At 51.4% G+C, this 244,032-nt stretch overlaps 2 protein-coding genes across 8 annotated transcripts; one reads left to right on the forward strand and one right to left on the reverse strand.

The window, feature by feature from the left end:
• The first annotated feature begins 61,676 nt into the window (after positions 1–61,676).
• LOC144943534 (DNA topoisomerase 2-alpha-like) lies at positions 61,677–81,113 on the forward strand. The gene is made up of 36 exons (XM_078871077.1): positions 61,677–61,827; positions 64,843–64,980; positions 65,497–65,587; positions 65,692–65,755; positions 66,339–66,484; positions 66,667–66,764; positions 67,214–67,426; positions 67,612–67,785; positions 67,930–68,031; positions 68,952–69,089; positions 69,332–69,470; positions 69,560–69,717; positions 69,847–69,972; positions 70,067–70,177; positions 70,316–70,421; positions 70,582–70,691; positions 70,877–70,969; positions 71,092–71,206; positions 72,357–72,478; positions 72,572–72,720; positions 72,830–73,061; positions 73,295–73,429; positions 73,611–73,811; positions 73,922–74,117; positions 74,292–74,383; positions 74,505–74,666; positions 74,788–74,871; positions 75,303–75,485; positions 76,176–76,296; positions 76,460–76,618; positions 78,181–78,328; positions 79,129–79,217; positions 79,476–79,595; positions 80,006–80,125; positions 80,624–80,703; positions 80,864–81,113. Exons 1-36 carry the CDS (start codon positions 61,792–61,794, stop codon positions 81,017–81,019), a joined length of 4,707 nt encoding a protein of 1,568 aa, XP_078727203.1. The 5' UTR covers positions 61,677–61,791; the 3' UTR covers positions 81,020–81,113.
• An 873-nt stretch (positions 81,114–81,986) lies between these two features.
• On the reverse strand, positions 81,987–194,780 carry LOC144943535 (retinoic acid receptor beta-like). Of its 7 annotated transcripts, none has more exons than XM_078871079.1 (9): positions 194,234–194,780; positions 134,234–134,898; positions 102,600–102,748; positions 100,735–100,876; positions 98,897–99,057; positions 90,305–90,481; positions 85,906–86,110; positions 84,860–85,018; positions 81,987–84,218 (listed from the first exon to the last, which is right to left on the reverse strand). In XM_078871079.1, the coding sequence occupies exons 2-9, from the start codon at positions 134,418–134,420 to the stop codon at positions 83,959–83,961; spliced, it is 1,440 nt and encodes a 479-aa protein (XP_078727205.1). In that variant the 5' UTR covers positions 134,421–134,898; positions 194,234–194,780; the 3' UTR covers positions 81,987–83,958. The 7 variants fall into 7 exon arrangements, with proteins under 7 accessions (XP_078727205.1, XP_078727206.1, XP_078727204.1 ...); XM_078871080.1 differs by lacking the exon at positions 194,234–194,780 and adding an exon at positions 172,694–172,815; XM_078871078.1 differs by lacking the exon at positions 194,234–194,780 and adding an exon at positions 172,471–172,815.
• Between the last annotated feature and the right edge of the window lie 49,252 nt (positions 194,781–244,032).

The following is a 244,032-nucleotide window of genomic DNA, read 5'->3' on the forward strand; positions in this document are numbered from 1 at the left end:
CTTTTTACAAGGAGTCATGTTTGCATAGACCACAATACCTGCAGTCATAATACAAACAAAATAACATAACTCTGATAATGTGCACTGTCCTTGAAGTTGATTGGTCCACACCCGAGACAGCTTTCCTTAAAGCCTAGTCTCACATGGGTTGGACCAGATGACGCCAAAAGGCGCACAACTCAAAGACAATGCACCATCAGAGTATGAGAGCTCGGGGCAAGCATCTACACTATGGGAACCTCATTTGCCAGTAAACATATGATAATTGGTTTTTTACCCTTCTATCTGGCAACAAAACTGACACCTTTTTACAAGGAGTCATGTTTGCATAGACCGCAATACCTGCAGTCATAATACAAACAAAAGAACATAACTCTGATAATGTGCACTGTCCTTGAAGTTGATTGGTCCACACCCGAGACAGCTTTCCTTAGAGCCTAGTCTCACATGGGTTGGACCAGATGACGCCAAAAGGCGCACAACTCAAAGACAATGCACCATCAGAGTATGAGAGCTCGGGGCAAGCATCTACACTATGCAAACATGACTCCTTGTAAAAAGGTGTCAGTTTTGTTGCCAGATAGAAGGGTTAAAAACCAATTTTGCAAGCTTAATAAGGTTTCTGTTGCAGATGCGTACCCCTTGCCTCGCATGGATGACTCGCTTGATGCGTTGGTGGGGGCGCGGTTCTTTTCTACCCTCGATCTCCTATCCGGGCTCTGGCAGTTGCAGCTTGACGATGATTCGAAACCTAAGACGGCCTTTTGTACACCGCAGGGATTGTTCAAATTTAATCGGCTTCCAATGGGGCTCCATTTTGCACCAGCCACATTCCAACGTTTGATGGAACTGGTCCTAGCGGGCCGCCAGTGGGACTCGTGTTTAATATATCTCGATGATGTAATCGTCTTCAGCCGCACTTTCGAGGACTATTTGGTCCAACTGCGTGCTGTCTTCCTCAAAATGCATGCGGCTAACCAGAAATCGGTTTGGTATCTTGGCCACATAGTTAAAAAACTGCAGGCGTCCGAACCTGGCCGCCCCCCGCCCCGGTGAGTGAGGTACGCAGTCTCATCGTCTTTGCATCCTACGATCGCTGTTTTGTCGCCGGGTTCGCGTTAATTGCAAAACCTCTCCACGCATTGACAGCTAAGGGTCATGCTTTTCATTGGGGGGAGGAGGAGGCTGCATTTCATGCCATCCGCGATGGATTGGTGAACGCCCCTCCCCTGCGTTATCCTGATTTTTCATTGCCGTTAATCCTTGATATGGACGCTAGCAATACCACAATTGGAGCCGTCTTGTCGCAGGTTGTCAACGGGGTGGAGAGCGTTGTTGCATATGGCAGTAGGGTGCCATAAATTTCTGGCCATTGTGGTTTTTGTGTAGCAATATCGTCCCTACTTGTACGGTAGACGATTTGAGGTGCACTCCGATCATGCAGCGCTTTAATACGTGCTGCGTGTCGACCAGCCGTCAAGCCAATTATCACGCTGGTTGGAGATCCTGCAGGACTTCTCGTTCCATGTTACGTACCACAAGGATTCTCGCCACATGAACGCCGACGCCCTGTCCCGATTGCCAATGCCTAGAGGGTGTGCATGTTTTTTGGGTTCCGGGCGCTGTAAACCGACCGATGTGACCTCGCTCCCTCCTCTCGCGGTGACTGCCGAGGCGGAAATCGGCGGGGCGGGCACCGGCCCGGTCGCACGGGATGCGGTCATTGGGGATTACGAGGAAAGGGGACGCCTTCAGGCGGAGGACGCTTCACTGCTCAAATTGCGGTGGCGTGTTCGGGAAGCTGATGGGGGCGCGGATCGAGGCGGCGTCGCCTCGGTCGTTCTGCTGGGCGGCTTACTCATGCATTGGGATGGAGGACGGCGCCGTTATACCATTGTCGTTTTTTTTGTTGTGTTGTTGTTATGGGTTCGTTGGTTTACACCCTTCTCCCTGTTGGCTTTGTACATTTGTGAATTGTGTAATTTTTGTACAGGTGGGTTGGGGTATTTCTTGCTGTTCTTTTTGTTGTTGTTTTTTTCTCTTGCCTTTCACTAACTTGTTCGTTTGAAGGGGGAGTTGATAGCCAGGACGACTGAATGCTACGAAGGGGGGGTGATGTAGTGACATTGGGGATGTCACTGTGTGGTGCTGGCCCAGGAGGGCCGTGGCGTGCGATGTACTCACGTCATGGACAGCATCGTGTGTGTTGCTAAGTGAGGCCGGCTCTAGCAGAGCACGGCGTGCGATGCACCCTCATCGCGTACAACCCGTAGGTGGGTGTAGTACCAGCCCTAGCGGGGCGTGGTGAGGGCTGGGATAGCATGGGACCCATGCATGGCGTGAAGTGCGGGCTCCCACAGGGGAGAGCGGGAGCGTGTCAGCCCAGGGACAGGGTTGCCCCAGGACATGGCACTCTGGTTGACCACGTAGGCATATGATCCAGAGTGTCTATAGAGAGGCCCCCAGGTGGGGGGGCTAGGGGGGGATCACGTGTCTGGGGAGAGCTCTCGAGTGGGATCGAGAGGGAGCTGGAACGCTCACGAAGGTGGGCGGGGCCGAGGGCGAAGCCGGCCCCGACCCGGGAGGGTATAAGGTGGGTCACTGAGAGGGACCGGGGTCGCTTTGTTCTACAAGCTGGAAGCTCCACGTCCTACGTCTGACGCGGCACCAACACGTTGCCCGGGACCCGTGTGAGGGTCCGGTCCATCGTAGCAGTAACTCCTGTATGGTAGTGTAGTTAGCTGGGTGGTCACCACCCTCAGCTCTATCTGGTAAAGGGGGAATTACCCCTTTTGTATATACGTAAATAAATGTGTTGCCTCTGAAGAACAACGTCTGTGACTCAGTTGGACTCACTACAGACCCATAGACTCACATATAGACTCGTAGACTCACACAGAGACCCATAGACTCACTCAGAGACCGATATACTCACACAGAGACCCATAGACTCACATATAGACCCATCAGAGACCCATAGACTCACACAGAGACAATTGACTCACTCACAGACCCATAGACTAACACAGAGACCCATAGACTTACACAGAGACGCATATACTCACACAGAGACCCATAGACTCACACAAAGACCCAAAGACGCACATAAAGAGCATAGACTCACACAGAGACCCATAGACTCACACGGAGACCCATAGACTCACACAGAGACCCCTAGACTCACACAGATACCTATAGACTCACACAGAGAGCCATAGACTCACACAGAGACAATTGACTCACTCACAGACCCATAGACTCACACAGAGACCCATAGACTCACACAGAGACCCACAGACTCACACAGAGACCCATAGACTCACACAGAGACCCATAGACTCACACAGAGACCCCTAGACTCACACAGATACCCATTGGCTCGCAGCGCACATTAGCTCAGGATGTGTTCCATTGTTGGTTGCCGTGTGCCACAGTCAAATTTGGGAGATTATTTTTTATTTCAATTTGTTGGCCGTTTGTCTGTGCAAGTATACAAGTATTGCTCAATGCACGTGGCACACAACCTCAAGCATGCAGCCAGGCAGCAACAGCCACCGATGACATCACCAAAGCAGACAACAGGTGGCTTTACGTACATCAACTGATTACCTGCATTTGTACCTATGGGACATACACGTGTGCACGTCGCGTTTGTGTACGCACATATTCGGGTGTGTGCGCTGTGGATCGGTAGTGTAACGATTAGCGGGCTGTGGTACAAACCCGGCGACCCGAGCTCGATTCCCGCTCACAGCCAAAACCAATGACGATTTGTTTGAACCGGTCCTGGGCCTCCGCTAGGTCAACTCAGCCTCAAATTAGTGCCTGGTATGGTGTGCATACATCGCCACTGGGGGGACAAAGGCGGCCGGGCGTGATGCTGGCCACCCACCACCCCCTGGCGTGTCGTGCCGTCCTTCATAGACGCTCACTAGTAGCAACTTGCCCCAAAAATCGGTTAAGGGTATACGGGGGATCTTTGTTTTTTGTCTTGGTCGATGCATGCGTGTTTCTGTGTGGTTCTAAACGGAGACGCTCTCTCTATCATCGTGACGACTCTTCTGGCACGGGCTCCCCCTTCCAGCTCGGAGGATCTTGCAGCATCGGTCTCATTTCACCTTCAAAGCGTGTTGATAAGAAACTACCGTTAGGTTTATCTGGTTGCTCATACCGGATCTCAACCTCAGCAGGCATAGATGCACCACAAGATGCCTTTGTCGTGTGCGACAGAGGCGACACTCGACCGGGTGAATGTCCCTTCATCAACAACCTTGTCCCCTGCCCATCAGTTTCCTTTGATGAAGTGGACCAATTGCTTGCACAAGTTGAGTGTAAAAACAAGTGGGGAGCCACGGTGGTGAGATGTTAACTCCCTCGCCTGTTATGCGGGAGGTCGTGGGTTCGATCCCGACCCTGACGCCTGTATATTTGGAGTTTGCATGTTCTTCTCGTGGTCGCGTGGACTTTTCTCTGGGTCCTCCAATTTTCCCCTCCACATTTATAAACATGCGTTTACAGTATTTGGCTGCTATACATTTCCACGTGATAAGCTACTTGGTTGAGATGTCATTTGTGGCCAGGGTGTTTCTTAAAAACAAAAAAGCTATAGAGCTCACTGGGTCTTGCCTGGTAAAATAAACATAATTTAGGTCCTAGTTTAGTTTTACATTATTTTAAAAAAATGGTTTCCACTTCGTCCCGTCTCCACCATCTGTATTCTATTCATGTTTTGCATTTATTTAAATGTATCTAGAAAGTAAGGCGTCGTGACACGCGCTGCGTTGTTGTTGCTGGAAATATACTTGTAGTTTCATCACGATCTCGCCCGGTCGTCATCATCAAAGGCTTACGACTCACTGATACGTCACAGTACACGTGCTCATCGTCAGCAGTGACGTGGAACGCACACGTGCCACGTGGGCCACCGCGACCAGGCCACGATGGACCACAGAGTCATTTAACCACTCTGGTCTGCGCTCCTTCAATCGAGGAGGAGGAGGAACAGGAAAACTACACGAACTGTCTGCTGAAGCCCTCTCTCTCTCGTGGCCAGCAGAGCTCGACATTCACATTTCGCTCCTGAACGTATTGCCATATGTATGAATAGAATCATAATAATCAGCCATGGTCAACCCACTGCTGGATGGAAGCCTCTGCAAGTCATCAACAGCGAGGAGATGGAGCGATGGAGTCGGCTGCTGTGCTAATAATAACAATCAGCCATGATCAATCCACTGCTGAATGCAAGCCTCTCCGTGTGCGAGCACGAATCTGATCGATGGTTACATCGCAGCAGAACGCGCGCGTTCACGCGTGCTGCGGGTGGATGACCGTGGGGATTTTTTTATTCTTCGTATTCTTCGTCCCGTGGCGTTGCTGCGGCGCTACTCTATCCCTCATGCGAGCGGCGTCATCGCGAAGGAGGCTTTCATCGCCGCGTCGAGGAGGAGGAGGCGGCTGCGGCTCTGGGCGTGGGTTCCGCAACCCGCCGCTCTCTGAAGTTCCCCCATGGGAGACGATGATGATACTGTCGCCCTGTACCCCCTCCACCCCCAGCCCCCCGCGTTTGCCACCAATAAACCCGAGGGTTTCAAGTGGCCAACCCGGCTCGAGGCGCGCAGCCATGCAGCGAGCAACACTCGGCGACAAAGACAAAGATCCCCCGTGTAGCCTTAGCAGACTGTAGGGGCAAGTGCTGTCAGCGAGCGCCTATGAGGGGGTGGGTGGCCGGCACCACGCCCGGCCGCCTTTGTCTCTCCAGTGGCGATGTCTACATTCCGCAACAAACACACACACGTCGCATAGCATCTGCTAAATGGCAGGGTCTAAACTTTAGCCCGTTCAACGTTTAATTATGTCCGCGGGGAGCCTCCCACCATGTAGGTATAAAACTGATATGTTGTTAAAACAATTTAGTTGTTTATAAACACAGCTGCCCAGTAAAAAAACACACACACACTAAACAAAAATACACACTAAACAAACACACACAACAATCACACGCAACAAACATACACACAAAACAGCAAACACGCATAACAAACACAAAAACAACAACAACACACACAACAACCACACAACAACAACACACACAATAACCACACGGACAACAACACACACAACAACACACACAACAAGCACACACACAACAACAATCTTGTCTGCACGGGATAATGACAAGGGGCTGCGAGACACCTGCTGGTCCCGTCGGAGTCTCCGTGCTGATGTCAATCTCTGGGGCGGAGATTCGAGAACTCGCGTCCCCACTTAGCGAGCACTCCTCGCGTAAAACTGCCCGCCCACCCACCCACCCACCACGACTCTTCTCTCGCCTGAGTAAATCTAGGGGGGCGTTTGTGTAAACAACAACAACAATGTGGAACGTGTATATCAATATAGCACGGCGTGGTGGAAAGTCAACTCGAGCAGAATACTGCGACCGTGCTACCGACTGAAAACTCATTTCTTACAAATTTAGCACGTAGGCTTTCGCGGCCAATGTTATTCATAATGAAGGTTTTTGGTTTAGATCGCGTAAGTATGAATTTGTCGTAACCCTCCACCACCGACACAGCCATTTGGTAAGAGGTTTTGTCAAACTTGCTTTCTGTGTTTAGTTTGTTGTCCTTCCCCCAGCACCTCCGATTAGCACGGTTGGCTACGTATGGTGAGAAAAAAGTTTTCATCAAACCCACATACATACACATCGCTATGCCTCCTGACTTTGTCTGCTCCTCTGTATACAGCAGTGCTCTTCATTACAAGGTCCACGAGCCACTGGCCCCTGGTGGCCTGTAGTGCGGGCCCTGACGTACGGGCCCCGACAATACGCAAAATGTGGGTCGCACGGCTCACATTCACCTCTTGATCTTCTCCACAGAGACTGTTTCTTAGCCCTTCGTTAATCCATTGTTGGATGGAGGCCTCCCCACGCTGTGTCTGTCATGGTGTTGGGAGGGGGGGTTTGTTGAACATACTTCACTATGCTGGTCAGTGCAGCATGGAGTTGAAGGGACAGGCCCTAAATCAGTTCAGGTAACTCGGAGTTCATTGGCACAGCGCGCTCACCAAAGCAGAAGCGCTCTTACCCCACCAGGACTTGTGTGACGCTCTGGAGTAGCGTTCTTCATTGCAAGGCTCACGGGCCAATTAATTATTTAGTGCGGCCCCCGACAATACACAAATGGTGAAAACACCCCCCCATCCTCATCATCGTGCTGCTGTCAAACTCCCAATGGTTTCGAATGTGTGGCGGCACTCACACGCTGATGATGTCTTATCGGAGAAAGTTCTCCCCACCCCCTCTGAAAATTAGAACACCGGTATATTTGCGTAGCATTTAGCTCTACAAGGTAAGACGTCAAGGGAGACGCGATCACACATTCGAGGTTCCAATGCAACGGATACATGAACATCATTATCATTATTGTGACCTTTTTGCCAACATAAAAGTATGAAATATAAGAATAGGTTTTACCCATTCTGGTGAGACTAGACCATACAGTAGGCTGTCTTATTCTTAGTTTTTTTCTGTAAAGTCACGTAGGTGAAAAATAAAATAAAAATAAAAAATCACGACGTTTCGGAGGCAACACAAGCTTCCGTCTTCAGGTGGAACCGTCACAGCCCGACAGCTGTATCAAGTAACTTGCGATTTTTTATTTTTATTTTATTTTTTACCTACGTGACTTCACCCAAAAAACCTAAGAACATGAATCCTTGCAGTCACGAAAGCTTCAAATCTAAAATTAGTAGGCTGTCTGTGGTGTAGGCCAATCAATTTCAAAGACAATGCCGTACATTATCAGAACATGTTTGCATGTTCACCAAAAGCACGTGTGGTTAATGCAGACTTGATTCCTTTGCAATAGGTATTTGTTTGGCGTTTGAACATCTTAAGACCTATTCTTATTTTTCATATCATCATTATCATTATTATTGGGCTGTGACAGGATGGGTAACGTCTCCATCTGTTTGGCACCGGGGGTCTCTGCATCATCCCTCGTCGTGTTCACGTTGACTTTAGCATCTGGCAACACAGCAGCGTTTGCTTAACAAGCCCAACTATTGCTGATGAGACCCAGAAGGATGTGGGGGGGGAAACAACGTTCCAGAACGTGCTTGCTGAAACTGACGCTGCTGCAGCATAATGTTGTTCTGAGCAGCCAGACGGCTGGTGATGGATGAAACATGTATGTTATTTATATGTGCAGACAGTCACGGCGTTCTGCTGATGTTTTTTTTTTATCAATAATGCATCGCACACAGCAAAGCAGCTCGTTGCCATCACTCAATCGCTCATGCTTCCCGACTCTTTTTATTCTGCTCCTCTGTATTACAAGTATTTACGTCTTTGTTATCGTGACTATATTTGGGCGACATTTAACTCGTACAAGGTAAAACGCCAAGCGAGTCGCGATCACACATTCGAGGTTTTACATCAAGCGTGGGCTTGCTTGAAGCACGCCTATGCAACGGACGCGTGAACATCATTTATTATTATTGTCATTGGGCTGTGACAGGCCCTATATTGCCCAGAATACACATTAACTTTCTGGCTGTGAAACATCCTGGGCGAGCGGTTGCCAGTGGGAGAAAAAAAATCCCATCAGTGTGTCTGTGTACGAGAAAACAAGGGCGGCCTTTAAAAAAAAGAACTAAAGACAAATAATGATTTGAGCGAGGGAGGCGATTGTGTAATTTGGCCGTGTCACTCAGCCGCGTTTTGTGTTTGTACGGTGGGAATCTGGGTCGCCCTAGCGCAGGGCCTGACCCTGGCTTTGGGCCAAGACAGCGGGAGCTTCAACTCCCTTTCACCTCTCCCGAAGTAACACACAACATGCGGCTTTCGCGAAAACTAAATGTAATTGCGTTTGCTTTCAAAGGCAAAAACCTCAAGCAAGCAAAATCAGCATGCACACGAGCTTATTTCATGTAGCGGGGTTTTTTTATTTGATTCTCATTCGCCGTCGTTATCATGACTGCGCGCGTGAAGCCAGGAAAGTCTCACCGAGGGCCAAGATTTAATTTTCAGGGGCATCCTGCCAGGTGGTCGCAGCAGGGAGGGATGTTGCAACGCTGAATCCAAATTGAGCAACTTGCGGTGTGATATTTCAGTGTTGGTGATGCCAATACCAGTAATGTATGACTTGGCGTTTTTTTTGTTTTTCCTGTGGGAAGTAAACGGAGGACCCGGATGAAACCTTGTGCAGAACAGGGATAACGTACAAACTCCGCAGAGAAAAGCGCCTGACTTGAAAATCGAACCTAGGCGCTTCTTGCTGTGAGGCGCAAGAGAGTTACCTCTGCGCCGTGCTGCCGTGCATGGTTAGAATATTTGCAGTGTGGGTGCCTGAGCTACTTTGCACCCAAGTATAGGTCATCTGATAATTGGTGCAAATATACAAAGATCCCCCGTATGTGGAGCAAGTGCTGTTAGCGAGCACCTATAAAGGCCGACACGACACACGAGGAGGTGAGCGGCCAGCACCACAGCCCGGCCGCCTTTGTCTCCCCAGTGGCGATGTTTACACATCGCACCATGTTCTCGTTTAAGGCTGAGTCGTCCTAGGGAGGCCCAGGACGCTACCGCTTTAACTGATGCGGCACTTGTGTCACATAAGCATCAGGTGCCAAGTCGTCCATATATTCATCAGAACATCAACAACGTGCACATCTTCTCGATGAATGTCAATAACAACAGCAAAAAGCAAAGACACAAGCCCCAGTCCTGCGATTGCGACCATGCAATCAAAACTGTGGACCGCACGGCGAACCGCGAGCGGTCTGTGCTCATTCAAGAGGGGAGGAGGAGGGAACGGAATACAAAATAAACTACTCAAACTCTCTCTCCCGAAGCCCCTTACATCGCGGTTAACGGACCACGACATTGCCACCGAGCTCCTGAACAGCACGGTGCCGTCACGCGCGTTCACAGACCTCGCCACCACGTGACACCTCCCAATTAGACGTCTCGTCCGATGAGGCAACGCCGCCGATAGCCACAATCGGACTCACGTGTGTCAGAGATGACAGCGGCAAAAACAAACACCGTCATCGGGTAATGGGGGGCGGGGGGGGGGCTAATGTTCGCGTCTTGGGCGTGGCGCCGTGGTGGGTCACTACGTCACCCGAGTTGCTGAATGCCCACCACCCCCCACGCACCTCCGCCACCTCACTAATGCTACACGTGCCTTGCAGCTGCCCGTTTGAGAACACACTGGGTCCGAGTGATCACAGAGTGTTTATTCCTGTGAGCCAGCAATTAAGGCAATTGAGAGTGTGATTGATTTTGAATGGTTGCCCCAGGGGGAGAGTGCGGGGGGAGATGGTTGCTGGTGCTGGGCTGGGCAGACGACCTGGGCGGACGATTGGACTTGGGCTAATACCCAGCGGCCCGGGCGCATTCGCGTCAACCCATACACGGCGGCCAAGCCGGCGGGGATTACAACGCGCTCGCACCCAAATTGGCAGCGACTTCAAACGCGCACCCGGTGCCTTGCCACGCCGTGACATTTAGATGCAAACAATTTGAAAGGACAGGAGTCATTTTTTTTGGGGGGGGGAGGGGGGTGGGGGTGGTTCTTGAAACATTATACGGCTAATGTAAGCGCCATGAGGGCGGTTAATTTAATCAGTCAGATCCCAAACAATGCCCTCCCCTCCTCAACCCCTAACTCCCCGTTCTAAACTCTGTCCAATGTAGGCAGGGTTCGTTCACACACACACACCCCTCTCTCTCTCTCTACCTGGGAAGGAGCCCTTTGTCTGTTTCATGTCCCACCGCATATTTTTGCGTTGGAAAACATAAACTCATACTTGCCAACTACACTGGGTTATGGTACGCTACTAAGTGTTTAACCGTCCCCCCGCACCGCCCCCACCCCCTCCCCCACAAAAAAATATATAATACTGATTATCAAAGTAAAAAAAAAATCGCATTTTTCAAATGTCAATTTTTATTTAAAATTGGCACGCGGTTAAAGGGTTTCAAACAAATAAACATTCATCAGTCCACCGCTTTAATCTGCATATTTGTCACATCTGTGAATGCGCTCAGAAGTTACCGAGGATGTCTCATCGTCATCATCTCGTCGTGACTTTGCTGGGATGTTCAAAGTGTACAAAACGAGCTGATATCAAAGGAAATGGGTGTTAAGACGAGTTGATTGCATAGCGAGCACAGCTAGCCACTTTTGGCTAACTCCCGGAATTGTTTTGGAACAAAGAGGTGCCATCGAGGTGTTACCCAATACACTCACTATCAGGTGGCACAAAGCTTGGACATTGTCGCGAGCGAAGGTAAGTGGGTGTCCAGGCTAACTTGCGAACTCGTTTTAAACCCAATCCCGGTGATTTACAATGGGGCTTTTAAATTCACCCAATCCAGGCACTTGCAATCTCTGCACCAGCAACGGGAACACCTGCCACGTGGAATTCTCTTTTAATAGCCCATTGAAAGGTTACTCAGCTGCATCCTAATGACTTCTAAAATGGACCATCAATACCTCCTGGCAAGTATTTATTCGTGTGAATGTATCATGTATACATGTATATATGTCTGTGTGTAACAGTCTGTATTCAAATAAAACTCAGAAGATCTTGTATGTGTGTGTGTATATAATGCGGGGGAGCGGTAGTGTAGTGGTTAGCGCGCTATGAACCCGGCGACACGGGTTCGATTCCCGCTCACGGCCAACACCAGTGGCGATTATCTGAACCGGTCCCGGGCCTCCCCTAGGTCGACTCAGCCTAAAATGAGTACCTGGTGCGGTGTGTAAACATCGCCACTAGGGAGACAAAGGCGGTCGGGCGTGGTGCTGGCCACCCACCCCCTCGTGTACCGTTCCGGCCTTCATAGGTGCTCGCTAACAGCACAAAAATCGGCTAATTCCATACGGGGGATCTTCGTCTTTATAAAGTGAGTTTATACATTGGGTATACTGGTGGTGTAGCGGTTAGCACAAAACGCCGCAAACCAAGTAAACGGGGTCTGATGTTCAGCCACCGCTAACATCGATGGTAACATCCGAACCGGTCTGGACCTTCCTCTAGGTCAACTCGGCATTAAATGAGTACCGTACGTGTTTTGTGTGAACATCAGCACTGGGAGACAAAGGCGGTCGGGCGTATTTTTGTAGGCGATAAGGCTACGCGGGGGGGAGAGGGAATGGGCTTTGTTTTGTACGGAACGTGTGTGGTGTGAGGAACACACGCAGGCGCGCATTCTGCTATCAGTAAGTATCTCAGGGAGATGTTGGCCACCGATTACATCTTGACAAAAAGTACGAAGATGCGGTGGAGGCTACTTTATATATATATAACTTAGGTCTCTTTGTCACTCTACTGCCAAATGAAGGCCTTCCTAAACCTTTCGGTCACCTGGATTGGTAACTATACTTCACCATACCCGGTCAGAGCGGATTGAATTGAGACTCGGGACAGTTCAGATATTGCTCACCGTTTCATTCGATTTTAACCTTGGCCGGGAATTGAAACCTTGGAGGCCGCGTTTAGAGTGCACAGAAAACTGCACCGCCACTTGGCCGCATCCCTAACACCATGCACATGTGCACGTGGAGCCGTTTCCCTCTAAATCCACTGCTCGGCGTTGGCATTCCCTGTGCCGTGTAGGGTATTTGGCATAGGCACGGAGCACAGAAGTACAGCACAACAATAGCTCGCGTCACACTGCCCTCTGCTGTCGACAGCATAGCTCTGGCGCCTACAGCACCTGTTTTATGCACAGTGGCCGCCCAGCCCCAGCCCCTTGCCGATAGACGCACACAAATACGAGCTTCCGTGAAACCAATGTGATCACTGCCGAGCAGACACAGGCAGAGAGGAGGCCGTTGTGACTCGCCCACATTGCGACGTCCGTGAGAAAGAGACACGAAGCTCGTGTGATTCCTCCCACAGTGTGAAGGACAAGATTCTGAGTGAGAGGCGGGAGGGAAGGAGGAGTGAGTTGGACAATATCGCGGCAGGGGTGGTCAAGGCACGGGCCGCGGACAGAGCGTTGAAGGGGGGCAGGCACACTAAAAACCGGGCTCCTCGGGATTATGTTTGGATTAGCGATTTCAACATTGGTTTTGGAGCAGTGTAGCTACTTAAATCGCGTTAGGATTTAAGGATGTTTTCAACTGGGATTTACAGAATGAAAGCGCCTTTTGGCGACTTTAAATTGACCTTGGGAGCTGATAAGGTTTTATTTGCAATCACCAGCAGTAGGACAGACGAACCCAAAACATCCTGTGAATGTCGCTCGTGGGCCACGCTGCTGTTATTGAGTTCAACTAAAACAAAACTTTGTTTTTATTTTAACAGGTAGGGCCCACCGAGCTCTATGGCTCTTTTTCAGAAGCGATCTGGCCACAAACGATAGCTCGACGAAGTGGAGAAAAGTCCACGCGACCACGGGGAGAGAGAGGCACATGCCAAACTCCAACTATACAGCAGCAGGCGTTAGGGTCGAGATCGAGCCCACGACCTCCTGTGTACCATGCGAGGGAGTTAACATCTCGCCACCGCAGCGCCGCGTAAATGAAGAGAGTTGTTCCGTGTGAGCTTTCATCGAGACTCTGGAGCTACTGCGCGTCTGGTATCGTGTCCAGACTCCTGTGTTTGGTAATCGACAAAAAAATTTTACTACTACGTTGCCAGAAATTGCTTTCATGTCGGGAATCGAAAGTAAATACCACTCGCCTTAAGCGATTTACGAAACAGAGCGTGGGCAATTGTGTTCGTGTGCAGGTCTTAATGAAATGTAGTAGTGTTTTTCCCCCAGGGATAGGTGTACTCGCTCGATAGTTAATGCACCAACAGACGCGCAATACATTTTATCAGATTATCCTCATGGCGGTACCCCGGGGTACCAAATAATACACAATGGCCGAGGCAACTAAATATTTTATTTCACGACTGGGGTACCAATCAATCCTAAATCAGTGCTACTCCGCGATGTCGATACGCCGAACATCAGCATCAAAAACCCGTTATCGAAACATTCAACTCTGACTAGTGCATCGTGTACAGCTCGTCGAGATGAGTCGATCGCCGCATCGCCGACCATCAACAGACTAAAAATGACTGCATCACGGACATTATGATACCCTGGGTAACCGCCATAAGGTGTGAGATGCTGATGCGCGTGTATTTCCTAACTCGCACCAACTCCTCGCTCTCCTGCCGCTTGCTCGGGATTTAAGTTCAGAGGACCCCTGAAATTCGCATTCCTCAGAAAAGCAACCCAGGCCCGAGCTTCGGAGCCGGGACCCCGCGTGGCACGGCAGTGCCAGTGCCCTGTGCGGCTGAATGGAGCGGCTGTGAGCAGGGCAGGTCACATCGTTCATGGGTCCCACGGCTCCCATTCATCTCTTGATCTTCTCCACAGAGACTGTTTCTTAGCCCTTCTGTTAATCCATTGTTGGATGGAGGCCTCTGTGTCAGTCATGGTGTTAGAAGGGGGAGGGGGGGGGGGGTTCCTGACCATACTTCACCATGCTGGTGAGTGCAGCATTTTAGTTGAATGGCCAGGACCTGGATCAGTTCAGGTAACTCGGGTTTATTGGCACAGCGCGTTCACCAAAGCAGAAGCGCTCTTATCCCACCAGGACTTGTGTGACGCTCTCGATCAGCGTTCTTCATTGCAAGGCTCGCGGGCCACTGGCGGGCCCCTGGTGGCCTTTAATGCGGCCCCTGACGTGCAGCCCAATGGTTTAAAATGTGTGGCGGCGTTCACACACTGATGATGTTTTTATCGGCGAAAAGTGCTCCCCCACTTTGAAAATTAGTGAATAGCGCTGCTATCGAGTCTCGCCGAGTCTGACGACTCGTTTTTTCAGGAGGGGGCGCTTTCATTGACACACGTGACCAATTCGTGTTGCTTCATGAGCGTTTTGCTCGAGGGATGGAAACTGGAGTGCTCGGCTGGATGAGATCGACGCACCTGAGAGCACACCTCTCGAAAGACCGAATGTGTAGATTCACCACCAAAATTGCTGCACCGCCACACCCTGGCCATCCATAATACAGGTAGGTGTTTTTTGGGGAGGGGGTTAGATTGCGTAAATATAGTGTCGCGAAAGCCTACATGTTAGACACCCTGCCCACTTTGCTGCCCAAGCACCTGCGTTTGTCGGCAGTTCCCCCACGCCCCTTTCCCCCGAGTGCTGACGTTGAGTCCTTCTGAGTACAGGACTCTGGGTCTACGTCTCCGCACGCGCGCCCTGGCGTGCCACTGTGCAGGCGGCGCGCGTGGTAGCACCGACAAAGCCTCGAGCAAGCGCTCACACTCGGCCATCGCGTCTTCACGCTCGTTCGCGTGCTTTCGCATTCGCACCGCTCTCTCATCTCGGCTCGTGCCGTGGAACCGTCATCACATTCTTGCATAGCCCCAGTTAATAGCGGTGTGTTAATCGTCTCTGACTTAACACAACAACAACAACGACAACCAAACCACAATCATGTGAACAGCCGTCCCCGCCACGTTGTTTGCGTCCGCGGGGCCATCACCGGGGCGTGCACGCCGCGGAGTCGTGACCGCCCGGCTCACGCGGAAAGACGCGCGGCCGAGTGTCCCTTTTTACGGGGATTTCTGCTCTGCCCACGCTAATGCCCGGGCTTGTTGCACAATACACAACAGAGCGCACTGCCGCTTTGAACTGGCATTATGGTCGCGCGGGGGGGCGGGGGGGGGGCTTAGCGCTTAACGCTCAGCGGTATCTTTTTTTTTTAAATCGAGCTCCTGACCTGGGATGCGGCAGGGCTGAAGCTCCCAGGGCCTCCTCCACGCGTTCAGTTCTCAAAGGCACGTGGCACGATGCCCAGGCGGTGGCTGCGGGGGTGGGGGCCAGGGTGGGTGCCCCCCGCCCAAAATGTAAAATTATTTCGTTCTGTTGTGTTTGTTTTGAAAAGGGCTGTCTCTGATCGGCTCCTCTGTTCCTCTGTTGGCTCGTGCATGTGTACGTCTGTGTGTGTGAGAGAGTGAGAGAGCGGTCGTGTAGCGGTTAGCGCTACGCTGCGCTACGAAGCCGGTGACCGGGGCTCGATTCCCGCTCACGGACAACACCCAGTGACGATCGTCTGGAACAATCTTGGGCATCTCCTAGATCGACTCAGCCTCAAATGAGTACCTGGTGCGGTTTGTAAAGACATCGCCCCTGGGGAGACAAAGGCAGTCGGGCGTGATGCTAGCCACCCACCCCCTCGTGTACCGTTGGGCCTTCATAGGTGCTCGCTAACAGCACTTGCCCCTACAGTCTGTTAAGGCTATACGGGGGGGGGGTCTTTGTCTTTTGTAAGAGAGAGGAGAGGAGTGTGTGTGTGTCTGTGTACTCCGTGGTATTAAGAACCCGGAGAGACGAGAGAATAAAATGACATGAAGTGAATCTGTATGAAAGCATCCCCAAGAGCTTGCCAAGGCCCTTCCGCAGCACATCTGTTTGAAGTCCCTCGAGAATAATTGAGCGGTCAGACACGAGGGCGATTCAGACGTTCAGATGAATGGGGCGCCCCTTCTTCTTGGTTCTTTCGGTAAAGTCACGTAGAAGGAAAATAATAAAATAATTAAAATAAAACATAATAAAATACAATTCTCACGACGTTTCGGCCACAACGCAAGCAGCCGTACTCAGGTGAAGAACAGGGCTGTCGGAAAGACGGCGTCTTGATCAATCATTTGTGGCCGGGTCGCTTATGAAAAAGAAGCGAATATCTCAGTGGGCTTTACCCTGGTAATATTTTTTAATAAATAGTTTAGTTTAACTTGTAACTTTTTCATAGATTTGCTTTCGTTTCCTGTACTTTGCACTGCTGTCGTTTTTTTTAATTGTTTGTTATTATAATGTGTTGACCTGCCCCTACTGGACATCTGTAAAAACACCAATAAACAGCTTTATAGCTCATCGGATTCCTCCAGGATGAAAAAATATACTCTTATTCTGAGGTTGCTGCTGTTCGAGACGAAGAGCCACGGCACCCACCAGGTACGCTCCCCTACCGGGGGGCCCCCAACAAACGCTCGGGATATTGGGTTGGGGGGGGGGGTTGGATAACGACCAAACAAACGCATGCGCACAAACCGTAAGTGATACTCGTCCCCCCTCTCTACAACAACAACAACGACCCCACTGCAATCCTTTTCAAACAAAGGCACTCGCCAATGGAACTCGCAGGAGAAAGCTCATCCATCACAGACGCATTTCAGCGCGCCGCTGAGACGTCTCGTTCGGTACGTATGTACGTTGAACTTCTTTCGCACCGTACGTAGTCAACCGTGCTCATCCGAGGTGCGGGGGATGAACGACAGTCTTAAAACACAACACGTTCGTTTATGCCCTCTGGAGAACGGCGACTGCCCAACACGTCGACCTATTGTATCCACGTTTCTCTCTTTAGGGCAATAATTATTGACCGAGATGTTTCTCTTTTCTTGCGCATCAGCACCACTGCGAACGCGGCAATCACAACATTCGTGGAACCCGTTCACGTGCGACTCTGGCGCCTGTCCAGACGGAGGGTGACTTGTCCACTCTGACTCGCTCTTTAACGACGACGTGGTCACGATACCCCCCTCCCCTCTTGCTCCGCTCACTCACCCCACCAGCCCGCGTGGAACGAGATGTTAGCGCGCACGTTCGGACCCCAGCACGTGTCAAGCCACCACCACAACCACCACAACCACCCCTCGGGCTGCGTTTGAAATCGGCGAGGGATGGGGTGGGGTGGGGTGGTGTGGTGTGGGGGGTGGCACCGCGTCAAGCTCCCTGCCAGGAACAACGTGGACCTCGAGTGGCCTTGGCGCCCAGAGGTATCGGCCGCAATTGGAACAAAAAATTGCGGAAAGTTTCTGTGGCTTCATATGAGCTGGTGAACTTTGAAGAACACAACGTTATTACTGTATTTGAAGTTTTTTTGTTTGGTTTTACAAAAGCTGCTTGTTTTATTTACTGCACGGACCCTGTTCTGACGTGTACCGCATGCCAAATATTAATATTTACTGAGATTACACGACGATTTTATAATGCATATTAAATGGACAGCGTGATTTATCTTCACAATTAACACCGTTGCTCTGATCAATATTTAATGTTTTTTGGTCGGTGGAGCTCCTGCGTTGCGTTCTTAAAAGTTTTCAAAAATATTTGACCGTGACGTCGTGAAACAAGTCCAAAAGAACAACCATCAACAACAACAATAACAACAACCCCTCCTATATCAAGATGCGTTTGTAAACACGTGAGAGTATGACACAGGGGTTACGTCATTATCACGTGACTGGCACATTCTTGTCACACGTCATTGACGTTTTTATCACTTCATTGTGACGTCATTAACACGTCATTATAACGTCATTATCACGTTATAAATACGTAAATATCACGTTATTGTAACTTATTTTACACATTATAGCACGTTGACACGTCATCATCACGTCATAACACGTCATTATCATGTTATTTTTACATCATCACGTCATTGTAATGTTATCATATCATTATAATGGTATCACGTTATTTTCACGTCATCATCACGTAATTACTATCACTATAATGTTATTATCAAGTTATTATAACGTTGACATTTTATCAACCATGTTATTATCACGTTATCATTCGTATTATCATATTATCACGATATTAGTGTGAGTATCATGTTCTTATTAAGTTATTACCCATTTCCAATCTTGTACAAAAGTAACCCCATTCCGATTATGCATTGCATCGTTTAAATTATTCAAGCGCTGTCAATATTATTAATGGTATTATTACCCATAGAGAACAAACATTATTAAAGTGCAGAGTGCACGTCTGCATTATTCTCTCTCTCTCTGGCCTCTGCTACCGCCGCTGTTTATCGCTGCGCGTGCAGTCACTCTCCCCCCGCAGCCCCTATTCCACTTCAATCGCTGCCCCTATAACCGCCGCCCTCAGCTAGTGGGGGAGGAGGAAGGGGGGGGGGTACGGCTGGCGGTGTTGGTGGTCCAAGCAACGCGGTGAGCGGGGGGGCGGGGGGGGCGACCATCGAGGCCGCCTAAAGGGCACCATGGCCCCCCCCAAAAAAGGGGCAAATTTGCCATGAGCCTCGTACAGAGGAGGGCCCAACGACGGGACCTGCGGATCGAGGAATAGAGAGACGTCCCCACGTGGCGTTTCGCCCGAGACCTCTGGGGATTCTTCAAATGACTTTGCTGCTGTTAATGCCCACGTGATGCGCCACTTTGTCGAGCTGAAAAATCAATTCATAGCTCAGTGGGCTTTACCGGGTAAGATAAAACATCGTTCAGTTTTGTTTAAATATTATAATGTTTTAAGTGATGTGTTTACCTTTGCTATACTTTGCGCTCCTATCGTGCTTTTGTATTGTTTGCTGTTGGAACGTTCTGGCCCTCCCCTAACTGGACATCTGTGAAAAATGAGCTTCATAGCTCATCAGAAACCTCCAGTATAAATAACATATCCCGAACTTCTGGGCAGCAGTGGAGGCCCACGCACGCTGCTCCGTGCAGTGCACGGGGGATCGATGAAGTTGTTTCGCCAATTTGCAATCCCTCGGTGGAACGCGTAAAGGGGGAAGCCCCCCCCGCCGGCTGTAATGCTTTACTCACGCTCAATTTAAACGTGTGGGAAAATGCGTACGTGCTCCCCACGCTAGCGTGCACAGTCGGTGGCCGAGACGTCTAGAGAGCAGGCGGTGCGACTGCGCCATGGCCCATAGGCCGGAGAGTCTCAGAGGCGCGAGCTGTGGAGGGTGGGTAGTGAATTGGACAAGGGGGCCACGATTTTAAACATAAACTAAACTATTTTTTCTTATTTTACCATGTAAGGCCCACTGTGCTACATAGCCCTTTTTCAGAAGCCAGCTGGTCATCACAAATGATTGCTCGACGAAGTGTCTTGTCACGTGCAAATGTATCGCAGCCAAATACTCTGAACGCGTGTTGACTCTAAATGTGGAGGGGGGAAACCCCAGCGGGGAGAACACGCAACTTCCAAATATACAGCAGGCGTCAGGGTCGGGATCGAACCCGCAACCTCCTGCATACCAGGCGAGGGAGTTAACATCTCGCCACCTGCAGCGCCCACACTTGTATTCCTTGAAGCAGGGCCCATGATGATGCTGCTAGTCACCCTGTCCCACTGTGCACGCACGCGTGGCTGGATGGCCTGGTGTTCACTGCGTTTGTCTCAGAGCCAGTCTGTTGGGACCCGTTTGTCGGTGTAGGGTTTGACGGGGACATGCATTGAATTCCGCGGCTTGCACTGGAGCATTGCAGAAAGGGATGATCGTGTGGTGTAATTAGAACGTTATAAACCACGTGGCATATTTTGCAAGGTAACTATGTGTCTGAGCTGTAGTCCTAATTCGAAGTTAGAAAAGTACCAACAACGACCATTTTTTTAACCTTCCAATGCATCATGTCCACAGCGAATGACTGCTATCATTTATATTACAGCTATGAAATACATTTGTTTATTTTGAACGCACATATTGGGAGGGTTGCGTTGACTCCTAAAATCACACGGACAAAACATTATTGTTTTTTTATTTTGCTTTCAGAATTCATGCAGGAGTTGGTTAGAAAAGCAAAGGGCCATTCCTTGCGCACACGAAACGCGCACGGTCACGAATTGTACATTGCGTGTTTCGTGTTTGTGTGTGTAATACGTGAGCGCATCAAATCAGCCTCGCCGTTTACCCCTGTAAGGTGATATAGTCACACCCGCCTGCACGACCCCCGTCCCGACTGCTACCATCTCCATCAACACCCCCCCCCCGCTCCTCCGGCGCTATCACTGCTGCTGTAACCGCCGCCACCACCGTCTGATAGCGAAGAGAGCTGTTCGCAGCACCAGCATAGCCGGCGCCCGCATGGACCCTGTGTGCGCTCAGACACCAGCTCACGACGCAGAGCGCTTCAATTAGGGCAGCCTGCTCGGGCCTACCCCCTGCTGAGAGCGTTGTTGTGTCTCCGCAGATTCTCACCGGACTCTAAACAAAGCACGGATTCTCGCTCAGCCGGAATAATAATTCCACATGCCCGGGGTCCAGAAACCCACCCAGAAAAGGGCGTCGTTTTTTTTTTATCCTACAGTGGTAAAGTGTCATTCTTAAACTAAACTAAAAACTATTTTCATGTTACCAGTTAAGGCCCACTGAGCCATACAGCTGTTTTTGAGAAGCAACCTGGCCACATATTGTAGTGCAAAGAAGTGGCTTATCAAGTGCAAATGGACATCAGCCAAATGCTCTAAACGCGTGTTTCATTCTAGATGTGGAGGAGCGGGAGAATACGCAAACTACAAATACACAGGTACTAGGTTCGGGATCCTGCTGTATACCAGGCGAGAGAAACAACATCTGGCTACAGCAAACTACAATACATTACCGACTAAGTGAATATATCGTATATAATAAAGTGATATGTTATTTAAGCATTAAGAGCAAATCTGGAGGTGTCTTGATAGTTTTCTGTGTGGCTAGCAACATGAAGCAAGCTTGTGAAATTTCACAGTGCGTGCTCACACCCATTCTGTACGAACCAGATCAGATTCCCACAACTGAATTGCACCTCTCTGGATTCTGGTTTCTGGGTCTCGGACATTAATTTTGAACCTTAAGAATGTTAAAGGCTCCCAATTCTGTCTCTGTGAGCCCCAGGTAATTATGTATTAATCTTTTAGTTTTTATTTGCTTTGTAAGTGGGGGTTTTGTTTTTGTATCATCTGTGCATGGGACTGGATAATCAATATGCAGCCTTGTGGGATACAATTGCATGAATAACGCTCTGTAAAATTCCATTATTATTATTATTATCATGAGAATCCCAAGGGTGAATTGGTCTCGCGCTGTGGGCAACGTTACAATTAACAATCGTGATTTCGAAAGCACTTGCAGTTACCTAAAGGCAAACAGAGAAAAAAACACTTCTGATTTTAAAATGAATTGTCCCAACATCTCAGTAGGGAACCATTCTGACAAGGAGTCTTCGGGCTCAGTGAGGGGTTCCGAGATGAATAGAATTGCTATGAAGATGCGTGGCTCTATGTGCGTCCAAGATAGCCTCGCCTATTGTATGCAAGTGGCTGATGTGCCGGTCGCCTACTTGATTCTATTGCAATGCACCGTCTTGCATGTCGGGAATACAACGTGACCGTCCATTCCGATGATGCATCGCAGGCGGTCGTCCAACTTTTCTCAATAAAATAACCAAACACAGCCACGGATTCGTCGTTTTCTCTGTCGCGCGCGTCCGTGTCAACAACAACGGACAACACACTAACAAACAACAACAACAACAACAACCAAACTTGTTTCTCGCGCGTCTGTTGTTTCCGACCACTCTTACACTCCGCGCTTCTCTGCCGCTTGTGCGCTCGATCACCGTCTGTCTCTCTCTCTCTCGTCTGCCCTCACCCCACACATCCAGCTTGTACCCCCCCCCCCACGCCAGAACTTTCTCCTTGGCTACCCTGCCTCGTCTCTCCCCCCCCCCACCGTAATTTTTATTATTATTACACTATCAACAAAGTGGTTGCCTGCTAAAATGATCATTGATGGTGGTGCTCACCCCCGAGCCAGCCGTGGGAATTCCACATTCCTATGGCGGGGGAGTTGAGCTTAGCCCGAGCACAACCACCATTGACTTCCCCAGTGCCGGATTAAGCTCATGTGGTGCATGTAACATATGTTAGAAAGGGGAGCGAAATAGAAAAAAACTCACGTAAATATTAAAACAAATACATTTTAAAGTAATTGCATTTGTTTCATTTGCTATACAGCCAGATAATACGACAAATCGCTAACCTTAAACACCCAGTCGTCCATAAAAGTTGAAGGCTGTATAGTACTATATTAATAGAGCAAGTGTAGAATCACTGAACCGGAATTGATAGCTTGAAAGCATTTAGCGCGGGGCCCTTGAAAGTGCGGGGTCCGGAGCATATGTAGCTACTTTTGCTACTGGGATAATCCGGCACTGGACTTCCCCCACAAAAAGCGGCAGTAATTGTATCGACCCTCGGAGGGATGATGGGCTGAATCAACCCCAATCCAGGACGTGAACTCGCAAACTTCCCATTGCGAGCAGCTCGCTCTGTACCCCGTGAGCCGCCAGGAGAAGGAGGTGGAGGTAGAAGAAGAGGGAGCAGAAGAGGAGGAGGAGGGGGTAGGAGGAGGGGGTGGAGGAGGAGGAGGAGGGGGGAGGAGGAGGGGGAGGAGGAGGAAGAGGGGGGGGAGGCAACCCAACAACGGGATCCCTTGTTGAGCGGGCACGTGGCACTGCACGAGGCGCCGAAGCACGTTCAGTGACTGCTGTTCCAACCCCCCACCACCACCCCGTGTTTGACCGCCGTTATCTCGTTTGCACCTGCTAATGGTAATCAAGCAAGAGATCACGATTCGGAGCCATATACACATTCTGAAAGCCAAACGAAAAACAAATCAATGCACGGTACATTAAGTGCTGTCGTAAAAACATCATATGGGGGAGGCCTCGTTGAAAGAAAGTGTCAGTTTGTCAGGTTTTACGGCGCCAGTATCGCAAATCCGTGTGGAGACCACGTGTGGGACACGCGACGAGGCGGTCTCCCCTCCTCCTGACCCCTCGAACCAGGCCCGGGGCTGGCCACATGGCAGCAGGCCACGGGGCAAATGCCCGGTGGGGGCGTTCCATTCCGTGGGCCGGTCTGTGTGGGGGAAATTGCAAAATAATATGAGAAAAAATATATATGAGTATTTGTTCGTGTAACTTTTTATTATTATTAAAATATTAGTTTTACCTCTAATTGCTTATTCACGCTCTCAGTTGGCATTAAGTCCCCATATTCAGCAGCACCCAAAGATTATTCCTCACCGCCTCCCCCCCCATTTGTGTTTTTGGACTCAGCACCAAGTGGGCCAATGAGGATCTCACTGAAAATTCACGCCAAGACATCATCACATCGCGAATGTTGCTACCAGTGCTCTACACAGTTGGTCGCACAAACCCATTTTAAAAAATGCAATTATCATTGCCCATAGCCCGACTTTTGGGGCCGGTGTGTATACAAATTCCTGGGCCGATTTTTTTGGTCCCAGTCCGTCAACTGCCTCGAACCAATGCCGATCCCCACTCCAACACCGTGGGGGGGGGGGGGGGTCCCTGAGCAGAAATTATATTGTGGGTCCCATCCCCTCTTCAATTCATACAATCCTAGTGAGATGACAGAGGAGATAGAGAAACACGATATGTAAACGTTGTGAGATAAGAGATATGTAGACAATAATATAGATGCTGTGAGGCGAAGGGAGAGAGATGCAGACAAGATAGAGATTAAATATATTAATTGGCTCTTTAAGCAAATTATCGGGCCAGATGGCTCAGCGGTAAAGCAATTGAAAGTTCAAATTCTGATTGGAGGTTGATTCAGCCCCATCAACTCTCCAGGGTCGATAAAGTGAGTACCATTTTTGGGGGTAGTCAAGAGTGGTTGCCCTATACGGGTAGACTTGCCCTGCCATAGGAATGTGTAATTTCCACCGCTGGCTCAGCTTTTTGAACAGGAGGTAAGCACCGCCTCAATGTTCACTTGAGAGGGAGATCATTCCGACTTTTTGCCTTTCCCGTGTAAGTGAAAGATGCGGATTTGAACTCATATTGTCGTGAACGTGGGTCCCACGGGGCTGCTGGTGGGCTGCGCTTCCCCTGTGTTTACCGATGCCTAAGCCTGGGCTTGAGCTAACGAGGGCATTGTTGTCCCTGACTTAATGTGAAATGCATTAATCCCGAATGTGTTTAAACGCCGCGTGGATTTGTTTATTTCCATGAATGTACGTATTGGGGGAGCTCCCGCGTGCATCACAGTCCTTACTGCCTGGCCACGCGTGGTGGAATGCAAACAGCGATCCATCGGCGCCCATGAAACCTCTCGGAATATTTGACCAATATTGACAGCACGTGGCAGGGACGCTGCAGCCCAACAACAACAACAACACAAACCCTCACCTGAGGCTTTTCACATCAAAAGGCTTAGCCGGGCGTGGGTCACGGCGCTTCCAAAAACGTTGTGACCCGCACCTTACTGGACATCTGTAGAATATATATAAGGTAATAAAAAGCGCTTCATAGCTCATCCGATTCCTCCAAGTACAAATGCATGAACTGGTAACGCATCGGCATGTTTTGTTACCGTGACAAAGCTTACCAATTGGCTGTGTCGGGTGGCGGCGGGTTTAACGACACATTTATATTTACATATATTCTGACTCTGAATTCTGCGGCCGCGTTTTTGCGCGCGGAACGCGGCGCGGGGCCATCCCGAGCACTCGTCCGCAGGGGAAAAAAATATTTTTAAAAAACACTGAACAATGACAAACGCCTTTCTCTAAATGCCGCTCCTCTTTTAGCCGCGCAGCAGAAGCAGCAGAAAAAAAAAGAATTATTGTCGTGCACGTCTGCAGGAAGCAGCTCGCGCTTAAGTGAGATTAAAGGCGAACCGGAGCCCGGGCCGACGCTCCCGAGTCACGTGGGGCCCCCTCGGCCTCCACACGTGTGATGTGTAAACATCTCGAGAGAGAAACTGCCCGTCGCCGCCGGACACCGCGAGTGTATTTGCGGTGCCGCCAACATTTATTTATCCCCGTGCCGTAACTGAAATCTTTCTCGCGAGCGTGCGGATGGCAAGGCCGCAATTCCCCGGCTCGGACTCGCCGTTTGCGGGGGCTGGCGGGGGTATCCGTGGGGCCAGGTGGCACGGTGCGCGCCTCTGCGAGGAAGCGATGGGAATTCGGCTGGGAGACTCGGAGCCAAGAGCCAAGGACAACACGCCACGGTTCCTTCTTTGGATTTACCGCACGATTTGTTGATACTGAAAGGGCCGTGCTGGGGTGTGGATGTTGGGGGTTGGGGGGGGTGTTTTCCTGTTAAACAGCAGCGAAGAAGCAATGTTGCTGCCGTTGATGCTGCCCAACATTTATCACGAGCGTTGGCGAACACTCCCCTTTGACACGGCCCGTGAAGTTAATAAAATGAAAATAAATGAAAGGGAAAAAAGCACGCTTCACTACGCAGCGAAGTCTTCACGGAAACATGTCGCGAACCCGCCTGAGTGGAAATATCAACAATGCACGTCTCACCCTTTCTTCGACCGTGATTGCTCTTTGTCGTAGGCCCCGACGCAAAATACGATGCCCCCCTCCTAACATCGCCGCAGTGAAACAGGTTTTTGAGGGTGAATGTTGCAGTGTCATCACATTCATGATACCTCCACTAATGATGACATTTAAGTGTAAGCCTGGGGGAACATTTCAAGTCGTACTTAAAAAAAAAACTATTTCGACATGTTTGCTACCACAGCCAAAACACTTAGCAAAAAATAAAATAAAACGATCGTGCATTTCCGAGACAGGAGATTGACTCCCTTCTTAGATACCGACTCTTAAATATACTCGACGACTGGACGATTCATTTATATTTGTGCTTACCGTCAAAATGCCGTCATATGTATATTTTTGGAAGCTCAAAATGAAAACCATTGCTTTAGACGTAAACCCAGTTGGGTATGTCTGGGCCAGCGTCCCGAAAAATATTTACCCACCTGGCATAGGACATCAAGAACACATTTCACTCTGGCCGTGGTGACTGTAGGTCATGTTCCTATATAGCTCTCCGAATTCCTGAAGAATTCGCGAAGTAGCTCCTAGCATAAGAATAGGGTTTTTCCCCTTTTTCCTGGCAACAAAACTGAAACTTTTTTACGAGGAATCATGTCTGCATTAACCACAAAACTTGTGGTCAAAATGCAAACAAAAAACACACTTTGATAATATATGCATTGTCCTTGAAACGTATTGGTCCACACCAGAGACAGCTTTCTTTTGAGCCTCGTCTCAATTGGTGCTAGACCAGAGGACCCTATTCTTATATTTTGGTACTGGCAAAGGAGGTCTAATCATGTAGATAGCTCCTAGCATGTTGAGCGAAACGTCAGACATCACGTCTGAAAAAGAAAGACAAAAGCACGCGGTTTAACCCAAAAGACACATCGGAGAACTACAACGACCTGGGGCGGAGAGGATAACGCAGCAATGCGACGTCGCCGGCGATTTCTTTTGGTGGAAAAAAGAAAAATCAATCCCGCGTGCGTTACCCTGAGCGCCGTGTGGCGTGGGTGACGTTTCATAAGAATGTCGAGCACCCCTGCCACGTGAACGGACGGACTCACGTAGGACGGGAACGTGGGGGGGGGGGTGCAGAGGCGGGGTGGGGGAGCAGGGGGCAGCAACCTCGGTGCAGGGCACAAGTCACAGGCAGGAGACCCGAGTGGCCTCGTGCAGCCAATGATTATTTATTCCAGAGGCCCTTCGCATTCCCACGTCGATCAGCAATGCTTTGTAAACACTGTTTCTGGTGGGGGGTGCGAGGAGGGGTTTGTTTTTTAAGAAGTGCTGCACTTCAAAAAACAATATCACATTTTGACGCAAAAAACTCCACACAAGCGCTTTTGTTTGTCACAACAGAAACAATCCAATATAAACATCTTCTCCCGAAGTGGAGGACCTGACATCAAGATTTATGGCCCTCCGCCAAGGCCGGGGGAGCCCTGCCAGCGAGCCTCACTGGGTGTTACACAGACACACACAGACCAAACAAAACCGGCACATCAGAACAAGAATGACCGCCCAGCAAAACGCTTGAAAGAGGCAGGTAATGACAGCCTGTGGACCGCTTGCCAGGTTAGCTGTCTGAAAGCTTCTGCCAGGGCCCACTTAGCTGCAACGTTTGTCGCATGACGCAACTTTTGCCTGCTCGATTTAGCTCTCTGATGATGAGGAGAAGCATTTCCTCATTGCGCCCCGATTCCAACAGCTGTCACCGACCGGTGCACACGGCACACGCGGGGCAAATGACAATTTTTCAAAAGTCCGAGTGACATCCTGCTTAAAATGAGCATAGAGGCGGTGCTTATCTGGGGCGCCACGGTGGCGAGATGTTAACTACCTCGCCTTGTATACAGGAGGTCGTGGGTTCGATCACGACCCTGACGCCTGCTGCTGTATATTTGGAGTTTGAATGTCCTCTCTCCCCATGTTGGCGTGGAATTTTCTCCGGGTCCTCCGGGTTTCCCCTCCACATTTGGCGGCTATACATTTCCACGTGATGAGCCGCTCCGTTGAGCTTTCATTTGTGATAGGCAGGCCACTCGTGAAAAAAGAGCAATATACCTCAGTGGGCCTTTCCTGGTAAAATTTTAAAAAAATTGTAAAAAAAATATCCTGTTTTACTGCCCTGAGCCAGTCGTAGAAATTTGACATGTTGGTGACGGGGCCGAGGCTAACCGTAGGGTTAACCACTGCCGACTTTCCCACGGAGTTGCTCCTCATTGAATCGACCCCAGAGAAGTGATGGGGGTGGGGGTGAGAGCTGAGTCGACCTCCACACAGGATTTGAACTTGGCAGCCTTCCGACCACGAGCCACTCGATTCGACCGTTGAGAACGCCTGAGCCGAATAGATGACATGAAATCCGCGTACGCATTTGCTTTTCCTCTCAAAGGTCACGAAGGTGAAACGATTCACTCGTTTAGTTTCGTTTAAGTTTCTCCCAGCGATAAGGACATTTTCAGTTTATTTATCTCGCGGTCAGCGGGCTCATTGTGCACGTGGCGGCTAAACATGTGGCACACGAGCGATATGCATGAGGGCATATACAATTACAATTCCTTATAAGGGAAACAAATACCAATGAATAACAATTGGATGATTAACAATCTATATAATTACAATACCCCCCCCCCTCCTTGCCTCGAATCACTGCACCAGATTGAATTGAATTAAATTATGACGTCACCCTGCTGCTGCTCTATTTAAGAACGGAAGCAACAGGAGAGCTTCACCATTATTGCCCGATGAAGCTGATTGTAATTATTAGCGAAACGTCGTACTCAAATTTAAAATGCTGTTGATTCTCTCTTCGACACACCGGTGGGCTAAAGAAGTGAATTATTTTGTCCTTTGAAAACGTGACACATTTTTTACTGTTTGGCCGTGTCGGGTGGTGGAGGGTTACGACACATTTATAAATAACGCGATCTGACCTAAAAACCTATATTATGAATAATATTGGTCGCGAAAGCCTACGTGTTAAATTAACGGGAGTGCACCTACCATGTACATGGGGAGGGGTGGAGAACAGCGGAGAGGCGCGCTGCCAGGATGTGGAGGGCTTTGGGTTTGGAGGGAAAATGGTGAGCAGCGGTTTTACGTGGCAAGCAGTTTCATTGTAGATTCAAAAAAGGATAGCTGCCGCGATGAATCGTTGTGTTTCTAAAATACATCTTGGGTTAAGCGTTCACGCACACACATCTACTCTCGCTTAGGTCGTCAACCGTATCTATTATTGTTTTCGTGAGTGGTGGCTAACACTGATAAAGTAATATCACGAAGTAGGAAGCTGTGTTTCCATGGTTATTACATATACATGGACATGAAGCGTATAAATTATATTTCAGTTGAGAATCGCTTTGCATTGGGTTTTCTTCGTACTTGCATCTACTGTACAGCATTGTGTGTCAATCCACTGCTGGATGAGGGCCTCTCCACCTTGTTGTGCTTTCATTTGGGGCCCGGTCGCTCCTGAAAAATAAATTAATACATATTCTTTGGGTCTTTCGGTAAAGTCACGTAGATAGGTTCAAATTAATAGAAATAAAGTCAACAAAAAACTACGACGTTTCGATCGCAACACAAGCGGTCGTAACTTTACCGAAAGACCCAAAGACTATGAATTCCTGCAGTCACGACAGCTTTAAGCCAAAATGAATACCTCCGGTGAGCTTCACCTGATAATTAAAGTATATCATTTACTTGTATTTGCATATGTTTAAGCGATGTGTTTACCTTTCCTATACTTTGCACTCCGATCGCGTCTTTGTATTATTTGTTGTTGTGACGTTCTGACCCGCCCCGACTGGACATCCGTGAACAAAAAAAATAGCTTCAAAGCTCATTGATTTCCCCCGGTATAAAATACATACTCTGATTCTGGAAGGTCGTCGGGGTTCATCGCCCATACCGCACCACGATGGTCCGTGCAGGTTGGTGAGGGTGGGCAGCATAGACGTGGCAGCATAGAAGTAGAGCACAACAATGGGTTTGCTCTGCACGGACTGGTGGCAGCGTCGAGCGACGTCGTCGTGCTCGCGGATAGCGGCGTGGGGTGGAGGTCTCCGTTACGATCACTGCCCAGATCTGACAGGAGCGGGGGGGGCACGTTCTCGGTGATTTGCTCGTCGCTGGGGTTTTTGTTGTTGTTTGTTTCCCCAATCGTTTTGTTTACGTGCTGACCAAATGCTTTGCTCGAGGAGGGGTTTCCCTCGATGCTCGTGAGGTCTCTGCACAACATCTCCGAGCGTGGAGCGGTGGCGACGGAGTATCGATTTATATTTTAAACCACTTTTTTATATTTTACTAAGTAAGGCCCACTGAGCTACGTAGCTGTTTTGTTCATAATCGACCTGGCTATCACAAATGATAAGTCAACGAAGTGGCTTAACGCGTGGAAATGTATTGCAGCCAAATACTCTGAACGCGTGATGTTGTTTCTAAATGTGGAGGGGAAAACCGGAGGACCCGGAGAAAAATCCGGACGAACACGGGGAGTGAGCGAGACATGCGAGCTCTAAATATACAGGCGTCAGCATAGGGATCAAACCCACAACCTCCTGTATGCCAGGCGAGGTAGTTAACATCTCGCCACCGTGGCGCCAGAGACCAAGCAAACTCCAAAAATCCAGCAGGTATCAGAGTCGGGATCGAACCCCCGACCTCCTGTATACCAGGCGAGGTAATTAACATCTCGCCACCGAGACCAACAACAGCCGAGAGACCGCACGGCTCTGTCCGTGGCGCGAGGTGGATTCTTGCACGAATATTCACTTTGGCCAGGTGTTGGGCAACGGGGCACGTCTGCCCCACAGCCTGCGCATGTCCGGTGCCACCTCTAGACCCGCCCCGGCTTGCTGCTCTGCGAGGCAAGGAGCCAATCTCGCGCCCCTCGCGCACTCTGCAAACCCCCAGCGATGTCTCTCTCTCTCTCTCCCACTCGTCGGTAACGCGAAGCAAGGCCATCGGAGCAGTGAAGCAGTGATACTGGGAGGAACGAAGTGGACCAGACCACCAATAGATTAATGTGTCCGTCCGTCCGCGTCCGTCCGTCCGCGTCCGTCCGTCCGCGTCCGTCCGTCCGCGTCCGTCCGTGTATCAACATCGCCCCCTACTGCAAACACTTGGCATGACCCTGTCCGACAAGATGGCCGCCCGCTCCCCCAGCGATCTGTGAATTAAACAAGATGGCCGTCGCTTCCGGCGCATCACGGCAAAACTTTAAACTTCGCTTCAAAATTACTTTACTGAAACGCAGCACGTTTATTTAAAAAATTACTTTACTGAAACGCAACACGTTTTTTAACACAGAGACAAGAAACATTTATTAACACAGAGACGAGATACATTTAATCACCTTATTTGTGCACGAAAAGCACGGCGCGAGGCCTAGTGCGGCAGGCTTCGCGAGGCCTAGTGCGGCAGGCTTATTAACACAGAGATGAAACGCAGCACGTTTATTTAAAAAAAAATTACTTTACTGAAACGCAGCACGTTTTTTTAACACAGAGACAAGAAACATTTATTAACACAGAGACGAGATACATTTAATCGCCTTATTTGTGCACGAAAAGCACGGCGCGAGGCCTTGTGCGGCAGGCTTCGCGAGGCCTAGTGCGGCAGGCTTATTAACACAGAGATGAAACGCAGCACGTTTATTTAAAAAAAATTTACTTTACTGAAACGCAGCACGTTTTTTTAACACAGAGACAAGAAACATTTATTAAAACAGAGACGAGATACATTTAATCGCCTTATTTGTGCACCAAAAGCACGGCGCGAGGCCTAGTGCGGCAGGCTTCGCGAGGCCTAGTGCGGCAGGCTTATTAACACAGAGATGAAACGCAGCACGTTTATTAAAAAAAAATTACTTTACTGAAACGCAGCACGTTTTTTTAACACAGAGACAAGAAACATTTATTAACACAGAGACGAGATACATTTAATCGCCTTATTTGTGCACAAAAAGCACGGCGCGAGGCCTAGTGCGGCAGGCTTCGCGAGGCCTAGTGCGGGAGGCTTATTAACACAGAGATGAAACGCAGCACGTTTATTGTTGTTGTTGTGCATATTGGCAGTGGTGCCTGACTCGGCTGAATCTGCAGCCCGGCAGCGGCAGAGCAGAGGCAGCGAGAGGCCTCGTCGCTGCTGCTATTCACTCGCTTATAGTTCTACCGTGTTCACTACATCTCTGTCGTGTTCACTACATCTGCTGTGTTCACTACATCTCTGCCGTGTTCACTATCATCTCTACATCTCTGTCGTGTTCACTATCATCTCTACATCTCTGTCGTGTTCACTACATCTCTGTCGTGTTCACTATCATCTCTACATCTCTGTCGTGTTCACTATATCTCTGTCGTGTTCACTATCATCTCTACATCTCTGTCGTGTTCACTACATTTCTGCCCTGTTCACCACATCTCTGCCGTGTTCACTATCATCTCTACATCTCTGTCGTGTTCACTATCATCTCTACATCTCTGTCGTGTTCACTACATCTCTGTCGTGTTCACTATCATCTCTACATCTCTGTCGTGTTCACTATATCTCTGTCGTGTTCACTATCATCTCTACATCTCTGTCGTGTTCACTACATTTCTGCCGTGTTCACCACATCTCTGCCGTGTTCACCACATCTCTGCCGTGTTCACCACATCTCTGCCGTGTTCACCACATCTCTGCCGTGTTCACTACATCTCTGTCGTGTTCACTACATCGTATTCACACGCAAGTATTTCTACTTGTGCTGCAATCTTTGATTATTTAGCTGCTGGCTGCATGTTTGGTGGCGATGCTACCGTTATAGCAGCACCAACTGCGGTTGGTTCTGGGTCCATGGAAACGACGCTTTTCACTGCGAGTTTGTAAAGGGTTCCAGCAGCAAATGCGGTCTCTGTTTCAGCAAGCATCTTTTCAATGTGGGCGTCCAGACAACCATTGGGGTCTTCAAAGTCGTGGTTGTTTTCGGTATCCATGTCGTGCGCGCGAATAAAAACTCGAAGTGCCAAACAAACACTGCTCAATGTAGTACTGTTATATGAATATGCCAAACGCCCGTTTATTCAACTCTATGTAGACGACATAAAATGCACCAAGGTGCCGTTTATTCCCTCTTTTATTTCACCTTTATACTGATGTAGGGGTGTTACGGAGGAGCTGTATGTATGGGATCACACGGGAAACTAGCACAGTGGGCGGGGCTTCGTGAGTACACGGGAGGGTGCTCGCAACGACGTCCGCACAGGGCAGCCGGGGGGGGCTGACCCCAGCGGGGGGGTTCGGGATATAAGGGGATGAGCCGGAGAGCTCAGGGCAGAATGTTTAAGTAAACTCTTGAAGACCGAAGACTGCCTAGCTAGAGCCCTGGACTCCCCTGGGACGCCGCCCTTGTCAGGGCCGCGCAGGACCGAGCCAGCGGCGTGGTCCCGTGAACCAGAGCCAGGACTCTGGGACTCCGGGTACCGTAGCCCGACTGACCAGTGTCGGGCCAGACAGCCTCCCCTAGCCCAGTATTTGGAGGATTAGGAGGCAGGCTAGGGGTAGCTAGCCGTGTGTTCCCAGCTATCCGGGTGAGGGGGCCGATACCCCCTCCAGTACTGTATGTCCCCAGTGACTGTTGTGAAATAAATACGTGTGCCTCTACTCGGGTGTCCACGCGTCCTCAACGGTACTACACTAGTAAATGCATTCGAGTTTCCCCATCTAAGGTCAATTAATCTCAGATGTGATCGTTTGGAAATGAAAGACTACGAGTCTTTAAATCTCACAGCGTTTCTTGTCAAAACAAACACTTTTAATTAACGTTACACTAGAATACAGTAATTTTTTCTTTAACTCCTCTATACCCGGTCGATATCCCTGTACCGGTACTAAGCATTATTCCTACCAGCCCACCCCGCAGGGTCCTGTTAATGTTGAGACGGGCGCCTATGCCCAGATGGGGTTCGTTTTTCTTTTTTCAAATACGTAAAAAAAAAACACTCACACGATTCCTGTCTGACATCGTCGTGGAGTTAATTTGAAGGTGAATTCATAATTATTATTATCGCCAGCCATGATCGATCTGCAGCAGCTGGATGGAAACCTCCCCATGCCGCTGATGTTTCCGACCATCCCGCGATTTCGCCGCTCCATCTCCCACGGGGGGACTTCACCCTCGGGCTCTTTCCTTTCTTTCATTTCCTGCCACGCGACATGAGTCTTGACCGCCGGCCATCAATCTGTCGAGCGTCGTGGCCTCTGCCCAAGCCCCACGCTTACTTCTCACGACAGCCAAAGCAACACGAACAGAATATTAGACAAAATGCAGACAGCGAATGAAGCCGTCGTGTGGCACTCCTGTGTAACTCTTTCACGAGCTCTTTGTGGGAACACACCCGTTTGCATGTGGCCCCATTGGCCGGAAACAACACGCGGATTTAGTTTCTATAAAAATGAGTGACACGGAGGGCAAAATGTCACGTGGGTGGTCCTGATAATCCCGGCTCTTACTTTTAAAACCCTGGGCCTTTGCATACACCGCTGTCTATAGCACCTGTGTTTACTTCACTCGAAGAATGCATGTTGCAGCTGTGGATTCAGTGGACAAGCGGTGAGAAACGGCTTCTCCGTGAACCCCCACCCCCCCCCCAACTCGTGGCGTTTGTTCTCTCACTCGCCCCGCGCGTATGGCGGCGATGTGAAACTGACAGCAGCGCCGATCGCCGCCCGTTGCCGAGGCTCAGCGGTTCCAATCAAGCGGCGACTCCGCACCGTGTGCTTCGCAGTGGACGTTAAAGACCCCCCCCCCCCCCGGCGTCATTGGCAAGAGGAGGGCCGCTGCGTGCCGGCGTCAGGGTCCACAAGTTTGGCAATTTCAAACATTACCCCGCACAATTTCTCATTTGGGATTGTACGTCGTGAGCATCGCCCCCCCCCCGACCGTAAGATTAATGCCCCAGGAGTTACTCTTGCAAGTGAGACTATCCTGGTCTCTTGATTTCGCACGTGGTTAAACGAAGCCATCTAGAATCTTGAACTATATGCAGACATACTCTTTGGTTCTTTCTGTAAAGTCACGAAGGTGAAAATTAAAATAAAATAAATAAGAATAAAAAAAACATTATTCTTTATTTTTATTCTTATAAAAAAAAGAATAAAAACATTTTATTCTGTATTTTTTATTTTATTTTTCACCTACGTGACTTTACCGAAAGAACCAACGAGTATGGATCCTTGCAGTTACGAAAACAAACATCTATACGCAGACAGTGAGATTCCAGCACGTATCCCGCCATCCCTAGACCCTGTGCGTGATGACTTGAACTGCTTTGAAAGTATCATCACCATCATCATCATCACCTCTGCAGCTCCGTTAAGCACAATTGGGTACGTGCGGTGCAAAAGAAGTCCAACATACATCATAGTAATAATGCAGGCCAGCATCAAGATCTTACCCCCCTTCACTGCATATCACCCTTATATACGAAGCGTCATCAATCGCAATTAAATGTACAAGTGTTTGCTCAGCAAAATCAAATCAAATAAACAACTTGCAAACAGAAGAATGCGTGTTTCCTAAAGCATTTGTTGAAGCCAAATGAATACTAATAGTTGGACTCTTGTCATATTTGTAATAATGGGGAGATCGCTGGTAATGGCACGCTCTGAATATGTTCACGAGACAAAAACACACCGTACCGCTATTCCTCCGCAGAACTCAACACATAGAATTTGTATGTGTGCTCACTTGTTCGGAAAGCGTGCTCGTATCGGAATGCTGTACTCAAATATGAGGGTTCCCAAAAAAAGCGGCGACCTTACGGTTTGTGGCCCGCATGAGTGCCACGGACAATCAAGACGCGTTACTCCGAGCGTGCCCCGCTCAAAAATCCAGAGCGTCACCTTTAACCGTGACCCCGTGCGGATGAGTGAACTCTGCGTTGGAGAATGCCAATTACTGCCTCTTACCCCCCCCCCACCACGTCGCGACTCGTGCCCCACCATTAGAATTTGATTGCGGTGAGCGGCGTTCTGTGATGGAAGTTTCCACCAGTGCCTCTTTGATTTTTCTTGTGTGGCCAATGAGGTTCACAAGCATGGCACTTTGAAATCAAAAACCCACGGGCCCACTGGCATGAGGGCTCGCTGTTATGAATGGGCCATTTTCGTGCACGCTCGCTTTGAAGTTCGCTCAAGTGCGGTGGTGCACCCTTGGGAAGACGCTCAAATCGGGTGTATCCAGAAAATCAACGAGCCCTCATTCCGAACGCGACGTTTTTCAACGTGAAACGACTTAATTTACTTTGATGCAACGCGGGCCCTGCCGACACGACCCTCGTCGACGTATAACCTCTGATCCATCCGCATTCTGATTTGATTCGACACGTCGATGAGTCGTCGTCGATGTGTGTGTGTGTTGATGAACGCGTGCAAACGACAGCAGTTGCAAGGCCAAAGGCAACGTCAAGACGCACGGACAGATTTTGGTCGAAAAAAATCTGTCAACTTATTCCTAATGCCTTCCTTATCTTAACAATGTTGTGTCATTCCACTGTGCGTCAAGTGCACATCTAAACGCCTTAAATCAGACGTTGCACTTAACTTCTTGTGGAGGCTGTTTTGCGTTTACCGTTTTCGAGTCAGGCTGGTGTCGGGGACGACGATAATGAGCTCGTCACACTGCTACGCGGGAAAAGTTGAAAATCTCTGCACACAAAGCGATTCTGTCATGTGTACTCTGTGGGTAATCATCCATGCGGATTGGCAGCGCCCTTCCACCATGGCTCACTTCGCGGCATCATTCCTGTGGCCAGGATCGTCAAATCCGTAAACTATTAGGAAGACGCGTCCTCACAGTATAACAGTGCAGGCCAGGAAACATAATAGGTTGTTGTCGGCATTAGCCAAGCTAATGGGCCCCATAGCGTTGAAATGGGACTCCACGTGCATTGCTTCCAGAGGCAGACTTTGCAGCTGTGAGCATTGGCACTGTGCTGATGAGTCCTAATAAGCATGAAACCGGTTCAATGTTCTTCTTCTCTGTATCACTGCTGCTATTGACAGCCAGTAGCGTTTGTTCAACGTTGTTTTCATGGTGCCTGAGACAAGAGGACCACAATGCACTTCTTCGAGATCTGTTGATGGTTTTGCTTACGCACACCCATTTCTACGTGATTTGTCAGGATTGTATTGAGCAGGAAATAATGAGACTGCTCAGGCACCGGAGCCTTTGACACAGGGCACTTCAGTGTTTAGCAAAAAATACGCACGAGGATGGAGATGTCACCGTGAAACGCAGAGCATGATTCATGAGCAGTTTCTTCCGGGTTTGAATCTCGTGCGGTTATGATGTCAAGTCGAGCTGAAGCCCTCCACCGCCTGACACGGGCAAAACAAAAACAAAAATTGTCACGTGGGCAGACGTGCCAATTGAGTTTATTTTTCCAGCACGACGTTTAGTGTTGAAACAAAAAATAACGAGTTCAAATATTGACTATTTAGCGCAACACTTTGCTTGGAGATTGCACCTCGCATCGTCAGGCGATGACCTCGAGTGGATTGCGCATCCCACTCTGGGCCACTCTGACGCGGGTTCCATAACGTAATCAGAACAGCAGGTGGACCGGTTTGATGTGTAGAGCCGATTGCTGATCAAGTCAAGTTGCTTGTAGTCAAGTCAAGTTGTAGTCAGGTCAAGTTGGTCAAGGCATCAAGTAAAGTTGGTTGCAATTAACGTGTGCTTGGATTCCAGTGATGTTTGACTGTTGATGACATCTTTCCGTGTCTATACTTGTGTAGTCTTGTTAGAGCTATCTAAGACTACTGGCTAAATGTAATTACACTGGTCAACAAAAAAAACATGTTTTTCTGGCCTGGACTTTTGCAGCTGTTTTAGACTAATTTCAAGGTACTGATTCCAAATCTGGTCTCAGATTTGCTCTATCACATCTCATTTTATGCTATCGGCATACCCCATTTTCATTTATTTTACCCGAAATTAAATATGTCACTTATGATTGCAAGTTGTTGCGAGTCAGTGACTGCTTTAGTGTTAAAATATGGTGCTGTATTTTTAGGATAGTGTGTTTATAATAATATGTTATGTAGATATCCACATTTATTTAATATTTTTCTTCTGCAGTTTTTATTGAAAATTCAATATTTGATATCTCAAAAACCTGATGTGATAGGCAAAAACTGATGCCAGATTTGGAATCAGCACCCTAAAATTACCTTAAACCAGTTGGAATAATTTATGCCAGAAAAAGTGTGTTGACCAGTGTTATCATTGGTAATCCCCGCATGCAACTGCGTTCTCATACACCTCTACAAATACATTCCGGTGGTTTCTATTCTTGTGTATGATGGCAACAATATGGTTCAGGAGCTAAAGGCCAATGTCGAGGTCTGCTGGCCGCAACTAGAGAGCCTCGGGAGAGAGAGAGAGAGAGAGTTCGCGTAGTTGTCATGCTCCTCCTCCTTCTCCATCCATTGAAGGAACGCAGGCTGCAGTGGTTTACTGCGTGGGTCAGAGTGTTGGTTGCATGACCATTCATGAAGTAGATGTGCACATCATCGGCCTGTCGATGTTCTGATGCGGTTGACTGTCCCACCAGTGATGAAAAATAAGAATAGGTTTTCCCCTTTCTGGCAATAAAACAAGTTTTCCTGGTTCTTTCGGTAAAGTCACATAAAAGGGAAATAATAAAATAATACTAAAAAGAACCAAGAAAATTAATCCCTGCAGTCACGAAAGCTTTAAATTAAAAAAAAACAAGTGTTAAGATGTTCGAACACCAAATAGATACATTTTGCAAGCCATCAGCTATGCATTAACCACACACGTACTTGTGGCACCCATTCTTACGTTTCATCATTTTGGAGACTGGCAACAACAACAGAAAGGTCCCATGGATATGTCCCACGAGTGTCTCTCAGGCGAAATGGCCTGGAGTGAGGTATTTGTTCTTGACGTCCGTGTTGTTCGACTCTGTTCGCCAGCGTTCGTGCAGATCTGGGTGAGGATATGGATTCTAGATTTGAAGCTTTCGTGACTGCAAGGATTCATACTCTTTGGTTTTTTCACTAAAGTCACTTAGGGAAAATGATTAATAAAATAAATGAAAACAACTAAATTCAATCACGACGTTTTCATTTATTGTATTTTATTAATTGGTTTACCTACGTGACTTTACCAAAAAAAACAAAGAGTATGAGGATATGGACTTGAGTCGGTGGCGATCTACATTGTTGTTGAGGTCTTGATTTGACGCTTTTCGTGACTGCAGGAATCCATACCCTTTGGTTCTTTCGGTAAAGTCACGTAGGTATTAAATTAAATAAATCACGACGTTTCGATCGCAACACAAAAGACAACCGCTTGTGTTGCGATCGAAACGTCGTGATTTATATTATACCTACGTGACTTTAGCGAAAGAACCAAAGGGTATTTTTTTGAGGTCTTGGTTGATGATGATGATGGTGGTTGTCGTTGGCAAGAAAACGCCAAAACGCCCTCGCGGTTTGGATTTCTCTCCGGATATTTGGTGGATAAATGCTCGCCAGATCAGGGAACCGGGGGGATTGTTGTTTGGTGCCAGTGTTCCTGTTCGGATGCGCGTTGCTTTATTTTATTGACCGCCACAACGTACGCTGTCGTCTACAGCTTTGATATTCGTGCCATATCGGCGATCAATGTGCGAGCTGTGTTTCGCATGTAATACTGTATTTTGGGAAATAGTTTCATTCAAAAAAAAAAAGAAAGGGACGGTTATCTGTTGAGGGGCACGGCTCTAAATACTGGTATTTATCAAGGCGATCGGCAGCGATGCCGAGGTATTTATAATCGCGCACGGCAATTGGGAAGTCACTTTATAAAGCAGCGGTCCGGGCGCGCGCCTTATCGCTCCCCCCTTCACAGCGCGCGAGCGTGACTGCGGCGCGCTGCGGCGCTGGGAAGCACCGCGGCGCGCTTCACAATGCCCGGCCCCGCCGCTTTGCGCCCACGGCTTAATCTGGAAGACTTTCAAGCGGCTTCAGGTTTCTGCTTGTTGTGACTCCTCACTTCACCTTCCTGGGCTGATCAATCCCAGGCCGCCACCGCCGCGGGCCCCATCTCGGCGCGCCACGGGGTTAGCGGTAAACACCACCGAGGCTTTGGTGGCTCTGCTTGCTGCTTGTCTCCAAACTGACTTCCATTTTTCAAGCGGCGCCGGACTGGAGAAGGCAGTCCCGCTTTAAGCTTGCGAGGATCCGCAGACGATTTCACATCGCACCCCCCACCCCACCCCCCCCCCGTCGCTTCTCTCTGCTGTGAAGAAGAGTCACTGCCCGAAACGTCACCTATGATTCTCTTTTCCCTCCTTTTTGAGCAGTGCTATTGGCACGTGCGTTGGGTTTTTTTTGTTTTTACTTCATGAGCAGATGCCTGCATCCCTGGATAATTATTACTTTGTTAATCGTGGTTTTTTTGTGTCAGAGTATAACATTGTTCGTGATGAATTTTTAGACGAGAATTCTGTATAAGGGAAATAATAAAATAATAAAAATAAAACAAGAAAATTATCACGACTTTACTGAAAGAACCAAGAATATGAATCCCTGCAGTCACGAAAGGTTTAAATCGAAATTCTGTATAATCCTGGTTTATATCGCTCTGCCTGCTTTCATGGCCCAGATCTCTTTTGAAATTGATTGGGCTGCTGTGTGCGGGCATGGTGAAGGTCATTGGCTCTCGTCCGGTTCGAGATGAAGATGACTTCTTTAAAGTACTAGAATTTTGCTGGTCTGCGGTCACCTTATTCTGGCTCTTGCGGAGGGCTTCTCAGCACGTTGCGCCTCGCCCGTCGCCCCCACTGATGTCCTCTTCTTCCATCCGCTCCTCCAATGTGTGCAGATCCTACTGACTCTATTGTATGTAGGGTGTGTAGGCATATATGCCTACAAAATAAAATAAAAATTGGGGGGGGGGGGGGAGTGGGGGTGAGTGAATATATTATTTGGGGGTGGATTGGGTCGTCAATTTTTAGAAACCGATTGGATCAACTTTTTACCCCCATATCTGGTGGGGTGGAGGTCCACTTTCTATAACTTTTTGATTTAGGCCTTCTGAAAGGTTCCTAAAGTTTAGTTAACGGACAAATGGAACGCCGGGATTTGATAATAGATAGACATTGATGATCCCCAGTTGCTCGCTCTCAACTCGCTTAGAACTTATCTGTCCTTCGATCATTGCCTCTGAAAACGCATACTGACTCCAGCACTGAGTGGCAGTACTGAGCCTTTCTTTATTGAATGGAAGACAAGTGAATGTGGTGGCAGCCTTTAATGGGTCAGCAGACAGGTCAAGGAGGGCCAGGGTGGTGAGCAGTGTGCTCCAATCTGACCCACAGGTGCAGTGGTTTGTCAGGCCCGTCTACATTTTTGTCATCTAAACTAAAACGAAACAATGTTTTATGTTTTACCAGGTAAAGCCCACTGAGCTATATAACTCTTTTTTCAGAAGCCACGTGACCACAAAAGATAGGTACATATCTGCCTGATATCTTCTCAAAAACATCTGAATTTTTATTATTATTAAACCTTTCAGATCATAAGTAAGAAAACGTCGTGCTGGTGTCACAGCTGAATGAACCTCTTAAGATGAATAGTTAAGGCCATGTTAGTTATTCTCAGTAAGCTGACTAATAAACCCTGTATAATAATAAAAAAAAACTCGATTAAAATTATTACAAGTATTAGATGGTACAGTGGTTAGCGCAATGCTCTATGAACTCGGGAACCTAACTTTAGTTATCGCCATGGTTAACATCAGTGACGAGTGATGCCTGAACTGACCAGCGTGGTGAAGTATGGTAAAAGAACTCCTCTGACCGACAAAGTGTGGGGAGGCCTTCACCCAGCAGTGGCAGGATAAGGGCCGCACATCATCATTATTCTACTACAGTGCAACTAATTGTAAGTTCAATCTTGATTTGAAGCTTTCGTGACTGCAGGAATCCATACTCTTTGGTTCTTTCGGTAAAGTCAGGTAGGTATAAAATAAAATAAATCACGACGTTTCGGGCGCAACACAAGCGTCCCTCATCATTGCTTTCCCACCTGATGATGGACGCTTGTGTTGCGCCCGAAACGTCGTGATTTATTTTATTTTATACCTACGTGACTTTACCGAAAGAACCAAAGAGTAATTGTAAGTTCTTAACAGGTACTATATTTTGTTTACATATATATTTTATGGAAAGCACATTTCACAAAGAGCCTCATGAAAGGCCGAATACATGGAGCTGTGTGACCTATCCCCTCCCACCTGACGTTCAAAGCACAATAAAATAAACCCATCCCTCTGGTAATATCAGTAACAATACAACATTGTGAACGTGAACGCAGCTTTACAGCAATATTCAACACGGGTTTCCCCCCCCCCCACCCCCTTCTCCTTTCACGAACGTTTCTTTGAAAAAAAGAAAACAAGCTGCCTTGCCAATCAAAGGGGCAGCCCAGAGCCCATGAGCGATCACCAGGTGTAGGCCCCTGCACGGGCCCTTTAAAGGCGCTCCGGTTAGAGTTGTGGTCGCCCACCCCACCCCGACCATTTGTCGAAAATATTGTATATCAAGTCACTGCGACCCGCGTAATACGAGATACTCGGCGGCCACATTTGAATGCGATGCGTCTCTGCGTGCGCTGCAGTGAGAAAGAGAACTGAGAGTGAAAACCGACAGTGCCTACCCACCCACGTTGCGGGGCAGAGATTCACTTCGTAGGTGCACAGCTCGCTCTGTTAACCCTTTCCAAAATGCGCCCGCCCCCCCCCCACCTCGATGGCTACCTGAATGTCAAACACTTGCCCTATGGGTGGACTGGTCCCCTGCCTATGAATGTGGAATTTCCACCACTGGGTCAGGATCGTACATGAGAGAGGAGCTCGTGACAGGAATTCATTCTGACGATGGATGGCCTCCCTGTATGTTGTGAAGGACTGTCCTTTCGGTCAGTATTAATCTTCTTCTTATGCTGGGCTGGAGCAGTGGCACTGGTCCGTATGTATGTTGAAGTTCTTTCTCACCGTACCGTAGCCACGCGTGCTAATCGGAGTAGCTGTGAAACCGGCAACCCGAGTTTGATCTCTGGCCTTGACTGACGTCAGTGGTGAGTGATATCTGGAGCGGTCCCCACCCGGCCCACTTCGCCAACCTCCACTGACCAGTGTGCAGAGACAAAGATCCGCCGTATAGTCTTAACAGACTGCTGGGGCAAGTGCCGTTGGCGAGCGCCTATGAAAGCCAGCACGGCACTCGAATTGGTGGGCGGGCAGCATCACCCACGGCCGCCTTTGTCTCCCAAGTGGCAATGTTTACACGTTGCACCAAGTTCTCATTTGAGGCTGAGTCGACCTAAGGGAGGCTCATCAGCGGTTCAAATATTCGGTACTGTTATTGGACTGACCAGTGTGGTGAAGTATGGTCAAACGACCCCCATGGCTGAAATGGCACGGCAGGCTTTTAACCAGCAGTGGATTGGATTCAATTATGATATCGTTATTGTTGGATAGGATTTTAAGAGTGTCTTTTTAAAGTAGATTGTGCTTCATTGTTTTGATAATGTGGTGAGTTTTTGGTATTTGAAAGATAAACTACAGCACTCTGTGAGTATTAAAAACATGATGTAAACAAGATTGTGTAAAGTTCTTTGAATTTTCCACTTGCATTTAAATGTCAGTTTTTATTTTATTTAATCCACGTTAAAATTACGCCGTATTCCCATATTTACTTGATTGATAACCACGTGAATAAGAATCATTGATAAGGTTGGGAGCTGTAGAGCAGTTGTTTGTGCACGCCGCTATGAGCCTGGCAACTGTGTGTGGTTAATAAATGTGTGCATAGCCGCACTGCAAGCTATAATTCCTCTCATGCCACCCGTGACATCTCTTGCAACCCCACACAGGCACTCCCGACCTCCTGACCCCACGGCCACTTTCTCTATCCCCTAAAAACCCCCTCTCCTGAATTCCACAATCATCGATAAGCCAACAGCAATTATAAACCGGAATGACGCATGCGATTCAGAAATCTTGTTGTTTTTTTTGACGAACGCGCCCTTTGGAGGTCGACAAAAAATGGGCCGCATGAATTAGTATCGCGCTGCATTTAAAGACGAGTAGCCGTCACGCAACAACTCTTTGAGAGACGCGACGTGACTTCCGCGGTCCAGGTGTGTGCATGGAGACGCGGCGCATTCTGCAGACTGTGGTTTTTAACCCAGACGTGTCGCCGCGCAGAGAACGCTGGATAGCCGGGCTTGCGACGCTCTCACAGGCAAAGCGTACACCCATTCACAGAGTGCAGCGCTCGCGTCACGGGTGTTTTAATGGCAATGCTCGGCGCTCGGCGATATCGCCGCACCTTTAGATCTGTACACAAAGTGCACCTTGCTTTGAATGGTATCGCGAATGGTGTGCAAGTGGGAGCTAAACCTGGAGACGCGATCTGCACAAATTCCAGCAAATCCCTCTTAACAAATTTCACCAAAGCTCTGTGCTTCCACAGCCCTATTGTTGGGGGGGGGGGGGGTGGAGGAAGGGGGGGGGGGTCATAGGGACTGCCACGGCACATGCAGGTGACATACATGATGGACCGTGGGGGTGGCCGTCCCGGGGTTGTGGGGTGTTTGATGCGCCGCCACTGAAACTATCGCCATCGTTTAGCAGTGTCCGTGACGCTCCGATGTGTGCAGCCAAAATAAGGGCCGCTTATTTTGAGAGTAACATTTTTCAAAATGTAACTCGTGGCCGCGTAACCTCAGGCGGACACCGCGTGACCCTGGCCCTGGCCGTAACTTCTCCGCGTGCGTGCGTAACAACCCTGGCCCAGCTGCAATGCGCTGTCCCTCATTCCCAAAACGCCGCCGCACATTTGAGCATCAGTTTGCTCATCCGTCGATTAAAAAATCGCTCCGTTTGGCAGCGCCGTTTTGACGTTGCTTAGCTTAGGGTCACAGTGTGCCCGCTTTGTTATGACGTCCTCCGAAGAAGCAAACATCCTTTTAATCTGATTTTTTTTTACATATCTTTACTAAACAAATACTGTCTTTTTTCCTACCAAGTGTCATAAATAACAATTGTGTGCAGTCATGCATTACCTGCCTGTTTGTTTGTGTGCATGTGCACGACTGAGGGTGTGTTTGTGTGTGTGGGAAATGCACTGGAGAGGGCATCTGCCAGTCACCCCAGTCTGGTGGGTCTTAGAGTGCACCTGCACCTAGCTTGGCACAACCGCCACGGTGATCACTCTGCCACTGATTGGGGAATAGTTGATGTTTCGTGACAGATGTTGCTGTTCTGGTGATCACGTGGCTAGATATTTTAGCACTTTTTATCGAGCCTCAACCAATGACTTTCCGGCAATGTATAGTACGCCAATCACCGTGCTCCGTAACAATTTAACGACCACCTGTTTCAGATTTTACATATCATTTGCTATAGCCTGTCACCTTCAAATGCTGATCGACCGTGTAACCCATAAGTTACAGTGAGTGTGAAATTGTTTAGCTATACAGCCAATAGGTCTGCGTGGTGCAGAACAGGTGCAGCCAGTTCTCATCATTTTCACGGCAGAGACAGGCCGGTTTCCATGTGGTCCCTTGAGGCCCTTCACAGGGGCTGTGGAGACGGCGAGGGTGGAGACTCCGGTGGGTTGTAGAGAAGGCTAGGTAATGGTTGTGGACAAACATCTTGAGGGTGAATGCCGAGCGGAGCTCTGCTCACGGGACTGCTTCGCTCCTTCCTGTGCTCAAAGCCTCATTCTAAAAACAACAACAATGTTGTTGTTGTTGTTGTTATTATTTTTGATGTTGTCAGCCTGTGAATTCCTACTGGTGAACAGAGGTCTCCTCCATTAATTTCCAATTTTTTCTTCTCTTCTGTCGCTCGTTCCCAGTGTTCTCGGCGCTCTGGGATGCTGTCTCTGCCATTTCTTCCACTGCCCTCCCCTGCTTGCTTTGCCTGGGATTTTGTCTTTGCCAACTCTGGGATGCTGTCTCTGACATTTCTACCGCTGCCCTCCGCTGCATTCTTTGATCGTTATTTATGATGAGAAGTGTGTAACAAAAAACATTCTCGCACGAACGGGCACAACACTGCCAAACTGGCGAGTCTTGGCACGAGTGATAATCTCACGATTACAGCGTGTCACAAACTCACCATGTGGCGAAGAATCAGAATATCAGAATATCTATTTATACTGGAGGAATCCGATTACCTGTACAGTTATTTTATTTTTAAATAGATGTCCAGGCGAAGATTTAAGGTTACAATTGTAAACCATTGTAGAATGTCATCATTGAATGACAAGAACAACAATACTGTTCATGTTTGTCTGTTGTGTATTGTAGCTCAGGTAATTGTGTTTCCCGTGTTCTTTATTCTGTTAGAAAGATGCAGATTTTAATAAACTAAATGCGTGGCAAAGTTTGAAAAATGACAGCCATCAACATGAAATCACAGGGCGGTGTGAGCCTTGCAGGGTCCTTGCTGGAGCCGCAGACAGCCACACACGGTGTGAAACATCCTCTTCATTCAGCAGTATACTTGGTATAGGTATTACCCCCCACCCCCTCCCCAAGTGCCAACATGGGCAAATTAATAACATCAATTGCACAAATTCGACGTTGACAATTTTGCATGATGCCTAAGCGTTTGTTATTTACTTGCCTGCTGGAGCAAAAAGCATTCTCAGCTGGAAATGTTGCATAGCACACATGCTCGTCGTCACATGTGGCCCTACAGCCTTCTATAAAAAAAAAAAGCATTCACCTTCCGGCATTAATACGATGACCATTGATCATCGCTAATAGAGCTGTGAGGGCATCAAAAGCAAGCGGCACCCCCCCCCACCCCATCATAATTGCGTAACGCTCTTATACGTGTTTTTGTTGGGGGGGAAGATCTCGCGCGCGCGTCGATTTTGTAACTCTATACATTCTCACGGCTCTCTGCAGAGGCCGCAGACCGTCAGCAGCAGCAGCAACAGCAGCAGCGGCAACAGCAGCAGCGGCAACAGCAGCAGCGGCAACAGCAGCAGCGGCAGCAGCAGCAGCAGCAACAGCAGCAGCAGGACCGAACGTGCGGCGCTGCGGCGGCGATGTTTTCAAAAATAACAGCGTGGCGGTTGTGTCTATTTCCACACGGAGACAACCCCATCATCGCAGATTGCCACGGCTGATGTGGGCCGTTCTCGTGTTTTTTCTTCTCTTCTATTCGCGTTCGCGGGTTTTGTTTTATTTTTCTCGAGGCTCCTGATATTCGAGTAAGGTTGTTCCAAGGATATCTGATGGGAGAAAAAAGAAAACCCAGTCTTTTCTACTTTTTTTTTAAATTGTATTTTAATCTTAGGTGCTGTCCAAATGGTCACCTTTTTTTCTTGTCGCTGTTGCTGGTCTTCAGATAAACTCAAAAGTCAGCATCTCCTATGGCAACACGCACAATAAAAGCGACAAAGCATTGCCATCTCTCTCTCCCTCTGCTTTGGTGTCAGTTCCACTCAGGTGTGCATGTGCCCTCGCATAGTTTTAGAAAGAAAAAAACAGTGTTCAGCCCCGTTCTTTCATACACAAAAAAAGATTGCTACGACCTGCATACAAAACTGAAACTTCTTAAAAGAAAAATACGTAAAATACTCGTGTTTGTTAATGCCTTGTCACCTTAGTTACGTCGTCTGCAGCAATAAAATACATTTCTTGACAAGCAGAGGTTACGTAATGAGCTGTTGCGAGAGCAAGGGCACGGCTCTGTTTGCCTATGAAGTCACGAAGCTTCACATGAAGGCAGGGTAATTACAGCCCTTTAACAATCATGCGTGAGTCCCCGGTATGCGTTTATGTTGTTGTTAAAGGGCATGTCGTATTAAATACATGTAATGTACAACTTTACTTTAAATAACTGTATCTTATTATTATTTCTTTTTTTAAGAATGTCCCACACGGTTTGTTGTTACAGTGTATAAGAGCAATATACAATACGTTTTTATTTAAAGCTTTCGTGACGGCAGGGATTCATATTCTTGGTTCTTTCGGTAAAGTCACGTATTTGTATTATTTTATTATTTCCCTTCTACGTGACTTTACCGAAAGAACCAATAATATACAACACGCTGTTCAAGGGTGTCCCGTGTGACTTTGAGCCCGGCACACATCCACGTGCAACGTTGTAGTTCAATGATCTTCGAGACAATAATGATGTCCATGTAATCAACATCACAACGGGTTTTACATACGTAGAAGGTATCACTCGATTCAGCAAAGTGCACGGTCGCGTTACTTTCCACTGAGTGGTGTTATTAATACGATGCGATTATTACACACGACGACACGGCTGTTAACTTTGTTTTACAAACGCATTTCTGAACGACACTGGAGTGATCTATCAGGCTTAGGAGGCCGATGCATCAATGGCCTATGCCCGAAATCCAGTGCCGGATTAAGTTAGTGCGGGGCCTGTTGCAGATGTTATAAAGGGGTCATAAATAATTAAACATTAATATTAAAACACATTTTTAACTTGCATCGTAAAGTAATTGTTTTATTCATTTGCTATACAGCCAGATAATACGACAAATCACTAACCTTAAACACCCAGACGTTCATAAAAGTTGAAGGCGGTATAGTACTATATTAATAGAGCAAGTGCAGAATCACTGAACCGGAATTAATCGCTTGAAAGCATTTAGCGCGGAGCCCTTGAAAGTGCGGGGCCCGTAGCATATTGCTGCCTTTGCTACTCAGATAATCCGGCACTGCACAAATCACTTTGAACGAACCAAAAATCTCATCAGACCTCCAGAGCGTATGCAGCCTTGAGCCTGGCTAGTACTCGGATGGGTGACCAACCACGTTCTCCGCCATGTGTTGGACGAGAAGAGGGGGGGGGGGCGGTTGAAAGGTTGCCCAGGAGATGGAATTTTGCTTTGTGGAGCCTCCTCACGTGCGCTGTAGCAGGGGTCTGATGCAAGTGCCTCCGGTTTTCATCCCGGCAAGCTAAACAACTCGTCCGCTGAATTATCCAAACATGTCAGGGTAAAGAAGAGTCATGAAGGGGGTAAAAAAAACCGGAGATTCAGTGAGGCTCTCTTGGACAAATAAATGAATAGTTATCGATGCAAAGCCTCGGACGAAACGCGCGTGTAATTGTGGGCACAAGCGACTGGGCTTTGTCGAGGTTTATCGCGCCGTATAGACTTCTGTAGATCTTCGTCCATTAAGGTCCTCAACCACGTTGCAATAACACGGCACTCTGTGTATATTTACGGGAGTGTTTTGTGACCAGGATCATTGAGTAATCAATAATCCTGTCATAAGTAAAGTGATTGTGTAATCCTCTTTACTGTGTAACCTTTAGATGTGCGGTTTTTTTTTTAAACAGAACTTTGTACCTTTTCTTCACAACAACAAAAAAAGGTCTCCAAAGGCTCCCCGTTTTCCCCCCTTATTCGTTTTCTTTGATTGTGCCTTTTTTTCCCCTCCACAAAGCCCTGCCCTCCCCCTCCCGTGCTTTCGGGTGCCTTCACAGGGGTATTTCCAAAAGCGATGGAACTCTGTAAAGCTTTGATCTCGTGCTTGTAACCAATGTCGTGTATGAAAGCGAATAAACACAGGTGTGTGTGTAGGGGTGGCCGATATTTAATATCTGGGTGGACCGTTCTCTGTGGGAGTTGCGTCACCAGTCTCCCCTCTCAGCTGCTGATATATACCTGCTTATTATACATCGTCTCGTCGTGCGCCCGAGCCTTTTCCAACTTCCAAATAAATAACAATCTTGAAGATCGGTGTGGTTTATTTTCTTCATAAGCACCGCGCGCATCTTCTCCTCCGTCTCGCGTAAGAGCGACGCAATTTAAAGTAATTGCTGCTGCGCGTTTTAAAAATGGGCTCGCTCGGGAGGCAGACCCAGGTATTACTGAAAGGGTGGAGTTCAACATTTTACGAAGAGAACGGGCGGGGGGGGAGATAGGGGGGTCATCTTGCACCGAGGAGTGGCTCCAGCCCAGGTGTTTTCCTCGAGCAGATCCCCCACTTTGAACGCCGCTGTGCCGCGCGCGCGTGCGTGTGTGTGTCAGTGTGTGTGTCAGTGTGTGTGTGTGTGTCAGAAACCAAAAGGATTGGTGCACTAACCACACCCTCGGCGGCTCTCGTAATATCCACAAAGCTGACACATGCAGTTGAACCTGTTGGGTTTTCACAGAATGCATGACAATGGGTGGGGGATGGGGGACGCATTAGGGGTAAATAAAGAACAAGGGCCCGTGATTTGATGCCTCTCGGAGACAATGCATTGTGGGTGACGTGCGGCTCTTTCATTTCGCTGATTTCCGTTGTCTATGACACTTTATCCACTTTTCCTGAATGGATTTTCTCACAAATGCTTAGAAATCCCATGCGCCCACTCGCATTGTATCTACCACAATTGCCACTATTATTACTTTAACATATGTTTCGAAGAAGCATATATACACATTGTCATGTGTGTGTGTGTGTAGGTGTATGGGTCAGCTTGTTTACTTAGAAGGCTCAAGTTTGGCTTGAATAGTGATCGTGGCATACACGCTAAGAGGAATGGACAGGTAATACGACTCCACTTATTGCCTGCTTTTTTGCCTTGTTAAGTTGTTAGGTCCCCACACCCTGTTGGGTCTTACATGAACCAAACACGCGGCTTCAATTGTGTTCCTCGACAGAGGCCGTGCCATTCAACCTGCTCACCTAACCTCTGACACCTCCGCACTGACAACAGGTCGGGGCGTGATTTCTCCACGAGCATTTTGCCTCGGGGCGAGGCGGACCACGCTGACCCCCAACTTTGTGGTCATCGTCCTTTGTTACGGAAGGTGAAGGTTGGTCGTGGGACATAAAGGAAGGTCACGAGCCTTGGAGACATGTGAAAAGAAGAAGAAATGTGGTTAAGTGAAGCCACAGGAGATAATTGCGTCCAATAAGTCCTTACGAGACTCCTGAAGTAAATATTCTGCAGCTCCTGTACTACTTTTGAAGTAGTTTTTTGTTTAATAGTTTAGATCAATATATAAATAGATGTATATTTGACCAACAAGTCTGCGTATGAAGTTTGTGTTTCTTAATTATAAAAAACACTACAAATTGATGCGGGCTATTAATTTACAAAAATTTAACCTGCGGGGATTCCTGCGTGCAGTGGAGCATGAGAACTTCCATCAGGGCTCCAGCATATTATCGTTCTTAACACTCACACACATTCTCTCCTGATCAAGTTGGCCCAATCGTGTTGCGCGATAGGCATCAACAGACTGCAGCAGGCGAAGAATGGCAGGCCATTTGTCGTTCCATAAAGGAGCGATGAAGACAATGCACACCCAAACATTTACTTGGCAGACATTCGCCGTCAACTTCATGCAGACAGGACGAGTAGTTAGCGTTCTAAAGAAAACAGCATGGATGAAGTGTGGGAAAGGGGTTAGGAGATAATTATCGGGAAGGATGTTTAGGCAGCTGTGCACACCTCAGAAATAGGAGCAAACATGATGGCTACAGGTGTGAAAGATAACAATTGATGGCCGAGGTAGGAAAAAGCAAGGATGAGTTCTTGGTGGAATACCTTGGGTTTTATTTTGCTATTTGCTTTTTCAGTGTTCAGCAAAAAGGAACGTTTGGTGGTGGGAGACCAGTGATGACGTCATCTTGCTCTATTTAAGACCGGAAGCAGGTGGACTGCTTCACTATTCTGCCAAATCGCGATGCTGGATGTAAGAAGACATTCAAGTTCAAGTTCATGTATTAGGTATAGCCCTGTGAGCCATTCGGCTCTTGAATCGGGTGCAACCGCAACAAACAAAAAACAAAAACATGAACAAAAAACATCTTAAAGTGAATATGTGACTAAGTGCAAACAGAGAATCCAACAAAAGACAGCAAAATGTTGCAGAAAAAAACACCGTACACCAACGCTGTGTGCAAAAATCCCAGTGGGATGCAAGTCAAACAACAACAACCATAAAACAACTTAGATTAAGGCCATCAGTCTAACTCTGTACTACAACAAACAAACATGGCTAAACCAATACACTTTTCGAAATCACCAAAATAAAGCCATGAAAGCAATGAAAAAGCAATCATAGGAACTGTGACGGAATTTTCACAATAAATGGCATAAACATGTACTACCAAAACCCTGCAGCCATAGCTGGCTGCATGAGCCACTCCACAACAGCAGGAGCATCAATCGGAGTATTATAATTTTTCAATGCACCTTTAAGATCAGCACACTAAATCAAAACACAGGTCATACTTTGTAGCGATCAACATAATACAGCAATGCCCCGATTTACGCCTCCCCAATTTACGTCATTTCGCAAACACGTCATCACTTTATTAACACCACGACCTGATTTGCGTCGCTTCAACCCACACTCACGACGCTGGCAGCATCGTCCGTCCTTTCTCGTCATCCGTCGCCTCTCAGCCTTCGTCTCCACCACCTCCTACCCTTATCGATATCCGTCGTCGCACCTTTTAGGAACGCACACCGGGTATTACGGAAACGTTCTGATTCCTAACAAAGTTGTTGCAGCCACAATGTGCCATGCTTGTCAGTTCGAAATGGCCAATGGACACCCTGAGAGAATGGCGAAATGCATTGGGGAGTTGATAAAAAAAAATTATACATAGCTCCATAATAGAGGTTTTTGGGTTAGATTGCGTAAATATAAATGTGTCGTTAAATCCGCCACCACCCGACGTAGCTAATTAGTAAGGGTTGTCACGTAAAGAGAACGTGACAATCCGTTACTCGTACAGCACACCGGTGTGTTGGAGAGTAAACCCACAACATTTACAATTCGAGTTCGACGTTTCGCCAGTATTTATAACTATCATCATCAGGCGACAGCCAGAGTTCTGGGATGTTTAGAATTGGCTTGTTTTGTTGGCTGTCGGGAGGTGGCGGGTTTAACGACGCATTTATGTTTACGCGATCTAAATTATGAATATCATTGGTTGCGAAAGCCTACGTGTTAAATTTACATGAAGCTGTTTGTTGTTACGATATATGCCGTGTCACCAACAAAGATAGGTGGCCTCGCTCTGAAAACACTGCTTGTCAGACTATATTGGAAACATTCGAATGCATGAGCTAAACCACTCCATGTTTGTCTTTAGCAAGGGCTCCATCTGCTGACAGAAAACAGCCAGATAATGAAGCCAACTTATCGCATGATTTAGACTTAAAACTTTCGTGGCTGCAGGAATTCATATTCTTGGTTCTTTCGGTAAAGTCACGTAGATAGAAAACAAATAGTGTATACAAATTAAAAGCTTATGTTGCCATCGAAACGTCGTGGGTTTTTATTTTAAGTTGGATTTTTGTTTTTCTATCTACGTGACTTTACCGAAAAAAACAAGAATATTATTGCATGATGTTTGACGTCTGAAAAATTATTGATTTTCGCCAAAATATTGTATCGACGTAGTTAGTATATCCTCAATCGACAACATATTAAATAACTTATTGAATCTACACTATGGGAACCTCATTTGCCAGTAAAAATATGATAATTGGTTTTTTACCCTTCTATCTGGCAACAAAACTGACACCTTTTTACAAGGAGTCATGTTTGCATAGACCGCAATACCTGCAGTCATAAATACAAACAAAAGACATAACTCTGATAATGTGCACTGTCCTTGAAGTTGATTGGTCCACACCCGAGACAGCTTTCCTTAGAGCCTAGTCTCACATGGGTTGGACCAGAAGACGCCGAAAGGCGCACAACTCAAAGACAATGCACCATCAGAGTATGAGAGCTCGGGGCAAGCATCTACACTATGGGAACCTCATTTGCCAGTAAAAATATGATAATTGGTTTTTTACCCTTCTATCTGGCAACAAAACTGACACCTTTTTACAAGGAGTCATGTTTGCATAGACCGCAATACCTGCAGTCATAAATACAAACAAAAGACATAACTCTGATAATGTGCACTGTCCTTGAAGTTGATTGGTCCACACCCGAGACAGCTTTCCTTAGAGCCTAGTCTCACATGGGTTGGACCAGAAGACGCCGAAAGGCGCACAACTCAAAGACAATGCACCATCAGAGTATGAGAGCTCGGGGCAAGCATCTACACTATGGGAACCTCATTTGCCAGTAAAAATATGATAATTGGTTTTTTACCCTTCTATCTGGCAACAAAACTGACACCTTTTTACAAGGAGTCATGTTTGCATAGACCGCAATACCTGCAGTCATAAATACAAACAAAAGACATAACTCTGATAATGTGCACTGTCCTTGAAGTTGATTGGTCCACACCCGAGACAGCTTTGCGCCTTTCGGCGTCTTCTGGTCCAACCCATGTGAGACTAGGCTCTAAGGAAAGCTGTCTCGGGTGTGGACCAATCAACTTCAAGGACAGTGCACATTATCAGAGTTATGTCTTTTGTTTGTATTTATGACTGCAGGTATTGCGGTCTATGCAAACATGACTCCTTGTAAAAAGGTGTCAGTTTTGTTGCCAGATAGAAGGGTAAAAAAACAATTATCATATTTTTACTGGCAAATGAGGTTCCCATAGTGTAGATGCTTGCCCCGAGCTCTCATACTCTGATGGTGCATTGTCTTTGAGTTGTGCGCCTTTCGGCGTCTTCTGGTCCAACCCATGTGAGACTAGGCTCTAAGGAAAGCTGTCTCGGGTGTGGACCAATCAACTTCAAGGACAGTGCACATTATCAGAGTTATGTCTTTTGTTTGTATTTATGACTGCAGGTATTGCGGTCTATGCAAACATGACTCCTTGTAAAAAGGTGTCAGTTTTGTTGCCAGATAGAAGGGTAAAAAACCAATTATCATATTTTTACTGGCAAATGAGGTTCCAATAGTGTAGATGCTTGCCCCGAGCTCTCATACTCTGATGGTGCATTGTCTTTGAGTTGTGCGCCTTTCGGCGTCTTCTGGTCCAACCCATGTGAGACTAGGCTCTAAGGAAAGCTGTCTCGGGTGTGGACCAATCAACTTCAAGGACAGTGCACATTATCAGAGTTATGTCTTTTGTTTGTATTTATGACTGCAGGTATTGCGGTCTATGCAAACATGACTCCTTGTAAAAAGGTGTCAGTTTTGTTGCCAGATAGAAGGGTAAAAAACCAATTATCATATTTTTACTGGCAAATGAGGTTCCAATAGTGTAGATGCTTGCCCCGAGCTCTCATACTCTGATGGTGCATTGTCTTTGAGTTGTGCGCCTTTCGGCGTCTTCTGGTCCAACCCATGTGAGACTAGGCTCTAAGGAAAGCTGTCTCGGGTGTGGACCAATCAACTTCAAGGACAGTGCACATTATCAGAGTTATGTCTTTTGTTTGTATTTATGACTGCAGGTATTGCGGTCTATGCAAACATGACTCCTTGTAAAAAGGTGTCAGTTTTGTTGCCAGATAGAAGGGTAAAAAACCAATTATCATATTTTTACTGGCAAATGAGGTTCCCATAGTGTAGATGCTTGCCCCGAGCTCTCATACTCTGATGGTGCATTGTCTTTGAGTTGTGCGCCTTTCGGCGTCTTCTGGTCCAACCCATGTGAGACTAGGCTCTAAGGAAAGCTGTCTCGGGTGTGGACCAATCAACTTCAAGGACAGTGCACATTATCAGAGTTATGTCTTTTGTTTGTATTTATGACTGCAGGTATTGCGGTCTATGCAAACATGACTCCTTGTAAAAAGGTGTCAGTTTTGTTGCCAGATAGAAGGGTAAAAAACCAATTATCATATTTTTACTGGCAAATGAGGTTCCCATAGTGTAGATGCTTGCCCCGAGCTCTCATACTCTGATGGTGCATTGTCTTTGAGTTGTGCGCCTTTCGGCGTCTTCTGGTCCAACCCATGTGAGACTAGGCTCTAAGGAAAGCTGTCTCGGGTGTGGACCAATCAACTTCAAGGACAGTGCACATTATCAGAGTTATGTCTTTTGTTTGTATTTATGACTGCAGGTATTGCGGTCTATGCAAACATGACTCCTTGTAAAAAGGTGTCAGTTTTGTTGCCAGATAGAAGGGTAAAAAACCAATTATCATATTTTTACTGGCAAATGAGGTTCCCATAGTGTAGATGCTTGCCCCGAGCTCTCATACTCTGATGGTGCATTGTCTTTGAGTTGTGCGCCTTTCGGCGTCTTCTGGTCCAACCCATGTGAGACTAGGCTCTAAGGAAAGCTGTCTCGGGTGTGGACCAATCAACTTCAAGGACAGTGCACATTATCAGAGTTATGTCTTTTGTTTGTATTTATGACTGCAGGTATTGCGGTCTATGCAAACATGACTCCTTGTAAAAAGGTGTCAGTTTTGTTGCCAGATAGAAGGGTAAAAAACCAATTATCATATTTTTACTGGCAAATGAGGTTCCAATAGTGTAGATGCTTGCCCCGAGCTCTCATACTCTGATGGTGCATTGTCTTTGAGTTGTGCGCCTTTCGGCGTCTTCTGGTCCAACCCATGTGAGACTAGGCTCTAAGGAAAGCTGTCTCGGGTGTGGACCAATCAACTTCAAGGACAGTGCACATTATCAGAGTTATGTCTTTTGTTTGTATTTATGACTGCAGGTATTGCGGTCTATGCAAACATGACTCCTTGTAAAAAGGTGTCAGTTTTGTTGCCAGATAGAAGGGTAAAAAACCAATTAACTTATTGAATGTATCCTCAATTATCGACAACATCTAAAATATATGAAATCGTCACATCAAGAGGTATTAAACATGTTCCATTGCCAAACACATACACATATGCCGCAGTAAGTTGTCTATTTTCAACTGTTCGTGCCTGCTGAATCGACGAGATATTTTAAGTGTTCAAGTCTGGTTGGATAGTGTGTGGGATGCATTGCAGCTAAATACCGAGCATGATCAATCTAGATTTGAAGTTTTCGTGACTGCAGGGATCCATACTCTTTGGTTCTTTCGGTAAAGTCACGTAGGTAGAAAATAAATTAAATTAAATTAAATCACGACGTTTCGGGCGCAACACAAGCATCCGTTTGTGTTGCATCCGCTTGTGTTGCGCCCGAAACGTCGTGATTTAATTTATTTTATTTTATACCCACGTGACTTTACCGAAAGAACCAAAGAGTACTGTGCATGATATTCGTTGCCCTGTCTTACATGTTATACATGTAGTTTTGGCCAATATATTTCACACGCTTATTCAAGATATCATCAATGAATTGACAACACATTGAATGCGTTATTAAATGTGTTGCCGATAATTGAGGATATGCTCAATGAGTTCATTAAAGGGGTGCCGTGGTGGTGAGGCGTTGACCACCTCGTCTGGAATGCAGGAGGTCGTAGGTTCGACCCCGAATCTGGCACCTGTATATTTGGAGTTTGCATGTTCTCCCCGTGGTGGCGTATATTTTTCTCCAGATCTTCCGGTTTTCCCTCCACATTTAGAAACACGCTTTAAGAGGATATTTGCCGGCTATAAATTTCCACGTAACAATTTTGCTGCTTCGTTGGGCTGTTATTTGTTGCGAGGTCGTTTCTGAAAAAGAGCTTTATAGGCTCAGTGGGTTTTTCCTGGTAAACTAAAAGTTTAATTTCGTAAATATATTGCTGAAAATCTAATTTATTTAAAATAGCAACAAACATCATGCCATAGCCATTACCTTGTGTCCCTTATCGATGAGACCCCAACCTTCTCAGGAATTACTGCGAGTTGGGGAGCAACACGCGTGTCAACCTATCTGTCCCACTCATGTTTATCATCAACCAGAATTGTTTCACAAAAGCTGACTGCTGTTGAAACTCACAATCAGTCCCTCCAGAAAAACGCGATTATGCGATCGCATGATTCCATGCAAAATCAGCCAAAGTCCGCATATTTATGCGGGGGGCGCGTTTTTTCAAATACGCCGCACTTTCGCCGCATAAATTGCAGATTTCCGCGCGCAAAATATGCGGGCTTGCATGATTTCATAATCCCCGCATTTTCGTTGCAAAAAGTCACATATATCTTAGCAGAAAGTTGAAAAATGTTGCGTTTACTTCACACAAGCGCAGCCATTTCCCCTGTTGCCATGGGAACGTTATGAAGTGACGTCACTCATTACGCGACATCATTGAAAAGCTGCAAACCCCGCGATGCCAATGAAACCATGATGAAGCCCGCAAATCTTTCTCATTGCCAACAAACATAAGCGCAAAAGACCGCGCAAAGCAGTTTCCCAGTGTATTACATGACAGTGGGGGCAAATTATTTTGCACTCCGTGCAACTGCGTGTTGGACCACAGGCGGAAGTCGACGCTGGACAGTCACTTTGCAACCGACAAACATTCGAGGATGGTTAAAGCAGCAGCGGAATCAGCCAAGATGAAGCAGCTCACCTACACCGAGGCGTCAACTTCCAAAACAGTTGCTAGGGCTGAAAGAATCAAGGTCAGTAGCCTATTAGATTAAAGCTTGTAAAATTATGAAAAGGCTGATAGTTAAATTGAAACAGAGAGAGGTGTGTGTGAATGAGATTTCCAAGTATGTTGTGTGTGGATGTAAGTTAACGTTAGGGTTAGATAGAATAACAGTAGTGTAATTTCCCATGCAAGATGATTGATTTTGGCATGAAAGAATTATGTTTTATTTGCAGAAACACTACTGTTCTGTGAAAGGCTTACTGTAAATGATTCAGTTTTATACAGCAGTTTTCTGTAGGTTACACTGGACTTTGTGTGTGTGTGTGTAATACACACACACATAGGAAGTAATAAGAAATGACTCTTTACATTAAAGTAGTAGCCTAGTGAATAGGGTGTTGGGGGAATCACTTTTTTTTCTCTTTTTCATCAAACCGCAGTTTTTGCAAGTTCCCGCAATTTTTGCAAGTTCCCGCAATTTAATCGCATAAAATTGCATAAATATCCCGCATATTCCATCGCATTTTTTAAGAAAACGTGCCGCATAATCAACGATTTTTGCCCGCAACAATCACCAAAAAACTCTGCGTTTTTCTGGAGGGACTGCACAATGTTGAAACACCGATCGAGAGTTTGGTTTGCTTAAACAACTGCTGCTTGATGAAACGTGTACGGAAATAAAATAGGCTGATGAGACTCAAATATATTTCTGTTGTTTATATGTGGAGACATTTAGAACATTTCGATTATTTTGCTGCTATAAAGTTACACGTGATAAGCCACTTCGTAAAGTTATTATTTGTGGCCATGTCGCGTCTGAAAAAAAAGCCAATAGCTCAGTGCGCTTTACCTGGTGAGATAACACAAATTATTTAGTTTCATTTGTGTATATTTTAAGTGATTTGTTTACCTTTCCTATACTTTTCACTTCTCTCGTGTTTTTGTATTGTTTATTGTTGTAAAGTTCTGACCCACCCCTCCTGGACATCTGAAAAAATACATGTACAGTATAGATAATCGGATTCCTCCAGTATGAATACATATTCTGATTCTGCGTCGGGTGGTGGCGGGTTTAACGACACATTTATATATTTACGCGATCTAACCCAAAAAAAAGCTCTATTATGAATTCCGATTCTGTTTGAACCCTCGGCGTTGTGTTGTGCCTGTGGATGCCGAATGAGTCGTTTCCGAGTGTGGCCAGGCGGTGGAGTGCAAGCAGCCTTAGGGGCAATTCGAGCCGAAAAACTTAAAAAGAAACTATTTTTTATTTCACCAAGTAAGGCTCACTGCGCTATTAACTTATTTTTCAGAAGCGGCCTGGCCACAAATCATAGCTCAACGAAGTGGCTTATCACGTACAAATGTAAAGCAGCCAAATACTCTAAAACACGCCGATGTTGATTCTAAATGTGGAAGCAAAACCCCGAGGACCCGGAGACAAATCCACGCGACCACGGGAAGAGAGGCACGCAAACTCGAAATATACAGCAGGCGTTCGGGTCGAGGATGGAACCGACGACCTCCCGTGTACCAGGCGAGGTCGTTAACGTCTCCTAGCCACCGTGGCACCGAAGGGAGAAGGGAGAATCTGGTTTTGGCGGTAGGGAGGTGGTGCAATGGTGACGCTTGCTCCCGCCTCACAGCGAGAAGGGTGCTGGATTCGATTCCCGACTCTGTGTGGAGTTGGTGTGTTCCTCCCCCGTCTCCCTGTTCTGTATGGGTTTTCTCCTGGCTCTCTGGTTTCCTCCCATAGCTAAACACATAACAACGTAACTGGTGTTAGCCAAATACCCCAATGTTGATGAAAAAAACTGCACTGGATAGTTGGAGAGGCACATTGGAGCCAGAACCGGCCCTAGACCTTTGGGGGCCCTAAGCAAAATTTGGTTGGAGGCCCCTTTGATGTATGATTTTTTCACCTACTCGCTAGCAGTGACTCTAGGGGGCCCTCTGCTGGCCACGGGGCCCTTTGCAATTGCAAGGGTCGCTTAGTGGCTGGGCCGGCTCTGATTGGAGCAGCATTAACCCCTACTGCGAGAAGTTGGACGGGACCCTGCTCATAAAGAGTCGCATTTTCACATTTGAGAATTGGGCCATGAAGACGCGGGTCACACAGTGGCCATCTCTTGAGAATGACGCCACCGCGTCTGTGACATCCAGCAGTGGATGAGGATGATATATTTCCTGTATGTTTTATTTATCAATGGTGATTTGCTTACCTTTTCTATACTTTGCACTCCTATGGGTTTTTTGATGTATTGTTTGCTATTGTAGCTTTCACACCCATCCCACGTGTTATTCCCCTGGTTGATCTATCATTTCTGATAGCCAGGTCGCTTCTGAAAAAGAGCTATATAGCTCAGTGGTGGGCCTTACCTGATAAAATAAAAAGGAATCGTAAATAGTAGGTGCTGTATTCGTAGCATTGTAAAATATATATTTTAAGAAAATATGTGAAAAAGAGCTTCATAGCTCATCGGATTTATCTAGGAGATATGACGTCATCCATCTCCAACCGACCAGATGCTGGGGAGAGAGACCCCCGCTCCCTTACACACCCCCCCCCCGCACACGTGACGTCATTCAACTGAAATTCACCAGTTGGGGAAAGCACCCACCCCCCATACATGACGTCATCCATCTCCAACCCACCAGTTGCTGGGGAGAGAGAGAGACCCCCCACTCCCTTAGACCCTCCGGCCTCCCCTCCGTAGACATGACGTCATTCATATTCAAACCACCAGTTGCTGGAAAAAGAGATCCTCCCGCCCCCTTACACCCCCGCCCCCTTTGGACCCTACGTCATCCATCTCTAACCGACAAGATGCTGGGGAGAGAGACCCCCCGCCCCCTTACACCCGCCCCCCCCCCGTAGACGTGACGTCATTCATTTCAAATCCACCAGTTGCTGGGGAAAGCACCTCCCCCCCATACATTACGTCATCAATCTCCAACCCAACCAGTTGCTGAGGAGTTAGAGAGACCCCGCCTCCTCCCTGGACATGACGTCACCCATCTCCAACCGCCCCACAGGACTACCCCACGTGACGCCGCTCCGCGCGCGTTGATTGGCCCTCGAGCAGTTTGAAGCAAAAAACTAAAAATTTTGAATCGCGCGGCGTTCAACGGCTCCCAAGCGACGTTCGCGCGCGAACGAGCAGTGTGGTCGGTGCGAGACGCAGCAGAGCGCGATTCCGTCCTTGTTGTTAACTCGCAATTGTTGTGCTACAACAAGCGTTGTTTTGAGATGGCGATGAGCGTTCTGCATGGTCCTCCGCTGAAGGTGAGAGATTGTTGGGGTAGTTTACAGTCGGCGCGCGCGACTTTAGCTCGGGCTTGAAGGCCGCAGGGCCCTCGTTAAGATGATGATGGTTGGTGGCTTGCCGTCGTTGTAGCGTTCGCTGCGTTCAGTAAAGTTTACATCGGGTTAGGGATGACGGCAATACTGTGCGCGCTGTGGTGTAATAAGATTATTTGATTTAATGTGTAATACAAAGGCGTCAATAGTGACACGGTATGGCCTTAAAATGAACTTATATACTAGACGACGTTTCGAGTAATTACCCTTTATTATAGGACGTACCATTTTTATACAATCTGCAATCAACTCAATGCAAATGAGCACCACCACCTTAAGTGAACCATGCGAATGTTTCTTCTAACCAGTCGCAGCGGCGTCACATTCAGATGTCTACGTTTATTTGTGTTTTACCTGTGAATAGCAACTGTAGCAAAAACAAATTTTGTTCATGGGTAGTAAGGGTTATTTTCTAATTACGTATGCCTCAAAAGTACAGAAAGTGGCTATTATTACCCACAAACTTTGCTTTTGTGACCAGGACAGTGATGTTTTGAAATGTACCTATTTTCAATGAGAAAACGTGGTGTGCGTTTGTGTCATTCCTTCACATAAAGGCCTGGTCACAAAAGCAAAGTTTGTGGGGAATAAGAGGCAATTTCTATACTTTTGAGGCATAAGCAATTCGAAAATAACACTACCCAGGAACAAAAATCGTGTTACATCGTGTAATCAACGACGTTCACTCGTCACCTTTGTTTTGTTTACCCGCGTGATAACTCGGTTATACGTACGAGTGAAAAAGCAAAACCACAACATTGTAAATTGCTCGATTCTAGATTTGAAGTTTTGGTGACTGCAAAGATCCATACTTCGTTTTTTTATCGGTAAAGTCACGTAGGTGAAAATAAAATAAATAAAAATGCAAAACAACTAAATTAAATCACGACGTTTCGGGCGCAATACAAGCGGTCCGTCTGCAGGTGGGGCCAAACAGCAAAACAACTATCGCTGAATTCTAGATTTGAATTCTAGATTAGAAGTTTTGGTGACTGCAAGGATTCATTCATAATAAAACAATTATTTTATTGATTGTTTTACCTACGTGACTTTACCGAAAAAACCAAAGAGTAACTATCGCTGAAGTATGCCTGTGACGAGAGATTATATACTCTTTGGTTTTTTCGGTAAAGTCACGTAGAAGAAAAAGAAAAATAAATGTATTTATTTTTTACCTACGTGAGTTTACCGCAAAACCTAAGAGTATGAATCCTTGCAGTCACGAAAGCTTCAAATCTAGAGGGATTATATAGCTGCGGGGTGAGTGTGGGGGCGGGGCGTGGCCTGGGAGGCGGGCATGGAGTTCAAATCTCGAAACACTTGGCGGCAAATTTCCAAGTGATTGGAGTGAGCAGGGCTGGGAGTAAAAAAAAACTGGAGATGCGGATATGAATATAAACTTTAAGGCAGCTAAAGTTTAACTTGGTTAATAACATCCTTCCAATGATTGCTCAATTTGAATCCATCTCCTCGGTTGAAGTTATGTCTATGTTTGTATATCTGGATGGCTTCATAGACAAATCTTTGGTGGTATCCCGACAGCTTGCAGAGAACTTTGGTGTCGGAGAAAACAATATCATGAGAACCCACAGCGTTGTTGTGGTCAGCCACGGCAGAAGAATTCGTCCTACCGTGTTTCAAATTTGACTTGTGCTAGCGAATGCGGTCGTTTCGTTTCTCCAATATAACAATCGCCACAAATGCAACTTAGTTTGTAGACACCAGGGTACTGTAAATCAGGAATGGCATCCTTTACGGATGGGATCAGATCACGGATTTTGTATACTGTATTGAATCGGACCTGGATCTTGTGCTTGTTAAGAATTTTGGAAATCTTTTGCTGAGCGATGTTATTTGCAGAAAAAACTAAATCTTAAGTGGTGCATTCGGACGAGATAATCCAAATCGTGTACACCATTGGGACTGATTATGGACCGTGCAGTACCGTATAGAAAACGGTGGGCTGCGTGGTGGATCAGCAAAGTCCATGTTTGCTCAAACAACATTAATAAATAACAATTCCATAAACATTTTTAATAGACGTTTTTGGAAATGGTCCATCTTCCAAGCACAGGCCGCCTATTGTACAAGACGCGGGGTATAAACTCCTGCGGTGTACGTTGTGACCTTGTGGGATATTGGTAACGCCATTATGCGATTTATAATGACTGCAAAAACTATAGGTCGCGGCCGACGTTGATGGCTAATACTGCAGCTTTAATTACATCACATATTTGCACAACTGCATTTATTGCAGTTCATTCAATTGGGCAACACTTATGGCGATATGCAAACTTGACACGTAACACAGCGACTGAACTTAACACGGTTAACGCAGAAAAATATTTACGAACTAATTTCCATTTGACTAACACCGTATTGTACACAATGTAGCAATTTGCGTATATCATGATAGAACTTTGCAACGTTTCTCAGCAGTCCAATTTATGAGTGCACGTCTGATAATGTTATCGAGTGCAGTGCATTTGTTGGGAATTGGCACCAATTTTTTTTACAGGAGCATCGGCTTTAAATATGAATTAATTGCGAAATCTTCTTCAGATTCTACCAATACATTGCAAGTCACTTCTCCGGAGGGTTTTGGTGCCCATTGGATTGTTGAATTGGACGTTATGTTCTTTTACATTTCCAGGCCAAAGTGTTATTAATTGTGAAATGTGGCAATTTTTCTTTGTAATGTCCTCGGCAAGAGAAGCATTGTTGGTTTTACGCGTCTTTTCCTCCGACCCGGCGTTTGGGATGTACAGAGTTTGACATATGAACCATGTAGTATAGATATATTCTGCGCCAACACAGAATTACCAAATAATAATATGCTCAATGTTTCAACAAATCAAGAGCATTCTGATGACTTTTGTTGCCTGATGTGGGAGAAATAACAAAGTGGCTGGTGGGGGTACACTTTTTTTTTATCTTCAGAAAAATCTACTCAACGTCAAGGATGATGCCAAATCGAATCGCCTGTCGGTGGAGAGGATCTACCAGAAGAAGACCCAACTGGAGCACATCTTGCTCCGGCCAGACACCTATATCGGCTCGGTGGAGCCCGTCACCCAGGTGCCTTGATGCAGCTGCCCGTCAACACCGATGGTTGTTTAACACGTAGGCTTTCGTGACCAATATCCATAATATAGGTTTTATTTGGGTTAGATTGCGTAAATATGAATGTGCCTTTAAACCTGCCACCACCCAACACAGCCAATTAGTAAGGTTTGTCATGTAAACAGAACATACCATAATAGATGTGTTTTTGGGTTAGATCGCGTAATTATATAAATGTGTCGTTTAAACCCGCCACCACCCGGACACAGCCAGCTAGTAAGGGTTGTCATGTAAACAGAACATGACAATTCGTCACTAGTACAGCACACCGGTGTGTTGGAGAGCCAAGCCACAACATTTACAATCCGAGTACGACGTTTCGCCAGTAATTACAACTAGCTTCATCAGGTGACAGCCATTTATATTTACGCGATCTAACCCAAAAAACCTATGTTACCAATGGCTGTGCTTTCTTCACAGCTGCGGGGTCTTTGTTAACATCTGTGCGTGTTTGTGTTTCACCCATTGCAGAACATGTGGGTGTTTGATGAGGAAATCGGCATTAACTGCAGGGATGTCACGTTTGTGCCTGGGTTGTTCAAGATTTTTGATGAGATCCTTGGTATGCTGGGATATTGTTTTTTTATGCAATACACTGCACTTTTTATATGGTTTTAAATCGTGTGTTCTGAAACCTTTTTGTAATGAAAACTTTTTGTTTCACAGTAAATGCCGCAGACAATAAGCAAAGGGACCCAAACATGACATGTATTAAAGTCATCATTGACCCGTAAGTTATTTCAAGTGTATACATTTTATATTCTTGCAGTAGGTGCACTGAAAATGTGCAAATGGTTGTACAGTGGTACCCCGGAGATCAAACTTAATTCGTTCCAGAAGGCCATGCGAACACTGATTTGTTCGAACACCGAATTAATTTTCCCCATAAGAATTAATGTAAATTACATTAATTGGTTCCAGACACAAGAAATCTCTCATTATAAAGCATTTTTACACGAAGTTTACAGTAATTACATGCATAAAATCATACAAAAAAACAAGAAACAAATAAATGGAATAAATGAACATTGAACTTCACTTTACCTGTAGTAAGGAGAGTTGATGGCTTGAGTGGAAGGTGGTGAGGAGGAGGTAAAACCTTTGTGTGGGCAAGCGTCATCCACGCTGGCCATTCACGTCTTAGTCGTACAGGTTCTTTCAAGTCGCCATTGCTCGTTAGACCTCCGAATTTTGTTCGGTTTCCGGGGCAAAAAATGTTTGGAAATATTGTTCGAACACCGAATTGTTCGAGTTCTTCTGGTGCGTCTGATCTCCGAGGTTTTACTGTACTTGTGTATGTGGGTGGCGTGCAGGGAAAACAACAAAATCAGTGTGTGGAACAATGGAAAGGGAATCCCGGTGGTGGAACACAAGGTGGAGAAGATGTACGTGCCTGCGTTGATCTTCGGACAGCTGCTCACCTCAAGCAATTACGACGATGATGAAAAGAAGGTCACAGGTATGGCTTGATTGTGTTTATCAAGATACCGGTGAGGAATGGCAACACTTAGTCAGAAAAATACTGCACGTTAAACGTAGGTGACATCCATTCACTGTCTATGCTGTGGAATGTGCTTAGAAAGTTATTAAAGCACAACTTGTGAAAAAAACTAACGGTAACAATGTTTCCTTTCTTTTCAGGTGGGCGAAATGGTTACGGAGCAAAATTGTGCAACATCTTCAGCACTCAATTTACTGTAGAGACATCGTGCAGTGAATCTAAAAAGAGGTTTAAACAGGTACCAAACGCGGATACAAAAAGTACAATAACAGTGAGGAGGTTACTCATTGTAGTGATACACATTCCAGGTGCAGTGGTTCGCACACTGCTCAATGAACCCAGCAACCCGAGTCTTTCCTGGCCATGGCTAATATTAGTGGCAAGTGATATCTGAACCAGTCCTGTACTCCCGTTTTCAACCCACAATGACCATCGTTGTGACGTGTGATCAAATAAACCCCATTACAGACAAGGCATTGGCAGCCTTTCAATTTACAGTCTTAATTATTCTGCTTAAATATTGCCTGATGGGATGGCTCAATAAATTACACACATGGTGGATTTGTGGCCAGTTTGATTTGGATGCACACTGCTTAGACCCATGTTAATGTTTGCACAAAAAAAACAGTTAATTTCTCTTCAGCATTTTCTATTCAATTTAATTTTAACAAAATGTTGTTTTCACAGAAATGGATGAATAACATGTCAAAGGAATGCGACTCTGTGATCAAGCCCAGCAGTGGAGAAGACTTCACATGTATCACCTTCCAACCAGACCTAACCAAGTTCAACATGACCATACTGGACAAGGACATCATTGCAATCATGACGCGGCGTGCCTACGATATAGCTGGGATCTGCAAAGGGGTCAAGGTTTTCCTCAATGGCCAGAAATTGCCTGTAAGAAACTCTGAATTACATTTACTATCCTGGGGCCATGCTCAATCATGGGTCTAGTTCTGGCTCATTGAGGCTATTGTGTTGTCTAAATTACTAAATATTTGTCAAATACAATACAGGGCTGACAGTTAATTTTTTTTTGAGCATCACAGTAAATGACATCACCCCCACCCCTTCTTCCTCAGCTCACTGGCTTCAGGAAATACGTGGACTTGTACCTAAAGGACCGTGTGGATGAATCAGGAATGCCACTACAGGTGGTGCATGAGGTTGTGAGTAACCGCTGGGAGGTGTGCCTCTGCATAAGTGAAAAGGGTTTCCAGCAGGTCAGCTTCGTCAACAGCATTGCCACCACCAAGGTACGTAGGTCGCAAGCCAACCACTGTATATGTGCTTATGTTGACTGGGAAGCACGCATGCTCGCCATTCCGATTTTGATGCAGTTATTGGGGTAAGAAGGCAATCATTTGATGAGTCAAATTTTATGTCCTTTATATGTGTAGGGTGGACGACATGTGGACTATGTAGTGGATCAGGTGACAAGCAAGCTCATTGAGACGGTGAAGAAGAAAAACAAGGCTGGCATTGCTGTGAAGCCTTTCCAGGTAATTGGTTGACATAAAAAATATTTCTTATCTCATTTGGAATGAATGTCTCACAAGATTTAACATCATAAGCCATGTTCAATCTACTGCTGACATGTCCCATACATGGGCTAATTTTATTCATCCATCTTAGATGCATTGCTACTTTTTTTTTGCTTTTTTAATTAGTGTTTGTCCTCTTGTACGTTTTCCTATCTCTGAATGTAATTCCCAACATGCTTCTCCCCACGCTTCCTTCTGTGTTCTTCAGGTCTTATTTCGTTTTCTTTTGTCATTGTCCACTTATACGATTATCTGAAACCACAAAAAAGCATGTTGAAAAAAGGACAGATGTGAAAATCCAAGAAAATTCCACAAATACACAACTCTATATAACCCTGAGGGATACATTGAAAGACCATGATTATTGAAGGTGTCATAACAAGCAATGGGAGCATAAAAGTGGCAAAAAGGAGGTTGTTTATTGGTAAAGCACATATAACACTTTTAAGATGGAAGTGACTGCCTATGTGGTTGTAAATATGTATGCAATAATCTGATTACTTTAAACCATTAAAACGGATGGCTTATTCTGCATCCTCTATTCTATGTAGGTACATCATAAATGTTTAATAGCTTAAGTTACACTTTTTGGTTTATCCAAGATACCCCCCCCCACATTATTCCGGATAATCAAATGTTGACTATTTGATGGAATTATTGAAGGTAGAACAGGATCAAAGTGATGGATGGGGGCGAGTGAGAGCAGGTTTGGAGTGCTTTTTAAAACATGCATTGGAATATGAAAAGCAGCATACCATTGTGCAAAAAGAGGAATGTTTCAAACACCAGCATACAACATACATGTTACATGAAATAACTTAAAGGGCCCGATGATATCAAACAAATTAAAACAATATTGAGTTGTATGTGTCTTTTAGGTCAAGAACCACATGTGGATATTCGTGAACTGTTTGGTGGAGAACCCCACGTTTGACTCCCAGACGAAGGAAAACATGACCTTGCAGCACAAGAAGTTTGGTTCTACCTGTTCCCTCTCCGAAAAGTTCATCAAGTCGGTAAGCGAAGTGGTGTAGACTTGGCAGATTTGTGCTTTGTTGGTTGATAAATTTCTCACATATATAACATTTTTATTCCCTTTTTAGGCTCTTTTTTTCAGTCATATGTAGGCCATTGATATATTTGCCAATATGTGAACATGATTGGATATGATGTAATAACATTTACAAACATAAACTGCTGTTCTAAAAAAAAAATCTTCAGTTGAATTCACCCATTGATTTCTCACATCTTGTTGCAGGCAATGGGCTGTGGGATTGTTGAAAGCATTTTGAACTGGGTGAAGTTCAAAGCACAGTCTCAGCTGAACCAAAATTGTTCTTCCAAGAAGATGTCTAAGTTGCGGGGAATTCCCAAGCTGGATGATGCCAATGATGCAGGTATGCACAAGCCTTAAATGCCACCACACAGTACTGCTTGCATCTGTACTTGGCCGCATTTTGAGTGAACTGAACTTCTTTCATCACAGGTGGAAAAAACTCCCAGAGGTGCACCCTCATTTTGACGGAGGGAGACTCGGCCAAGACCCTAGCGGTCTCTGGGCTGGGTGTTGTGGGGCGTGACCACTATGGAATCTTCCCTCTCCGTGGGAAAATGCTCAACGTGCGAGAGGCTTCTTACAAGCAGGTTATTGACTCGCCACACGGAAACTTGGGGTTCTCATTTACATCATCGAAGGTGCAATGTGTCAAGGACAAAACATTGAAATGTGTAAACAAATATCGTAAATGAAGTAACCTTTTTGTCGCTCGGCAGATCATGGAGAACGCAGAAATCAACAACCTGATCAAGATCGTAGGACTGCAGTACAAGAAAAAGTATGACGATCCTGAATCGCTCAAGACTCTCCGCTATGGCAAGATCATGATCATGACAGATCAGGTAATGAGAGTTCTTGGCACTAAGATTGTTTTGCAGAAGCCTGCTACTGTGGAGGCATTGCTGTAGTTTTTGTGCATTGCCTTTGTGTGTTTAGGATCAGGATGGCTCTCACATTAAAGGGCTTGTCATCAACTTCATTCACCACAACTGGCCATCCTTGCTTCAACATCGTTTCTTGGAAGAGTTCATCACCCCTATCGTCAAGGTGAGATGGTGACATTACCTTATCCTACTGATGATGCACACCAGGCGGTGGTATTGTTACACCCCACTGCAAACAGACTTCACCTTTGCAAAAAAAATCAAGTTTCCTACAAACCCCTGCTTTCATTGTTGTGACCAGGTGTCCAAAAACAAGCAAGAGTTGCCATTCTACAGCCTGCCCGAGTTCGATGAATGGAAGAATGAGACAAGCAATTACAAAACCTGGAAAATAAAGTACTACAAAGGTTTGTCCTTGGTAGCATAGCTCATTAAAGTAAGCTTCACAGTTCAATGTACATTTGTTGTGCATGCACGATCTACCTAAGTTAGACGTTCTATTTTGCTTTATGTCTTTAAACCTACCATTGCAAATGTTGATGTTTAGCTTTCTTTTCGACATACCAGGTCTGGGGACCAGTACATCCAAGGAGGCCAAAGAGTACTTTGCGGACATGAAACGCCATCGCATCGAATTCCGCTACACTGGCCCCGAGGATGATAATGCGATTACCCTGGTAGGTGTCCTGCCGTTGTCCCAATGGCAGCTGTTGTAATAAATTGCACTTGAATACATGGTCAAGTGTGTATACGTCGTAAACAAATTTGGCATCTTTGACATTTAAATGTGATTTGCTCTTCTGTATTCTGATGTCCAAGCAGTAAGGGTGTTAACATGAACATATCTGATATGCATTTGTAGGCCTTTAGCCGGAAGAAGATTGAGGACCGCAAGGAGTGGCTGACGAACTGGATGGTGGACCGTCGGCAGCGACGGGAACAAGGGCTCCCCGAGGTACCAGACTCGGCTGCCAAAGCCTCAAAATCATACACCTTGCCACTGTGCGTGAATGCTTGTTGCTAAATGACGCTAATGTTCAGGTCCAGCAATTATAAACTGTTTGTTTGTTTTTTCAGTCTTTCCTTTACGGGAAACAAACTGCTCACCTGACGTACAACGACTTTATCAACAAGGAGCTGATCCTCTTTTCGAACTCGGACAATGAGCGCTCAATCCCTTCTCTTGTTGATGGTGAGTGTTTTGTCTGCACCCATTATTAGCTCTTTGAATTAGGTTCTGTGGAACAGTTTCTTTGTTTCATTAAAATTACATGTGATCCTAAACTAGTAGGAAGTACCTGGCTTTGCCCGGGGGAAAAATATATTTCAAAACGTGTCTTCCATTTGTCCATCAACAAAATAAAAAAAGAGGCTTGCAGAAGTCCTAAATCAAAAAGTAATAGAAAGTCGCGGGGGGGGGGTAATTAGTTGTTCTAAAAGGTTTCCAAAAATTGTTGACCCCCCTCCAACTTTTTTTTTTACCCCCCCAGCCAATTTTTATTTTGTAGATTTATATACTGACACACCCTACATACAATAGTAAGTCGTGTCTCATGACTATAGTAGTATCTGGCTCTACAAATAGTATCTACTGACTATAGTAGTATCTGCCGACTAGTTGTTGTCTACTCACTGTACAGTAGTATCTACTGAGTACACTTTTACCTACTGACTCTATAGTAGTATCTTGCTGACTATAGAAGTATCTGCTGACTCCATAGCAGTATCTGACTCTACAGACGTGTCGACTGACTAGTATCTACTTACTCAACAGTAGCTTCTACTAACTATAGTAGTATCTACGGATTGTTCAGATTGGATCTACCGATGCTACAGTAGGTAACTGCACACATTAGGGTGAGGGGGAGAGAAGAGGACATCACACTGTTCAGGATCTACCGCAGCGTGTGGTTGTGCAGCAGTAACAGTGCTTGATTTTTTTCTTTTTCGCATTTTTAACGTGAAGTAAAAGCTCCCGTTGCCGCAAGCTCGTGCATTGCTAGGGGCAACCGCGAGTCAGCGTTTCCGCGCATGCGCAGATGCGTGTTTTGGCGCCGCGATCAGCGTAATAATAAATTGTTATAAAGTGTGATTTTATTAGTTTACATTTGACCAAGGGCAAAAACAAATAGCGTTTTCGTCCAGGGCCTTTAGTGTATTGTATCTGTGTACTTTGTTAAAACGTTAACCCAACAGTTTGTCAGCTAAAAGCGTTGCTAGGATAGGTGTGCACAGACAGAGACAGACAAAAAATAAAGTTTATAGGTAAGATTATGAAGTGATTTCAGTAAATGTAACACTTTTAAGGCACATCCTTGAATGACCTTTATGTACTGTCATAGGTTTTAAGCCTGGGCAGAGGAAAGTACTGTTCACGTGCTTTAAAAGGAATGACAAGCGGGAGGTGAAGGTCGCCCAGCTGGCAGGTTCAGTGGCTGAGATGTCTGCTTACCACCATGGCGAGGTTTGTGACTCGCCACCACCTTTTGCGTCATGCTCGCATCTTGACACTGCATTGTTGTGAATGTAAATGTAACAATTTGTTTTTGTGTTGCAGCAATCGCTCATGATGACTATCGTCAGCTTGGCCCAGAACTTTGTTGGCAGCAACAACATCAATGTCCTGCAGCCCATCGGCCAATTTGGAACCCGGCTAAATGGCGGCAAAGATGCCGCCAGCCCTCGATACATCTTCACCATGATCAGGTGGGCTACCATATGTCGCCACGTCACTAGCCATCACAGGCGAGGGTCTCAGCAATCATTTCAAACCCCATTGGCATAGTCCTTAACCAGTGCCTGTGTTGCTTTCCAGCACGGTCGCTCGTCTGCTGTTTCCACCCGTGGACGATAACCTGCTCAAGTTCCTGTGGGATGACAACCAGCGGGTGGAGCCCGAGTGGTACTGTCCAATCATCCCCTTGGTGCTGGTGAACGGTTCTGATGGCATTGGCACAGGTTGGGCCTCCAGAATCCCCAACCATAACCCACGTGAGATCATCAACAACATCCGCCGCTTGCTTGATGGAGAAGAGCCTCTTCCTATGGTGAGTGTGGCACCCTAACCAATCTTTCTGTAGGAAAGGTGGCCCTGAAAACGATTGCCAGAGTGATTTATAGGCTGAAGAAACTCCAGCCATTTACCCAGTATTTTGCGCTTTATTCATGGCCTTGTGAAGAAGCAGGATATTAGGTGTTTACACTGTGTAATAAAGATGAAGCCGGTGTAAATGTTGCAGCATAACTGAAACTGCCTTGTGTTTGGCTATGTGGAGTGCAGCTGCCATGGTACAAAAATTTCAAGGGGTCCATCGATGAGCTGGGTCCCAACCAGTTCATGTTGAGCGGTGAAATTTCCATCCTGGACAGTGAGACCATTGAGATCTCGGAGCTGCCTGTACGCACTTGGACTCAGGTGAGCAATACTGGAACAGTGTATCAAGTATTAATATGGTAACATAAAATATCTATGCAATACTCAATATTTATCTTCCTGCTTTAATATGTTTTTATCATATGTGCATATGCCTAACCATTGTGCCGGGCACTTCTTGGAGAAGTCAATTATAAGACCACGTATTTCTCTCCCCTGGCAGACGTATAAGGAATCGGTGCTGGAACCCATGCTCTCTGGCACAGACAAGACTACGCCGCTCATCACGGACTACAAGGAGTACCACACGGACACCACAGTGCGCTTCATTATCAAGATCAGCCGGGAGAAGCTGTTGGAGGCAGAAGCAGCGGGCTTGCACAAAGTGTTCAAGCTACAAGCGCCACTCACCTGCAATTCAATGGTACTGTCTGATGCCACGCATTCACCACATTGCTCAGGTTCTCACTTTCAAGGCAATGGAGAAGACATGTTGGTTGACCTTACTCGATGGTTGTGCTTTTGAATGCGCAGGTGCTTTTTGACCACCTTGGTTGCTTGAAGAAGTACGAGTCCATTTCCGATATCCTGCGCGAGTTCTATGAGGTGCGTCTCAAGTACTACAGCTTGCGCAAGGAGTGGCTCAATGGTATTCTGGGAGCAGAGTCGGCCAAACTGAGCAACCAGGCACGCTTCATCCTCGAGAAGATCGAGGGAACGGTGGTCATCGGTCAGTGCTGCCTCTGCTAAGTTTGACTGCACCACTCTGCCAATGCTCTGTAATTGTGAATCTTGGTTTTTTTCGCATTTGTAAGGGTTCACAGCAGGTGGTAGTGCTTAATGACTTGACCACATGCATAATAAACACCGAAAAACACTGATCATTAACACTTGACACCTGCAGAGAATAAACCAAAGAAGGAGCTGATTCGGTTGCTGGAAGCCCGAGGGTATGATTCTGATCCCATCCGTGCCTGGAAGGAGGCTCAAATGAAGGTGAGCAAAGGGGGCTTATGTTTCAATTTACTCATACAGTGCCTGTTTACATTCCGCATAATGTTTGCAAAATGTAATATGAGCAATTGGAATTGGCTGACAACAATTTTATCTTTTGCAGTCAAATCTTGAAGAAGAGCCAAACAGTCAAGAGGACAACGACGGTGGAGAAGAGTCGTCAGCTCCGTCATCTGGACCTGACTATAACTACATCCTCAACATGGCGCTCTGGTGTCTGACCAAGGAGCGCAAGGACGAACTGTTGCGGCAGAGGGATTTGAAGGTGTGTAGTGGTTATTGAAATGATCATCAGCATTTTCCTTTGATTATTAGAACAATTAGCAACTTAACAGCACTAACAGAAGCCATTTCCATTGTTAAAATCTGCACACTTTTTTTGACAGATTCAAGAGCTGGAGAATGTGAAGTCCAAATCACCATGTGATCTGTGGAAGGACGATTTGGCAGTATTTGTGGAGGAGCTGGATGTAAGTGATCAAACTTTTCTTGTCAAGAACCCACATTTTATTTTGGCAGCAAGCATTGCACTGCATTATAACTTGGTTCACTAGGTGTGTCGGACACAGAATGATATACTTGGGATTATTGGTGCGCATCAGATTATTGGTGCTCATATTGATTTAAACTTGGTTTTTTAGTTTACATTTTTGTTACTATCAAACGACACCACATTTGTATGTGTAGATGTGCAGTGATATAATTGTTTTTTAATTGTCCTGCAATACACAACTTGGACACATTATGTCCAGTTACAATGGCAATAAAATGGACAGCACTGGTATTTCAGCGGAACACCGCAGGTAACAGTGGCACATATATGCATAGATGGGTAGAAGCTGTGGAATATGACTTCTGACACGTGCAGCTACTGAGTTACCCATCCCAAATGCTCTGTCAGCGTGTGGAGGCCCAACAGCACAAGGATGATGTTGCTGATATCATGGTCAGGGGTAAAGGTGGCCCAAAGAAAGCGGGCGCCAAGAGCCTGACTTTGAAGGCGGAGGTGGTGCCCTCACCACACGGTCGACGTATCGTGCCAGTCATCACTGCTGCCATGAAGGTCGCTCGCAAAAAAATTAAGGTGAGGGGTCCATTCAAAAGGCAAAGTTGGTGGAAGAATAAACTTAGAAGAGGAGCAGACACCAAATGTGTGTTAGAGTGTGATTGTGTGGGAGCCGTAGCGGTTAGCGCGCTGGGCTACGAACCCGGGGCCCCGAGACTGATTCTCGCTCGCAGCCAACACCTGGACGATTATCTGAACCGGTCCTAGGCCTCCCCTAGATCGACTCGGCCTCAAATGAGTACATCGTGCTGTGTGTAAACATCGCCATTAGGGAGACAAAGGTGGTCGGGCGTGGTGCTGGCCACCCCCTAGTGTACTGTTCCGGGCTTCATAGGTGCTCTCTAACATCACTTGCCCCAACAGTCTGTTAAAGCTACATGTGGGTCTTTGTGTGCTTAATGGGGAGCAGTAGTGCAATGGTTACCATGCGGTGCTGTGAAACCCGATGACCCGGGTTCGATTCTCATCCACGGTCAACACCAGTGACGATTATCTGAACCGGTCCTGGGCCTCCCCTAGGTCGACTCGGCCTCAAGTACCTGGTGCAGTGTGTAAACGTCGCCACTAGAAAGACATGCGATTGGGTGTGGTGTTGGCGACCCACCCCCTCGTGCCGTGCCAGCCTTCATAGGTGTACTACTCGCTTAACAGTACTTGATCCAACAGTCTGTTAAGGTTATACTTGGGGGATCTTGTTTTGTGCTCCAGACTGATCGCGACGGGCCCGCAGAAATAATGTATGATGAGGATGGAAATGAGCTGCCGTCAATCTCTCCCGATGAGGGCTCTAATCTCACAAAACGTGTGACAAAGAAACCAAAGGAAACAGGTTGGTGATCCACTCGTGACCATCGCAAGCAGCCAGTAATTAAGCCAAGATTTTAATGCATAAGTAAATAAGTCCTAGAAATCACTTTTTAAAGTCCAGAGAATTCTAATTGTTACTTAATATACAATGTGTTTGGCGGTACTAAGTTAACTGCTGTCCACAGATGGGAAGAAGCAAACAACACTGTCCTTCAAGCCAACAGTCAAAAAGGAGACCAAGAAAAATCCATGGTCTGAATCCGATTCGGAACTTGATCTGAGCAATCTGTCTTCTGAGGACATTAAGGTGCCCTCCAGAGATGCCAGGTCCAAGCGTGCTGCTGGTAAGCAATGGTTGTGTGAAACTAGAGTTACTGTGACCTTTAAAAAAAGTCTATAATAATAAACAATTATAATTTGACTTATAAAAGCCTCATGGAGCATGAAGAATTTCTAGTGAAGTCCTGATTTAGGATTTTGGACTTTAATTTTTTTTGCAAATGGGAAACTGAAGTGACCAGAGGAAAACTCATGTTGAAAAGGAGAACATTCCATCTTCACATGCATAGGTTGTAAACCTTGAGGCTGTGTTGCCTTTTCTATGTTTTGTCTGCAGTTAGGTGTCAAATTAAAAAGCCATATACAGTGGTACCTCGGTATACGTCGTTAATTCGTTCCAGAAGGTAGTAGGACTTATACCGAAAATTACATATACAAAACGAATTTTTCCCATAATAAATAAAGGGAAAGGAAATAATCCGTTCCAGAGTATAAGAAATGATATTTTATATGGCATATTACACATTAATGGGGTTGTATGACATAATTTAGACACTACTTATTACTGAAATGCATACATTAATTAAAATAAATGCATAAATAAATTGAAATAAAATTAAACATCACTTTACCTTGATGAGAGGAGTTGATAGCCTACGAGGATGGTGGTGAGGAAGGGGAGGAGGAGGAGATGTGAACATTCACAGTTATAGCAAGGGTTGTGCACTGAACGAGATCTACTGTACAGGCAGACTGAGGAGCGGCGCTTTGTTTCAGTCGTGAACGGGGTAGACGCGGGTACGCGGTGACTCATCCCGACCCATAAAAGTTCTAGCAAGCGCGTCGTATCCCAAGCAAGACGTCGTATCCCAAGACAATTTTTCTCTCGTCAAAACACGACGTATACCAAATTCGACGTATTCCAAAGCGGTCATATACCGAGGTATGACTGTATGTGTAAACTAGACACTTGCCCTTCGAAGGACAGGTGAATTGCAGTATGTCTGAAACTTACAAGAGAAAAGCAGACCGCAACGTGATATTCATTGCATGAATGCGTGTTGCAATTTGTAGGCGCGCGGTGACAGACCTATTTCATTTTAAGGTTATAATCCCTTATTCATCATGACGATCTTTTTACTTTTATGTCTCAATAGCGTTACGGAGATCGCGTGACGTGAGGGTTCTGCCTTCGTAGTAGTGAGGGTTGTGAGTTGATGCCGAGGAGGGGGGAGGAGGCGCCTCGGGCCCCCCCCCCATGTGGAGTGACGTCAGCCGCTAATTATTTTGAATGGGGCGGGGGCATTTGGAGGACGTCACCTGTAAATGATTATTAATGAGGGAGGAGGGTGCTCCATGTGAAGTGACGTCACATGCTCATGATTATTAATGAGGGGGGGAACATGTGGAGGACGTAGCCTGTTCATGATTATTAATGAGAGGGGCTGGTCGACGTGGAGTGACGTCACGAGCGTTAAGGACAGACATTCCTGGGTGATTTATATGTGTAAATGAGCACACATCGCTGCCACCACACAATAATCTATGACTGAGAAAAAAAAGCACAAGTACAGCAGGGAAATAATTTTTGTCTGGTCTGTAATGTAACCTTTTTGTTCCTGTGTAGCCGCACAAAAGTTTACGTATGACAGCACAGATGAAGAGGTGGGGCAGACTGTGAACCCGCAAAAGCCAACGTCGTGCCACGGCATGGACAACAGCAGCGACAGTGAGGACGCGTTTCTGTCCATTAAGCGGGCCTTGCCGGCGCCAAGGTGAGCACAACCCCCCTCACCTCATGCAAGCTCACGCCCAGTCCTCGCACCACAATCTGGGCTTGATTTGCTTTAAAACACGGCCACATTTTAGTTTTGTGTACATTTTTAGGCGATTTGTTTACCTTTCCTATACTTTGCACTCCTATCGTGTTCTTGTATTGTTTGTTGTAACGTGTTTTCCCACCTCTCGCTGGACATCTGTGAAAAAGAGCTTTGGCTCATCGTTTTCCTCCAGTCTAAATAAAGATTCTGATTTTGAAAACCACCACACATGGCTAATTAAATTCCGGTTACTAATTGCAAAATGCTTTAGAAAATGTCTGAATGTAGCTATGCAATCCAACATAGTGGAATACTGGACCAACAAAAATATAAAAATACTTTTAATGCATCCCACTGGCCACATGGCCTTGGAGCACACTTTTTTTTATCAGCATTGGTTTCATGAAAGAAAACCCTGGACCAGTTTTGACAATCAGCATAAGCGTGCTTAAATTAAATGCTGAACTGCCAGATTAATATAGGAAAGGACCTTGTTTTATATATGGTCTATTTCAATGCAAAACAATTTAGACTATACCGGTGTCATCTATTTAATGGTTTCAAAAAGAAAGCTTTACCATTGTACCAATTTACATTGTTAGTAATGTATTGTTGTGTTCGGCGGCGATCTATATGCTGACTGCTCGGCTTGAGGGTTGGTGCTGAGATGACATTTTAAATTGAATCCAGCATATAGTGGTGTTCACTGGACTCTAGGTGCTAACAAGGTGGTATGTCTGTTTGCAAAAAAACAGCAGACAAAAGAAAGTGACAGAGAAATCTAAGGACTGCAAGCCGAACGACACAAACTCCAAACCTGCCACAAAGAAAGACATTGAATCCAGTGAGTGATGTTTGATATGAATACTGAATGTTTTCTATTAATGCCTTGTAATGTGTATAGGTGTATCGTGGAGTGTAAGCTGTTCATGCAGCATGTTAATGTGACAGCATTTTGGCATAATTATTCACTATTGGGAATCAGTCACGCAAATGGAGATTGACAACTTGGTGAATCGGTTGACACCTGCGGACACTGAAACCAACAAATAAAAATGTTTAGTCACGATGTCTCCTGAATGATGATTGTATTTGCTTGCAGTCGACATGCTCCTGGATTCTGAGGATGAGGACCTGATTAAGATCACCAAAGCGGCAGTGAAAGCAAAGCCCGCTAGCAAGGCCACCACTAGTAAGGGCTCTAAGACCACTGCCAAAAAAGGTATCGTTCTATTCTTACTTTCTTTTAATGACACATTCCTAATATTATTTGGTTCTGTATGTTGTCTAAGTATAACATGGCAATTTTGTAATTTTATTCACAAAACAGACGAATTGAAGAGTTAACTTTATCCATAAAAGGTTTTTTTGGGTTAGATCGAGTAATATATGAATGTCCTTAAACCTGCCACCACCCGACAACCAATTTAGTAAGGTTTGTCATGTAAACGTGCCAATTCGTTACTGGATTAGCACACCGGTGTGTTGGAGAGTAAACCCACAACATTTACAATTCGAGTACAATCTAACCCAAAAAAACCTAATGGATGTTGGTCGCATAAGGCCTACGTGTTAAGTTAAATCTGTCCATGTTTTCTGAAGCCAAGCTTACCATCGGTTGCTGTGTGCCAGGTGACGCCAAGCAACCGACCATCCTGGCTGTTATGTCCAAAGCAAAAGCCAAACCTAAAGCAAGTGGCTTTTCCAGCTTGGAGGATGATCTTGCAAAAACATCCAAAGCAGCCGTGGCAGGTAAACCGTGGGCCTAATATGTGCAGCCCATTAATTATGTGGCCACTCAATGACTTCGGTTTTGCATGCATGAAGAATTTAACAGCGGCAGCATTAGCGGACACTTTGTACCAATGCGACATTGAAAGTCAGTTGGGTGTTGTTACATAAATGGAATTGATTTTGCAGTCATTGCATGAAAATTGTGAATGTTCTGCACAAGATGGCACCATATGTCCAACTGACATCCTCAATACACTTTAATGTATATGAAAGAGGCCTGTTCAAAATTAATATTGTCGCCAAAAAAAACAACTGAGATTTCCCAATTTGAAAATGTATGCCGTCACCGACTCCTGAAATTAGTGCATTGTAAACATGTGACCTTTTGGTTTGAAAGGACTTGTTTTTCATGTAAGGATGTCTGGAAGTTTGAAGTCTTACATTTTCCATGATGTTTTTTTTATTACAATGTTATTCATCGTATCGATTAACATTGCTTGTGTTTGAAACCAATAGGTGGTGCAAAGAAGCGAAAGGTCATTGACGATTCAGACAGCAGCCCTGAACGAGTCAAGCAAAGGTCCACAGCTCAACAGGTGTGTTACCTCTGGCCCAAACTGTTGTTTGTTGAAGTGAATATTAAAATAGGATGGTGCCGAATTGGGGTTGTGCAATCTGTAGGTTGGCCGGTGATCATTTTTTTCTACAACGCTTACGCTTTGTGGGTTTGTTTGTTTGTTTCTTGTTTTGCTGCAGAAGAAGGTGGGGGTGGATGAAAGTTTCACACTCGATGACGACGTGCTGCTGGATAACAGCAGCCCTGTACAAAGGGGGCCCCGAGCTGCTCGTGCCAAGAAGGCCGTCAAGTACAACTTCTCCGATGACGAGTCTGACCCCCAGTCGGACTTCTGAGGCCGCAAGTGGGCGCTCACTTTACTTCTGTTGCTCCGGATGTCAAAAAGCAGAATTTTATATAGATGTGTGTGTATGTACGTACAAATGTAATGGTTAGTAGCAGGAAAAACTTTCTATAAATTTGCGTCAATTGAAGTGACATTTTTTAAATCTAGTATTAAAGGTGAGGTTGCTCACAGGCTGGTTTCGCTGAGCAAGCAAGATGCGGTTCACGAAAGTTGCTCGTTAAACGAAAACTCATGGTTTTCCCATCGACTCCCACGTTAAAAGCAGACTTGCGGTTCAATCCCCTTCATATTTTACTCTTGAACACCTTTTTTTAACGTGAGAAAAGCAAATGAAAAATTTTAAGTGAAGTAATAAAACAAAATTTAACACTTACCACACACATGAAAAACCAGTGCTTGCAGATGTATGTTGAACGTCTTTCACACTGTACATAGCCAACCGTGATAATCGGAGGTGCCAATGAATGTGCCCCCACCTCTACCCCCCCCACCCACCTCTCCCCCACAACCCACCTCTTTCCCCCACCTCCCCACCCCTCTTGACATGCCTGTATATTGTGACTGAAAAACATCATTCTTGCAAGTCTTCCATTCTGTAAACCTTTCTTCACTACTCCTTGAGATGTTGTTCTCTCAGTTTGTGTCTCAGTCTTTTCTCCAGCAAACTTTTTAAGTTGTTACTCTTTATAACTTTTACTTTTTGAAAAATAAACACGTTTTTATTGTCTACATTATTGTGTGCTGGATGAGTGACTTTGCACCTGGCCATGTTGGCTGCAAGTATGGGGGCCAGATTACACCTTTTTTATCATTAATCGTAATATGTTAAAATGAAATCATAAGTAATAGTTCCCATAGATTTTTACGAAATTATGACCTTCAATTATTTTCCAGGTTGCAATCATGTCACATACATGTGCTGTTTATTAAATATAACTTGGATAACAATACTTATTTGAAAGTCAGATTTGGCCAAAATTTACATTTTAATCTTAAAAATACTCAAGTAAATTTCATATTACAATGAATAAGGTGGATTAGCATGCTCAAGTTAAGCACCAGATAAGTAACTCATTAATTCAGTCAACCAGTGTTCCAAATGTTCTGTAATGACCAACCATAACATTTCTTGAAGTACATTAAGATAAATATACTTTATTTTTCTGTTGATAGGTTGAGAAAAGTTGCAATGTTTCATCTGAACTTCGGGACTTAGCTAAAGTATATACAAATCACCACAAGTGACTCAAATCTACAAACCAAAAAATCCTAATTCTGTTATGGCAGTTTACATGTTTTCAGCAAATATGAGAATACACGTGGTGACAGCGGCCTACTGAATCAGAGGGCTTGACAACATACAAAACAATGCTCCACGCAACCCCTTTCACAACATTCATCTATGAAGTGAGGGTTTGCATAAAATGGTGAACGATTCTTTTCAAAACCCTGCTTGTGACGAGTGTAAACATACGGTAGTGAAATGCCTTGGCGTATTAAAACAAAAAATGGGGGAAGTCGGTTACAAAGTTTTTAGGATTCATGATTACAATTTAATGTGAGGAAGTAGAAAAGTGGCTAATTTAAACTTTTCCACAAAATCCTTCAGTGTAGTAAAATACATGTGCTCAAAATACTTGCAAATTATTCATTAAATTAAGACTACTCGTCAGCGTAAGACCTACATGACGTGCTCGTGAATACTTGAAAAGGCAAATATGTTACAGTCCCATGGCAACAGTCGTTACAATGATCTTAGACATCCCTCCGTCCTTCACGACCTGAAGGAAGGCATAAAACATCACAAAATGACATTTCCACCCCCCCCCCCCAACCTTTTTAAAAGTACAACTCATAGATACAAGACATCTGAAAGATTCAATAAAACAGTAGTTTGCGAAACATTTCATTTGATATTTTTTTTTTCATTTTTCAAAATCGGTACAAAAATATTAAAGTGACTTGTGTTTTGGAAACAAAAAAATTATTACTTTCATTTATTTACCGTCGGAACATGAACAAGCAGCCCTCTAAAACTGCAGTAATGTTTCGGCTCAACCTAACTTTGCTTCTCGCACTCATAGCTGAATGTAATACTCTATAAATGCTGGTGTTGACAAAGCTCTTGCCTGTGTGGGTGGGAAAGACCCAGAGGGCGTTTTCACATCCTCCTGTGAACTCGCATTCAGACCTCCCAAACTAATCTGGTTTTCATACAAAATAATTACGCCTTATCTTGTCTACCTATTATGTCCGGTGTAAATGATGTAATCCCAGACTTGTCATTTGCGGCCAATTTGTGTTAATCCACAATAAACATTGCACCTTTAGTGATACTTGAAAAATACATTGAAGAAAAGACATTGGTCAACCAATTGCCCAGATGTATTATTTATTAAAACAAATGCACTATTAACTGAACTTCAGAAGGCATTAGAAAACAATTGTTTAACTAAAGCAGTGCTTTTCATTAAAAAAAGAATGCTTGTAATTTCTTCATGTGTTCAAACTTGGGATATTCAACCATTCTCACTAAATCTTTCCAATGTGACAACTGAATTGGCTCCACACGTTTGCTGCTGCTGCAAGATGTGAAATTGAGCAACAGTACAAACATCACCTTCATGTGCACATTTACATTGCTGGAAAACACTTCCTGGAGCAGTCTTCTGCAACGCATCTCCCAGTGGCCAAAATCCCAACGATGAACCCGTTTTTTTAATGACGGGATTTTGAAAAAGTTCACACTCGTAAAACGTTCTTAATTATATGGAGCCGTTGGCTCAAACAATTAACAGTCTTATAAAACAACGCTTTTTTTTCCTCTCCTTTTGAATCGACCTTGAAAAGTTTCGCTCGCGTGCGACAGAAAGGTCAACTTCCTGCACGAGTCCAATTGCTTGTGGCTCTTCACCGTCGCGCGGAGCATCAGTTGCCGGCCACGGGAGGGGTCTGCGAGATCTTGGAGCTTGTCTTCTGCGCGAGCGCCAGTCCTTTCCCGTGCGGCGCGACGTGCGCCGGCTCGGGCGTGCCGGCCGTGGGCGGCGTGGCCTCGGGTGTGCCGGGGCTCGAGCTTCCGCTGGTCGTGCACCCCGCCTCCGAGCCGTACGAATTTTCCAGCATCTCCTGGATGAGGGGAGGCATGGAGCCCGGAATCTCCATCTTCAGCGTGATCACCCGCTCCGTACCTGCCGGGGCACAAGCGAGAGAGCGGGCGCAACGGGCGGTTCGGATGGATAGCGACGTTGGGGGTGGGGGGGGGGTGATGATGCCTGTGGCGCCGCGGCAACTTTGCGCAGCATGTGGGCATAGGACCACCCCTGTTGTGCATTACGACCGTTCCGAGACATCTGCGAGTTGCAGGGTGGGTGTGCCGTTCACCGCTGAATCACAGAACGCCCAAGCGGTTAGCATTCGTTTTATTTAGGCTTAGTGCCATTGTTTTAAAAGACATTGTAATCACCGCAAAGAACTGTAACGACACGACCGCACTCTAACAGCAAACACCAAACTGCCACACGCCCTCCCGCATGGCCTTGTGGGAGCCTCGATATCGATAGAGTTAATTAATTTTAGTTTTTTTTCTGGGTCATCGGAACAGGTTGACAGCTCACACTAAGCGGGGCTATGGCATGGCCGAAGATGGCAAAATCCTGTGGCCATTTGTATCAAATGCTCAAACTGATATTTCTCTTAGGTTTGACCATTTCAAGATGGCTCACACTTGAACCATAACTGAAGGAGTGTTTGACACAACACCAGTTCTACGGACCGAACTTCCACCTGCTCAGCCGGTGGTGGCCGTGCCGCTTTGTGACGGCGAGCTCACCCTTGGCACTGATGCCGCGTAGGTCGGTGATCTTCATGAGGAGCTTGGGGAACATGTGTGGCTTGTCGGGTCGCCGCCGGCGCACGTACACCTTCATGGCTTCCAGCAGCGGCTCCTGTAGCCGCTCCACCTTCTCTGGCTCCTCCAGGTCCTGCCGGTCTGCGCGCACAAAAGACAAAGATCCCCCATATAGCATTAACAGACTGTTGGGGCAAGTGCTGTCAGCGAGCACCCATCCAGGCCAGCACGGCACACAAGCGGGTGGGTGGCTAGCACCACGCCCGGGCCGCCTTCGTCTCCCAAGTGGCGATGTTTACACACTTAACCAGGTGCTCATTTGAGGCCGAGACGACCTAGGGGAGGCCCAGGACCGGTTCAGATATTCGTCACCGATGTTGGCTGTGAGTAGGAATCGAACTCCGGTCGCCTGGTTCATAGCGCAGTCCGCTTACCGCTGCGCCACCCTTTCCCAAGTGCTTTTATCGAGCACCGATTAAGGCTGACACAGCACATGAGTGGGTGGGTGGCCAGCGCCACGTCTAGCCGCCTTTGTCTCCCCAGTGCTGATAATTAATGTGTGCTAGGTGTTCATTTAAGACCCAATCGACCTAGGGAGAGGCCCTGATCCAGTTTCAGATATCTGTCACCGATTTTGGCTGTGAAAGGGAATCAAACTGGGGTCACCGGGTTCATAGGACAGTGCGCCAACTACGATACTCCCCATGCATGCACATACTGTACACTTGCGCACGCATGTAAGGTCACACACAAAGATCCACCGAATAGCCTTAACGGACTGTTAGGGCAAGTGCTGTTCGCAAGCACCTATGAAGGCCGGCATGGCACACGAGCCAGCACCACGCCCGGTTGCCTTTGTATCCCCAGTGGCGATGTTTACACACACTGCACCAGGTACTCATTTGAGGCTGAGTCGACCTAGGGGAGGCCCAGGACCGGTTCGAATAATCGGCACTGGTGTTGGTTGCCATGAGCGGGAACGGCTACACTGCACGAAAGGCCACGCTGTGGCCAGGGTCTGCCGGCACCTCCAGAGATGAGGCAGATGGCGGCGAGCAGGCCAGCCTCCGTGTCGTCCACACTCAGGGGCAGCAGCTGGTTGGCAAAGGTGAACACGAGGTCGGTGAGCGGCCCGAAGCCCGCGTTGTGCATCTGCGTGCGGTTAAGCGTCAGGCCGTCTGAGAACGTCATCGTGTCCTGCTCCGGGGTGTAGCGCGTGCAGATCCGCAGGATCTGGGGGGGGACGGATGCCAAGGCGGAGAGAGAGAGACAGACACACTTGGCTGCAGTGTTGCCACTAAAGAACATCCGGGTTTAAAGTACCTCAAGAATCAACGGTTCACGCTGAATCGAATCGGCACATTTCACGGCAGATCCAAGTTCGTAAACGGATATTCATATTTTCGGCATGAAATTGTGGAAACGCCGATCGGATTGCACGACCTGGAGAGCAGTGAACCGCTGGGAACTCCGATATTTCAACGGAGGCATTGAAGCAACCCACCGTAGAGCAAACTGAAGCCTTCTTCCCGCTAACTTATCTGAGGGCAGACCTAGAAATTGCTCTTCATCCAGACAAAAGCCAGAGAGTGCTGCCACCAAGGCGAAGAGTTTATGAACTTGTTAGGGTCAGCGGCGAGCGTGGCGCTGGCTCGCTGACGCGCTCACCGCCATGGATGACGCGGCCTGCAAATCCTCAATCTCTTAATCGATTAACAATTATTTCGGTTAAAAGATACATTGTTAAGAATTCTCCCGTATTCACGCAGTAACCTTTCTCGCTGAGCCGGTCTCAATAAACCCATTTTTTAAACGTGCACTTTGGAAAGGTGAATCGTTTGCTGTTTTTGTTGTTGTTGAACTCCTCATCCTCGCGCGGAAGGACAAAACGCACTTGAAGGTAAATCAACCGTAATATGAAGATGAGTAACGAGGGAAAGTGTTAACCGGACACTGGCATGGTGGAGGCACCGGCGGCCTCCATCGTTCGCTGGCCCCCCCAACCTTTCGACAAGGCCCGCCACCCCAGCCGTGTCCGCGACTCGGACGACGCCGATGATTTTAAGCCGTGACTGAAAGCTTAACGTCCTACGCCATCGCTGGGCTCGGTGCAATGTCGTTTATTCATTTACGGAAACTCGACTCTTCACGTGAAGAGCGCTTTGTGATTTTTCAAAGCAAGGTACTCTACATTAATACAGTAGCCCCTCGTTTAACGTTTTCAATCCGTTCCCCCAAAAACTACTGTGGACCAACATAACTGTTAATCGATTTCACTTATAAGTTGAGAACTGTTTCCACTGCCAAAACAGAAAACGTGACAATGTAAACAAAGCCAGTCGAGCTCTAAACGATAATAAATGGGCGTCGCTGATTGGCTGAGGGCATGGCTCAGCCCCACTTACGAGCACTCGGATTGGCCGAAATTGACGCCCGCGTGCATAATGTAACAATCCCGTTAATCAAAATGTTAACGTTAAACGATAACCGAAAAACCGTTTACAACTGTCACTATTAACCGAGGGACTAGTGTAATGTATTATTATTAACTCTTAAACAGCACAGAGGAATTTATGTAAAATACAGCAGTCAATTTTTAGTCATAAATGGTTTATATTTAGTCTGTCGATTTTTTTTGGGGTGAAAATTTTCACGTGGAATTTTCCAATTTACTCTGATTCTGTATATAGCACGTTAAGACAACGCAATGGAGGAATTCGCTTTTTAATAAAAAAAAAATAACGTTCAATAATTGGGCCATTTTGGCTAAAATCGACGTAGGTTAGTATGTCGATTTATTTTGCGTGAGACTTTTAATGTGGAATTTTCCAAATCCCTTCAATATACAGCAGTGTGAGCCTAAGCATAATGGAGGAATTCACTTTAATTGAAAAATAAAGCCAAAGAAATCACCCATATTTAGTCAAAATAAAATAGATATGTTGATTTTCTTTGGGTGATAAACTGAATATGGATTTTCCCAATTTTCTTAAAATACAAAGCACAGTAAGCCTAAACGCAGTGGTGTATTTTGAGCGCAAAAACGACATTTAGATTCAACTAAAAAATAATTGGTATTTATTGATAAAGATTGTGAAGAGAAGGATGAGTAAGAGATCAAATTAAATTTTTAAAAAACATTGCAACGAAATAAAGCAACGGAAATCATAATTTAACAGACTAGTTTGGCCCAACGTGTCATTCAAGGACGAATATGGATGCTATGCCCTGGGCAGAAAGACATCTATTTAATAAGCAGACAACAAGCAAGGCGCTGCAGAGGAGACACATCGTATTGGATAACTGATGATACAGAACACTGCGAGCGCTATTGGAAACTGAAAACTGGGCCGCAGTGCCCATGCGCGGAGTAAATCAGGACACAAGCAACGGTTCAGTGCAATTGAAACCGAGCCGATGTGGAAAACAGAGATGGTGGTGTTTGGCGGTGCGGCAAAGTTGCCTTCACCTTTGTTGTGGCTTTTCTACGACGCATATTTCCGAGTTTGCATTCCCACTTTACCTTCCTTCAGTGTTAATAATAATCCGGAGCCACTGACACATCAACTCAACACAGGTCCTCTCGCCCCATAAACACCAGCAGCGTCCAATCTCCCCAAAACGAGTAAGATGAATTGACTGCCAGATCGCTCGATATTTAAAGGCAGACAGATGGGCTGTCAGCCACGCACTGTTTTAAGTTATCCAATCCATCACGGGCGGTGAAGAGATCTCTTTGAGTCAAGGCCAAGGCAAGGTCAGGCCCCTGACAGAATGTTATAGCTAGGCCTCACTTCAAAGCTGCCCTTCAGTGTTTCGCAGCCGCCGCGGCCTTGCGCTACGTTGGAAAAAAAAAAAAAAAGCTCATTAAAATTAAGGTCTGTCCGAGGGCGACACACGGACGACAGCCGTGTGGCATTACGGGACTGTCACTCCTCATGCCGAGGGACACAACGAAGGAGCGACCCGTCCGCCGCGGTGATCTGCCTGCCACGACGCACGCGGCTTTGTTGAAGTGCTTGGCGGCGCCGAAACCCCTCGTCGCTTGCCCCTTGTCGTTTTTAATTTAACGTTGATTAAGGTTTTTTTTTTTTACGCGCCTCGAAAAACATTTTAATTGGAACATTTTGGCGTGAAACGCCGTTTGCCGACATCTCTTCTCCAATTATTTGGATTCGTAAACGAGGAGAAACGGTGGCGTTGAACCGCTCAAGGCAGTGAACTCGGCAAGACAAACCCCAGAGCACAATTGGCACTGTGACCGCAAAAGAACCTCTCTCCCTCTCTCGCGGCAGGGTAGGCAATCGTTTGCAGTTCCCCCCCTTCCTTCGGATTCCTGCCCCCTTCAGCAAAAAAAAACAAAGCGGGGAAAAAGGGAAAATCGTGAAAAACCAGGAGGCACCTACGCCCGCACCAAACCCACCCCCCGATCTCCCGAGAGAATACGCTCCAGCCAGCTCCACGGAAGTTCTTTGGATGCCACGAGGAGGTACGGGAGATGGACAAAGGTTAAAAGCTCAAGAGGGGGGTTGCAGCTGAAGTCGTGGTTATGTTCTAATGGAGAGGATGTCGGTGGGGGTCGAGGCGATGGGCAGCAGGGTTAGAGCATTAAGCTGCCTTGTGTGCGCCTATGAGACACGGCCGCCTTGGCTGACGATAATCATGCTTCTCTGCACAATTTTACGATTTTTGTTGCATTTTCCACGTTTCCGGTCCATATTCCACAGCAGGTCAATCCTCTAGGCGCATTGGCACGTTGCATTAACATTAGTAGCTTCAGATTTCTGAAAATGTCAACCTGCTCTCGTCTGCCGTATCATTATTGTTATTTTAATCCCAATTCACTTTCAATAACTGCTGTAGACATACACACGGACTCGGACACATTGACCACGAGCTTTCTTTCAAAACATTTTCTACAGTATTTATTTGTACGCTAATTTCGTTTTGATAATGTTCACCTTGAGCCTAACTTAATAAATCCTTCTTTATTTATGTTTCTTATATAATTTCCTCATGTTGTCATGGTGACGATATCATCAGCAACGCCACAGTGGTGAGATGTTAACTAACTCGCCTGGTATACAGGAGGTCGTGGGTTCAATCCCAACCCTGATGCCTGTGTATTTGAAGTTTGCATGCTCTCCCCGTGGTCGCGTGGATTTTTATCCAGGTCCCCCGGCTTATCCCCCCACATTTAAAAACACGAGTTTAAGAGTATTTGGCTGCTGTAAATATCACACGATAAGCCACTTCGTTTGTAGCCAGGTCGCTGCTGAAAAAGAGCTACATAGCTCAGTGGGCCTTACCTGGTTGAAATAAAAAAAATAGTTGTTAACAGTTAGTTAGCAAACACGAGAGAGTGCCGAGTGCAAAGCTGCACGGCCGCGGCGGCAGTGCCGCCACCATCGCCCGTGGCGCTCTCACCAGGATGTCGAGGCAGGCGGCCTTCAGCAGCGTGATCTGGTCAGCGATGGAGAGGTTGACGAACCCGGGCAGGCGCTTGGCGAACTCCACGATCTTGATGATGCACTTGGTGGCCAGCTCGCTGAACTTGTCCCACAGGCCCAGGTCCAGCTGCACACGGTGGTCGGCGCTCGAGTTCTGCGGACGCCACGACGTCAGCGGTCAGCGGGCGGCGGGTGGGCGACGACACTCAAGCCCCTCGCTCAGCACTCGCGAGAGACTCAGACCGCTAGTGAAGGACTCGGGGAAAGAACCGACTCAAGTTTGTCCTTCCCCCCCAGCGCCGCCGATTAGCACGGTTGGCTATGTACGGTGCAAAAAAAGCTCAACGTACTTAGATACGTACAAGAGGTCACCACGAACAATGCTGCTGATGCCACCAGGCTGTGCCATCGCTTTACTTCTGATATATCACTCGGTTGTAATGCATTCGACGTTCAGCCACCAAGGTCTGTCTCACCATCTGCCGACCTCTGGGTGTCACTGCAATGCCGGCCTGGGTAACCTGTCCTCCTCCGTCCTGCATCTGCATCACGCCCATTGCAACCTCCTCTTCCTGATTTAATCTCCGACACTTGCCTTGCGCGTGGTTTAATGTTGAACTGCCAAGTTGCTTACAGTTTCCTGGAACGATGGAACAATTCATCCCCTGGTGATTCAATGAACTGCCAAGATACGGGGGTTCAGATCTGATTCAAGAATCTTGTTTTTTTTTGCAATGCTACAAATGCAGCGCCTACTATTTACTATTGGTTACTCTTTGTCTGTTTTACCAGGTAAGCCACATTGAGAAGGTCAATGAAGTGGCTTATCGCGTGGAAATTTATAGCAGCCAAATACTCTAACATGAATGTTGATTAAAAAAAAAATGTGGAAGGAAAAACCGGAGGACCCGGGAGAAAAATCCACGCGACCACGGGGAAAACACAAACTCCAAATGTACAGGCGTCAGGGTCGGAATCAAACTCATGACCTCCGAGGTAGTTAACATCTCATCACCATGGCACCACTTTAGAGCCCACAGGGTTACTTTATCAAGTGCAGATAAAAAATATAAACTTGATTCTGACACACACGAATGAATGCATCGTAACAGGCATACTATTTTACCATGAAATTCCTAACACCCTCCACCCGCACCAACATTCAAAGGCCGAAAGTTTACGCAACATAAGCTACACATTTCAACTCACGGTTGGTCATTCTGCTTCACCCTTTCCCATCAGTGTATGTCATTCCATTCCCATGACGTAAGTGTATGTCATTGGAACAGAAAGCTGGAGAAAAAGTAAAATAAAATCATAAGAGTGCGGTCGTGTCACTACAGTTCTCTGCGATGAGTACAATGCCATTAAGAAGAAGGGCGCTACTACGCCTCTCAAAATAAAATGAACGCGAATCGCTTGCGCATTCCAACATTCAGTGGTGAACGGGATCTTCCCTGCAACTTGCAAAAGTCTCGGAAGGCAAAAGGGTTAATGTGCAATTTTTCGGCCTAACGCGGGTGTCCGAGGGGAGCAATATAACGACACCCTGCCATGCCACCTCCACGGAAGGTCCCCGTGCGCTCGCCGGCTTAAGAACAACGCGGACGCCGCGGCCCTCTCGTGAGAAGGACTCAAGATGCTGCCACTAAATGACCTTGTCGATCGATTTATGCAAAGTGTGGCCTTAATGTACAACACAAAGGCATCGAGCAAAGTCAAACTTCTCACCCCCCCATGTCCCGACGGCTTCGTTGAAATCAATACGAAAGCAAGGCATTGTTTTACTCGAAACTTTTCCCTATATTTTTTTTTTCCGCCCGTCGCTCCCATCGGGACTCCTTTTCGCAACGCTCCGCCGAGCGAGGCCGCCGCTAATTCTCGGTTACCGAGGGACACCTCGCGCAAACACTTCGCCCCCACGAAGAGCGAGTTGTCCGAAAAGTGGCACCAGCCATTCCAGATAAACGTCAGCCCTGTGAAGCCGCGTCAGAATGTTCAGAGCGATTTCCTTATCGCGATGAAAATGTTGCCAATGCACACGCCCCCCCCCACCCTCCCCCCGTTAAGGCTGCATTACGCGTGGGAGTGCAACACTTTCAGCACAAACTTCAAACGGGTTTATTTGGTTTGTCCCAGGGGCACCGGAGTTGTTCCTCAATAAAAATAGGAGACACATCCTCCGTGTGCCAGCCCTTGGGGGGGTGGGGGCGGGTCGTCGCATCTGTCGCTCCGCGTTTATTACTTGCCTCGGAAAATAGGCCGAAAAAAAAACGTGAATCTCTGGGAAGCGGGACTGCCGAAGCGTACTCGTCACAGAGAGATAAAGCACTCCGCAAAAAAATGTGACCTGTCGCGCCTCTTGCAAATGACACCGTGTGTGTACAACGAATTTAGATTCGCTCGTAGAATCGCAGGATCATGAAAGTTGGCGCCCGCTTGCGAAGGCCTTCATCCAGCAGTGGAGTGGCCATGGCTGACGATGATGATTTATGATGCGACAGGCTGCGATCGAAACCACTACCTTTAATTTTCAAACGGCGATTTTTTTCCCCCTTATTTTATATAAACATCAACCGTGAATGATTGAATTTCAGAGCGTTAGAGCTTTTAAAAGCTTTCTCTGCTTTTGAGACGCACGCCACAACAATGCCACCACTTAAAGTGCTGCATCTTCCACAAAGCCCCAGAGGTACCTCCGTGAAGTCTCACCAGCAACTCCCGATGTATTAACTCTCTCCTCTTGGGCGGACGAACACTCCACGCTGGCTGGCTGTCTGGTGGCGGTGGCCATCCCTTGTTTGTGCACTCGCACGTCCGCGCGCAGAGAAAACAACCTCGGCACCGGCGCGCACCCGGACACGGAATCCCTTCGACCGGCCACCTGGCAGCGTGGGGCGTCTGTCGTGCGCTCGCGCGCGGTACGAATGCGGCGTGTGTGCTCTTGCGCAGTTGGAGGCAGTCGTCCTCCAACAACAACGGAGGGCGGAGGAGCGACGCTCACAACAACGAGCGGAGCGCCGGGTGGCTAAAGCACAGCAAGTTGGCACAGTAGGGGGCACAGGTGGTGCATCAGCCAGTCATCTCGGTCATCTCAGTCAGTCGACCCGTGGCATCTGGGTCTGCCCCGTGACCTCCTGCCGGCGGGCGTTCGACACTTCGCGTGGCCTCAAGGTGCACATAGCCTGGCACATGCGTCATGGTGACTTCACCGCCACTAAGTGGTGAATGGCGGTTGTTGTTGTTGTGTATGATGTACGTGGGTACATGGGTGGGTCGGGGGGGGGGCGTAGCAGTTAGCGCTACGCTGCGTTATGAAGCCGGCGACCCGGGTTTCGATTCCCGCTCACGGCCAACACCAGTGACGATTATCTGAACCGGTCCTGGGAATAACCCTAGGTCAACTCAGCCTGAAATTAGTACCCGGTGCTGTGTGTAAATATCGCCACTGGGAAGAAAAAGGTGGTCGGGCATGGTGCCAGCCACCCACCCCCTCGTGTACCGTGCCGGCCTTCATAGATGCTCTCTAACCAGCCCTTGCTACAACAGTCTGTTAAAGCTATAGCGAAGATTTTCGTCTTTTCTGTATGTAGTGCGCGCCGTGTGTGCGTGATGTGTGCAAGTGGTGCGGGTGTCTGGTTGCGCGTCCTGCACGTGGCGAACGGTGTGCGTGCTGCACGCGATGCACGTCCGTCGCTAGCGGCTGCTCCCCCGCCTCCCCACTCACTCTCTCCCCACTCACTCTCTCCCCACTCACTCTCTCCCCACTCACTCTCTCCCCACTCACTCTCTCCCCACTCACTCTCTCCCCACTCACTCTCTCCCCACTCACTCTCTCCCCACCTACGTCCGCCAGCTCCCGCGTTTGCCACTGCGATCCGGTGACCTTTTCAAAGCCACGGGATTGGGAGACAGCGCACTCAGCGTCGCGTGGACGTGCGCGACGGCGCCGCGACCTGCGAGGAAATGTCAAGGAGGGCGGCCGCCGCCGGCTATCGCCCGATCGCCCGAGATCGGCGGTGACGGCGCTGCCGCGACCGCGGCCGGAGACGCGCAGGCAGCTGGCGCCACAGACCGGCTCCGCGCAGTCATCATCATTCTTGTTATTGTTCGCGAGACGATTAACGCGACCGATTCGCGTGCGTTCCGTTTGGGAAAACGCATGGCCGCAAGTGTTGCTCGTCGCGAATCACAACACAGCCACGCGCACCGGTGCGCGTGGCTTTTGCCCTTCGGCAGCGATCGTCGCCGCAGAAATGAGCCTGCAGCTACATCGCCCTGAGCGCAGCCGGCCTCGTCGCATCTGAGACGCGAGGGTCTGAGCTTGGCGAGTAGTCCGCCTGGCAATACAGCAGCTTCGGCTGCAAGGTGGCCAGGCGATGGTAGTAGAGCGATGGATTTTTTTTCATCTATCCGTGCGGAGCTTTTAGCATTCCTGCCTTTTCTCACGATTGAATGGAATTTGGCGAAACACTCTGCGAGCATGTAAGCGGGACTGACGTAAAAAAAAAAAATTCTCTCGAGACTTGGCGGTGCTTTGCTGCGTAAATATCCGGCATCGTAGTCAGCACTTGGGAGGAAGGCCCGGGATGCGGCACACGCAGCGAATGCGCCAGGGTGCTCGTGCAAGCGCAACTAAGGCCTGCCGCTCACATTACGAGCACAGAGCCGCAATGGCTCCTCATCTCTCTATTTTAAGAACCGACAGAGATAAATCAAAATCACGAGTGGAGAAATGACAAGCGGGGCTTGTGCAAACGCGCAGACCTTCCCGTTGTTATACGAGCACGCCAAACAACTCTTTGCTCGGGGATGCTGCAATCCCGGAAATTTTACAAGCCACCATCACCCCCCCCCCCCTCAATTTATGGAAATAAATGACGCTATAAATGTTAAAAGGCCTGTCTCGAATCCCTTGTGTACCTCGGAATGCGCCGTGGTAGCAGTAAACGTCGGGCTTTGAAAAAAGCGCTCAGAGGAATTGTGATTCACATGTCACCAGGTCAGCGCCAGGCTCGCACGCGACCCGCGGCCGCCACCGACCCTCGGCATTTATAGCCGCGGAGGCCAGACACCCAGACACTGGGCGGCTTCAAGGGCACTGGCCCGGCGCTTCAAACGGCGGCGGCTGTATGTAGGTCAGAAGGCCCAATCAATACGCATTGACAGTTCAAAGGAAGCGCTGGCATTTATACTTTAAAGATTCCCATTGATGGAGCAAATTTAGAGGACATGAGAGCACTTTTAATATCACTCTTTGACAATTAATTTTATCTTGAAGTGTGTGTGTTTTTTTTTTCTCTCCTTGGAGTGAAATCTTTCGGCTGACTTTCAAATACGAATCGCTCGCCTGCTCGCCTCTGGGTGGAAAGGGCCCAGAGTGCACGGCCGATGATCCCCTCTGTGGCCATCGCGAGGAAACAAGCACGCGCTGTTTACACAGCTTACGTTACGCGGTTTACGCTGAGTGTTTTTTTTTATCTATGGGATGAAAACCGGAGAACCTGGAGGGAACCCATACAGAAGAGGAGGAGAACATACAAACTTCACACAGAAAGGTGCCGCGGTGGCGAGATGTTCACTACCTCGCCTGGTATGCAGGAGGTCGTGGGTTCGATCCCAACCCCGACACCTGTATATGTGGAGTTTGCATGTTCTCCCCGTGGTGGCGTGGATTTTCTCCGGGTCCTCTGGTTTTTCCCTTTCAGATTTAGAAACATGCTTTTGGAGTATTTGACTGCTATACATTTCCACGCGATAAGCCAATTTGTTGAACTGTCATTTGTGGCCAGGTCGCTTCTGAAAAGAGATATGTAGCTCAGTGGACCTAACCTGGGAAAATAAAATTGTTCAACTTCTATCAAGTGGTTAAATTTCGATTTTAAGCTTTCGTGACTGCAGGGATTCATATTCTTGGTTCTTTCTGTAAAGTCACGTAGAAGGGAAATAATGAAACGTCGTGAGAATGTTATTGTTTAATTTTTATTATTTCATTATTTCCCTTGTACGTGACTTAACTGTAAAAACCAAGAATACCTATAAAGTGCTCAATGAAACACAACCGTGGAATGTTAGCATGGTGTTCGCAACCCCATGTATTACAGACAAAGGGTGGGGAGGCTGCTGGGGACTTGCAATCCAGAGGTTGCTGGATCAATCTCCCACGCCTCTGTGCACCCAGCGGGTGGGGGGGGGGGGCAGGGGGTGGGGTGCACACGGGCACATCAGCGCATAGTGGGGTAAAGTGTGGGTAGTCCCAGCCCTTCCATGACGTTTTGGCCAGTGTAGAAGAGTAGGCCAAATACCCTCTTGAGGAGCTCCTCCATTGGAGGCTCTTCTCCCGGCGGTTGCGTGAGCAGGGCCGCAGGATCAGTGGTGAGGTGGCGCTGCCGACGTACGCCATTGTGGTTTTCGCCGCAGGCGACGAGCGAGCGCCGGATGATTTAGGGGGGGGGCTCCTGACCCACCCCCCCCGGAGGAAGCCGTGCATCCGTCATGCGCACGGTTAACGAGCAACCCCCGCCCACCCCCGTCGGCCGTGATCCTGCGTTGGGCGAAGGCCGTGGATGTCGAGACCAGGGCGCTGGCGGATGCGCTCGGCATTGGTGACCGTTGCTTGCGGGCAGCAGAAACGTCGTGCCGGGCGCACGTGCTCCGTGCTGGTGGATGTGCAGCTGTATCTTTGCCGCTCTCCGTTCGTGACGCGTAGCCGGCGAAGGGCCGTCGCGCCAAACGTGCGACCTACTTGCGACAGCGTTCGCATGAACCGCTCTTGCTGCTGCCAGACTCCGGCGTCTCGAGTGATTTGTTTGATCACGGTAGGGGGGGGGCGACCACGGGGGGCGGCGTCATTCCTGAGAAGGTCGCAGTCCACTTCGAATGTCGACCGCCAACTGAAATGCGTAATTACTACAACTACGCTGATTTACCGATGAAAGCCTCACCAAGTCTCCGATTAGCAGGGCTGGCTACATATGGGTGCGAAAGGAGCTCGACTTACGTACAAGGACTCTTTGTTGTCAGGGAGGACCCTAGAGGGTTTTCGCAGCAGGGGGCGATGTTGCTGTTGTGCTGTAATCCCAATTGAGTCATTTGCAGTGCAATCTTCCGGCATTGGGGATGTTCTTAGTCAACACCGGTTAAGTTGCGTGGGGTATTTTCTTTTTAGCTATGAGATGAAACCGAAGAACCCGGAGGAAACCCACACAGAGCAGTAGGAGAATACACAAACTCCACACAAACTCCACGCAGAAAGGCGCCCTCAACGCGAAGTGAACCGGGGTGCTCCTTGCCGTGAGGCACCAGTGCTACCTCCTGCGCCACGCTGCCGCTATGACTGGCGAGCAGTTCAGGTTTCACATCTGCATTCTGCTCACCTGCTTTCTGTCACGACTAATTACCATTACAACTGACTTTGGTGCCACACCGACGAGATACAAATCCTGAGCCACGAAGTTGATACTTTACTGTAACACGCCGAGAAACCAGCGGCCAATGGATTTACTTCCGTGGGACCCAACGTCGGGGACACGGGGAGGGGGGTGAGAGGCTCGCGAGCCAGCAGTGGATGCAAGGCCACTGGACGCCACACCGCTCCGTCGCTCCGCCGCAAGTGGCGGGGCCACTGCTGACCTCAGCGCAGGTCACCCACACGGACGCTAGTGCCAGCCAGAGCCGTCCCCTAGGGTACACGCGGCGAATCGGGGCGAACGCCCCAGGCCCCGAGCTTTGGGGGGGCCCCCGCGCTTCGACGTCACCGGTGTCAGATGTCATAGTTCCGTTTTAGTTTGAAGGTGTCGGGGGGGCGGGGGCGCACATTGTGTGCGAGTTGTCCCGGGCCCCACACTCGCCACCCCCACCCCCCTATGGACGGCCCTGGCGAGCGCTACTCGAAATAAACACGTGAATAAATAAGTTTGAAATAAGCGTGTTCCGCTATTATATACTCGCTCATGGCAGCAGCGCAGTATGTCCAGGAGCGAGATGCCAAGTCTGCTGGCCACGAAGTTTGGATGTGTTATTCTGACTCAATATAATTCTCGCTGCAGACAAGTGCCCTATTTTTTTCCCCATCAAATGACAATTCACATCCCAGATTGGAATTCATCAGCAGGGAGGGGCGGCTTCTAGAACGAGCATCAAGTCGACGCGGCGCACGACCCAAGAGCGGCGCCGTGGCTCACGCACAGGGACCAAGCGCCACCCTGGCACCCGCCGCGAAGACGTCTCCCCCCACCGCCCACGCGCAACACTCACGGGAGGAGGCGCGGCCCGAGCGGTCGTACCCGGCCACAGCAGGCACAGGCGCGCCGAGGGCACGGACATTACGCTCTCCAGAACACCCCCCTCGCGATAATAATGCCTGATCCGTATCTACAGCAAAACCTGGGGTCTGAAGCATGTGGCAATAAATCAGCCCGAACGCGGCCGAGTCGAGCGACAGCACCGGGGGAACGGGGACCGCATCACTCGCCACGCCGCGGCCTCACTCGCGCGCACGCACACCGCAGCGCCTGCCGGGCACACGCGCGAACCTCTCGGTCCCCGGCGCACACGTCGCCCGACTCACCATGGTGTACTTCCCCAGCTGGTAGAGCGACGGGAAGGTCTCCTGGTGGGCCTTGTGGACCTTCTCGATGAGGACTTCCATCTCGGCCGGCATGGCCAGGGTCTCCGAGGGCTCCTGCTTGGCCACATCCTTCTTCTTCTTGTTCCGGTCGTTCCGCACGGCTGCCGGGAGGAAGACAGAGGAGCGTCATTCATCGCGATAGAATGTCGTCGGCTCGTCCTACGTTTTGCTCGTGTGAAACGTAGGATGAGGCACGAGTTAAATACGGCTGAGGCCCGCGGCCTCGGCCCCCGCGGCTGATCGCTGAGGTCCTTGCCCCCGTGAGTCACTGCTGAGTGGCGTCGTGGAGATAAAAGGGAGTTCAAAACTATCGCGGTGGCGAAGAAACCGATAAAATGCGTTTCTTTGTTTTTGCTTGAAATGCTATCTCCTACAGGGCCCTTTGCGAAGCAGTAAAACGGCATCGGCACAATTATGGCAAAGTCACTTCCCGTCGTATCCTTGCACGGTGAGAGCCAACGACGCTCGTTTATAAACACGCAAGATTCCATCGCTGTCACTGCAAGCATTTACCACATGGCCTGCTGGCCAAACCCATAAAACTGCACTGGATATCTTAACCCTCGGACCATTCACCGCATCTCGTTTCCGGGTGCTCTGGCTTGTCATACCCAGTGCTTTCGCAGTTTAATGTGCAACGCACATATAAAATGTGAAATATAAGCGTCATGCGTCTGCAGTCGGCCCTCGTGGAACTAAAAGCGAGGCTCCCTGCTGCATGATCCAGTTAAACCCTGTTTAGTTGGTTTTTGAATCCCTCTCTAGATGCTGTTTTATGTAGAAACGCAGCCAACGAACCCGACTGGCCCACATTGCTCGCCGCAGGAACATTCGGCGGCCTCGTCTTTCTCAAGTGGGAAATCCTTCACATTTCAATCTACAAATAATCCCCACGTGGATAATTGCACGTCAACACATCCCCCCCCCCCCCCCCGTATTTATAGACCGGCAGAACAGGACGGGCACCGAGCGCGGCGCCTTGCGCCGACGCGTGCGGGCTTGTTGCGGAGGGAGGCGGCAGCGCCACGGGGGTTGCATCCTGCACGGGTCAGCGGGGTGAATAACCAACGGCGGCGACGGCGACGCCAAGCGCCAAAGCGTCCGGCAAAAACCTTTCCCCCCATCCCCCCCGCTCTGTGTGTGGTCAGCGGAGTTCATTCCATGACTGCACCCGCTGGGAGTCGAGGCCGCACCTGCCCCGCGATAGCTGCACCCGGGGGACACGGGCTGAGAAGACGACACGCTGCGGACGGGGGACTCGGTAATCGGCCGGGAAAACCCCGAACCTTTGCTGTGACGAACCCGCACGTCCGTCCGGAATTGCGCGGCCTACGCGGCTCCGCCTGGGAGCAACTCCACTCGAACCCGGCCAGAGATTCAGCCGTGGTTTTAACCGATTCCCAAGACCGGCGGGATTAATTTTGTCAGTAAACATCCGATAGCTTGACAACTCAAGGGGGCGACACATGGGGCACACGTCGGAATTCCCCACCTACTTCCAATTCCCACGATAGTGCTTGGATGGGTGACCACCACATCAGGTGTTAAACGCTGCTGCGGGGCTACGTTGTCCTCAGCGGAGGGCAGTGCCCCAAAAATCCGTCGTTGTATTCTCCCTCGACGCTCTCACATCCACGCCCCTTCGCCTTCATCTACCCAGTCTGATTAGGGTGGCAGAGTACGGCCAGATAACCCTTTGTGTCCCCCGCGCTGCGTGGAAAGGCACCCCATCCAGCAGGCTTGCTCAAGCGCCAAGCAACGCGCCTGTGCGGACTTACACTCCTTGGACATGCCGACCTCGAAGCACTTCTGCAGGCGGCAGTACTGGCAGCGGTTGCGCGTCACCTTGTTGATCACGCAGCCCTTGTCGCGAGGGCAGGTGTACACCATGTTCTTCTGGATGCTGCGTCGGAAGAAGCCCTGCGGGGGGGGGGGGGGAGGGTGGGAGGGCGAGGTGGGGGACCGCACGGGGGGACACGGCAGCACACGCGCCAAGGTCAGGCTGAGCTGACGACGCTGACGCCACCACCGACGCCGCCGCCGGCCCGGTTGCCCGATTTATTTGGGGCGGTGGGTGATTCGGCGTCCCTGGCGGTAGCGCGTTCGCCGCCCGTTCGCGTTGCGGAGGTTCGCGGGTTCAGCGGCCGACCCCGGTTCATCCCGGGTGTAGCGCAACAAACAGCGCGCGTGGTCCGTCTGCAACGCGTTTGGGGAGTTTAAAGATCCCGTGACGGTGTCCGAGGACGAGTCGGCTTCACGTGCCGGCGTCGCGGTCCAAAATCTCGAGATTAACGAAAAATCGTTCACGAATGTATTAATCTGGTAAAGCCCCACTGCGACATCGCCCCTTGCTGGTGGACTATATCCGTCTGTCAACCACAGCGGCCTTCCTGAGAGCCTTTGTGCTGTAAGAATGGTGCGAATACCAACTGCACCGACGACGATTCTTGTCATTACTGCCTCTAAATCCCCCCTCCCCCACCAGGATGGGGGTCGCGATCCGGCCCGGCAGGAGGTGAGCAGCCCCCCCACAGCACCCCCCCCCCCCCAGCACCCCCCCCCCCCAGCACCCCCCCCCCCCCCAGCACCCCCCCCCCCCCAGCACCCCCCCCACCATTGTTAAGGCGCCGACGCTGGTGCTGCTGGAGGAGCGCAATTGCGTGGTTGGCGCGGCACCAGCGTCTCCCCCCCCCCCCCCTCGATTCCCACCGGATCAGCGCGGGGAGGCAGGAAGGCATTCTCACTCTCGAAAACAGAATTACATAACGCGACACGGTGCGTTCGTGCCATCACAACGAGGGGGGTGGGGGGGAAGTGAAAGTTTTTTTTGTTTCGCTGTCAGTCATCGGCCTGAGAACTCGGCGTAATGCGGCGTCAGAAAGCTCGGCTCGGCCGAGCGTTCAACCTCAAAAGAGAACGACGCTCACCTGTGGCTCGCCGATCGGCACGCAATGGGGTTTCCGCGAGCTAAATAAATAAACGAGCGAGCGTGCGTTCGCGCTCCCGAGCGCGATTGACGCCCGTTGTCGTTTGTTGTGTTGGGAGCCTTGGCGTTAAATCCTAGGAATCCTGGTAGGAAAGGGATGGGCGTGAGCTGGCACGACTATAAATAACGTTTATGGACCAGAAGTGCAGATTTACGGCATCTTTTCAGTGCGCTTTCCCGCAGGTTAACCGTTTCCTTCCTAAAGCATGGCCACAGCACAATCCCATTTCGTTCAAAACAGAGGCAGCTAGAGGTGGCTGGGGGCGCAGGCAAAGGGACGGTCATGGGGCAAGCGCTGACGCACGCCCCGGGACGACGGCGGCGCACTCAAGCAGCCGCAAAGCAGCTCGGCACACTCGGGCGTGGCACGCATTAGGGTGGTGCACGCGGCGGTGCTGCACGCGGGGGTGGAACACTCGGGCGTGGCACGCATTAGGGTGGCACACGCGGCGGTGGCGCACGCGGCGTCTCAACACACGAGATACATGCAATCGTTCAATTAACATTACGGCAGCAAACGTCTTCATTTCCATCCGCCTACGACCAACTCTTTCTCTCTACAAAACCAGTTACGCCCACCGCATCCCCCCCAGCAGCCAGAGCCACCCGCACGCACGCGCCGTACGGGCGAGCCACGAGACGGGCGCCCCACGGTACCTTGCATCCCTCGCATGAGCTCACGCCGTAGTGGTAGCCCGACGACTTGTCCTGGCACACGAAGCATGGCTTGTAGACGCGCGGGGGCGGCAGCGGCGACGGGGGGCTCGGGATGATCTCCTCCGAGCCGCTGCTCTGGCTTTCCACGGCTGCAAGGTGGTGGGGGTGGGGGGGGGCACAGAGGCACGGAGTGGGGGCGGCGGGGCATCAGCGCTCGCTACGACCGGGATTTGCGCAGCGGTGGCAGGGTAACCATCGACAGACCGGGCCACGGAACGGAGATCGGCAGATGGACAGACAGTCAAAGATACGCACGGGCAGCCCATCCACAACGGACAGAGAGACAAATCGAGATGCAGGCCAGGATGAAGGCAAACAACAGACATGTACATATGCAGGCAAACAAATACAACGACAGACAGATTTATTAAGGAGGGGCGAGACGACTAACAAACGGACAGGCAGACAAACAAACTGACACCCAAATATACAAACACACATGCGCACACGGAGCCTGCAAACAAACATGCGTATAAACAGCCGTATCTAGGGCAAACACAACATCCATTATTTGGGCAGAACAATGAGAGCACGGGAACTGGTGCCAGCAACGATTCACTGACATCTCCCGAGAGCCCTCCTGCCCCCCCCGCCGACCACAGGCCTCTTCTCCCTCGTGGTGGAAGAATTTTATTTTCATACAAATAATTCCAAAAATTACGACGCTTTGTGTTGCGATTTTAATTATCTCCGACTGCCCGCCAGCACAGTGACAACCGCACGAATAAACGCGCTCAGCGGCGGAACCCACCGCCTCGCGTAGCTGCCAAATCTAGCGGTTTAATTATTTGGCCAACGCGGGTCTCGCGCGCTGCGCCACCGAGGTGAGATCTCACCGTCGCTCAACGGGAGCCGAACCTATGCCAATGCCCGGCCGCGCAGAGCGAAGGTTCGTGCGGGAGGTGGAGCAGCGCGCGCGGCTATCGAGTAGTGCGCGGGTGGCGAAGGCAGCCACAAAGAGGGGGTTCGGGGGAAATTGTGACAGGAGGCCCCACTTCGTTCCTCGCCGCCAGGGCCCGTGACAAGCGTGCCACTTAGGCCACTCGGGCGAAGGGCGGCGCGTAGGCGTCGGGGGGGGGGGGGGGTGAAAGGGGGCACCGCACGGGGTTAAAAACACCATCGCGGTGTGCCAGCTGCGGGAATTCACAGCTCGCTCTGCTGCGGCGGATTCAGCGGTTCTGTTGATGCCGCGATCGAGACTTTCATGTGAGCCTCAAGGACATAAAAGGGCTCGTATAACACACTTGGGCACGCTCGATCAATAGTCGTTCCTTGTGAATAAATACAACTGCCACATCGATGCTATTGCAGCTCCAAAATAACTTGTTTTTTGTGCAAATGGCGGAAACAATGATTCCGATTCTGACGGCGTTATAACAGCAAAGCAATTGTGCTGGGATCTGCGTTGTACGTGTTTCTACTTACAACAACGCCCGATATATATATTTTTGTAAAGCTTCGGTTTGATTGAAAATGTACAAAACATCCTGAAATGGCTCGTGCTTACGTTTGGCACCGCGACTATGAGCTTCCCATTGAATGGGCAAGGAAGCCGCTGCACGCTGCGAAAATAAACAAATGGATTACTGCCCCCACCGAGCCGCAAACCCATTGCCACAAACTACAACACCCACAATGCACCTGCTCACACAGGAACCCCCAACAACAGAGGCACGCTATTTTAATTTTGGAAACTCTGGCTCGATAATCCGGCAAATATTTTCCGCTGTGTATAATAATATTATTCTTATTATTCAAAGAGAGTCTATTCTTGTTATGAATAATGAACATCTTTCACTGCTTGGCTCCATTGTCGTCATCGCTGCCTGCGTGGGGGATAGGACGGTGGGCCCTCTGTGCCCAGCAAACTTCAGCCTTGCGCATGAAGCGGCGCTGAAAGATTTCGTCTCCGGGCTACGGCTGCAGCGCAAGCGCCGTGTGGGCAACGTTTCATCGGCCCCCCGCCGGTGCAAGATGCTCCCAGCGGCGCTCAGGGAGGGGGCCGTGGCACGGATGTTGAGACGTGGCGGCCGTGGTAAGGGCCTCCCCAACACCCGGATTGCGGGCACGCTCCACGTGTCCGCGACAGTCGCGAGCCCGAGGCGCTAATCTGGCGATGACCAACCCCCCCCTCCTCCCCACGTTAAAGGTGCAGAGACCGATTTGCGGGACTGCACCGCGTGTCGTTTTTGCGCGATGTCCCGACGCTTCGCGCTCCACGTGCCGGCAGCTGAAGGAGAAGCGTCGAACGTCGTGCCGAACAACGCGCAGAGCCACCGGAATCAACCTACGCAGAGGAGGCTAATTCTCACAGAGTGGTTTGTATTCTATTCTTGCGCGTGAAGGCAGGAATATGTTCGGCCGCTAAACGCCAATTTCGAGGTCTTCCAGCGACGGACGAGAGGGCTTCTGGAGAGAGTTTGTGTAATTGTGATGCTCCTCCTCCTCCTCCGCTGAAGGAGCGTAGACCAAAGTGGTTTACTACGTGGTCCCTACTTTGGGTTGCAAGGCCACATTGGCTTGTGTCTTTACTTTCCATTGGAGACAGTGCTCCTACATTCTGATATGAATTTAGAGGCATTTGTTAATCCAGAGCTGGATGAAGGTCTCCTCATGCCGTGTCAGTCACGAAGGTGAACGTGCAGGACCGGTTCCGCTCCCACTTGCTACCCACAGCTGGGAATCGAACCCAGGTGACCGTGTTTGTAGCGGAGTGCCTCCGTCCCACCTCTCCGCCTCTTATAGCCATGGCAGATCTACGAACTCGGTCTTAATTGTTGCCACGTCTGGATGGCAGGCATGGGCAGTTCTCCATGGAATTCTCACAGAAAACAGTGGTCAATGGAAGCCACTTCCTCTGGATCCCACATGCATCATCATGAAACTAAACTATTAAACTATCTTTTACTTTACTAGATAAGGCCCGCCGAGCTATATAGCTCTTTTTCAGAAACCACCAGGCCACAAATAATATCCCAGCGAGGCGGCTTATCACGTGGAAATTTCTAGCAGCCGAATACTCTAAACACACGTGGAGGGAAAAACAGGAGGACCCGGAGAAAACTCCACGTGACCGAGAACATCCAAACTCGGGGATCGAACCCACAACTTCCTGCATACCAGGCGTTGATGGCGGCGGCGGCAGTGATCGCTCCAGCTGAACGACGTCACCGTGAACATCCACTGTGCGCCACAATCGGCCAATTGATGGTGCACTCAACGCCACAATGCACGCGCACAATGACTAATTACAAGGGTCAGATGCTGGGAACTGGCTGCCGAGATTCTTGCCAAACCCCACAAGTCATACAAATATATATTTATAGGACTTAAGCAGAGTTACAGGCTTAGACTGCCAAAAGGAATCTAATGTTTACATATGAACATAATAACCGGCTCCCACGCTTAAGCAGAGTAGTAATAAGGGAGACACTGAGGAGGATTGGATCTTGCGCTGGTCTTCATTATCCCTGCTGTGAGCTCAGCCCGTGCAGGCAGATTATCTGCAGAAATCTGACTCCCTTGGTGATTTGGCACGGGAATGTCGGAGACCCCTCCACTTTTGAGCAGCAGCGGCAGCGGCGGCAGCGGCAGCAGCAGCATGTGGTCGGGGCACAGCTGGGGGTCCTTCACAGATGAATCTCTGGCAAGATGCCTGCTCCCTGTGCTGCGAGAGACCTGCAGGGCTGTCCCTGCATCGGTATTCAGCAGCACACACTTGGGCGAGGCGTTCTGACATGTGACATGTGCCAGAAGCATCCGCCCGTGCGTGCGTGTGTGCGTGTCTGTGTGTGTCTCAGTGCTCGCTAACAGCACTTGCCCCTAGAGTCTGTTAAGGCTATACGGGGGGTCTTTGTCTCAGTCAGAAGCTTCGATTCCTGCTCACGGCCAACACCAGTAACGATTATCTGAACTGGTCCTGGGCCTCCCCTAGGTCGACTCAGCCTCAAATGAGTACCTGGTGCGGTGCGTAAACGTCGCCAATCGGGAAACAAAGGCGGCCCGGCGTGGTGCTGGCCACCTACTCCCTCGTGTACCTTGCCAGCCTTGCTCGCTAACAGCACTTGCCCCAACAATCTATTAAGGTTATACAGGAGATCTTTGTCTTTGTGTGTCTCTGTGTGGGTGTGCATCTTTGTGCGTGAGAAGTCATATGTAAGTGTGCATCTGTGTGTATACGAGCGTTCGTGTGCATGCATCTGTGAGTGTGTGTATGCATCCGTGTGTGTGTGCGCAGCGCGCTAACCGCTACATTACTGCTCCCCACACTCACTGACTCACTCATTCAGCACTCACCCACGCACTCACCCGCCCACCCACATACTCACTAAACCCCCACACTCCAGGTCACCTCACTTCTCTTTCACGGCTTCTTCCCTCGCACGGCTCCCACTTTTGAATGCCCTCCCATCGCCTCTTTCTCCAAGCTCTTGCAATAACCTTGCTCAAATCAAGAAACGTGTAATACGCTTTATCTTTCCAACTTTGAGATTGCCATTTGTTGATGGCCGTTTGACGATTCGGGCCCTTGGGCCGACTCAGCCTCAACTGCAGTAAAAAGAGCAGGAGGTCGCAGGTTCCCAACTCCGACGCCTGCTGTATATTTGGAATTTGCGGTGTCTCTCTCCCAGTGGTCGCCGTAGATTTCTCTCCGGGTCCTCTGGGTTTTCCCCTCCACATTTAGAATCAACGTGCGCTTAAAGAGTATTTGGCTGCAATAAATTTCCACGCAATAAGCCACTTCGTTGCGCTCTCACTTGCAATGGCCACGTCGCTTTCCGAAAACGAGCGATAAAGCTCAGCGGGCCTTGCCTGGTAAACAAAACTAAAATCTCTTACACCATTGGAACCTCCTTTGCCAGTAGCAAAATATGATAATTGTTTTTTTACCCTTATATCTGGCAACAAAACTGACACCTTTTTTTACAAGGAGTCATGTTTGCCTTGACCACAATACCTGCGGTCAGAATGCAAACAAAAAACACAACTCTGATAATGTATGCACTGTCCTTGAAATCGATTGGTCCACACCCAAGACAGCTTTTCTTAGAGCCTAACGATACATTATCAGAGTTGTGTTTTTTGTTTGCATTCTGACCGCAGGTATTGTGGTCAATGCAAACATGACTCCTTGCAAAAAAAAAGGTGTCAGTTTTGTTGCCAGATAAAAAGGTAAAAAACCAATGATCAAAACTAAAATCTGTTTCAATAGTAGTTTAATGCACGGCCGCATTGCACCGAGTCTCTGCCAAAGAGGCTGCGGACCTTCACCCATTTGGCAGAACATCGCGCGGAGACTGCACGGGGGGGGGGGTGAAAGCTGGGCTTCTGCCGAGTGATATTCAGATCCCACCACACTTCCCCCGCAGCACGGATCGGCCAGGGAGAGAGATGGGAGGGGGGGGAGCAAGACTTTCCGCTCGGCTGAATTTCGACCGCTCTGCTGATTTGGGTTGGCAGTGAGCTCATCGCTAAAATCTCCGCCAAACAGTCGAAGGCACAGCGCCATCCGTGTGTTGTCAAGTGCTGCAGAACACCGCTTGAAAATACTGACTCTACAAAAGTCGTCAATAACACACCACCACCGCCAACAAGGAAGAACAACGTAGAAACAATCGGTGACTTTTTGGGCGATGGTCCTGGCATGATAGCAGGCAGAGATGGATCTCGACCATTATAACGTCCATGATGAATACATAGGAACGTACTCTTTTTGGCAGCGCTATTGACGAATGCTTTCGTGGCTTTTTTGGGCTATTTGTTCTTTGTGCACCGCTGCCGACAGCAGTATCGCACATGTTCCATCTACTCTTGAAACTATATTGGAGGTAATCCATTTGCTGCTCTGTGTTGTACGGCTCGATTGTGACTTTGCTTTAAGTGGCTGTGTCGGGTGAGCGACCTCCCCGATTCGCGATGAGCGTGCCCACGTTTGCGTCAAGTGTGAGAGGCTGGAGTGCTGAAAGGGGGGGAGGGCGACGTTTGACCACTGGGCATCTGTTGGAAAAAGAGCTTCACAGCTCATCAGATTCCTCCAGTCTAAATAAAGATTCTGATTCACTGCGGGCGATGGAACAAAGAGCCATGGGGGGGAGGCATCCTGAGGCTGGGTCTCAAACTCACCCCCGACACTGTGAGTCACAGCAATAAACAACTTGCACAAAAACAGTATTATTCATTATAAAGGTTTTTCGGTTAGATCGCGTAAGTATAAATTTGGCGTAATCCTCCACCACCCAGAAAAAAACCTCAACAACCACCTGAACAACAACAACGAATACCTAAACAACAACGCAAACCTCAAACAAACACCTCAACAACAACAAACACCTCAACAACAACAACAAACACCTCAACAACAACAAACACCTCAAAAACAACAAACACATCAACAACAACAAACACCTCAACAAACACCTCAACAACAACGAATACCTCAAAAAACACCTCAACAATAACAAACACCTCAACAACAACAAACTCCTCAACAACAACAACAAACACCTCAACAACAATAACAAACACCTCAACAACAACAAACACCTCAACAACAACAACAAACACCTCAACAACAACAAACACCTCAACAACAACAAATACCTCAACAAACACCTCAACAACAATAACAAACACCTCAACAACAACAAACACCTCAACAACAACAACAAACACCTCAACAACAACAAACACCTCAACAATAACAAACACCTCAACAACAACAAACACCTCAACAACAACAACAAACACCTCAACAACAATAACAAACACCTCAACAATAACAAACACCTCAACAACAATAAACACCTCAACAACAACAAACACCTCAACAACAACAACAAACACCTCAACAACAATAACAAACACCTCAACAACAACAAACACCTCAACAACAACAACAAACACCTCAACAACAACAAACACATCAACAACAACAAACACCTCAACAACAACAACAAACACCTCAACAACAACAAACACCTCAACAACAACAAATACCTCAACAAACACCTCAACAACAATAACAAACACCTCAACAACAACAAACACCTCAACAACAACAACAAACACCTCAACAACAACAAACACCTCAACAATAACAAACACCTCAACAACAACAAACACCTCAACAACAACAACAACAAACACCTCAACAACAATAACAAACACCTCAACAATAACAAACACCTCAACAACAATAAACACCTCAACAACAACAAACACCTCAACAACAACAACAAACACCTCAACAACAATAACAAACACCTCAACAACAACAAACACCTCAACAACAACAACAACAAACACCTCAACAACAATAACAAACACCTCAACAACAACAAACACCTCAACAACAACAACAAACACCTCAACAACAATAACAAACACCTCAACAACAACAAACACCTCAACAACAACAACAAACACCTCAACAACAACAACAAACACATCAACAACAACAAACACCTCAACAACAACGACAAACACCTCAACAACAACAAACACCTCAACAACAACAACAAACACCTCAACAACAACAACAAACACCTCAACAACAACGAACACCTCAGCTGCACATTTCCCAACAAACTCCCAAGTCACCACAACACAAGCCATCATCATCAGCAGCAGCAGCAGTAGTTGTTGTTGTTGATGCTCAGCGCGCCTCACTGCCATGACTGCCGAACCCACCCCGGCAGAACAAAGCCGCTTCAGAGTTTAGACATCAGCCAAGTAAACGCTGCTGGTTCATGTCGGGTCGAGGGGCCCAAATGGCTGGAAGGTAACAAACTAATACATAAAGTCGCGGGGAAACGCGGAAAGGAATGAGATTGAGTTAACTTTTAACGTTTTTTTGTTTCAACAGGTAAGGTCCACTGAGCCACATGGCTATTTTTCAGAAGCGACCTTGCTATCACAAATGATGGCTCGGCTCAACGGAGTGGCTTATCGCGTGGACATTTACAGCAGCCAAATACTCTAAGCACGCGTGTTCATAAACGTGGAGGGGGAAACCGGAGGACTCGGAGAAAAATCCACGCGACCACGGGATGAGAGACACGCAAACTCGAAATATACAGCAGCAGGCGTCACAGGATCGGGATGGAAAGCCACGACCTCCTGTTGACCAGGCGAGGTAGCTAACATCTCACCACCGCGGGTAACCCACAATGCTCCACGACAACGCCTGCTTTCACAGAGCTCCCACGGTGCTTGTGTAAACACGTCGGGCTTGAAGAGAACAGTCCATCAAGACCCCCCCCCCCATCAATTTAAACAACAAGAGCTGCGATTGGCATGCCCGGGAGACTGAACAGGCCCCCCCCCTCTGCCTGTGCACTCCCCGTGCTCCCGTGTCACCACGACAACCTGCACGACCCACACACCCCCCCACCACCCCACGTCTTCCACATTCCTGTGCCCACGCGTGCCCAACATGTGACCTCATATCTCTCCTCATGCCACCCTCCCACAACGCGTCCGTCCATCGTACCCTACGATGGACACTCCTCGCGCGAACGCAGGAACACCACGGAGGTCGGCTACGCCGGTTGCGTTATCCAAGTTTCCGCGGTTGAGCGGTGTGGGTGGCAACGCGCAATTATCGCGGTTGGCACCAACCCCCCGCCGCCTCCTTCCTCCCAGAGCTCGATGATCAGTGGCTTCGTAGACATCGACGAATCGGGCAGAGCCCGCGGAGAGCGGGAGTCACCGAATCGCTCATCCGTGAGTGCACTCAATTCGAACGCCCTCGCCATTCGCCGTACGTTATTAATGCAAAGCTGGGCATGAATCACGTCTTTGGCTGGCTTTTATTCTCAATGAACATTTGTCGCGAATGCGTACAATGTACTGGGGCTGAACGATTTTGGGAAAATATCTAATTGCGATTTTTTTTCTGACAGATATTACGATTGCGATTTGATTTGCGATTACATTTTTTTTAAGTCAAGCTCCAGTTCAATATTCACTGTGTAATAGATTTAAAACACGTAATGGAGCATTGCCACATGATACCATCAAAATATGATCTGCTCTATATATTCTAACGCAAGGATGAGAACTTAAAATATATGAATTCCTTCCAACATGTACTTATAAAAATGTTTTAATTGAAATAGAACAATCAAACGTAAAACAATTGTTAGGTTAAATCAATCAAGTTATAATAATAACAAATAAAACAATTCCAACAAGAAAGTAATCGAGGACTTTTCAAATCGCAAAAAAATCGCAGCCTTTGCGATTTGCTAATCGCATTGTTTCAAATTGCGATTTCGATTTGAAATCAATTAATCGTTCTGCCCTACAATGTACCCACAAGCAGAGCGCACGAGTGCACAAGCCTACTTTTAAAAAACGCTAAGTTTAACTGTCAGGTTCTTCGATGTTTCTTACGCGGCATTACCCGATTCATCCATCCATGTATTGACCTCGTTTCTGTGAATGGCGCGAGTCTCACGTTGAAGGGTAGTTCAGGACTAAAGGGGAGTGTCGCTATTGATCGCGACTGCGTGCGAAGGAGCCAAAGGCGAGCTCGCCCCTCTACCCTGCAAAGTGCACACCACCTCCCTGCGCCAGCGAACAATGCGCCCACTCAGCCCGCCCCGCCCCCACCAATGCTCCGTAAAAGCCGTGACCCCAGACAAGCACGCGGTACGAAACATCACCATAACAAGGCGCAAAATCGTCCACGACTCGATGAACCCGCGACCACAGCTGATGGGGGACGTCGAGGGCAGAACGAGTCACCACGGTGGCTAGGATGTGTTAACTGCCTCGCCTGGTATACAGGAGGTCGTGGGTTTGATCCCGAGCCCGATGCCTGCTGCTGTATATTTGGGGTCTGGATGTTCTCCCCGTGATCGCGTGGATTCTTCTCCGGGCCCTCCGGTTTTTCCCTCCACAATTAAAAATCAACGTGTGTTTAACGAGTATTTGGCCGCTATACATTACCGCACGATAAGCCGCTTCGTTGAGCTATCATTTGTGATAGCCAGGTCGCTTCTGAAAAATAAGCTCTAAAGCTCAGCGGGCCTTACCTGGTGAAACAAAAATCGTTTAGTTTTAGAGTCGCGATTGTCCTTCCCCTTGCTCACGACGAACCCCGGTTACCGCCGACTCGGCAGTGCCCTCTGGCACGCGGGGTGCCGCTGTGGCCTCACCCGCGTGTAGGAGTGAGCAGATCAAGGCACGGCGTGAATTTTCCCACCGATCGCGTCGGATCTCAGAAGCTAAGCAGGCTTTTGAACCTGGACAGTTGCTTGGATTGGCAACCACCGCTCACCGACTGTCTGTCATAGGTTGCGGGGCTACGCTGTGAAACATCCCAGGGCAGTGCATAAAAATCCATTGTTGTGCTGTGCTTCTATGCCACCCACCTACACCAACCGGCACTGACCCAGCGTGGCGAAGTGCGGCCAAATAACCCGCACGACGCGAGGAGGCCCTCATCCAGCCGCGGACTGACAGGAGAGTGCACGCGTCACGACACAAATCACACTTCATCACCAAAGATGAAGACTTTCATCTCTTCTTCAGCGCGTTGCGAACGTGAAGCCGGGATATTCTCCTTAACTCACAGACACAACCCCCACACCCACCACCGCCCCTCCGCGCACCACACGGTAACAGCGAGCAGCGTGACGCGCATTTACACGCTTCACTATCAATGCGCGCGCTCCGATGGAACACGCCAAAACTCATTTGCGTTTCCCCGGCCTCTAATGGCGCTCCGTGCGGAGTAATGGCGCTAGGCGTTGCATTAGACGGCAAAAGTGAAAGGCGCACAGCGGGCATGGGAGCCGTGCGACGGCTCGCTCAGAGAAATGAAGTTCTCAGCCTCTCGTTGTTGTTCTTCTCATCTCAGAGCCACGAGACATTCGCTGTGGCGGCGGGGGGGGGGCGTAGCCTTTGTGGGGGTTTGAAAAACGACTAAAGCCTTCGCATCTGCTCTGAAACACCGACTTCAGCTGATTCGAGTGAGAGCCGAAGCCGAGGGGAGGCTTCGTAGCGACGCCTTTCCACGTGGGGGTTCCCGGTGCCACCTGCGATTCGTCGCTCGGCTATCGCTACAGCATCCGGCGGCAAGTGCTGGGCACCAGCTGATACACCCAACTCGGTTGGCACCGCCACTTGATTAGCAGCCCCCCCGGAACTGCCACCGCTTTCATCTGAGCTGTCGGGGCGCGGTCTCTCAAAAAAGTATAACCGCAAAGGACCGCGCACAATTACTGACGGCGGAGATGCTTGCTAAACGCCAGATCAAGCTCCCGCGATTACAGACGCGGGTTCTGTCGGGCCCTGGCGTGGACACGGGCCCGAAATGTCACGGCGCGTGGGGCTCGCCGATCATCTCCGTGCCACGCAACATTCGGCTCACAATACCGCGCCTCTGTGTGCGGGGGGTGGGGGGTCTGCCCGACGGGGGTCGTTACCACGTCGGTTCAAACCCGACGGCGGCCGGCCAGTGGGAGCCGGAGACGCGGACTCGGCTCATCAGCTGCCCCTGCGCCGGCATGCTCTGTGAGCGCCGCTTGTGACAGCGAGCGCCAACGGCGCAACGCGACCAGCTGGCATCACCACCCCCCCCCCACGCCCCCCCCCCAACTCGTACCACGCTGTGTACCTCGTGACGGCGCTCGCTCGTGCCTGAGCAGACAAGTTCTCTTTTCCTCCGTGAACTTCCCCTTAAAAATTGAAGTACTCTTCTTGGCCCGTGATCTCATTACGCGCACCCTCCTCTCAGCTTGTGCAGCGCCTCAGAAATAACAGTCGCACTTAAATTCAAATTGCGAGTTAAACTTTCACATGACTCCACTCAACACGGCTCAGTTAGATTTTTGCCAAACTAATAAAAAAACAAGTTTACCAAGCAAAACGGCAAATTGGGAAAAAATACAATTGCTGATGCACAACATCATTCTGCGCTGTGATTCAGCCGCTCTGTCGGCCGCCCAAGGGGCTCGTTCACCATGGAGATGGAGCGACGACATTGCCACCGTTGCGTGTCCGGGTGCGGATTGAGGGAGGCCTTCGTCCAGCGGTGGATCGAAACGTGGCTGACGTCAGCCAAGTCAACGACGTTGTCAGCCATCGCTCCTTCTGCATTGCCAATCCACGTTTATCTTTGCGCAAACTGCCGGACGCAATGTCCGCGGTACAAATGTAAAAAAAAATCTGTCTCAGCCCCCCCCCCCTCATATCCATCGCCAACGGGAGCAACTCTACGTGCAGCGTTCACCACGTTGAGATTTATTAATTAATCCACTTTGTCCTTGGTACACACCGAGAGTGAGGGCGGTGAAGCAATGAATTTAAGAGCACCCCCCCCCCCACCCATTTTAATCGCCATGGATACATCACTTACCGCGGCCGGGTAATTTGGGCATGACAAAAAATACGTCAAACGCGAGAGACGTGCTTTAATGGGATCCCTCGTATATTAAAGCGCAGCCCCTAATTAATCCCGAGACGGGTGTCACCCGCACGCCACATTAAAGCCCTACCCCGGGCTAAGCGTGTATGGTGACCTGTCAAACCTTCTAAAACCTCCTCATTATCACGGCTTAAGCACAAAAGCTTCAGTCGCCAGAGCCTCCAGCACGTCCCTAACAGCACAGAAGGATCCGTGCGGGCTCGGCGATGGCTTGCGCACAACGCGCGGTATTAGAGTCTTATTACTATTCAGCGGTGGCGGCCCTTTGCGCGACACGTTCACCGCTGCGCGCCTACTGCCGCGGCCATCGTCGCGGGCAATCGCAAGCACCGTGAAATAAGCCTGGAAAATCCACCTCGAGGGCTGCTCACGCACTGCTGCTGCTTGCATTGCTGGAGGCGCGGTGGCGCGAGTCACACATCTGATGTCACACATCTGATGTGTGACTCGCCCTCTCGCCCTTCCTTTAAAACGCACACGACGCGCTCGCGTTAATAGAAAAAATTTCAACGACGCCATCGCTGATAACAAGTTGCCGAATATCGTTGGAACGCACGCACACCCGCGCACCAACACGGGCACAGCTATGCCCTCGGCACGTTCACCAAAGCAAGAGCAGAGCCAGCGCACGAGCCACTCACGAACAGCACGGGCCAAGCAGCCCAAAGCACGACCCTGCTGTAGTTAACGTCTCGCAGATGTTAACTACCTAGCCTGGTATACAGGAGGTCGTGGATTCGATCCTGACCCTAACGCCTGCTGCATATTCGGAGTATGCATATCTCTCCCGTGGTCGTGTGGATTTTTCTCCGGGTCCTCCGGATTTTCCCTCCGCATTTAGAATCAACATGCGCAATAGGCCACTTCGTTTAGCTATCATTCGTGACCAGGTCGCTTCTGAAAAACAAGCTATATAGCTCAGCGGGCCTTGCCTGGAAAAATAAAATAAAAAGTTAAAATGAGTCCAGGGACTCACCGACGACTCTCGCGATTAAACAACCGACGTCACTAAGAGCGGTGCCGACCGTGGTCGCTCGCGACACGCCGAGGAGGGGACGTACACGGCGTGCTGTTGTGTTGGCTCCAGTCGGACGGCGTGAGGCTCCCCGTGCCGTAGCAGCCCGGGGAGAGGCTCTTGTCGTGCAGCATGCAGGAGGAGGGGCTCCCCACGCACACGTTGTGGTAGCGCCGCGGACTCATCGCCAACGCCTCCACCATACAGTCGTACATCGTTCAGCGCCGCGTCCCACTCCGCCAGCGCCCGCTCTTCTGGTAGCTCGGCGGATTTCTTTCCTACCCCCGGTCACTCTGTTGTTTTGGACTTCGCCCCCGACGCCCCGTCACGACGTCCACGGCCCCCTCCGCCAGTCGCGTTCGCGGAGCCAAGTGGGACCGAGTTCACCTAACGCAGGCCGCACCATCGCCGCCGCGGGTGAATAATTTCCCCCATTGCGTCAGAGCTGCCCAAGCAAGGGTCTCTTACGCAGCCGTGTCCAAGCGCACCACCACCACCACCACCACGAGCGGAAACCACCGCCGCCCGACCTAAGACCCTTCGCAGCCGCGACGTCGTGCGCGCCGCCGGTTTCCCCGGTTTTGCTGCGTGCTCCCCGGCAGCTCACGTCAACGACGCCCGTTGAGCAGAAACGAAAGCTTCGTCATCGATCCAAACGACCGCCGCTCCCCGCCGCGACGGCCGGCATTCGTGGCGCAGGGCCGCCGCGTCCCGGCAACTTCTCCGAGCCGGCCTCCCTGAAGCCGGCCGTCCCACGCGCAGGCGAGCAGCGCCTCTCGGACGAGCCCGCTCGTGCACACGCGCCGTCTGGGTCGGGGCGCGCGTCCCTTCCACGGGCCAGCAGCAGCGTGAGACGCGGATTCCGGCCTCCGAAGTTAAAACTCCTCTCCCTGCTCTCCCGGGCCAAATGGTCGGTGCCGCATTGTGAACGCGAGGCCCCCCTACCATCACCCCCACCACCGCGCACGGAGCCCTCCCAGTGAAAGACGCCGCATCACCTAATGTATGCGGCTGAACTCTGGGTGAACCCTAAGTGGAGACTGCAACCTCCCACTGACCCCTCGGGAGTGACAGCGCAAGATGGCAGGGTGTGCGCGACGCAACAAAATCAAAGCCTCCCCTTTTTTGCGGGGGGGGGGGGAGAGAAGGGGCGCCCTCCTTTTTTGTTTTAAACTTGAGGGTGCGGGTGTGCTCGAGAAACTGCGCGCTTTAGGAACCATTCATAACACCGGGGATAGCTTCACCCCGAACAATTGTGCCTTGAATGGCTGCTCGGAGACTCTAAGAGTAAGAGATTACACCGCTTTGTGCCGGCAAACGATCGCTTCGTGCATTATTCCCTATGATTAACTTTCAAATTATTCCAATTAGTGCTTATTGAACTATGAGGTAAGTAAAGAGACGTTTGCTTACTTTAACTTTATTTTTCTATTTTTTTCATTATTATCAAACTTGATGTTTTGCAGATTTAAATTGCAGTCTCGCTTCATAGATTAAAATTTGTATCGCTTATAGAGGCTCCAAACTCTGCAACGCGATGCAATGCAAAGATGAAAAGCCCTGTTCGATTAATCTTTAATTAAATTTCGATTTAAAGCTTTCGTGACTGCAGGGATTGATATTCTTGGTTATTTCGGTAAAGTCACGTGACTTTACCGAAAGAACCAAGAATATGAATCTTTAATTAGTTTGGCGCATTCCTTTCGTGAAACAACCGCAAACAACATGTGGTTTTTAAAATCAGCGTTGTCGGCCGAGTTTCAAATGGAATTGAGGGGAATTGGTCCGGCTAGATTACCCAGGGAGAGAGCACGTGAGGCTGCAGCAGCAGCAGCAGCGAGCACGGAGGGACAGAAGAGCACACATTGTTAGTTCATCACGGGGGATGGAGGGCGAGCGGTGAAAGGACCGTGTCATTCAACATCGCGGGCCTTTGTCTGCCGGGTGCCCGGCATCAGCAGGACTCCCGTGCGACGTTTGTCCGACAAAAGGCTCCTCTCTCTCTCTCCCTCTCTTTCCTTTTCTGTGAACCCTGGGGCTCCGACAAAGCCTCGCGACGAACCGACACTCCGGCAAAACAAAACAAAAACGCGCCTCGACAAAAAAACGGCAACGTCCCAGAGGACGGCCCGGCACTCGAGCGAGATCCACTTCTCCAAGCCGAGGAATTTTACTTCTCAATTAGGGGTGGCATCAGCAGCAGCCGCCGCCGCCACGTTCCGAGCGCGATGCCTCGCCGCTCACCGCCTCCGAGAAGCCGGGCTTGCAGAGTTCACAAATGACCGCACGTGTGTGCCGCACACGTGCTCATGGCTGCAAACCGGAAAAGGAAACGCGATCCGAACAAAAAATGTGTTGATAATCCCATCACCCACTCTTTGGATCTTCCAGCAGAATAGAGTCCAGTAATGTTTTTGATGCAATGCATATCGAGGCTTTCAAACACAATTTGGAGAACTTCAGTGTGAACCCGCGTTAGTTTTGGCTGCGACTGAAAAGGCTCTTTTCTTACGAAAGCAAATAAGATCCGTTTTGAGGGCCTCAAACCGCTCGTGGCTCTCGGCCCACCGCGCTCACCGCGATCGCGCCCAGCCGTGTGCACGCACGTCGCGAGCAGTCAGCGGGGCACACAACACAGCCACGCACGCACGCATAGACACACACAGACACACAGACACACACACACGTGGCGAGTTCGCGAGGTACATCACCACACAGCCACACACAATCAGAGCACATGATGCGCCTTTGTCTCCCGAGTGGCGAAATTTACACACCGCAACAGGTACTCATTTGAGGCCGAGTCGACCTAGGAGAGGCCCAGGATGAGTCAAATATTCGTGGCTGTGAGCGAGGTTCAAAGCACAGCACACTAACCACCACACTACCGCTCCCCCACATAACAGACCACACAACCACACACAATCACAGCACATGATATGCACAGTGTATAGCTGTACACACCCACACAGTGCACATAGTTCTGATGTTCAGAATAAATTGCAGCAGCTATAATTCCCCATGCTGTACAGATATATACGGTGGCGTAACTATTTGGGGTGCAGGCGGTGCAACTGCGCTAGGGCCCATGGGCCAGAGAGGCCCAGATGCTGGGTAAGAGAGGGGGCCCCATTTCAATGCTTGCACCAGGGACCAAGCCAACCACACTTTGCCAGCAGAGATCGAATATAATAGCAGCACCTAATGCATAAAAGAATATATATATAGTATAACAATGGGTTTTTGTCAATATATAAAGCTCTGTTCTCCGATCTTCAGTTGACACACGAACTCCCGCAGCTAAGATACAACGTTACAACCGCGCCAGACGGCGGCGGCTTCGGGGAGGCCTTCATCCAGCAGTGGATCGAACACGGCCGACGGCGACGACGATGTCGCCACGAGCAAGGCATTGGACGCTCGCTCGTGTCGAGCGGCTCCCCAGCGAGACGGAGCGAGGCGCGCGTCTCGCTCCGAGCGGATACCAAGCCTCGACCCTCGCCGTTTATCCTCGCACTGGGTCAGCGAGGCTCGTCAAGTGTCGCATTTCACGCACGCACGCACGCGCGCGCGTGCCGTGCGCAGCGAACGCCGCCGTGCCGTGCGGCCCCGTGCGGCCACAGCGCTCTCCGCGTCTCCCGGGGAGGTTTCGGTAGCGCGAGCTGGGGGGGGGGGTAGTGGGTGGGGGGGTGGTGGGGGGGACCACAGAGCCGCAGGCAGGAAGCGGGAATGCCGCTCGGTGCTAATGCGTACAGTGAGAGCGATCGGTCAGGGGTGATGGGACCAGGCACCCCCCGAATTCCCAGGACGAGCATCAAGGAACGGCAACGGGGGGGAGGAGGCGGGATCGTTGAGCCGCGAAGTCGGAAACAAAAGCGCAGCGAGCGAGAGGCTCGCGGCGTGCACATCCCCGCGCGCTGGCCGCAGCCTTCTCATATGTGCCACCCGTTAAATATTCGTCAATGAAATTTTTTGCTGCCGAAAATAAAAGGGTAATCCTCCTGGGTTTATTATGTTTATTTTATTTTATTATTTCCCTTCTACGTGACTTTACCGAAAGCACCAAGAATATGAATCCCTGCAGTCACGAAAGCTTTAAATTAAAACTTCCTGGGTTTGTCTTTTTTTTAAGTTCATGCAGATGCGAGCCCACATTAACGCGTTCTCAGTTCACGCAAAGAAACATCGCGACCCGGTGCATCACTTAGCCGCAACACAAAGTCTCTCTCCGCTGTGTAGCCTCAAAGACTGTTAGGGCAAGGGCTGTCGATGGGCATTTAGACTGGCACAGCATGCAATGGAGTGGTGGCGGCCAGGAACAGACCCTGGCCGCCTTAATCTCCCCAGTGCCCATGTTTACTCACCACAGCACGTACTCAATCAAGCTAGGGGGAAGTCCTGGCAATGGCTCAGATATCGCCAATAACGTTAGCTGCTAGCTGCGGTGGCGAAATGAAACGGGGTCACCGGGTTCGTAATGCGGCGGGGCAGACCGGCTTGCTGCCGCACAACTCCGCACGCAAACATCGCACAGACACGCGCACGCACAGGGCATTGCCCTCCGAGAACCAACACAGACGCAGCAGCAGCAGCGCACCCCCTTTCTCTCCGCCGCCCGTTACTGCTCTCCGGCAACTGAAGAATGTAAAACAAGACCAAACAAACCCCACACTCAGATGGATTACACCACCAGCACGCTGGGTGACAGAGGGGGGGGGGGGGGTCCGCTTGGCTCGCGGCAAGCCGACCCCCGACCCCCCGCCGTGCCCTGGCGCGGGGCACGGTGACCCAAACTGCGGTGCCAACAATCTCTAATCTCCCAACGGCAGAGTGCCGAGAGAGGCAAACGGAGAACTCGCCAATGTTGTTGCCGTCAGGTCCGCTGCGTGTTGTTCGGCGCGAGGTCCGACGTTTCGCTACCCGGCACTTGGGAGCGACCAGACGGCCGAACAAACGCCGCGGTGCAAACCTGAACGAACACGTGTCTCTGTGCAACCTGAACGAACACGCGTCTCGGTGCAACCTGAACGAACACGCGTCTCTGTGCAACCTGAACGAACACGCGTCTCGGTGCAACCTGAACGAACACGCGTCTCGGTGCAACCTGAACGAACACGCGTCTCTGTGCAACCTGAACGAACACGCGTCTCTGTGCAACCTGAACGAACACGTGTCTCTGTGCAACCTGAACGAACACGCGTCTCTGTGCAACCTGAACGAACAAGAGTCTCTGTGCAACCTGAACGAACACGCTTCTCGGTGCAACCTGAACGAACACGCGTCTCGGTGCAACCTGAACGAACACGCGTCTCTGTGCAACCTGAACGAACACGTGCGTCGGGGGCCGCACGGGGCGGCTCCAACGCTCACCCAAGCGTGAGGCAGCACATTCTGTGTGCTTTTAAATACTTTGCTTAATCCGAGGGAAATTAGAAATAACAAATGTTGAATAGTAATTAACATTTTTTGCCTGCCGCACATTTGACGATCAATATTCGTGGCGTGATGAATGAATTCAAATGTAAATATGATCATTAAACAATTTTTTTGCTTTACCAAATAAGGCCCACTGAACGATACAGCTCTTTTTAGAGTGACCTGGTCACAAATGATAGCTCAACAAAGTGTGGCAATTTATAGCAGCCAAATACACCGAATGCAAAGTTTCTAAACGTGGAGGGAAAAACCGGAGGACCCGGAGAAAAATCCACGCGTACATGGAGAGAGAGACACGCAAACTCCAAATATACAGCAGGCGTCAGGGTCAGGATCGAACCCACGGCCTCCTTCATACCAGGCGAGGTAGTTAACATCTCATCACCGCGGCACCTCTCTGTGTGAAGCTTGTATGTTCTCCTCCTCTTCTATACGGGTTTCCTCCGGGTTCTGCGGTTTCATCTCATAGCTAACTAGTATCACAGGCTGTGCACCAGTGAAAGCATAGACACCGTACCCTACTGTATTCTGACAAATGCTGGGCCTGAATAGACTTCACTTTCAAGGTCCAATCGCACCGTGAGAATGTTGCACGTTGCTGTCACACGCCGGAGCTTTAGACGATAACATCTTGGTGCGTCATCGTGTGAGAACAGATGCCTCATTGCCATGGCCACCGCTCTAACCAGGCCTCGGTTGCCTCAGGAACGGCCTAGAAACAGCATCAGTACCCGGGTGTGGGTGACCATACTCCGTAAGCTAAGTGGCCCCGTGGGCTCAGCCCCTCCCGCCCGCCCCTCCCCCAACTTCCATGGCCAGAGTTGAGGGTCTGAACAGCATTCAGGGGACAGGTATGGATGGTAGCTGTTGAGATACCTGCTTGCACCTCCACTCTCACACCTGTAGCTATTTCATTGATGGGAGGCTCAACAGGGACACATAGAAAACTGGCGGCCCCTCCCACCCCTCCGCCAGCCACGCCTACTTTTACATATCCACGCCCACTTGACCATTGGCTTCACCCACTGCCCACAGGCCCCCGCCTATTCATCTACCAGCACCCACCCCGCTACTCAGGTAGCCCCCCACGCCCCTTTGCCCACATTACGAGTTCGAGTCCGGGACAGATCCCTTGACATGTCCACAAAAGCCTTTGGGGACACCAGGGAGGATAAAAAGCCTTTCTCAAACCACCAGGGACTAGGTCCAGACCAAGCCCGGACAACGTTTGGGTTCTTTCGGTAAAGTCACGTAGATTTTTATTTTAATAATAAAAAAATATAATAAAATGAAAATAACTAAATTAAATCACTACAGTCATTTTGCTGTGGCTGTTCCACCTGATGACGGAAGCTTGTGTTGCCTCCGAAACGTCGTGATTTAATTTAGTTATTTTCTTGTTCATCTACGTGACTTTACCGAAAGAACCAAAGAGTATGGATCCTTGCAGTCACGAAAACTTCAAATCTAGAAGTAACGTTTGGCTTAGCTTGCACTCTCACTCTCCCAACGCGTGCTTTGGCGCTGCAGGACCCTGACCAGCATGCAGTATCAAAACATCCTCCCAGACGCAACCCATTCCAGCAATCGCTAATATTACACAAAAAAGGAGCGAGCGAGCGTGCTCTCACGAAGAAACCCACTAGACTGATCCAGTTATGAGACAAATGCGCGCGGATAGAAGGGGAGGGGGGGGTAAGATTCCATTGACAAATATCGTGCGTGCCGCACCACCGGGACATGCGTTATTCATGCTCCACCTCGGAACACGATGCGCGGCTGCAGAGCACGCAGCAGCTAAGTAAACACGGTGACGTTACAGCGGCGGCGAGGTTAATATTCCACGTGTTTAAAGTAGGTCAAAGCTACCACGGCCATTGGTTGCAGCCGCATGAAGGCCAGATTCTGAGTGATGAGTAAAAACAGGAGAACGAGGCCTCCTTCACGGTGACACGGTGACAGCCCTGGCACGTAACCTTGAACAACAACAAAAAAACGACTAAAGTATATTTTCAAGCAAACCGCTTCTCGCGTAAACACCGCGGGGAGGAGGTGGGGGTATGATATACGCGCCCTCTCGGTCATTCTATTCCCACGGCATTGATTTGTAGAGAGAAACTGGCTCGGCTGGATGGTGTGCCGCCGAAACTAATGTGTGTGGATGAACTTCTTTCGCACTGTACGTAGCTAACCGTGCTCATGGGAGGTGCTGGGGATGGACAACAAACTGACACGCAAAAGGCAGTTGGAAAGAAATGAGTTTTCAATCCGAGATGGTTTAAGTACATAGCTCCCAGGGGCTTCCTCTTGTCGGGAGGAGCGTTCCAGACGGCCGCAGAAGCTCATCTCAAAACCATGGCTCGTGGGGCCTGTGCGCTGCAGAATGGCAACCGTTTCCTCTCTGCTCCCTGTCTCTGAAGCTGTAAAAATGTCGAGCGCGATGATACAAATCTGTGCACACATTCACACTTAAATGTCCATTCTCATAACGTTTTGACAACCAGCCCCACCACACACGTACCAACGCGTAACGGATGTGGCGTGTGTGTGTGTGTGGCATGCTTACGTGTGGCTAGAGCACTGCATGCACGGCGGATGTTTGCCTCTCTCGCCGTTACTCATCGCAGAAACATCGGCGGTTACGAGAGGTCACAAGGACGGTGACGTGTGAGGCTCCATGTCTCCCTCCCAGTGGATGTGGTTATTGTAAGCGACGCAACCACCAACAAGCGCCTCTAGACTTACAGCACCACGCCGAGGCTGTGGGGGGGAGGCCCCCCACACTCTCTGTCACATGTTCAAAGCTTTTTGTTCATTGTATTATTCCGCTTATTTTACCCAGGAAAGCCTCACCGAGTCTCAAGACTCTTTTTTTCAAGAAGGGTCCTGGCCAGGTTTTCACAGGCGTGGGCAATATTGCTGCTGCTACCGTGTGTGAAATGCCAATCGAGCTATTTTCAGGAAATGTGTCAGCATTTGGGTGTTTGGCTACTTACCAGTTGCATTGGCCCGCCACGGTGGCTAGATGTTAACTACCTCGCCTGGTATACAGAGGTCGTGGGTTCGATCCCAACCCTGAAGCCTGCTGTATATTTGGAGTTTGCGTGTCTCTCTCCCCGTGGTCGCGTGTTTTTTCCTCTGGGTCCTCCGGTTTTTCCCTCCACATTAGAAACATGCATTTAGAGTATTTCGCTGCCATAAATGCCCCCACAACAAGCCACTTAATTGAGCTATTATTTGCGGCCAGGTCACTTCTAAAAAAGAGCTCCACAGCTCAGCGGGCCTTAACTAGTAAAATAATTGTGGGTTTTATTACGCAGTATTGTTTTCACCCCATACGTTGTATGGGACGAGTCCAAAGAACCTGGAGCAAAGCCACGAAGAACAGGGGAGAAATGTACAAAACTCGGCACAGAAAAACATGTGAGTCGGGAATCGAACCCAGGTCCTATTTGCTGTGAGGCACAAGTGTTACCAACGCTCAACCCTGCCGCCCATTAAAGAGAAACAAGACTCAAGACTCTAAAGTTAAGGTCATGAGTGGCAGTGACGTAGCTGCAGTGCTATATAGCCATGAATGTAAAGAGAAACTATAAATTATTATGAGGTTTCAGACTTGTTGGGGACAACGCATCTACAAGACAATTGCGTATTTCTGGGAATGCATCGCACTCTTTATTCCCCAGCCCTTTGTGGACACCAGTGCCAGTCTAACCATTTATATCATCGCAATCGAGGGATAAAGGGAAATAGCTCGCTAAGAAGTAGAGATTAAGCTTCAAAAGTGGCGCGCGCACATTTTGATTGACCACATGTTCTCATGGACTGATCGTTTAATGCTGGGCGCATCAGCGCAGCTAAAACCGTCTGCAAGTCTTGGAGACGCTGAGATTTTCAGACATTCCTCTGACAAATCCGCCGGAACAAAAAAAAAGCCAAAGCACCGGGAAATTGTGCCTGTGATCAAGGAAGGCTGCAGTTAATGTGTAACTTTCCCCATTCACGTTCGTGTCTGTGCACAACAATGGAGCGGACTCTGCTCGCCGATGAAGGATGCCGCATTCTCACCAAATTCAGACACAATCCATCTGTGATGAATGGCCCAGATTTATCTGCGTCTGCTTCCATTGTGGAGCAACTCCCACCCCCCCCCCCCCAGTAAAATTGTCCCAGCCAAGCCAGAGAAGCCTTTTGTGAACCATGAAGCAGCCTGGGAACTCATTTCCCTCAAAACATTTAATGGGCGCTGTTTACCGGAAAAGGGGAGAGCGCGTTCATGATGCTCGCTGTTGTTGTTTTTTTTAAACAACCAAAAATTGGAAATCGTGTTTTCCGGAGTGCCCGGCTCGGGCCCTCACCGGCCCCGCCGCAGCTGTGTGGTGCGGCACGGGCGGCTACGCTCTCAATCGCGTGCAGAGTGGCACTTCAGCTGCGTGCTGCTCAACAAAGCCACTCAGGGGCTTGAGACGCTGCACAGCGCCGGTCGTTCTTCTTAGGTCGTCATCGTCGTCTTCTTCTTCACGCTCACGAGGGTAAAGGCAGTTGTAGACGTATCGTACCAGCAAACATCGCCTCATTTAAAATATTCATTTGGCTCACGGGCAACGAAACAGCCTGCCTTGTACTCACAAAACGACAAACAAGCCGGTTCTTGTCACCGGCCGTCAAGACGCCGCCGGTGCGTTACGAACGCATGGGCCCGTAGATGGACTCCGCACGTGTCGGTGGGCACGGTGACACGGGCACCCCTCGTCTCCCTTGGCCCGGCACCAGGCGGGGGCGGCGGGGGCGGGCGGGCGGGGGAGGGCACGGAGCAAGGCCGCCGCCGCCACCCGGCGACTCGCATCTGCCGCTGCCACTCTTCCCCGAGCGAGCGGGAGACGACGCCGTCGAGGTGTCCCCCCCCCCCGTCCCGCCCTCACCTCGCCCCTCCCGCGATTGTTCCGTGTCAGAGGCGTGCGGCACGGCCGTGTCACGTTCTTGCCCTGTCTGTCAATGTGACCCGTGACAAACATTGAGCGTGGGCCTGACCCGAGCAGCCTCTTGTTCGACAGCCTCCGGTACAGGAGAGTTCTTCCCCACCAGTGACAACTCTCTGCTCAGAATCGCAGTGCCGTCCTGTTCTATCCTTGCCAACGATGGCAATGCTTTCAGAGGGCTCGCTGCCAATGCCGAGGTCTGCTTGCCACGAGAAGGCTTCACGAGGGAGTTTGTGGAGTTTTGCTGAAGGAGCGCAGACTCCTTGGATTGCAAGCATAATTCGTTCCGGAAACGTGTTTGTAATCCAAAGCACTCGTATATCAAAGCACTCGTATATTAGTTGTGATCACGTGACGCTCGGCAGACAAAGCGTATACATGTACTTCTCGTATTGCAAGACTTCGCTCGTTTATCAAATTAATATTTATATTAAAAAATTGCTCGTCTTGCAAAACACTCGCAGACCAAGTTACTCGCGATCCGGGGTTTTACTGTACGGTGCCTAGCTTGGGTTGCATGGCCGCGATTGCAAGACTGTGGCTTGTCGTTAATTCTCCAATCACGAAGGAGATGCGGTGCGTCGGGTCTGTCGATGTTTTGATGCAGTCGATGGGGCGCTGGTGTCTTCGAGGAATGCCAAAGCCAGGAGGTGCAACGTTTGGGTCTCTGAGTATCCGTGTCATTCCACGCGGTTTGCCAGCGTTCTCGCGGATCCGGGCGGGATTCTAGGACGGTGAATGCACGATCCGAGAAGGGGGATCGGGAGTCGAGTTGGCGGCGAGGGATATCGATGAGGCCTTGATTTGGCGGGTAGTCAGTTAGCATGGGCAACGGAAGAGGCACGCTTCCTTGCAGTTTGCACGTCTCTGCGGATATTTGGTGGCAGAATGTTAACCAGAAGAGGGAGCCAGGGAATTGGTGTCGGCTTCAGAGTTCCAGTTATGACGCGCATTGCGTTATTCAATTATACTCGCTCCTGGACCAGGCTGGAGCACAGTGCTCTGTCACTGAGGAGATCAGTGATAGGACGTTGAACTTCTTCAAAACCGTACGTAGCCAACCATGCTAATTGGAGGTGCAGATAGGATGGCAGTTAGCAGCACGTGAGCTCAGGCGAGTGCTTCCAAGTAATAAAAAATAAAATGTAATTTTCCCCACAGTTTTATTCCAATTGTGCTATTAGAATTCCACCCCAGCCTGCCGTATGAGAGCAATGTTCGTTGCATGAATGTCAAACCAATACTTTAAGTGCCGGAGCTAGACTTTTGCCAAATTAAGTACAGAACCAAACGTAATGAGATATTTTCTTTTAGTGCAGTCATTGGTGACCGGCCTGATAAAATCAACTTATAACACACGAACAGCCTTGTTTAATCGCAAACCAATCCATCCGTCTCGATGTCAGTCCTTGGTGACAACTGGCATTCAATCTGTTCTGCACTGCGCAGCATCAGTGCCGTCCTTCCGTGCAAATCTGAAGACTCTCTGCTCTTTCCTCAGTCTTCTCCCATGTCTGCATGAATGTCCTTTTTAAGACGATGAAAAAAAAATATTTTTTTCCCTTTCTGGCGATAAAACAGGAGGTGTTAAGATGTTCAAACACCAAATAGAAACCTATTGCAAAGCATCAGGTCTGCATTAAGCACATGCACTTGTGGAAAGACATGCAAAAAACATGCTCTGATAATTATACAAGCATTCTCTTTGAAACTGATTGGCCTACACCAGAGACAGCCTTCATTGTGGTCTAGTCTCACCAGTGTTAGGCCAGAGAACGCCAAAAGGCAAACAGTCCAGGCAATACAAGTATCAAAGTACTTTTCGATTTAAAGCTTTCGTGACTGCAGGGATTCATCTTCTTGGTTCTTTCAGTAAAGTCATGTAGAAGGGAAATAATACAATAATAAAAATACAACATAATAAAATACAATTTATTATGTTTTATTTCCCTTCTACGTGACTTTACCGAAAGAACCAAGAAGATATCAAAGTATTCATAACTCGATTTGAGCAGTTATATCTACGGGTCGTTTTTTGTCAGTATGGCAAGAAAGGTCACATAGATGCCCTTTTAAAGTTCAAATTGTCTGCATTACACATTTATGAACGATGGAATGGATCGACTCACCGCACACGAGAGGCCCGTTTAATCAGAGACGGCTGCCCGAATTTGAAACCAGGGTGTCAGTTCTTCAGCGCTCTGACCCCTGAACCCCCCGGCCACCTCGCGTTACCCAACTTGCTTATGTTCAGCTTTTTTAAAGAGTATTTATCGCACGCAGCGGGCATGTCTGCGACGTGGAAACTCAACGTGCAGCACGGGCTGGAGGCTGAGGATCAAAGCGACTGGCAGTCGTAACGCGCTCGGGGGGGGGGGGGAGACGCGACGTCGTCCTCCGGACGGGTAATGTTTAGCAGAATTGGCACACGAGCCGCGCGCTTCCTGGCATTAACGTTGATCCAAGGGGCATCGCAACCTTGCGCCAAGGCCCAATTGACTCGATCGCTTAATTACCACGAATGACAATTCCAAGCTCCCCGCGTCCGAGATGGGCGATGCACGATAACATACGAGTTGTATATTAACGTGCGTTGCATGGACATGTAAGCAAGTCACCAAAGTCTACAAATTTTCCTAATATGGGGGAAAAAATGTTTTCAAGAGATTATTGTTTTGTTTTGCCTTCTCATTCGCACTGTTTATGTATTTTTCTGTCTGGGATTACTGTTTGTATACGTTGTTGGCTTCCTTAGCTTTAACGTAACAAACGTTGAAAGTATTTTGTTTCGGGTTGCACTGCTCTGTGAGTGATCCGAATGGGTGACTAATCTCGCGACACGAGGGCTCGAGCACAAGCGAGTAAAATTCGGTTAACGTTTTTAATCCATTTGACAAAAACTCCGGTTAACCGAAACAACTGTTCGTCGAATTCACTTATAAGTTCAAAAATAAATAAATAAACCACTGAGTCTGCAAAAGAGCTATTTCCACTGCCAAAACAGAAAACGTTATAATGTAAACAAAGCCAGTTGGAGGTCTAAACGCTCATAAATGGGCATCACTGATTGGCTGAGGGGATGGCTCGGCACAAACGTACGACCGCTCGGATTGGCCGAAATCGGCACCCGCGTGCATAACGCAAACGTACCGCGAATAAAAATGTTAACGTCAGTCGAAACCATGGGGCCCGATGGGAGGCGTTAAACTTTAACCGAAAAACCCTTGACCGATGTAACTGTTAACCAAGGAACTATTGTATATATATATTTACGCTTTCAAAATGACGTGCGGTGGCTTTTCCAGCGGTCCGTAAGTTTTTTGTCAGTGCCATGCCCTGAGCAGACATTTCAAAGCGGTGTGAAAACACAGCCTTGAGAGAATAAACAGGGCGGGCAAACACACGTATGAGATTCACCAAAATTGACCGCTCTCTAGCTTCTTGGCAGATGCCCTCAATCGCATTGTTATTTGCTGTTTATAGTTTATCGGCGGCAATTTGGTCTGCTTGCTCGATCGATGCGGTGCCACTGCAGGCAGGCGCTCCAATGCTGCACATTTGTTTTAAGCACCAAGCTTGTATCTGTTATTTACAATTTTCCCTTATCATCTCCAAGTTCGGAAAGAAAGTTTAAAAAACAACTGGCTGCTGTGCCAGGAAGTTTAACGGTGCTGCGATGTGCCTTGGAGTTCCTCAAAGTTTCCTGTAATGTGAAATGGCAGTTGTTGTTCTGCATCTACATCAGCCGTACGAAAAAAGACTCTCCGCTTTCGTTCCCAGCAGCAGTCGTGGAAGTAGAGGCCTTAGTCAATCATTGCTGGATGAAGGTCTCCCTCACCGCCGTGCGGGTCACGGAGCCCCTTTCATCAACCTGCACTCAACACCGTCCTCAAGCGTAGTTTATAAGCGCTAACGTGGTTGCTAACGCCACAGAGTGTAACGGAGGCGCTAACGCGGGGGTCACTAAGCGAGGATCTATTGAGGCCACTAGCACAGTCATTAACAGAGTCAGTCACGAACAGAGGAGCTATGCACAAACGCAGTCCGCCGATGGGATGTTCTTCTCATCGCGTCAACTGACACAGCCACCAACACGGTCACTCGCGCCCACACAAATGCACCCGTGCAGTCACTGACATGTGCACGTAAGCAGTCACTGACGTGGTTCGCTAATGGCGCCGCGATCGAGGCTCACCGAGAGGGCGCCCAGTGCGGGATCCTCCGCTAGCGAAGTTCTCTCGTGAAAGCTGGCACGCATGTAAGCGTCTGTCACGCAAACGCGCACGAGTAAATAAATAAAAGTGCTTTGCTTCCCGGAGGAATTTTAAACCATCTGGAATGACTTAGGAGTCAGCGTCCTGGCAGAAACCCCGTGACCTACATTCCACAACGGTTCCAGTTCTCCTGTGCCTCCTCCTAATCATTTAAAGCCCTTAATTGAAAGGAGTTGAGGGTGCTTAAGTCCTTTAAATATTACTAGCGAACGGTACACGATGTCAAGGAGCGCGTAAAGTGTGCTTGTTGTGTGTAGGGTTTCGCTGCTTGTGGCAATGCCTGGATGTAAAATTTCTATAATGGCTTTCAGTTGTTTGGGCCAACTGTGCACGACATTACCAAATCATAAATTTCATCGATAAGAGTGTCTTATGTTGGCTTCTAGAAAGGGGTGATGATGCTGGAACCCAGAAAGTGGAATCAGCCCAGAGGTAAAAATGCCAGGTGTCACAGCAATCACCAGCCCTCTATTTATTAACCTGAAGATAACATTCTGTTATCAGCAAGTTCACAAATGCATTGCTCAACACGCAGCAGTGCCCAGAAAGGACTTCAACAGCCTTTCTCAGGTTGTCAAAATGGGAAGATTAACACCTTACGCAGAACATTAACAACTAACTTCATTACCATTACTTTTTTATGGTTCGATCGCTTTCATTAATTTGTTCTAAATATAGGCCCGTGGCTACCGAGCTGAGCCGAGAGGAGTCACGCGGCTGCGGGGCTGCATGTCCAGACCAGTCTAATGGGACTTCGCTGCCAAGTGAAGGACGCCACGGGGAATACCAATGAGGCTTCGCACTCGCCAAGCTCCGGCCTTCAAGGACCCACCCGGCCCAGCGAACCCTGCAGTCGCCACAACAGCCCCCCCCCCCCGCCTTTCTCTTGAGGATTTTTTTAGTTTTTCGCTTTTCGAGCAGCAGCCGGGGGAGTTGTGGCACAGAAGTGAAAACTCTTAATGTCTCTATTCCCACAAGCCCCGGGCCAATGTCGGATGCAAACCTCGCCGAGCCAAGCCGCATCCATTAACCGCGTGGCCGGCGGATGCGCCCCGCGGCCCCCACCCGCCCCCCGCCCTCCGCTCACCCAACCACTCACCCCCCCGCTCCCCACCGCGTGGCGCAGCCGATCGTCCGAGGCGGAGGTCTCGCACGGCGGCCGGCTCCAGCGTAGTGCATTTGTGGCAAAGGCTCCAGCGTTTACAGCCAGTTAGCCGTGGCGTCCGCGGCACGCGGCGTTGCCAACGCGTGCGCGGGCCCAGCGGGGTCAGGGAGCCGCGTGGCTCCGCGCAACGCCGGCGCCGTGTGGCAGCGCCGGACGCTCCCGAGTCATCCGAGGTTAGCGAAAGAAGACCGGGTCACATTCTCGAAGCGAGCGGCGGTTCAAGTAAGGCCCTGGTGTCCACTTAAATAGCGGCGCGCCAAAAGCATCGCTCACGCTCCGTGCTGCGACGCTCGTTAATGGGGAAAACTCAGCGTGCTCCGCTCGGCAATTCCGCGGAGTGCGACGAGACGTCTATACATTTATTCTCTATTACTTACTTGCTTATTATTTGGAAATCTTCGCAAGGGAAATGAAGTACGCGTTATGAAATCGCCAGATGGGTTCGTGCGAGCCTCACTGCCTGCGCTGGTGGAGTTAGAGCAGCAACCCGTGAACGGCTTAATCCTCCTGACTACTTAACGGATAACTTAATTTACGGGTCTCCGCACTTGCATTCACGCTCGTGCATTACACGGCGACGAAAAGAGAAAACGACGCCAATTCAACGTCGCGACGACAACAAAGGGCCCTTCACGTGCCGCGAGGGCTCTCGTGGTGGCGCGTTAACGTCTTCTGTAACACAACCACCGACATAGATTTTATTTTTGGGTCCCGAAGTTTTCTCATTTTAATCTCGATTTTTATCTCCGTATCGCGTTGCGGCCGTTACGTAATGTTGAGTGCGCTAATCAGAGGTGCAGGGAAAGGACAACAAACTAAATACAAAAACCAGTTCTAAAGAAATTAGTTTTCAATTTAGATTTAAAAGTGCACAGCTCCGTTGGCTTCCTCATATCGGAAGGAAGAGTGTTCCAGACGGCCGCAGAAGCGCGTCTGGAAACGCGCGATGCAGCAACCGTCTTTGTTTGATGGCTAGCCAAAAGCTGCTGCGAGGATGACCAGATTTTGCGTGATAATTTATGCTCCTTACCGAGAGTCAGCAAGGCATCGTGGTTCATTCGTGGCAAGCACTTTGTGCGTAACAAGGGCCCAATGCACCAGCGCCTGGCGCTTTGGGATCGCGCATGCCAGCAGGTCACGCGGTCGCAACGCCCCGCGCATGTGTGTGCCCAAGGTATGCAAATAGCTCCTTCAAGTGTCACGACGATGGTGCTTTCGCAGGCGAAAACTGGTTGAACCTAACGATAACAGAGGCCCAAAGGCTACGCGCAGATGACTGACGTGACGGCGTCACATTTCAATTAAGGAGGCATTCTCAAACACGCTGGCGCAGCTGCGCTGGGTTATCCGAGGGCTTCTGCGTTGGGATCAAACTGACAAGGAATTAATTTACACCCATGCACGGCAGCCACTCAAGTGCTGCATGATTCAATCCCTTAATATCCCTTACTGGGAACGCGATTCTGCTGTGCATAAAGATCAACATTACCGCCACAATTTTTGTTCATGTCGACTGGCCCGCAATGGTCCCTTCAATCTCAATAATCGTTACAGTAATGCGCCGCACGTCCTGTAAGGTTTATTTTATTTTTGTTTTGCCACGCACGAATGTGCACTTTGATTTTGTTTTATTCTCACAGCTCGCCCATAATGCCGCGGGAAATTGAGGCTCATGACTCTTAAGCTCGCATTCGTTTAAATACACGATCGCAGCGCACGCACCGACGACGGCAGGCAGCTGCGGACAGATGAAGAGTAAAAGAGAGCCGCCGCATGTAATCTCCACATTATCCATGCTCGCTGCCTCCCATGCTAGGCTGGGAGCGCGCATGCCTACAGCAGCAGCGGGGGCAGCAGCGGCGCTGCTTTCACTCACCGACGCCGCGCCTCGGCCCATCCCCATCTCTAGCCCCTCGATGACATTTTTGTCAGAAAAAAAATTCACGGCAAAAGCCCAGGTCTCACAAAATCCTCCCGCAAGCGGCGCGTACGATTTCCACAGCAATTCAACACGCGCGCGCGCGTGCGCCACTTTTGGCAATGCGGTGCTTTTTGCCCGCAGCGTGGGAAATGGAAAATCAATAATCTTCGAGAAGTCGGCAGATGTGCAAATAGACCACGGCGTGCCCGTTGCCCCAGAGTAACCTTTTCTGAGCGAGCACTCGAAGCAACCGAGGCACGGAGCACCGAGCGGCACGTTAGGACGGCGATCAAAAACGCACGGTGCCAAACCCAGCGGACGGATCCCGGGGGGGGCGGGAGCACTCACTTGCCGGAGACGGCGTGCTGTAGCCACTGACGGACATCTGGTGCAGTGGGTGAAGGCCGCCCAGCCTCTGCGGCGACATGGCCCCACCGCCGGACCCCGAGAAGAGGAAGGGGTAGGCGCCGGCGGCGTAGGCCGGCAGGTGGCCCTTGGGGCTCGGGGTGGAGCACGTGCTGCTGCTGGACGCCATGCCGGCCGCCCGACGGGGCCGCCGCTCGGCGCTAGCAGACTCCGCGGATCCAGAACAGCGCCGCCCTCCTCCGTCCAGCCTCCCGCCTCCGCGGGGCAAAGTCCACGACAGCCGCACGGTGACACGGCGGTCTCTGCACTTTGTCAAAACGGGGGCTCGTAAAGTAAAGTAAAAAAAGTACAGTGGACAGTTCCTCGGTGGTATCGAATATCAGCGAGGCCGCAGTGCAGATGTGTTCCACTCTGGCTCGCACGGTCGACTGCCGCGCAGCATTCCGAAGTGCTTTTGGTCTCAGTTCGAGCCGCCTCCCCTGGAGCCTCTGCAGTACATCTCAGTTTTTACGCTCGGTGCGATCGGCTGATGTAGATGCAGTCATGGCGCAGAGCCGCGGATTGAAGTTCAATTAGGCGTCACGCTCCCCGCCCTTTGGACGCCGTGATAGGAGCTCCCGGCCCACAGACTCTGCACAGATCAGTACCTGCGGGAGATAAAGAATCCAAAGGTCAGTCGCCCTAATATAGTTCAAACGGACACATACCCGCCACCGTACACCCGGTCCAACTTACAAACTAAGAGAAATGAAATGGTGTCCATTGGGGTGGTGTCACAGGGCATGGAGGGTTCAGCAGAGATGCTGCCGCTTGGAGAGTGGGTCAGAATGCTGCGGTGCCATGCAAAGCCAGTGTGCTGCGGGGCGGGAGGTGACATGGAATGAGAGGGACTCGCAAGGATGTGCCATTGCTAGGGAAGACGTGGACACTGACATCCTGAAGTTTCGTGTTCCCTAGACGTGGAAAAATCCTTGAGAATTTTTTTTAAAAATTGAATAAGCTTTTGAGTGGTAATTTCCTTTTCAAAAATGCATGAGAGGGACTGGCCCTGCAAGGCCTACAAGTCCCACAAGAAGGAGAGCCGGGCCGTGCTCGCAAACAAACACGGGGGCTTCTGCTACATTTCACCCGAGCATTTACACGACAACGCAAAACGCACGGATAACAATAAACGGCAGAGAAAATGACCACGGGGATGATGCACATGTCGCTGTGATGACGGCACACAACGGACTCAACGGGGGGGGGGGGGTGGAAGAACATTGACAAAAGGGTAAAGCGTTTGAAAAACGGTGAGCAAATTCGTACACCTTTCATTACTGAGACGTGTTTAGCTTTGAAGATCTAAAGGGGCAATAAAGTATGGTGATAAATGCACCCCCGAGTGTGTTTTTTTTATCTGGTGGGTTTGTTTATTCAGACTGAAACATGTTTCACTTTTTAAGCCCAGATAATATTGTCTCGCCCACTTGACAATCTCTCAAGCCCCTAAGCAGATTACTTTGCCGCCCAACAGGAGTTCCGTTGTGCTGTATGTGCACGCTCACAAGTGCGCAGCCATGTAAAAGAGAAATATGTTTGCACGGTCTGCATTGGTGCTTAATGCTAACAGAACGCTTAAAAAAATTTGCTGGAGCGTCACGGCTCCTCAGGCTGCGGGCGCCGCGGTCGACACGTGACTAGATCAACGACGATTCCATCTCCCGAGCGGCGGCGGGCGCTGCTCAGCCGGCCCAGTGGCTCAAAGCATTTACACCAAAGCGGGTTTCGTATAGTTGCCAGCTCAGACGGGACGCCACGGTGACGAGATGTTAACTGTCTCGCCTGGTATACAGGAGGTCGCGGGTTCCATACCGACCATGACGCCCGCTGTATATTTGGAGTTTGCATGTTCTCCCCGTGGTCGTGTGGAATTTTTCTCCGGGTCCTCCGGTGCTTCCCTCAACATTTAGAAACATGTGTGTAGAATATTTGGCAGCTATGAATTTCCACGTAATAAACCACTTCCTTGAGCTGCCATATGCGGCCAGGTCGCTTCTGAAAAAGAGCTATATAGCCCCAGTGGGCCTTACCTGGTCAAATAAAGTTTAGTTTCAGTTTAGATCCTTGTTCGGGGATGACTCTGCCCATCATTCCTCCGAGGTCGATAAAATAGTACCACTTTGTAGGGAATTCAAAAGTGGCTGTCCCATGGATAAACTCGCCCCCACCATAGCAATGTGGTATTTCCAAAACTGTCTCGGAGCTGCAAACAGGAGATGAGGCACTGCCTACTGAGCAAGACTTCACATTGATCTCTGAGCACCAGATGCTCGTGTTGTGAATCTCTGTGCATCCTGTCTGCAACGTTTGTACGTTGAACTTCTTTTGCACCGTCCGTAGCCAACCGTGCTCGTCGGAGGTGAAATATGTACGGTCCCATCATTAATTGGGTCACTGTCATCAGTCGTGATGTCACCACTGCTGGGTAAAGGCCTCCGCAAACCAACACCATCCCTCATGGGCACGCGATTCAAGAGCCTAGCTATGCAACGCGCTGATTTCAACATCACTGCAAGCCAAGGCCGTAGCCAGAGTCAACATTTGGGGGGGACCAAATTTGAAAACGAATTTCCTGCCTAAAATATTAAAAAATTCACTAACACACAGGATGGACTTTTAATTATTTTTTTACAATACTATCTAATAGTGTATTGTATTCCATTACTCTGTTTTTTCTTTTTTTACCTTTTCTTGTTTCATTGTAAGTAATGGCATATAAACAGAAATCTATTTTATAGCAATATATGGGGGGGGGGACATTTTGAGCATATTTGAATATTGTGGGCGATGTGTCCCCCCCAATATATATTATAATTGCGGCCTTGCTGCAAACCCTCATTCCTATACTAGTTGTGTTCACTCAATCGCGTTATATCCAACTGGCGTGATGAAAACACGGCGCCATGGGGAGGACAGACCAGTGTTCCACGATTTTCTTCCTCGGCTGTCGTTCGCCTAGCGGCGTCTCCTTGCCTCTCAAGCACGCCGACTTCTCTATTCGAGGTACAGCCATGGATGATGAGAGGAGCGTCTCGGGGTGAAACAGCGGAGCTCTCAACAATATTCTTAATGCGCGTCAGTGGCTTGCGCATGCGCGGCAAACCGAATCGATCAATAACCGCCGCCAGGGAAAGACCCCCAACTTTGCAAATGTTTCCGTGAACCACCGCAACTCTATTAGGCAATCACAACAAACTGAAGGGGAGGGAAAAAAAACACGCGATCCAACATAAACAAAGCAAAGGTGGCTGCCATACGTCCAGGCGCGGTTTCCCTCCACAGCACGAACGACTGCGCTGTTGTTTGCAAGCGGTGTAAATACAGCGGCCCATCCATACACGTGACACTCAAGCAGCAATATCGAGCACTACACGCACATGCGGAGACACGCACACATATAAAGATCCCCCAGATAGCCTGAACAGACTGTTGAAGCAAGTGCTGTTAGTGAGCACCTATGAAGGCCGGCATGGAAAACGAGGGGTGACTGGCCAGCACCACGCCCGGCCACCTTTGTCTCCCCAGTGGCGATGTTTACACACCACACCAGGTACTCATTTGAGGCTGAGTCGACCTAGGGGAGGCCCAAGACCGGCTCAAATAATCGTCGCTGATGTTGGCCGTGAGCGGAAACTGAACTCGGGTCGCCAGGTTTGTAGCACTAACCACTACACTACCGCTCCCCACAACCAAGACACACACACACCAAGACACGCGCACACACACACACTCATCCACAAGCATGCACTCACAACCCCCCCCCCCCAACACATCACAGTGTGCTGCAGCATTCCACAGCCCAGGCTCCCAGCAACTGCTGCTGCTGCTGTGACTTGAGGCTGGACACACATTGCCAGCCGCACACATTCGCCAACATCCCAGTGGCTCAACAAACCACTTGTGCTGCGCAAAGATCCACCCACCCCGGTCATTGGGGGTAAAACATTATTCAGCGAGCACCTATTAAGGCCGGGCACAGCGAGTGAGGCGGCAGGAGTGGCGTCAATCCCAGCCAACTTTATTTCCCCAGCGCTGATGTTGACATTGCGCACTCGGTACCCGTTTTTTGCCGGGTTGACCTAAGGGAGGTGAGGCCCGAGACCGGGTCAGACGTTCACCACTTGGCGTCGGCTGTGAGCGGGATATCAAATGCAGTGCAGGTCACCCGTGCGTCGCAGCGCAGTGCCTAACCACTGCGCCACCGCTCCCCAGCGTCCCGCAGGTTGTTAGTTAGTATTCCTCTGCCTTCACATTTGGGTCTAACAAGCGGAGCACTGACTTCTATTTATCCAGCTCGGCGCAAATGCATTTGTGATTGCACTTATTTACTTATGCATTGATCACGCTTAATGGCCACTGAAAACAAGGTTCCACGTCCCGTGCCGGTGTGCGGTCCTGGAAACAACACTGCTAAAGACCACGTCCTCTTTGCACACACATGGTAACGTACCCAAGGATTACATTTTTCAAAATATATTTCAGCACCTAGCACGCCACATTCAGTACTCCTCTTGCCATGGCCGTGAACTATGATCTATTTGCTATTTCACCAGGTAAGGCCCACTGAGCTACGTGGCACTTTTTCAGAAGCGACCTGGCTCTCACAAATGATAGCTCAACCACGTGGCTGATCCTCGTGTGGAAATTTACAGGAGCAGCCAAATACTTTGAACGCATGTTCATAGATGTGGTGGGGGAAAAACCGGAGGACCCGGATAAAAACCCGTGCGACCACGGTGACACGCGAACTCCAAAAACGCAGGCGTCAGATTTGGGATCGAACCCACGACCTCCGGCATACCCGGCGAGGTAGTTAACACCTCGCCTCCGCGGCGCTCTGCTGCTCGTCACGTGCCCAACGCAGGTCTCCCCCCCCCCGCGGCGATCCCGGTCACGCATTCGGCAAGAGCCCCCCTGCACATTTCTCCCTGCCACTGCCACGCTCGGCGTTGAGCGCACGGAGCACACAAGCAGTCAGCGAGCGCGTGGGGCCGGACCGAGGGCTGCCTTGGGTGGGTGTGTGTGTGTTGGGGCGGTGGGGGGTGGGGGGCCGCCTGCCTCATCAGCTGACAAATGATGACTTGGCCTGGGCAGGCACGGCCAGCGAGACTGTGCGCACTGTACCCCCCACACCGCGCGCCCATGGGAGCAGCCGGAGCGCTGGCCTCCCGCGCCGCCGCCACCGCCGCCACCGCCAAATAAGCACAATAAATAATGCACTCAACCCGCTTCACCTACAAATCCCCGAGACACGCGGCCGAGATTTAATTATGTCGGTCACATACGCACATACGCGCTGCCAGGGCTGTAAGGGGCCGTTCTTCCTAAGGTGGGGGGGGTGCAATGTAGCTGTCCCCCTTAACAAATTACTCCGACATAAAATCCTGGAATGGCTCGCATCATTAATGAGTAATTTGCCAGAGCTCGCACGCTATTCCATCGCGGTTCGCTCTGCTTGGCTGTATTTTTGGAAGGCTCCTTCCAAAAAGTGAGAAATCTGCATCACCGGCTGTCAACCACCGCCTACTCAACGCAGGGGCATCACTACAGCGCAGCAGTCACTGTATGACTCTCCCAAGCCTCTTGCCTCTCTCAGTGTCTCTCTCCACATCCACGTCTCCGCACATGTCTCTCTGCGACTCTCCTAACGTTTATTTCTGTGTCCCCGGCGTCTCTCCGCTCAGTTTGGACGCGCCGCTTTGAGGACACGTGCCGCTGAGGCGCAGAGACACGGCGGAAGACAGCAAAACGGAGATATTCATAGGGGCAGACATTGTCTGCGATGGACAGACAGAACTTTCAGCACATTGCCAAAGAAATAAATTTCCCCATGAGAGACGGCAAGCAATCGTAAAGATAACCGTGTCATTCATTGAGGAAAGCCTCGCTGGGGGGGGGGGGGCGGTCAGGCCTCTTCTTAGGAGGGCCCTCCATCGAGACCTTTTACCGATTCCTTTTTAAGAATTGTTTTGCGTGCTGGTAAGAACCGGGACAACCAGAGAAATGCCACCGACCGGACAAGGGGATGATTGGGGCGCCACAGTGGCAAGCTGTTAACTGCCTCGTCTGGTATACAGGAGGTCGTGCGTTCGATCCCAATCCTGATAACGCCTGTATATTTAGAGTCTGCATGTTCTCCCCGTTGTCACGTGGGTTTTTTCTCCAGGTTCTTGCCTACACATTTAGAAACGTGCGTTTAGAGTATTTGGCTGCTATAATTTTCCACGTGATAAGCCACTTCTGAAAAAGAGCTATATAGCTCAGTGGGCCTTACCTGGTAAAATTAAAATAGTTTAAATAATTAGAACGTGAGCAGGCCTACAGAGGAGTTTTTTTTGTAACCAACCTGCTCTGCTGCCTACTCCTGGCCACCTCGCAGCCCAGCAGCCCAGCGGGTTTTGGAAGTCTCACACATATCTGCCCCCAAAGCTTTCAATTGCAGTCAACGCAATGAGTGCCTTTTCAACTGGCGCCCGCGCATTGATTGATTGACATCCTGGCTGTAACCAGTGCCGCCTCCCTGCCCCCCGAGACACATAACGCGCACACGGGGACGGAGAGCCCTGTGGCCCGCACGTCCAAGACGAATGCGCACGCCGACGCCCAGATCCCGTCCGCTCGCCAAGGGGCCAGGCCCCGTGAAGTCACCGCGTGGGTACCGCGTGGGAACAGGGCCCGCGCGACTTGCGCCTTCGCGGGCGTTTTCTCTCGGGCCGCCCAGGCCCCGTGTTGTCGTGACATCGCTCACTAGCACTAACGATCGTCGCTGCGACCAACAAGGTCACAATATCGTAACCTCAAGGGGGGGAAGAAAAAAAACTAAAGTTCTAACATTCATCTTCTTAGGTTTTTTCGGTAAAGTCACGTGAAAAAAAAACCTAAGAAGATGATTCCTTGCAGTCATGAAAGCTTCAAATCTAGAATTCTAACATTCAGTTTGTTAATTCTACAACCGTCGTCATCACCCTCCTCGTCGTCGTTCCCATGTACAAGCCAGAAGTTCGCGCTTGCATATTTGGTCCTTCACATCGTCGTCTTCGTCATCGTCACGACCGTCATCTTAGGTCAACACTCACAACGCAGGAAAAGCCGCAGTGGCAACGCATCTTAAAGTGCAAGCGCGCTCCAAAAAAGCGACGAAGCGGCCTTCACAGAACATCTGCTTTCCCTTTAGAACCGCACCACCGCTGTCCAGTGCACCAGGTTGCAAGTCGCAAAACAAAACGCAGTGCGTTACGTGGTGTGGTGGGGAACAGCACCCTTGTGGCGGGCTGACTGACTCTTTGGTTCTTTCGGTAAAGTCACGTAGGTGAAAAAGTAATAAAATAAAAATAATAAAATTAAAAATTAAAATAAACACATTTTAATAAAATTAACTTTTTTCTTTTATTACTTTTTCACCTACGTGACTTTACCGAAATAACCAAAGAGTATGGATCCTTGCAGTCACGAAAACTTCAAATCTAGTCAGATCTCAACGGATTTCGAAATGTAAGCAGGACTGCGCCTTAATAGTGCCCGAGCGGTTTTAACCTCCGCATTTAGAAACATGCGTTTAGACTATTTAGATCATTTGGATTAATTTGCTGCTATAAATGTCCACGTGATAAGCCACTTTGTCGAGCTACCATTTGTGGCCAGGTCACTTTTGAAAATAAGTGAATACCTCAGTGGGCTTTGGTAGGATGGGGTTGGTTTAGTTTACTTTGTTTGTGTTTGGATGATTTGTTTAACCGTCTTGTACCACTATCGTGTTGTTGTACTGTTTGTTGTTGTAACGTTCTTACCAGCCCCTACTGGACGTCTGTTAAAAAGAGCTTTACAGCTCATCGGATTCCTCAGCAATAAATATTCAGATTCTGATAACGAGTGCTGTAGGCTGCTTCGGGGTAACGAGGGCAGTGCAGCAAAAAATCCATCGTTGTACTGCACTCCCATGCTCCCACAACTGCGCTCCCTCTGCCTTCACCAACCCACACTGACCAGCGTGGTGCAACGTGGCCAAACAACCCCCCACAATCCGCACGGTGCGGCAAAGCCATCATCCAGCAGTGGATTGGGGGGGCTGTACACGTGCACACGCAAATGACGACTTAAAAAGAAGACACCTCAGCCTTTGTCTCCCGTCACAGCCAAACGTTTAAGGGCGGAGGGATTCCGCCAGCGGAGGAGATATCCTGTGTCATGGGCGAACCGTGGGCGCGGCAGCCGCGAGCCCCCCCCCCCCGTCGCGGCCCCCCCCCCCCCGAGACAGCTCACAAACCATCGGGCGTGGGCCCCACGCACTTCTATCTGTACGAGCCGCGCGTCGTGAGAGTCCTTCATCTATATAATCACAGATGTGAAAGAGCAGAACGAGCCAGTGTGAGCTTTAGACAACGCCCTGCGGGGTCAACTGCAGCCAATTAAGTTTGAGTGAATAATTCACACATTTCCACGAGTTTCCAATTACAAGCTGTCAGTCACCGCCGCTTGCGTGCGCTGCTGCTGCTGACGAATGCGGGGCGGATTCACTTTGCTTTTGCGCGGCGCCTCGCTGCCGACTTTAAATGGAACAGCGGACAGGTGGAGCCGTGGCCACGATGGGAAACGAGAGCCCTCGCTCGGCCGTGCTCGTTTCACCTCCGTGGCCTCTGTCCCTGTTGGTCTCCATTGCAAGGCCCGTCAGGCGCCACCGGCGGGCCCCTGGTGGCCTTTAGTGCGGCCCCTGACGTGCAGACCCTGACACCACACAAGATGTAAAAACACCACCCCCCATCGTCATCGTGCTGCTGTCAATCGCAACGGTGGGTTTCAAATGTGCGGCGGCCCTCACACTGACGGTGTCTTATCGGCGAAAGTGGCCAACCTCTCTGAAAATTAGTGAAGAGCACTGCCCTGTCCTCTTATCCCCTGCTGCGAGCTCGGACACAACAAATTTATTTTTAACGTCGAGGCTCGGAGAAGAGGGAAACCCGTGTAAAGTACTCGTACCCACGGCATTTCTGATTTTGGCTGAGCGCTTTCTAGGAAAGCCAATGATTTTACATTGGGGGAATTGGGGTTGACGTGGTAGCTGACCAGGAAGCTACAGCACCTCTTCAGAGCCGCCTCTAGTCGCCGGCGCAACGGATGCTCGTGAAACCGAGAAAATGCAGCGCACTTCACTTCGTGTCTGTAATTGTTTCACCGGGGACAGGTGGCGGAAATTCTAGCTATAGGAACATGGCAATTTCAACCCACCCCCCCCACCCCTTTGCGGTTTAAATAATTTTGACGAGGGGGGGGGCATGCAGAGGGACCATGCAAACCATTCATAGACAATCTGTCCGAATCAAAGCACGGTACAGATACACCCCGATTTACGACTTCCCCTTTCACGTCGTTTCGCAAATACGTCACTACGAACACCGCTACCAGATTTGCGTCGCCCCAACCCCACACTCACGTCACTGGCAGCATCGTCCCTCCTTTCTCGTTATCCGTCGCCTCTCGGCCATCGCCTCCACCAACTCCTGCCCACGAAATCGTTTCGATTGACGTCGTTTCGATATTCGTCGTCGCACCTTTCAGGAACGCATCCCACGACGGGGATTTTGCCGTATAACCACCGCGTGCTCATAGCGATCGAATTGAATCGGTGCAGCAATGGACTGTCAGATTGTTACGGAAATCACAGATTCGAGAAGCTGGCAATGCATTCTCTCCATTCAGGGTGCAACGTGCATTTATAATAACGGCCGTCTTAAAAAAAATTCAGCTTAAAACCGCCGCTGTCATTTTATTCGAGGTTCTTAATATATTTGCGTTGCATGAAAGAGTGGCTAAATATATAATAAAAATACAACCGCTGGGCTTTTGTGAATCCATGAGGAACAGCGCGTTCGGATTTTGCCGAGCGTTTGTGACGAGCCAGTGATTTGAGCATTTGCTCGGTGGCCACACATAATATGCCTACGCAGTGCAACAACGATGACAGGCACGTGCTCCAGCAGCGTTTGCGACGTTCAGACATCGGGTTAAGGTAGAAATAACCCATTTTCAAAATGGAGAAGCAGGAGCCCCCATCACCGATACAACGAAGAGTCCACTCCACTAGTTTAAGCTCCGAGCTGTAAGCTGCGGCTCATATGAGAGCTAAAAAAAAAAATAACTAAAAGATATTCAATAGCGTGGCTCCAGGGTAGTTAATCTGTTGTGTCCTTTATCTTATATAAACACTAAGCACCTGTCCACTCAAAGTAAACGTCATTTATAACTCAAATGGGGCAATGGGCTGGTACAAATCCATAAGCCAGTGGTGGAATATTCTTGGTTCTTTCGGTAAAGTCACGTAGAAGGGAAATAATAAAATCCAGTGGTAGAAATTCCACATTACTAACGCGGGGGATAGTCTATCCATAGGACAACGACTGTTGACTTTGCCACAAAGCGGTACTAATTTTATCAACCACGGAGGGGGCACTGGGCTGAGTCAACCCCCCAACCGGGTTGTGAGCTCGCAAACCTTCCAACTGCGTGGCGCTTGCTCTGCCGCTGAGCCGCCTGGCCAGTTCACGTGACCTCTATCGTGGAATGTTCTTTATTTATTAACCCACAACATTAGAAACTTGCATTGAAGCTGCAATGTGAAATACACACAAAGAAGCTGAACCTTGTCAGCAAAATTAACAATTCGCTTTGACGTCACGCGGTGAACTACACTGGAAGAGTTACGCGAGGCAGGAAAAAATAAAAGAAAGGCCATATCCAAGCTATGTACATTTACAGGTTGTTTGAAAAAGATGGAACCAATTTCGAAGCAGTATATTTTACGATGGCAACATGTTACACTTACACAAAAAGTTACAAACGGTTTAATGAGTTATCAAGTTTTATTAACCATTGTATAAATGCTCTATGTGCCCTCCACCTGCTGTACGGACAACATCGAGACGATAGTTGAATTCGTCCCAAACGCCTCTCTTCTCACGTTTTCCTATGAGGTGCGTGGTCGCCCTGTGCTCTTCCCCTTACATAAACAGCCTGTTTCCTCAAATTGTCGGTACCAACGACAAATGCTCTTTGACATTGACGGATCAATGCCAAAACGCCGTTGAAGGGCACGCTGCACCGCAATTACGGATTCAGTCTTGCTGAACTGCAGAACGCAAAACTCCTTGTGTTGCGGGGTCACCATCTTGCGAATCACTGAGGCTAGGGGCTGTTTGTGCGCTGGGAGAGGCATCTAGCGGTAATCATTTGAAACTCTATGCCCCGCCCTCTCTATGCCCCGCCCTCTCTCTATGCCCCGCCCTTTCAAGTGGTAAGAGTTTCATTCATGGGCGGTTCGTGGTTGCAGAGATATAGCGATTTCAAATCGGGTCCATCTAATTTAAACACCCTGTAAATATGCCTCGTTATTACACAATACAAGGGAAATGCCTCGGGTTTCAAACTCCGAGCTAAGGTTAATGAAATTAATGAGCGTGCGCACCAGTGTTTGGGGCACAATCCTGCGGTGAATCATCCATAGTTGACCAACCTTACTTTTGTTCTTATGTATTTATTCATTCATAGTTCGAATCTGCAGCCGTCTTTTGACAAGTTCTTCGGTTTCCTGCGGTAAATTTCCAAGGGTTGATATAATTGTTATGGTTTCCTTAAGTTTTAACCAAGAGATTAAATACACTTATAGTGACGCGTGAAGCATTTCCAATTTTTCCAGGGTGACCTGGGTTAATGTGGCGACTCTCGTCAGCATAGCGGAGATGGTTAGTGTCCACGTACGCCTCTCCATATCTCCAATCCAACGTTCGAAAGGTATCCTCCCATGTCGCGGCGAGACCATATATCCCCTTCTGCCAGAATCCTCTTCAAATTTGGCGACGTTTCTCCCCCTTGCAGATGGCGGCGGCGGCGGCGCCGACTCGGTCCGTCGGCAGGGTGGCAAAGCGGCGGGGCCGAGCTGGGGCGCGCTCGTGCCTTCTGTTGGCAGCGCCCCGACCCGGACTTCTCAACGCACGCACCCCGGGCACCCCCCCCACCCCGCCCCCCAATGTTTCTCGAGCTCACGGTCACAGCACAAATCAGCTTCGTGCCGTCAGCCCCGCAGCAGCATGCCTCGGAACTTCACGAACAGCCCAAAAGTGAGCAGAGCCCTCTCAAATTGTAAATGCTGCGGGTTTACTCTCCAACACACAAGCGGTGTGCTGAAGTAGTAACTAATTGGCACGTTTTGTTTACATGACAAACCTTACTAATTGGCTGTGTCAGGTGGCGGTAGGTTAACGACACGTTTATATTTACGTCATCTAACTCAAACAACCTTTTATCACTGATAATATTGGTCGATAAAGCCGCAGTGTTAAACAGAGCCCTCTCGCTCGCACGCTCACACCTGCCAGAGCGCGGCCTCCAGCCAATAAACCAGCCCCAGCAGCAACTCCCGATCTCAAACTCCTGAGCAGCACAGCGGCGTTCAAGGCAATGCCCTACAGCTACGCACAACCACGTGCAGTTGCTTCCGATCGTTGCTTTTACCGCGTGACCGATATTGATTATTCTATATTTGTGGCTACTGTATTTTGTTCATCTTTATGGTCATTGCCTTTTTCTATTTGAAACCCAGCTTTACGTGATTTAATGTAATATTTGTCTGTTTTGTAATTACTGTCCTTGCCACTGTATCCCCCTTGCGAAATCGATTTGTGTGGCCTCCATGGGCTCTTACCTGGGTCTGTCCGGGATTGGTGACCCATAAAGTATTTCTGCACCCAGCACACCACATCCACCACCGTCCTTCTCGTTGTGGCTGTGACTACCCATCACTTGCCTACTCTGGTCTACCATTGACTACTATTAAAAATATAAATAATGATGATGATGAGTCTATGGCAGTCAGCGTGGACTATCGCACAATCAAAGTTAAACCCTTTGATTGAGCAAAACAAATTACTCCAATAACCAAATACCTGAACGCGCACCGCGTCTTTGGTTCTATCCTCTGCTCAACCGGGAGATGAAATAATCCCACTGGGACTCACGCAACGGCATTGCTCTTTTGGCAAAGGGTGGCCTGGCAACAACGAGTCGCCACTTCAAGAGAGAAATATTGGTAAGGGGTTCTGTTGTTGTTGTTGTTTGTAAGCAGCATGTACGATGGCACCGGCTGCTGAGCGGATTAGCCGCCCGTCGCCAGGAGGTGACTTCCCATAATCCTCCTGGCGACCTCCCCGGGTCCCGTGACCTCGAACCGGTCGGGAGCCGTGTCTCGTGTTACGCAAGCCGTTTTAATCTGCAAAATCGCTTCTCGTTCCCCCGCGTTTACTTTTTCGAGATCTTAATTAAACCCTTTCAATTTCATATATATATGAGAGAGAATAAAAACGTCGTAGGAGGTACATTTTGCAAACGTTTAATTCCGGAAATAGAAGTGCCTCTGTGTGTGTGTGTGTGGCAGTGAAATGCTGACGCAGCGCAAACTGCTCATCAATGCTTTTTTGGACGTCAAACACGATCCACGCCATGGCTGATGTTCAAGCGTTAACCCGTTTTGACAACAAAATGGGCTTGTACCGCAGTTGAAAATTGTTAACTTTTCAGCTTCGTTTAGGAACATAACTAGATCCGGCAATAACCGCTCTGAACGAGGAACAACCCTGCCTCTCATCGCGCGCAGTTTTCATCCGAAGGAATTTGCGGGGCTGCTGCGAGCTGCTCATTTCCACGCAACGGCACCGCGAGCCGCCCGAACGCACAAACGAGAAATCCGCCAACAGCCTGGCGGCGTCACGAGGATCGGGTGGCATTCCCCCTGCGATTGTCCGGGGAAGGCCAGACCCGCAACTTTGCGACGGAATGGGCGCAGCCCCGAGTGGCCTGGTGCCAATGTGCATATTGACGACACGCGAGGAAGGCCCTGGGGGCACCTCCGCGGGGGGCGGTGCTCGGGACACGCGGACAGAGGGACACGCGAAACGACGCGCTGGGCTCAATCGGGCCGGGAGCCTTTGAGGTCGAAACTGTTTGCCCACGGAGGTCGTGTGAACGAATGCAACGATCACCAGGCTGTGCCAGGGCTGTTAAGGACAAACGGCTCTGGCTAAGGCTGAGCATTTCACTCTATAAATTACGAAGCTAATCTTTCTTTTTGTATTTTACCAGGCAAGGCCCACCGAGCTATACGGCTCTTTTTCAGGAGCGAAGCTGGCCACAAATGATAGCTCACCAAAGTGGCTTATCACGTAGAAATGTAAGTCACAGCAGGCAAATACTGCAAAAGCATGTTACTAAATGTGGAGGTAAAAGCCAGAGGACCCGGATACAAATCCACGCGATCACGGAGAGAACACGCAAACACCAAATATACAGCAGGCGTCACGGTCGTGATCGAACCCACGACCTCCTGTATACCGGACAAGGTAGTTAACATCTTTCCACCATGGCACCCCTTCAAATGTCCACCACTTTACAGACGAGCAAGACATACACCCCCGGCACAGTGAGACGGCTTAGAGGAATCCGCTCTTGAGTTGTAGATTCACACCTCGGCCGTGCGTCCTGGGCTGCTGTGGAGTTTCCTTCACAGCAATCTTAAAACGTACACTGGAAAATCATGGTCGGGCTTGCTGTCGCCGTGACGTTACAACGATTCATCAGTACAGCTTTGTTGTATATTTTTTATTTACGACGGTTCGGTACTCCATCAGAGTGCTGCAGAGACACCTCTGCACTGCCAATACGTAAACATTGATGCAAGCGGCGCCGGAGTGCCATCGCTAGTGCCGTGATGACCCTTTCAATCATTACTTTAAAGACGCACGTCTGAGCACTCGGGAACCACAGCCCAGGCGTGGGACCAGCAAGGGAGGAACTGTTTGGGTTCTCATGTTGCCCCTCCTGTTATGTTTACCACGTCGGAGGTCGGAGCACCGAGTTGGCAAAACTAAGATCGAGCGTTCAAACCCAGGCTTCAAAACCGCCTGTGCTCACACCGAAGTTCCCAAGTGTAGCGATTCCATCATCTCGGCTTGGTCACCGACTTGAGTGCACAAAAAATGCCATCACGTTTAATTTGGTTTCCACAATCAACGTGGCCAACTTCCGGCTCTGAGAATTAAACGCGCATCGGTTTGACGATCACATGACGAACATTAACTCCCTCGGTGTGGGTGAGAGAGTGCTGCCTACTCCTGCGTGGACCAGAGGTCACCCGGAGGGATCTCAACACGTAGTTCCACGATATCCGCCTCTGCGGGCCGTTCTCCCAAACAACGCCCTGCGAGAGTTCCGCGTGAATTCTTCGTCTCAGAACGCAATCGGGATAGAATTGGCAGGAAAGAGACACAGACATCATGAACAAAAACTTTCCACCACTGTAGCCAAAATCACTCTCGGCCAATGAAGCGCCACTTGCGCCACTAGTCACGCAAGACCGACCGCCCGCCCGGCGAGCGCCTGTTTCAGGGCACGTCCCCAATGTCGGAGCATGAAACCGTTGCGCTCTGTTTCATCAGCTCCCTAGACAACCGACGTGGAAGTGTAAATAGAAAATACCGGGGTGGCAGCAGTGACGTACGTCGGTCAGGGACATCTGCCAGTTCATCGAAGCCTTTAAACTCAAACGAGCACGATGGTTTAACACTAACCTTAGCGGACAAACTAAACGTGGTAGTCGAGAATTCTTCAATAACCAAGTTACAATCACTCAAAATAAAATATTAGCACCTGTTGGAAAACTAATAAAATTATATCCAGAATCGTTAAAACCACTCTAATTCTCCTCAGAAAACGGCACAAGTCCAGTGTTAATTTACATATTTATCGGACACTATTTCTGTAGAGTTACATTTCAACCCATCCTCCAACCACCATCGACTTCTCCAAACGCAGGCCAATGCTGACGGCGACGCAGTGTGTACACCGGGCACTCGAACTCAGTCGGCATGGCGCGACCGGATCGGCGCTTAATCAGTTCTCAAACGGCGCTCACGCTTTCAGAGTTGCTGGGCAGATGTGCCCTTTCACGATCCGCCATCTGGCTCACGTTTACGCCCGACTCCACCGCAACCTTCGCTCAGTGATTCGCAAGGCCACCGCCGCCGTCGAGCGCGAGAAATCGACAGCTCGCACCCCCCCCCCCCTCGTCACGGTGGAATCGAAAACAAACGGCGGGACAAAAGTGGTGCCGTCGGCTGCGCGAGCGCGCGGCTCAGCGGGGCGGCCCGGCACGGCATGGCCCTGGTGGTGGTGGTGGTGGTGCCGACAGGCAGGGGGGGCCTCGGGGCTCCCTGCCAACCTCCCGTCCCCATCCCCCCCCAAGCCCCCAACAACCTCCAACAACCTCCAATTACATCAACAAAGTGATGTAGCGCACAAAGCGAACGACACGCGACGGCGGGCGATCCGTGTCCGTTGACTCGCGACGGCAGCACGGCCCCCGGCGCTGTTCCGTGCCCACGGGTGGCCGCGGTCGGGGAGGGATTGTGGAGCTAAGGCTTTGTGATTAGTTTGGAGAGGGCACGGCGGGCGGAATTAACCCATTTCGTTTTGATTTACGGCATTGGAAGGCCACCGTGATTAACGTATTCGGCAAAAGATTTGCTGGGCTCAGAGAGAGCCACAGACCCTTGCGCAGCGGTGAGGCGCACAGGACGTGGCAACATTCATGATTTAAGCATTCGAACCACAAAGCCTGAGCAAGCAAGGACTTCTACTAAGGGCGCATGTACTTACGGGAACTCCGCCTGTAAAAGCCAGCGTGGCGCAAGCAAGAGCCACGTTGGATTCCGACTGCCGCGTACCGTCGCTTCGTATCCGATGGCATGGGTATCGGATAGCAGTTGACAATTTTGAAATCATCCGTAAAAAAAATGCGGTCACGAGTTTCTCCGCGCACGCACGCGAGCATGTCTGCGCACGTTTTGTGAATTAATGCCTGGTGCGTGTGCGTAAATGAGTGAGTGCGATCGCGTGCATTTATAAAAACATAAACCTCCCGCGGAGGTGAAAATATGGCCCCGATAAGCCAGTCTTTCGTGTGACTTTGAATTATTTAGTCGCGTTTCATGAGGGATTACTTGGTTTTGTTGGAATCAAAACGTTTGTTGGGTAAAAATCGGTCGCTTAAAATCGCTCGCCTCCATGGACCTCATCAGGGCGGCACGTAAAAATGGGCATGACTTGCCCACGCGCGGTTAAAAACTCTTCCAATGAGATACCACCGCGCCCGTGCGGTCCTCCCTGGGAAGCCGCTGTCACCTGGAATCACGAAGCCACAGCTCAGCCGTGCACCCTGGCGGTGGCTTGCACATGAAAAAATCATAAACACCTCCACGCGTAAATAAATGAGTGGGAGCCCACGCAGCCGGCAAGGAACGGACCTAATCATTCATCGTCACCAGGAAAGATCGCGCTGGGACCGAGAGCGTGTGTTTGTGAGAGAGCTAGGAAGGATGCGGTCGAGAGCGATATGGAATACGAATAATTGTTACAAAAAAAGTATTTTACAGCCGTATGCCAAGCCACTGCTCGATCACGGCCTCCCGACACCATACCAGTCATGGGGGATGATTGACCAACATTTGACCACGCTGGTCAGCGTGGGGGTTCGTGAAGAGGGAACCTGGGACAGGTTCGTATAATGTTAGCCGCGGGTGGGAATCGAACTCGGGTTGTCGGGTTCGTAGTGCTGTGCGTGAACCGCTCTGCCACTGCTACACCACATGAAATATAAAATTACAATGAAACTGCTTCATAATTATGGTGTCTGATCAAAATAATTATGTCTCATCAAAGCAACCAATTGACAATGCACATTTCACCAATTATTCCTCTGCAAGTCGTTTTCATTTTTACGGTTTGCAAACTATAAAACCTGACTCACTCTCTGTTCGTGACTGCAATGAAACACGGAGAAACGTGCACACGCCGCCTTCGCTGCTCCCGTCACATTGCTCGGCCAGGGCGGTCGCACCGCGCTCTCAGGTTCGGCTACGGCCGCGCAGCACAGTTGCACCGGGCACTCTCCAGGATTTCTGTGGCATCTTTCGTCAGTTTTCTGTGACGCCGCCACTGCTTTCTCGAGCTGAAAACGGCGCACCGTTCCGCCGGTGCGTGGAGCGAGCGAGCGAAAGATCAAACAAACAAACAAATGAGTGAGTGGCGACGGGAGGGCGGCGGCGGCGGCGTCGGCGACGGTGACGTGTGGCCGCTGCGAAGCGACTCTCGAGCCCTCGGGGACCGGGCACGCCGCTCGCTCGGGTCACCTCAACCTCTCGACGATCCCCGCGGGCGGCGGGCGGGAGAGAAACGCGCGAGTCGCTGCCAGGCCCAGTTCAGACTTCGTTTTGGCAACTCGGCGGAGGGAGAAGCCAGCGCATTCCTCGCGTCTGCCGCGCGCATCGGAGCTCGCTTGAGAGCGCGGGCGGAGTTTGCCAGCGCACTTCCGCACGCAAACACGCGTGTAAGCACGCACCTCGAGTACGGTCGTATCGAGCGAGGCCAGGTGGCTCAGAGCGAGAGCGAGCGGCTCGCAATCGTTAGCTCGCGAGTTCAAATCCTGGTTAGGGTGGCTGACTCAAACAAACATCCAATATTACTTAAATGTTTACTATTTTGTGTGTGTGTTGATGAATTGTCACAATTCAAGGTCACCTGAATATAGTATAACAGCACTTGTGTCAATCCACTGCTGGCTTGGACAACCCCACACCTGATCCAATTGTTTTTTTTAACCATACTTCTCCACTTTGTGTCAGTGCTGATTGGTGAAGGCTGGATACATAGACAGTACAGAACAACAACGGAATTGGCTTCACTGCCCACCACGTGGCCAGATTAATTTACAGGCCGATATAAATCTGCGCATCATTTTTTAGGCATTTAAGTTGTAATTTTAACATTATAGTGTATACTACAGTACAGTGTCTTGCCAAAGTGCTTGCCACATATTCAACACAACACTTTGCTGATCTCGGCAAGGAGCATAAACCATCATCACGCGAAGTCCGGTGGTCATCCTCCCAGCAGCGGCTTTTGGCTAAGCCACCGAACAAAGACGGCCACCGCACCGCGGCGCTTTCAGACGCGCTTCTACGCCCGTCCGGAACGCTCTCCCTTTGGATATTAGCAAGCCACTGGGAGCTATGCACTTTTAAATCTCAATTCTTGAGAACTGCTTTTTGCGTTTAAGTTTGTCGTCCTTCCCGCGCACCTCCGATTAGCATGGTTGGCTACATCCGGTGCGAAAGAAGTTCAACACACACAAACACACACACATATACTCCTACTTTAACAGCGGCTAAAAAAATATTTGGGCGCTGTTTTATTTTCACGAAACCCGTGCCGGCGTATTTAACTGCCGCCCTCCCCCACATACATGACGGTGTCCACTCCACTTTGCTTCGCCCGCGGTGCGGAGGGGCGGCGGGGGGTTGTGTAAGGTGGACTGCGCGGAGTCGGTGACGACGTGCCGCACTGCGCTGGTCACGGAGCGGCCGTGGGCAGATGAGCACGACGGCATCCAGGGACGGGCGCAGCCGTCGCGATCCCGAAACGTGCGTGGCGAGCACGGCAGACCTTGTCAGGGATTTGCGCCATCGCAGGCAGACGATCAGGTTCACTTTTCGCGCGGTAATGCGGATGAGAAACACCCCCCGCTCAACCCGGGCCCAGCAGGCCCCGGGACATGATTTAATGATTGTGCCATCTGCTTCATAAGTGGCACCGCGTCATTCGTAGTCTCAGGCTCCGGCGGCGGGCGGCACAGTTCAAGGGGCGATGATATTTCAGATTTGTGCGGGCTGGAGGGCAAGTGGCAGGGTAACCAACTTTTTAAAAAATAACTCGTCCACTGTGTATATCGGAAGTCCTGTCATGGTCCTAACCGACAAGCAGACGTCAAAAATGCCACCGGTGCACAGGGGATACCATCCATATGACCAAACAGCACCGGTTGAAGGTGACAGTCCTTACTGTGACAACAACGATACACATTTGGCAGGCAGATGTAATACATAACACGGCCCACATTACCGTCGCTGCTTGAAATGCACGAGGCCCCATGCTGTACGCAGTAATCGCCCTGCAGTAATAACGCGATAATGCGATTTAGCGAACCTCTCTCGGACATCAGCTTGGCCATTGTGCACACTCTTTCGCTCCTGTTTCACAAATGAGATTCCTGAAACGGCTATAAACGTACCGACCGGAAAGCCGATTTAATTGCAACGAGCAAAATGAACAGCGTTAGGAACGCGGCTTGCGTGAGGTTTTACAAATGCTTAGCTCGATTATCTTGTTACGAATGTTTATCTTCACTAAGACGCATTTACTGCCGTGGTCTTGCCATCCATTTTCGAGCGCCTTAATAAGTGGGGTAAAGATGGGGCGGGGGGAGGGGGTATGAGGTGGGGGCGTAATCCCCTCTGGGTTCCACATGGAGACTCTAGGACGGCAGCGACAGACGATGGTGCTAAATAAAGCGGGGGGGGGGGGGGGCGAGGGGGGGGGGGGCGACGTTATGGGGCCCGGTGCCCAAAGAGCCCGAAGTGCTGCCCGGGTTGCGTCGCGTCTCGGAGGCGAGCGTTGGATAATCCGTGGACGGGAGGCCACCGTGCCCAGGTGTCGCAGGCTACCGTGGGGGGGATTTTTGTTAACGGCAGATGTCAGTGAGGATAACAAAAATGATATAGTTCTCGCGTTGTACTTCTCAGCTCCCCCGCCTCTCTTACCAGCCCGCGCTGAACAGCGTGGCGAAGTACGGTCAAATTGACCGCGCCACGTGCCGCACGGCGATTGGGAGGCCTTCATCCGGCGGCGTCGTCGGCATCGGCACAATGCGGTGCCCGCGTCGACGCTCGCCGCCGAACCCGGGGCTCTCGGTGCCGTGAGGCGCACGCGGCGGGAACTCTCGAGGCAGACATTTGCGGGACGACGCTGCATCTTTTTGACAACCAGAGACAATTAATGATTCAGTGAACCAATAATTCTAGCTTGACGAAAAGTCGTGTTTTGTAAGTTGATATTTTCAACTGGGTGTTCCTCCGTAGCGCAGATTCATTTTGTTACTCCCTGGTGGAGGTTTTTGCTCCAACACAGCTGCAAGCGGCAAGCGACTGAAACAGTTCACCGCCTGCAAACCAGACGGTCAATTATGCAAACAAACTGTACACGCGGTTGTCTAGCCTGAAGAATGCAAAACAAAACGTGATGAATGCTGTGTATTCATCGTCGACGTTTCCCCAACCGTTTGGCTTCAAACGTTGGAAACTCGGCCCGTGGGCCTCATCCCGGCCAGTGCCCCCCCCCCCCCCACTGAACACCCCCGGACACCGTCACGGGCTTGCTGCGTGCTGGCGTCAGGGTACAACATTTGCAAACTCCGAAGGTTGCCAAACTGCTCTGTTGGAATTTACACGTCGCGAAATCATCGCTCCCTACTGGCAGACACGATGCTCGTTTGCGGGCCAGGTGCTGAGTGACGGAGAGCTGCCACTGGCCGTGTCCTCCCTGTGGCGTAGAGGAGGCCACTGCATCGATAACAGATCATTGTGAATATTATTAATAGCAGGCCAAAATGGGCATGAATAGGGGCAGTAGTAGATATGTAGGCACGTCATCTCTAACCGATGGTTACACATTTGGTCACAGTCAGACGAGAAGTGAAATACGGTAATGGATGTCTAACAACGGCACAATTCTGTTCCCCAATGTGAACGATGTCACCGCTGACTTTCAGGAAGTTTGTCTGCTGCCAGGCAACATTTGCAGTATCGCGCAAAAAAAAAACGGAACGAGCAGCGTGTCCGCAAGCGGTACGGGACAACAACGCCGAGGCGCGGAGGGATTTCGCTTTTCGGAGAGGTTTTCGATTTTCTTTCTCGCGCGTGAAAATAAAAACCAAAGACAGCAACCGACTCAGAAGCGTTGCAGAACAAGCAGAGCGCTGTGCGCCGGCTGGCATTGGCGTGGGCGCCGTAACGGGTCCCGTCTCGACCGTCGGTGGACAGCAGAGTGAGGAATCCTCTAACCTCATGCGCTTCTGTGGCCGTCTGGAACGCTCTCCCTTCCGATATTAGGAAGCCACTGGAGTTATGCACTTTTAAACCATCTCGATTTAAAAAAAAAAAATTATAACTGCTTTTTTGTGTTTAGTTTGTTGTCCGTCCCCTGCACGCATCTCCGATTAGCACGGCTGGCGACGTACGGTGCGAAAGAAGTTCAACATACGTACGCACACACGGCCGCGACACGAGACGGAGATAAAAACGCGATTGAAATGAGAAAACGTCGGGACACAAAGAAATCGGTGCCGGTGGCTGTGTGGCACGTGAAGGGCCCTTGCTTTTGTAGCGACGTTGTTAAGTTAAATTGGGCGTTCGCTTTTGTTTGCTTTGTAGTCCTTCCCCCACACCTCCGAGTAGCACGGCTGGCTACGTACGGTGCGAAAGAAGCTCAGCATATTTGCACGTACAAAGAGCTCGGCTCACCAAACCCGCGCGGCGCCGTGGAGACAAGCGAAGCGACGGCGATTGCAAAACCCCGTTGCCTTCCCCCGGCGCCGTCGTGCCGCTTGCCCTCGCCGCAGCTGCGGCACGGCACCGCTCCGCAGCTGCATCTATAATTACCCCTTGCGCTCGCGAAGAGGCGAGGGTTGCGATCATGGGAACGGTGACGGCTTCGAACGCAGCTGTGCTCGGCGCCGGGCTGCGCCCCAACTGCCGCGGGACGCCTTCCTGGCGAGCGTTCACAGTTTCTGGAAATTGAGAAACTTGTTTTTGTAATGTTTTTTTTTTAACAGCAAAAGCATGTTTTAAAGAAACACGTGCTCGATAAGGCCATTAAACAGGACTACAGAAGCACAATACTGGAGTCGCTTTTTTGTAAAACGACCATTTACACAGGGGGAAACAAAAAAAAAGCAATAAGGATGTTTTGTCCAATCAACTTCTGCAGCCGTCTGGAATGCTCTTCCTTCCGATACTCGGCATTCACCGGAGCTGTGCACTTTTACATCGTCTCGATTGAAAACTAATTTCTTGAGAACTGCTTTTGGTGTTTAGTTTGTTGTCCTCAGTTTACACATTTCTGACAACACAAACAAAATGCGGTCTGTTCATATATGTGGACGTGTTGAATTTAATATTGTTGTTAGGCTTGTTTACCCTGGAAAGCCTGGCAGTAGTTGAATTTATTTTGCACCGTACGCAGGCAACCGTGCTAATCGGAGGTGCGGGGGAAGGACAACAAGCTGAGGTTTAATTGAATGGATGTAGGTTTCGTCGGACGTACTCAAGCTGCAGCGGAAGCCGCGCAGCTGCCCAGGCTGGCGGTCGACGTCACCGGCGTGCCCGTGTCCGCCGCGTCGCGGGCTGCCCGCGTTGCCACCGCAGTTGCCACCGCAGTCGCCCCCACCACCCCCCCCCCCGGCCCCCATCTCACGCCGCTCCTTCTCTCTCTCTCTCGATGATTCTTCACTTCCCATCCGTCCAAGCGGCTGGCTCACCGCAAGCGAGTGAGCGGTCAGTGACGCGGAACGATAGCAGAAGCCGGGCCCACGGCACGAGGAACCCACCTCACCCTCTCGTCGAACATTCACGCTCTCAAGACTTTTAAACTTCCGACCGCCTAAAAACCCAACGCAATCGAGCAACAGCAGGCGCGGGCGCAGAAGCCGAGGCCGCTGCAAAGCGAGCTTCAGGCAGGCGCCGCGCTCACGGCCCGCCGGCCACAGCCTCACGGCGACAGACTTCGAGGGGCGGAATTATTCCGGCGACGAGCCCACGAGTGCGACGTTACGCCGGCGAGAGGTGGCATCAGCAGAAGAAGCACACTGGGCTGCAGGCATCTGGCCAAGTCCTCGCCCCCTCCTGGGCCCGGACACTCGGGGAGGCTCGGGAGGCAGGGGTGCAACGCAGCCTGACCGCTGCTTTGTTTTCTTCTCTCCTTTCTTGATTTCTCGCTGTCGCAATCTCACGTGGGCATCACGAGGCGTCGGAGCGCGCCAACAAGGGCAGCGTCACAGACACAGCGGCTGACGGCTTTTGTGCCGCCCGCCGTCCTTGACGAAGAACGCGACCTGCTGAGACGAGCAGGGGGGGGGGGGCTAGTGGGGTTTTAAACATCCCACCTCGCGCGTGCAATCATTTTAATAGTTTTTTGCATTTCATAATTGTATATTTAATGATGTCAGCTGCTTAACTATCCTGCCACCACGTACGCTACACACTAGCAACTGAGCTCCCTGGGGCATGACACTGTTAGCCACTAAAATGAGAATAAAACTGCATTATCATTATCATTATTAGGCATGTAACCATGCACCAATGCATCGATTACAATCGATCCTCACACTCGCGATAGAACTGCGTGTGTGATGACCGCTTATTTACGGTGAAAAGTAATCTGGTGCTCGCGTTACGTGAAGGCCAACAAAACCGTACAATCGAACCGGACCGAAAATCAAGAAAGAAAACGACAAGCAAATCATGACCCACCCCACCCCCCTCCCAAGTCGCAGAAATTCTTACTTTCGCCCGAATTTGTATCGACAAAACACGTCGACTTGCCGCGTGGCTGCGGCTCGCGGACAACGTGACCACGGCCGAGGTCTCCTCTTCGTGGGCGCGCGCCGAGCCGCGAGAGCCGCGTCGAGTCACGACAGTCACCGCGCGGCAGCCACCATTCGTGCTGTCTGCAGCAACGCGCCCGCGAGGAAGTCGAGGGACGAGCCATCGTCTCACGGCCCTTTGGAGCGGCGCGCGGTGGGGGGGTGCGTGCGGAGAAAGGGGGGGGGGGTGCGGGGGGGAGGGAAAAGTCTGGCGTGTGGCGGCGAGACCCCACGCCGCGTCCGCCCAAGGGAGCGATGCGCGTACGTCATCGCGCGCCATCCCGCGCCGTTGCTACAGCAAGATGTGACAGCGCGGGGGGAGTGCGAGGAGAAGCGGGGGGGGGCGGTGGCCGAGGGCTGAGCTACATGGAGCTGCGGCGAGTGAAGCGGAAGTTCTGCCGCCGGGTCTCGGACACGCGGGGACCTCTGGGCTCACGTTGAGCCAGAGCACGAGGCACAGCGCGCCGGAGCTCCCCAACTAATCCCGTGGCAAGCCGCTCGCCCCGTTTCTGCGCAATGTGTGCGGAATACGGTCGTGGCCCTTCCCGCCGGGACCCGACGCGATCACCAGTAGACGACCGCTTGTGTTGCGATCGAAACGTCGTGATTTGTTTAATTTAATTTCTACCTACGTGACTTTACCGAAAGAACCAAAGAGTATGGATTCCTGCAGTCACGAAAGCTTCAAATCAAGATTGAACCACCTCTACGGGGAGGGATTTCACACATCTGTTAGAACTTTTAACAGACTACGAGCCATCATATCTAGTCTATTTTTCCGAGTTAATTTCCCCCCGCATCCCCAGCGTTTGGCATTGCTGCTGCATTGATATTGCTGTATTGGCATTGGCATTGTTGCTGCATTGGCATTGCTGCTGCATTGGCACTCGTGCACTGCCCGTGCTCCTGGTGCTGTTGATACACTTGGGGGGCTACGCCCATCCCCAGACCTTTATAAACAGTTTGCTTTAGATGCTGACTCCTTTGCCTGAAGACGACCGCTTGTGTTGCGATCGAAACGTCGTGATTTGTTTAATTTTATTTCTAACGACGTGACTTTACCGAAAGAACCAAAGAGTACCAGTTGACACGTTCTCTCCGCTTCCGCTTGAAGGTCGCCCCCTTAGCTCGTGCGACATCACTGGTGGTCGTGCGATGCCCACATGCCCGCATCCCCTCCTGCGCTCGGGATGATACTCGTCGCTCCGTCTTTCGACGCCGAGATGCTCTCGGGCGTTGGCTGTGATTCGGTCGTCAAGTCTGGTCCATCTGCCATTGTCCACTCTCGCCATGTGTCCTGCCCAAGCCCATTGACTTTCCTTAACACCCAAGATCACGGCTCGAATTTTAATTCCATCACTGACGCGTGTGTTCCTCTATCCGTCTCTGTATGTTGTAAGTGTGACGCGTGTTGTCATACTTATTTGTGCACTGTCCAGCTCTAGTTCCGTGTTCTCTGTCCTCTTGGGGCCCACTGGGATGTTGCTTTTAGCGTCATCTTTCGCAAAAAATAATTCAAAAAGCACCACCTGCTGCTCTTGCTTGTCCCGGTTTCATCCTTTGATCGCGGTCCAAATTTAAGGATTGCTCCAGACTTTAAATCTGTGTTTCCAGTCACGTTCCTCCACCAATTTATTTATTATTACGAATAATATTGGCCGTGAAAGCCCACGTGTTAAATGATAATTATCAGCAAGTCTGAAATGGTGACTACTTTAACCATTAAATGTGATTGGGCTCATAAAAAAAGGCAAATTGATTTATACTCTTTGGTTCTTTCGGTAAGGTCACGTAGGTAGAAAACTAATAGATCACGACGGTTCGATCGCAACACAAGCAATCGTCATCAGGTGGCACAACCACAGCGAGAAAAACTGCTGAAGCAGGCAAGAGATCTGCCGTGGCACGAGGATATATAGGCCTCGTTTACTGCCGAGCCAGTGGTGGAAATTCCACAATCCCATGGCAGGGTCAAGTCTGTCCCTAGTGGTCCTCGTTGATGCCCATGAGAGGCTCGCCAATGGTTTAAGGCTTTAGATTCAAGAGTGAGCTTTTATGCCAACGACGTTCGGTCGAGTGCTTGAGATCAACGTACAGACTCCGTACCCCAACGGGTTGTTCTTTGCCGGCTGCTGTCGCGGTGCCTCGTGTCGTATGCTAACGGAGGTGCGCGTGAACCCGCCACGCAGCATTGCACGCGTAATCGCTTCCACCAAAGTGGACACCGCAATTCCCTCGCAAGAGCTACCGCGAGCCTCAAAAGGTGGCGGCGTTTATTGTACGCCGCGACCCTCCTAGGAGCCCTGGATGCCAAGTGCTCCGCTGCCAAGCCTGTGACGTGGATCGGGGCCCCGCGGTGTTTGTGCAGCAGTCCTCTTTCCTGCGAGCGTCAGCGGGCCCAGCGGCGTGCGTTTTGGGGGCTGGCCACAACTCTGCTGGTGGCACTCAGAAAGTTGAAACTGGTCCAGGGTTTCCTGCCGAACGAATGCTTGCTGGACAGCGATTGTCCAGAAGAGCCACGCACACCGAGGAGTAGCAGTGGAATACAGTTACCTGGTCATCCGTCGCAGGCTGATGAATGGACATGCAATTGTATTCATCTGTTATTTTTCTGTACTCTTATGCACGAATACATGAATTTGTCATGTTATACGTTAATAGTGTAATAAAGTACAGCGCTTTGATAAAACACAGCTGGATGAAGGCCCCGCCACACTCTGCTAGTTGTTCCATCAAGTGAGACGAAGGGACCGAGATGATTTTAGACTCTGCCCCAGAAGTGCAGAGTAAAGGAATTAATGTTTTATCAGCTCAAACATTTACGTCGCCTAAAATACTCGGGCTATGCCTAAGCGAGGGCCTGAATATTTGCTCCACGCAGCTGACTTTCAGAGAGAATTACTGTCTGGGTCACCCAGTCATGCCACTGTATACAAGACTGTGCAATATGTTTACACGTTTAAACTCTACAATCAATGCATGCCAGTGACGTATGTTTATATATATATGTACAAAGATCCCCCGTATAGCCTGTAAGTGCTATTTGCGAGCAGCTATGAAGGCTGGCATAGCACACGAGGGGGTGGCGATGTTTACACACCATACCAGGTACTCGTTTGAAGCTGAGTCGACCTAGGGGAGGCCCAGGACCGGTTCAGATAATCGTCACTTGTATTGGCCGTGAGTGGAATTCGAACTCGGGTCGCCGGGTTCGTAGCGTAGCGCGCTAACCACTGCACTACCGCTCCCCACTATAAATATATGTACGTACATACATACATATGTATAATAATCAAACATTGTATACATATTTCAGCGACTGCATTTCATGGAAGGAGATAAAACAGCGCCAAAACTGAAACATACAAATAATAACAATAGTGGTGATCCTGTAACGGTGACCATGAGGAGGGTAGCGGTGGATCACCGACGCTCATGGCCACACGCATCGAGTCGTGCACGTTGGGAACTCACGACTCTCAAATCCCTACAATCCTGTGCGCAACTGGGCTCACGGCACCTCCGCAGACATTGGCGGTGGCTGCCGGAGGGTGCAGGCGGTGCAACTGCACTTGAGCCCAGGCACCGGGCTACCAAAGAGCGCGGAGAGGGGGGTAGAAACTGGACCCCCACCCCCCGCCATCTCATCTCTTGTGCTGGGGCCTATGCCAACCTCGCCGCCGGCCCTCTGGGGTGGGGGGGCAGGGGGAGTGTTTCGTACACCGCTGGTATGGCGTAAACAGTGCCGGGAATTAAAATGAGGGCCGCAGCGTTGGTCACTTCATGTTTAGCAACTCGAGCACCAACCGCGGCCAGGTTACGTGTCAGGCGGCCGCGAGCTCGGTTGCGGGCAACTGGCCAAACGGAGGCAAATTAAAACTGCAGACGCCTCCCAGTTTGTGGCTTTTCTCTCGTTTTCAGCGTGAACTTGCAGGGAGGCTTTCAAGCCGCCGCCAAGCTTTGGTGTTTTACGGGCCGTCTCTATGGCCCCGTGGGGAGAATGCGTCGGCGTGGTCAAGTCAAGGCCGGGCGGAAGCGGTGCGGTGGGGCGGGCAAGCGTGGCAAGGGGAAGTTCTGCGGGCATTCACGCTCTCGATAGAGAACGTCCACGGTGCTATCCGGAGAGCCAGAAATGGGCATTTTCGCTGAATTAATCATTCATGGCTCACCCCGTTCTCCGAACGCGCCCAATGAAATCCACGGTTGAGTGCCTGTCAATTGGTGAAACTAACACAGCCGCTGTTTCAAATGACACATTTTAGGCGCCGGTGGAGTCCCTGCGGCCCGTGGGCCCGACACGACCCCACGGCCCGCAGCCACTCGAGGCCTACCACTACCGCTACTACAGTCCTCGGAAACAGCTCACAATTCACATTTATCCGCCACTTCAAGCACCCTTCCTGCACCCATCGAGACTATTTTCGACCTGGCGCTGCCCTCCGGTTGTGTTTGCGACTGCAAGGGCCTCTCTCTCCTCGCATGCAAAGGAAGCGACCGAGGCGCGTGACAACGATTGGCCCGCCACTAGCTACGCGAAAGTCCTGTTCGGCCCTCGGCAAGTAAAGGGTTCCTCACGCCCGAATTAAGAAGGCACGAAACGCAGGAGAACTAAATTATGCCGAGCACCTTGGCGCTTGCGAGGCAAGCCAATTGGCCGAGAGACTAAAAGTTGAGTTGTATCAAACGACGGTCAATGCCGTGCAGTGAAACCACAGGAGGAGGGCAGCAGACGGAGTAGAAACCCCAAGAGCTGCGCAAGGCATTCCGACCCGTGTCCCCTGCAGCGCACACACGCCAAGATGATCGCGTTTCGTCACATCGCAAGCCACCGGTGGCGCGTCTTGGACGACGCGTGTTGCATGCTGCGTGCTGCCGGGCACCGCCGCGGACGCTGCGCGTGGCCCTCTCTCCGCGGAGTCGTTTCTCGGTTGTTTCGCGTTTTTTTCACGCGAGACAATTCCCGTAGACTCGCGGCCACGGCCTTGCAATCCAAGCCGGAGGAGCATTTGCACGACACCGACTCCATTTCCTTGGCTGCCGTATTGTGAGCTTGCAGCTACACACGAGGCCAGTGCTGCAGTGCAGTACCGCGGTGCGAAATAAGTTCAACACACACACGGGTTTGAATATGCTTTGCCGCCACCCGCGATTAAAACCAGGGTTCTAAGAGTGGTGAGTGAATGATTTAAACCCCAGGCACGAGTGACTTGCGTGCACAAATAATTATTGTAAAATTTGTTTGTCAATCAGTTTCGAGGAAGTCCAGCTCTGAGAATTACAATTTGTAGCTTTTGCTGTCACGCAACAAACGTCTCTCTCGCAGCGTGTACGGGAGAGGCCAGCGCCCCCCGTGGCGACAAGAGATCCCTGCCAGGGATTTCAGAAGTGGCTCTGTGACCTCTTCTTTCCGTGTGCCATTCTCCAACACGGGGCGGAGTGCGACTCTACAGGAGTGCTGCTGAATGAGCATTTCGTGACATGACAGGAAGAGCAAACAAGGATGTTAACTACCTCGCCTGGTTTACAGGAGGACTTGGATTTGATCCTGACCCTGAAGCCTGCTGTAAATTTGGAGTTTGCATGTCTCTCTGCCCGTCGTCGCGTGGATTTTTCTCCAGGTCCTCCGTTTTTCCCACCCAACATTTAGAATCCACACGCGTTTAGAGTATTTGGCTTCGATAACATTTCCTCGTGATAAACCACTTCGTTGAACATTATGTATGTTAGGCTTATTTCGTACTGTACGTCGCCAACCGTGCAAATCGAAGATGCAACTATCATTTGTGATAGCCAGGCCGCTTCTGAAAACGAGCTCATACAGGCTCCGTGGGCCTCACCTGGTCAAATAAAAAATAGTCATAGTGGCAGTACCTGTGCCAGGTGGGACGCGTCCCACATTCCAATCATCACGCCCCATAATTGGCATGCAGGGTTTACGGGCGGGTGGGATCCACACGCAAGTTTCCATATTCATCGGTGCGGACGCTGCCGCTCATCTGTGCCGAAGTGGCGCGCAGGCCGGCCGAGTGGCGGCCGACCGGGCGGCCGTGCGGACAGTCAGCCTCCGCCGGTGCAGCGAGCCGCCGCTCTTAATGCGCAAAGCAGACCGTCATATGGCACGCGTCGTCTCGGAGCTCTCAGGAAATCATAAAATCTTAATTCCCGATATTTAACATCAGAAGCGCATTCCCACGATCGTGATGACGTATTTGCTAATTTGTCTGCTGAAATGCCATGAATTACACCATCAAAATAGATGTTTAAGGTTTTCCTTTGTCTGGCCTCCTGTTGGGTCTTTCAATACGAGCGTTTGAATCCTTTGACGCCCAGTTACGTGCCACATTGGCACTTCATTAGCAAACATTAACGAGTTAATTGAATGTTTGTTGTCAGACAATTCAGAGCCGTCTCTCTCAATTTTACGAGCAAAGCCTTGACTCGCTGCGGAGGAATCTCCCTTTACACCACCAAAGAAAAAGACAAAGATCCCCCGTATAGCCTTAACAGACTGTTGGGGCAAGTGCTGTAAGCGAGCAGTGCCTATGAAAGCCGGCGCGGCACACGAAGAGGTGAGTAGCCAGCACCACGCCCGGCCGCCTTTGTCTCCCTTGTGGCGATGTTTATACACCGCACCAGGTACTCATTTGAGGCTGAGTTGAGCTAGGGGAGGCCCAGAAGCGGTCAGATAATCGTCACTGGTGTTGGCCGTGAGTGGGACCCGAACCCGGGTCACCAGGTTCGTAGCGCAGCAGTGCGCTAACCACAACACCACCACCGCAACCGCCACAGCCGCCTTTGGTTGCGCAAACAGCAACTGAGCATTTACAATCATTGCAACAGCGCGCAGACAATGTTTACAGCACGAGACAATGTCCTGGCAGGCCATGAAAGTTAACTCAGATCCACTTGATGGTGGTTAAGTAAAAAAACTGCTTTGACGGAAAGTTACCGAGCCTGGCAGTGCTCAAACTGCGCGAGACACAAATCTGGGCAGCGAGAGCCTCGGAAGAAGAGGGCGAGTAGGCGGCCACCGCAGACACCTCGTGCTGACGGGGAGCCAAGCGGCGAGCCCACCTCGTTAAAACCTCGGAGCTTCTCCACCGATCAACGTCTCCATTCGTCGCAGGATGGGAAGTTCACAATGAGACAAAACCGGCAGCGCAGATTCGTGCGGCGAGTGCAAGCCACCGCCACCGAAGGTTGGGGTGACACGGGCCCGCGCAGATGTGTGTGTGTGTATCGCGTTTCACATCTCGTACAGAACACGCGTTCGCTACGTCACGTCTGGCGAGGTTGGCAAATACGACTCCGCGCGCTTACGTGCGCCGCCTGACCATTAAGGGGATTCGCTTCGGCCCTGGGTCACGTCCAGCCAGGTCAACCGCTGACTCAACGATTCGCCCTCCCCATCCGACGTAGGGGGAGGCCGCCATGGCGAACACTCAGGGCCCCCGCTACCCTTCACACCGCAGCCACACTCAACCGGACAGGTCTCCTCAGTCCACGAGAAGACGTCCGCACCACCTGTGCCCAGCGGCTCGCGCTACCAACGCGACTCTCTCGGGGGGTAACGGCACGGCGAGGCCTGCAGAGATTTCCACGCCCGACGCGCGGAGGCCGGGAGCGGTGCGCCTCTGCGCTGTGACGGACCCTGTTCGAGCCCCCAAGGACAGCGGCGCCTTTTACGCAACGCCCAGTGGTGACCCTCGAGCCTCACGGGAAGAATCTGCCTGGGTTCCATTCCCGACTCGGGTGCCTCTCTGTGTGGAGCGTCTTTGTTCTCCCTTTGGTCTAAGTGGGTTTCCTCCAGGTTCTCTGGTTTCTTGTAATGTCATTGCTCTTGGGCAATACATTTCAATGCTGAATAACTACTGGAAAATTACTCCATTGGGATTGAGTAATTGGCAACAACAACAAACTTGGCAACACCTTGCACAAAAATAATATTAGATTCCCTTGTGAAAATGCGTGTTAACAATATTAATGAAAATAACACGAATAGGGCACACAGCACGACCAGCAAATCCCTCAGCAGTGGAAGAGCCAGTGCCAGAGCGCTTAATTTCAGATGCCCAACAAATTCAGACTGTAAACAACGGATGACCGATACTTTCATCACCATCGTCAACAAGCATAATACAGGTTTTTTTTTAGATCGTCAACAAAGTCAAGAAGCGTCTACCGGCCGGGAGCGTGACAATGAGAATGTGGGGCAGATGGACGCTGCCTTGACTGTAAACATCAATAAGCGAATAACCAAAGCGGCACACCGAACCATCCCCTCAAACACCACAGGGATGTGGGACCACACATTCAGCATACGGAACGCGATTGCCGTGTCGGTCATCATCACCGCGATTGCTGAAACCTTCACCCGGCGCAAGCGAGGAAGAAACGTCAGACGGCGCTGCCGTGTCATCTGTCACAATTAGAGGGGAGGAGGGGGGGGTGGAAAACCCACGGTGCTGCGTCCAATTTCACAGCAATTAAATTAGCATCGTCGGGGACTGAACACCACCCCACTGTACAGCGCGCGCGCTCACGACGGGCGGATCCCCGCGGTGGTGGCGACGACGCCGCCGCCGCCGATGTGGCGGTCAAGAGGGGCCACCATGCAGCAGCGCCGGGCGGTTCCTACGGGCGGCGCGGGAGCTTACGGGAGACGCTTCACTTACCACAACAACAATAACCGCCATTCGCCACTAAGTGGCGGTGACGTCACCACGACGCTTGTGCCAGGTCATGTGCACCTTGAGGCCACGTGAAGTGTCGAACGCCCGCCTGCAGGAGGTCACGGGGCAGACCCAGCAGGTGCCACGGTCGACTGACTGAGATGACCTCCCCACCACCACCCCAAAATCAGCTTCACGCACGACGCGCCGCGCGCAGATCACAGAAGATCACGTCGTTTGTAGGGCACCATTTATTTATTTACAATTATTATTACGAGTGGCAGCGCCGCCTGGATCCAGATGCAAAAAAAACGGGGGGTCCCTCGGACATCAACGCTCTGCTGTTTCAGTGGCCTCCAAGGTGCGACCGAGCAGCGCAGGTCGGCCGAACGAGGCCATCGAGCGGACAGGTTGTTAAATAAATAAATAATCAGTCGCTTGCGAGCCCGGCTGGCGAAGGCAAAGACAGCGGGGGGGGGGGGGGGGTGAGAGCTCGGGACAATGGATAATGGCTCCATCGCGGCGAAGCGAAACCTCGCGCGGAGCTGCGAAGTCACTTCGGGGCGGGCTCGCCAGAGGGTGGGAGGTCGGCCTGAGAAAGTTACCGAAGGTGGCCACGACGGTGCGCGGATACTCGCGGCAAAGCCCTGCGGGTGCTTTTGCGATCCGTTTTTTGTTGTTTTGCCGAACTTAAGAACCCACGTACGGGCAACGGAACTCGCGGCCTCGCTGAATGGGCGTCACTGCGCCACCACCGCGTGAGCACGAGCGGCGGAGGCGCACCAAGAGGGCGCGCCAAGAGAGCCCTTCCCACGACCGCCGGCTCGGCGCGCCGAACGCGGACATCCATCGAGCGCTGTGCACAGCAACGAGCTCGTCGGGGCCGACTCGCACCGAGGCAGACGTGTCGTGCGGACGGCGAAGATGTGCTCGCGGCACCGCGCTGCACCGCACAGCAAAGGGCATCGCTTGCAGCGCGCGCACACACACGTGCAGAAAGCACGCAAGCACAGGGCATGCAACGTGTGTAACAGTCAAGTCGCGTCGTATTGCGTAGGGCACACACACACACGCGGCACATACACACACGACACGATATACACATAAACACGCGGCACACACACACACGTACACACGCAGCACACACACGACACGATATACACATAAACACGCGGCACACACACGTACACACGCAGCACACAGGCGCGCGTGGCGCGCATCGCGGTGGAGCACGCGTTCCCCGCGCTACGGAAGCGAGCGCGGGGGGGGGGGTGGCGGCGGCGGCGCCGAGACCCCCGCTGCCAGCCTCCCTGACGGCCTTCGCTGATCGACGGACGAGCGGACCTCGGAGGATCTGAACAACGCGCGTGCCTGAGGATTCGTCTGCAAAACAAGGACCTCTGGCACGCGCGCCAGCTCACGCGTGGGTTTACGGGGGCGAAGCGGTCGTGAACACGGCATGTACCCTGGTGCGCGTCTCTGGGGCCTCGTGTACAAAGTATATCGTGTCTTGGCTGAATTGAAGAGGCTAAGAATAAGGCTCGCAGAAAAAAACAACCGTTTATAGCGGACGGGTCCACAGGCGCACGCCATAGAATTCCAGATTCCACGGGCGATCGGCATTTTCCGGATCAGGAGCGATATCGTTACGGCCTTGTTGGGTTCGATCGCGTAAATATAAATGCGTCGTTAAACCCACCACACGGCCACTCGGTGAGGTTTGTCACGTAAACAAAACGCGCCAATTAGTTACTGCTTCGCAGCGCACCGGTGTGTTGGAGAGTAAGCCCACAACATTTACAATTACTCTTGACGTTTCGCTGGTGATCGCAACAACTAGCGTTATCAGGCGATTAGCCAGAATTGTGAAGAAAGCCCCCCCCCCATCCCGGTCACACGAGCAAGATCTACGGCGCTCGCAGCAGTGGCTCTCACAAAGACACCCTTCAAGTCCACGTGGTTCTCCATGCACGGCCTACAGATGGCTCGACGGGGGAAACGGTGAACGATAAAAAAACCCCTCCAGAATGTAAATTTCGAAACGAGCCGCTAATTACTCAGCGCACAGCGGTGGTGACTCATTTTGGCTTCTCATTTGCCAAAATAAAGTTGCTCATTGCGGTGACGTGGTGATGATGATGTTTGTGTTGCGTGTGGGCGTGGGCACGTGGGCCACTCGACAGAGGCGGCAGACGATCGACTGGAGAGACGCTGAAATAGGAATCGGCTTTGACAGATGAGGGGGGGGGGCAAGCCGGTATGTGAGGCTACGACGAAAGCGAGTGCCCCCCTCCGCCACGCCCCCCCCGACACTCCGAAAACTGCTCGAAAATAGAATTGCCTTTTTCTCCATACACAAACCATCTGACCAGATACAGCATACACCCCCAGCATCATCATCGCGCCTCCGATTAGCACGGTTGGCTACGTACGGTGCGAAAGAAAGTTCCACATACGTACATCCATCAAGCAAGATCGATCCATTACGAGCCGAAGGGCACCCCAATTTGTCGCCACCCCTCATAGACGGGCGATGCAGCGATCCATCTCGCTCCTGTGCACTGCTCCGTCTCCACGGTGCGCGTGCTGTCGGGCGCGTTCCATCCTTGGGCAGCCACGCCGTCAGTGCCCTTGCGAATGTAGCGATGTGTCCTCGCGACATGCCCTTGCAATCTGTCATCGCGGTCTGCCCTTAGCAATATGTCGGAGCGATCTTTCTTTGCGAGCTGTCCTAGCCCAGCCCGTTTATTTCCTTGAAGATTAATATTCGGTGCGTCATTTGCATCTTTTCTCAGATCCGTGCGCTCTGCTTTCTCTCGCTGAGAACTCACAAAGCGTCCACCGATCCGCGCTTCTTTGTGTGTGTTTTTTTACAGTTTCTGTTTGCGTTTTGTTTGTCAATGTGCGCGCTTATGATCCATGCGCACTGGCAGGTAAAATGCCAGTGCGCATGTCTCTGTCTCCTTAACGCACATTGCTACGTTGCATTTCATTACCAAGTTACATTTTTACACGAATAAAAGGACTCCAACCTTCTCTGGCAATGTATTTATTGAATTAATGTGTCCCTTGTTCCCCCCTTCAACAATTGCTCACGGGATTCACCCTCCCACGCGTGTTCCAGTTGCCTCGTTCCAACAAATACATTCATTTGTTCAGCGAACCCGTTGTCCGACGTGACTTTTGCTTTGTCCGTATTTATCTCAAATGCAGGCTCGATATGAAGTTACGGTCTTCAGTAATACCCCACAATTCATTTTCATTGCTTGCTACGGTGACGCATCATCGGTCATTCGGAGGTGCTTAATATTTCCTCCATCTATGCCTCAATGACTCCGCTAAAATGCTGGTAAAACAAATATATATCTTCCAAGGTCGCCATGAATACGGGGAGAGAGCGTGTCTTACTTTTGGGGTTCCCCTTCTGATGTTTATCAGCCTACTCGCTTCCTGCAAGCTCACTGTAGTTGCTTCAGTCTGCAAACATTTTTTTATTATAATTTTATATTTAGGGCTTAGTTTGTGAGAGCTTGGAAGGATGTACCCATATCCACCGAGGCAAATGCCTTTTTATAGAATCCACAAAGGCCAGGGCATAGTACTCTAATATTCCTGAGTTTCTTAGAGTTTGAATATCGTCGATGGGGATGGAAAAAACAACCTTTGCTGAACCCTGCTCGCTTCCATGGAACGGTTTGGCCTCTCGATTCCCCATTATTCTGTTCCCAGTGAAGTTCATGAGCAATTTAAGTGTAATCGGGAGCAGGTGAGTCTGTAATTCTCTACGCCAGTTATTTTTGTTTTCCAATTCGAGAATAATTGAGGCATCAATCCATAAACCAAGATAATTTCATTTACTGCCCCTTGGCAGTGTGAATAAGTATAACCCGTAAAAACAAAGTTTTTCACTATAAATCCTTTATATGCGTGGCAGCGAACTTAATATAAAGGATTTAAAAATGTATTCGCCTGTGGAGGACGCGGGGATCGATCCCGCGACCTTTGGCATGGGAAGCGAGGGCGCTACCAACTGCGCTACTCCGCCACGGCCTGTGGAGGGGTTACGCTCTGGGCTCTTATACTGTGACGTTCAGCCAAAGCGATGAATGAGTTCTATTTGAATATATATAAAATATTTTTTTTGCCTAAAAAGTGTAAAATTTTGGGAATTTTTTTTCACGAACATTGTCTGGCATAACGAGTCTGTGTGGAAAATGTCAGCTCGATTGGATCACGGGAAGTGGGTTAAAAAACGAGCGAAAGATTTGCACGGTCCTAAGCAAGCAAGCACGCAAGCAAGCAAGCACGCAAGCAAGCAAGCACGCAAGCAAGCAAGCGAACTTAATATAAAGGATTTAAAAATGGGGCGCTAGCTCCTGGACTCCCTCCCCCCTCCTGTGAAATAACTCTGCAGCATCATCAACGAAGCAGGACGTCGCTGTCACAACACAATTATCAGACCCATGACCGCAAATATTTACGAACAGAAAGTAATCGCACATTTTCCGACAATGCCATGCTGCGGGGTAAAGTGCTTGCACGACAGCAGCAATGGGCGTGAACAGGCAACGCTGTACCATCGACAATCGATGACCGCTGAAGCAGCGAAAACGTCCTCACGACTTCTCGTCAGCCCACGTGAACGATGAGAGCCCCACAACGGCGCCGGGAGGGGTAACTCAACGGCGAACGAAAGTCACCTCTGACACGCAAATCCAGCAAAAACGGGCCAACAAAACCCAACTCATTTAGGCGATACACTTCAGCAAACAACTCGGCAGACAGGCTGCCTGCAAACAAACAACAAGCGTCGTCCAGCCAGCTCGCCCGGTCCCCTTTCCACCTCTCCACCCCAAACCGAGACGCTCCCGCCGCCGCTGAGACCTCGGCGGCCCACGACCGCGTTCCAACCCCCCCCCCACACACCGACTCACCCTCGGCGTCACTGGACGACGCGCAGGATCCCTCGCTGCGTCGTGCACGAACCCGCGCACCCGGCCAGTTGCACCGCCGCGGCCCGCAGATCGAGAGCACCCCGCGTGAACCTCCGTAATTACTGAGCAAACACGGCGGCGGCTGCGGCGGCGGCGGCGGTAAACAGGACACTAAATTAAAGTGCGGACACAGCAGCTGGACAGCGGCCAAGCGAGCACTCACTTGGCCCCGCGCTGCGTAGCTCGCCACAGCAGCCATAACGACCCCCCCCGCCGCCATGCCATTGGTCCGCAGCGCTGGGCGAGCGAGAGGGGGGGCGGTCGGGCAAAGTGGTTGGGGGAGACGGAGGAGGGAGGGAGGAGGAGGGGATGGTGGGGAGGGGAGCGCTCGGGCAAAGTGGTTGGGGGAGACGGAGGAGGAGGGAGGAGAGGGGGAGGAGGGAGGCTGCGAGGTGGTGGGTGGGGGGGGTGTTGGCGACCCAGACGAGGGGGTTGGTGAGCCGCTCAGAGGATGGCGGGCGGGGGGTGATGGAGCTTGACGGGGGTCTGTGGCGGGCGGGGTCGCTGGATGGAGGAGGCTGCGTCGGGCCCCTACAGGCGGGCCCGGGTGATGATAAACACACGAAGAGGCGTTGCCGTTTCCCATCAGGAGAACAACACGAGGTGCCACGCCGTTCCCGTCCTCCTTTTGGAAAATCCATTTCAGTTTCCCCCCCCCCCTTTATTTTTTTAACGGATCCCCCAATTTCCTTCATCAGCCTCGCCTGCAAATCAATAGCTTGCGGGCGTGCGGTCATCCCAGGCCACCAAGTAAATCTCCCGGTAAACTGTGGAGAGCAGCCCCCGCCGCCCCTCCCCCTCCACGCCCCCCCCCCCCACGTGGCCCCTCCCCCCGCGGCCCATCCCCCCGCCCCTCCCCCCCACCTCTCCCCCCCCGCGGCCCCTGCCCCCGTGACCCCCCCCCCACTGTGCACACACGCCACGATGTATACAGCAAGAGGTCCTCCGATAACCGCGCAGAGGGAACACAATGGGGGGGGGGGGGCGCGGGTGTCCACCCCCCCCCCCCTGTTTGACTCGTGTTGTGTCAATGTTTGTGACCTGCCACCAGGTCAGCCCCACGCCCACGGTGGGGGCGGGGCGGGGGGTTCAAGGTTTATTTGTGCGGATGTGATCAGGCGACGTGGGGGGGGGGGCAGCAATCTAGGAGAGTGACTCTGCGGCGTGTAGGGGGCAGGGGGAGGGTAGGCGATGCGATGGCAAGGTGTTGGTGTCGGCGTGTCCAAGGGACTGGCTCTCTGGCCCACGCAGGGGTCTCCTCCGGGCCTCTACTCCCCCAGAGGTTCTACTCCCCGTCCCCCAAACTCTGTTGCGTTTCTCAACTCGCATCCACTTCGCCCGAATGAACTTTGGACACTTACAATACTATACAGGTACGCGCATTAAAACATAAAAAATATTTATTTACATTTACTAAAAGGACACTTCTCAGCAATGAGAGGAGGGGAAACAAATGATGGCAAAAACGATGCTACGTCATTGCGGCATTTATTGAAAAGCAATGCCCTTGAGAACCCAGTCCCTTTTTTTCATTATCCCATCATCTACATTTTATTTGAATCTTGTGTTGTAGAAACTGCTCGCTACACCCACGGTCTATTAACGCGATGTAGAGCCGAAGGTTCATTACAGCGCCGGAGAGCCTGCAGAGTAAAGATCCTTTCTGAACCCACGGACAATCCGTCATGCCTCGAAAATATGAAATCAATGGTAAGGCTGACATGTGTTCTGTCAAATTTAAATTGTTACACACAAGGTCACCGCTCGTTGCGGTAATTCGCAGCCCACAAATCTTTCTCTGGGAGGATGGAAAAAAAACCCACAACAACATCCAGACACCGGGCTGGACAACCGCCGTGATTTTATCTCCCCAACTCTGCTGCGTGGGGCCACCCGGAGAGGGGGCAGGCAGCTCCAGACGGCGGCGGCTGACACGAGAACTCAGCATGGAGCCTCCTCCCACGGGCAGCCCTGGGGGGTGGCGGTGGGGGGGGGTGGTGGTGGGGGGGGGTGGTGGTGGTGGGGTGGTGGGGGGTGGCGGTGGTGGGGGGGTGGTGGGGGGGTGGCGGTGGTGGGGTGGTGGCGGTGGGGTGGTGGTGGTGTGGTGGTGGTGGCGGTGAGGGGGGTTGGGGGGGGTGGTGGTGGGGTGGTGGGGGGGTGGCGGTGGTGGGGGGGTGGTGGTGGTAGGGGGGGTGGGGGGTGGTGGTGGGGGGGTGGCGGTGGTGGGGGGGTGGTGGTGGTGGGGTGGTGGGGGGTGGTGGTGGTGACGGTGGGGTGGTAGTGGTGGTGGGATGGCGGTGGGGTGGTGGTGGTGGGGGTGGTGGCGTGGTGGTGGCGGTGGGGTGGCGGTGGCGTAGTGGGGTTGTGGTGGGTTGGTGGTGGTGGTGGTGGGCCTCCTCAGCGAAGCGGCCAGGAGGCCCGAGTCCCTCGCGCCACCGCCGCCGCCGCTGGGCGAACACCGAGAGGCGAGAAAGCGGCGAGGGCCCTCAACGTCACGAGGGTGGTGACCACCGCGTGACTCACGCGGTGCAAAGCGTCGTGGTCGTGGTTGGTGGTGAACGAGGCAACGGGACGGGGGCTTTCTGAACGTTGCTAAGGATGTGAAACATTTCCCTTGCCATGGTTCCGATGGTGTCGCGACTGTTCGCATATTCGCTGCATTTCATTGAGAACGGAGTCTTCCTTGCAAGAGACTCATTTCGTCTCAACCGGACTCTGGTTTCAAATGAAGCGAATGAAATTGAAATGAACTACAAGTGCATGCCAAGCGTAATCTATATATATAAAATCGCGAATCTGTCTGTCTGTCTGTGTGTCGCCGGACCATACGCACTTTCATTGGACGGCGGTTGCCCCTGGCAACGGGTAGCGACGCCTTCGCCGCTTTCATTGGACGGCGGTTGCCCCTGGCAACGGGTAGCGACGCCTTCGCCGCGGGCTGCAGTTTCATTGGACGGCGGTTGCCCCTGGCAATGGGTAGCCACGCCTTCGCCGCTTTCATTGGACGGCGGTTGCCCCTGGCAACGGGTAGCGACGCCTTCGGCGCGGGGTGGACGCCATTTTTAATTCCCCTTAAATATAGGCGCACGCATTAACACGCGACTCTGACGTAAATTCATCAAAGTTTCACGTCCTCTTCACTCCCCCCCCACTACAATGTGTGCAATTACTATTATAGGGTCGGTAGATTCTAAAATTATAGCGATTAGACAGTATTATTGTAGCGCGGGGGGGGGGGGGACGGCACCCGTACCCAGCGTCAGCCGGGTGGGAAAATCAGGCGAGGCCGGAGGCTCTGCACGGTGCTAGGCCTCGACACCCACCACGCAACTCTGAGGTAAATTCATCAAAGTTTCACGTCCTCTACAGAGTCGTGAGGGAGGGAGAGCGGTGAGGGAGGGAGAGCGGTGAGGGAGGGAGAGCGGTGAGGGAGGGAGATCGGTGAGGGAGGGAGAGCGGTGAGGGAGGGACTCAGCCTCAAAACGAGTAACTGGTGTGGCATATTAACATCGCCACTGGGGAGACAAAGGCGGCCGGGCGTGGTGGATACAAGTCCCGGGCGAAGCCGAGTAGTACAGCTAGTTACTTACTGTAATGATAACGTTATGAAAGGGATTGCCGTTATTAATTCCAATTTAGATGAGCCGTGTGTTGTCAATTCACCAAGGGGCATGGGAATCGGCTGCGTGGAAACGCCTTTGTTTAATAACAATACGGGAAAAAAAACATTTCCAACGGCGCCGTTTGACCGTAAGTAGCCTCAAGGCCACGGAGGGCGGCCCTGATTAATCGTCTCCACGTGTGGCCCGCGGAGGTGTCGCCAGCGCACGGACGCGCGCGGACAATCCGGTGATGGGGGCCGAGCGCGTGGCGTGCGCGCGTGCGCGCGCTTTAATTAATGGACTTCATAAATGGGGCCGTGTCCCCCCCCACCACCACACCCACCCACCCACACCGCATTCTCGTGGCCCAGGGTCTCCCCCGCTGACGCGCTCACCCGGCCCCGGGAATTCCCTCTCTCCCCCCGCACTGCACGCGCGCTGCGCGCTGCGTGCTCACTTAACCCCTCGGCGGCGTGGCCACCTCACTCCGCCCGCCTCCTCCTCCTCCTCCCGCACTCTCTCTCTCTGTGCGCCAGCGCCACGATCTCATCGGCGTACGCGCGCCTCGTGTCGTGCAACCGGTTTGTTTTTTAAACGCCGCCATTCCCTAAACAACAACTTTCTTACACCCCCCCCTTCCTCCTCATCCTCCCACCTCTCGTCCCCCGTCCTCCCCCAGCAGTATAAAATGGGCACGGCCACGGTCAGTAGATCGTAAGATCGCGTGCGGTGACGTTAAAGCTGTGGCTGCTACTTCCCGCACGTTTGGCCACCAGCGTGGAAGGGGGTAGTGACAAAAAAACAACTTTCAATGGTGAGAGGTGGGGGCTCTTTCGAGCACTTCCCTCGAGTCCAATGCCTTCCCCTGCCAGCCACGGAGAGCGAAGCAATTGCGGGGGCTGCACCTCTACCTGCCCTGGGAGCCGCCACCTGCTCCTGCTGCTGGTGATGCTGCACTCGGCCACATGGCCCCCGCGGGGTGGCCGCGTGCCCCCCCCCGCCGCTGGCTGCGTGGTAGCAACCGCGAGCCTCTCTGCCTTGGCTGAGCTCGCGGTCGTAAAACACCGTCCCCTAAGCGCCGAGCGCTTTGTGCCGAGGTATTTAACGTTTGTCCCCCCGCACGCGCTGACCCTTCCCAAAGCTGCATGATTATTAATGCACGCCAATGCACTATTCCAGAATGCTCAATAATTCATCATCTGGAGCACTGCAGTTTCAAGGTTTTCACGCATTAAATTTGACGGGGCGATGATAAAGAGTTCATTATATAACCCCTTCCAACCACACCACATTTAAAGATTTCCTGCAATTGCCTCGAAACAATAAAGGGGGCACCAAATGAATTGCCTCTGCTTAGGATACTTGTCTGCGCTGGAAGCGACCACTTTCGACGGCGCGCAAGTGCGCATGTGCGCTCGTGAGCGCCGTGTGGCCGCGTTCTATAACCTATTAAAACTAAAACTATTTTTAGCTATGCCATGTAAGGCCTACCACTGAGCTGTATAGCTCTTGTTCAGAAGCGACCTGGCAATCGCAAATGACAGCTCAAACGAAGGGGCTTGTCACGTGGACATCTACGGCAGCCGAATGCTCCGAACGCGTGCCGTCGATTTCTAAATGTGGATGGAGGGGGGGAAATCGCAGGAGACCCGGAGAAAAATCCACGCGACCACGGAGAGAGAGACATGCACACTCCTAATATACAGCAGGCGTCAGGTTCGGGATCGAACCCACGATCTCCTGCAGACCAGGCGAGGGAGTTAACATCTCACCACCGTGGCGCCCCGCAACGAACTCGCGCGGAGCCGGCAGCATGTTGAACTTCTTTCGCACCGTACCTAGCCAACAATGCATTGCATTCCCGCAGCACGATGCCCATTCCAGGTTACTGAAAGCAGCAGCGCATGGGCATCGCCTTCCCAATGACAAATAGACAACGATTTGCATCCGCGATTATATCCGACGGTGTAAAAGTTGTTACGTATATCTCATTGCACGAATGGCTGTTATACCTCGATGCCCAGTTTGTTTAGGGCCATTTGATTAACTCGGAAGTCCGCTCGTATTTATACGAGCTACCCTGACAGATGAGAAACAGGGCATCTGGAGGGCACGCGCCGATCACAACAAGCGCCTTATGTCATCCTCACAGCAGCAGGGGACTTGTGGGGGGTATGGGAGGAGTAGAGGGGGGGTAGGGGGTACGGGGGGTAGGCGTCTACCTTTGAACTGACAACGGAAACACAATCGGGCAAAATGCGACGACGTTGCGGTGGTTGGGGGGGGATGTGACGGGGGCGTTAGGTGCAGTGCCTGCTGCGTCTGACACCACGCCGCCACTTATCCCTTCTCCGCTCTTAAACAAGAGACCTTTTTGTTCGGCGTTATCGCAAGATTGGGGGAGTGGGGCGGGTTATTATATCACGCAACAAACACACAAACACACACGCGCGCGCGCGAGTGCACGAGCAGGCGACACGCGACGGGGACGCCGGCATGCTGGTACGAGGGCTCGAGTAGCAATGGGCCCCGGGGTGATGAGATACGGAGCTGACCTCCACTCGGGGGGGAATCAGGCGGGGAGATCGGACAGCTTCCGAGCAGGTGACCGGCACCCTCATCACCTGCGGGGCGCCGGGTCACACAGCAGTGCACGCGCACGCGAAAACTGGCAACGAGCGCTCTCTCTCGCCCTCGCTCTCTCTTGACTTAAAAGCTTTCGTGACTGCAGGAATTCATATTCTTTGGGTCATTCGGTAAAGTCACGTCGATAGGCTCAAAGGAAATAACAAAACAACACGACGTTTCGATCGCAACACAAGCGTTCGTCATCAGGAACTACGACGTTTCGATCCTAATGACGAACGCTTGTGTTGCGATCGAAACGTCGTCGGTTTTTTGTTGTTATTTTTTATTTTCTTTGAACCTATCTACGTGACTTTACCGAAAGACCCAAAGAATATGTCTCCCTCTCTCTTCCTCCCTCCCTCTGTCTCTCTCGTAAAATCACGCCAGCGGAGCGAGCGGTTCCTCACCCCCGACGTGGCGACGGGCGTGCTCACTCTCCGGGCGGTGAGTTCGTCTCTCGCGTCGCTCTCACGCTGCGAGCGAGGCCCGTTCATCCACTCTCCCCGTGGCCTCTCGCATCGGTGCGGCACTGGAAGGATCGGGTGCAAATCCCGAGCGGCGGTTGGGTCCCAAAGCTCCCCCTTCTCCCTCTCACGTCCCATCCACTCCGGCCGCGGTGTGCACCACCCTCGCACATTACACATCCGCAAGGTGACATTGTCACCGCCCCCCCCCCCCCGCCGCTGCCAAACAAATGTTACTTAAGCCAGAGAGTTGGGGAGTAAACGTCACGGCAATGTCGAACGCTCACGGGGCACGAAATACGGCTGAAGATGTGTATGGTAGCGAAAGCAATGTTGGTATCATCCGCAGAATGTGCAATGCAGGGAATTAGGACGTGGCAGAAACTGACAATGAGCGGTTACAGTTCGAGATTACAGTGGACAGCGAGAAATGCAGTATCGCCAAGAACACACCCCGGATAATACATGGGAATTATAGCTGCCAACAAGTTGACTCAGTTCAACGTAAACTACCACTGTCGCGAAATGAACACGGCGCGGGCGAGGCGCGAAATGTTTGGCGTTTGCCGCGCACGCGAACTCCCCGCTCGTGCGAACCGCATGGCGAACGGAGATTCAACTCGGCCCGCGTCGCCCGTGGCTCTTCACCGCACGTCGCTCACGGCACGCGCGGAGCCACCAGCACCGGCGGAGTCATCGAGCGGCGTGCATGCGGTGCGATTGTGCGGGGGGGCGTCCACGGACCGAGGAGGGGTGGTGGGGTGCCCTGACCACTGGGCTAACAAAGACGAGGGAAGTTCGACGGAGGGATGGGTTGATTGAATTTCCCTTGCACCGGGGCACCCGTGCCAACCTCGCCACGCCACTGAGCCGTGGGCGCGCTTATGCTGCCGCTTCCGCTGGCAGGGGCGGTGGGCACTGCCGAGGTATCCACACGCCACCGCATTGGCTTGAGTGTCGTGGATAGGGTGAGCGAAGGTTTGTGGAGCTGAGGCTCCGGTGCAAAGATGTCACAAAGTTTACACGTCAACGGGATAGCACCACGCACGGCCGTGGCCCCTTTTCGCCTCTGAAACTCAACAATGTTTTTGATTTTGCCAGGTAAGGCCCACTAGGCTGGAGAGCTCTTTTTCAGCAGCGTCCTGGCTATCACAAATGACAGCTCAACGAAGTGGCTCATCGTCACGTGAACATTTACAGCAGCAGCGGAATACTCTGAACGTGCGTTTCCCTGCCTGTGTTGAGGAAATGCCGACAAATGTCATCCCACAAACGGCACGGAGCGTTTACTGAGCAGGAGGCTTGGATGTGCTTCCACACACCAGACGCGCTACACGCGTTTGTTCTAAATAAATTGTATTACATCAATAATGAAGTGTCAACTGGATAAATAAATAAGCGGCACAACCGGGGAGGAATGTTACATCTCACGGCGCAACGGCGTTATGACGGGCGCACGTGTGTTTTATACAGAAAGTGAAAAAAAGGCACGCACGAGAAGAAACGAAAACCAGGAAGATGTCAAAGCGTGTTTCGTGATTTTCAAAGGCAAACTTGAGAACAATCCTCGCGCCCTTCCGCGGGTGCCCTGGAGGACGCGAGGCGTTGGGCGCCGCGACGGAGCGAGCGACGTTGACACCGCTGAGAAGCCCCCTGTCCTTGATCAACGGGGCACAGCGCCTCTTCCGCAAGAACCAACACGCGTGCCAAACGGAACCTCTTCCGCAAGAACCAACATGCGTACCAACGCAGACTCGTCCACAAGACCCAACACGCGTGCCAAACGGAACCTCGCGCACGAGAATCAACGCGCGTCCCAACGGAGCCCCGCGAGCGAGATGTCTCACCAGATGAAAAAAAGGACGTTAAAAATCTGCATGCGAAAGAAGACTGTGCCAGGAGGAGCGCTACAAGGCGCAGCACGTGCGTGGGAAGCAAGGCCCGGTCGGAGGGGGATTGTAAGAGCGGAGCATTCACGTTTATTTCGGTTTGACTTTCATCCAACCTTTTTTTCCCCGAGCCGCGCCGTTGCGAGCAGATTTTAGATATTACTTATGAAACCAGACGGATGGGGCACTGTATCAGGAAATTACAGCAGCGTCACGCAGCCATGAATAAAATTCGCATTTATCAAGCCGTGGTTTTATTGCGAGCGTGGCAATAATTTGTCACTCTGTGGCAGGGCTCCAGTTTTCTCTCATCCGACAACGATCCTCCTCTCGGGAATTAATCAATCTCGGCGTTTTCGCGGCGAATTTTTTTTTTTTACAATTTTATTTCTGGCCAGCATTCCGGTACGATTAATTAAACAACTCTTTAGCAAAAAATACTTTTGTGCGAACCCCCCTCCCCCACCACACACACAGCTTCCCCCCGCCGCCTATGCAATCCTCACCACGCACTCGTTCCCCGTTCGCCGCGCTAATTGACAACCGGTCTAACCCTCTTAGCGGGCCGCAGGATTAGCCGCTCACGACAGCGCCCGCTATAACCTCGGCTCGCCGTGAAGGACGCCAGGTCGCCGCCGCTCTCGTCTCTCTGCGCGCGCTGAAAAGGCCCCTGAGGACCCTGGGAGCGTCGCGCTGAGTCGAGGGTGACCTGACGCCCACTCTGGCGTGGACGCACGCAGAGCCCTGGGGGCGCACACAAAGATCAAAGATCCCCGGTATAGCCTTCACAGACTGTTGGGGCAAGTGCTGTGAGCGAGCACCTATAAAGGCCAGGACAGTACACGAGGCGGTGGGTGGCCAGCACCACGCCCGACCTCATTTGTATCCCTCGTGGTGATGTTTACACACCGCACCAGGAAATCATACCGCACCAGCTACTCAATAATCGTCACTGGTGTTGGCCGTGAGCGGGAATCGAACTCGGGTCGTCGGGTTCGTAGATAAACTACCAGATATCATGAACTACCAAACATCATGAAATAACTGGAAGATGAATAACCAGAAATAATGATCTAACAGCTAGGTGAGCTATCAGACATAATGAACTACCAAGTATGTGAACTACCATACATCATGAATTAAGAACTGCTAGGCACCATAAACAATCAGCTAAGCGACCCATCGTGATCCCTGTTTCAATATTAGCAAGTTACAAACACATTTCGCTGCGTTACGTAACAACAACAACATTGTGTCAATCCACTAATGGGCAAATGCCTCCTACCCCCCCCCCATGCCGTGTTTGATCGTGGACATTGTTTGACCAAACTTCACCGCTCCGGCCGGTCCGGGTTGAACTCACCGGTGAGCTTGGTGTTGGCCCTGGATGGGAACTGAACTCTGGTTTGCCGAGTTTGGGCACTGCTCAGCCAATCCCAGTGCCGGATTAAGTTAGCGCGGGGCGTCTAGCATATGTTATAAATGGGCCCTAAATACAATAAAAACACGCATAAATATTCAAACACATGCATTTTTTACTTGCATAGTAAAGTAATTGTATTTTTTCATTTGCTATACAGCCAGATAATATGACAAATCGCTAACCTTAAACACCCAGTCGTTCATAAAAGTCGAAGGTGGTATAGTACTATAGTAATAGAGCAAGTGCAGAATCACTGAACCGGAATTGATAGCTTGAAAGCATTTAGCGCGGGGCCCTTGAAAGTGCGGGGCCCGTAGCTACTGCATGTGTAGCTGCTACACGTGTAGCTGCTACACGTGTAGCTGCTACACGTGTAGCTGCTACACGTGTAGCTGCTACACGTGTAGCTGCTACACGTGTAGCTGATAATCCGGACACTGGCCAAGCCAGCGTCCGTTACCCGCCACTTATTTATTCATCATTCACGTGGCGTCTTGGATGGGGTAAAGGGGACACAGACCCGCCGTGAGAGTTGTGTGATTTTGGCTGCATCACACGCGATATTAATATTGATAACGCCGGCTGCACGGCGTCACCCTTGATGCATTAGCGCGCGGGCGCAACCTTCACTCGGCACCCCTCCGCAAACCCCCCGTCGTGCTGACGCGCGGATCGATACCGCATTGCGAAACCCGCGAGACAAACACACACGGGGAACACACACACACAGGACACACACGCGGTACACACACACAGGACACACACACAGGACACACACACACGGGGCACACACACGGGACATAACACACACACAGGACACACACACACGGGGCACACACACACACAGGACACACACACAGGACACACACACACAGGACACACACACAGGACACACACACACGGGGCACGCACACACGGGGCACACACACAGGACACACACACAGGACACACACACACGGGGCACGCACTCACGACATAAACACAGCACACACACAGACATCACGAGCACAGCACAGATATGCCAAATACGCAAAACACAGACAAAGATTCCCCGTGTAGCCTTGACAGACTGTTGGGACAAGTGCGGTTAGCGAGCACCTATGAAGACTAGAATTGCACACGAGGGTGTGGGTGGCCAGAACCACGCCCGGCCGCCTTTGTCTCCCTGGTGTCGATGTTTACACACCGCACCAAGCACTAATTTGAGGCCGAGTCGACCTGGGGGAGGCCCAGGAGAGGTTAAGATCACTGTCACTGATGTTGTCGGTGAACGGGAATCTAAATCGGGTCGCCGGGTTCGTAGCGCGGCGCTACTAAATGCACACACACACACGACACACATGACACACACACGACACACACACATGACACACATGACACACACACGACACACACACACGACACACATGACACACACATGACACACACACATGACACACACACATGACACACACGAGACGACACACACACACGATACACATGACACACACACACGACACACATGCCACACACACACGACACACACACACGACACACATGACACACACACACGAGACACACACACGACACACATGACACACACACATGACACACACACACGACACACACACGACACACATGACACACACACATGACACACACATGACACACACACATGACAACACGACACACACACACGATACACATGACACACACACGACACACATGACACACACATGACACACACACATGACATACACACGAGACACACACACATGACAACACGACACACGACACACATGACACACACACATGACACACACACGACACACACACACGACACACATGACACACACACATGACACACACATGACAACACGACACACACACACGATACACATGACACACACACACGACACACATGACACACACATGACACACACACATGACACACACACATGACACACACACATGACACACACACACGCGACACACATGACACACACATGACACACACACATGACAACACGACACACACACACGATACACATGACACACACACACGACACACATGACACACACATGACACACACACATGACACACACACGTTGCGATCCGTGCCCGCAAGACGTCTGCAACGGTGCAGCACGAGTGACGGTTCACCTCGGGCTCTGATTGAATTGACAGTGAACAACAACAACAACGACGACGACGATGACGACGACGACGACGACGTTGTCTGTATGTCCCTTCTGAGATCCTCCCGGCTCTGAACGCCGCCGATCTGAGGGTTGTGTGGGTTGGGGGGGGGCTGGCAGAAGGCGGTGGGGGCACGGCCCCGCATGGTGGGGGGCAAGCGGCAGGGAGACCGCCCTGCATGGCCGCCCCCACTAGCGTGTCTATGAAACGAGCTCAACTATTTCGGCTGTTGTGTTGCTTGTTATTCTACCGGGTGAGGTCTGCCACTGAGCTATGCGGCTCTTTTCCAGGAGCGGCCTGGCTATCACAAATGATAGGATCTCAACGAAGTTGGCTTATCGCCATCATCATCATCGTCACCGCGTGGACGTTTACAGCAGCAGACAAACACTCTGGACGCGTGATGTTGATTCTACACGTGGAGGGGGAACCCGGAAAACCCGGAGAAAAATCCACGCGACCACGGGCAGAGAGACACGCAAACTCCAAATATACAGCAGCAGCAGCAGGCGTCAGGCACGGGATCGAACCCACGAAACTCCTGCGTACCACGCGAGCTGGGTAACATCTCGCCAATGTGATGACGCCTCTGCTATGTGTGTGTGCTGTGTACTGCCCCTGCTGTGTGTGTGGTGCCCCTGCTATGTGTATGCTGCCTCTGCTGTGTGTGTGTGCTGTGTGTACTGCCTCTGCTGTGTGTGTGTGCTGCCCCTGCTGTGTGTGTGTGCTGTGTGCTGCCTCTGCTGTGTGTGTGTGCTGTGTGTACTGCCTCTGCTGTGTGTGTGCTGCCCCTGCTGTGTGCTGCCCCTGCTGTGTGTGTGTGCTGTGTGTACTGCCTCTGCTGTGTGTGTGCTGCCTCTGCTGTGTGTGTGTGTGCTGTGTGCTGCCTCTGCTGTGTGTGTGCTCTGTGTGTGTGTGTGTGCTGTGTACTGCCCCTGTTGTGTGTGTGTGTGCTGCCCCTGCTGTGTGCTGTGTGTACTGTGTGTGTGCTGTGTGTACTGCTCCTGCTGTGTGTGTGTACTGCCCCTGCTGTGTGTGTGTGCTGTGTGTGTATGTGCTGTGTGCTGTGTGTGTGTGCTGTGTGCTGCCCCTGCTGTGTGTGTGTGCTGTTCCTGCTGTGTGTGTGTGCTGTGTGTACTGCCTGTGCTGTGTGTATGTGCGGTGTACTGCCCCTGCTGTGTGTGTGTGCTGCCCCTGCTGTGTGTGTGTGTGCTGTGTGGCTGCACACTGCTGTATTGCGCTCCTCTTCTTAAAAAAGGGCCCTGCCTTGATGTGTGCAAAGAATCCTCGTGAGCCTTCTTCGCCCGAGGCGAGATACAGGCGAGACTAAAATGACCACGGACTGTGCCGGGTGACTCAACCCTCCCTGGCACTGGTAGCGGTACAGGGTGCTTCGAAAAAATGTTAACACTTCCGAGAATTTTCAACAACACCCCAATAAATGTTGTGCCTCCGAGTTCTGGAGACCACTTGGAGAAGATTCCAGGCGTGCGTTGGCGACGATGGCGAACCAGTGGAGACTAATAATAGGGTTTTAACCCCTTTTTTCTGGAAAAATACTGAAACCTTTTATAAGGAATCATGTGTGCATTAACCACAATACTCGTGGTCAAAATGCAAACAAAAAACACACTGGTAATATATGCATTGTCCTTGAAACTGATTGGTCCACACCAGAGACGGCTTTCTTTTGAGCCTTGTCTCAATTGGTGCTAGACCAGAGGAGGCCAAAAGGCGTTTAAGTTTTGTTGCCAGAAAAAAAGGGGAAACCCTCTATTATAATATTTTGATACTGGCAAAAGTGGAGACTCATTGACTTTTTGAAGCTATTAACATACATTTGTGATCGTGTTACAGCGTATTATTATTATCCGTTTCTTTTTCAATTAATAACGATAGTCCCGTAGATGTGTTAACATTTTTTTGAAGCACGCTGTACTGGTTGCGTGTCTTTGTGTGCAGGCTGAGCGGTAGCGTTGGGGTTAGCGCTACGCCGCGCTACAAAACCCGGCGACCCGAGTTCGATTCCCGCTCACGCCCCCCCAATACCAGTGACGATTATCCTGGGCCTCCCCTAGGTCGACCCAGCCTCAAATAAGTACACGATGCCATCCACCCCCCTCTCGTGTGCCGTGCCGGCCTTTACATGTGCTCGCGAAAAGCACTTGCCCCGGCAGTCTGTTAAGGCTACACGGGGGATCTTTGCGTGCGCGTGTTTGTGTGTGTGGTGCGAATTGAGTCTGGCTCTGGGGTTTTGCCAGAATGCGTCATAGGCGCCTCTTCTCTCCGGGGGGGGGGGGGGCTTCCAGCACACGCTCTTACATGGGCGTTTCCACCCTGGTCAGTCGACCCGTGATGACACCTGGGGTCTGGTGTCATGCGTTAACTGACTGAAACCCTCCTGCCAGCGGGCATTCGACACTTCGCGTGGCCTCAATGTGCACCTGGCATGATACTTGGCGCCGTCACCGCCGCTTCGGAATGAGAATAGTTATTTATACAGGGGGAATCCGACGAGCTATGAAGCTCTTTTAATTTCCACAGGGGTGCAGGGGGTGGAGTGGGAGGTGGTGAGTGAACGTCGCTTGTTGCTGTGAATCGCTCACAAAGTCGCGGCCCCGTCACGGAGGAGACCGAAGGTGGTTTAAGGTCACGGTCTTGTTTTGAAACACGTCTCCCGCCCGTCAGGTTTGGTCCGGACACACAGCCCCGTCCTGGCCAAATCAATCCGCAACCACCGAAGCAGCAGCAGCAAAGACAAAGATCCCCCGTATAGCCTGTAACAGACTGTAGGGGCAAGTGCTGTTAGAGAGCATCACCTATGAAGGCCGGCACGGCACACGGAGGGGGTGGGTGGCCAGTACCACGCCCGGCCGCCTTTGTCTCCCTCGTGGCGATGTTTACTGCACACCGTCACCAGGTACTCATTGGAGGCTGAGTCGACCTAGGTGAGGCCCAGGGACCGGTACAGACAATCGTCACTGCCTCGTTGGCCGTGAGCGGGAATCGAACTCGGATCCCCGGGTTTCGTAGCGCAGCGTTGCGGTCACGCTGGCGTTGCCCACCTCCAACCACCCACACGCTGCAGCTGCTGCCACCCACCTCGGCACCCCCCCCCCACACACAACCCCCTCCCACACCACCCCCCTGCTCCCGTGCCAGCGAGCCGCCCGCAACCCCCCCCCCTCCTCTGCCAGCACGTGTTTGCTCAACTTTCTTTCAAATTATGAAATCAAGTCAGGACGCAGACGGGCAGCTTACCCAGGCCACGAGGTTCAAGGAAGACTTGCCGGCGGGGCGAGGGGGGGTTGGTGGTGAAGGCGACAAAGGTAAATAGGTCCGAGATAAGCTGCCGGTGTTAGCGGGCCCATTCATCCATTCCCTTACCCAGCGCGCCGCGCCTGGAGAAGCCGCACAACACATTCCACTACCCCCCTCCACACACACACCCCACTCTCAACGGGGGATTTAACAAGTAGACCGACACACAAAAGGAGCCGGTCGAGGTGGGTTCGGGTACCTGGTAAGGGTTGTCCACCCCCCCTCCCCCGCAATAGACTCCCACTGGAACTCGACCGGGCAGAGCCCTTCCACTGGGCGAGCCCCCCCCCCCCCCCCAGGGCTGGCCCAGGACCCGCTGGGGGCGGGGGCTGCGTCACTCGGCTGGCCTGGGAACGCCCGGAGATCCCCCAGGAAGAGCTAGAGTCCGTGTAGTGTATAGTGTAGTGTATAGTGTAGTGTATAGCAGAGGTGTGGACTCGAGTCATGTGACTTGGACTCGAGTCAGACTCGAGTCATGAATTTGATGACTTGCGACTCGACTTGGACTTGCATAACAATGACTTTGTCCCACCTATGAGATGTGGACTCGAGTCATGTGACTTGGACTCGAGTCAGACTCGAGTCATGAATTTGATGACTTGCGACTCGACTTGGACTTGCATAACAATGACTTTGTCCCACCTCTGGTGTATAGTGTAGTGTATTGTATAGTAGTGTAGTGTATAGTGTAGTGTATAGTGTAGTGTATTGTATAGTAGTGTATAGTGTAGTGTGTAGTGTATAGTGTATAGTGTAGTGTATAGTGTAGTGTATAGTGTAGTGTATAGTGTAGTGTATTGTATAGTAGTGTATAGTGTAGTGTATAGTGTAGTGTATAGTAGTGTAGTGTATAGTGTAGTGTATAGTGTAGTGTATAGTAGTGTAGTGTATAGTGTAGTATATAGTGTATTGTATAGTAGTGTATAGTGTAGTGTATAGTGTAGTGTATAGTAGTGTATAGTGTAGTGTATAGTGTAGTGTATAGTGTAGTGTATTGTATAGTAGTGTATAGTGTAGTGTATAGTGTAGTGTATAGTGTAGTGTATAGTAGTGTAGTGTATAGTGTAGTGTATTGTATAGTAGTGTATAGTGTAGTGTATAGTGTAGTGTATAGTAGTGTATAGTGTAGTGTATAGTAGTGTAGTGTGTAGTAGTGTAGTGTATAGTGTATCGTAGTGTATCGTGATGTAGTCTGTCACCAGGGACAGGGGGGTCTGGACCTTACCTCCTCCGCACGCTGCTATCGCGACCCTCACAGCAGGGCAAGCGGATTGAGAAACGAGCAAAAGAACGTCGCTCCTTCAGCCGCGTAGGAATGCAACAAGGTCTAGACAAATAAAGGTTGTTTCTTTTAACTCTTAACCCAGATTTACACGGGCGACTTAGTCAACAATCACTTGGAGCTAAACCCGTTTTATTTGCCTTCTCCTATAAAAGGGGGGAGGGGGGGGGCCTTTGGCAGCTTTTACGAGCGTGCTGGGAGATGCCAGGGGGGGGGTGAATGGGGGGGGGTGAATGGGGGGGGTGAATGGGGGGGGGTTGAATGGGGGGGGGGGTGAATGGGGGGGGGGTGAATGGGGGGGGTGAATGGGGGGGGGGGGTGAATGGGGGGGGGGGTGAATGGGGGGGGGGGGGGTGAATGGGGGGGGGGGTGCTCAGAGCCCGGGTCCTTGGTCACACGGAGCTTGTGACGTGGAGGGGGGGGGGTCGGATGGGGCGGGGGCCCTGAACCCGGTCACCCCGGCCCCGCCCTGCTCAACCCAGGCGGGCATCGCCCTCCCTCCCACCCTCCCTCCCACCCTCCCACCCGGTGGTGGGGAGCTCAGAGATCGGGTTTCGGAGGGGGGTGGGGGAGAGATGGAGGGAGGGAGGGAGAGGACGAGGCAGGGGGGTGGGGGTGGAAGAGGCAGGGGGGGAGATGGAGTCAGGGAGGGAACTGCACTTAGACGTAAGTACTTAGACTTACTGGGGGTACACGGGCTGCGTGTGTGTCTACGCACACCCCGCATGAGCAGCAGCATCGGTGCAGCCGCGTGATGCCTGCTGCCGAGACGGGGTGACCCAAGCCCGCGGATTCACCAGCGGCGGTGCAGTGATTCGCGCACCGAGCTCGACGAAAATTGGGGCTCACCGAGTTCGATTCCCGGCCACGGTTCACGTCAGCTGGGTGGGCGCGCGTCGCTTAAACCAGTGTGGTGAAGTATGGTCAAACAAACCCCCCGCGATGAGACGCGCGCCATGGGGAGGCCTTCAACCAGCAGTGCATCTAACCATGACAAAGAGCTCCACATCAACTGCGAGTCCACGTTACCGTTTGCAGTGCGTTCTACTCCACCGTGCTCCATCACCATTAATACTCTTCGGTTTCTCGGTAAAGTCACGTAGGTAAAACATAAATAATAATAAATATAATTGAAATAATAATAGAAATAAAATAACGTGATTTATGTGATTGTGATTTATTATTTTATTTATATTATTATTTCAATTATGTTTCTTATTATTTATTTTTTACCTACGTGACTTTACCGAAAAAACCTGAGAGTATGAATCCTTGCAGCCACGAAAGCTTCAAATCTAGAATCAATCACCATTAACCCAGAGACAGCGGCAGCAGTGTTGCTCAAAGACAAAGATCCCCCGTATAGCCTTAACAGACCGCTGGGGCAAGTGCTGTTAGCGAGTAGCATCTGTGACGGCCGGCACGGCACAAAGAGGGGGTGGTGGATGGCCAGCACCACGCCTTGGCTGTCTTTGACTCCCGAGTGACAAAGTTTAGAGATCGCGCCAAGTACTCACTTAAGGCTGAGTCGACCGAGGAGACGCCCAGGACTGGTTCAGATGTCCGTCGCTGGCGGTGGCCGTGAGCGGCAATCGAAAACTCGGACCGCCGGGTTCGTAGCGCAGCGCGCTGACCGGCTGCATGCCCACCGCTCCCCGTTGGGTTCACGCGCGAGGGCACGCGCGGCGATCCCTCGCGCGGAATCTCCTCCTCCGGGACGATCCTCGGGCGTCCGCGCTTGCCCCTGCCGCACGGTCACAGCGGCCGCGTCACAACGAGCCAAGGCCGTTGAGTAACCGCGAGCCGACACGGGAGCCGCCGCCGAGAGGAGACACGGGGGGAATGTTGCCGGGGCACATCACATTCCGCGTGTGCCCATCAGGAAGGCGGTAAATCTATCCGCGGCATTTAACGAGCACCCTTTGCGCTCGTGCGACGTCAACTCGCATCACGCACTGCCTTGCACGTCCGAGGGCAAACGGGTAACGGCGTTCGCGCATCGGCGTAGCCAGGCTCAAGTCGAGGGATCAAAACAACATTTTTTTGGGGGTTTCGCTTTTGTGGCTGGAGGTGCCATTCAGGCCGGGTCTTCCATCACCGCCGGCGTGCTTTAGGTACCGCTCATTTGTTCACATCGCGAATACTACATCTAGGGGGAAGCTAACCGCGGTTTTCCTCTGAAAAAAAAAAGTTCACCCGCCATGGGAACGTGGCGCGATGCATTGTGTTTCGTGGAACGCTGCACCACCGGGTCTACTCACCTACTCACGCACGCTGTTTTCACGCACCGCCACCCCACAGCTCCTAACTCGAAACGGGACGTTTTATTGTGGAACGAGAACGACCTGCCAAGTCCCAACCAAAATAAATGTTGGCCTGGTCTGGTATGTCCCCTCCTTGAAGCAGGATTTGGTTTCCGTGCGGTGCGGCTCACGGCGGCCCGTCGCTCGCCATGTTTACCGCCACGCGCCGCGCTCTTCTGCGGCGCGTGGCTCAGGGCCACCGGCAGTGACTCAGGCCCAGCGGCGGTGACTCAGGGCCACCACTGGTGACTCAGGGCCACCACTGGTGACTCAGGCCCACCACTGGTGACTCAGGCCCACCACCGGTGACTCAGAGCCACCACCGGTGACTCAGGCCCAGCGGCGGTGACTCAGGGCCACCGCCGGTGTCTCAGGCCCACCACCGGTGACTCAGAGCCACCACCGGTGATTCAGGCCCAGCGGCGGTGACTAGAGCCACCACCGGTGACTCAGGCCCACCACCGGTGACTCAGGCCCACCACCGGTGACTCAGGCCCAGCGGCGGTGACTCAGGCCCACCACCGGTGACTCAGGCCCACCACCGGTGACTCAGGGCCACCACCGGTGACTCAGGCCCAGCGGCAAGGACTCAGGGCCACCACCGGTGACTCAGGCCCAGCGGCAAGGACTCAGGGCCGGCGGCGAAGACTCAGGGCCGGCGGCGGCAACACCGTCACGAATCACCGGCGTCGCGTTACCGCGCCAATCGCCGCTTTCGCGTCGGCGACGCTTCGCCCGCACGGAAGCGGACGCTCTCGCCGGGTTCGGCACTCGTCTCCTGTCTACAGCCCCCCGAGCCAGCGGTGGAAAGTCCACATTCCTGTGGCGGGGGTGAGTCTATCCGTTGGACAAGCCACCAATGACTTCCCCGCAAAGTTTTTTTTTTATTGACCCCGTAGGGGTGATGGGCTGAGTCATGCCCCCAACCAGAATTTGAACCCGCGACCTTCCGATTGCGAATCTTTCGCTCGACCGCTGAACCTTCAACAACTGCAGGGGAGAACAAAAAAAGACATGCCCCATCATCTTCCCTCGCGCACGGCGGGAGCGGCGTTCAACACGGCGGCGGCGAATGGCAAAGCGGGAAGAGGAAGGCTGGGCGGCGATGAGCGCGATGAGAAGCAGCTGCTCCCGCGGGAAAAGCGGACGCTGCACTCTCGTGCTGCAGCTGCGGCCGGCTTCCTGTGCCCCCCCCCCTTCGCCCCAATGCCACGCGGGTGCTGCTGCTCGTATTTAGTCTGGGCTGACAATCGCCGCACCACACGTGGGCGGGCGTGTAGGCGCGCACGCACGCACGGGGAATCGTCCTCGGTTGCTCATGGAAGGGAAGCTCTCGCTGTCACGCGCTGCTCTACGGCAGGCAAACGGGACGCGTGCGTGCATGTGCCTACAGGGGGGCTCACGAGTTGAGAGCGGCGGAGGCCCTCCCACGCGGCCAAAGCCGGCTTACGACGACCAAGGCGACTTGCGGCAGCAACACAAAAAAATCTGAAACGAACATCTCGACAAACGCCGATCCTCTCGAGCAAAACCCTCCCGCGCGCGTCGCAGTGAATCGAGGATCACGGCTCACGACCGAGAAAATCCACTCGACGATTGTCGCCTTTTGGGGCAGCGGCGCGCCTCCGTCCGGCCGGGCTGATCTGTCTCCACAGGCAGCGCAAAGCGAAGGCCCCTCGAGTCGTTACGAACGACGAGAGGTGACGACGACGTGACCCCAAAGCACCCATCGCTCGCGACGGAACAACAAACGCACCGAGCGCACCGCCGCCGCCACCACCAGGCCGACCGCGGCACCACCGACTCCTTACCCCGTGCCTCCGAGTAGCACGGGTCCGGCTACGTGCGGTGCGAACGAAGTTCAACGTGCGTGCGTGCGGCCCCGCGTGATCTCCGCGACCGAGGACTCAACGCACGCTCGGGCAGCCCAGGACGGCGGCATTGGCCGCCGATCGGCGGTCGCTGCGTCCGCGGAGGGCGTCGTGGATGGCGCCGCGGTGAAAATCAGAATCGGAATTAGAACATTTTTATTTATCCTGGAGGAATCCGATGAGCCGCGAGGCTCTTTTTCACAGATGTCCAGTAAACGAGAAGCCGAGCCGGGGCCACAGCTGGCGAGCGCAAGGCAGAGTCACGAGGGAGGGGAGAGAGAGAGAGAGATATCGGCGCTTCTGCAGCTCTGTTGGTCCCACAGGCCTCGCAAAAGAAGCACTCGCGCATCTGCGTGGGTTTCCAGCTCTCAGTGAAAAAATAAATATCCGCGAAGGAAAAACTAAAGAGAATACACTGCAGATATATCACGAAGGGTTTCAATTATATACATCGAAGCAAATGCGATGATGCGGTGTTAACTGTCAGAAGTAAATTGGGGACACGAGGAGAAACGTGGTCTTGTTGTTTCAGGCCCCAGCGAGCTGCGAATCACCTCGTCGCACCTCGGGCCACGCACGAGTCAACGTTCTCTATTTTCCGAGAGGCAGACAGACAGGCAGGCAGGCACTACACAATCAGCATTCCGCTGCCCCGCGCCACTTCAACGTGCGAGGGAGAACGGCGCGGCGAGGAGGGTGCGGGTGGGGGATTTTACACGAAATGTGAATTTGGGAGCTCACCTTGTTGAAGCAAACACGAGCGAGGGAGCGAGCTTCGCCTCGAGACCGTTAACCCCTTGCGCCGCACGACGGAGAGTTGTGGCAGGAGCCGCAGCGCCGCGTTCACGCCACAACCGCTGGGCCGCCGGGCCGAGGCGCAGGGAGTCCCTGCGTGCGACAAAGATCGGAGGCTAAATATAAACGAGGCTGACAGTGGCACGCCGCACTAACATGCGCGCCACGCAAGCGCGCGCACACGCACGCACCCACCCACGCACCCACGCACGCACCCACGCACCCACGCCTGATCTGACATCCAAGCACCGGCAGCAACCAAAATACCCGGCCCCGACTGCCAGCGAAGCAGACACGCAGACACACACAGACACACACACAGACACACACACGCACACACGCACACGCGCACACACACACGCACACACACATGCACATACACACACGCGCCCCCGTGTCACCGTGCCCGTGCACCCGCGGTGCCCGCCACCAGCACGCACCACGGCGACGATGAAGATGAGTCACAACAACACCAACGACGTTCGGATTTAGAACGCTGCATCTGTGCTAGGGGGGGGGGAGTGGGGGGAGAAGAGGCAGAGACGGAAGAGGAAGAAGAAGAAGAAGACACTGTGCAGCGCATCCGCGGTACTGCGCAGTGCTGTTGTTGCTTGGGACAGGGCGGTCGGGGTTCTGACGACTGTGGTCCTGCCAAGAGCGAGCGAGAGGCCCAGCTCGCGTGGTGTCTCAACTTCGTCGCGGGACATCGCGTGGCCCGGACGTCTTGCGGGATGTCACGGAGTCCCTCTGAGCGACAGCGAGGAACCGTTTCGATACGGAGAGACGGGGTCAGGCAGGCGTGAGCGCTCTTGCCTTGCGATGCTTCCTGCGTTCATAACCAGTCGGTTGATGCCAATTAACAATTCCTGCGGGTCACGCCATGTATGTCGTGAAACACGCGTACAAGAAGAGTAGTTTGTTTTTTTATAACCACCAAGGGTATGGAGCGATGAATCAGCTCGTGTACAGGTACCCGGTGATTGCACCATGGTGGTATACAGGAGGTCGTGGGTTCGATCCCCACCCCGACGCTTATATGTTTGGAGTTTGCGTGTTCTCCCAATTTGTCGCGTAGATTTTTTTCCCCGGGTCCTCCAGTGTTTCCCTTCACAGTCAGAAACATGGCGTTTTAGAGTAATTGGCTGCGATACATTTCCACGCGATAAACCACTTCATTGGACTGTCATCTGTTGCCAGGTCGCTTCTTAAAAAGAGCTCGATAGCTCAGTGGGGCCTTAGCTGGTAACATAACAAACTAGTTTCGTTTAAAAAGAGACCAAGACAACTGATTATTGAATCAGCCCTGAACCACAACAATCGTGAGCCCCCCAGCGACCACGCACGGACTCTCTCCATCACGCACACCAGCGGGCAGGTGGGCGGGCCGCTCCTGGCTTGCGCCGGGCCAGGCCCGGTCACCCCCCCCCACACCTGGACCACGCCCCCCACACACCTGGACCACGCCCCCCACACCTGGGCCACCCCCCCCCCACACCTGGGCCACCCCCCCCCCACCTGGACCACGCCCCCCACACACCTGGGCCACGCCCCCCACACACCTGGGCCACGCCCCCCCCCCCACACCTGGACCACGCCCCCCACACACCTGGGCCACGCCCCCCCCACACCTGGACCACGCCCCCCACACACCTGAGCCACACACCCCCCCCACACCTGGGCCACCCCCCCAACTCTGCAGCGCGTGGCATAAAACTCCCCGCACAGGGCAATCGGAGCAGAAACCAGAACTGCCCTGCACGCAAGAGGAATGTTTTCAAAACAACGAATAACAGGGGGCCGCACGTCCCCGACCCCCCCCCGACCTCACGTGTAGTGGGGGGAGGCGCGCGTTCGCCAAACCGGCAAGACGCAATGCGCGCAGCCGAGCGCTGACATGGGCGTTACGGAGAGCACACGAGGAGCGGGGTCGGGGGAGAGGCCGCTTAGAAGCAATCTCGCTCGCACTCGGGGTTAACTCCCGTCCCTCCCTCCATCCCACAACCCCTGGCAAACGAACTAAAAACAACTCAATTTTCAACGCGCTGGCCTCTTGAACACGCCGCGGCGTTTATTTTAATTTGTCTTGGGTCGCGCCTCTCGCTCGCAGCGCGCGCCCGCGCACAAAACAAAAACCGTCGGTGGTTAAAATCCTCCGTACGAGATGAACCCACGTGCAACATTCGAGGGCTAAGCGCTGCGAGCTGGTGGGCAGCTGCCAGGTGGACCGGGGGAGGGTGGGTGGAGATGGGGGATGGAGGGCGCCGATGCTTCGCCATGCCCAGCGGCCAGAGGGGGGGGGGGAGCAGTGGGGCTAAACGGCGACTTGACATTTCCACGAGCCAAATCGAGCTCGGAAGCGGCGGCAGCACCTCCCTCACCGCTGCCCCCCCCCCCAACTCCCCCCCCCCCCCCACCACCGAATGTCAGCGCGCCTAATAAAGAGGCTCTCCGTGTCGCGCAGCATTCATCACGGACGCACGGAGGCCGCGGCGCTCACGGGAGCCGGGTCGCTGCCGATCCCGCACTGGCAGAGCGAGCGACCGCTCGCCCCTCGGGATGTTGTTTTGCCGTAGCTGCCGCCGCCGCCGTGAGCTCGATGTTTTCGTTGCTAATTTCGGTACTCATTTTCAACAGCGCTGTGACGTTTAATAATTCACGTTGAGCGCTTGTAATTAAAACACTGGCTGTGAGAAGCAGTGACGAATCTGCTTTTCGGGAACGCGTCCCGGTGACGTTTGCGATTGCGCGACGGAATGAGGCTGAGTTCTGGGCGATGATCCGTCGGTTCGTCGATTAAAATCGGTCCTCACGCTCACAGAGCACACGCGTCATGTCACGAAGATTCGTGGACCGATTTTAATTTCTCCTCCCTCCCCCCTTTAAATACTCTGCTCCCGATCATTACCCCAACCACGTTAGGGTGGCGAGCCCGGATTCCCTTGTTCGTTCCCTAATTACGAGGGTGGTGCATTACGTCCTCTCCCGTTCTACGTTGCACCTTGTTCCTCCCCTCCTTGCGATGTTCCCACCGTCCTCCGGGTTCTCGAAATACAATTTTTTTAAATGCTTCCCAAAAATAACACTGGTCAACACACTTTTTCTGGCATAAGGTATTCCAACGGTTTTAAGGTAATTTTGGGGTGCTGATTCCAAATCTGAGATCAGATTTGGAATCAGCACCCTGAAATTAGTCTAAAACAGCTGCAAAAATGCAGGCCAGAATTTTTTTTTTGTTGACCAGTGATAATCAAATGTTCACCGAGTGTAAAGGGCAGCGGCGAGAAAGACACAGGCGGGATCGGTGGGAACACAGTGCGAGGCGCTACCCTGGCCTAGGCGCCAGGCGGGCCTCTCAAGTCCGGCGCTGCGTGCGCGTTGGGCCCCCGGGGTATGGTGGGGGGCTACGCAGGCACCAGGAGACAGGCGAGCCCCCCCCCCCCCCCCCCCCCCCGGGAGGTAGAAAGAGCGAACCTCTCGTGCGCGCGTCACGCCTCCTCGATCGGTGCCGCACGGACGCGGATCGACCTCGGGCTGCTGCCTAAACCGTGCTACGGGCGCGCACGCGGCACGGCGCGGAGACCACGCGCGCCGTGGCCACCCCGGGACGCCGTGGCGGTGGTGGAGAGCGGCGGCCTCCACCACGAGCAACAGGAACCCGGCTCCTGTCGCAGCACGCCACGGGGGCAGCTCGCGGTCACAAATTCGACGCTCGCGCGGCGCCGCTGAGCCGAAGCGTCCCTTAAATGACGGAATCGAGCGACCATTTGCGATTCAGGGATCTTACTGGGAAATAATGATTCCTGAGACTGGAGATTCTTGAAGGATGACTAAATAATCATTGTTATCATCATCATCATGCCAATGACCCATACATTGGCTTTCAACTAAGCAACACCCACTGCTGACTGATGTTTGCCCAAGAGTAAGCACACTTCCTCAGAATTAATCAGTTGCATCTGCCGCTTCACTGCAGGAGGAAATTTCAATAAAACATTGGGATGTAAAAAAAACCCAGAGTATGTAAAACAGCTGTGCTGTCTCCACGAAGGAGGACAAAAATAGCAGAGGCCAAGGAAACTCGCCGAGGGTGGCGAGAGAGTTGACACCGCACCGCGCTCTCCGTGACGTGCAGGCACATCTGGTGGCTGGGAGATGTTCACTCCCTCGCCTGGTGTGCAGGAGGCCGTGGGTTGGATCGCGACCCTGACGCCTGCTGCTGTATATTTGGAGTTTGCGTGTTTCTCTCTCTCTCTGTGCTTCCAGTGTCCAGAGGCCTGCTTAAGGCGCGGCTCCGGCTGGAGCACGCATACCACACACATGTTGGTGATGTGCACGTCTTCTTCGAACGCTGGGGAGCCGGAAAAGCCCTCTGCACCAGCGTGGATGGCACCCTCATGTTCACCTTCTGAAGCGCTCGCTCGTAACCGTGGCGTGCGCGATGACCACCACCACCACGTGACTTTTATTTTGTATTGTGCGCGGTGCTTTCAGCGCCACAGCGCGTCGATTTGTAGCGTTTATTTTATTTTGTTTGCTGGTGACTTTGTGTATTTCATATTGAAATCGCCTCCAGTGCTTTTGCTGCTGGCGGCAATAAAAGTTGTTTACAAGTCAAGTCTCTCTCTCTCTCTCCCTGTGGTGGCCGCGTGCACTGTTCTCCGGGCCCTCTCGGTTTTTCCCGACACACATTTAGAATCGACGAACTATTCGGCCGCTATACATTTCCACGTGACGAGCCGCTTTGCTGAGCTATCGCTCGTGACAGCTTCTGACAGACAACCCTGCACGGTATAGCCCAAAGTGAGCCTCACCTGGTAAAATATAATCGAAAAACTCTTTTCAGCTGAGTTTTTGGTTTATTTTCACCTGCGTTTGCGTCGGTAACGAGCGGCGTGCGAACAAACTCACGCGACGGACAATGACCGCCAGTTATGGACATTATCTCGTTGCTGCGGACAGCGCGCACTTTGCGCGCCGTGTGCTCGGAGAGGAGGGTGGGGGGGTCCTGTTCCCGCACACACTCATTAATGCCATTGGTCCACTTTGTCACTAATTGACTGATTCAATGTGAGAACTGGCTGTCGGGTCTTTGGGTGGCCGTGTCAGTGCGCGTAAATCCATAGCGTACGACCGGGTACGCAATTAGGACGAGCGTGATCCGCGTTCACCCGGAGGAGGAAAGGTCTCCGTGTGCGCGAAACCGGTAAGGGCACAACGACAGCAGCAGGAAGGCGCAGCAGAAGCAGGAGCAGCAGTAGGAGCAGCAGCAGCAGCAGCGGGAACAACAGCAACAGGAACAGCATGAGCAGCAGCAGGAGCAGCAGGAGCAGCAGCAGGAGCAGCAGCAGCAGGAACAACAGCAGCAGGGGCAGCAGCATGAGCAGCAGGAGCAGGGGAGCAGCAATAGCAGCAACAGGAGTAGCAGCAGAAGCATCCGGAGCAACAGGAGTAGCAGCAGCAGGGGAGCAGCAGGAACAGCAGCAGCAGGAGCAGCAACAGGAGTAGCAGGAGCAGGGGAGCAGCAATAGCAGCAACAGGAGTAGCAGCAGAAGCAGCAGCAGAAGCAGCAGCAGCAGACACGAGAGTTAGAACCGGCGCTACATTTTAGCCAAACAATTCGGAACGCTAAACAGCCTGGAAATGAATAATTTGGCACACCATGTCCAGCCTATATAAATAGGCTGCTAATAAGATTACAAGAAATACGGGGTACAATAGTATAGGATTATTCTGGATAGGCGTACCTTCTACCCGAGTGGTAGTGGTAGTGCCTTACGACAAACCACGCTCTTGGCACCCTGCCCAACCACCCCGAACTGTGTACCACGGAACTTAAAAGAGACGCGGACTTCCTGGATATCGCCAATTGCTCTTCTGACCAGGCTCGAGTTAAGAGGATCTCTCTGCGTGGCATCCCTCCGAGTTGCCGAGACAATTCGGAAGGACTATGGGGTGTAAACGCGCAATGCTGGGATTGGTGAACTCGTCTGCTGCTTGTGAACACTGCGGCGAGATGAACGGAGGGTCGCGTGGAGTGCACGGATGCTGTTCGATGTTTGCGCGGGCCCATCTGTTGTCACACACACACACACGCCTGCTGATGTTCCTACAGGCCGTGTGGTGCGTGTGGGCACGCTGCTCACGCTGCGCCGTCTGAAGTGCAGTCACTCGCCAACGCCTCTTGGCGCGTCCTCTACTGCGCGTTCTGCAGTGATAATTCACTGGTCAACACACTTTTTCTGGCATAAGGTATTCCGACGGTTTAATGGTAATTTTGGGGTGCTGATTCCAAATCTGGCATCAGTGTTTGTCTATCACATCAGGTTTTTGAGATATCAAATATTGCATTTTCAATAAAAACTGCAGAAGAAAAATATTAAATAAATGTGGATATCTACATAAAATTATATTATAAACACACTATCCTAAAAATACAGCACCATATTTTAACACTAAAGTAGTCACTGACTCGCAACAACTTGCAATCATGAGTGACAGAGTTAATTTCGGGTAAAATCAATGAAAATGGGGTATGCCGATAGCATAAAAATGATGTGATAGAGCAAATCTGAGATTAGATTTGGAATCAGCACCCTGAAATTAGTCTAAAACAGCTGCAAAAGTCCAGGCCAGAAAAAAATGTTTTTTTTTGTTGACCAGTGTAATCATTCTGAATAAACCACGCAATCGAATCGCCGTACCGCCACGCAATTTGTTTACAGGTTACTGATAGCCATGATAAAGCGGGGGGGGGGAGTTGGGGTTAGATCGCGTAAATATAAATTTGTGTCGTTGAATCCGTCAACCACCCGACACAGTCAATTAGTAAGGTTTGAGAATAGGTTTTCAACCTTTTTTCTGGCAACAAAACAGCTGTGTTAAGATGTTAAAACACCAAACTGAAACCTTTAACAAGGAATCATGTTTGCATTAACCACAAAGCTTGTGGTCAGAATGCAAACAAAAAACATACTCTGACAATATTTGCATTGTCCTTGAAACGGATTGGTCCACACCAGAGACAGCTTTCTTTTGAGCCTCGTCTCAAAACGATGTTAGACCAGAGGACGCCAAAAGGCGTACAGCACAAAGACAATGCATTTTCAGAGTAATGAGAGCTCGGGGTGAGCAACTACATCATCTGTGATCTAACATCTTAACACCTGTTTGTTGCCAGAAAAAAGGGGAAAACCTATTCTCATATGTTGGTACTGGCAAAGGAGGTCCCATGATGTAGTAAGGTTTGTCACGTAAACAAAACGTGATGATTCGTTACTACTTCAGCACACCGCTTGTGCGTTGGAGAGTAAACCCACAACATTTACAATTCGAGTACTGTGACATTTCGCAAACTAATTGGCTCATTAAAGGTAACTAATTGCCACGTTTTGTTGACGTGACAAACCAGACCAATTGGCTGTGTGGGGTGGTGGCGGGTTTAACGGCAAATTTATATTTACGCAATCCAACATAAAAAAAATACTTCATTATGGCTAATATTGTTTGCGAAAGCTTAAGACTACGTGTTAGACTGATTACCGCTATATCCCATTCTTGTTGGTTTATTTTTAGTAAACAAGCAATGACCCCACAGCGAGGGCTCAGCCCCAGCATCACCGGCTACTTGCGACCTTCAACCAAATTCCGCACGATCGCAGAAAGCGTGCCGGCAGCCTCTGTGTGGCCTGGTGCAGACACGGGCGCCTCTCCACTGCACCCCGCAGGCTGACACGGTTGTGCCGAACGCCTCTCCAATGCGTTTGCCAGAGGTTGTGCCCCGTGGCTCCCCGCGCAATGTCCGGCGTGTCGCTTACACGCAGCTGCTGCAAATCCTTCGGTTAGCCGGAATAGCTCTCGGCACGGCACACCGAAGAAGCTCCCGGGCAAGCGGAGCGAAACGTCGGACATCGCTCCACGCCATCCAGAGCCGTGCGAGCCACGAACCGTTCTCTCCCACACGCTCGGGCTCTCGGCCACACCGTGCGGCCCTGAGGGCTCGGTCTCGCCTGGCTCCTGGGGCCCACGTAGGCCCCCACCCCACCCCGAGAGCCCAAAGCGCACGCAGCGCCGGACTTGAGAGGCCCTCCCGGCGCCGAGGCCAGGGTGACGCCTCGCGATGCGTTCACGTGGGCTCGTTCCCACCGATCCCGCCGGTGTCGTTCCCGCCGCTGCCCTTTAGACTCGGTGAACATTTGTTTAATCTCGCTGCCATCTCGTGCTCATTATTTTAATAAATCACACACCCGCTTGTCCGATTTGTTATCGTGCGCGGCGAGACTAATTAAATGAGATTCATTCATCACGAAGTTAACCATCGCCACTTATCCGCACGGCCTCAAAAAAAATCACGTGAACTACATTTTAAAAGGTTAACAACTCCAAGCGGAGTATTAAAAATTGTATAATTCTGCCACGTGCAAGGCGGATTGCAAGGGAAGGCGTAATGCACTTGAGTGAACGGCGAAAATCCTCCGTCAGCAGCGTGCGGACAAGAAACCCGACGCGCGCCGTCCGTGCCGTTCACCCAGCTCCGAGCCTCTGCCTGAGCACTCGTCAGAGGGGATTCCAGCTGCCTCCCAAATATTAAATTCCCGGCGCAAGACGACGACAGCCCCTGCCGCTGGCCACACAGCCCGGACACCACGTGCCTCTGGCCGAACGACGGCACGGGTCCTAGAGCGCGCAGAGGGTTACTCTGCCGTTTAATTAATTAACGTGACGTACACTTTTTCTTTTGTTTGTAAGAAATGACGAAGAAGCGACCACGTCGTTAAAAACGACACCATTCGGGGGATTTGCAGAGCTCACACCTCGGCAGCATGAGGAGGAGGGCTCGAAACGAGTGGAGGACGAGGAGGAGGAGGCGGGGCGGCTGCCTCCGAAGTCTCGACATTGGCGGCGGCGAACACGACAGCGACCCCCCCGCGAGATGCTAGCCGTGAGTCGCGACACTCGGGGGCGCGAGGAGACCCCGCTCTCCGCACCCCACGCAGACGCGCCAGAAGCCGTCACCACGCCACCAACCCCCGCGGGACGATGAGTCTCGGTAGGCGGCGAGCGGCGAGCGTCGCCAACGTCGCCACGGGCCGCCGAGTGCCGCGCTGTGTTCCCGGTGCCCCGGCGCTCTCTCGACCAGCTGCACCGGCGTCAGCCGAGACCGGGAGAGGCCGGTGAATTCAGGTCGCGCCCGTCTGCCTGAGCGATGTGAGTTCGTGTGGACCGCATTGGAAGCGTGAACTTACGCATGCAGCCCACACACCGAGATTCCAGCGCTATATGTGATTGAGATGCGCAGGCACTCGTCCGCAGACCCCCCTATTGCCGCACAGACTTGTTTATTTGTATTTCAGCAGGGAAAGCCCCACTCAGCTATACAGCTCTTCTTCGGAAGCGACCTGGTCACAAAGCATCCCCCAATGAAGTGGCTTATCACGTGGATATTACTGGTAGGAACCACCTGGTTACACCAGCCCACAGGGGATTATTGTGTCCGTCCGTCCGTCGTGCATCCAAAAATGGGATGGGTGGGGCTGGGTGGAGAGGGGAGGGTGGGGAGGGGCTGGGTGGGAAGGGTGGGGAGGGGCTGGGTGGGGAGGGTGGGGAGGTTGGGGCTGGGTGGGGGGTGGGAGGGGTCGGGCTGGGTGGGGAGGGGCTGGTCACCCCGTGGTGCCGTTATAAAACTCAACGTTTAACCTACTCACGCCGGCTTGTGCCCGCCCTCACAGTCAGCCATATTTGCGGAATACACCACGCCGCCATTGGCCCTGGCCATTGACCGAGCAACCCAACGTTCCTACCAGCTCCCTCCGCAGGAATGTTTTATAGCAGCCAAATACTCTAAACGCATGTTTATAAATGTTGGAGGGAAGAACCAGAGGACCCGGAGAAAAATCCACGCGACCATGGGGAGAACATGCAAACTCCAAATATACTAGGTGCCAGGGTCGGGATTGAACCGACGACATCCTGTATACTGGGCGAGGTAGTTAACATCTCGCCACCGTGCGGCTGTTGGGACATGCGCTGCTCGTGAGCGCCTATTAAGGACATCGTGGGATCGGTGGTGCGGCTGGGATCATGCCCGGCCTTCTTTTGTGCCCCCAGTAATTTTCACACAACAGGTGCTAATTTAAGACCGATTTGACCGAGAGGAGGCCCAGGAACAGATCAGATATCACTCGCCACTGATGTTAACCGGAGTCGGAAAGCAAACTCAGGTCGCCACGTTCTTGGCGCGGCACGTTGGCCACTGCGCCACCGCTCCCCATGCATACGTGCACCACGTAGACACGTGCACCACGTAGACACGTACACGTAGACACGTACACGTAGACACGTGCACGTAGACACGTGCACTTAGACACGTGCACGTAGACACGGGCAAATCCACCGCAGCAGTCGCACTGAGCTGCACGCCCGGACTAATAAAACTCGAGCGCGTTCGTCAATAACACCGCGGCCTTCCGAGGAAAACTATAACCGGTGAAGTTTCTGGTCATGGAAATTCAGACCTACCATGTTATTTTCCTCTTAAGACCTCTGCGTTACCGACGCTGCCACCGAATAATAATAATAATGAACGCGTACTCGGAAAGCTCTGCGGAGTCTCGCGAACAGACGCTCCGTGACCCAGCCGGTGCGGCGGGGCGAGGAGCCGCCGTGCATCTGGCACCGCCTGTGAAATTAATTTTGCGGAGTGCTCGCCCTCGGGAGTAGAGCGGCAGGCTGTGGGGGCTCGGGGGTTAAACACTGCTCAGGGGAGGCGTCGGAGGTGACGGTGACACGGGGAGGGGGGGGGGGCGCGCAGGGCACCCCCCGAGACAAAGCAGAGTCCTCGTCTGGGAGCGCCAGTGGTGATTCAACATCAGGAAACCTTATTCACTTTGCGCGAGCAAAAGCCCCGAGACTCCTTTCATACATTTACATTAGCTCACTTGAGATCTATGGGCGGCAACGTTGGGCCGGTTTAATTTTGAATTTCACTTCATCAACAGCTGTAGTTATTTAGGAGCGCTCAGCGCCCAGGTCATTTGTTCGGTTCCCTGTGTTTGTTTTCAATGTAAATTGAAAAATTTCACAAATTACATCCATTTACATATCTGGACAGGCCGCACTAAATGAATTATCGCGATAAGAGCGAACGTCCTTAAGGATAATTAACTCAAGGCTCGAGATATTAATCTCATTTTTGCCTGATGAGATTCCGCGCAGCGCGCCCGCTCAGCGGCCCCCCCCCCTCTCCCCCTTCCCAGCGCCCTCCCTCGTGCCGTCGCTCGGGAGAGATGATCCGTCCGTGCCATGTCTCTCGGTTCGGTAGGAGCGTGCGCGTGATCGCCGGGCGGACAACACGTGGTGGTGTGTGACGCGGCCGCGGGGCGGACGACAAGATCGTCGCGCGGGCGACGCTATCATCGAGCGGGTGACGCGACCGTCGGATGTATGACTACGATTGCGGGGCGGACGACGCGTACGTCTGGCGGATGACACGACCGCCGGCACTCCCGCACGTTCGTCACGTCGCCCGCTGCCCGTGTGATCCCGTCAGGGATTCCGCTTGGCCACCGCCGTGGGCCGCTGACGGTGACTTGGCAAAGCGGAGGCGGCCTTTGCGCCCGCGGACGGCAAACTTAGAGCTGTAAAGTCGTGGAAACAGAGAACGGGCTGTGCCCTTTTTGTGTTCACGAGTAGGCGGCTCATCGTTGGCGGCATGCTGATGAGGACTGTGACAATTACACAACAAAGATTGATGATGATGAATATACTCGAGAAGTCCACATCCTGCTGCCAGCACTTGACAGCTCGGCGACTTGGGAGGTAATTCCGTTTGCACAAGACGTGAATCACCCCGTTCACTGCATCAGCCCCCCCCTCGTCGGCTACGCCACGCAGACACTGCCCGCCGAAGGTTCGCCCGCGGGTAACCCCGCTCGCTCCCCGTGGCTGGGCACAGCGAGGCTGCTGCCTCCGCGCTGCTGATGACGAGCCACGTGCGAAACGTGCGAAGCAGGCGCCATCGCGCCGCAGCCGCGAGACCGAGGCCCCGGCTACAGCTCCTGCTGCTGCTGCTCCTGCTGCAACAGCAGGGGAAGGGTGGAGGCCTCACCACACCGGCTGTCGCCAGCGCGATTCAACCTCTTGGCGCTCCCCACGGCAACCGCTTTAAATTCGTCTCTCCTGCCTCGCCCCTCTGTACACACCGTCTCGTTTGCCAGCGGACATCCGTTCCGTTCGTCTGCGCCGTACACGAACGTGCACGTCATTTTGTCTCTGCACCGCTGAACGAGGCACCCTCCATGCCGTGCAGATCGTGGGGGTTGTTTGACCATGCTTCACCGTGCCGCTCGGCGTGAGTGAGTGAAGAGAGGGAGCACAGCTGACTGAGCAAGGTGGGATGGATTTCATTGCACGGCCCTCTGCTGACAACAACGCCCCACAAGGGACGGTTTAACGCACGGTGGTCGCCCATCCATACGATGTCCAGGCTCAACGCTGCTTAGCTTCTGTGACTGCGTGCATTCTGGGTGATTCGGTCATAGGTCCAAAGGTAAAATATTCAGTCAACTTTCATCCTACATCATTGGTTCTTATAAGGACGATGCAAAGATAAAGACAAGTATTCCCCTATAGCCTGAACAGATGGTTGGGGCAAGTCCTGTTAGCGAGCACCTATGAAGGCCGGCACGGCGCACGAGGGGGTGGGTGGGCTGCACCATGCCCAGCCGCCTTTGTCTCCCAAGTTGCGATGTTTACACGCCACACCAGGTACTCATGTGAGACCGAGTCGACCTAGAGGAGGCCCAGGATGAGTTCAGATATTCGTCACTGGTGTTGGTGGCCGTGAGCGGGAATCGAACTCGGGCCGCCGGGTTTGTGGCGCAGCGTAGCGCTAACCACTGCGCCACCGCTCCCCTAAGTACGAGGCGATGCACGTCTCACGAGCACCGTCGCTCCTGTGGCCCTGCACTGCGGCTCGCGGTGGAGCTCTCCAGGCGGCGGCGGCGGCGGCGGCGCGACTCACAGCCCCCCCCCCTTACTCCTCCTCTCTCACCAAGGCCCCGGGCCGTCAGTGCAAGGCGGCGGCGTTTCTCCCCATGGCATCCCCCCCCCGCGCGCAGCGCGAAATCTCGCCGCACCTTCGCGGCAGCGGCATTCAATCCGCGCTGACGGTTTGAGAGGCTCTTAGAGGACCCCGGGCGCTTTCGCCCCGGCTATTGAGCAACACGGAGCCTGGCCTCACGGCCCAGAGTCACGGTCGTACATATGTCCACGAATGATACCGCGCGCGTTATGAATTGCGTCAATTTTCATGACGAGCGGAATAAAGCGTCCTGATCGATGAATCGCCGCCCGCACGCCGAGGAACTTGCCCCCGCTCCTGTGGTGTCTGCCTGAGGGTCCAAACGTGGAGGACGCGGTGAGTGTCACAATTTGTTTCAGCCGTCGCCACTGAACAGGAGGGATAAATTAAAGCACGGGTGGAAAACACTTTAAAAAACCCCATCATTGTCGGACGGGACTTGTGAAAAATACACCCGATTGATTACATTCCACTTAGCGTGCTCTTACACTGATTAAAACGCTGCGCGTACGGAGCACTTTTGTTGACGTGCGGGTAACACGAAGCATACCGGCGAGCACGAGGCCGGCGAGCCGCGATGCTCACACCCCCGAGCGGAGCCCGCCGCCGCCGCCGCGGCTCGACGTCACGTGAAGGGCTCCAGCCTGACGGGACGGCAAAACCCCCACCCCGTGGCACAGTCAGATTGTTGTCCTTCAGTCGCGCTTCCCATTAGCACGGTTGGCTACGTACGGCGTGAAAGAAGTCCAACGCATGTACGCGCGTACACGACATTTCTCACTGTTGAAGTCGATTCAACGAATTGTTTTCGACCGCAGTGTCTGAGCACTAAGGCGCCAAAAACTGGCCTGGAATGCCAAGCGGCCATCAACAACCAGCACGAGTGAAGGTGCAATAAAAAGAGACGATAGGGAGGCAATTACAATAAAGTGGAATGGTAGAAGCTGCAGAGTGGCGAGCGAGCGAGCGTACTCCCGCGACCCGCAGCGTGGCTTGCCGAACGCAGTGTGGACGAGACGAAACGGTCACTCTGGTAGAAGTTTTGCGGGAAGAGCGATGCAGGGAGTGGTGATGGACGGGCGACGAGGAGCCGACTTGTCGCCGCTTGAGCGCGAACGAGCGAGCGACTGCGATGAACGAGCGCGTGACCCGGATGGCTTCTCAAGAGCCACAGGCTCGGCACGTGCTCGTGCGAGCACGAGGGCACGTGCAGAGCGTGCGCACGTGACCTAACGTGGCAGCAGCGGCGGGAGCCACTGGGCAGTGGGTGCCGTGACCAAGCGAGATTGTTTTGTTGACTCCATCAATCGCAGGCAGTTCTCGCCGGCGTAGCGATATCGCCGTTAATCAAGATATTGCACTCAATTAAGGTGAAGTGATTTTTTTTTTTGGCGTGTCGTTGCGCGAATTAGTAAATGAGGGGAGAGCATTTGGAAAAATGGGGGTCATAAAGGTGTCCACCGCACAGCTGTTTAATTAAATAGAGAGGGCGGAATCTCGAACGGCCCTGTCGCACGCCACCTCCCAACAAACGGGGTCCCAACTCCCACCTTGATGGGCCCCGGTGGCCCCTTTCCCCGCTGTCGGGGGGCCCGGCCCTGCCGACGAAGAGGCCCAGGCTCACCCAAAACCACTCGACCCCGTTCGCCCATATTTCACTCCCCGGTGATGGACAGGAAAAGCACAAACGCATTAAAAAAAAGCCTCCAACATGGGGAGAAAGGGCGGGAAACTTCAAAGCGACGATGATTAATGGGCACGGAATTAAACGGGAGCGCTGCAGTGAGCATACCCTGGCGACGTGACGTGAGCTGAGTGAGCGTAGTTGAGCGGCGTGGTGAAGGGTGGTGCAAGTGTGGCGGGCGGAGTGTGGTGGATGGTGTGTGTGGTGTGATGGGTGGTGTGGTGGGTGGTGTGGTGGTTAGCGTGGTGGAGTGTGTGGTGTGGTGGTTGCTGTAGTGTGGTGTAGTGTGTGTGGTGTGATGGGTGGTGTGGTGGTTCGCGTGGTGGAGTGTGTGGTGTGGTGGTTGGTGTTGTGTGGTGTAGTGTGTGGTGTGGTGGATAGTGTGGTATAGTGAGTGGTGTGGTTGGTGGGTAGTGTGGTGGACGGTGTGGTGTAGTGTGTGGTGTGGTGTGGACGTTTGGCTTTGGCAGTGTGGTGTGTGGTATGAAAAACTGGCAGTCCACGCACCCACATCGCCTACCATAGACACGCGCGTGTGTGAACTGTGTATGTCATGCAAGTTCATAACCACGGGGACACACGCAGTGTTTCCAAATAAAGAACGGCCACAAAAATGATGACATCCAGAGATAATTTGACATCTTGAGGTTATCGCTGTACAGTGTGCACTGCACACTGAATGGGACCTCTTGCACCGAGGCAGCAGAGTTATATTTTATGCAACACTTTAATAAATTAGCCATGATGGCACGGAGTGGGACACTGTCCCTCGCGAAATGACAGTTAGGGTCTTCTTCTCGTTAAATAATTTAGCATGACTTAAATTCGTCTATACATCCATAATAATTCAGAAAGATAAGAATGTCCTAACCTATCATTGAGTCTTTAAAACCTGGCTAAGGAGACCATAATGCACATTCTATGTTAAAGATTAAGTTCTAAAAATGTGCAATTTGCAAAAATAAATCTCAGTATAACAATTTTTGTATTTAAAAAATCATCGCCGTGGTGTCCGGTGTCATGAATTCACATTCGGCCCACATTTCTCCAGTGATCCACCTGAACCACAACAGCTCGCGCTCCTTGAAGACGCCAGAGTGTTGAGGGGGGGGGGGGGGCGCGGGGGGTGGTCAAATTTCGAGACGCACCCAAACGCACTTGAGCGAACACGCAGCAGACTCGGCCGAAGGTAGCCAGGCCGGCTTCCGGACGCTCAATCTCTCGGTTTATTGCACGCCAAGGCATTCGGCAATGTTTGCCGCCACATCCATTGTGACTGCACGGCCGATGTTATCCCCGCAAAGGCGAGGCTAACGGCGCCCGCGAGGGCTGATTACACGGCCCGAGAAGTTCAAACCCCCGCCAACGCGTGTGACAGCCCATCAAGCCTATCTCACGGCTCCCACAAGGCGCGCGAGCCCGGCTTGCCGGTCCGCGCGTAATGATCGCCGTGTTCTGTCATCAGTCAGAGGCAGTCGAGGGGGCGCCCCCCCTCCCCCTCACCTCCACCCAGCGATCGCAGCGAGGTTCCTCCACCCGGGGGGCGAGCCATGGAGCGGGGCGGCGACGAGCCAATCCGCTCCGAATGGAGTGACCGGCGCGGCAGCCGTGGTTCGCGACGCCCTCCGCTCGGCGTGCCCCGCGTTGTGTTCGCCCCCTCGGCGCGTGAGGAGCCACCGAAAACTTCAATTTGTAGCTTCGCGTTTCCGGGACTTTGGGCCCCCGTGCTCAGGAAATTGTGAAAAAGGTAGAGAGAGGCCATTCGCTCTCCCGAACTTTTTCACAATTCCCTTGCAAAAGACGAACGCCAATCGCAGGCAGCTTGGTCATTTCGCGCATGGGACGCCACAAACCCTCGGAGCGAAGGCCTTGGGCCAGTGGCACAGGGACGACTAAGCACCATTCTCGAGCAACTTCGATGAAACCTGCCTATGGCCTTGACGAGACGGCCATCAAGATGCGATCGTGGCCAAAGCCGACGATGCCACCCACACCTCTCCAACGCCCTCCACCCTAGGCCACCTCCAGGCATCTCCTGCCGCCCCCATGAGACACGCGACGGCCACGCGGTACGACGCCGCTTCAGGGTTCGGTCAGTCGCCGTTTCTCCAAAACGCCCCGAAGAGGTTCAACCCCCCCACCCCACCCCCAGCCTTCAACGCACTCCCGCAGAGAGGCGCTCCCCCACTCGGTTGGGGTCGCGCCCCACCCGGCCGAGCCCCTCCTCCTGGGTGTCCCCATCCCGCCTCGCCGCCCGTCGCACGAAAAAAAACCCCACAAAGGCAAAGATCCCCCGTATAACCTGCACAGACCGTTGGGGCAAGTGCTGTAAGCGAGCACCGGCCAGGGGCACCCACGAGGGAGGGGAGGTCTCTCTCGAGTCTCATCCCAGGCTCATCCGGGGGTTGTTCCTCTCCGGCACTCGGCGCGCGCGGTCAGACGCCCACTCGGTCAGCTGGAGCAGCGCTCCCACAGAGCTGAAAAGGCTCGGAGGAGCCGCCGCCACCGCCAAACGCCTCCCACCGACGCAAGCCAACGCCTTCGGCGGTCCGGTGCCACGTTCGTAGCGGGCGCTTATGACCGAATCACGCCCCCCGGAACACGCCCCGATGCCGTCAGATCTCCGAAACTGAGCACGTTTGAGCCTGGACAGCGCTTGCTTGAGTGTCCTCCGCGCACAAAGTCGCCGTGAGCACGGTCCACTACGTACGGTGCGAAAGAAGTTCAGCACACATTAGTTCTGCAGGGCGATGCCTTGGGAAGCAGAGCACGGTGCAGCAAAACGTACATTGGTGCACTCTACGTCTATGCCCCCCACCTTCACCAACAAGCACGGACCGGAGCGGCGAAGCGTGATCAGGTATAATACACAGGGTCACGTGCAAAGGGGAGCCCCCTACCCCACACGGCGAGGGTTGACAAATGGCCCACTGAGCACGTGGCGCGTGTCGACGTGACTGTGCAGCACGGCGGGTGCACAAGGTGCCCCCAGCATTCATCCGACTGCCATGGCTTCTCCCCTGCCTACAATGGGCACGTACGTGTATGGACGCTTGTTGAACTTCTTTCGCACCGTACGTAGCCAACCGTGCTAATCGGAGGTGCGGGGGGAAGGAGAAGAAACTAATCACAAAAAGCACTTCGGCAACAAAACTATTGGGTCCCGGTGTGGTCGGAGTCTCCTTCCCGCTCGGTGTGCCTGCCACCACAGCGGGGGCCGCCTGGTGGCGATGTGGCCTGCGCCTGTAGCGAGGCACTCCAGAAGCCGGCAGAGCGACACGTGTTCTCTGGCCTACGCCACGTGGCATCCGCGCGCGTGAGCGCACCGCTAGGGTCGCCCCCACTCCCGCAGGTCGGCTCTGTGAGCAGCCGCTCACCCCCCGTTATTCGGACGAGACGATCGATTTAGAGATGAGGATGTTGCGGTGGATGTTGGGTTTAACAAGGAGGGGCACGGTGAGAAATTAAGTGGTGAGAGGAAGACTCAAGGTGGTAGAAATCGGAGGGAAGATGGGAGGGAAAGGGCTGTGGGTGTGGTTTGGTCATGTTGCGAGACGACGGGACAATGACGTGGGTCAGAAGGTGCAAGTGGAAGGAAAGAGATCAAGAGGAAGGCAGAAGAAGAAGCAGGGGGGGGGGCGATGTAGTGCGATCGGACACGGTGGCCCGAGGAGATGAAAGAGAGATGGCGCAGGACAGTGCAGCGTGGAGGAGGTTGGCAAAGACAGCGGACCCGACATGCGTGGGACAAACGCGTGGAAGAAGAAGAAGAAGAATAAGAGCTCGGCAGATCTTTCCCGGCGCCGGCGGCGAGGCGTTTGACAAAACGTCGACGAGCCGTCGCGACGACGTCGCCGTGGGTCATCGTGTCGAGCCCGGGGTTGGCCTCATTTCCCAAGTCGCGGAGCCGTCGGTGATTTTTTAAAAGCGGTTTCCGTTGCGGCCAGAAAGCTCTTCCTGTGATGTCAGGTGACTTACAGCTGCGATGTGGCCACGTTGCAGACGTCCAGGGTCCTCAACCTGTCATGATCGTATCTCTGTGTCTCTCTGTGTATCTCTGTCTCTCTCTGTGTATCTCTGTGTCTCTGTATATCTGTGTCTCTCTGTGTATCTCTGTGTCTCTCTCTGTATTTCTGTCTCTCTGTGTATCTCTGTGTATCTCTGTGTCTCTCTCTGTATCTCTGTGTCTCTCTGTGTATCTCTGTGTGTCTCTCTGTATCTCTGTGTCTCTCTCTGTATCTCTGTGTGTCTCTCTGTGTATCTCTGTGTCTCTCAGTATCCCCACGGTGTGGCCATGGAGCAGATGTCTATGGCCCTCAAGCTGCCGTGATCGTATCTCCATGTGTCTCTTTCTCTGGGTATCTCTGCGTATCTCGGTGTGTCTCTCCGTATCTCCATGGCGTGGCCGTGTAGCGGATCTCTCGTGTCCCCCACCTGCCACGATCGTTCCGTTTCGCTCGCGGCCGCCCTCCTGATGTCCGGTGTGGCGCTCCCAGTGAGCATGGTACTGAACGTTGTATGTACCTACGTATGTATGTTGAACTTCTTTTGCACTCTACGCAGCCATCCCGTGCTAATCGTTCACGTTCCCTGGTTTCAGGTTTTCCCGTGATGCATCGGCAGCTGTCCGGCGTTTTTGCGCGAGCCAATCTCTCCCACCCCAGACACGCGTAATCGGCCGCATTGGTGGTGGGGGATAGTGTGGGGGCAGCCCGTATCTTGCTACCAAACCGGCCAGCTTTGGAAGATGTTCGGCTAAAATGCCCTTTGCAAGACCAAGGGCTGTCACCTGTCAGCATGACGATGCCATTCCCCGCAGCACAGCTGTTAATTTCTGCAGGCCCGACCACATAAATTGTCAAGAACATAAGTGTTTTTGAACGTTCCACAATTCTATGGCAGGACCAGGCTTGTCCGTCGGCCAACCACTGCGCGCTCGTGTGAAGCCTCATCCACGCAAGCTGGAATCATCCAACAGAGCCAGGCGCTAATCACGCAACCAACCATTAAGCACAAGTAGTAATAACGACATGCATCCGTCCCGTAATGTTTTAACGAAATTTAGAGCAATTTAAGAATGGTTTATGTCAGCAGAGTGCGCACGTGCGGGTGTCTGTGGAGCATCAGCGGTGGGCGGTATCTCACGCTCGCGCTAACAAGGCCATGGGTGCCAGGGCGGCCACGCGTTTAGCAATTACCACACGGTGCTGCCGAGAAAACGACGCCGTGAATAAGCCCGTAATTACTCGCCCCCGCAAGCCGGAGACGTAATTTCCAGATGTAAAACTGTTTGGAGCTCGTGAAGAGCGGTCATAACGTTCCGATAATGTAGCCTCGTAGAGCTGGGTTGTTGACAGCCAATTTGTGGCTTATTGTTAAATACGAATTTTTAAGTCGGCACTGGAAACAACAAATGCTCTCCGATCCTTACTTGTGCCGCTCCGTAAATTTGCCACACAGACGGGAGTAGAGAAAGGTGATTTTTCACTCCTCGAAATTGTCATGGAGCTCTCACGGTTTCGCTTTCTTTTTTTTGCTTCAAACGTGAATGCATGCTTTGTTATTTTATTAAGTGCTTACCACCCACCGAGACAGACACTTTCATAAAAAATTGGTCATGAAGGAAAAACGTGTTGAGATAAAAAATATGAAGATGCATACTTGGAAATACATTTAGATACAGGCAATGGAACACGTGGATTAAAGAACGCACGCTGGTTAGAAACATAAAACTGTAAAGCAAAAGTGGGCTTGGGCCTGATGCATCACGGCAGGAAGCGAGGATGGACGACGTTCGACGATAATAACAAAGCGGCGGGCTTCGCAAAGCGTCCGAGGGGCACGTCCGCCGAGGAGACGGAATCAATGAGATCAGTTCGTGAGCAGGTGCTGGATGGATTTTTGCATCGCGGGATCGTGAGAGAAGGCGGGGGCCTTGGGAAGGCATTAATGAGACGGTGGATAGATCGCGGCCGGTTATGATGAATGGCACAGCGGCTCTTGCGAATGCATGGTCCCGTGGAAGTCCAAACTCAGGCACGTGGGCCCACGCACGATGGGATAGCCGTATGGTGGCCCAAACTCTTTCGCGCGCGACGGGAGCCCATGCCCCGCGCTCACGGCCCTCCCCCGGCGCTCGACGGCGCCGTCGTCGGCCGGAGCGATTATTTTTCTCCGAGCCTCGTCCGTCGTTTCTTAGCGCAGCGCTCCTGAGAGCCTCTCGCGAGCGCACATTAATTGGCACCATCTCAAGGGTATGCGTGATTCATTATCCAATAACGGCGTGATGGATGGAGCCCTCCCGTCGCCGCTGATACCAAGCCGGGCCGCGATCGCATTCTGAGTGACACCGGCGGAGACGCAGCCGAGCGCCCGCGAGCGGTCGAGGGCTTTGGCTCACGAGCGCAGAGTACGCCGCGATCTCGGCCGCGCCTTTAGTCGCCGTTCACGAGGGATTTTTGAGATTTGGGGGAGAGACTCTTGGCGTTGAGACTCCAAAACGCAGCCAAGCCTCCCGACTCCAACGAAGACGCCCAAAAAGCCATTTCAATAAAAAAAAAATTGCAGAGTTATGCCTCTAAACTACTACTGGTAAAACTTTTTTTTAATTTTACCAGGTAAGGCCCACTGACCTTTATAGCTCTTTTTCAGAAGTGACCTGGCTATCACAAATGACAGCTCAACGAAGCAGCTTATCACGTGGAAATGTACAGCAGCAAAATACTCTAAACGCACGTTTCTAAATACGGAGGGAAAACCCGGAGGACCCGGAGAAAAATCAACGCGACCACGAGCAGAGAGAAAGACACGCAAACTACAAATATACAATCTTGATTTGAAGCTTTCGTGACTGCAGGAATCCATACTCTTTGGTTCTTTCGGTAAAGTCACGTAGTTAGAAATCAAATAAAACAAATCACAACGTTTCGATCACAACACAAGCGATCGTCATCAGGCAAAGGAGTCAGCCTCTAAAGGCAAACTGTTTATAAAGGTCTGGGGATGGGCGTAGCCCCCCAAGTGTATCAACAGCACCAGGAGCATGGGCGGTGCACGAGTGCCAATGCAGCAACAATTCCAGTGCAGCAATAATTCCAATGCAGCAACAAAGCCAATGTAGCAGCAATGCCAATGCAGTGGGCGAGAGAGCTGCCGTGGTAAGAGGTTATATAAGTAAGAAAGGGGGGGAGGAGCAATATACAGCAGACTTCAGGGTTGGGAACACACGACCTCCTTGTATAGCCAGCGAGGTAGCTAACATCTCGCCACTGTGAGATGTCAGTAATTGGATAAAAACGAAAAGCAGCGTCTATAGTTTCGGAGTACATCCAATAATTTGCATGGTCGCTGTTTACACGATTTCAGTCTGAGTTCAGCAACACCGAGAATCGTGGTTAGATTTGAGAAATGAAATATTTAAAGTCAGCAGAATAAGCAGTTATAAATCGATGGCACTCCAAGCGGTCAGAGTGAGAGCTAGAAAGCACCGAAAACCAGTTCGGAGTCCCATTCCTCTTTAATTATATTTCCCAACCACAATAAAATTCAATTTATATCGAACTAGAACTAATATTAGCCACAGAGAGCTGGCAGCACTTGGCGAGAGGCGTGGGCGACGGAATAATTTATTGGTGTGCCTTGAAATCCGTGCCCGGGCTTCTGCAATCGCAGACACAAAACGGCGAGCATCGTGGCTGCCCCCCCCTCCAACTCTGAGTGAGCCATGTGCAGTGCTCACGTGACTCGGGAGTCGAAGGAACCCCTTGTGCACTGGCACGTGCGTTACACCTGTTCACCCGTGTAAACGAGCCAAAACGAAAACAAACACACACACAATGTCACTTGGTATTGGCCAAAAAAAAACCCAAAGTTGAAAAATGTATCTGCAAGTGACTCGATTGTGTTTACACATAGTGGCAATATCGCCCCCAACCGCGAAAACTGAGCAGGAACCTCTTTAACAATGGTCTTTGAGACTCAGTGTCGTGACGGATACTGCACGATCCAACCGCGTCCGTCCAGCGCTCGCTAAGCTGCATTGGCTTATGGTTGCCGAACGAATTCATAACAAGGTCGCGCTCACTACACACAAAGTGCTTGCCACAAATGAACCACAATACCTTGCTGATCTCGTCAAGGAGGATAAACCATCATGCAAACTCCGGTCATCCTCGCAGCAGCCTTTGGCTAAGCATCGAACAACGACGGTCACTGCATCGCACGCTTTCAGATGCGCTCCTGCGGCCATCTGGAACGCTCTTCTGAAATTAGGAAGTAACTGGAGCTTTGCACTTTAAAATCTTGATCTAAAACTAATTATTTTTATGTCTAGTTTGTTGTCCTTCGCCCGCACCTCCGATGAATAAGGTTTGCTACATACGCTGCGAAAGAAGTTACTAATGTCAGACTTTCCGGGGTAAACGAGCCTTGCAACAATAATAATAATAACAACAGAGATCAACCAAACATTGCCGCTCTACCAGCTCGGCCTCAAAGCAGCGTCATCCATCCACAGGTGTCCCTGTGTCGTGGAGTACAGGGGAGCTGCGTGGAGGTGGTGTTGGTGGTGGTGTTGGTGGTGTTGATGGTGGTGGTGTTGGTGGTGGCTCGGCTCACAGAGGGTGAAATTGTGGCCGCGTTCCACGGATGGCGCACGCGAGGAATTCGTCAGCCGGTGAGGCGGATGAACGAGAGCCCGGAGCGAGGCGAGAGCTCCGACTTCCAACGGTAAAATCCTCAGCGTTTCTCTCCGAGCGCTCAACCTGACACCGCGCACACAACGCTACCAAGCGAGCACTCCTGACCCATGCGCAACCAAAGCTCCCACGCCTCCAATTAGCAGTTGGCTACTTACGATGCAAAATAAGTTCAACACACTATATTCTTCCCTGTGGAACGGGGTGGTGGGGGGGAAGTACATACACGTAGCGTTGAATGCAAAACAAATTCCTGCGGAGGGAGCTGGTAGGAACATTGGGTTGCTCGGTCAATGGCCAGGGTCAACGGCAGCGTGGTGTATTCCGCAAATATGCCCGACTGTGAGGGCGGGCACAAGCCGGCATGAGTAGGTTAAACGTTGAGTATTATAAGGGCACCCAGCCCCACCCCTCCCACCCCCCCACCCAGCCCCACCCTCCCCACCCAGCCCCTCCCCATTCTCCCCACCAAGCCCCTCCCAACCCCTCCCCTCCCCACCCAGCCCCTCCCTTCCCACCCAGCCCCTCCCTGCACGACGGACACAATAATCCCCTGTGGGCTGGTGTAACCAGGAGGTTCCTACCAGTATAATTCCGCAAGCCTTTAAGTGTATCAATCGCTCTCCATTGAAACATTCCGTTGGAACTTTCCCGACCCTCTATTTCCGTCTTTGGCATCCTTAAATAATAATAAAAAAAACAACTGGACGTAGCACTAGAGAGTATAACTGCGCGGAGACCTCCGGTAGAGTGAAGCGGAGCAGAGTAGAGCCGGTGTAAATATAGTCAGCAGCTGCCCGTCGTGGCGCGCGCGACTCGGAGCGCCGGCGAGCGGCAAGAAGGGCTCCCCGGCTCTCGCGTCGGCACCAAGCGTCGACCACCGCGTCGCGCAAGCACCACGGAGATCCGTTTCAGATGCGGCCCCCCATGGCACACGACGCGCAGACGCAGAGCAAACGCAGATGGCAATGGGCCCATGGCAGCAGCAGCAGCTCTCGGTGAGCGTGGTGCCATCTTTAAGCTATTTACTGCAACCAAAAACAGATTTTCTGCATTCGGTGTTAATATATATGTTAAAATATGCGATACCCTATCGTATTACTTCGTAAATTTCAAACTTTGAGAGTTTAATTTGACGCATGGTAGCAATGCACGTTATTTACATCTTACATTAATACTTTCAAACATACATTTGTACGATTTTCACGGTGTTGGGATATTCACAATGTTCAACCATTTGGAGCTATTCCATTTCAAATAACAGCCAGCATGTCACTCCAGTCACGTGTAGCACACAATAAACTCTTCGTTATGAATTATAACGTCGGTGTGTGACGACGGTGAACCAAATTGAAACCCCCATTTATTACCACAATCAACTAAACCTGCTACTTAAATAAGAAATAAACACGAGCCAGGACTCGCCGTTTGATTTGTACGCAGCAAACACAGCAGAGCTGCTGACGGATCACGCGTGGATGGTCCCGGCGGGATCACCCGCTGGAGACGCCCGCCAGCCAATAACTCAGCTGCACCACAGAGACCACGGTGGTACCCAGCCCCTAGCCCCACCACAGAGACCACAGCCATACCCAGCCCCTAGCCCCACCACAGAGACCACGGTGGTACCCAGCCCCTAGCCCCACCACAGAGACCACGGCCGTACCCAGCCCCTAGCCCCACCACAGAGACCACGGCCGTACCCAGCCCCTAGCCCCACCACAGAGACCACGGCCGTACCCAGCCCCTAGCCCCACCACAGAGACCACAGCCGTACCCAGCCCCTAGCCCCACCACAGAGACCACGGCCGTACCCAGCCCCTAGCCCCACCACAGAGACCACGGCCGTACCCAGCCCCTAGCCCCACCAGAGAGACCACGGCCATACCCAGCCCCTAGCCCCACCACAGAGACCACGGCCGTACCCAGCCCCTAGCCCCACCACAGAGACCACGGCCGTACCCAGCCCCTAGCCCCACCACAGAGACCACAGCCGTACCCAGCCCCTAGCCCCACCACAGAGACCACGGCCGTACCCAGCCCCTAGCCCCACCACAGAGACCACAGCCGTACCCAGCCCCTAGCCCCACCACAGAGACCACGGCCGTACCCAGCCCCTAGCCCCACCACAGAGACCACGGCCGTACCCAGCCCCTAGCCCCACCACAGAGACCACGGCGTACCCAGCCCCTAGCCCCACCACAGGGACCACGGCTCTGGGCCCGTACCAGAACTTCCCTGTGCACCGGATAAGGTGGCCGTCCTCTCTCTTGTGAGGTCGCTATCCTGGGATGTCTCTAAGTCTTCCGGAGACACGAAAAGTCTCGGCTTTTGTCAGTTGCATAATAAGTGCGCTGCAGTTTAAAAAAACAACGAATTTCTTTCGAACTGATTTTTTTCGTGTTCAGTTTGTTGTCCTCATGCACCTCCAATTAGCACGGTTGGCTACGTACGGTGCTAAAGAAGTCGAACATACATACATACACATGCAGAGTTACCTTCTCTCAAGGCGTTGTGAGATATTCCTCTTCCAGTAACATGTCTCGGGTTTTTTTTGTATCTCAAAGCGTGGTTTTCCAGTTTTTTTAATTTCATTTATTTGGTGTAGCCCTGTGAGCCATTCGGCTCTTGAATCGGGTGCAACTGCAACAAACAAAAAACAAAAACATGAACAAGAAAACATCTTAAAGTGACTTATGTGACTATGTGCAAACAGAAAATCCAAGAAAATACAGCAAAATATTGCAGAAAAAGCGCCATACACCAACGCTGTGTGCAAAAATCCCAGTGGATTGCAAGTCAAACAACTACAACCACAAGACAACTTAGATTAAGGCCATCAGTCTAACTCCGTACTACAACAAACAAACATGGCCAAACCAAAAAACTTTTCGAAATCACCAAAAAAAAGCCATAAAAGCAATGTAACAGTGATCATAGGAACCGTGACCGAATTTTCACAATAAACGACATAAACAACATGTACCACCATACACTGCAGCCACAGCTGGCTGCATGAGTCACTCCACAACAGCAGGAGCATCAGTCGGAGTATCAACAATTTTCAATGCCCCTTTAATATCAGCACACTAGGCCCGCATCAAGCCTGCACCAGATCCTCCCGTGTACCGGCCGTACACCGCATCATCAGTATTAGATCAATAACAACGTTGCTTGTGCTTCTTTTGTTTTGCCTCACTGCATTGTGAGTTCCTTGCTGGTGTGTGTGTGTGTGCTCGACACACGGGCCTGCTCTGTGTTTTAAGTGAATCATTCTTCTCGGGTCAAGGTCACTTATACCCCGTGAAAGAGCGCGGGCCACAGTTCGGCAAGGACGGCAAAACTGACAACGCGCACCGACTCCCACGTTATGAATGCGATAGAAAAATGTTAGGCCACTTGCATGGCCTGCCCTGATTGCCTTTTTTTCAATTAATTTGCCTTTACATGACTCGCTGAGAAAAGATAAAAGGGTACACGGCTTTGGAGTGAAGCCATATTGATTCAGAGAGATAAAGTGATTACCAAATAAATACTTTGTGCAAAGCATCATTTACCATTCTCCCCATTAACCTCCTGATGAGCAGAAAGATTGGGCGTATTTATCACCATTGTGGAAGACAGGGACAATATTCTGCTTCTCAGACTCTCCAGGGATTCCGCTGGCAACCTTGGAGGAGGTCGCGCGGCGGGGCGGTAACTCGTTACTGCTCGTTTTCCGTCGACCTCGTCTTAGTGGGTACGGCCTGGGCACCATGCGGCCCTGCTCCCGCTCCGTGCTCCCACGCATCGCCCCGTGCTCCCCCGTGCCACTCCGTGCTCAATGAGAACCTACAGAGCCGTGATGTGGCCTCAACCCGGCACGCTCGCGAGCACGCTGCGTGAGCCGAGCTCGGACAGAAGCAGCCGGCTCCAGCTCTTTTACAGGGATGGGGGGGGGGCAGCAGAGCTGTTGTGTGGGGGGCCACCACGACAGCAAGAGTGCTTCCACCGCTCGGCAGAGTGGGCCTGGGTTGTCCCAAAGGGGCATTGGTGCTGCAGGCCCCACCGCAGCGCCCGCCCTGTTTCCACCTCTGAGGTACAAAAACGAAACCATGGCATATTACGGGAGGAGACATATCTCACAGCACTGAAAGAGGGGAGAATTACGCGTGGATAACAATTCTTCTGACGATGACTTATTCACCCCCAGTAAAGCCACACCGAGTCTGAAGTTTCCTTTTTTGCAGGAGCGTCCTGCTACAATGAGAAGATTGGCCAACACCGATTGTGTGTGTGTCAACAGCGATGGGAGGAAATCCATGCAGAGACAGGGAGGAGAACATGAACATGAAACTCCACACACAGAAGGTGCGCGAGTGAGCAATCGAGGGCGCAAGCGTTTCCACTGGAGCCACGGAGCCAGCCAAACGATTGCCGTGAGTGGCGCATTATTAAGCAGCCGAGAAAAAAATCGATCCAGACACGACCGGGATGGGTGGCAAGTCGAGTCGGCGCTCCGACCGTGAAGGCCCTGGCACGTGAAACGGGCACGACCCGACAGGCGCGGGAACGGGAACGCGGCCGCGACAGCCGCACGCGGAGGTCGGCTGAAGGCTGCCACCAAGAACAACGGGTGGGGGGTCTGCACATCACGAGTCAGTGGCGGCTTCACCGGTTTGTTATGCATGCGCTGCACAGTAATAATAACAACAATAGCAACAATCTCCAGCCATTCTCAATCGACCGATGGACAAAGGCCTCCCACCACCACACCCACGTCGCTCACGGGCTTGTTGTTAGATACACTTCACGGCGCTGGTCAGTGCGGGTTGGTGAACCTGGGGGGAGAGGAGTGGAGCGGTTTTGAACATCACCTGTTGCCCGCGCTCGCCGTGGCCGGGAATCGATCTCAGTCCGCCAGGGTCGCAGCGCGAGTCCGCTGACCGCAGCGCCACCGCTCTGGCCAATGCGCGGATGTTTAAATGTATATATCGGTTTTTTTGGGTTAGATCGCGTAAATATAAATGTGTCGTTAAACCCACCACCACCCGCAACGGCCAATTAGTAAGGTTTGTCACGTAAACAGAACGTGCTAATTCGTTACCAGTACAGCGTGTTGGGAGAGCAAATCCAAAACATTTACAATCTGAGTGCGCGATGTTGCGCCAGTAATTGCAACGAGCAGCATCAGGCGGACAGCCAGATTTGTGACGTATAAAAACACATGTTTTTAAATGTGTTTGCACGAAATGCCCTCAATTAAAATTGTGCTCAATCAAAACAGGCAATTTACCATAACAACGCAGGACGGGAGATGCGATTCGACCAGCACCGAACTGTGAACGCTCAGCGCCCGGCTGTTTGCAGGACTCAATTGGCAGTGGGCAATCCCTTATAGTTAAGAGACAATTGCTGTAAATCGTTTATAAATACTTGAGTGGGCTGTCCTTGGCCATGAGCGCGCAATTATATTTGAGCGACGGTCCGCAAAGCCGAGGCGCGGCTGTGGCCCTGCCGTGGCCACTTACCTGGCGAGGCGGGCCGACCAGCGGGCGGTGGGGGGCGCACGCACTCGCCAGGCTCGTCACGATTAATCGTTCCGGCGGTACGAATCAATCATTGCGAGAAATGTCGTGTCAATTACCTGCCTGCCTGGTCTCATCCCCACAACTCAGGGACGATGCTCGAAACGATAACGCTTTCCACTGCCGCGGCAACGGTCTGCTTTACACAAATTGACACGCTCGTGAACGAACACGGCAGAAACAAAACTGAACGGACAGCGCAAGGGGTGGACGTTCAATTGGGGGGGGGGGGGGGGAGCGATGCAAACGAGCGCAAACGGAGATGACCAAAAATTAATCGACTGTTGAATTGTAGCGATTGTGACAATGTGTCAAAGCCGCCGGAGGGCAAATCTTTACGAGTTTCGCGACATCCCAGAGGAGGACAACAACAGCGACCCCCGCACGAAGGTCAGCCGGCAAAACCACCCTGCCCCCCCCATTCCCCCCCCCCCCACCGTCCTGCCCCCCCCAACCGCCCCCCATTATACAGAGGAGCTACACAGTAGCAGACCTTTATGTACAGGTACAGCCCGTTTTTGTCCATCCGCTGCTGGATGAGGGCCACCCCACTCAGCGTTGATCGTGGGGGATGTTTGACCATATTTGACCATGATGGTCAGTGCGGGTGGGTGCAGGCGGGGAGCACAGATGTGTGAGCACAGTACAGTACAACAATATATATTTTTTCCACTGCCCTGTTTAGTGCATGGTGGCCGCCCACCCAAGCACTGTCCTGGTTTCAGCCCTGCTTGGCTTCTGTGATCTGATGAGATCAAGCTCTTTCCGAATGATTTGGTCAGAGTTGGACCGTTCCAGTTGGTTCTATTTTTTATTAAATACAGCGAAAGAAATGTTCAGACAGGATTCTGAGCCTAGGCTGTGGAAAAAACGGAGACATTCGCTTCAACGTGGGGGGGGTCACTGACAGTATGACGGATCCAATCTCACTCAGGGTAGAAGCCACAGTCCCTAATCACAGGGGGAGGAAAAAAATGAGTCTGCCCAACTATCACAGTCATTAGCCTGCAGTGTCCACTCCACCTAATTGAATGATTGACAGCTGCTCAATACAATTATCGTTTACCTGTGCACGGGAGTCCTGAGGCATGCACGCCGTGACTCGCAAACTCACTCCACGTCCCTGATAAGTGCACCCGACATTTCATCTCATTATGAAAACGGTTCAAAGAATGCCATAATTGATTACCAGTCACACAAAGCCTGGCTTTCAGTACGTACACATTACACGATTAGACGCTAACGTTGTCAATGCTTTCGTTACGGCATTTGCGCTGTTTTGTCACCAACGCTATAAGCGTGACAGTGTGGGAAGAGCACAACGTGTGGGCATTACCCCGAGCCCTCAAGCAACAACCCACAGCAAATTAGATTGCAGCTAGACCCATGCCGGGAAAACAAAAAAAAATCTCTCTCACCGCGTGGATCCGGCTGCCGGTGTTTCTGCGGGATTGTCCTTTTTTCGCACCATTAAGGGCGAATCACCCGCGTAGCGAACAAAAGATCTCGGAAATCAAATTAGGCCGCCCCCGAAAAACAGCCCATCTGCAACGTGGTGATGCTACACGGCCATTATCGACAATTAGCGCAGGCATTTCTACTGGAGACGATACCCACGGTGCCACTTACGACATTTCAGAAAAATCACCCGAGAATTATACGAGGCCCCATTTGCCCGGGCAATTTGCGACGGAGCGGCCTCACTCGGATACGTTCACGGGAAGAATTTGCATCGCCAGCGCCAAAAGATATTTAGCCTAATAAGACATTGCGCGGTAAATTTCAAGCATCATTTGCCGACGTCAAAACAATGATGAGTGGCCTACGCATCCTGGTCGGGGTCCCCAGCCGGAATAAAATACCACGCCGGTGATTTAGCGTTCAATCACTCGGAGTCGTCGTTTGCGACGGCGCTCAGAGAGACCCACGCTCCGCGCGCTGCGCCGGCCGGCAAGGGTTCGGGTCTGCGGCGCGCGACAAACGAGAATCTCCCGGCCATCGCACGCGCCCTCCCCCTCCTCCCCCCCCGTTGAATACACGGAGCAGAGCGAATGCAGCGACACCGACCCAGAACCTCCAGGGCCTTGCTCCCAAGACGCAAAGCAGGTCGCGATTAGCCGGCCCGTCGACCTCGGCGCGAAATCGCGGGGTCTTGCAACGGTAATCAAAGGAACTTCATAACGGCGACGTTAATTTGACAAGACAAATAACAAATCAGCTGCTGGGTCACGAGGTCAGACTAATTGCCACAAATTGCGCGTCGTGAGCCATCGGGAGAAGAAGGGCATTCCTCCTCTCCTGGTCGCCTCCCGTTTATTTGCGGTGGGAGGAGGAGGAGGAAACGACCAAGAGAGTAGCGCATATAATTAATGTTTACAGTGTGTCGTGTAAACCATCTCGACAGAGGCCGCTGACGTGTTAGGACACCACTCCCCCCCCCCCATAGCTGCATTACCACCACAAGACGAGGCCCCCCGCACCCCGACAGCCGCTTCGCATCGAATTACTCTCGCAGTAACGAGCGATACATTTTTTTTTCTTCTTCTCAAAGTAGCCGGGAAATATATAGATTATAAAGTAGGCAAAAACAACGGCAGGCGCGCGCCAACGCATCGCCAGGCCCCGAGATGGTTATCCAGGCAGGACCTGCCACCCACCGCTCATTTGTCATTCGGATGAGAATACAACGACCTGCAGCCGCATGACAAATTTGCTATAAGCAAACAAACCTCCCCCAAGCACAGGGAAAACAAGATTAAAAACGGGACATAGCGCGCAGTGTAAATCATGCCAGCAAGGCAGTACCCCTTGTAATTAAGGCATCAATCTCCAGTCAGCCCAGGCTAACAGCGTGCGCCTTGTCCATTAAGCTGCTGCAGGGAGCTGGGACGGGCGCGATATTAATCACCCCATTTTTCCAATATCTAGCAGGTAATTGCATTACAGAGGAAAAACACCAGTCAGACCTGTAATGGTCCCGGCAAGCCCAGGCCTCATAACTGATTTCCCCATGGCTGTCGGCAGCGGCAACCACAGCTCGCTCGCTCGCTCGCTCCACGCGGTGAGCTCGCAACGACACGCACGCCCCTAACGCGCCCGCCTCGCTAAGAGGGAGGACCCCACTTTCGTTTATAATTATCGGTTTCGCGTTATTTTTGGAAGGACAAATTTCCCACTGCAATTGTTCAACCTCACGTGGCATTTTATCTGTTTGCTTTTTTTTCGTTCCTTCCTCAAGTGCTATTAACTATTACTTTCAGCAATGGGAATCGATGGGAGCCTTGCATTTCAATATCGATACCAATTTGCCTTCCCCCGCCCCCCCCCCCGTGTGTACGGAATCATTCACGGCTGCCCGCAGGGGGTGTCCGTGGAGGCAACGGCCGCCCTGGAGACCGAGCCCACTGTTGGCAACCGTCCGGGTGGCTAAAGAGATCCAGCAGGAATCCAGAAGGGCACACGCGGTGCCCCTCGCTGGAGCTCGGAGTGAGCGTGCGCAGAAGGGAGAACGGTTTCAGATTTCATTTGAGATACAATATTGGATGTGGCGTCACTCCCCGCGACATCACATTTTCAGATTAATCCACAACAAAAAATACGGATTTGCAACTTTCCATTGTCGGTTCAATTTCTTGATTAGTTTTTTTGATCAATCCAAGGATGGGGAACGCGTCTCCAGAGCGTGTGTATGGATACCCTGCGTGGGACCACGCGCCCACTCTGCGATCCGTATCCCTGCCGAGAGAAATCAACAAAACGTGCAGGACTTTTACACAAGGTCACAGCTCACGATTCCCTTCTCAGACAAAAAAGGCCACAAATTGTGTTGGTTCTAAACCGTAAGCACATCGAAGCCGTAAGCACATTTACAACCGCAAACGGTGCCCAGAAAGGGTTTATTAAGAGCCGAGTAAATTACAAAATAGATGGTTCAGGCTTTTTTGCACTGCCCCAGCGTCTGTGCTGCAATTAGAGAATCGATGTGGCCCACGGCAGCTTGCCAGGACATCAATCACATCGCCGGCCGCACGGTTTTCCTTATCATTTTCGAGTCTTTCAAGGGCTTAACCCTTCCACCTGTGCTGTTGCTTTATTTAATTTACACACAGCAGCAGCAGGAGCAGCAGGAGCAGGTGGAGTGTGCGCGGCGTCTCGGCACGCTCGCACGGGCGGCCTTTCACGGCTGGGCGCGCGGTGGATGGACCGGGCGGGCTCTGTGTGCGCGAGGGCACGCGTCGGTGTTCGTTGTCAGGCCGTACTGCTCTCCGAGCAACTCACTTCCTTCCTGGGTTTGCGTTGCCAGCTGCTGCTGCTGCTGCTGCTTCTGCAAATCAGGAAGAATGCGAGCTGCTCGCCACGTCCTGGTCGTGGAGGAGCTCCGACCCCAGCACGCGGAGCGAACAATTGGGACACCACGCAGAAAGCACACGAGAGCGGGGATGCGCTCACCGTGTGTCAAAGGGGAATCGTGCAGGGGAAAGGCGTGGGCTGGCCACACGCTCGCCAGCACGAGCACATGAATTCACTGCCCAATCGTTTATGTATAACCAGGCACACTATCTCGTCTCAGCCGCACGCTGTAAGCAAAGGCAAACTCGCGCCCTCAAGTCGCGTCTGCACCATCCGTTGTATCGCCAAGCCTCCCTCAACCTTCGCCCCGAAAGGCGGTGGCGGTAGAGCTCGTGGCCGAACGTCGACACAACGACGCCACCCCCCCCCCAACCCTGCCCTGCGTCGCACGGTAGATTTGCGCTCCCCGTCCAAGTGTGCCGGCACCGAATCGGCAGGGCCTCCTCGTGCTCCGCTCGCCGCGGCATTTACCGTTTTGGAGCCGACGTTTTCAAAATTGTGGAGCTCGTGGCCGAGATGCAGCGGCGTTGTTTTTTCTGCGTGGGCTGCCGTGAAGGAGGGCGGGCGCTGGCAAAAAAAAACTCGCCGCTTGCGCCGTCGTCCGTAGCCACGGCGGGACTCGCAGCGAACGCCCTCGGCGTGCGAGTCCCGGAGAGCTGCGGGGTTAGGGGGTCAACACACCGGCTACACGGCGCCGGGACCGTCGGCACGAGAGGCGGAGGAGTTTGGGGAGCTGTCGCGCGTCTCAATCCACGGGCTCATTCAGCCCGAGCCGATGCCAGAAGCAATTTGCGTGGGCGGTGGGTTGAGCCATTAGAGCGGAGTTGGTAGTCGTACGATAATAAAAAAAAAAATCAAGTTTTATGGAAAATAATGGAATAAATCCCAACAAAATGCCAATGCATTTTCATGGCCACATAAAACCCAAAAGTTATATATGCCTCCTCGCTTAGCGAGGGATTTTAAGGTACGGCTTTCACCATTTAACATCCTTCGAGTATTAACGTGCATTCTAGAATCGTCAAATATATATATATACGCATTATCAATTCATCACCATCGCGAAGAGTAGTTAATCATTTTTTATTATTCTTCATCCACGTCTAATATCAGCCTAGGACTATATGAAACGTCAGCGCAGATGCGCTCCTCTTCAGATTTACCGTCTAATACAGTGACGTACAGCAGCAGGGGATGAAGCGGGACGCGATCCCGGAGATCACATCGGATTATCGGCGCCCCCCCCCCCTGCCCCTCACCCCCCCCCCCCTCATCGCCCCCCCCGCCCCACACAAAGCGGTCGCCAGTGGGAGGGGCCGCCGGCCGCCGCCGTCAGTCCGCGCCACCGGAGGGAGGGCGGCCTCCACCAGGGCCACGCGACGGCCTCGTCACGTGGTCACGCTTCACTGCCCCCTCCACCTCGGAGAATTTTATGAACGGTTTTGTTATTTGTCTCTGTGTGTTTTGTCCGCTTCATCGTCGTGATCATCGGCCGTGTTCCATCCGCCCATGGATGAAGGCCTCCCAAAGCCGTCGCAATCCCTCACGATCCGGCGATGCCACAACCCACTTCGCTCCCGCGCGCGAGCTGATCTCATCGCTCCATCTCCGTGGTGGATTCCCTCTTGGGTGTATCCTCTCCTTTTGCTGCCATTCTGTCAACAGTCTCATCCAGCGGAGGTGCGATTAGCGATTAGCACCTCCGATAAGCACGGTTGGCTACGTACGGTTCGAAAGAAGTTCAACATACATACATCGGCCATCATCCCTTCCAGCCGTCATGTGTCATGCCCCAAGCCCACTTACTTTCCTTCACAGCCAATGTCAGGTCTCTCCTTTGCATATATTTTCTCACCCGCGTGCTCTTGTCGTCCGCGATCGGTGGACATAAGGAAACGGTTTCAGTTCGCCCCGCCAGGGATAAGGGTTAACACGCGGCGACGTTCGGCCCCCACGTCAACCACTCGCGCGTAACCACACTTGATTTACGTGACGTCGCAACCGCAAGGTCCCCCGCCGAGACGAGCAAACGCGACCGCGGGGAGGACCAGGGGCTGGACGAGGCGAATTAAGCTCAGCTGGGCTGCTCCGCGGAGAGGGAACGCCCCATTAGGTGCCTAACGAGGGAGCGGGCACGCGGAGCCGGGGCCATCGAGAGCCACGTGGGCGCCCCGGTACATGAGAAGGTTTCGCCCGTGGTGGGCTCCATCCCTCCTCGTCTCCCTCCCGCCGTTATCAAAGGGAACAACGTTGCCCTCGGCCAAGATTCTGCCCAGTGTTATAATATTTACGAGCCGTACGCTTTTGCACATTAATTTGTTGGACAGAGATTGGAACGAAATTAATATTTTGCATAAATGTATTTTGGGGGGGGGGGGGGGAGGGTGGGGGGGGTGGCCCTCCCTGAGCTTGGGGCCCCGGGTACAGTTCCTGTTCTCGTCTGGTGGCCTCCTCTTAGCTCAATACAAAACAAGTTACGACAAAGGCCCCTGTATAGCCTTAAGCACCTATGAAGGCTGGAACGGCACACGAAGGGGTGGGTGGCCACAACCATGCCCGGCCACCTTTGTCTTGCCATTACCGATATTTACATATCGCACCAGGTACCCAATGGATACCACAGGACTAATTAAATAATCGTCACCACGAACGGGAATTTGACTCAGATCGCGGGTTTTGTGGCGCAGCGCAGCTAATCACTGCACGACCAACCGCTCCTCATGCTGAAAGAGCTACGGCCGTGAGCCCGATGCAATTCCGCCGCGGACAAACGCTTCACCGAGTCCGCAAAACCGCTCCCCGACGCAGCGTGACCCTCGCCCTAAGCACGGAGCGCTAATGCGCAGGGGCGCGCTGGAGACCACGCCACTTCGCTAAATTGCCTAAAACGGAAGGGCCATCCAATCAGCATTCCTCACGCTCAACACTGACGGGAGCTGACGCCGGGGTCGCGGTCGGAGGCGTCGCGACAACGCGGGGGGAGACGAACGAGTTGCGGCGGCGCAACCCGCCGACCTCCCTCGCTCGCTCCGGGCGCGTGAGCGGTACGGATGGTGCTCTCGTGGGGAGGTGCGTGGAAGATTACGTGTTGTTCGTTGAGGCTGGAAGACGTGCATCTGAAAGCGTGATTTCCTCATTTCGGCGACGCGTTCTCACGAGTAGGTGACACAAGTGAGTTCCAACGATGTCGTAAAAATAAAAGAGTGACGAAGCTGATATTGTGCACAAATATACGCGAGAATATACGTCATTCATCTGTGACAATCCAAAAACCTAAATGTTCTGATTTAGAAGCCAAGCACCGTATTTTCCTGGTGTCGGTGTGGGCAAGCCTCCGACTCTTCGTTACTCTCACTCTCACGCTAAAACGCCCACAAATATCCAATCGCCATCGTCGGTGAAGCGAGTGCTTTGCACTCGGTCCAATCGCCAACGGAGCATGACACTGAATCCGGCAGAGCACGGGGAGAAGGCCACTGCATCGTATTACACACGGCGTGCGCGCCCTTACCGATGCGCACGTCACCTCGGAAGCCGTCGTCGTGGCGATGTGGCCGGGGCCACGCATCTCACCGCGCCCGCGCGGCCCGGCTGCGATTGGCTCGACACCGACGATGATTCGTTTGGCGCTCCGCGTAACGGCAGACCCCACCGGGCCCACGTCACAGCTCTTACCTCCAGCAACCGAGTACACCGCTGCGATTCGTTAAGGCGCGGTCAGAGCCCCGCAATAAACGTGGCCTTTGGAAGCGACGTGCGACGGGGCGGGAAGGTTCACGCGGCGATTGCGCTCGCGGAACAGTGCATGGTGCACGCGACACCCAGACGAGTCTCTTTATCCGTTATGGTTTAACAATTGTGGATTTCTAGATTTGAAGCTTTCGTGACTTGCAAGGATTCATACTCTTAGGTTTTTTCGGTAAAGTCACGTAGGTAAAAAAAAAGATACAATAATAATAAATGAGTTAGATATTTTCATTTATTATTTTAATATTTCTTTTTTTCCTACGTGACTTTACCGAAAAAAAACATAAGAGTGATTGTGGGTTTCGTGGAATATATATCTGCGGAGGGGCCGTCGAAACGGCGCAATCTCTGTAACGTCTATGGTTTAATGATCACGGGCACAGTGGCATGTGGTGAAATCCACACGATGTATTAGACTTGTCTATTCTGTTAAGCCTCACTGAGTCAGTCTCAAGACTCTTTTATTAGGAGGGTCCTGCCAATTTTTTTCGCAGTAGGGGGGGTTATGATGCCGTGCGTAATCTCTATTGAGTAATTTGCAGCTAGCTTTGCAGCATTGGGATGTTTGGTCAATACCAGTTGTACGAATAAAAACTACATAATTCGATTACTTAGCCTGTGATGTGGATGACCTTCGACCTCAAACTAAACTAAACTATTTTTTATTTTACCCGATGAGCCCCACTGAGCTATACAGATATTTTTCAGATGCGACCTGGTCACAAATGATAGCTCAACAAAGTGGCTTATCACGTGGACCATTTATAGCAGGCAAATAATCCCAAAGCATGTTTATAAATGTGGAGGAAAAAACCTGAGAACGCGGAGAAAAATCCACGCGACCACGGGGAGAACATCCAAACTCCAAATACAGAGCAGCAGGCGTCAGGGTCGGGATCGAGCCCACGACCAGGCGAGGTAGTGAACATCTCCCCACCCACCGTGGCGCCCACACCTGAACCCTGGACACCTTCGCAAGCAAGATGTTCTATCTTAAGGCATTTTCCAGGTGAAAAATTCCATAAACAAAAAACCAAGGGAATTTCAGAGTTGGCTTCACATGAACCTCCAGTCAAAAATGAATTGAGCGCCACTGCGAACCCAAGCCACTTGAGTTTGATTCCGGGCCATGCCTACCACCAGTGGCGAGTGGTATCTGAACCAGTCGCGGCCAGCAGCCTTGTTTGCCAACCCGCCCTGTCCAGTGCGGTGAAGTATGAAGTATGAAGCATGAAGTATGAAGCGTGAAGCATGAAGTATGAAGCATGAAGCATGATCAAACAATCCCCAATGTACGGAGCACTGCGGGGAGGCCTTCATTCAGCAGCGGCTTGGTAAAGGGCTGCGCTTATTAACAATTCAAAACCGAAACATTCACGACGCACGGGATGATTGTGCCCCCACAAATAGAGAACCTCGCAGCACGTGGCACTCCCATACTCCAACCCAATAACAATAATAAAGAAGAAGAAACCTCCTGGGGGGGGGGGGGGCTATATAGCATGAGCCCGCAGCAATCGGTGATGTGGCCTTGCAGCAGCACAGGGGTTCACGGCTCAAACCCAGCAGCACCCGCCCTGATTATTACCGCGGGTGCAATAACCACGATAATAACGCGACGCGGCCGTGTGCATCACAGCGGACGTTCAAAATTCACCCGCGACGTCATCCGCAAGAGGAGAGGCCGCCAACGTGTCATGGCGTCGGGCTCCAGAAATTAGGCAAATAAAAAATCACGCCGCAAAATGTACTCGGGTGGGGTCGCGAGCACACAAGGCAGAACTCGAACTTCACTTTATTTTACCAGGTAAGGCCGACTGAGCTGCGTATGTCTTTTGCAGAAGCGACCTTGCCACCAACAAATGATTGCTCAACGAAGTGGCTGATTATCACGTGGAAATGTATCGCGGCCAAATACCCTCAACGCGTGACGTTGATTCGAAATGGGAAGGGACAAAACCGGAGGACCCGGAGAAAAATCCACGCGACCACGGGGAGAACATCACGGCTCCCTGCTGGCAGACTAACGCCCCCAGGTCGCCGTTGCAAATGAGACACATCGTGACCTTTCAATTCTCACCTGGTTCAACAGAACCAGACTTGAAAGACTTGAGCCGGAAGCAATCACAAACCGTGGCTGTGTGTGCCGACTGAGGATGACAGCGGTTCCTTGTACGCAATTCTCAAACAACAGGTTCATCTCACAAGTTCCAGGAGGGGGGGGGGGGAGACGTCTCAAGCTATTGGCGGTGGCGATGGGGGGAGTGGGGGGCTAACAGACTCCCGATCGCGGACAACGGAAGAATGTTGAACATCACACGCGCAGAGGCCGCCGGGAACGGGCGGGGAATGATGGGATCAATAAGTGACCGGCAATGTTGGTGCTCTGTGATAATAAAGAAATAAACAAACACGTGTGCCGGTGTCCATCTGCCTCCGCCACGGCAACCACTCCCGTCTCCGGCCGCGGAGCCTCACAGACTCCCCCCTCCTCCCGTGCAGCCACCCACCTCTGCGACCTCTGACCCCCCCCCCCCGCTCACCACCCCCACCCCCCTTATAAATCACCTTTCTCCTCGCAGGTCAAACAAAACAAACCAGAAAAAATGTCCGATGATAAATGGGCGGCTTTTAAGTCGAGCGCAGAGGCACACAATGGGGCGCGCCGCGGCCCCCCCCCCCCCGGGAAGGAGTGGGGGGGGGGTAGGGGGGTGGGGGGGCGGCGGGCACGCGGTGGCGCGCGGGGGGGGGGACTGATACGGCACGCACCGATCCATACAAACGCAATAAGAGCGCCGGCCGAGAAGGGGTGAATGAGGTCCGGGGCCGCTGACAGATGAATCCGTCAGGGGGCGGCGCGCGCCGGGGACGCAGTGGGAACACGGCGGATGAGGCGGAGGAGGAGGGCGCCGGGCTCCTTCCCAGATCATTGCCCTGGAGGAGGCCGCCCGCCCGCCCGCCCCCAGGGCACCGCGGACACAGTTCGAGTCCCGTGCGGCGACGGGGATGGCCGTTAGGGTTCAGCCAGACGAGTTCGAGTCGCGCGCACGCACAGAGCTCCACCAGGCACAGAGCTCCACAGCTCCACCAGGCACAGAGCTCCACAGCTCCACCAGACACAGAGCTCCACTAGACACAGAGCTCCACAGCTCCACCAGGCACAGAGCTCCACAGCTCCACCAGACACAGAGCTCCACTAGACACAGAGCTCCACAGCTCCACCAGACACAGAGCTCCACAGCTCCACCAGACACAGAGCTCCACCAGGCACAGAGCTCCACAGTTCCACCAGGCACAGATCTCCACTAGACACAGAGCTCCACAGCTCCACCAGACACATAGCTCCACAGCTCCACCAGACACAGAGCTCCACTAGACACAGAGCTCCACAGCTCCACCAGACACAGCGCTCCACAGCTCCACCAGACACAGAGCTCCACCAGGCACAGAGCTTCACCAGGCACAGAGCTCCACAGCTCCACCAGGCACAGAGCTCCACTAGACACAGAGCTCCACAGCTCCACCAGACACAGAGCTCCACAGCTCCACCAGACACAGAGCTCCACCAGGCACAGAGCTCCACAGCTCCACCAGGCACAGAGCTCCACAGCTCCACCAGGCACAGAGCTACACCGGGTACAGAGTTCCACTAGGCACAGAGCTCTACCAGGCACAGAGCTCCACCAGGCACAGAGCTCCACCAGGCACAGAGCTCCACCAGGTACAGAGCTCCACCAGTCACAGAGCTCCACTAGACACAGAGCTCCACCAGGCACAGAGCTCCACCAGGCACAGAGCTCCACTAGACACAGAGCTCCACCAGGTACAGAGCTCCACCAGGCACAGAGCTCCACTAGACACAGAGCTCCACCAGGCACAGAGCTCCACCAGGCACAGAGCTCCACCAGGCACAGAGCTCCACTAGACACAGAGCTCCACCAGGCACAGAGCTCCACCAGGCACAGACCTCCACTAGACACAGAGCTCCACCAGGCACAGAGCTCCACCAGGCACAGAGCTCCACTAGACACAGAGCTCCACCAGGCACAGAGCTCCACCAGGCACAGACCTCCACTAAACACAGAGCTCCAACAGGCACAGAGCTCCACCAGGCACAGAGCTCCACCAGGCACAGAGCTCCACCAGGCACAGAGCTCCACTAGACACAGAGCTCCACTAGACACAGAGCTCCACCAGGCACAGAGCTCCACCATGCACAGAGCTCCACCAGGCACAGAGCTCCACTAGACACAGAGCTCCACCAGGCACAGAGCTCCACCAGGCACAAAGCTCCACCAGGCACAGAGTTCCACCAGGCACAGAGCTCCACTAGACACAGAGCTCCACTAGACACAGAGCTCTACTAGACACAGAGCTCCCCCAGCTCCACTCGGTTTTGGCGACTTCCAAGTCAGCTGCCAGTTCTGTCTGGCGGCCCAATGATCCCGTCCGTGCCGTTAGTCGAGCATCGATCATCCTCGCGATGCGTCAGCGGCGGTCACGCCTGGGCCCGCTTCGACATTCTCCACGTAAAACGCCGCTCGGCCTCCTCGCGCAGGTGTGCCCGCACGGCTCACCTGCACGGCTCACCTGCACGGCGTCTCAGAGAAACGGTGGGGGTAGATAGTCCGTCTCGAGTCGTCAGCCACGATCCCGGTCTGGCATTCAGAGGTCAAAAGCACGATTTCCTCCCTTCACCTGCCTGCGTTTTCTCTCTCGCTCCCTCGGGGATGAAACAAGATGAAACACGTGTCAGTGATGCATCCCATTCCGAGGGGAGAGCCTCTCTCCTACCCCCACCGAGCCTCACGCAGCTCTCCCCACAACCCCTCCCTCCCCCACCTCTCCATCCATCGTTCCCTGCCTCCCCTCCCTCCTCCCTCAACCTCATCCTCCCCTCGTTTCTCGTTTTGCGGAGAAGTTGGCCCGCTCGGGCCCAGCGTGGGGCCCCAACGGACTTTGCGCGACCCCCCCCCATCTCCGTGCGGCGGAGTTGGCGAACCGCGTGGGGATCGGCGCGAGCGGGGAGCCGTCGTCTCCCCCCAGCCCCCCCTCCCCCCCCGCGTTGTCCCCAGGGAAAATGAGGAGACGCAAGGCAGGCCGCTGGCTGCGCGTGTCCCCGTGAATCGGTGGCGCTGCACAGAGAGAGAGGCAGGGAGCACAACTCCAGGCAAAGGTGCCGCTTGGGTGTGAATGCGTGCGGCACAATTAATTACTGCGCCGCGCAAAAAAAACGAAAAAACCAGGCCGCCAGAGCAGCCAAAACAATACAACTGTGCCTCACAACACGGGGCTGAGATGGAGCACGACATGCAGAGACAAAGATCCCCCCAAGGTTGCATTTAACAGGCTGTTGGGGCAAGTGTGCTGTTAGCGAGCGCCTATGAAGGTCAGCACGGCACACGAGGGGGTAGCTAGCACCAGGACCGTCCGCCTTTGTCTCGCTAGTGGCAATGTTTACACACCACACCAGGTACTCATTTGAGTCACATACGCACAAAGATCCCCCGTCTAGCCTTAACAGACTGTTGGGGCGAGCGCTGTTAGCGAGCAGCACCAATGAAGGCCGGAACGGCACACGAGGGAGGGGGGGTGGCCAGCACCACGCGTGTCCGTATGCGACTCATTTGAATCATATACACACGCGCGCGCACGCACGCCCATGCATGCACACACCCACCAACACATGTACACCCGTGCGCGCACACACGCAGGGAGCGGAGCATGTCGGGTGCGTCTGTATGCATCCCAGGTGCCACCCACGGTGTGCGGCACTGGAGGCCACCCCCATGGGCGTAAGGGGTCTGGGGATGGGGGGTGAGGGGCTGCGATTCCTCTGAGTGATTCCACATGAAGTGGATAATCCGACGGTCAGCGGCGGCAGCGCAGCTACAGGCCACAGATCTCAGAAGCCAAGGAGGGGTCAGGTCTGGTAAGGACTTGGCGAGGCGACTACCAATGAGCGATCAAGATTTGCTCGATTCGATTGCACGGTGGGGGACGCGGCCTCTCCTGGGTCAAAGTTCACCAGAAATCCCAACCTTGTTCTCCGAGGAAACGCGCCATGGGGTAGGGGAGAGTGGGGGGGGGGTGTTTTGGAGAGACGCACACCAAGACCCGCTCTGTTTTGTCGGTGGATATCAAACACTCTGCCGGCAGTTTCTGCCGTGAACATCTATGAACTTATCTTTTACCCCAACGACTGCGAATGCCCCGCATAAATTTGCAGCGCGTCAATAACGAATGCGCGTAGGCGTAGCAGCAGCAGCGGCAGCAGCAACAACAGCAGCAGCAGCAGCGGCCGCATGGGCTGAGCTCGGGCCGTGTACAAGGGAGCGTTTCCCTCTCACACCGAGCAGCCAGTGTGTCAGGCCGGGGGGTTTGAGATGTGGTCAAATGAAAAGGTCAGCCCAGCATTTCATCTGCCCACTGCCCTCCCGGCCCGAAGGCTGAGAAAACATCGCTTTCCTCCCAGTAAACGGGTGGGGGGGGAGGGTGCAAGTGGCCCCCATGATGGATGGGCCACCGCAGGTGCGGCCCCCTTGCCAGCGGAGAACCCCGGATGCGTGCGAGCGTGGCGTCACCGCCGTTCCTCTCTGTGCGCACGCCGCTCTGATGCCGTCCATGGCACTCGCTCAAACTCTCTCCGCTCCCAAAGCCGCACCCGTGAATGGGCCTCGTAACCGCGCTGCCATTGAGGAGCATTTGAAATACAAAGTGTCGATGTACCGGCGGTATTCATCATTTGACCCCCCCCGCCGTGGCGCGATTGAGCGAGCGCGTGGTCGCTCGGCCTTGCCCCACGTGGACCGTGCCCCACGTGGCTGAACCGCACCCGAGGTGCAGTGGGCGAGGGCCACATTCGCAAATAAATTATTCGCGCTAACCTATCATTTTTTTACGCAACGGTCATCGATTTAAAATTAAGCTATCTTGCACACACCGGTTAATTTATACAAGAGAAAAATATTCAATCGCGATTAGTGCGTTACATTCACTTTAGTAAATTTTGAATTGTTATAATTATGACGTCACCACACATATATTTTTTCTCCGAGTCACTCAGAGATGACAGCAATGACCATGAGCGACTGCGAGTGACGCAATCCCACGTGTGTGCTGTCGATTTCCCTGGAATTTGAGGCCACTGCGGGGACAAAGTGGGTTGAGCGCCACAATAAATGAATCCTCTAGGGGGGGGGGGGGGGGGGGTTGGCGATGGCTTTCCGCACGAGAACAACGCAGGATAAAGCCGCAGGTAAACAGACCTGAGCAGAGTCATTTGCTCACTCGTGCTAACTGCAACCTAAGAGTCGTTTGTATATATTCAGCCTCTGTGGAAAGTCAAGTGTAATGACGCACACAATCGGCGAATTCGAGACCGCATGAGGCACGATCGTGACCATCGGATCGGTCCTCCCATCATGCTTTGCGTCTCACGTGACATCACCATACGACGTGTATATTGCGCACAGCCTTGTTAAGACCACCAACTCAAAAGAGGCTAAATTGTGGCCGTATCATTTTCGACAACAGCAGGACAACTAGGCGTCTTTCTACCGGTTTCATCCTTGTTAGGAATCATCAGTGCACTATAGCCATCTTTATCATCTGCCGACTAGCGCCTCGGTGACTTTGTGTGACGGAGCACTCAGCGATGACCGTTGGGAATAGTTTGGCACTTGTGACAAGAAACTAATCCTGACCCTTCTTGGTTCTTTCGGTAAAGTCACGTGGAATGGAAATAATAAAATAATAAAATTAAACATAATAAGATAATTCTCACGACGTTTCGGCCACAACGCAAGCAGCCGTCCTCAGGTGAAGACCGGGTCTGTCGGGGAGACAGCGTCTGAATGAAACAGCACCATGCTTGGAGCGTATATTTAAGCTGTGTTGGAAGGTGGGGGGGAAGGGCGCCTTGACAAAATAATTTGCATATCAAGAGGAATTTAGCATATTTATGGGAAATGCAGGTATGTGATTAGTACTACTTATGCCCGTGCATTATGCAGGATTAGCAACATAAATTCCTCTTGATATGCAAATTATTTTGTCAAGGCGCCCTTCCCCCCCTTCCAACCCAGCTTAAATATACGCTCCAAGCATGGTGCTGTTTCATTCAGACGCTGTCTCCCCGACAGACCTGGTCTTCACCTGAGGACGGCTGCTTGCGTTGTGGCCGAAACGTCGTGAGAATTATCTAATAATGTTTTATTTTATTATTTTATTATTTCCATTCTACGTGACTTTACCGAAAGAACCAAGAAGATGAATCCCTGCAGTCACGAAAGCTTTAAATCGAAATTCAATCCTAACCCTTTCTTAGCGATGCGCATGTGTGGGTTTGTGTCCGCGTGCTTGCACACAACCCCCTGCGAGTACCTGGGGACCCGACCGTACAGCTGAGCTGTCCGATTATTTGAGTAAACGACCATCAGATTGATTGGATAACACGAAAATATTTGGATAATAAAACAATTTCGCCTTCGTTCCCACGTGTGCCGCTGGACAGGAGGCGATGGGCTGCATTTGGCGATGCCATCGACGTCGTCAGCTGCGTCACGCTGGGCGTGGCTATTGGGGGTTTCCTGCCTTTGCTGAAGCAGGATGTGGTGGTGACTGAAATGTTAAAGAGGCCTGACAAATCAACCACAAAATAAGCATGCAGTGGCATCAACATTCGTGTTCACTTAATCGACTCAATCGACTCACCGACCCAGCTCTCCGTGACTGCCACGAGGTTTCAACCGAGCCACGGAGCTCGGAGGTTGAGCCGTGCCGGATTTAACCAAATCCGTCGAGGCGTCGTTTCCACACGGAAAGAAATGCAACGAGCGGAAACACGCGGCCCACATCCGTCACAATTAAACCACAGCCCCCGCGCATCCCAACGTCCCGCACGCAAGCCGCGCCGTAAAAACCCACGACACATGGGCACAATATTCTGCTCGCTCGCCAATATATTTCTACTTTTCTAATAAGAAATGAAGGAAGTAAAAAAAGCAACCGCCTGAACCGTGAACGCACAAATGAGAGCACAGAGCAGGACAGGTTCCCATGGATGCGTGCCAGTGGCGTGTACCGCATCTGTGCCCAGGCGTGCAGCCCAGGCTGCGGCTTGGCACGCGGCGTCTGGCACCCGTTCCGTCCGGCACTCTGTACGTACGCACGTTAAACTTCTTTCGCACCGTACGGAGCCAACCGTGCTAATCAGAGGTACGGGGGAAGCACAACAAAATAAACACAAAAAGCAAATCTAGATATTAAAAGTGCAAAACCCAGTGGCTTCCTACTATCGGAAGGAAGAGCGTTCCAGACGGCCGCAGAAGCGCATCAGAAAGCGTGCGATGCAGTGGCCGCCTTTGTTCGATGGCCTGCAGCCAAAAGCCGCTGCTGCGAGGATGACCGGAGTTCACGTGATGGTTTATGCTCGTTGACGAAATCCCCACAATGCACGGCTCAGCCAAGAGCAAGGAGAAGGTGGGACCGTACGAACCCAACGACCCGCCAGCTTTGCCGAAAAAAACAAGAAAAATAAGCAACCGAGTTCGCTCGGCTCAGATCCATTCAAACGCTGCGGGGGGCAAGCGGGTGATTGAGCGGAACGGTCTTCACGGAAAGGCATCCACGGCACCCAGGGGGCACAGCCGTAGCTGGCGTTGGTGTGGCGCCCGCCCCTGGGCTCGATCCAAGTTCCTCCCGGGGAGGCCTTGGTGCATCTGAAGTGGGCTGTAAATGAATGAAAGGCAGATCACCAGGGTAGACGGGTACACGGTGTGCTAGTCCTGGACACACAGCCACCTGCACTCCCCCCCCCCCCCCAATACAGAGCACACACACAGAGATAGAGCAGAGCACACAGAGTGCGGACCAGCGGAGCCATTGGGAGGAAGGAGAGAACACATTGACGCGTCTCTCTGCAGTCCAGGTAACTCTAAAATATCAGAACACACACACACGGTTAACCTACTTACAAAGGATAAAATAAAAAAAATAAACCTCACAACCGTGCAGACTGTTGGGCGCAGTGCTAATTGATCAAGAATCGTTTAAGGGCAACAACGGCGCACGAGTGGGTGGTGCGGCGAGCACCACGCCCAGCCACCTTTGTCCTCTACGTTGTGAACTTCACAATACTGTACCAGGTACTCAATTGAAGCTGAGTTGACCATGGGGAGGGGGGAGACTCAGGATTAGTTCAGAGTACCACTTGCCCCTGAAGTTATCCACCGCAGCCATCACTCCGCGCAACTTCGAACGCACGCACTCACACAGAATCTCACCGTTAGCGGAGCCATTGCCAGCGCAGATAACCACTTCACGCTCCAATTGCAACACGAAAGAGAGGCCCTTTTGTGTTTCTGAACGGAATAGGGCTTAGCCCATTCCCACCGACCCACGCCCCCCGCAAACGTCAGTTTGGAGCCCGTGACATAAACGAGCCGGGACATCGTAGCGCGCAATCGCTGAACCGCGCACTGCACGCGCACGGCTCGGACGTGGCCTGGTGATAGGGCACGGCAGCGGCGGAATCACGGACGTTGTTTTAACGATGGCCACGAAGCTCCGCCGAGATTTCCGGTGGTGCCGCGCGAGTCGTTCGGCGTGATGTCCCGACGTTTCGCTCCGCGTGTCTCCGAAGCTCCCGGCGTGCGCGGCGAAATGTCGACGGCCCAAGGCGCGGTGCGACCAGAAAACACAACGGAGGGAGCCGGAGAAACCCCATGCAGAGCAGGGGGAGAACATCTAAACTCCACGCGGAAAGAGCGCCCGAGTTGGAAATCGACCCCAGGTCCTAACTGCTGTGAGCGATGGGAGTTACCACTTCGGCGCCACCCTGCCACCACTGCGATAGTCAACACTCAGCATCGTAAACGTGCGTTTCCCGTTCAGCTGCAAGGTGGCTCCGATTAAACAACAACTATGACACCACTCATTGACCTCGGTTCTCTGCTGCGTAATGGACATTCGTATATCAAAATCACGGCAGATGGAAAAAATTGCCACTGCGTCGTCAGGGCACTGAGTTACGTAGCGTAAGTAAGGCTTGGCTTGCAAAGCTCTCAACGTTATGAGCACCGCTAGAAATAAACCTCTGGCACGGCCGTGCTGCGCGTTCAGCCCTGAGAAGCCACCGCAGGCGAGCGCGTCAGCCAGGTGCCAACCTGCGGTTTGCGAGCCGCACGTGGCTCCCGGCCAGTTCGAAAGAGACGCAAGCGAAATCGAGTTTTCAACACCGGCGTAAATTCATCTCAAACTTTGAAGAAAAAAAAAACATCTGCGTGGCCTGCCCGGGGCACTCGCTCCTGGCAGCGAGTCGAAGCAAGCATCAGCGAGCTCTACCTCCTAGACCCCTTCTCTTGCTCCTCCTCGGAACACGAGAGAGACGCCTACCTTCAATATAGTTTTTGTATTCACATTCCTTGCTTTATTTCATTATCGTTCCGTCAAAAGCACCTCGTGCGCCTTAGCGGCAAATCTAACGGGGGACAAGCAACGCGTCCGTCCTCGCGTCCCCTTAATCCCCATTTTGTGGCCATGGCCCCGGGCACAAGCCCCCCACCATCGCAGGTAGCTGCCGCCGCCGCCGGCACCGCCAACGCCGCAACCTGGCAAAGGCTCTGGCTTAGACCCCGCGGGTCCCCCCCCCCCATTCGCGGGGAAAGCCGATCGCGCTCGGGCGGCGGACTTCCCGCGCGGTGCGCCGTCCCGAGTCCCCTGTGACGAGCGCAAGGGACGTGATGAATTCGCCCCCTGCGGCCGCTCAACTTCGGCCGAGCATCGGGCTTCGCGACTCTCCCGAGGTTTTTTTTCTGGAAATCCCTTCGGCGCAGAGCTGCACTAAGCGGCACCCGTCGCCGGAGAAACACAACAGGACATGCGGCACAATTAGCAGAGAAAACGCCACAATGCACAATGCCGACAGGTACGGGCCGCAAATCAATCCGTTTCCTTCCCCCCTCCCCCCCCTCCGTTTTTGCGTGAATCGAGAAGACGGCAAGAAGTCTGCGGTTCAAGGGCAGGCGCTCCCCTTGCGCCCTGCGGTGCAGATCGAGCGCCGTCAAACCCTCGGCAGTCGACCTCGACCGGACGAGGCCAAGATCGTCGGCGTCGAGAGGAGGGGGGGGTGGCGGGGCCGTCATATCGTTGGCTTTGGGCTCCTGCCGACGACGTTGCACGGTGTGCGACCGTCACTTTCTCGGCGACGTTCACGAGTCCGACGGCTTCGCGTGTCCGCAAATAGTTCGGGCCCGAGCGAGGAAGCCGACGCGACGTCGTGCCGCGTTCACGTCGACGGTACGGAATCTGGCACCGCTGACTGTTGTATAAACACGTGAAGGTGCTGAATTCGCAGCAGCAACAGCAGGGCGAGCCGCTGGCACTGAAAGTTCCGGAAAGGTTCGCTGTTGCCAGTTATTCAACTCGTAATAACTATGCAAGACAATAACTGGAAAATCAGATTGTGCAATGACAATGCCAATTGTAAGGCAGAATAATTGTGAATGTGTGCTTATGATGTGACAGCCGCATACATTTGAATGTGGAAGCGGCAAAGTGGGGCGTAGATTTAGATCTGAGATGATGATGATGATGAGTCACTTGATCTTTCCCACTGGCAG

The sequence above is a fragment of the Lampetra fluviatilis genome, chromosome 31 (genome assembly GCF_964198595.1).
Source record: "Lampetra fluviatilis chromosome 31, kcLamFluv1.1, whole genome shotgun sequence".
Taxonomy (NCBI): domain Eukaryota; kingdom Metazoa; phylum Chordata; class Hyperoartia; order Petromyzontiformes; family Petromyzontidae; genus Lampetra; species Lampetra fluviatilis.

What these genes read in the sequence shown, in the direction of transcription:
- LOC144943534 (XM_078871077.1), top strand. Translation starts at nt 61,792, where the DNA reads ATGGCGATGAGCGTTCTGCATGGTCCTCCGCTGAAG. An exon ending in CACTCACCTGCAATTCAATG is followed by an intron (nt 73,812 to 73,921) that starts GTACTGTCTGAT and finishes TTGAATGCGCAG; the next exon opens with GTGCTTTTTGACCACCTTGG. An exon ending in TAAGACCACTGCCAAAAAAG is followed by an intron (nt 79,596 to 80,005) that starts GTATCGTTCTAT and finishes GCTGTGTGCCAG; the next exon opens with GTGACGCCAAGCAACCGACC.
- LOC144943535 (XM_078871079.1), bottom strand. Translation starts at nt 134,420, where the DNA reads ATGGCGTCCAGCAGCAGCACGTGCTCCACCCCGAGCCCCAAGGGCCAC. An exon ending in CCGCCTGCCTCGACATCCTG is followed by an intron (nt 86,111 to 90,304) that starts GTGAGAGCGCCA and finishes GTCCCCCCCCAG; the next exon opens with ATCCTGCGGATCTGCACGCG. An exon ending in CATCTGCCTCATCTCTGGAG is followed by an intron (nt 85,019 to 85,905) that starts GTGCCGGCAGAC and finishes TTGTGCGCGCAG; the next exon opens with ACCGGCAGGACCTGGAGGAG.